Source organism: Homalodisca vitripennis, chromosome 5, assembly GCF_021130785.1.
Source record: "Homalodisca vitripennis isolate AUS2020 chromosome 5, UT_GWSS_2.1, whole genome shotgun sequence".
Lineage (NCBI taxonomy): Eukaryota > Metazoa > Arthropoda > Insecta > Hemiptera > Cicadellidae > Homalodisca > Homalodisca vitripennis.
This window is the reverse complement of record NC_060211.1, coordinates 10,107,414-10,360,158: the sequence shown is the minus strand read 5'-3', so window position 1 is coordinate 10,360,158 and position 252,745 is coordinate 10,107,414. Positions and strand designations below refer to the sequence as shown.

Here is a 252,745-nt window from a genome sequence, read left to right as displayed (position 1 = left end):
ATAACAACAAATCAATTTACAAATTTGTAAATCAAACCCTCATTTAAGCAGGAAATGTGTTTTGGTAGTTACAGTTTTTATTATTAACATATTTTTATTAATTTTAGAATGAAAGTGAAAAGAAGACTAATTATGGCAACCAAGATATTTATTAAATATAGAGATTTTAATTTGATAACTAACTACTTGCCAAGACTAATTAATTATTTCTGGTTCCAGTCTCTGAGAGAAGTGTAAATAACTAGAGTCAAGGTCTATATTCTCCTCATTTCTGATGAATTAGAAGGATGGTGTAATTTGTGTTAATTGCTATACTCTAGCTTGTATTTGCTTGTGTCAAAATAATATATCAGGTCAACTCCATTAAACGAAAATAACCAAGGACGTAGCCAGCGAGGGGCCCAAGGGGTTCCCCCCAAATTTTCAATTACTTTTTTAGTAAACTATTATTATTATTTAAATAATTCAGTATTGCTGACATGTACTGCTGAAAGATCGTTCTCAACAAAGAAATAAGTCAAGAACTTTTTAAGGAACAAAATGGAACCTTACTCTGACCACTACAGGAAAATATCAGTTGTCTGGATCCCCCCCCCCCAAAAAAAATTAAGTAAAATACAAGTCTAACTTACATATCATATGCAAAAACTTAACCATTCAGGAAAGCAATATAATTGTGTAGTATTAATATCTTGATTCATATTTTTCTTAATTTCTACGCATAAATAATGTACATAAGCAATGTAAGGTTGTTCAAAATGTTTGAAACCGGTTGGTTCCCCATGAAACCATTCCGTGGAAAGAGCTTTATTGGTTAATTCTTACTCTGAAAATGAATCATATCGTTAATTAACCCACAACAGGCAGCTCACGATATCCGTTATCATACATTCTATCCATACAAAGTCACTACTACGTGCCATTGTGCATGCCAGCATCTCGGTTATCTCTGACGTATTCGTGCTGGATTAAAAGAAACACAGAGTTCTTAACAAGAAGCATAAATAACTATAATCGCGGATATGACTCAGCGGTTATGTTTAGATCCTCTATCTGGCAACTCTGATACAAGTGCCTTTCAGTTTGGGTTACGATCTTTCGTGTATTCTACTTGATTTTTTATAATTTTTTCCTGAAAATGTCGAAGGGAAATTGCAATAAATCATCAACTAATACAGTGTTTCCACAAACTCATGTCACATTTTAATTGATTACAGCTACTCTATTATTGATCGCAGGTCTATGAAACAGATACAAATCAAAACAGTTGTTTATAAAACTTTGTTTAACCCTTTGAGTGCCAAGTATTTATTGAGTGGGTGTAATGAAAAGTGCCAGCCCTTTTGAAGGCATTTTGCAAGGTGTCAGTAAAATAATTCACAGTTTGATTATTTAATACGCTAACAACATAATTCTTTTTAATTTTTCTCTGAAACTGTGCCTAATTAACATAAAATAAAAATTTATCATAAAAATAAATTTAGGAATAGCAAAAATAGGCTTACCTAAAAAATCAAAAATGTATTTAAATTTTATTTTTCAACTAAATTATCATTACCAAAAAATGCATATCTTTTTCTTTGTCCATATCACTGGAAAGGGTATTCAATTATCTATAAATCTTGGAAAATGTATGTCATTATCTTCAATAATGAGTGAGTTATACAACTTTTAAGAAACTAATGTCACATTGTTTCCGGTAGCCATGTCAACCAAAAATGTTTATATGTGAGTTCTAGATTGAATTTTCATTAAAGTCAATTAATCGGAAGTGTAAAGTTTATTTTGAAAAGAACAGTTCTTCACGAAAAGTTTAATATGATATTACTGTAAAAATATAAAGTTTTCTATTTTTAGTTATTTGTTTTGCGAACGTCCGGTAAAATGGGACGTTGGCCCTTTTCACACAACTTTTGACGTCCGGTAGAATCGGACGTTGCACTTTTCGGCCAACTGTTGACGTTCGGTACGTTGGCACTTTTCAGACAACTTTTGACGTCCGGTAGAATCGGACGTTGCACTTTTCGGCCAACTGTTGACGTTCGGTACGTTGGCACTTTTCAGACAACTTTTGACGTCCGGTAGAATCGGACGTTGGCATTCAAAAGGTTAAGTTAGCTGCGTTACACACTGTTCTGACCTGTGGCTAACGTGTTTAATTAAGAAAACTGTAGAGAAAAGTTCAGTATAATTTGGAGCTAGCAAAGTTTTATACTGTTATTTCAGTGCAGCGTGAGTATCGTCGAGTGTTTTATGATAATTCCTCTGACAGACAGAAGATTCATTGATGGAATAAGAAGTTTCGGGAAACAGACAGCTTATTGGACAAAACGCGGATATGTAGGCTATAAACACGACAAACCGTTTAGAACATTCAAAACCGTTTTGTATGATGTCAAAAAAAGTCTGAGCGGAAACGTGGATTAGTTGAATGTCCCTACGTTACAGTTCACATGGTTTTGAAGAAAATACTTAAATATAATGGTTACAAACCTCCATTATTTTATACTTTAGTCAATAGTCAATAGTCAATTTTTTTATTGCGGAGACAAAATACATTTGTATAGCAAACGTCAAATAGGTTTAAAATTTGGGAACATACATACCACATCGAGCTCTCATTCAGACATACATTTGATCACTCATTCCACGTTCATCCATCGCCAATAATTCCCACTTCGTTCTAGAGTCAGTCTTGTTATTGTGTGGTCTCCCCAGTCATACTCCCAGAAAACTCTTTTTATATTGTAAAATGCATTGACGCTAAAACAGCGTTTAAAAAACGAGTTTTTTAACGCCTTGAGCGTCGAGGCGTTTCTTAATTCATTAGGCAATCTGTTAATAAAATGAACCCCTGCCTGTGAAGGCAAGCGTTCATAAACCACCGTCCTGTGTCTCCCAGTTCGGTAGTTGTCTCTGCCTCTAGTCCCGTACGAGTGAATGTCTCGGCCCGTAATCAAGGCACATTTAGACATACAATACAACGTTGTTTGTAAAATGTAGAGGCTAGGCAGAGTTAACAGTTGCAACCTTTTGAAAGTTGACCTGCACGACTCTCTAAAACTTTAATTTTGCAATGGTGCGGATCACTCGCTTCTGTAATTTAAACTCTTGAAAATTGGTTCCTTGCACAGGAACCCCATAGTACCAATCCGTAAGTGAGGTGTGGATAAATCAAGCCATAATACGCCGTTATCAGAACTTGACTTGGGCAGTTATTTGGCTAGAGACCTCAGAACATAAATGCCTGAGGCTAATTTTGAGCAAACGTGATCGATGTGAACATTCCATGTCAAACCTTGATCAAGGTAAATTCCAAGGAATTTTAAGGAATAGACTTCTTCTAGTATTGTATCCGTCCGCTAACATAACGCTAGGTCCATACTCAAAGTCTACTGGGTTTAAAAGTGAAATTTAAAACGTTAGATTTAGATGAATTTGTATTTAGATTGAGGCTATGAAAATGTTGGACACAATTGTTCATTCCAACAAACTGTGGTAGTGATGATTTTTATGTCATTAACATAAAGCAGGAAGAGAATTGGACTGAGAATGGATCCTTGAGGAACTCCATAACTCATATTTACAGAATTTGAAAATATGATTAGAAATTTGGACAACTTGAGTTCTATGGCTTAGGAATGAACTAAGCCATGTGAGAGGCACGCCTCGAATGCCATGCGATTCCAGTCTGTCAAGCAGTGTAATATGGTCAACACAATCGAAAGCCTTAGATAAATCGAGAAACACACTTAAAGTGTGGATTTCGACTTTCCAATCCCTCTACAATCATATCGACAAGACCCACAATTGCATCTATTGTCGATTTGCCCTTTCTGAAGCCAAATTGGTCATTTGAGAGCTGATTGTGTTTATTCAGAAACTGAAGCATTCGCACTAAAAACAACTTTTCAAATAAGTTTGCTTAAAATAGGCAAAATAGAGACAGGCCGATAGTTATTCATGAGTGTAGGGTCGTCTTTTTTAAAGATAAGGGGTTACTTTGACATCTTCAGGAGTGAGGGAAAAACTCCCAAATGAAATGAGGAATTTATCAAGGCGGTCAGAGGCCTCACAATATGCTTCGAGCATTTTTTTATGAGCCACATTGAATTTGAATTAAGATCATTCGATTTTTTTGGCTGGGAGCTGCTGAATAATACTGACGAGTTCTTTCTCGTCGACCGGTGCCAAGCACATAGAGGCTGATGGAATTTGTCTTCTCGTGGAGTTTTGCTACAGGAACCGATGCCGAGGGCCTTGGGTCACAAGCCACAGTTGCAAAAAAACTTGTTAAACTCGTTAGCCACCTCAGTTTCATCATCCAAAAGCCGATCCCCAATTTTTGATCTGTGCTATTTTTGAAGGATTTGATTTTTTGTTAATGATGCCCCAAATAGTTTTAGAAATGTTTTTTGAAGTATATAATCGCTTTTGAGACATCATATGCTTTTGCTGCATGGATCACCTTTCTATAAAATTGTTTTTTATATTTCCGGAAAAATGTTTTAAAATTGTCATCTTTGTGTTTGTTTATAAATTTCAGAGTAAAACTTAAGTTTTTTCTCTCGAGATGAGAATTCCTTTAGTGATCCATTTATTGTTTGTCATTTTTTGACCAATTTTGATGGTTCTTTTTGGACAACATAGATCTAAATAAAAGTTTAAATAATAACTATTAAAAGTTTCAAACTGTTGCTCAACTGGTTTGGATAAATTTAGAAAGTCCCACTTTTCTTTCGAAAGGAAAGAGTTGAGGAGAGCGATATTTTTCTGGCCTTGTGTCTCTTACGGTTTTGGAAATTTTTGGGCTCCCTAATGAATTTTGTTCCACTAATTACGGCCTCTTGGCCATAGTGGTCAGAAATCGCTGTATTCACCACAGACACTGCGACATTAGGAAGGTTTGGAGATAACATTGTCAATAGCAGATTTTGTCGTTGCTGTCACTCTTGTTGGGGTCTTGACAAGCCACTCGAGATCAAATGACCTTAATAAATCTGCTAATCGTTTTGTGGTTTTGCTGGTTGTTGTCCAAGACGTTTATATTAAAAATCACCCATCAGGATGTAGTCAAGGTGATGATTCGTCAGGTCCGTTAGTAAGGATTCTAATTTTGTAAAAAACATGTTTTTCGTTGCCACTGGGAGACCTGTAGATGCCAATTACAATTAATTTTGAATTTTGGGTTTTAAGTTTAATTCCGACTGCTTTCAAAATGTTTCTCGTCTGTTTCTTGAATAGGAAAAGTTTTTGAAATGAAATTTTGTTTCAAAAAAATTGCGACCCCACCTCCTTTGGAGTGATTACGACAGTACGAGTTCGCCAATTTAAAATTTGGAATTTTTACATTGCTCAATGTGTTTACTGGTTGAACCCGTTTTCGGTTACAACAAGTACATCTGTGTTCAGATCTTCACACATGAGCTGAAGTGCATCCAGTTTGTTAGTTTGCGAATTGAGCGTTTTGGTGAAGCAGTCTCAATGAAATTTGGAATGGAACTTTTCCAATAGGTTTTTTTGTTTTTGTTTTGATATATTCAATTCTGCCTGTCGATCCGAAGTGGGGACCCTAAAAAAGTATGGTGTTCTGTCGATCGAGAGTCCAGTCTGTCGTTGACTTGGTGTCGTTTGGAGGCTGGAAGTCTCTGGTTGATCGGAGGATCTGACGGCGGCGGCATACGTCCTCATGACGTAAGGGTTATTGGTCCGGAGAGGTCCATACAGGTAGCCATGAATAAACACTTTGAAGCCACTTTGAAGCCATGAATAAACATTTTATAAACAGAATTGTTTAAAGTGTTGAGGCTACTTTTCACTTGCCTGGAAATTTGCATCGTCATAACGTTCGTATATTGAAAACTCAAGGAGAGCTGCGATTGAATCAGTTACCCCAGAAGTCTTGATCAAAATATGGGATGATATGAAAGTTAGCTTGGACGTGTACAGGACGATTCATAGTCATCATGTTGAGATCAGATAAACCAATTTAAACTATTTAAAGTACTTTGTTAATATCATTCTTGTGCTGTATATACCTTTGTAAATAAAGCTATTTGAAAGTGTGAAATTACTTTGTAGATGTATATTTTTATAAATATTTTCCTTCGATCCTAGATTGCTCGGTCGGACATTTTTCCATCGATGCTAAAGTCGATTAACAACCTTTTGATGCTGTGCACTGACCTGAAGTTTATTTTATTTGATTTAACTTTGCTACAACTTGAGAAGAACTACAGACTATAGATCGTAATCCGTAGTAGAGTGTGGCGGAAACTGGTTTTCGTCGTTCCGGGCGACGGTAAACGCTTGTCCGCTTTCAGTTGTAAGGCAACCTCCCCCCCCCCCCAAATATCGTAGAATTAAGTGTGCACTGGTAATATAAACAATGTGCCGTTTAGTATATTTCTGATATATACCAACTGTTGTCGAAGATGTAGTTTACGTTAATAAGTGGGTCTATTGGTGTGGTGGGTGCCCCCTCAACACTCGTCGAGAGGGATCTCCCTAGTTCCGGTTCTGAAAATTCTAATTTTACGTATACATTTTTCCGAGCGAAGTCATTCTGCAAACATATGAACATCTTACCCACCATTACTGCCGTGGATTTTGTCAAGGTAGATTAATTTCTTCTAGTCTTCCATCATTGAAAAATAAAGAGCGGTTATCACTGAGAGGTATACCCAAGAAGGAGTAACGTCTTTTCATCCGGCTTAATTTATACTCACGTCACTAACAAATTATAGATTGTGATTGTAGTATATAAGCACACAATCTGATCTGGAGTTTCACTGTGCTTTAACAGTTCCATAAACATGGTTAACAGCAGAAACTTCGATAGTCCAGGAGCCAAGGACTATTGGGATTGTAGTATACTCGTATAAGCACACAATCTGATCTGGAGTTTCACTGTGCTTTAACAGTTCCATAAACATGGTTAACAGCAGAAACTTCGATAGTCCAGGAGCCAAGGACTATTGGGATTGTAGTATACTCGTATAAGCACACAATCTGATCTGGAGTTTCAACTGTGCTTTAACAGTTCCATAAACATGGTTAACAGCAGAAACTTCGATAGTCCAGGAGCCAAGGACTATTGGGATTGTAGTATACTCGTATAAGCACACAACTTGGGTTTTCTTGAAATCTATAGGATTTTTCCTAAAAGAAAAATCGATCCTTAATAGCGCTAGTTTTGGTGGAGGTCGAAATAGAAGAGTATAAAACAGTTAAAAAAGTATAAAACGATAAATTGTTCCCATGTTACTTAGCTTGACACAAATCCAATCGTCATACACGTAAATACATATTAAATTGGCGTAAGTCAACCACTACAGACCGACTATTTGGCTGAGTGGCAACAATTAGAGATAAAAATAATATTTACATTATCATTAGACAACTAGATAAAGAGACTTAAGATGGTGACATAACTAATATTTATGTCTAGCGGTCGGCCGGCTAAAAATTTCAGTGTCATATTTTTAACCCTTTTGATACCCTCCGGTTTCGACCTCCACCAAAACTAGAGCGGCTGACGATCGATTTCTCTCTTATGGGAAATTTCTTAATTTCTTCGATCTGAAGAAAACCCAGTGTCTCAGCGTATACTGTAAATTGGATATCGGCTACTATAAAGTTTTGACCAATACTCTTGAAGAATTGTAAAAGATCAATAATTATTGATTATAATTAATCACTGAGCTGATCATTGGTCGCAAGGATCATAAATTCAGTTGCTGTTTTAGAAAACAATCTTACGAATGAAAAAGTTAAATTGTTTGTTTTGTATTGCCATTTTGTCAGGTGCATCTGTAGGCGGACTAAAGAGTTGTGCTCCTACTTTTTTATACCGTCCCTAACATTTTTTAATGCAATGAATGAGACTAGGCTCGTCTTCAGGTACCTACTGGCGCACAAGAGAGAGTACGAAAAATGCAGTGAGTGACAGTTGGGTTCAGGGATTGTGCAAGGGTACAAAGTAAACAGGCGAGTATTGCGAGGGGTTCCCCATTATGTTTTCATTAATCACACAGGCAGACACGTGTACGCCTGGGAACCGGCCCGGGACGACCAGTCATTGCGATTGCGCACTACTACAAGTGCAGCGCGACGCATGCGCAGTAACGACCCACTCCCGGCGGGAAACTGGTGCATCTACTCTATTGTCCGTCCGTCCACCGTCCACTATTGTGTCTATTTTTGTATTGCAGCCTGTGCAAGAATGGTTGTGCAACGGCTGAGGTGTGGGAACGTATCCAAACGGCGGTTTATGTATACTCGAGTTGAAAACTTAGAGGGTGATTATAGTTGTGCAGTGGGGACTCACAGTAGAAAAATAATTAAAAAAGAATAAATACAAACTGAATAATATATACATTGAACTGCGGTTCAAGCTATTTATTTAGAACTTATTATAGTGGATATTAACAGTTATATAAGTGAAGAGAAATGAAGTTCACACCGAAGTACAAAGACAGAAATCGGAAGGAAATAGATTGTTAACCCATTCAGGAATGAAGCCAAAGTGGAACTGAGAGATCCACACATCCTCCACCTTTCCCATTCTCGATACAAATATACTGTTTTATAGACATCTACAACATTTAAAACCAAACTGTAGTTTTGTTTTTTACAATTGGAAAAATTGCGAGAATAATGCAATATTTTATTAAAGCATGTCAAAATTGTTAGTGGATCCTGAACGAGCGGTTCATTCAGGATCTGCATTACGAGAGTTCGTTATCTTGGGTTTGTAATGTTATAAACCGTTGTTTAAAATGCCAAATCTTTACCACCAGTTACTACCCATTCAGGAACACAAGTTAAGATGGAAACTTAATAACAAGCTCTTTTAATATAATTCGAAAATTACACACTCACAACAGTATACTTGTAACTATCTTCTGTAAAAATGTTGGTATTAATCGGACCAGAAGTATCCGAGTTATGAATTTGCAAAGTTTTTGCCGGTTGAAAAGCGCTAAGAACTGGTATCAACGTTACTAAACGTTTGCATTTTTACCAATTGGTCGTTGTTTATCTCATTAGCTGACGCTATTTTAATTTTCTTTAAAAAATCCAACAGTTTGTTTGAAATATTTATATCCGCGTTCCTAGACGTTGTCATGTTTAAAATTTGGTCGTTGTTTATCTCATTAGCTGACGCTATTTTAATTTTCTTTAAAAATCCAACAGTTTGTTTGAAATATTTATATCCGCGTTACTAGACGTGGTCATGTTTACAATTTGGTCGTTGTTTATCTCATTAGCTGACGCTATTTTAATTTTCTTTAAAAATCCAACAGTTTGTTTGAAATATTTATATCCGCGTTACTAGACGTGGTCATGTTTACAATTTGGTCGTTGTTTATCTCATTAGCTGACGCTATTTTAATTTTCTTTAAAAAATCCAACAGTTTGTTTGAAATATTTATATCCGCGTTACTAGACGTTGTCATGTTTACAATTTGGTCGTTGTTTATCTCATTAGCACGGTTTTGAATTTTTGTCATAAATGGGCATATGACAACAAAACAATGATAAAAACTCTATATGTTATTATAATTTCTTAAATTCAAATACATATCCCAGTCTATAAATATATTATTTTTATATTTGAATGTGTAATGTGTTTTAAAAATTGTAATGCTAATGACTAAGTTATTTTGTCAATTACAACATAGAATTACAAACTATTTACCAGCCTCGATAATTTGAAATCCCAAATTTGGTTAATGTTACTACTAAATAGAAATGAGTTACATAACTAGTTTTAGAATTACTTTATACTAATTACCGTTAACTAAATTATTATTTTTAGATCTTAATTATTTTTAATTAAAAAAATGACAGCAATCAATTTAACTGTAACAAATTCAAAAGCATTTAACTTTGTAGTCCAACTGAAGTCCCAAATAATTGAGCAGCGATTATATTTTTTTCACTGTCCGTTTCGCACTGAGGCGGAGCGTCCCCTACGAAATGCTCCTTGCTCGCCTTGGGGTGCAAAAGCCCCTTCTGAGAAACCTTCGATCTTAATAACAATACTTCTTTAGTGCAATTTTTTTATTGCCGTTGTAGGCTACTAGAGCATTCTAAAAGCCCAATTCTTTGTTGGGCAAATAAAACAAGACGCTATTAGACTTTAAAATATGTCTTAGGATTTCTGGAACGCAAAGGTTTTTGGAATTGTTCAATTAACTCTAACATATCCACGCTCAGGGCTGGATTTACATAAGGGCTGAATGGGCTCTAGCCCAGGGCGGCAGAATTCAGAGGGCGGCAACTTTTGGTAAAAAAGAAATTATTTCAAAAGTTAAAAGTAACTTAAATGTTGACAATTCAACCTATTTTATTTGAGTTTTATTAGCGTGGCCGCCTCGCTGCCGCCGACGTTGCGTCAACCCACCACGGTATCAAGGTAATCCTACATGGTTAGTGGGGGGGGGGGGGGAGGAGGGCAAATTTTGGATAGCCCAGGGGCGGCAAATTTTCAAATCTGCCTCTGCCCACGCTCGGAAGTCAACTTCACACTCCTAAATTAGATATTACCCGAAGGTGCAAGATTTTCCATTGGCTACTATGGCTAGTTAGGTGTTTTTATATAATCCCAATTACTAATTAGCTGAGCGTCAGCGAAGCCAATCTTTCGTGGAACTGGAAACATTTTATTTCTGTCTGTCTGCACGATATCTGTAACATGAACTCACATACGGACTTGAAATTTTGCAGAAGGTTTCATTTATACATTAGGCATCAAATCAAATCAAATCATCTTTTTATTGCATTTTCTTTACAATTCAACATTGCATCGCAATCGTCAAGAAACCCCTTATAATTATAGTTATAAGCAACCCCTTATACATTCACACACACAGTCAAACTTACATCTTCATACATTCTCTCAAACACATTCTCACTGACCTCAGATCCTATGCTCTCATAAATCCCAGCGGCTCATCATGAATTCATCGACAGAGTAAAACGCTCTAGACACCAGTAGGCGTCTTAGACGAGTTTTAAATTGATTTTGATTGTTGGAATTCTTTATATACTTTCAGGGAGCCTATTGATCAGTTTGACACCAACTTCTTGAGGTAGATTGTTGCGACAACGCCAGTCTGTGATGCTGAGTTCGATAGTTGTCCCTGCCTCTTGTTTCATATTGGTGAAACGTCCCTGCCACGAATCAGAGTACACCTTGATCTGCAGTACGTAATCACCTCAAAAATGTAGAGGCAGGGCAAAGTCATAAATCCAAGCTCCCTAAAAGATTTCCCTACACGACTCTCTGAAAACTCAACTTTTGTATGATTTCTGACAGCCTTTTTTTGAAGTCTGAATACTCGTTCCAATCTATTTTTGGCACAGCCTCCCCAAAGTCTTACTCCATACGCAAAGTGTGGATGGATAAGGCCATAGTAGGGGCCATTTTTTAAAACTTTGGGGGAACATAACTTTGCTAGGTTGCGCAAGGCATATATACCTGCGGAAACTCTAGCACATATGTGGTCGATGTGGTCGTCCCAGGTCAGCCCTCTGTCAAGGAACATTCCCAGAAACTTTGTAGAGTATGTTTCCTCTAAAAGGACATTATCTACAAATACAGCTGGCCCATCCGAACGTGTATTCTGCCGAATGCAGAAATGTACAAAATTTGATTTGGTTTGATTTGTTTTCAAGTTCATTTCAGAAAAGAATTGAATACATGAATTCACTTCAACAAACGTTGTGATTTCCAGTTCTTGCAGTGTTTTGCTTTTAAAACAGAGAGTCGTGTCATCAGCATATTGAACTAGTTTCCCATGTTGGATCACCGAGTTCAATCTACTGACATAAATCAGGAATAAAAGAGGCCCAAGGATAGATCCCTGAGGGACACCATGAGGCATTTTGATTTTGTTAGATGTGACGTTCGAAATCTCCACGCTCTGATCCCGCTCCCTTAGGTAAGAAGCAAGCCACAGCTGCGGGGAGTCCCCGAACGCCACATTTCTCCAACTGGTGCAGCAGTGTCTCATGATGCCACACAGTTCAAATGCCTTGGACAGGTCAAGAAATATGCTAAGCACATGTTCTCGCCGTTCCAAATCCATCGACAACATTTTTCCAAAAGGTTGTTCACAGCGTCAAATTGTGGATTTGTTTTTTCTGAATCCAAATTGCTCTGGATTCAGAATCCGCTTGTTTTCTAGAAAGCTTTCAAGTCTTTCATAGAAAATTTTTTTCAAAAATTTTGCTGAACACCGGAAGAATTGATATGGCCGATAATTGCTTGGAATGTAAGGATCGTCCTTCTTGAAAATTGGAATGACTTTGGCTGTCTTCAAAAGAGAAGGAAAAGTTCCAGATTCGAATGAGGAATTTATCAGTTTTGTGAGTGGTCCTAATAAGTGCCTGAGGCACCGTTTAAGTAACCAAACTGACATCCCATTTGCGTCACCTGTTTTCTTCGAATTCAGTCCCTGTATGACACGTGCTATCTCATCCCCACACACAGGAGGCAGAGCCATGGACGCAACCGGCTCCGGAAACACGCCTTCCACAAGATTGAGTTTCCGTGAATGACGGATTCATTGAGGCAACAGAAGAAAAATATTTGTATTGAATTCATTTGCCACTAGTAATTGATCTTCAACAATTGTGTCATCAACTTTGATCACAAATGATCTGGAACCCTTGTCCTTACTCGTATCTCGAGAAGAATCATTAATAATTTTCCAAGCTGTCCTTGAAAAATTTTTACATTCACCCAAGGCTCTATTGATGTCATAGGCTTTAGCCGCTCGTATGACTTTCTTGTAGATCCTCCGGTATGTTCTAAAAAATTGTTTAAAACGTTCATTTTCAGATTCAATAAAGATTTTGTGAAAGAATTTTTAGTTTTTCTCGAGATATGAGAATGCCCTTGGTCAACCATGAAATTTTCTGAGGTTTGGTATTGATTTTTGTTTTTTTTTAAAAGGACACGCAAACATCTAGATAGTAATTGAAAGCATTACTAAATGCCCGATACATGCCATTGACGTTTTGAAAGTTATTTAAAAAGTTCCAAGATTCATTTTTTTTAAAAGTTTGTTCAGATGGCAAATGTTTTGAAAATTACAAACTCGTGAAATTTTGAATTTTGAATTTTGAGTTTGAATTTTTGATCATTGAGTTCGATAATTCTGCGTGTCATTCCATATGATTTAGCTGAATGTTAGCAAATATTTCTAAATTGGTCTTGTGGGTAACAATGATGGCAATGTCCAAAAAGAAGAATAAGTAATAAAAGTAAGTAATTTGTAATCAAGCTGAGTACAATCATGTGAGATTTATATATTTTACAGATTAACACATGTAGATTTTTCATGCAGTAATCAGAACAACATAATAGAGTGAAACTCAACCTTACAAGTTGGTGACGAAATCTGAGTTCAGCGCTCTTTTGAGTTTTAGTACTCGCCCTATCTTTCTGGAACTTTTTTTTAAACGTTGCTACGAAACTTCTCAATGATCAAATATTTAAATGTATCGTGTGGCAAGATATCTAAATAATGATCATGAGTAGTCTTTAAGGTTTGTATGAAACTTTATTTATACATAGACAAGAATGTGTTCTATGAAGTTTCATGCCCAACAATGGAATTTGGCTGAGCGTTATTGAAGCATTTAGTAGGCTGTCACAATTTCTGTTTTGTCTGCCGAGAGGATGTGAAAATGTCTTTTCTATAATATGGTGTATGTCTGTCTATCTGATCGCAGGACATTTCGAGAATGAAATGGGTTATAGACTTGAAATTTTGCATGCAACCTTAGCGAAGTTTGTTACGCGACGTCTGGTGTAGCGTACTTTTCCCTTGTCGTAGTATAGTACTTTGGAAACTGTACCAGCAGGCGGCGTTTCTATTGTCTCTGGCACTTTACTTCTTCATTTACAATTATTCATTGTCGTATTATTACATTGTATTTATGCGTGAAGGCAGAGCCGGCCGCCTTATGCACTACAATTCTATATCGTCTGGCGGTGCTGAAAATGTTAGTGTAGTTTCGTAACACCAATTTTTCTTTGGACGTGTTCTTAGCCGTTTCTGAGACGATTAAAATTGAACCACCATCGTCAAAATTGCGATTTCTTATTATTGATTATTGTATACGTTTATTAACCTCAATAATATTCTTTTTATTCTGTCAAATTCTTGCGCTGAGAAGAACACTCTGTTATACGTTGGAGTTTTTGGCACGTTCTTGGGTCAAGATTAACGTATTTAGACTACCCCACAGTAACTAACTTTAAATTTAAAACATATTGAACCCATTTTATATAGTATTTTTATTTATAAGAAATTTAATGTATAAACTGTACATTAAAAATTACCCAGTGACCATCGAACAGTTTTCATCAAATAAAAAGAGCGCATTTGAATGTACAGTACCACCATTTGAATGTGCTATTCGTTCTAAAATAAATGAGAAATCAATTAAATAAACACTCATAAATTCGTATGAAAGTGATTAAAATTTGGTTTAATTCCGTTACTAGATACTATTATAAAAACTGATTTTGTTGTACCAGCGTTATAAGGTTATTGGTATTTCCCGCGTGAGAATATTCTTTGAAGAATAGTCTATTTCTCATATTGAGTATTTCTTTGAATGAAGAATCTCAAATTCCATAGTTAGTCAAATAGACTTGTACTCTCTTTTCACCTCCTTAATTTATCATACTGTATCAATTAATTAATTAATTAGGTATATTTTTAGCCCAAATCAAACCTTGCAGCTTTATGTACAAAACCATCACACTGTAGGGTTTTATATTTTACGGAAGTATAAATTTACCTTGTAGGGCCGAGTAACGTTCCTATCTTATCTTATGTACTATGCCTCCGGGCTTTACTGAGAAGTTTAAAGTCAAAGAATGTCTTATTTTATCAAGCGAAGTTAGGTCTGAGAAGCCCTCTCTACCATAACCTGGGGACCAACGGTTTAGAAGTGGCTTCCGCACCTTCACCTATGGCCAGAAGGCGAGCTGCTTGCAAGGACAGGGTTGCTCAGCGGTCACCCATTTAGAGACGAGAAATACCGTTATTTATCAATAATCTATGACCAAAATAACGTGGTTACTTGGTATTCCGTTCCAGTAACCTATTGCCGTGGTAACATGTACCAGCTGATCCACGCTCGATATTAGAATCATGCTGTTACTGAACTGATGTTATTAAGTTGAAAATAAACTGAATCAGACTAAATCTACATGAGTGGGGATATTTAGACATAGTATACGAAAATGTAACTGTCAGTGACAATTTAATTGTAGACTGGTAGACCACTTTGAAATTACTAATTATAAACTGGTTATTTACTGGTTACTGAGTAACCTAATACCAGAAAGACGTTATGAACAACCAAATCATTCAGCCCAACTGTTACTGAAATAACAGGGTGTTACTGGTAACACGGTATCCTGGTAATAGTTTACCACTGAATAACGATGTTACCGACTCTATACGTTATATACCGCCCATCTCTACACCCATCCAAGCAACAGCCACGCTCGAAGTTGCTTGAGTCGGTTATCTCGCGATAACCGCCGTACCCGCTACACTGCACCATTGGTCGTAGTAGCGTCCTGGCAATGCTGCCTCGCATTGAGGGGGACGAAAGAAAAGCATCCTTAGAGATGGTGCAAATCACATAACACAATAAAATGTTATAGGGTCTGATCACTAATGTCTGAGAGCAATAAAATATTAGGAAGTATAGAAACACATATTATAGAAAGGTTCGAGTTGTTTGGTGCAGACTATAACGAATAATACGTTACCAATAGTTATGACATCGCCTGCGTAAGGCTATAACTAAGACAGCTGACTTTGACAAAACATCAATAGTTAAATATTGAATCTCAGTACTGCACAATACATATTTTAGACAAGAACGTAGCCAGGACAAAATGTTAGGGATCCAGACAACTTATGTTTTTTCCGTATTTGACAGAAAGTAAGGAAAGTTCTTTCCAAGAAGTTAAAAGTTCTTGACCTGTTTCTTTGTTGAGAACTATCTTTCAGCAGTACATGACAGTAATACTGAATTATTTAAACAATAGTAATCGTTTACTAAAAAAGTGATTAAAAAAATGAAATTTTGGGGGGAGTCCGGACCCTTTGATCCCCTCGCTGGCTACGTCATTGCATTAAAAATATATAAACAGAACAGCTGCATGATTGCACTACCACAGCCAGAAATTTGGTGTGGTACAATATTACAGTACATAATAGGTACTGTATACTTTTGCAATAATACTACTTTTGTAACTTTAAAATTCGGGCAATTTGTGATCCGAAAGTAGTTGTCATTTTTTTAATTAGTACTACATATCAACCCCAATCAAATGATTTTCAGCTTTTAATTTACAAAATATAAAAGAAATTCTTGCCAGTTTTTTAATGTTAGTTTATTCTATCATAAGTCTCAGAATGCAAGACTATTTCACCATTGTAGGGCTGTAAAGATAACACGTTGTCTTCGGACAAAATATATAAATCTATGAATGTAGTTTTAAAAAGGGACACTCAAACTGTACTTATATTATTATGAGAAAAATTTTCAAACTTTGCACAACATTAGGTAACTTGGTAGCTGTAAGATAAATTTATTATCTTTGTCTAAATAATGACAAAGTAGTAGATGGATAACGTCGCTGTTGGAAGTAGAATAATCTAGTCCGATGATAGCATTAAGTTGAGGATGACCACCTGTACCAGTTTTCTGTCCCATCAGGAGGGAATGACGTCATTTGAAAGCTAAAATGCCCTGTTCGGCAGCGTCTCAACCCTCGCTCCACCATAAGGCTCTTCATTCATAAGGTTCTGCACGAACAAAGGGTCTTGTTGGAATCGGGCAACAGGTTCCAGCTTCTCTTCCCGGTTCCCACTGTGGAAACCAGTTCTCCGGTATAGTGGAGGACTTTCATTTTTAGGACATTTTTATTTTCTATTTGTTCAGAGTTATTGCATAATATGCTTGTCTACCGTTAACCCTTGGTATACCAGATAATGTATCTGGCAAATTCAATCCATCTTGAGGAAATGCCTAATTGAGCTGATCCAGATACGCTGATCCTACAGTTCAAATTTTTCTTAGTGCTGAGTCTGAATTTCAGATTTCAGACGCTGCCCTAAGAAATTAAACTGGAGCTAAACTAAACATTAATATTGATCCAGAGACTTATCGGTATCGATTAAATTGTAATGAGACCCATTGTAATTTAGATTAGTCCCATGAAAGACTAAAAAACCATTTTTATTTACTCTGGTTTCATTTTTTTTATTATTATTTTTAATAATATTAATACTGCAAAAAAATTTCACTTCGTTATATTTTATTGTTTACGATAAACAATTAGTATTGTCAAGAGAGATCAAAATATCAAAAAAACTTAAAAATAACTGTGACTAATATTGAAGCATTTACAGCGTATAAGACACCAAACAAATTATGCAAATATTTCTTTAAGTTAAAAAAGTTTTCATTTGAAGTCGGCATAAAATGATATTCTAACCAAGCAAAACCCATACAGATCGCCTCTCTCGATCTAGTTTGGAATCTAAGTTTAATTTTAAAATATCATCACAACTTTCAGTTTTTCAAAATTACGTATTTAAATTGTGACTACGTTTTGTAAATATTTAAAATTATGTTTTCTTGAAAAATTAAGTTAAAAAAAGCCATATTAATTAACAATTATTTATAATTTTTTGATTGCTGGATGCCATCGAAGGGTAAGATATGGCATTAGGTGAAGTCTGTGTATTTCCAATGCCACGATGAAACTGTTAAAAATAGTAGCAGATGGAGTCAATATTTTCTTAATGCTGCTCTGAAAATTGTCAGACATGACTACAGGTCAAGCCAGTGTAATTCCAGTGCTGCCATGATAATGGTCATATATCACTGCAGGTGAGGCCAGTGCACTCCAATTCTTCTATGGAAAAGGTCAGATATCACTGCAGGTGAAGTCTATGTAATCCAAATCCTGCTATAGAAATGGTCAGATATGACTGCAGGTGAAGTAAGTGTAATTCCAGTGCTATCATGGAAATGGTCATAAATCACTGCAGGTGAAGCCAGTGTACTCTAATGCTATTACGGAGATGATCCGACGAGACTGCATGTGAAGTAAGTGTAATTCCAGTGTTACCATATTAATAGTCATAAATCACTGCAGGTGAAACCAGTGCAATCCAATGCCACCATGGAAATGGTCCGATATGATGTAGAGCCAATGTAATCCAATGCTACCATGGAAATGGTTAAACATCATTGCAGGTGAAGCCGGTGTAATCCAATACTACCATAGAAATGATCAAATATCACTGCAGGTGAAGCCGGTGTAATCCAATGATATTACGGAGATGATCCGGCGAGACTGCAGGTGAAGTAAGTGTAATTCCAGTGCTACCATATTTATAGTCACTGCAGGTGAAGCCAGTGCAATCCAATTCTGCTATCTAAATGGTCATATATAACTGCAGGTGAAGTCAGTGTAATCCAATGCTACCATGGAAGGGTCAAATATCACTGCGTTTCTGTTTGCTAGTAAAGTCAATATGGGTTCCTTTTGCATTCTGATCGTGATGTTCTAAAACAACAGATGCTTTCAACACAGACCAAACTTATAACTTTCTGCTAGAAGCAATAATTATACATTTCAACCAAACTGAGCTTCACTAATCGATTATCAAATTGATACCTATTGGTAATTTTCACGGTACGAATTTCTCAATTCCGCTTGTTGGTGATGTCAGTTCGTCACCCCCCCCCCCCCCCCCCGAGTAGACTCCAAATCATGACTTACACCACCCCAGTGACCTATTTATATCCGTGTCAGAAATTTAAGAATACATAACACTATTTAGAATAGTTTCTTTGTTGCCGTAACAAGAAGCATCTCAAGGGTTTGAAACATAGGGCGGAGCAATTGTCAGATTGGTTAGAACTTTTAATTTATATGTCTGTATCCCCGTATCTACGGGATATATACAGAATGAATCGACCTACAATCATGAAATATTCTACAGAAATTGTGCTCTTCATTCACACGAGAAAGGTTCTAACGGAAGTGTCAGTACGTGAAGCCCTTCTAAGGGAAGGCTTCGTAGTGGCTGATACATTTTCCATGGAAATCTTATGGAAATACCTAAACGCCTAAATTTGCTGTCAATGTACATTTACGGTGTTTGAAATATATATAAAAAAAAAACTTCTATCTAATTATTGTCATGGAGAGAGACACAATTATTCGGACTGTAATCCATCCACAGCGACACACTGATAACAGCGCTTAACAATGAATCGTAAGCTCTTACAAAGAAATTCTGCGGTATCCGGAGAAGATCCTCTTCAATTGATTGTTTTAATTCCCCAACATTATTGAAGCTACGAGCTTAAACTTGTTCCTTTAAATACCCCATAGAAAGAAATCGCATACAGTTAAATCTGGGGATCGGAGTGGCCAATCTAAACAATTACTTCCACGACCAATCCAACGGCCATGAAGGTTGTCATTTAGTAATCGCTTGACAGGATTTGCAAAATGAGGAGGAGCATCATCTTGTTGGAAGATTGCTTGATCCATTTCTGGACCCGTAAAATTAGGCAAGACTTGTTCATTTAAAACCTGTCCGTACCTATTCCCAGTCATTGTACTGTCTGAAATGTCGTAAGATAGCACCCCATTACAACTGATAGCTGCCCAAACAGTAATTCATTTTGATTTGAGTAGAGTCTGTTCAAGAATGTGTGGATTACCGGTGTTGTAATAATTACAATTATGCCTATTTACAGCACCATTGTGGTAGAAAGTGAACTCGTCTGAAAAAAAAAAAAAACAATTTGAGTATGAAAATTAGGATCTAGCTCATGAAACTCAATGATACGAAAACAAAATTCCACTCTCCTGTCCGGATCATCTTCAAGAAGATTATGGACTAGGTGACTTATGTAAAATTTGTTTATTATTCTCTGTACTGAAGACTTTGGAACACCAGTTTCAAGTTCAACCTTCCTTAGTGATTTAGGTTTACCTGGAGAGCGGAGCATTGATGCGCATTGATTTCCTCATTTGATCCTCTAGAGTACTTTTTACGACACTAGGCAACCTGAAATTGTCTAATTGCTTCTGTGATGTTGCCAAAAGCAAAGCCTACGCACAACACTTCACTTTTTGTTAAACACTAAAAGCCATTTCTCGAACTTCAATATCAGTAAAACAGTAATGGAGGAGGTTAGGTTATGTTTTTTTTTAGCACAAGCAATATTCTTCAAACAATGAGCGTTATTAAACAGCTGTTCTTTAAAACTGCAACGCAGTAATCAAATCAGGTAATTCAAGAAATTACTTTTTATAGGAAGCAAAATGGTAAAAAATTTTTAATATATCAACATTTTGTTTCTACAATTGGTAGGGAACTTTAACTCCCACAGAATATTAGTAAAATGTACTTTATTAATTGTGTAGAGTTTGAAAATGTTCGGTGCATAAATGGGCAAGTAGTAATATAAAATCAAACGTTTAAACCCCTTCGTGGGACACTCTGTATATTATACTTAAAATTGTGTGACGTACTGGAAAAGATTGAAAGAGCGATAGTAAAGAAATAAAAATAATACAAAAATGCAATCTCAGCATGATATGATGTAAAAATGTATGGGAATAATCCCATTAAATGAATAAATAAAAATAATCAATATTCTATGAAAAAATGAAGAAAAAACTTATTACAGTTAAGTTTTAATAAAATCAAGAGTTACTATACTATCGATCTTGGACCTGTGGAAGACTGTTTATTACTGTGATATCACCAATAATATTAAAATAATAAATTTTATTGTGTCTTGAAATGTTCAAAGTGTGCTAAAATTGTACATTTGTGGTAAAAACATAGATACACAATTTCTTAACCACATAGTATTATACATTCTTGAAATTTAATTAACAAGTTTAAATAGTTGATTTCCTATTCCAGCGTTCTTTTAAGCTCTACACATAAAAGCATAAAGTGCGCTTTTTAACAACACAGCACTCTTCAAATGAATTAATTGATCGATAATATTTTCCGTTATCATATGTATGAAAGTTTATCCATGTGAAATAGTCAGTCGTTTATCCTCACTTATTGTGTTTTATGTATGTTTATTGGCTCATGTATATAAAGCTCTTTTGTCTTGGTTGAGTAGGAGGCAATTATAATAGGCTAAGTATTTTTCCCCGTCATTAAAATATAAGATGTAGACCTAACTGTGGATTGTTATAGTATTACAATATTCAATTTGTATATCCATTGAAAACATTTAATACCATAAAACATAACTTTTCGGGCGAAGCAGGGGTTGAAAATTTCAGTTTTATTCAATAGTTATAGATGACAAGTTTCCAAATTTGATCACACTTTATGCAAGGTTGCTACTCAATTAACGAATTGATGTATACTTTCTTCGGTGAATTGATTGAAGTAATTGATGGGAAAGAGTAATTGATTGAAGAAATTAATTTTGGCGAACGAATTTATTTTATGGATAATTTTATTTAAAAATTGATTTTTTGGATAATGTTAATGAATTAGTTGATTGGGCAGAAGAATTGATTCACTGTAGTAATCGATTTGTCGTAGGAATTGATTGGAGAAGTTGTTTGCCCAAAGGAATTGATTGAAGTATTCGATTGAGCGGAGGTATTGAATGGCGTACTTGACAAAAATAATCGATTTGTTAAAGGAATTGATTGGTGAAGTTGATATTGCAGAGTAAATTATTGGAGTGGTTCATTGGACACATAAATTGATTTAAGTAGTCGATTGGGCGGAGATAATGAATGGAGTATTTGACAAAAATAATCAATTTGTTAAAGAAATTTATTGGTGAAGTTGATAGGGCGGAGTAATTTATTAGAGTGGTTGATTGAGTGGTGGAATTGTTAATTGAGCAGAAGAAGGGCTCACGTTTTGAAGAAGGGCTCAAAAGAAGAGAACAGGTGTGTGAGGAATAGTGATAGCTCTTTATGAATGATAAATAATAATCTAAAACCGCTCTGCAGTGGAATATTTAATTAATAATACAACGTACGCTTTAAAAATGTCCTCAACTTTCCACTGGCATGCGCATTACATTCAAATCCAAATTAACAAATTCATAATTTACATACCAAAGCTAACCTATTTTGTGCTTCCATAATTTTATACTTTGTCGACGGCTCAGTAAATTTGTTAGTATTTTAAATTTTGTTGAGTATTTTTCTTCCTCTAAATCCCGAAAGAGATTAAATCGTTACATTCAAAATTATTAGATATAATTGACTGAATCCAGATTTGAATTTGGTTTTGTGCCAAGTCACTCAGTATTCTTCTGTTCCAAAACTTATAATACAGGATCCTAATGGGAATCAGTATAACTAAAGCAAGTCTGTGAAAACAATAAACGTAGAATTTCTGATGACAACACTATTGTAGAAAAGAGCTAATTCCTTATCTAAGGTCAAGTCGAATGATCAGAGTTATCAATATTCACTACCAATAAATTACATCATTGTGATAGTTCAAATCATTATTAAATTTATTTCTTCTGCATTATAATTATTGCAAAGTTAATTGTTTCTTTTTATAGTATCTTAATGTTGATGTGTAACTGGAATAGTTTCGTGCTCGTTATTGCGCAATAAAAATCACAACTCTATAACAAATATTCTTCATAATTTTTTTATTCCTTGCGATCTTGACATTAAACAGCAAACACATATTTTTCAGCCACGAATCCAAGTTTAAAACCCTTTCACTGCGGAGCTATATTCTGCAATCCAACATATATAAATAAACATTTCGCTGCGTTCACTTGAGACAATAAAATAACATTCTTAATTTTCCAAATACATACTTAAAATTTGTAATTGGTCACAGTAATAATATTTTATAAAATCGTTATTCGTTGTAATAACGATTTCTGCACATTTTTTTTAACTGCGAGCGTTTCAGTGTTGTTCAAAGACCCCCTCCGTGTAACTCTTTTGTGGGGTCAGAAACCGATGAAAAATGTATCCTCGCCGATTCTTCTTCCGGGAACTTGTTCGGTCTCCGGTGCTAATTTTGTTTATCTTAGAAGACAACCGATATTTCCGAATTTCTCCGCATCTCGGACAGTACAACCAGTTATGTGGAGGCACAAAGACGGACGCTCCTCAACCCCTGTCCCGGAGGGGTGCTTGAGACCGGACAATGCTCGGGACGGGCCGGTGTCCGTTAGTACGTTCTCATGTAACCGGTCCTCGGCCGGTCCTGCTCTGGGGCGGGGGCTCATCTCTACCCTTTCACATGGGACCGGCCCGCACTAAATTATACCTAGACACCTGGTCAGCTAACGGGCGTGCTCGTTAAACCATAAGTAGAATTTTAAACTCGAGTAGTTCAGGAACTTCCGTTGCGTCGCTGGAGAGCAGGTCCTGCTGCAGGATTCTCTCATGGGACACTCGCTCGCTCTTAGAATTTCTGCCTTTGTCAGTCCCTTCCGGCCCACACCAAGGTTTCATTCAGACTCGAAAACATAATGCTCGCCCTTGAATTATTGTATTTTAACTTCCCATGAAGAAGTGTTAAATTGCTTTCAACACATCGGTTGAATAATTTGAATTTTGAGGCACCAAAAACTTGGACGTAAAATGGAGCTTCTTTTATGAACCATGCTCGGTGGTTCCAGCACTTTACCAGAATATCAACATTGAAACAGTCTAATAGAATGGTTTGACTGTGTTTTAAAAACAGTTTTCTTGTCGGTTTTAAGAATGCGTGCATTTTGTTTATTAAAACATTAAATAACCTATTTCGTAATTATGTTTTAAATTAATTACATTTAAATCACATAAACTACTACTTAAACATTTTATTTTTGTAAGGCCTTTCGATAGCATGGCTATATTCTTTTACGATATTCTATTCTTCACGACTTTTGTGATGTGTCTGACGAAGATAGCCTTGCTATCGAAATGCCTCAAAAAATTAAAGTTTTTAGTATTGGTTTATGTGTTTTAAATGTAATTAATTTAATATTAGCAAATACAAGCTCCATCTAGAATAATTACGTTTTAGGTTAGTTTTTACCTGAAAAAGATATCAGATTGCAGATCTCGAAACGTAGTGTTGCTGATTTTTTTATCACTAAACATAAATAATAAATAATAATAAATATTTATTTTCCCACATTTACATTCATGTTTACAAATAAATGAAAACAACTTAGGAAGTCACTGACCAAAAACAAGTAGCTGGCCAGTGTAACAGATACACAATTCACAAATCAACTGTTTATTGCTTGCTCTCACATAAAAAAAACTAAAAGGTCAACAGACTGCTCTCCGCGACGTCTGCACAAGCTACAAAAAAACTACAACCAAAATAAATACATATAGCCGACGTTTATACAATATAGAGTGACTAGGAACTAATTAGACAATGCAAATAATAAAAAAAATAAAAAACACGTTTTGAAAAAAAAATACAAACATACAATCTTATGTACTAAAACCATAAATAATTTTACAAAAAATGTATAAACAAATAATTATATTGAAATAATGGAAAATTAAATTAATGTATTATATAAAATTACTTACAAATATCAGAAAAATCACATACGTACACTTACATGCATACTATAGAACATCCACACTCCAAAACATACATTCACACGTACACACTACTATGATTATGATAGTTTTACGCAATCAGGTTAAAAATTATGTAATAATGATGTAAACAATGTAATAGGTGGTTGCATAAAACTTAAATTAATACACTCGTTAAAAAAGAAATACCAGGTTTTGTAAATAGCCAGGATTTTAGTATGGAGCAGAATTGTTTTAAGTTATTACTCGATTTGATTTCATCAGTCATTTGATTAAATATTTTTGGGCCTACGTATTGAATGGACTGTCTACAGAGTTCTTTGTTAACTTTAGGTAACCTGAAGATTCTACTTTCACTAATTCTAGTTTTATACGTCAAACCACTTGTACCTACATTTCCGCTTCTAGTATAACAAATTCTCAAAACTTTGTATACGTATAGATGTTCTATAGGCAAGATTTTCAATTGCACATATAGTGGAAAGACGCGATCTCTTTTGCTTCTACTTAATATAATACGCATGAAATAATTTTGTGTTACTTTTAACTAATTTATCAAAAATTTATACGTATTTCACCAGAAACTAATTGAGTACTGTAATCTAGATTGGATTACGGCGAAATATACAGTACGCATAGGATCTGTATCGCAATAATTTTTTAGAAAATAAAAAGTTCTAATTGATGATCTTAACTTATTATGTAACGCGGTGATATGATCCCCCATGTTAATTTACTATCTATTACTACTCCAAGGTATTTGTAACTCTTTACTCTTTCTATACACTGACAGTTGCATGGATTTACGTTACAATTCATATTGTGGTATTTTAAGGGCCTTTCTAATTCAAAGTCTTTAAATCCAAAGATTATATATTTAGTTTTTTATACATTTACCTGCATATCATTCCGACAGCACCAAATTTGTAAGTAATTTAAATCACTGCTTATCTTTTCGTGTAATATTGCATAGTTTTTTGGAGAATAAAGAAAAGCTACATCGTCTGCAAAAGCAGTTATCTGACCATAAAACGGGTTTCCAATAATTCATTTATAAAAACTAAAAATAATGTTGCTGCTAAAACGGATCCCTGGGGTACACCTGATTCAACGGTCAGAGGGGGGCTGGTTGTATCTTTTATCCGCACTTGTTGGATTCTATTTAATAGAAAACTCTTGAACCAGTCAAGAGTCACCCCTCTCACTCCCACATTTTCTAGTTTCTGTAGTAAAATGGTATGATTAACTAGATCGAAAGCTTTCTTGAAATCAATGATCAAGCCCACAGTTTTCCGGTTTTCATTAACACTCTCAAAAATAGAATTTGTCATCCTTGTTATAGCTTTCTCAGTTGACCTATTCTTTCTAAAGCCAAATTGACTCTCATTAAAAAGTTATTTTTTTCTAGATAGCTTAAAAGTCTTTTGTTCATTAACTTTTCAAAGATTTTCGTGAATACTGATAATAAACTAATAGGTCTTATATTTTATAATTTTATACAGCTTTTACTTTTGTAAATGGGTATAATAGAACTTAGTTTTAGTTATTATGGAAAAATGCCATTAGTAAAACTTAAATTAATAATATAGGTTAAAACAGGAGCTATACATAAGAGTAGAGATTTCCTTGATTAAAGCAACTGTGAAAGAATCAAATCCGCTAGAACGTTTATGTTTTAGTTGCTTAATAGTTTCAAGCAGTTCGCCTTCAGTGACCGGTAAAATAAAGAATGAACTGGGGACAGTAACAACTAAATCAGATGACGGGCAGCTGGTGGTATTATGCGCGCGTACCTGACTGATGTATATTAAACGATGGCAAGTGTCCGGAAAAATCCTGTTTCGTCGTCCAAAACAAACTTTAGCCAAAGAAAACGTTAAATATATATTTTATAAACATATTAGAGATTTTTCTTATCTCTCAACACTTTAAAAATATGTTCACATAATTTATATTAGTTTTAGATACATTTTTGAAGTTTTCTAGTAAATACTGCATTGCCTTTTGCATATAGTTTTTTTTTACCTTTAAATCAACTGTAATTCAAATAAATAAAAAGTTCTATAGTTGGTTAATAATAAATAAACATTATATTGGTTTTTAAACGGAGGCCATATTTTGAAATCGTCATCGTTGCCATTTATTACCAATATTGTGAAATAAATACAGCCACTTCCTGGCAGTTGCTATATAAAATGTAATACTGCCCAACTTTAAATTTAATATGTTGTTTTCAAATATATCAAACTGCAATTTTTGCTAAATCTGGAAATGTATTTGGAATGTATTTCAATACAAAAATAATTATGAACTATGAGTCTTAGACAAGTGTTGTTATTATTTTTAAAAGTATATATGCAAACACACAGTAATAACAAATTTCGCTGTTTTAAGTTTATTCCCATCAGATTTTCATGGGAAACTTGTTGGTCTAAACAATACTTATATTTGGTGAGAGGTACAGTCCCACATACCATTTGGTTCTTACACGAAATTAAATAAAAAATGCTTTATTTTATTAGGTAAAGTTAGGACCACACAGCCTTTTCTTGCACTTAACCTGCATTAGGCTATAGTAAAATGAGTTAATTAACATTCTGCTATAAACTAAACATTGCTTTTAACAATTAAAAATCTAAACAAACCATAAAATAACGAAGATATTTACATAATATTTTACATACACGAATAAAGAGCACAATTAATGTATAATTTCTAGTTAGTAGGTTGATTAATTCATCTGATAATGTGATATTCCAGCGTGTAATTAAGAGAAATAAAAAGTTCTAGTAGTTCTTGAAGAAAACATGTGAGGATTCTTGCCTAAACCTATTCATTACATTGTGTTTGCAGGTTTTTTTAATAAAACAAACTTTTTATTTAACAGTTTGAAATACAAAAAGTTAAATGCATTCTCCTCTTTTAGCTGAGAAACCAACATACTTTAGTGTGTACCTTTCTTTAAGTCCATGTTCAGGTTATACAAACAGGAGTTAGGATCAACAGTCTTATCCTAGCCACAAGTATCAGTAGACCATATTTCAGATGGCTCAATAAATCTCAAATAAAGATAATTCAATATATACAGAGTGTCCCGTAACTCTCTGGAAAAAGGTGCACGACGTTATTGCTCAGGCAAGACAAACATACAGTATTTCACCATGTGAACATGGGTCTCCGATGCTTAGTTTCCCATCTGTATGTCTGTATGTGTTTTTTTATAAAAAAAAAAATAATATTGTAAAATGTAATCAATTAAACTATACAAAAGTTTGACTCTAATGTTTATGATAACAAGGCCAGCTACTGAAAAGAATATAATGAAATTAATTTTAGTATTTTAAAAATGGTGGCCATTAAAACTTTTAAACTTTAAATATCTTAAAAGTGGCATTTTCTCAAGAATTGCCAGAATAGCAGTTTCTAAATGGGTTTTTCACAAATCTAATGACACTAAAATTATTTAAATCGAATAATAAATAATTGATTTAGAGCAGATTTATTGTGACAAGACATGGCCTATATTGAGAGCTGCCGTTTATTCAGTTTTTGTATTGTTGGCTATTCGCCGAGAACCTGTACGTGGACCAGTCTAAATCAGTTATTTATTATTTGAGCCAAAATTGATTAATTTAATTTATTAGATTTTAAAATATTATTTTTTTTTATAAAAAAACACATACAGACAGACAGAGAGAGGGGAAACTAAGCATCGGAGACCCATGTTCATGTGGTGAAATATGTTAGGTCTTGACCTGAGCAATAACGCAGTATACCTTTGTCCAGAGAGTTACGGAACACTCTATATAGTACAGGTGTCCCGTAACTCTCTGGGCAAAGGTTTATCACATTATTGATCAAGTCAAGACAACATATTTCACCACATGAACATAGGTCTCCGATGCTTAGTTTCCCATCTGTCTGTATGTATGTTTTTCATGAAAAATACTTTAAAAAAACTTATCAATTAAATCCTACCAAATTTCTACGGCAACAAGACATGACTTAGTACAAAAATTAGTGTGTTATTATTATGTAAGGTTAGCTATTCGCTGAGAACCTCAATGTGGGCCATGTCTTGTCACAGTAAATCTGCTCTAAATCAATTATTTATTGTTCGATTTAAATATGTTAGTGCCATTGAATTTAATTGTAATACAATCCTTAGAAGAATATTATTCTTGTAAATATTTAATAAATTACTAGTTTTAAGAAATTAAAGTTTTTAAAATTTAATGGCCGCCATTTCAAAAGTATTAAAAATAATGTCATAATATTTTGTATTGGGATTTTTATTCAGAAATATATTTTATTTTAAATTCATAGCTCTGAATACAGGAAAATTATTAATTCGTACTCACTTTCTTACAAGTTACACTCTCAAATATACAAAGTGTCCCAAAAATTAGTGTCAAGCAAAAGCCCAGATATAGAGCGTCCCTAAAGGTACTCAAATAACCTAAAACATGCTATCCGATTTTTTTTAGTTTTCGTTATTAACCTTTGTGTGCTTTTTTACTAAACTCTTGACTGTTAAAACGTTTTAGGCTATAGCCACTATTATCTTAAATAGTTAAGATAATATCTTCAACTTTTTTTCAAAATTACCTGACTGGTAATGTATCTGACGGATATAAATTTGTCACCATAAATCTATCCGTGGTGTTTAAAAAATCATTAAATGTTTAAAAAAAGTGAAATGTTCAACGATTTTAAAATCTATAAAAACAAATTTTAAAAAATGTTAATATTTTCTCAGTCATAATTTCAAAAAAACGTGTAATTTTATCAGTTATTTACCCTAAAAATGTAGCAGTGCTATCCTAATCACATCATACCTTAAATTCCACTAAAACGCATAGAGCCAAAAATTCCAGTTTTTTTTTACGTGTCTCTTGATTTAAAAATAAAAATAAAAGCTCTTTCATCAAAATCAACCACCCGCAGGGATTTAAAAAGAGTTTTCAAATACATAGAAACAAGAATTATTGACCAAAGTTTTAACATCAAACATCATGATTACAAAAACTATAGTTATTCATTTCTTGGAACATAATAAACATTTTTTAAACTGTTATAAATTAAAAGCAATAATATAAGTAAAATTTAACAACGATTAAAACCAATTAGGTAATTAAAGAACGGACATCACGTACAAAAGAATTGGCTCACCAACTCGTTCTAAAATCAAGACAACCATATTTCCTAAAATTAGAAAAATTTTCATATCTCAATGCTCTTCAGCAACTTCTACAACTCAAATTTAAATTGTTTACTACTACTGTTTTATTATTTTTATGATTACATTTTTTAATTTTTACCCACATTATTGCTTAACAAAAGTGTTAATTATCACCGGAATATTGGTATTAAAAACATATTTTAAAGCTATGAACACTTTCTTGATATTACATATTCTTGATTGGGCGAAACAATACAGACGCTACTGGGGTACCGGAAATACTTTATACAGGAAGAAGTTTAGAAACCGTAAGTAGGGAATTTTTAATTACAGTACGCGTCTGACAGCGAGTATGTAAGTAAATATTTTCGATCGTAGCAACAAAGTCAAACTCTGACGTAGCGTGAAATACGATTTATTTGAACCAGAAATGGTTCTTTACGCACATAACCTGTAGCCATAAGCCTGGTGTATGAACAATGAAATTATAATAATATATTATAAATGCAAAAGTGACTTTTTTTGTTTTGCTTTCACGCGAAAAGTATTCAACAAATTGTTTTGAAATTTAACGTGACAATTCTTAGGGTCCCTGGGAATGAATGTAGGCTTATTCTCCGGGCTACGCCCCACTGGTCTTTAATTAAAGTAGCGAAAAATCCCTTCTTGGTCTCTAAGTTGTGAAATGTGTCAAATATAATCACCTGTTTTGTGTAAACATTGTTTATTATTTCCAATTTGTTTAAATTTATAGTGAGTGAATTCTCTACGGAGTAACCATTATTTTTCTCATCGTTTTACATTTCAGTGATTAGGTAAGTACTCATCTACATTATAAAATGTTCTAAATTATAAGATGGTCAGAACTTAACACCGAAGACTCTCTTTGAAGCAGTCGGCAAGAGCTCGATGAAAGTTCGCTGGACTGTTCTTTTGAACTAATATACCAATTTCAGTTCTAAATGTTTTAAAACATTAAAAATATTTTTCAGTTTATAAGGAAACAAACGCAGTGTCATTATTAATGTGGTTTTATCAAATATTAAGTATTAGGTATAAAAGACAAAGTTACTATCTAACTTTTACTATAAATTTAAAGACTAAAAAACTCATTTTAGTTCTCTTTTGACAAAAGTAGGCTTCTCAGAGCTATGTATGTATAAAGGGTGTTCAGTAAAAGTGTTCCAATACTTTGGGATTTTGTTCTATACATAAAAATGAACAAAAAAGTTCATATAAAGGTATTTCCTAAAACCTTTTAAGATCTTTTTGAAAATGAAATATCAACAAAATCCTTCTACCTGTTTCAAAATGTTGATAGGTTGATGACGTTTAAATTATCCCTTCAGAATAACTAACAATCGACCAAAGGTCAATACAATTTTCTAGTTTCATTACTTTATCTTAACTGGTTAAATATATAATGTTTTTGATAAAAATCACATACATACAGATAGACAGAAAACGAAAGGTTTTAGGATATACAATCATTCATACGAACTTTTTGCTCATTTTTATCTGTGGAACAAAATCCCAAAGTATTGGAACACTTTTACGCGAACATCCTGTATATATTTTCTTGATCGGGAAAGAGGCAAATTCAACTATGGAACAAATAATAGTAAGATCGTAGAAAATTACAATGACTATAAATATACACTTTTTAACATATTTTCTTGATCGTGGGAAAAAGGAAAACTCAACATTGGCATCCGAAATATAATTCACTTGAACAGAAGAGCTCGTACAGGTGCAAAACCTAGGAAATTGCGTGCGAATTTGCGGGTAACTGCTAGTAATACATATACCGTAAGCATGTATACTTTCGATTCAATAATATTATAGGACTTAATTACGCACTCGTATATTACGTCATAAGTGCTTACAATACGCTCACTATGGACGTTTCGCCTCTCTGCCCTAAAATAATTCAAGTATTGCTGAAACTGTTGAAGCTATTCATTCAAAAATTATAAACAAATTTACTCTCCAACTGCAAGGTCCCAAAACATTGCTCTTCAAACTTAAATTCGAATTATTTTTAGATGTATCAGGTGAGAGGACTACCATGCAGTAATCATCCCTTGTTTTAAGAAATATTTATTTTGAAATTTTAAAGATGATGTCTAGAACGTACTCTGTATCTGCTATGGAATAGGCAGTCACGTGTACAGCCGCGGGTAACTGCTAGCGATGTATAAATAGTTATAAGCATTTGAAGACGTTTCTAAAAACGTGCAATAGTTTGGTTGCAATTAGTTAAAAAGTATATTTGTAAATATACTTACTTGTCACTCAGTCCTATAATTAAGTGTTATTTTATACATTTAAAAATGTTTACAGCCGTTGTTTACCTTGCGAGACATCAAAACCATCTTGAAAGTTTAAATGTGTACGTTGAGACTGGCTAACAATCATCTTACAACCCGTACTATCGCTGTATCAATTTAAATCCGATTCCATTTGAAATTACAGTACCTAATTATCGCTATGTTATTGTACACCTCTCAGGTTTTGTACAGCTGCTATCTATCTAGAAACATGACGAGTTATCAGAAAACATGCAAGAATTAACATTGCAATGAATGACCCTAATATACTGAAATGTTTTCGTGCTGCTGTCAGATACCTAATAAAATAGATACAACTATTTAGTTCCTTAATTTTCAACGGGTGCCACCTTAATACCATAAGAGAATTAATAAACAATGCAATAGTAAAAGTTGTGTGTAATATTTCTAAAAACGTGTAATTTTTGCCTACTTTGGCAAGCAGTTGAGATAAAAATTTTGCAACAAATTTCAAACGGCCTTTATCTCAAATGTTTTTAATTGATTGAGACCGTCTAACAAACTCATCGGAGTTATGGGCAAATAATGTCTATTGTTAAGTTTAGCCTGAATCTATTAAAATACGCCAGTTTTAAGTTCACAAGCGAGTATAAGTCTGTTTCCCAGATAAAAATGTACATTTCGGAATTTTTGTGGTTTTGGGTTCTTGAGGTGATGAAAGTGATGAAGGTGATTGCTATAGGTAGATTTCTATGAAATCTATTTAGAAGTCAACAAATAATTTGATTCGAATGTAAAACAGCGTTAAAAACTACTTTTTCTAATAGGTGTAATATTTTAATGTATTAATACAATCGAATTACAAAGATGTTTTCATTTAATGTAAGAGTTTAACCTCACATTACAATAAAAATGTAGGTGCTATTTTCTTTATGTTCCAACTCAACAAATAATGCTTTCTGCTCCAACTAAAGCAAAATTTACTTTTTTAATGAATGAAAAATACAAATTAGCACATTAGTTAAATATTGTTTTGGTTAGCAAAAGATATGTATAAATGTTGTTTAAATTGTATTAGATCAAGGGAGGAGCACGCCATCCAACGTATCGCCTAACAGTCTTCGTCGAATCGCTTACAAAATTTCACATCTATACCTCATTTCATTCTCGAAATTTCCTGTGGACAGATAGGCAGAAAGACAGTCATAAATAAATAAATGTTTACATCTCCCAGCAAATAAAAAAGAATTTTTGTCGTCCTATTGAGTGATAGGTTTCAATGACGTTCAATAAATTCTATGGCTGGATATTCATAGAACTCATTCCAGTTTATATAGAAATAAAATTTCATGCAACATTTAAAGTCTACAGTTGAAATATTTTTCGAGATACCTTGACACATGATACTAAAATTTTTTTTCATTAAGTTAAGATTCACATCAGTATTCAAAGTAACAATAAATAATATCATGCGGAGCGATAGAAAGACAGAAACAAAATTTTTCCAGCCCATCGAGTGATAGGCTTCGCTAACGCTCAGCCAAAAACTATAAGGTAGCTTTCATATAGATCAAATTTTCCGTGCAAACACATCTTGATTTAAAGTCTTATTATGCCATATTTATTATAGTTTCTCAACTTAGACGAAATGACATTTCATTAAGAGTATTTTTTGAAAAGTCGTCAACACAACCAGATAAACTCGCTGCAGAATTTCTTTTAACGGAAAAAAACATTCCGTTATTTTTAAAGTTTGATAAAGTTTTAACTTAAAGTTTGGTTGTTGTTAGGTATTAACAATACTATTGATGTTACAATAATACAAATAACATAAATTAATAACATAATCGTGCTATTTAAGGACATTGATACAGTGTTATATTGCAGTAATAGTGTATACGTGGAAAAAATCTAATTTGTACCACAACACAAAATGTGAACACCGGCGGCAATATATAATTAGTCAAACATAGACATGGAACATAACCAATACTTTAGCAAACCATCGGGATATATATGCAAGCTAAGATTTGTTTTAAGATTTTCCCGATTCGTGATCTAAGCAAATTGCAATATCCAAAGTTATGCATTAGTACGGAAGCAGCAAACATAACTACAAGTTATAAGTACGTTATATACCAATGTTAATATATGCCAATGTTAATATAATGTGAATTACACAGATGAAAGTGTTATTGGGAAGTATATAAAGTTAAGATGAAATGTTGGTTATTTGTTAATATACAGAGTGTCCCACGAAAAGGTTTAATCGTTTGATTTTATATTCTTTGTCCATTTATGCACCGCGAACATTTTCAAATTCTACACAATTAATAAAGTAGGGTTTAAATATATTCTGTGAAAATTAAAGCTCCCTAACAATTGTAGAAAGAAAATGGTGACATATTGAAAATTTTACAATTTTGCTTCCTATAAAAATTCATTTTTTTAATGCCTGATTTGATTACTGCGTTGCGTTTTAAAGAACAGTTGTTTAATAACGCTCATTATTGAAAACAGCTGTTTGTTTGAAGAATATTGCTTGTGCTATAAAAACGTAACCTAACCTCCTACATTACAGTTTTACTGATATTGAAGTTCGAGAAATAAATGGCTTTTAATGGTGAACAACTTTCATGGCCGTTGGATTGGTTGTGGAAGTGATTTTTTAGATTGGCCACCCCGATCCCCAGATTTAACTGTGTGATATTTCTTTCTATGGGGTTACTTGTTACTTAAAGGGACATTATACTCGTAGCTTCAATAATGATGAGGAATTAAAACAATCCATTGAAGAGGAACTTCTCCGAATACTCAAGAGAATTTCTTTGTAAGAGCTTACGCTTCATTAGTTAAGCGCTGTTATCAGTGAGTCGCTGTGGATGGATTACAGTTCGAATAATTGTGGACTGTAATTGTAGGTTTTTTAATAAGATATGTTCTAATTTTCTGTTTGAAATGCTTTATTTCTCTAGAATATGACAGTAAATAATTTTACAAAACCAAAAGTACTGTTGTTATGCTGTTTTTCAAAAAGTATAGTTTTTCAAAATGCCACCATTTTGTTCCAACAATTGCTAGAGAGCTGAAATTTTCATAGAATATTTTAAAACTCTATTTAATGAATTGTGTAGAGTTTGGAAATGGTCGGTGCATAAATGGGCAAGTAATACAAAATAAAAAGATTTAAACCTCTTCGTAGGACATCCGGTATTTAATAGGCGAAGCGGACACTGTGGTTACGTTATTATACGTCATAGGAAAAATCGACCGACACCTCTTTTATCATTTTACCTTGATTTAGCAAGGGAAGATTTGATTTTAAACAAGGAATTTATTTTAAACACTCCTATTTTAAATACTATATATGCTAAGGAGCTTTTAACATAAATTCTTACTTCTTACAAATTTTACTTTTAATAAATAACTGTACAAATAAAATTATTCTTAAATCAGTGGCACTATATTTCGGTAAAACCCGTCTTCAGGCACCAAATTTTTATAAAAATATAGAAAAAGACAATACTAACTACAGCAAATAAACAGAGAATCAATAAATACAGATAACATGACTAAATATTTCTTCTATGTGTTGTTTTAAAATTTTGACGTTGTTGGCCAAGTTACAACTGGAGGAATATAGCTGTGTTCGTGCAGCCCTAATACTACCCTTTCAACAAACAAACGCTATCTGTAAGGCGGGTTGCGTTTACGTGCTAGCCGCTGAGATGAAGGCGCAACACTTCGACTTTAAATTCACGATTTCGATTTGCCGATTAGTATTGACATGTACGTTATTTAAAAAAAAAAAAAAAAAAAAAAAAAAAAAAAAAAAAAAAAAAAAAAAAAAAAAAAAAACACGTTAAACAACAATATAACATCTGAAAAACAAGGATAAGTCCTATTATTGCTATTATTTGGTATTCTCTTATTATTTAATTTACAATCACTTCAATAATATTTAGTTTTAAAATGCTAGAATATAATATTCTAATAACAAATGTCTAATAACAATGATTGTTTTTTCATTGGAGTTCTTCAATCCCACTCAAATATTCCCCCTCTTCTGGGTCACTGTCACTGCTGTCTGTATCCGAACCAACTGATATAATAAGGGATTCTATAATATTGTCAATCTGGGGTTCTGCGGCTGCATAGTCCCTTTCGATTTTCTCTACGTGCTGGCACTTTACTGACCACTCTTCTGCGCCCATACTTGATATCTTGTCTTCGCATAGAGCTTTAGCTTGAGCCATAGTGAAAGATGTATTTCTCATAGCCACATAACTTTTGACTTCGGTAAAAATTAACTCAATGGGATTGAGGTCTGGGTGGTTGGGCGGAAGTCGTAAGATGTCGTGACCCTCTAGTAGAACAGTTTCGTCCAAGGCGTACCGGACATACCTTGGTTTATATAGCTGCACAAGTTTGTAGAGTTCAGGTAAAAGCATATAGTCGCAGAATGGTATTCCGTTTTTTTGAAAGCCACACCCTCATATCTTGCTTCCTACGTTTTTGAAGTAGGGGCTTTATCAATTTGTATGTTATGGTAGGGCGCGTTATCGACTACCAGTACTGAATTTGGTTCCAAATTTGGTAACACTTTTCCTTTATCCACTTCATAAATATGTCCCCATTCACGTTGTCGTGGTAGTCTCCACTATGGTTGCTTGCTTTCCAACAGGTAAAAGCATTAGGCACGAACCCTTTCTCTCCACCCGCATAGATAATTATTAGTCTCTCGCCCTTGGAAATTGGCTTGTGTAACCCTTCAGTTGAGCCATCCAACCAAGTTTGGTTAGATACGTGAGACGATAGTATAAAAGATTCGTCCTGTAGTTTTTTTAACTCTCTCAAGTACGTTGTACTTTTCTCTCGGATTTCTGGCTTTTCAATTAATAATTTCCTATTGTTTGCCGTCCTTCTCCAAGTAAATCCCAGGTTCTTTAATACCCACCTCAAACTTTTCTCACAACCCTGGAAATTTATTTTGTTCCTTAGCACCTCCCTCAATAGTTTTGGAGTCGGTATTCGATGTTCTTCAATATGGAACAGACTGATTTTAGCGAGTGTGATGAGTTATTTGGGCCAATACGATTCCTGAAAGGAGGGTTTTACCCATGAGCCATAGGAAATGTTTTCGGGATGCAGGGCATAACGATATCCCGCCACCCTTGATATTTTTGCATTTAAGCTGAGAAAATATCCTTCTTCTACGACATTTTTAGGGTTTAATATATAGAACAGCCCATTTTATCTTATCTTCACACATTGCACTGGTGGGCCATGATCATGCCCAGCCCAATAGGGTATGTAGGTGCGTTACTGGGGAAAACGGGCTGGAGAAGTGAGTACTTAGACGTAGCTCCAGAGTCATCCGGCGGGTCTCATTGTAGGTTCTATCCTGTTTTAACAGTGTAGCTAATCCATTTGGGTGCTCTTTTGAAAGTACTTTTCGGAGAAAAGCTGCAGTAGACTGATCAAAAAATACATTCGCAGAAGTGCCGACAAAACCTTCTTTTTGACCTCCTTAATTCAAGGTTGTAGCTGTTAAGTGCTTATTGGTACTCTTTCTATCTACAAGTGTGATTGGCTGTATTACAGAGCCTTTTAACATTTTCCTTCATTTTCTCTAACTCCCGTTTCCATAAAGGAACTCTCTTTTGAGAGTTTTTCTAAACGCAAAGTGTATGTAAATTGTGTTCTATTTCCTCTACCGACTCATTCACGAGTCCTTTAAATAAATTCCAATCATCAGTTTGTAAACTCTATTGCCCCTTGCAGGGATTCATTTGAGAATGTTTTAATGTTTGTGACTGGACATTGTTCTCGAGAGACGTGCCAGTTTACTAACCGTCAAGGTAATGTCAAATACCGCCGATCTAACTCTAGTTTTGGATGTTGTTTTGTCCTAATTTGATATTCCTATGTCATTGCTAGATATTTATAAAGGCTCTCACCTCGTTTATTGGTGTCACTGCTGCGCCATATCAAGTGATGAGCGTTAGGGTCGGAGCCAATGACAAGGCTGTTCTTCCTCCTTTTGCAGTAGTGAACCAGTCTTTTGACCTGTTTAGATTGCAGTGTTTCCCCTTCGCCAAGGAACAAAGCTGAAGCTATATAATGCCAGCTTCCATTCCCCTGGCTTAGGATATCATTACTTATACCGCAACCAGATCCCTATCAATAAATTGGGAAAAGACGTAAGCGTTTTATTGAGTTTTTAATCAGCATAGCTGCTATAGGTATTTCTGAGTCTCTAGATTAGAACAACTCACCTACACCGGTTGGAAGTCTCTTTCACTTCTTCCTTATTTACGTAGGGCTCTTGTATCAGCACCAAATGTGTTTTGTCATAGGGGAATTTTCTGTTGAATAAATCAGAGGCACTTTTGATGTGCTGTACATTCACCTGAATGACCTGAAATCCCCTTCATCACTTCCTTAATCTTTGAAGGTTATGTCCCCTTCCCTTTGCCGGTCGGAAACCCCTTTGTGACAGTTCGAGATCTAGGTTGTGCTGCTCCTTCCTCTTATTAGCACCCACTTTGCCTGGGAGCTTTCATTGAGATTTTCTATCAGGTTGTTGTTGAGTAGTGGCAGCCTTCGAAGTTTCTAGCTGTACCATTATTGAAATTGTAACCTTTTGCTCAACCGTACCAGTCTGAAGTGATAGCGGAGTTTCTTTACTTGTTTCAGCCACACTTTTGACAGTCTGTTTGGTATACTTCTCGGGCTTGATACTTCTTTCATGCATCGTTACTTTTTCGGATATATAGTAGATTTTATAGTTTTCTTTCTTGAGGTGTTGGATGGAAACTAGGTGTAAAGACATCATATAATGTATAGCAGTTCCTCCGTCACTCCTCCTCACCACTCTCCATTCGCCCATTTCTAGGCGGAAGGTTTGAGTTCTGATCAGTTTTAGGACTTCTCTGTTGAATCAGATGTGCTGTTTGGAAGGAAATATAATCAAATACGATGTTAGAAAGCCCTTCTCCTCAACAGCTTCCAAGCTCACATCTTCCCATAGCTTTAGATTTCCTATGGTGGACATTAGCCACTATGATGTATCCTTATCTACGCAGGATATGCTTAGCCAACCACAAATAAAAGCTATAGCGTTACAATGACGATGTGGTCCTCCCTTTTCCTCCACAACTTGTTCGACAATAGCCATCTGAATTTGATTCATCTGATCATTGGTTAAATTGTTTGCGTTTTCTTGCTACTCCGTTTAGTTTTACGTTTCTTTTGCTCTTCTAATGAAGCTTCTCAACAGCTTCCGAGAGTTCCATAGAATTTTGTTGGGGTTGCTGGTGATTAAAATCCAGATTCATTTCAATAAGAGCTATTTAGCTGCTCGTCTTCAGTCAAGAATACCTCTGGTAGTCAGTGATTGCACAGAATTTATTATAAATTCAATATTAACAGACAATTTTATGTTCCGTAATAAAATTATTTAAAAAAATAAAACACCAGATATGACATATTTCCAAAATAAAATACGATGGCGATAGGAAATACATTTAATGATAAACCTCGATACAGATTTGAGTTATTCATTGGTTCTGATGTTTGAAAACAAGAAATTGTTGTTTCTCGAATTTAATGTGGAATCTTTTCCAACTTACACATAATTTCTACCTTCGACTGATTAAACTCTACTAACTTTAACTATCTATAGTCCAGTAATAAGTTACTAGTTAGTAATTACCCATTTGATTCTACCTTTGATTGTATTAGTAACAGAATATAATATTGTGTAATTATTATATAAAAACTATTTTATCAATTATGTTTCAGACTGGATTAGTTATTGTAATATAGAATTTGTTTCTATTTATTTATCTCCAATTTAACATTATCCAAAGTGAATTCCAAATAAGTAACAAGTTAGCACCGTGTTACAGTCTGCGTCCGTTAAAATCACATGTTTAATTAAACAAAGCTTTTTGACTAAACAACAGAAAAGGTTGATTATAATTTATAATAATATTTCTAATAATACTGGCACAACTGTCACGAACCTTTCAAAACGACAAAAAATATTTCGTTGCTGTTAAGAAATTCCTAGTGCAGATCGAGGTTTTATGTCCAACTCAGAACCCTGTGTAAAAAAATCCGAAAATATAGGGAAAAAATATTATTCCCGCCATCGCACGTTTGTTTTGTTTTGTGTCTGTACAAAGTTAAGGTTATGTCATACTCACGAGGAGGAAATTCTCAGTATTCAGGGCAAAATAGACGGTTTTACTAAACATAGTTTTTGAGTCTAAGATTAATGTGATATTGAAGTTAGAGCTTGAAATATTTATAACATCGCGATATGGATTCAGATCACAATCCAGACAATGTGTTCAACATTTTGGTAGCAAGTGACGTTCACCTAGGATATGGTGAAAAAGACCCTATCAGAGGTAATACACATTTCGAATTGGTTTAGGTATTCTCTTATAATTTATTTATTCGTTTAACATTGCAGAGGTAATACACATTTCGAATTGGTTTAGGTATTCCCTTATAATTTATTTATTCGTTTAACATTGCAGAGGTAATACACATTTCGAATTGGTTTAGGTATTCCCTTATAATTTATTTATTCATTTAACATTGTGAGATTCTATTGTGTGGGTGATTATTTATTATAAAGGGAAAAGTATGATAAGCGGACCCAGTTTATTTTACATTGATTAGTACAATCATCGATAGGCCTACTTAATATTCATTTATCCAATACGCTTATAAATCATATCAACATATCTATAGTCATAATAACAATCATATTTTAAATTAAAATAACTATAGACATTATCTCACAAATAATTTAAATGAGCTCTAACGATCAAACAAACGATTAGATCTGGAAATAACAAAAACTCATAAATAATAATAAAATGATAACAAAAAAAACATTTAACATATAACAGGAAATGCGTAATTATTTATTTGTTTTCTCCTGGGTAGCAATGATTAACTGCTTTCGAGAAGTTGTTAAAGTATCTTCTCTAAAAACGAAATTCTCTTCTGTACTGTAATTCTCGAAATTCTCTACTGTAATACTCATAGAGATAATCGGCAAGCAGGTCCGCTGATATGCCACTTTTTAAATTTCATTTCACTGTCCTCCACGAGTTTTCGACTGTCTGTCATTATCTAAAAGAACATGTGTTTATTATATGAAACACATGTCTTCAAACTGATCTTCATACTATTGAATATCGATTGTTGTTGGTGTCAAGATGCGAGTACTATTAGTTCTTCTGAGATATGAACTATGTGTAAAAAATCATGTGTTTAATTTATCATTAATGTTGCTGTTATAGATATTTTGTTTTGGTGTTGTAGGCTTATGTACCTTATCAATTGTGAATATTCTGTTCTTTATTTTAAAGTAGCTTGCTAAGGTCCAGATGATGAGGAAGTAGGCTATTTATTACAAACCATCTGAATAATGAATGAATAATGATGTCACAAAATGTTTCATGTTTGTAGTATTAAAATTCGTTATATAAAATTAGTAAAAAAATATGTGGACTTCATACACTAAAATTTGATGCAATATATTAAAAAAGCAAATAAACTTTTATAGTAAGTAAGCAAAATAATAAATACAGAGAATTTGAATTCTCTTTTTGAATCAGATGTATTTTTGTTTTTGGATAGGTTAAATTTAAGCAATTTTCAAAGCCATCAATTGTTGGTAGGGTATAATTTTCAACCTAATAATCAATGAGAGTGTTTAGTCAGTGATAATATTGCTTTGATAAAAACCTATTTCCCTCATGTAAAAGTAGACATTTTAATCCATATTTCATAAATAATAACAAGAAAATTTAGGTTTTTTTTACCTTTTTTGATTAATCAGTGATATAACTAACAGTTAGTTCTGAATCATTTTGTTAGTTCTTAAAATGTGTTTGTAATTTGTTTTATTTTTCAAAAAAGTTGAAATACAAAAAAAATGTCTCTTTATTTGATAATGTATGACTAAATTGTTTTCACTAGATTATTTTGAAGTATAGTAGTATTGAGTCTAAATACAATTTCAGAAGTGTAATATAATTGTTCAGACATGTAATATGTCTCTACAATTAAATAAAACTCAAACGTCAGGATACAATATAATCAACAGTTTGTCCAAGAGGAAACTTTAACAGGTAACCAATTATAGACTTATTTTTTGTATTAGTTCAAGTGATAATACAATTCTTTTAAAGTTTAAAAGCGTTCTGTTTCCATTGTTAATTATATATGTTTTTTCAGGTGATGATAGCTTCAACACTTTTGAGGAAATACTACAGTTGGCTGATCAGAGAGAAGTCGATTTAATCTTGCTGGGAGGAGACTTATTCCATGACAATAAACCATCCCCTCAGTGCATACATCGATGTATGACATTGTTGAGACGATATTGCTTGGGAGATAGGTTTGTATTCTTCATGTATGAAATTAATCAGATGATGATAAAATTATTTGCCCTTATAACAATTTTATTCTACTGGCCTATATATTGGTATTTTGGGTAGATTTTGAATCTTAAGAGTTGATATATAAGGAAAATTAGGAAATACATTATTAATAAAATAATTATACAAAATTAATAATTTGAGAAATTATTAAGAAATAAGAATAATAATCTATCATGATAACCACAGTGAATATAATTCAAAAATTAACTTAACAATAATGCTAGCTATTAGAAACCAATTGATGTGCCAGAGCAAGTCTTAACTCTTTAAACATAGTTTAAAAGTACATATTTACAAGAAACCTACATTTTATGCAGTGTACAATAATTTTTACATAAGCAAATAGATAATATTATTCGTATAAATGTTTGTATTTCGAATAAACCTTTATCCTCGTCAAAATATATTTTGAATTTTAGGTTGTGAAGGTAGTATTGATTAAGAATGACAATATAATAAAAATCTGAGATGGTAAACATGTTTATTTTATAATTTACATATTGTTATATGAAAGATAATTTTGATATTACAGTAAGACCGCGTTACTCCACCACTTGATGGTTCGATTGTTCAGTACGTGTCAGATATATATTTTTAGTGTTCGATCGTAGCCAAACAGAATATAAATAGATATTGTTTACTGGTGATGTTTAACTAGCTTGCTTGGGGATGTTTGTTGTTGTTAGGATGCTCTGAAAAATACGTTTTAGTGTTGGCTAAAAGTGTATGTAGTATCCAGTATTCAAAAGCCTTATTTAGCCGTCTCTTCCAGGATTGTATACTTTTTATTTATACAATAATTTTATTAATCTGTTCCAACTTTTAGGCCAGTAGCGGTGGAATTTTTAAGTGATCAGGCAGAGAACTTTCAGCACTGTATGAATCCAGTTGTTAATTATGAGGATCCCAATTTGAACATATCAATCCCTGTGTATTCAATCCATGGAAATCATGATGATCCCAGTGGTGAGTATGACTAACTCTTTGTTGTGTGAGACAAGTTTACTGTGAATAAGGTTATAACCCATCTATAGGCTGTTACAATACTGCTCTGTTTCCTAGAACTATTTAGTTTAATATGTTATCAAACACAAGAATGAGATACTTTAAAATTTGCACCAGTCCATGTTAATCTGGGATTGAATAATATTGAATGTAATCTTAATACTGGCCATGGTTTTCTTTATACTGGCAGGCTGATTTGTAAGAGGTTTCTTGGACCACATAAATCTTATAATTTGTGACTTAAATTGTACTTTTATAAATTTTTATTTTTTGCTTGGAATGTAGAAGTTAATTATATTATAAAAACATCAATATTTGCCTGTATGTCCTTTATAGAATCGTAAACTATTTGACCGACCATTATGAAAACTTGTATGTATACGTATTTTTCCACGGAGAAGGTTTATATGCTATACCCATTGATGTAACTCGCCACCATTCGCCACTGCAAAAGATACAAGTTTTCAAAGCCCCTGCTCACTATAAACTGCAATCGTGAGACAGTTATGTATTCAAGTAGCCAAACACTGTTTGAAGGCACTAAGTTATGATGCATATTTGTTTTTAAGATACATTTCTGGTTGAACTTAAAGCTTGAGTGTTAGATCACTTTATAATAAAGTACGTGTACAATGGCTATAAATATACACCGATTTTCTTGATAGTGGCAATGAGGCAAACTCTACATCGGCATTAGAAATTTAATTCACTTGAACCAGAAGTGCACATCACGGGCAAAGCTTATGAAAAGCGTGTGAAGCTACGGGAAACAGCTAGTTGTATTATAAAAAATACATAACATCCAAAAAAATAGCACAAAAGTACAAATTTTGAGTTGCCTTGATTTTAAAAAAATTTTTGAAGCATAAATAAAAACTAGCTAAATGATGCCTAAAATTATCTCTTAATAAGAACATATAAAAAGTATTTTGATAATGCAAAATAAAAATGAAGTGCTCACAGTGATGGAACGGTACAGTGTTTTTTTTAAATTAAATGTTTCTAGTCCCATGTTAGTACTTTTTTGTTTTGCTTTGATCTACAATGCACGATTAATTCGGTACCAATCAGAAAAGCAACAAGCCAGAAATAAATGAGTGTTACAACTCTACAAAAGGAGGGGTTGACTCAGATCAAATGTGTGATCAAACATCGACAACAGAAAAACAAGACGCTAGCCTCTCTACATCTTTTACGGAATGATCAATATAATTTTTCTTAATTCCTATGTCATCCATGCGCATAACAAGTCATCCAAAGGTAAAGGTTCTCTTACAATAAGATAAATTGCGAAGGAGCTTTGAGCTTCATCGGGCTGGGATGCAATATCGTTTGCAAATGCCCAACTTGAGGAAACTCTTCGATGAACCATTGTGAGAATTCAAGTAGAACCAACAGCTCATCTAATCTCACCAACAGCAATGATGAAAAATATGCAACATCTGTCCTTCAAAATGACGCCAGATAACAACTCACTTCTGCGAGCGTTGTTCTCAAGCTATGTGGGTAGATCGTTAAGGACAATTGTGCAAGAAGTGCACAATCTAGTGTAAGTTAATAAAACTATGTGTCTATTATTACATTTTAAGGTTTTGTAAGCAATAAAGCTCATTTTTATAAAAAAAAAACAATCGTTTTAAAAATATGTCTTAATGTAGTCTTCCAGGCGAAGCCTTTCCGGTAATGTAAGTTTCTGGAGCCTTACCAATCTACAATTAGTATTCTAAGTACTTATTGAAAGTGAATGGAAAATATAGAAGAATAAACTGAAGTACTGTGTAGGGAAAAATGTATTTGTTGATTGAGAAAGACATGGCTGGCAATACGTGAAGTTATTTATACGTAGAGTAATCTTCTGATGTCATTGTCACTGCCTTCCTTCATCATCACTACCACCTCTATACCCCCCTCCACTCATCGCCCTACCACCACTCGGGCACATTGACAGCCTTCCTTATAATATGCAATTATTTGGGACAACATGTTGAACAAGTTTTTAAATGCATAAAAGCAGTTGACTTTTTAATAAAAAGTTCAACATTTCTGTCAGTATTATAACATATTGACAGTTTAAGTTTATTAAAATGTGATTGTACATTACTGTATGCGTATATTAGGAAATTTATAATTGTAAATACCAAATTATGTTCTTGACTGATTACGGAATTAAATTGAGTGGCTGTTTTTAGTCACAATAGACAATTTTATACTTACTATCGGCAGTTTTGTGGTTAAATTCGCTTCAAAGTATTTATATCAGTCAATTCTGTGGATAATTATCTTACCATATTATTGTAATCTCAATCTGGTTCACTTGAAGCACTGAGAAGACTTATGAGCCACCTCAACCACCAACATCTTGTAACAGAGAGCCAACACGGATTTTTAAGAGGTAGGTCAACGACCTCTGCCATAGTGAGCCTGGTAGAGTTTCTTGTAGAACAAATTGACAAAGGAAATTTTGTCACAGCTGTATTTCTAGACTACAGCAAGGCCTTCGACTGCCTAGGGCATGAATTAATCTCAGAAAAACTAGAAGGCCTTGGAGTAAGACATTTGTCAAAAAGCTGGTTCATAAGCTACCTGAAAGGGCGAACGCAGGTCACAGAATTGCAACAAACCAAGAACCGTGTCACGAGCAAGCACCGCTCCAACCCATTGCCAGTGACACGTGGTGTGCCCCAAGGATCCGTCCTGGGACCAGTCTTATTCATACTGCTGACAAACGATTTTGCTAGCTATATTCAGAACCCGAATACAATGACAGTAATGTATGCAGACGATACAACGATACTGCTCAAAAACACCAGTGCAAATGATCTTTACACAGACACAGCAACCGCTCTGAATAAAGCATTTCAATACTGTAAAGCAAATGACCTAGCAGTAAACCCCTCCAAGACATCCCAGATGAATTTCAGCAGGAAGAGAGAAGAAATTCTTGAGACCCCAGGCGTACTGATGGAAAGACATATGAAATTTCTCGGGCTAACCTTGGATGATAAGCTTTCCTGGAATCACCACGTAGACAGCATGTGCACGAAGATCAGCTCAGGTATTTACGTTGTGCGAAGGATCAAACAAATTGGTGGCCCCCAAGCAGCAAAAACAGCATATTATGCACTAATAGAAGCCCATATCAGATATGGCCTCATTATATGGGGAGGAACATCAGCTGCTAATGTCAACCGAATACTTATCCTTCAAAAAAAAGCAATAAGGGCCCTTGCAGACCTTGGGCCGCGGGTGTCCTGCCGAAAAGCATTCAAAACACTAGGAATAATGACTGTGGTGGCTCTCTACATACAGGAAGCCATACTGCACGTCGACAGAACAAATGTCCCTACAGGAAGAGACCTCCACTCCTATGATACCCGGCATGCGTCACAATGCATCCTGCCAATACATCGCACATCCCTTAAGGAGAAAACACCAACATATGCTGGCCGAAGACTGAAAAACCTACTCCCGCCAACCCTGGGAAGCCTGACAGGACTGGAGCTGAAGAAGGAACTTAAGAGGTGGCTGCTTGAGACACCTGTCTACACTCTTCAAGAATTTATAGAAAACACCAACTGCATCAGGACAACATGAACATTTGAAGCAGAATATTAAGCCTTTAGTTTAAATCGCTAATTTTGTACCTTGACTCTATCACATGTCTTGATGATATTGTAATAAAGAATGATTGATTGATTGATTGACGTAATAAATTATAAGATTTTGAATTAAGTCCTGAACTGTTTTTATAGGTTTTGGCCGTATTGCGACATTGGACTTGTTAAGTGCTTCTGGGTTGATAAATTACTTTGGGAAGTGGACAGACCTTACACAGATTCATATTAGTCCATTGTTGCTTCAAAAAGGAACGTCTAGATTAGCCATCTACGGTCTGAGCTACATCAAGGATGAGCGGCTCTCGAGGCTCTACAAGGACAGAAAGGTAGCTCTTTGATTATAGTTTTGTGACGTACAATAAAGACCACATTTGAATTTGATCTTACTGTTGCAAATTAATGTCAGCGATGGGAGAAATTCGATTACAGCGGTTTGTTTATTTCAGGTAACAATGCTTCGGCCAAAGGAGTACGTGGAGGACTGGTTTAATATCATGGTTCTTCATCAGAACAGAGTTATGAGAGGTTCTAAAAATTATGTACCGGAGACAGCGATAGACAAGTTTGTAGACCTGGTGATTTGGGGTCACGAACATGAGTGTCGTATAGATCCAGAACTGAACCCTGAACAAGGTTTCTATGTAATACAGCCTGGTGAGTAGTTTGGTCTCTCTACTTACAACTTGTTTGGCTGCAGTGTTTAATGTTATTTTGTTTGTTTTTAGTAAATTGCCTAGTTCTGTCCGGACAAAATATAATGCAGAATTGTAATAAATATGTTTGAGGAAAACAGAATATATGATTACTATTTAAAAACAAAACAATATCTCAAATTTGAATATTTTTCTATAAGATTTTACAAAAGCCGCTTTGCTGAGAGATAGTATTTAAGGACATTATAACAGTTAGTTAAAAAACCATTGAATTTCTTATATTTCTAAGCTTAAAGTATTAATTTATTTTAGTGTCTAGAAAAAGCTTTATAGCTCTAACTTCACCTGTTTAAATAAAACATTCATGACCTTCATCCTTTTTAAATTTAAAGTTTTCTACATTGTATTGTTCATGGTAGTGGTAGGGTTTTATAACTTTTAATATTTTAATACAAAAATGCGTTCACTGGTTGGGGTACTATCAGTTTGAAAACATAAACAGAAAATATTAATGTAAATAGAAAAAACATATAAGCAGTTGAAATAAAATTTAAAACCAATGTTGAAGTTAACATTTTATGAATGTATCACAAATAATGTTAATTTTAAACTATTAAATTCAAATTGAATATTAAAGCTTTTAAAATTATTGTTGGATACTTGTAAAATAAACTATCACTTAATAAAACAAAGTAGTTTATTGAAACATAACAACAACTGTTCATACTCAAATTGTAATGTTCTTGGTTGACAAATAATTATATCATAATGTCAATAAAACACTATTAACAGACATTTGCCAGTGTTCCAATAACAGAATCAGAATTTTATTGTATTTTAACTAAAAGGTAAATCACAAACTGTATTATCATTTAGAGATAAGTTATTTGCAGCACACCAGTCGCTTAGTAATTTTGAACTAACATATAATCTATAGTTAATGAAATCCTTACTACTACTACTACTACTACTACTACTACTACTACTAACTTTGAGCCCAGTCATCAGCAAAGAGGAAACTCTTGACACCCATGTTTTTTATGTTTATTGGCAAGTCATTAACATAAATGTTAAAAAGTATAGGTCCAAAAATAGAACCTTGTGGTACACCATAGTCTCAACAACCCTTTCCTTTGATTTAAGTCCGTCATTAAAACAAACTGAGTTCTATCTTACAAATATGAATCAATAAGTTTTACAGAACCAGGTTTAAACCCTTAGTAAGAAAGTTTCATATTCAATACATTATGCTTTAAGAAGCCTTTGACATGTCATATGATCTAAAACTAACCCATAAATCATCTTCCAAATCATTAAAATGTACTCCTTATAAGCCTAAAACCATATTGACTATCCGAAAATATAGAAAGGCCTTCAAAATGCTGAGATATTTGTTCATGTAGTATAGATTCAAATATTTTTGATATTACTGTTACAATTGATATAGGTCTATAGTTAATCTCCAATTTTTTATCTCCTTTATTATACACCTGAACAACTTTAATATTTATTAGCTGCTTTGGAAAAACATTTCCTTTAATTAAACAAACATTAAAAAGATGTGTTAAAACCTCACCAATATATAACTGGCAGAACATTTTATAAGAGAAGTGATACCATAAATATCTAGGACATTTACTATTACACGTACTTTGTTAACTTTCAAATCAAAATTATACTTAACCCTTTGAAATTGAAAGTTGGTTGCAGGTCTTGGGTTTTTTCAACATTATAGTTGAAATCATTATTACTAACAGGTATAGGCCTACTATTACTCACTGTATTGATATGGACAATGAAAATTATTAAATGCATCTGACAATATCATATGCAGCTATTTTGGTTTTACAGTTACGGTTGGTAAGATATTCCATAATTTCTTACTTTTGTTTTCTGCAATCTGAATTAGATTATCAAAATAGCGTACTTTGGTATTTTTTACTGCTGTTATATAATTTCGTTTTAACAACTTATATCTGTCTATTAACTCATGACTTTTATAAATTTTACTTAAGCTGTACGCCTTATCACATTGCTCTTTCAATTTTTTAATTTCACTGTTATATTATGTATTATCTGACTTTAGACTTTTAGTGTTAAAATATTTCATTTCAAAATATCCATTAACAGCTCACATAAAGGGATCAAGGAATATTTTTAAACTTACTTTCATTATATACATATATCTGTCCAGTTAATTCCTTTAAATCATTTTTTAAAACATACCAATGCTGTAATCATCTATTATTCTAAATAAATTATATGATATACGATTACAAGTTTATTACTAGGTTTACATGAATCTACATTAATATTTACCTTAAAAAGGATATCATTATGATCTGAAAATACTGTATGTATCACTTCAAAATTCCACCTAATTCCGTGAATATCAGTAACAACATTATCTGTACAAGTGCATGACATAGGCCTAGTAATTTCTACAATTATTGTTATATTAAGACCAAAACAATAAAACAGGTTTATTAAATCTCTTTTACAAATCATTCTTATAATGAAATTCACATTAAAATCTCCTCCAATAACCACACTAAAATTAGGCCTAAATAATAAATTAATTTATACAGACATTCTAAAAAATGGTTAAAATACAACGGTTCATCATTGTAGGGTCTATACACAGATAAAACAATTACTTTTTCCTTGACAAGTTCAACTGGAGCAGCAACTTAACAAACCATTTCAATAGAAAGTTTTTTGTGTTGTACTTGTACAGTACTATCTCAATATATTCAAGCCGTCATACATGGGACGCAAGCTTTACAACCTGCTGCCAACCGAGATGAAGACTCAGAAGGGGAAGAACCTGAAGATGGCACTGAACAGATGGCTGGTGACCAGGCCGTACTACACGCTGGAAGAATATCTACATGAAACATGACTATCTTAGACATCAAGACTGCTCAACTCTAACTTATACTAACTTTTAACACTGTGTATTTTGACGCCAATACATTTCTCTACGAAAATTGTAAATAAAGAGATTTTGACTTTGACACAGTTGCATAACAATATGGCAGCACCTCCGTGTATTCTGTTTGGCCTACCGTAAAAAGAGGCTATTTTGAAACCAGGCAATGAAAGAAGAATACTTCATAAGCCTTACACCAATGTTGAATTTTACAATCAAGTTCGTCAAACTTTTTCGTTGACGTTTTACTCGTCAACATGCCTCATTGGACAATAGTTTATTCAAGTGAATTGTATAATCAATTAAATTTAAAATGGCCTAATATTTAATCAGTAATAAAAATACATGTTAAGAATAAGAATAAGAATTTTATCCTGCCAGAAAATATTCCACACAAATACATTGGCACGTCAATACAATGTTACAACTTTTGTAATACAATGGACATTCTAAAAGTCTTGCTTCGTCCACGCTGTTGAGATGTACTCTTCCACTGAATAGAATTATCTTTTACATAGAAAATAATTTAGTTTAGCTTTAAATTCCATATCACTTAGCATCCTTATATCTAATGGTAACTTATTGTATAGTCTAATAGCCATCATCATTGGGCTTTTGTCAGTTTTAGCTAGTCTAGTTTGAGGTGTTACATTATAACATTTGTACTACAAGTCCCATGTCCACACATGAACATACTAATATTCACCAGGTATCCCTAAAGTCCCATCTCTTCTTCTAACTTTGTAGCCATTGGGAATTTTAAGATCTCTTTTGGAGATAATTAAAGTCTTAGTACGAAAAGAATAATTGTAAATAAGTTGGCTCTGTTTAACATAGCATTATTACCCACCAGTTAAACTTTGACGTTTGTTCAAACCATTTTGATAGGGTGGTTGAAAATAGTCTTTTTGTGTCTTTGGTTTTGTCCGATCAACATCTTTAATTTGAGATATTATTCAATGGTTCATCCCATTTAAAGTCGTTGAGTCACCTCCCATTTCGGGTGAGTCGTGGTAATTTTGGAATCCATTAAAAAAATGCCATGTAATGTTACATATTCCAAGAGGAGATTTGAAAGTTCTCAACTACGTGGTTTTGGTGGAGAAACAAATCATCTAAGCTAAAACTTTTAAAAATAAGACAAAATCACTTAGTCTAAATTAATCCCAGGATTAGTATATTTCAAAGGTTTTGAAATACTTGTATAACTTGTGAATTATTAAGAAAATGTTACACAATATTGCAGTTGATAGTAACCTGAATTTTAAACTTTACTCTTATAGCGACATTAATTAATTAATTATAATCGTGTTAATGGTTTATGGTAGACTCATAGCTCAAGCAATAACTTGTTACAGGCAGTCCAGTTGCCACGTCTCTCTGTGAAGGAGAAGCTGTTGAGAAGTTTGTTACAATTCTAAACATCCACAAAAAAGAGTTCAATGTAGAGAAGATAAAACTGAAAACAGTCCGACCGTTCGTAATGGATTCATTAAATCTTTCCAACTGCACACTGAATCGCACTGATGGATTGCTCAGTGACGAAGTAAGTTTTTAATAAGAAAATTAAAAAGGAAATTTTGTACAGAATTTTGTTGAATTTTACAAGTTTAAATAAAATAATATTAAAAATATTATTTGAATATTCACATTGATCTTAAAGTAATTCCATTTTGTATATTCTTTAAAAATCACAACACTTATCTAAATTTATTCGCCTATTGGTATACCTACTTTAATGTAACTGATGTTGCTTTAGGTTATAATTAAATGTAACATAAGTGCTATGCTTAATGTTTAATTGTTTCATGTCCATTTAGGTCTTTGAATTGTAATATATATATATATATATATATATATATAAAATTATATACATTAAAATTTTAATGTATATAAAATATAATGTATTTTAAAATTATATACATTAACCCTGAGTTTCATAATATATATATATAATTTTCTGACAAATTGAAACTCAGGGTTAATGTATATAATTTTAAAATAGAAATTTTCCCATTTAGGATTTTAATACATGTTATACGTAATTTTTATACTTTTATTTAATAAACATTTTTAATTTTTCAAATATTTAAGTTTTAAAACACTTTTTACATAACACATTATTGCGACAAGTAATTTTTTAATATATCCTCGAATCATTTAAACTTAATTTATACAATTTATAAATATGTATATTATATTATGTTATTAACTCCACTTATAGGGGTTATCTATATATATAACCACCCCTATAAGTGGAGTTAATAACATAATATAATATACATATTTATATATTGTATAAATTAAGTTTAAATGATTCGAGGATATATTAAAAAATTACTTGTCGCAATAATGTGTTATGTAAAAAGTGTTTTAAAACTTAAATATTTGAAAAATTAAAAATGTTTATTAAATAAAAGTATAAAAATTACGTATAACATGTATTAAATATATATATATATATATATATATATATATATATATATATATATATATTAATGTAAAGAAAGTAACTAAAACCCTTTTAAAAATCTTTTTATTTTTATTAAAACTATATATAAATAAAAATAAATATTAAAAAATATATTTATTATATATTTGTATAAAAACCGAAACACGTGTATGTAATAAAAAGATTTTTAAAAGGGTTTTAGTTACTTTCTTTGCATTAATGTATATTATAATGTGTAATAATTCTTTTTTAAAGCATCGGCAGTTCCGCGTTACAGGCGTTAGCCGCATTATAAGGGTTAATTTGATCTTATCTGCATAAAAAACATAATTTATCTTTACAAATACAAATATAAATGACATTGTAGCGATTGTTTACTATAAAACATTACTAATAAACTAATAATAGTTGTAAATAAGTTCCTACTGTATTGCCAATGTTTTATACTTCTTGTTATTGTATAAATTATGTTTAAATGATTTGAGGATATATTAAAAAATTACTTGTCTTGATAATGTGTTATATAAAAGATGTTTTCAAACTCAAAAATTTGCTAAATAACAAATGCTTGCAAAAAACTCCACAGTTTCAAAGAAACTAAGTACAATGTAATATAATGTTTCAGATATGTAGAAATATATTTTGAGTAGGCTTTACTGATTAGTAGTGTACGTGAGTATGTTGTTGTCAACAATTGCCTCAACTTTTCACAATATAGTTTATAGCACTGTAACAACATGTGGTTGTAAATATTGAGACAAATAAATAAAAATAATAAGTATTTTATTGTTACTACAGTTGGTTCACTGCGTCCCCACAAAACTAAGGCAAACGAAACGAAAACTGTCCTTTTCTTAAAAATGAATATCTATTGGAGTAATAAAATAAAAAATAACTTTTTTTATAGGTATTTTAGTTCTTGTATCTCATTATAAAGCATTTTACACGTGTTATAATATTTAAAAGTAACAAAATATTGAAAAATATGTCACCACAGATCGGCTCTGTGATAGTATGACCTGATACCCTCACGCCACCCTTCTATGATGATGAGCCAGTGGCTTAAATACAACATATGGAGGTGAATGAATTACTAGGGACAATCTATATTGATGGACTTTTAAAAGAAATATTTTATTTGTACCGGATCTTAACAGATCTAGATCATCGAATTCAGATCTAGATATTTTCAAATTGAACGGATAAAATGAGTTCTTTGATAATCCTTGGTAATTTTTTGTAAGATTTTAAAATATTTATTATTGGCCAATTTTCTGTATAATTGGTTAACAACACGTTCATGTCGGTCTAAAGTATTGTAATTTTTTAAATGACAATGCAATTTTATTGTACTTTTTGTTGTTGAGGGCTTGATAGCAGTAACTTCGCCTCTTTTTTTTCCTTGGGGCGGCCTACTGCCATAATAAAAACATTTTTCATTTCAACCAAAAATGAAAAATGCCTTATACGTACATTTTTTCAAAAACCTTGTTTTGAAGTTATTAATAATGCTTGTTATCATATTTTCAACGTCTAAAACCTAGCCTGGTAATATTCAGAGCATATTTATAAACCGTTGTATGGCTCACATCACTACCGACATGTTGGGTCACGCTGTCACATATGTTTTAACTATTTTCATAGTATGTCTATCGACATTCAACGTAATTAATTCCAATATATATATATATATATTCTGTTATTGTATGTATTATTTAATACTTATCAATGTATCATATTAATTGTATTATATTTAGCCATAATGGCTCTATTACTTTAGTGTTTTTCAAGTTGACTTGGTAAATATGATCAAATTTAGATAAATATTTGTAGTCTTTCTTATTTCATAATTTGTAGAAACATTCAATAAAATTGGTGTGATGAATTCAATTGTTAAGTTATTAAATATGAGAGATACTATTTTAAAAGTGAGAACCTATTGAACATGAGGTCCGTGCCTCAGACTGTCACATCACGTCCATGTACAAGTACGGTTCAATAGTCACTCAAGGTCCGTTCCCCATTATGACGTCTTAATGTTCACATCGCTGCTAATGGTAGTGTGGCCATGCTTTGCCACCATGTTGGTAAATAATTCCACGGATTTGTAAAGTGCATTCTTTTATTCGGTTTTTAAACGCAAAAAAGCACATCCTGATGAAATTCACAGGCAGTTTGTCTAAGATTTAATGAATGAATGATTCCTGCCTAAACACGTACCATTCAAAACTGTTTGCTTTCTAGTATTGTATATGTGCTTCGTGATAACGCTCGGCCTCACGTTGACAATAGACAATAGACAATAGACAAAAATTCTTTATTAACATGCTCATTGAGAACAGTATTAGCGTCATAGTAAACACTACAAGTTTTTTTTTTTTACAAAATATAAAGTTTTTGTAATGATATAAAAGGTTACATTGTAAAATTTAAATGTCAAAATACTCTTTGAAAAAATTCTTCTATGGAGTAGAAGGGGCGGTCAGCAAGCCATTTGTGTAGTGCTGGGTTTGAGTTTCATTCTCTCCTTTGTCTCTCAGCTCTGATGGCAGGTGGTTGTGAAGCTTCCTCCCGATGTATGTAGGCTTCTTTTCGAACTGTGACAGTCGGTGGGCTGGAAGGTCATACAAAGTAGTGTCTCTGAGGTTGTACTGATGAACTTCACCCCGCTTTTGGTAGGCCCTCTCTTACTGCGTGCATCACAGTTTCTTGAATGTATAGTGATACGATAGTGAGGATCTTATGGGTTCTAAAGGCTTCTCTACAGCTGTTTGGTGGTTGCAGTCCTGCAAGTGTTCTGACTGCGGTTTTTTGTTTTTTGAGAACCCTTTGAATCTGACCAGCTGATGTTCCTCCCCATGCTACTAAACCTATCTTATGTGAGCCTCAAACAAAGCGAAATAAGCAGCTCTTGTAGTTGTTTCATCAGTAGAAGCTTTGATGTTTTTAATTGCATAGAGGCTGGAAACTTAACTTCCCACAGAGTTTGTCTACATGAGAAGTCCAGGATAAGTTTTTATCCAGAGTTATGCCCAAAAACTTGACTTCGTCATTCATTGCAACATCTGGTATACATGGCACACATTCAGATCTCCTTCCAAAAGCTATTTGGGCAGTTTTGGTAGTGTTTACTGCTAAGTCATTGTTATGACAGTACTGATAGGTCATGTTGAGGGGATAGGTAGGATGTGATTGTCATATTTTCAGTTGAGGTTTCACTAAACATCAAGGTTGTGTCGTCAGCATACATCAAGGTTTAAGCATGCATCACCAATGTATTGAGGTAAGTCGTTAGTGAAAAGGATGAAGAGTACTGGTCCAAGAAAAACAGATCCTTGGGGGACACCTCGGTTTACAGGTAGGAGACTAGATCTTACATAATTGGATATTCCATTTTCTGTTTTGCTTAGCTCAACCAGTTGTTTTCGTCCTCCAAGGTAACTTTGGAACCAATTTTTAGCTGTTCCTGCTACTCCTAAGTTTTCCAGTTTCCGGATGATGAGATCATGGCTAAGACAGTCAAACGCTTTACTAAAGTCTAGGAAAATTCCAGTAGTTTAAGTTCCCTTCTTCAATACTATCTATAAGAGACTCTACCATTTTTATTATTGCAGTGGTGGTAGACCTGCCTTTAGTAAAGCCATGTTGACAGTTTGTCAGTAGATTATGTTTTTTCGCAGTGGTCCAGTAGCCTTCTGAGAAACAATTCTTTCGCACAGTTTTGAGAAAGTGGATACAAGAGAGATAGGTCTATAATTACTGGGATCTAAGTAGCTTCTATTTTTATATTTTGGATACACTTTTGATAGTTTTAGAGCTGAAGGAAATTTACCACTTCTGAAAGACTTATTGAATATGTCGACGAGGGGCAGTGCAAGTTTCTTCAGGGCAAAATTTGAGTATTTTTGAAGAAATCTCATCTAAAACCTGATGAGTTTTTTGATTTGAGGTTGTTAATGATTGTTCTGACTTCATTTTCATTTGTTTCTCGAAGGTTTATGAGTTGTTGAAGTGTTGGCTGTACAGGTGGTAAAAAAGTTCTTATAATATCCCATTATTTTTTTCTAACGTTTTTTCAGCTATGTGTAAAAAGTGAGAGTTTAGATGGTCTGCTACTTCTACAGAGTTGTCAATGATTTTTCCATTAACTTCTAGCTTTATTTCGTTCACTGACTTTCCTTTCTTGGACCATGTTGTGTTTATAACTTCCCACATAGCCTTGGATTTATTGTCGGCACGGGCAATGTGGTCTGAATGCCACTTGTTTTTCTGAGGATTTTCAGTCGTAGGTCATAGTTTTTTTTTTACATCTTATTGACTCTTTCCTTGTCATCAATAGATCCTGTCATTTCATATTTACTAAGGGCTATCAGGTATCTGTCCTTTAGTCTATTGGCTTCTTGGTCAGCAAAAATATTTAGGTTTTAGTTTATGGCGTGTTTTAAATTTCCTCTGAGGGCATGCTGCATCCATGGCAAGTCGTAGAGTAGAGCTCAATCTTTCAAAAAGCTTCGTCAGCATCTTCAGTTTGCAGAATGTTTGACCAGTTCTCTTCCCCAAGTATGCATTTGAGCTCTTGAAGATTTTTTCTTCTGAGGCAGCGACTCATTCTGAGTGGATTATCCTGTATTACTGCGAAGTTGACCTCACAGCTTTGGGCAGTATGGTCTGAGATGCCAGCATGGATCAAGCTTCTGCCTTTGTGTCAAGCTTCTCAGTGTCAATATTAGAACAAATCCAGTCGATAGAGGATTGTGTAGTTGGGGTAATTCTGGTCGCTGGAAGTTGTACCCTCTTGCTGTTATGAGAGGCCAGAGTCTCATCTAATAAAGTACTTCTTCTGTCAGGATTTAAAATGTCAACGTTTATGTCCCCCATTATGACCAGAGGATAGTAGTCTATTCTTGTACTAGTGATTATATTAGACACTGTTTCTAGCGCTAAATCAAAATCTCCGTTAGGAGATCTGTATGTACCAAGAATGTGGATAACTGATTGTTTAAGCCTGATTTTTGATGTTGTGGCAAGAACAAAGACGTGACTGAACAAGGTTCGTTAGGAACATCACCATTCACCGTAGAGCTGTGACGTTCATCTTTTCCCAAAACAAAAGTAATTTCTTGGTGTGAAATAATTGGAAAGCGATTACATTACAAAAGATTGTTGGAAATTGATGTAAACATAAAATTGCAGATGTCAACGGTCAGTAACAAAAGATTCAACATTTGAGCGATTTTATATAATCATTCCTTGATCAGTTTACCAGAGGTGAGTGTTCAGAACATGTTCTCTTGTTATTGATAATGAGATAGGAGGAAGTATTTTCTGAATGAAATAGAAGCAGAAGTCAACAAAAGGATAAACACATTTCCAGACTTTAAGTTAATAAAGCAACTAAAAAAGAAATCTAATTCCACCCCTCCTCCCCTTGCCTTTAACTATAACTTTTTTGGCTGTGCATCACTGCGGACTTAGCACTTGTTTCATTTCTTATGATTGGAAGCCATCACATTTCTCTGTTTATGTATAAGAATGAGTTTTCTCTGCTAAAATTAAGATAAAGTTTAAATATTCAAATCTCTAATTTTATTCATTTTTATCCCAATCTCAGTTTTCAACAGCAAGATTTCTAATTTAGTTACAGTAGAACATCTCATATCTGACTCTCCGAATATCCTAAAAGTTAAAATCCCATTTCCAAGCAATAAAAAGTATATATTTGATGAAAAACACTCACAGTAATAAAACAGTATATACAGTGTCAGTGAAATAATTTTTTTTAATACAAATATTTAGCGTACTTTATATAGTAACTGATTGTTGAAATCCCGAAAAGTCCAGACTCATTTCATGTTATTGTCTAATATTGGAAACAATTGATTCTTGATTGATTAGACTCTAGGTCGGATATCTTGAGCAGTCGGATATGCCGAGGTCAGATATGAGGAGTTCTACTATAACATTAAAATTTATAACTTCTAAAATAAATGTCCAATCATCTTAATAATTGGTACGTTGTTTTAACATAAGATATGGAGTAAATAAATGCTATTTTGGCAACTAGAAAAAAATTACTCACAGTTTGGTGATAGCTCAAAGTTCCTTTATTTTTTTTTTACAAACACGGAAATGGCGATGTTTGTAGCTGACGGCAACAAAGCAAATTATGAAAAAGGAGTGCGTGCGCATCAATATCCCTTCTTCTGTTTTGTGAGAAACAAGCTGGTGTGCGTGGATAGCCTACCACTCTCATAGTTCAAGCGCTAAAATTCACTAAAGTTATCAGTTTTTCATTTCTGAAAAAAAATAAAAATAAAGGAACTTTGAGCGATCACCAAACTGTGAGTTATTTTTTTCTAGTTGCCACAATTGCATTTATTTACTCCATATCTTATGTTAAAACAACGTACCAATTATTAAGATGATTGGACATTTATTTTGAAAGTTATAAATTTTTATGTTTCAAAAAAACAGGTGTTTCCTCCAAAATTTTAAAATCACAAAAAAGTTCATATTTTGAAAGATTTTTATACATAAAGTAATGAAAGTCACACCAAAATACTTTGTTTTCACTGCGTTAATGGGGAAATATATAGTTAGCCAATCTGCTGTTAGTAGGGACACAAGTAGTATATCACTTTATGTGGGGTGTCCCTAAACTTTCTGGCAACACTGTATATCAGATCCATGTGCAAACATAATCAGATCTGATCCAATGCAATATTTAGGTTAGATTGAAAAATAGGTTCCGATTTCAACATTCCTGTCAGCTCATTTATGACACATAATCCTAATAGGTACATTAATTATGTTGTATTAAAGTGCATTTTCTCCATAGGTTCAACTTTATTTGACAGAGAGAGTGGAAGACTTGGTCAGAAGATCACAAGATCAATTGACTGGTATGAATAATTTATTCTCCCAAACTATTGTCAATATGTATTTGGCTGAATAATGGCTAGATAAGTTGTGTGATTGTTTGGTTATAAATGAAAACCTGTACAAGAGCTTAACATGTACTGGAAATTTCAACACTACGTTTGAATGAATGTTGTAGATAAACCAGCAACTGTATAATCTTCCCTGTTACATCACTGTATTTGCTTGCTCTGTGCTTTTGTATTATATGGATTAATTAAAAAAAAATTGTATACCACTTCATAACGCACTCTTAACAGTATAAATCATCCGATGAGTGAAGCTGAATAGCATTGAAAGAGTGACCGATTTTCTTTTCTAGCATTATAACATATCCCTCGTGGTGCAAATGAATGAAAGGTAAACCGTAGTAACATTCATAGATTGCTGTAAAGATTGGTCTTAACTTGACCTTTGGGAAAATTTCAACATTTATACATACAAACAGAATAATCTATTAATAAATTAACAACAAAAAAATAATCTAGAACCAAATTTTCAATATAATTGACAAGTCAGAAACCCAACCACTCTCATAAAAGAAGAGAAAGCAAAAAACTTCGATCTAGGAGGTTCACATACAGCAAAAAAACTGTTTTGCTACTTTGCAATACGAAGATGTCTGTACTAGCAACCGTTGAAAACGCATCTATCGTGACCTAGGTAATAATCATCCTTTAAGTACCATAGATAATGTAAACTGTTATATAGATATGGATAGATTTTCAGATTATGGAGTTCTCGGATTCTAGGAGATGTGATTGGTAAAAATGCATAAATCTCTTGAAAATTCTATTATGAGGTTGATTACAATAGGCAGATGTCTATGTAATCTTCCTCAAATATAGTACCATAATTATTCTTAAATTTAACCTCTCAACTTTTATTGGGACTTTTCGAGTTGAATGGACCAAAACATACATGTGATAGATCTAAAAACAATATTTTTATAGGGCACAGAAAACAGCCCACACTGCCTCTGATACGACTGAGGGTGACGTATAGTGAGGAAATGGAATACTTCAACCCCATCAGGTTCGGCCAACAGTTCTCAGACAAGGTTGCCAACCCCATGGACATGATCTTACTGAAGCGTGAAAGAAAAGAGAAGAAGGTCAAATCAGAAGATCTGCTCGACAAGGACGCAATAAGAAATACTATTGATAATGATGAGGTTAGTCCAATGTTTGTTCTTTCTTTGCTTACCAGATAGTTGTTAGTAGTTTGAGAAAGGTAAAATATATAGTGAACCATCATAAATATTAGTTGAGACTTAAACTTATAATCTTTGGTACGATTGAAATTACCACAAGATTTAGATACCAGTTAGTACCAAAATTCAGAGAGCCACCTAACATAAACACAAGGTAATTTCTGTGTTCAACCCCTTCTACCTTTATAGGCTTACTTAGAACTGGTAGCATGGACTGTATAGACTGTGCAGATATAGTACTCTATGTTAATACACAGTATAGTGTGTAAAATACTCAGTGAAGGTGCAACTTCTTTGTTTCTGCAAATTTGCTATAGTGGACACTTCAAATTTTAACTCCTATGTGGTTGACAAAATGCCCAGTGGGCAAAAATATCTCATTTTTTGTTTTTTTATGCATATGAGGAATAGAATATCCTTGTAATATGGTAAAGACGAGCCTACTCTACCCATCATATAAAAACTGTCTGATAAAACCTGATTTTGCCCTGTTTAATTATAATGCCATAATTCAACAATATAATGTGTTACCTAGACTGCTTTACAAGCAACTCTATCACTGTAGTAATTATTAGTTTTGGCTGCAGTAACTTATTTTTAGGGATTTTTCATTTTATCTTGTAACAAACATTGCCTTGGATAACCTCTGGCTATCTATTTAATTGAGAATTAAATCACAAAAATTCTGTCTGTAATCACAAAAATTGGAACTAAAGGTAGATTTCTCATTTTGTAATAATATTCATAGATAATTTTGTGTAACCAAAAACCCAAGGATGTAGCTTTTGCTTAAATATTATTTTTAATAATGAAGGATTTTGGTAACAACATTGTAATAGACATTAATTGTCTTAGTTTAAGGTGAAATACATGCAAAAAATGCAGTTTTAAATCTGGAATCCAACCTCTAAGGGGAATAAGTTGTGTAAATAGATAATATTACAATGAAAATACACAAATTATACCAAAGCACTACAATCTCAGAATAAAACATAAAAGAGTTTTTGCCGAATGCTCAATCACGATCATCTGGAACGTTATTGTAACTGAAATAACAAATTTCAACTCACGTAAGGGGGAAAAATATAACCTGTATGTTTTTTGTTGCTGTTTGGATCTACAAAAAGTGATTGACTACTCTATGTGACTATACCACATTGGACAATTTGATACAGGAGGCGGTAGGGGATGAGTGGGGGAGCCGAGCTGAGACTGTGGTGGAGAGATACTTCTCCGAAGGGGGGGACGCCAAGCAACTGAGGGTGTTGTCTGTACGAGGGTTAGCAGAGGCAGTCAAGAGGTTCATCGACAAGGGTGACAATGATGCCATCTCTGATATAACAAAGTATGTATTGCTGTTCCAACTAGATTTTTTGCCTTTAGAAAAGTTTTCTATAAAATTAAAAAATATCTTAATAGAGAAAGAATATTATTCAGAAAAAGATTTTCTAATTGATGCAACCTTGAATAAATTACTCTCCAACCACTTCAAAACTTTTTAATTTGTATGTATATGTATATATATACAGAGTGAGTTTTATGTCCTGGCACACCTGGATATAATTTAAACGGCCCGAGATATCTATGTGAAACCTTGACCCTACCTATTATAACATATTTTTTTAATTTTTCAAGTTGTTGAAAATTTTGCCCCCATCCAAAAAAACGAAATCCAATAATGCAAACTAGAGGTCTCAACGTTTATTTTAACAGATTTTATGACAACATTTACAATAATAAAATCAGTAACTGTCTTGTCCTGTTTATCGTAACATGAGTCAACACTAACGCAAATTCTAAAAACAGTTACCTGTTTTAATGTAGCAGGTGTTCAAACTGTTCACCTTCGGCTGTTTGACAGTGTGCTAGACGTGTGTAAAAACTTGAGACAGCATTCAAGAAATGATCTCTAGGAATTGTTTGAAATAAGTTCAAAATTCTTTGCGTTAAGTCATGGACGTCAATTGGCTTTGTTCTGTAAACCAGATATTTCATGTAGCCCCAAAAAAAGTAATCAAATGGGTTAAGGTCAGGAGACCTTGCTGGCCATTCCACAGCGCCCCTTCGGCCTATCCACCTTCTTGGGAAGACATTATTTAGCAAAACACTATTTAAAGGCGCTACGTTATGATGTATATTTGTCTTTAAGATAAATTTCTGTTTAAACTTTAAGCTTAAGTGTTAGACCACTTTATATGAAGTACATGTACGGGTACAATGGCTATAAACATAAACAGATTTTATTTATCGTGGCAACAAAGCAAACTCTATATCGGTGTTGGTGCACATACATGGGAAAATCTTACAAAAAAGCGTGCGAAGCCGCGGGAAAGATCTAGTATGAAATAAAAATGTTTTTCTTGATTCTAAAAGATGGTGAAGATAAGGGAATTGTACATATGAGGAGTAGGCATATTAGATAAAGGGTTTCTTCAACTATGCATTCTATTATTATAGTAGTAAAACTTGCCTTCGGCTCGCTGGGGGCTACGCCCCCAGGCCCCCAAAGTAAACGCTTGCAAATTCGGGGATAAGCGGAATTCGGTGACTGGTTAAGTCCGGACATTAAGTAAATGACAAGGGATTTAAAAATTGACCTTTTTCATAGATTTTTTTCCGGATTCGTAAAAACTTTTGACTTTGAGGGCATTTTGCGGTTAAACCGTTAGAGATACGACAAAAAGTGACTGGACCTTTCTTGTTGGAAATTTAATTTTGTCTTTCGATTGTGCCCTCAGATCTGATCTACGACCTATGGTTTAGCCAGAAATGAGCTCGGGAGAAAAGTCTGCACGGGTCAGCTATCTTGAATTGTTTAGTATAAACATAATAAAAACCGACCTCAAGGCAGTATTTTAAGTCGAACAGGGGGTTTAATATCACCAGGAGACTATCTAGTCAAGGCGAGAAATTCCCTGGGTGGGTGATTAATGTTAAGGAGGTTAAGACAAGAGGGGGTTTAATTTCGTCAGGATATTGTCTGGTCATATGAACAAATTCCCAGGGGGGGTTAACGTTACCGGGGGATAAGTCTCCAGGGGGTTATCTGGTCATACCAGGATCTTCCCAGGGGGGGGGGGGGGTTTTAAGAGATTTGGTGACTGGTAAAATTCGGACATGAGGTCATGGCAGGAAATTCCCTGGGGGGGTTTAATGTTACCAGGGGGGTTAACACATCAGGGGGTTGAAATGTACAGGAGGTTATCAGGTCATACCAGGAAATCCCCGGGGGGGGGGTTAATATTACCGGGGGTTAATGACACACTTGGGCCTTTTTTAGAGGGTATTGTGTCTGTGAACATAATAAATATTCCTCTGTCCCTATCTACTATTGACGCTTAGCTAACGCTCAGCCAACTCCCGAAGTCACTGAACCTTTTCTGTAGATCACGTGATTTCCTAAATCCCGTTTAAAATTTGTTTTGAGTTACGACCAACCGTTTAGCCGCTATCAAGCCCGGAATGTAAATTTTTAGGCGAAAATGTCCAATATTTTCACTTAATCGCGTTTTGCGGTCAAACTAAGGGAAATATAGTAAAAAGTCACTGGACCTTTTTTGTAGGTCATCTTATTTCCTAAATAAAACGTTAGTCTTATTTTGACCTCCGACCAATGGTTTCGCCGCTATCGACCCCAAAAACAAAAGTTTCGCGTAAAAGTTACAACAAAATTGTACATAATCACGTTTTTTTGGCCAAACCAAATCGAGATAGGGCAAAAGATTACTGGACCTTTTCTGTAGATCGCGCAATTTGCTAATTTGATGGGTCAATCAGATTTGAGCTACGACCAACGGTTCGGCCGCTATCGGGCTTGAAACATTATTTTTATCGAAAAAATCTCTGGAATTTCAAATGTTCGAGCGTTTTGTCGCTTAACCATGGAAGATAGAGCAAAAAGTCATTAGACCTTTTTTGTAGTTCACTTCATTCCTGACCATGAATTTTTCCGTCAGATCCGAGCTAGCTCCAACGGTTCGCCTGCTATCGGGCTTACAAAAAAATGCCTGCAGGGGTGAAGAATGCGCGATTTTTTGGGAATTTTTTTGAGGGGTTGAAAATGAAAAAATTCTCACTTTTCGGGATTTTCCTGGTGGTTACACGTGGAAAGCTATCTGTGTACCAAAATTTCAAGTCTCTAACTCATCTGGAAGTAGGTTAGAATTAGTATACGTGAGTGAGTGAGTCAGTCAGTTACACATGAGGTTGTATATATATTAGACTCGCCTTCGGCTCGCTGGGGGCTACGCCCCCAGGCCCCATTTGGGTGTTGGCTAATTTCGGGGATAAGCGGAATTCGGTGATTGGTTAAATTCAGACGTGATGTTTCCAAATTTTATTTATCCGTTCTCGAGAATCTTACGGGTCGTAAAGCTTCGCTAACGCTCAGCCAAAAGATGTGTGGTGTACAATAATTAATCAATTGATGTGGTACAAGAGTTAAGTTATGTGTTCGCGAAATTTAGAGACAAGAAGAATTTGGTTTTAACCAAAGTCAGAGGACGTTTTATACCATAGATTAATTTTCCGGATTTACCCAAACTTTTGACTTTGAGGGGGTTTTGCGGTTAAACCGTTAGAGATACGACAAAAAGTGACTGGACCTTTCTTGTCGGAAATTTAATTTTGTCTTTCGATTGTGCCCTCAGATCTGATCTACGACCTATGGTTTAGCCAGAAATGAGCTCGGGAGAAAAGTCTGCACGGGTCAGCTATCTTGAATTGTTTAGTATAAACATAATAAAAAACCGACCTCAAGGCAGTATTTTAAGTCGAACAGGGGGTTTAATATCACCAGGAGACTATCTAGTCAAGGCGAGAAATTCCCTGGGTGGGTGATTAATGTTAAGGAGGTTAAGACAAGAGGGGGTTTAATTTCGTCAGGATATTGTCTGGTCATATGAACAAATTCCCAGGGGGGGTTAAACGTTACCGGGGGATAAGGTCTCCAGGGGGTTATCTGGTCATACCAGGATCTTCCCAGGGGGGGGGGGTTAAGAGATTTGGTGACTGGTAAAATTCGGACATGAGGTCATGGCAGGAAATTCCCTGGGGGGGTTTAATGTTACCAGGGGGGTTAACACATCAGGGGGTTGAATGTACAGGAGGTTATCAGGTCATACCAGGAAATCCCCGGGGGGGGGTTAATATTACCGGGGGTTAATGACACACTTGGGCCTTTTTTAGAGGGTATTGTGTCTGTGAACATAATAAATATTCCTCTGTCCCTATCTACTATTGACGCTTAGCTAACGCTCAGCCAACTCCCGAAGTCACTGAACCTTTTCTGTAGATCAACGTGATTTCCTAAATCCCGTTTAAAAATTTGTTTTGAGTTACGACCAACCGTTTAGCCGCTATCAAGCCCGGAATGTAAATTTTTAGGCGAAAATGTCCAATATTTTCACTTAATCGCGTTTTGCGGTCAAACTAAGGGAAATATAGTAAAAAGTCACTGGACCTTTTTTGTAGGTCATCTTATTTCCTAAATAAAACGTTAGTCTTATTTTGACCTCCCGACCAATGGTTTCGCCGCTATCGACCCCAAAAACAAAAGTTTCGCGTTAAAAGTTACAACAAAATTGTACATAATCACGTTTTTTCGGCCAAACCAATCGAGATAGGGCAAAAGATTACTGGGACCTTTTCTGTAGATCGCGCAATTTGCTAATTTGATTGGTCAATCAGATTTGAGCTACGACCAACGGTTCGGCCGCTATCGGGCTTGAAACATTATTTTTATCGAAAAAATCTCTGGAATTTCAAATGTTCGAGCGTTTTGTCGCTTAACCATGGAAGATAGAGCAAAAAGTCATTTGACCTTTTTTGTAGTTCATTTCATTCCTGACCATGAATTTTCCGTCAGATCCGAGCTAGCTCCAACGGTTTCGCCCGCTATCGGGCTTACAAAAAATGCCTGCAGGGGTGAAGAATGCGCGATTTTTTGGGAATTTTTTTGAGGGGTTGAAAATGAAAAATTCTCACTTTTCGGGATTTTCCTGGTGGTTACACGTGTAAAGCTATCTGTGTACCAAATTTCAAGTCTCTAAACTCATCTGGAAGTAGGTTAGAATTAGTATACGTGAGTGAGTGAGTGAGTCAGTCAGTCAGTTACACATGCGGTTGTATATATATTAGACTCGCCTTCGGCTCGCTGGGGGCTACGCCCCCAGGCCCCCAAAGTAAACGCTTGCAAAATTCGGGGATAAGCGGAATTCGGTGACTGGTTAAGTCCGGACATTAAGTAAATGACAAGGGATTTAAAAATTGACCTTTTTCATAGATTTTTTTCCGGATTCGTAAAAACTTTTGACTTTGAGGGCATTTTGCGGTTAAACCGTTAGAGATACGACAAAAAGTGACTGGACCTTTCTTGTTGGAAATTTAATTTTGTCTTTCGATTGTGCCCTCAGATCTGATCTACGACCTATGGTTTTAGCCAGAAATGAGCTCGGGAGAAAAGTCTGCACGGGTCAGCTATCTTGAATTGTTTAGTATAAACATAATAAAAACCGACCTCAAGGCAGTATTTTAAGTCGAACAGGGGGTTTAATATCACCCAGGAGACTATCTAGTCAAGGCGAGAAATTCCCTGGGTGGGTGATTAATGTTTAAGGAGGTTAAGACAAGAGGGGGTTTAATTTCGTCAGGATATTGTCTGGTCATATGAACAAATTCCCAGGGGGGGTTAACGTTACCGGGGGATAAGTCTCCAGGGGGTTATCTGGTCATACCAGGATCTTCCCAGGGGGGGGGGGGTTAAGAGATTTGGTGACTGGTAAAATTCGGACATGAGGTCATGGCAGGAAAATTCCCTGGAATGAAATGATTTGAAATGATTTGAAATGATTTATTTAATGAAATGATTTATTTATTTAGCCCAATAGAACATTACAATGTTATAAGGCTCGTCAAGAAATAATAACACTAAATACTAAATAACAATTTTTAAAAAAAATACTAACTACAACACAAGTAACATATAGCTAATACTAGGTGGTATGATATTTCACATCTTAATTATTTTCTGGTGAATTCGGACGAAAATCGTCAAAAGTATAAATTTCAGTTTGAAAGCATGTATTCTTTAATAGTTTTTTTGAAAGCCTTTAATGTAGGAATCTCTCTCCATGCTAAAGGTTAATTTGTTAAAAAAAATGCTGACTATTGTAAGAGAAAGATGTTTTAAAAATGGGTTGTTCTGTGTATAGGAACAGGTAGAAAATAAACTATTACGTGTTGTGTAGTTATGATGGGAGATAAAGGGATTGGGACTGTATTCTTTTATATGTTTGAGTTAAAACTTCCATTATGTAAATACTTCTTACTGTTAAAATTTGAAGATTAAAAAAATGTCCTCTACATGATTGATTAAATTTCAAATTTCCTAGAATTCGGATTGCTCTCTTTTGAGTTTTGAAAACCTGTTCAATAAATGGTGAACTTCCCCAGGAAACAATTCCATATCTCAACACAGATTCGAAATAGCCAAGATAAATAGTTTTTGCTGTTCTTAAGTCAGTCAAGCCTCTAATTTTAACGAATAGCATAAACATGCTGAATTTAGTTTCCCATTTTAACTGACTGATGTGATTTTCCCATCTAAGATTGGTCATCTAAAGTAACACCAAGAAATTTACAATTTTTTGTAGAAGTAAGTTTACTTTTGGTAAAAAGTTATTTCAAGTTTGTTCTCTAAAGTTTCTAATAAAGTGAAAATTAAGTATGGATGTTTTGGAAATATTTAAGGATAGTTTGTTAGCTTTAAGCCAGTTAAAAATCAAACTAATGTTATCATATAATTTTTGAGATAGTTCAGTTTTATTGTCAGATTTAATCAAACTAGTGGTGTCATCAGCAAAGAGAATTAATTTGTCACATAAATTGAACTGCTTGGGTAAGTCGTTTATAAAAATTAAAAATAATATTGGACCTAAAACTGACCCTTGGGGTACGCCTGCCTCCAAATAGCGGGCAGGGAGATAGATTTTATGGACAGAACCAGCACTGTTTTTGAAACTATCTCTACAACCTGGGCTGCGATCCCTCAGAAAGCTACTAAAACCAATTGAGAGCAACTCCTCTGATGCCATAATACTCCAATTTATTTAACAAAATTTCATGGTCTACACAATCAAAAGCCTTCTGGAGGTCACAGAACAGGCCACAGGTCGACTGTCCCTGGTCCAAGGCAGTTAGCACATAATCAGTTAAACTTATGATAGCATCTGAAGTTGACAAATTAGATTGAAAACCAAATTGATTTTTATTTATTATTGAGAATGATTTTAAAAAAATTTTCAAGCCGTAATTTTACAATAGTTTCTAATAATTTTGAAAAAACTGAAAGAACTGAAATAGGCCTGTAATTTTCTGCAAGATTTGAATTATTGTTTTTAAATATTGGAGTTACTCTGGCTACCTTGAGACATTCAGGGAAGGACTCCGTGAGTCAGGGAGCTATTCACCAAAGAGCAAAGAGTTTTGACAGGATGTGGATGTGTTCCTTCAATATCCTTGGAGGTATTCCATCCAGGCCTGGTGACTTACTTGATTTAAATTTACTTATAACTTCAATTATCTCTTTTTCACAAACAGGATAGAGATAAAAATGAACCATTAACAAATGGATTTGGCAAAAAATTTTGTGGATCGTAATGCCTTGAATTCAGCAAGTCAAGTTGGTTTGAGATAATATGAGGTACACTTGTGAAGTGCCTGTTAAATGCTATTGCAACATCCATTGGCTCAGTAATATCTTGTCCATTAACAATTAGATTAATGTTTTTTACAGAAGCGAATGATTTAGTCTCTGAATTAATGATATTCCAAGTTGTTCTTGGAATATTTTTAGAGGATTGTATTTTATTTACTAGGGGTTCTCTTTTTGCGTAAAGGACTATTTTCTTATGATGTTTAAGGTAAGTTTTATATTCTTTCCAGCTATTTTTCTGTGTTTATTGACTTGGCTCTGGCAAACAGCTCCCTTGACAGGACAGCATCTTGCCCTATACCACATCAGTTACCCAGGAATATGGACTTGACTTAAGTTTTGTTATTGTTTTTAATGGGAATTGCTAATTCATAATATAATATCAGCTTAATCAACAAATTTTGAGATATTTGCATCAACCGATTCACCAGAAATCACATCAAACCAGTCCTCCTTTTGCAGAAAGTCATGAAACATTCTATGACCCTGCTCAGAAAATATCCTATGTGTAATTATTTTACTATTTTCATTTTTTAGTAATAAATTATTGACATTTATTTTTCAAAATTTGAGAAAAATTATGATCTGAAAAGCCAGAGTGAAGGTTTAAGACTTGATAGCAGATTCTGAGGTATGTTACTAACAATATTATCTAAACAAGATTCAACATTTTTGGTAACTCTAGTAGGTTCATTTATAAAATATCTAAAATTATAACATTTTAAAATATTCTTAAAAGCTAAAGACTCTGAGTTATGGTTTAATAAATTAATGTTAAAATCACCTAAGACAACTAAGTACTTTTTCTCTTTCAAAGCTAATTCAAATAACAATTGCAACTTGGAAATGAATATATGAATATCGGAGTCTGGTGTTCTGTAACAACTAACAGTTAAAATATTTAATTTATTAGAATTAGTTGAAATTAACTCTATAGAGGAACATTCAAAAACAAAGTCTTCACTAAATTTACAAAATATCATTACGTTCAATAAATTGTATATGATTTTTTACAAGAAGAACAAGAACCTCCCCGTGTCAAACTAATTCTACAATAAATTGAGGCTACAACGTAATTTTTTATCTGAAAATATTTTAAGTTTTTTGCTGACAACCAATGTTCACTTATAGCAATTATATCTACATTTAACATCATGACTTCAGATACTCCAGCTGTATAACTTTTATTTAGGATACTTTGAGCATTTTGGTGTAATAAGGTTTAGGTTTTTATATTATTAATATTTGTTTTTTGTGAATCTATACGGTTCTTACAGGTTAAAGAAGTATTGTTTTGTGAATGTGATATACAGGCTAGGTTACTGTTAAATATTTTCTTTGCGCTGGATGTTTTTTTGGTTTATTTATGCATTTTGCAGAGTTTCTCATTAGGTGTTGATGCATGGATGTTATGTAGAATAATGTCAGCTGATGGATCGTTAGTTGCCACATGAAGTGTGAGGGGTTTATTGATTAAAAAAGTGGAAGTTGTTTTCCGGTGAAGGAGCTTTGCTTTTACTACATGTTTGTCCTGGTGTATGGATGTCTTTTTGTACAATTGTGGGTTTTTTCACCTTTAAAGACTGATGAATTAGTTCGGCTAAAAAATGTTTACCTGATTTATTTAAGTGTAGTCCAAAATTTAGTATAATGTGTAAGATGTAGTGAACTCGTGTCAATAAAATTACATAATTTTACATTACTAGCAGCATCCTCAATCTTTACATTTACTTTTCTTATACTCTCATTGAGGAGCAGGACTGATCTAATCTATGAGGGATACCGATTAATTGACATGTTAGTGTTGAGAGTTATATTAGAAAATGTATTAAAATTAAAATTAACTACACTAGCACTAGTGGAGTCTGTGATGTTGTTTGTCCCAGCGAGTAAGATAGCATGATCATTAAAGGTAAAACTCCTAGTCAAGTCCTGCAGGTTGTTGGCTACGTAGTTAAAAGGGGCTCCCGAACTGCTGACTTACCGTTACCTCGTAACCGCTGCCTAGTTTGGCTTCGAGAATCGGTGCAGAGGTCCCGGCCATGACTGTCCGCAGCAAGCAAAATTTTCCTCTTTGTTATTTTTTCTTTGGCTGGATTACTCTGCTGTGTTTTTCTAGTCGGTGTGATCTTTGTTTTGTTTTTAGATCTACTGGAGTTTAAAGGTAAAGTTCCGATCACACTACAAACTTCCTCTGGATCATCAATGCGACCCTCAAGCACTTGAAAAGAGTTTCTCAATGGCAGTGTAAATGTTTTAAGTTTTTTTGTCTTTATCAAAGTTTTCTTTTTCATTTTTTCAGGCAAACATGTTGGAGATTGTGAGTAGGAGAAACTGCTGGTATTTTTATTTAATAATTTCATTATTTCTTCTTTCTTTTTGGAGGACTAACATTTCTAGGTTATTGTTATGAATCTTGAGTTGTTTTATTTCTTCATTGGCTGCTATTAAGTCTTTATTTAAGGTGTCTACAACTAAGTTAAGAGTTTCAAGGTGTTTCTCTAGTAGTTTTATTTATAAATTCACTATCTTCATCATCATTACCTTCATCAGATTTAGTTTCCAATACTTTGGATATACCACAGATATCAGATAGATTGTTATTTTTATTTATTGGGTGCACATATATAACAGCTCCAGTTTTGATTTGGATTCTGCAATAATTTTAAATTGAGAGTAATTTATGTCTGTACATTGCAAGTGATACCACTGTAGACACTGATCAGAACATTGTATAGATGGTTTTGATTTTAATAGTTTTTTTGAACAGTTTCCACAATTATAATTATAAGACTTCTGCTTTCTTTTCATTTTTGATTTTTTTTTTTTAATTATAAAATAGGCCTACGAATGAAATAAATAGTAAAATATGGAAGAATTTGTAAAAGAGAATGAAAAATATATTAATATTTCAATTAAGAGAGGATAATTTAACTAAATTGTGACATAAAAAGTATAAAGTTTACGATGTAGTTTTGAACCTGGAACCTTCAGATTCAAAGTCTGTCACACAACCCATTGAGCCCATCCAACAGATATGAAAATATAAGTCAAACTAGGACAATGATAGTTTATTGTAGATGAAGGTAGATTAGGTTGTCAGAGATAAGTCAGTCACTGTCCAAAGGTCAGCTATCCTTGATAAGAAGAGTAGACCTTCCTTATCTACTATCTAAATGGGGGGGTTTAATGTTACTAGGGGGGTTAACACATCAGGGGGTTGAATGTACAGGAGGTTATCAGGTCATACAGGAAATCCCCGGGGGGGGGTTAATATTACTGGGGGTTAATGACACACTTGGGGCCTTTTTTAGAGGGTATTGTTGTCTGTGAACATAATAAATATTCCTCTGTTTCCCTATCTACTATTGACGCTTAGCTAGACGCTCAGCCAACTCCCGAAGTCACTGAACCTTTTCTGTAGATCACGTGATTTCCTAAATCCCGTTTAAAATTTGTTTTGAGTTACGACCAACCGTTTAGCCGCTTATCAAGCCCGGAATGTAAATTTTTAGGCGAAAATGTCCAATATTTCACTTAATCGCGTTTTGCGGTCAAACTAAGGGAAATATAGTAAAAAGTCACCGGACCTTTTTTGTAGGTCATCTTATTTCCTAAATAAAAACGTTAGTCTTATTTTGACCTCCGACCAATGGTTTCGCCGCTATCGACCCCAAAAAAACAAAAGTTTCGCGTAAAAGTTACAACAAAATTGTACATAATCACGTTTTTCGGCCAAACCAATCGAGATAGGGCAAAAGATTACTGGACCTTTTCTGTAGATCGCGCAATTTGCTAATTTAATGGGTCAATGAGATTTGAGCTACGACCAATCGGTTCGGCGCTATCGGGCTTGAAACATTATTTTTATCGAAAAAATCTCTGGAATTTCAAATGTTCGAGCGTTTTGTCGCTTAACCATGGAAGACAGAGCAAAAAGTCATTAGACCTTTTTTGTAGTTCACTTCATTCCTGACCATGAATTTTCCGTCAGATCCGAGCTAGCTCCAACGGTTCGCCCGCTATCGGGCTTACAAAAATGCCTGCAGGGGTGAAGAATGCGCGATTTTTTGGGAATTTTTTTGAGGGGTTGAAAATGAAAAATTCTCACTTTTCGGGATTTTCCTGGTGGTTACACGTGGAAAGCTATCTGGTGTACCAAATTTCAAGTCTCTAACTCATCTGGAAGTAATGGTTAGAATTAGTATACGTGAGTCAGGTCAGTCAGTCAGTTACACACATGGCGGCTGGTATATATTATAGGGATATACCTCCTGAATAAATGTTAAAATATACTCAAAATGCAATTATTGATTAAAAAATATTATATATAGTAGTTTAATGTGGCTAAATATAATGTGAAAAAATCCTTAGGGGCACCAATATTATAAACACTCCTGTTTGTGGTCCGGTCTCCTGAATGTGTTTAAAAATACCGCATTTGTAGACAATTCAATGATTCCCAAGCTAACAACAGAATTCTTTCATAAAAATATAAATAGCTTGTTTTTAATATTCATTTAAGTAGAAGTTTAATTTTATCAACTAATACAAGACATGATATGAAAAAATATAAGCATCACAATTCAAATTATATTATAGCACTCATCTTAAGAATTATTACAGTTTTGCTATTCTTGCTTTACAGGTCCGTTAATGTTGGCATAAAACCAATAAAATTAATGTAATAAAAAAATTTTTTATTTTGAAAAAAAACTCAACAGTTTAGCAAACATCAAAAATGATTTGTCAAAAGGTAATTCCTTATATTTCAGAATAAAATTATTTGAACGTATTATAAAACAAACTCTTTGTCTTTTGCCTTGAATGATTAATAATCTCTGTGTGTATACCCCAAATGTGGGGGGGGGGGGGGGTGGGGGGGGGGGGGGGTGGGGGGGGGGGGGGGTGGGGGGGGGGGGGGGTGGGGGGGGGGGGGGGTGGGGGGGGGGGGGGGTGGGTTTTCAAATGGGGTTTTCACAAATCTAATGACACTATAATTATTTAAATATAATAATAGAGCAGAGTTTTATTGTGTAAAACATGTGACAAATATGGCCTATATTGAGAGCTGCCGTTTATTCAGGTTTTGTATTGTTGGTTATTCACTGAGAACCTCTATGTGGGCCACGTCTTGTCACAGTAAATTTGCTCTAAATCAATTATTTATTGGTTCGATTTAAATACTTATCGTGCCATCGAATTTAATTGCAATACAATCCCTTAGAAGAATATTATTCTTGTAAATATTTAATAAATTACTAGTTCTAAGAAAATTACAGTTTTTTTTAAATTTTAATGGCCGCCATTCAAAAGTATTAAAAATAATGTCATAATATTTAGTATTGGGATTTTTTATTCGGAAATTATATTTTATTTTAAATTCATAGCTCTGAATACAGGAAAATTATTAATTCGTACTCACTTTCTTACAAGTTACACTCTTAAATATACAAAGTGTCCCAAAAAATTGTGTTCAAGCGAAAGCCAAAATATAGAGCGTCCCTAAATGTTTACACAAATAACCTAAAACATGCTATCCGATTTTTTTTAGTTTACGTTATTAATTTGTGTGTGCTTTTTTACTAAAACTCTTGACTGTTAAAACGTTTTAGGCTATAGCCACTATTATCTTAAATAGTTAAGATAATATCTTCAACTTTTTTTTCAAAATTACCTGACTGGTAATGTATCTGACGGATATAAATTTATCACCATACATCTATCCGTAGTGTTTAAACAAATCATTAAATTTAATGTTAAAAAAAGTGAAAATGTTTCAACTATTCTAAAATCTTTAAAAACAAATTTAAAAATGTGTTTCTCAGTCATCATTAAAAAAAACATGTAAGTTTATATCAGTTATTTACCTTAAAAATGTCGCAGTGCTATCCTAATCACATCATATATTAACTTCCACTCAGTGCTTAATTTCTAAAATTTTAGGTGTGGGAACTCTTAAAGCGGGAAGCTCAGACGGTGGGTATGGGAATACACCCCAGGAAGGAGGGGGGCCCTCACCCAGGAAAACTTTTGAAAATTATAACTGTAAACCTTTGTTTTTTAGGCCACCCAGACATAATAAATACATTCATTTTTATAAAATACCAAGTGATATTTTAATGCTGTTTATTTTTCTTTAAGGTGCTTGATTAGGATGTAAGAAAATAAAAACATGAATTTAAATTATTGAGTTTACTCTCTACTCTACTCTACTCCATTAACACCTTGTTGCCTACTTTAAATTTCCGAAAAATATTTGGTTTGATTTCATTGACCATTTTGTTTGAATCAATGAAGCTCGCCAATATTAATTTTTTAATGAATGGTAAATATAAAATCAAATTTGAGCCTCATTCACAGTTTTATTTATACACAATTACAGTAGTAATAATAATAATATTATATGTAAATGGATGTTTGTTAATATTACAGCTTTTTTACAAGTTTTGCATATTTTACAAAAAAATTGCATACCTTATGGGTACAAAAACAATATTAATACATTCAAAATAAACCAACTTCTTGGGAAAGGAAAAGGAAGCGTTTAATTACACACCAAAATAAATGACAACACAGAGTGGAGTAAACACGGTTTATTTTTTAAAAATTTAGTGTAGTTTTAAAAAGTTAAGGTTGATTATTTTATTTGCTTATTAGTTATTATAACAAATATGTACGGATTTGTAGTTATAAATATTGTAAGGCAATGCCAAGACTGTTGGTAAACTTAGTTTTAGTTGTTTTGTTAATTTTTAAAGTGAAAACTACAAAGAAACAAAACAACAATACACAAAACTAACTGTAAGTACAAAAAAGAACTCAGAAAACTTGAGTTCAGAACAAAACTATAAGTTAGGCGTAGGCTAGTATATTTTAATGAAAACTTAATGTTCTGAAATTCTAAAAGATATTTAAAAAACAGATTTAGGAAAAAAGTTCCCACAATGCAATGCTGTCTTCATGGTAAGTTTTCTGCCCTCGTTGTTTTGACTTGGTGTTCAAGTGCAGAATGGTGTCCTTCGCCAGCCAGGTTTTGACGTGTCGCTCGAGATTGTATCTAGACCACAGGAGGTCCTGGGAGCCTGATCCGCAATAAATCGCAAACAGTGCTAATGTAGAGTGAAGATCTAAGAGGAGACATAATTAGATTCATTGCAGAAAACCCCACGTTCACATTCTAGCACTAAGAGACACTGCAATACTATTTATGATGGAAATCAGTTTCTTAAACGACGGCGGTTAGCTCTAGAATAGTAGGTTTCTCTCCACTTAACATAGGCTTCAGTCCCTGCTTGAAGTGTCTGAAGTCTCTAAGTTATCATGAGAGCTGCTAATCTTAAATTCTATCGAGCAGATTCGCTGGATCTCACATTCTCCGTAGGTGATGGATAAGTCTTTTGGCCAATACATGGGGTGGATCACTTTGATGTCATTCATGATTTTGGTGTAGTGTTCAGCCGCATTTGAAGATGATGATAGGAACCTTGAAGTCATGTTGTTAGCGAGGCTCCGATAGAACTGTTTTGTCTGTAATACTGGGTATCTTGGATCTTACACAAAGTTTAACATCTTGAAACATCAAATGTCAATAGAAATTTTAGCTTCCACTGAACGTCTACCCATGTTTTCAACTCGGTTTTCAAACACTTTGATTTAACAGTGTTACATCACTGTGGGCTTGGTTAAGGTTGAGGCTTGATTTTTGAAGCTGTAAGGACAAATCCGATAACTCTTCTAGAGCATCGAACATCAATGCCAGGTTGTGTTACAAAAGTTGTAGAAGATAATGTACTACAAAGCCCTTTGTAAGTTGAACGTTGCTTCGAGTCCCCTTTGTTTGTCTTCAGATGCTTCAATGAACATGATTGTACAAAGCTTTTAAAATCTGTTCCAAACTGCTTTCACCGCCATTAAGCTGGAGGCTACCCAACGAGTATCTAAAACACGCCGATTTTTCAACATTTGCTCTCTAGTCCTTTAGCAACTTCTGCCAACTCCATGCTGTTTTTCGGTGAACAACTAAACAATGTTTCTAATTTTTATCCATGAATATCTTAAAATGATTGATTCCAGCTACTTCTTCTATGGAATCGTGCACGGCAAGCTCTAAACGATGGTTCAAACAATGCCAAATGAACAAAGTTGGGGAACGTTTCAGTAAGCTGTATAGCAAGGCCAGATTTCTTGCCTAGTAGCACTGAAAGCACCATCACAAGTTAGAGCAATTTTGGTCTTTCATGAATTCAAAGCTTAGACCTAATGCTTGTAACTGATTTAAAAGTTCTTGTAATATACCAGCTGATGTTGTGCTATTTAGCTCAAAAAAGTGTTAAGAACACTGTCATAGGGTTTTTGCATTCCCTTTTAAAAAGTTTGATATAAACCACCAAAGCATTTTTGTTTGAAACTGAAGTGGCTTCATCCAAAAGCAGGGAAAAATTTACGAGTCTGACTTGATTAGGCCATTTATCAAGTCTGATTTCATTTCATCAGAAATATGATGAATTATACTGGAGCAAGCAACATTTGAATGTAGGATTCGCCCCATATCTAAGCCATTCATTATTTGAGATCAATTTCAGTTTCATACTCAAAAAATGGCCTATTTAGTTTAGCTTGCTTATAAGCCGTGCGGAAAATGCGCTCAGTTACAATCTGCTGCTCTTTATGCATAGAAGCAACAGCTTTTTTATTGTATCTTTCTTAGCTTCAATGAGTATTTTTTCAGCTAAAGAATGAGCTCGAGACCCACGGTGTAAAAATATCTTTTTCCTAGAGAGGATTGCTGGGTCTTTTTTATTGTTTCCATAAGCGTAAACAGTTCCTAAAACCCCACTCTTCGCTAATCTTTAGGCCCTTCGTTTTCTCTGCACCTAGAGTACTCACCACTACGGCAAACGTTGCAACCTAGTTCTCTGTTCACAATTAACCATGGATTTTTAGCTTTAAATTCAACAATTTGTTCTTCAGGACCAACAAACTGGCTGTTCACCCCTATTAACAAAATCATTATTTTCATTACTAACCTTAGCTTCGTCTGCATCAGATCCCAAACCCACCAACCTGGATAACTATTTTGACCGACGAGGGAAGTCGAAGGGGAATGGTAATCGCAATTATCCTCATTGATCCCGATTGCGTCTTTCTTTTTTATCTCGATCAACAATTGAAGTTGTAGTCAATGCTTCCGAACTGCAGTTCTCATTATTCGCATAACCTTTTTGTTTCTTAGGGTTAGGTTTAAAGAAATCAACAATTTTTCTGGTAGTCATAGTCAATTAGGAAACTATTTAGCTGCACCAGCACTAATAAGCATAAACACGAACACAATCAACGACCTGCACCTCAAAAACGAACTTAAGCGTGATGGGATGCGATGCAACTTGTAACTTAAACGCGAAACACACCAAGGGTCAAGTCAACTAGTCAACACACTTGTGATCACTGGGGCGGTGGCGCGGTGAAGGACTGGAGGGGGAAAGGAAGGGGGTGGGGTGGGTATTGCTTTGTTATTGAGAGGCGCAGCCGCGCATGCGCGAACTAGGATGACTCGCCCGTCACCTTCCTCCTGCCTGATTCCGTGCAAGACTCATCACAGCACAGCTCACAACTGCTTGTCGGGCGCTTACTATCTGCTTTCGAGTCACTCGCAAAAAAAGCATAGCATAATATTGATCCTACCTACAATTTTTTTTAACTAAAACTTGTACTCGTTAGTTTTAAAAGCGTTCCCTTGCGTTCCAGCACTCTTGGAAGGTAAGGGAACGCCGTTCCCTTGCGTTCCCACTGAAATTAACCACTGCTTCCACTCAAATCACACAGAGCCGTTTTTTTCAAATACATAAAAAACAAGATTGACTGACTATAGTTTCTAACATTAAACATCATGATTACAAAAAACTATACTTATTCATTGCTTTGAACATAATGAAACATTTTTTAAACTGTTATAAATTAAAAGCAATAATATAAGTACAATTTAGCAACGATTAAAACCAATTAGGTAATTAAAAGAACAGACATCACGTACAAAAAGAATTGGCTCACCAACTCGTTCTAAAATCAAGACAACCATATTACCTAATATTAGAACATTTTCATATCTCAATGCTCTTTCTGCAAACTTCTAAAACTCAAATTTAAAATTGTTTACTACTATTGTTTTATTATTTTTATGATTACATTTTTCAATTTTTTACCCACATTATTGCTTGAGAAAAGTGTTAAATATCACCGGAATATTGGTATTAAAAACATATTTTAAAGCTATGAACACTTTCTTGATATTAAATATTCTTGATTGGGCGAAACAATACAGACGCTACTGGGGTTACCGGAAATACTTTTATACAGGAAGAAGTTTAGAAACCGTAAGTAGGGAATTTTTAATTACAGTACGCGTCTGACAGCGAGTATGTAAGTAAATATTTTCGATCGTAGCAACAAAGTCAAACTCTGACGTAGCGTGAAATACGATTTATTTGAACCAGAAATGGTTCTTTACGCACATAACCTGTAGCCATAAGCCTGGTGTATGAACAATGAAATCATAATAATATATTTTAAATCCAAAGTGAGTTTTGTTTGATTTGCTTTCACGCGAAAAAGTATTCAACAAATTGTTCTTGAAATTTAACGTGACAAGTCTTAGGGTCACTGGAATGAATGTAGGCTTATTCTCCGGGCTACGCCCCACTGGTCTTTAAAGTAGCGAAAAATCCCTTCTTGGTCTCTAAGTTGTGAAATGTGTCAAATATAATCACCTGTTTTGTGTAAACATTGTTTATTATTTCCAATTTGTTTAAATTTTATAGTGAGTGAATTCTCTACGGAGATAACCATTATTTTTCGCATAGTTTTACATTTCAGTGATTAGGTAAGTACTCATCTACATTATAAAATTTTCTAAATTATAAGATGGTCAGAACTTAACACCGAAGACTCTCTTTGAAGCAGTCGGCAAGAGCTCGATGAAAGTTCGCTAGACTGTTCTTTTGAACTAATATACCAATTCCAGTTCTAAATGTTTTAAAACATTAAAAAAATATTTTTCAGTTCATAAAGAAACAAACGCAGTGTCATTATTAATATGGTTTTATCGAATATTAAGTATTAGGTATAAAAGACATAGTTACTATCTAACTTTTACTATACATTTAAAGACTAAAATACTAATTTTAGTTCTCTTTTGACAAAAGTAGGCTTCTCAGAGCTGTGTATGTATACAGAGGTGTTCAGTAAAAGTGTTCCAATACTTTGGGATTTTGTTCTATACATAAAAATGAACAAAAAAGTTCATATGAAGGTATTTCATAAAACCTTTTTAAAATCTTTTTAAAAATGAAATATCAACAAAATCCTTCTATCTGTTTCAAAATGGCGGACGTTTAAATTATCCCTTCAAAATAACTAAAAACCGACCAAAAGGTCAATACAATTCTCAAGTTTCATTACTTCATATTAACTGGTTAAAGATATATTTGTTTTGTAAAAAAAAAAAAAAAACGCACAGACAGATAAGGCGGAAACTAATGGTTTTTAGGACAAACCTTCATACGAACTTTGCTCATTTTTATGAGTGGAACAAAATCCCAAAGTACTGGAACACTTTTCGCGAACATTCTGTATATATTTTCTTGATCGGGAAAGAGGCAAATTCAACTATGGAACAAACAAAAATAGTAAGATCGTAGCAAATTACAATGACCATAAATATACACTTTTTAACATATTTTTCTTGATCGTGGGAAGAAGGAAAAACTCAACATTGGCATCGGAAATATAATTCACTTGAACAGAAGTGGTCATGCAGGTGCAAAACCTAGGAAACTGCGTGCGAAGTTGCGGGTAACTGCTAGTAATATATATACCGTAAGCATGTATACTTTCGATTCAATACTATTATAGGACTTAATTACGCACTCATATACAGTATTACGTCATATGTGCTCACAATAAGGTTACCATGGACGTTTCGCCACTCTGGCTTAAAATAATTCAAGTATTGCTGAAACTGGTGAAGCTATTCATTCAAACATTATAAACGAATTTGCTCTCGAACTGCAGTGTCCCAAAACATTGCTCTTTAAACTTAAATTCGAATTATTTTTAAATTTATCAGGAGAGAGAACTACCATGTAGTAATCATCCCTTGTTTTAAGAAATATTTATTTTGCAATTTGAAAGGGTATGCCTACAACGTACTCTGTATCTGCTATGGAATAGGCAGTCACGTGCAACAGCCGCGGGTAACTGCTAGCGATGTATAAATAGTTATAAGCATTTGAAGACGTTTCTAAAAACGTGCAATAGTTTGGTTTGCAATTAGGTTAAAAAGTATATTTGTAAATATACTAACTTGTCATCACTCAGTCCTATAATTAAAGTGTTATTTTATACCTTTAAAATGTTTACAACCGTTGTTTACCTTGCGAGACATCAAAACCATCTTGAAAGTTTAAAAGTGTACGTTTGAGACTGGCTAACAATCATATTCCAACCCGTACTATCGCTGTATCAATTTAAATCCGATTCTATTTGAAATTACAGTACCTAATTATCGCTATGTTATTGTACACCTCTCAGATTTTGTACAGCTGCTATCTAGAAACATGACAAATTATCAGAAAACATGCAAGAATTAACATTGCCATGAATGACCCTAATGTACTGAAACGTTTTCGTGCTGCTGTCAGATACCTAATAAAAGAGATACAACTATTTTGTTCCTTAATTCTCAACGGATGCCACATTAATACTATAAGAGAAGTAATAAACAATGCAATAGTAAAAGTTTTGCGTAATATTTCTAAAAAACGTGTAATTTTTGCCTACTTTGGGAAGCAGTTGAGATAAACATGTTGCAACAAATTGAAAACGGCCCTTTATCTCAAATGTTTCAATTGATTGAGACCGTCTAACAAACTCATTGGAGTTATGGGCAAATAATATCTATTGTTAAGTTTAGCCTGAATCTATTAAAATTACGCCAGTTTCAAGTTCACAAGCGAGTATAAGTCTGTTTCCTAGATAAAAAGGTACATTTCGGATTTTTTTATGGTTCTTGAGGTGACGAAGGTGATTGAATGCTATACGTAGATTTATATGAAATATATTTCGAAGTCAACAAATAAGTTGATTCGAATGTAAAACAGCGTTAAAAACTACTTTTCTCTAATAGGTGTAATATTTTAATGTATTAATACAATCGAATTACAAAGATGTTTTCATTTAATGTAAGTGTTTAACCTCACCTTACAATAAAAAATGTAGGTGCTATTTTCTTTATGTGCCAACTTAACAAATAATGCTTTCTGCTCCAACTATAATAGCTAAATTTACTTTTATAATGAATGAAAAATACAAATTAGCACATTAGTTAAATACTGTTTTGCTTAGCAAAGAGATATGTATAAATTTTGTTTAAATTGTTTTAGATCAGTATAAGAGCACGCCATTCTACGTATCGCCTAACAGTCTTCATCGAGTCGCTTGCAAAATTTCACATCTATACCTCATTTCATTCTAGAAATGTCCTGTGGATAGGCAGACATAGTCATACAGAAAATAAATGTTTTACATCCCCCAGCAGATAAAAAGGAATTTTGTGTTATCTTATTGAGTGATTGGTTTCAATGACGTTCAATAAATTCTATGGCTGGACATTCATAGAACTCATTCCAGTTTATATAGAAATGAAAAATTTCATGTAACATTTAAAATCTACAGTTGAAATATTTTTAGAGATATCTTGACACATGATACTTTTTGTTCATTAAGTTAAGATTCACATCAGTATTCAAAGTAACAATAAAAGATATCATGCGGACCGATAGAAAGACAGAAACGAAATTTTTCCAGCCCATTGAGTGATAGGCTTCGCTAACGCTCAGCCAAAAAACTATGATGTAGTATTCATAAAAATAAAACTTTCCGTGCAAACACATCCTGATTTAAAGTCTTATTTTGCCATATTTATTATAGTTTCTCAACTTAGACGAAACGACATTTCATTAAGAGTATTCTTTGACAAGTCGTCAACACAACCAGATAAACTCGCTGCAGCATTTTTTAAACGGAAAAAAACATTCCGTTATTTTTAAAGTTTGATAAAGTTTTAAATTAAAGTTTGGTTGTTGTTAGGTATTAACAATACTATTGATGTTACAATAATACAAATAACATAAAATCATCGTGTTATTTAAGAACATTGATACAGTGTTATATTGCAGTAATAGTGTATACGTGAAAAAAAAAAAAACTAATTTGAACCACAACACAAATGTATAATTAGTCAAACGTAGACATGGAACGTAACCAATACTTTAGAAACCATCGGGATGTGCAAGCTAAGATTTGTTTTAAGATTTTCCCGATTCGTGATCTAAACAAATTGCAATATCCAAAGTTATGCATTAGTACGGAAGCAACAAACATAACTACAAGTTATAAGTATGTTATATACCAATGTTAATATAATGTGAATTACACAGATGAAAGTGTTATTGGGAAGTATGTAAAGTTAAGATGGAATGTTGGTTATTTCTTTAATACACAGAGTGTCCCACGAAAAGGTTTAATCGTTTGATTTTATATTCTTTGTCCATTTATGCACTGCGATCATTTTCAAACTCTACATAATTAATAAAGTAGGGTTTAAAATATATTATGTGAAAATTAAAGTTCACAATTGTAACAATTGTAGAAAGAAAATGGTGACATATTGAAAAATTTTACTATTTCGCTTCCTATAAAATTTTTTTTTATGCCTGATTTGATTACTGCGTTGCGTTTTAAAGAACAGTTGTTTAATAACGCTCATTATTGAAAACAGCTGTTTGATTGAAGAATATTTCCTGTGCTATAAAAACGTAACCTAACCTCCTACATCACAGTTTTACTGATATTGAAGTTCGAGAAATAAGTGGCTTCTAATGGTGAACAACTTTCATGGCCGTTGGATTGATTGTGGAAGTGATTTTTTAGATTGGCCACCCCGATCCCCAGATTTAACTGTGTGATATTTCTTTCTATGGGATTACTTGTTACTTAAAGGGACAGGTTTATACTCGCAGCTTCAATAAAGATGAGGAATTAAAACAATCCATTGAAGAGGAACTTCTCTGAATACTCAAGAGAATTTCTTTGTAAGAGCTTACGATTCATTAGTTAAGCGCTGTTATGAGTGAGACGCTGTGGATGGATTACAGTTCGAATAATTGTGGACTGTAATTGCAGGTTTTTTAAATAAGATATGTTCTAATTTTCTGTTTGAAATGCTTTATTTCTCTAGAATATGACAGTAAATAATTTTACAAAAACCAAAAATACTGTTGTTATGCTGTTTTTAAAGTATAGTTTTTCAAAATGCCACAATTTTGTTCCAACAATTGCTAGAGAGCTGAAATTTTCATAGAATATTTTTAAACTCTATTTAATGAATTGTGTAGAGTTTGGAAATGGTCGGTGCATAAATGGGCAAGTAATACAAAATAAAAAGATTTAAACCTCTTCGTAGGACATCCGGTATTTAATAGGCGAAGCGGACGCTGTGGTTACGTTATTATACGTAATGGGAAAAATCTACCGACACCTCTTTTATCATTTTACCTTGATTTAGCAAGGGAAGATTTGATTTTAAACAAGGAATTTATTTTAAAACACTCCTATTTTAAATACTATATATGCTAAGGAGCTTTTAACATAAATTCTTACTTCTTACAAATATTACTTTTAATAAATAACTGCACAAATAAAATTATTCTTAAATCAGTGGCACTATATTTCGGTAAAACCCGTCTTCAGGCACCAAAAATTTTATAAAATACTGTATAGCAGAATACAATACTAACTACAGCAAATAAACAGAGAATCAATAAATACAGATAACATGACTAAATATTTCTTCTATGCGTTGTTTTACAATTTTGACGTTGTTGGCCAAGTTACAGCTGGAGGAATATAGCTGTGTTCGTGCAGCCCTAATACTACCCTTTCAACAAACAAACGCTATCTGTAAGGCGGGTTGCGTTTACGTGCTAGCCGCTGAGATGAAAGCGCAACACTTCGACTTTAAACTCACGATTTCGATTTGCCGATTAGTATTGACACATACGTTATTTTCAAAAAACACGTTAAACAACAATATAATAACTGAAAAACAAGGATAAGTCCTATTATTGCTATTATTCGGTATTCTATTATTATTTAATTTACAATCACTTCAATAATATTTAGTTTTAAAATGCTAGAATATAATATTCTAATAACAAATGTCGCTTACAATGATTGTTTTTTCATTGGAGTTCTTCAATCCCACTCAAATTGTCCTCCTCTTCTGGGTCACTGTCACTGCTGTCTGTATCCGAACCAACTGATATAATAAAGGATTCTATAATATTGTCAATCTGGGGTTCTGCGGCTGCATAGTCCCTTTCGATTTTCTCTACGTGCTTGCACTTTACTGACCACTCTTCTGCGCCCATACTTGATATCTTGTCTTCGCATAGAGCTTTAGCTTGAGCCATAGTGAAAGATGTATTTCTCATAGCCACACAACTTTTGACTTCGGCAAAAATTAACTCAATGGGATTGAGGTCTGGGTGGTAGGGCGGAAGTCGTTAGATGTCGTGACCCTCTAGTAGAACAGTTTCGTCCAAGGCGTACCGGACATACCTTGGTTTGTATAGCTGCACAAGTTTGTAGAGTTCAGGTAAAAGCATATAGTCGCAGAATGGTATTCCGTTTTTTTTAAAGCCACACCCTCATATCTTGCTTCCTACTTTTTGAAGTAGGGGCTTTATCAATTTGTATGTTATGGTAGGGCGCGTTATCGCCTACCAGTACTGAATTTGGTTCCAAATTTGGTAACACTTTTCCTTTATCCACTTCACAAATATGTCCCCATTCACGTTGTCGTGGTAGTCTCCACTATGGTTGCTTGCTTCCAACAGGTAAAAGCATTAGGCACGAACCCTTTCTCTCCACCCGCATAGATAATTATTAGTCTCTCGCCCTTGGAAATTGGCTTGTGTAACTCTTCAGTTGAGCCATTCAACCAAGTTTGGTTAGATACGTGAGACGATAGTATAAAAGATTCGTCTAAATAAATTATTGGGCGTCCTTGATCCCTGTAGTTTTTTTAACTCTCTCAAGTACGTTATACTTTTCTCTCGGATTTCTGGCTTTTCAATTAATAATTTTCTATTGTTTGCCGTCCTTATCCCAAGTAAATCCCAGGTTCTTTAATACCCACCTCAAACTTTTCTCACAACCCTGGAAATTTATTTTGTTCCTTAGCACCTCCCTCAATAGTTTTGCAGTCGGTATGCGATGTTCTTCAATATGGAACAGACTGATTTTAGCGAGTGTGATGAGTTATTTGGGCCAATACGATTCCTGAAAGGAGGGTTTACCCATGAGCCATAGGAAATGTTTTCGGGATGCAGGGCATAACGGTACGCCGCCGCCACCCTTGATATTTTGCATTTAAGCTGAGAAAATATCCTTCTTCTACGACATTTTTAGGGTTTTAATATATAGAACAGCCTATTTTATCTTATCTTCACACATTACACTGGTGGGCCATGATCATGCCCAGCCCAATAGGGTATGTAGGTGCGTTACTGGTGGAAAACGAGCTGGAGAAGTGAGTACTTAGACGTAGCTCCAGAGTCATCCGGCGGATCTCAGTGTAGGTTCTATCCTGTTTTAACAGTGTAGCTAACCCATTTGGGCGCTCTTTTGAAAGTACTTTTCGGAGAAAAGCTGCAGTAGACTGATCAAAAAATACATTCGCAGAAGTGCCGACAAAACCTTCTTTTTGACCTCCTTAATTCAAGGTTGTAGCTGTTAAGTGCTTGTTAGTACTCTTCCTATCTACAAGTGTGATTGGCTGTATTACAGAGCCTTTTAACATTTTTCCTTCATTTTCTCTAACTCCCATTTCTATAAATGAACTCTCTTTTGAGACTTTTTCTAAACGCAAAGTGTATGTAAATTGTGTTCTAGTTCCTCTACCGACACATTCATGAGTCTTTTAAATAAATTCCAATCATCAGTTTGTAAACTCTATTGCCCCTTGCAGGGATTCATTTGAGAGTTTTATAAAAATGTTTGTGATCCGACATTGTTCTCGAGAGACGTGCCAGTTTACTAACCGTCAAGGTAATGTCAAATACCGCCGATCTAACTCTAGTTTTGGATGTTGTTTTTGTCCTAATTTGATATTCCTATGTCATTGCTAGATATTTATAAAGGCTCTCGCCTCGTTTATTGCTGTCACTGCTGCGCCATATCAAGTGATGAGCGTTGGCGTCGGAGCCAATGACAAGGCTGTTCTTCCTCCTTTTGCAGTAGTGAACCAGTCTTTTGACCTGTTTAGATTGCAGTGTTTCCCCCTTCGCCAAGGAACAAAGCTTGAAGCTATATAATGACAGCTTCCATTCCCCTGGCTTAGGATATCATTACTTATACCGCAACCAGATCCCTATCAATAAATTGGGAAAAGAAGTAAGCGTTTTATTGAGTTTTTAATCAGCAAAGCTGCTATAGATATTTCTGAGTCTCTAGATTAGAACAACTCACCTACACCGGTTGGAAGTCTCTTTCACTTCTTCCTTATTTACGTAGGGCTCTTGTATCAGCACCAAATATGTTTTGTCATAGGGGAATTTTCTGTTGAATAAATCAGAGGCACTTTTGATGTGCTGTACATTCACCTGAATGACCTGAAATCCCCTTCATCACTTCCTTAATCTTTGAAGGTTATGTCCACTTCCCTTTGCCGGTCGGAAACCCCTTTGTGACAGTTCGAGTTCTAGGTTGTGCTGCTCCTTCCTCTTATTAGCACCTACTTTGCCTGGGAGCTTTCATTGAGATTTTCTATCAGGTTGTTGTTGAGTAGTGGCAGCCTTCGAAGTTTCTAGCTGTACCATTATTGAAATTGTGCTCAACCTTTTGCTCAACCGTACCAGTCTGAAGTGATAGCGGAGTTTCTTTACTTGTTTCAGCCACACTTTTGACAGTCTGTTTGGTATACTTCTCGGGCTTGATACTTCTTTCATGCATCGTTACTTTTTCGGATATATAGTAGATTTTATAGTTTTCTTTTTTGAGGTGTTGGATGGAAACTAGGTGTAAAGACATCATATAATGTATAGCAGTTCCTCCGTCACTCCTCCTCACCACTCTCCATTCGCCCATTTCTAGGCGGAAGGTTTGAGTTCTTGATCAGTTTTAGGATTTCTCTGTTGAATCAGATGTGCTGTTTGGAAGGAAATATCATCAAATACGATGTTAGAAAGCCCTTCTCCTCAACATCTTCCAAGCTCACATCTTCCCATGGCTTTAGATTTCCTATGGTGGACATTAGCCACCATGATGTGTCCTTATCTATGCAGGATATGCTTAACCAACCACAAATAAAAGCTATAGCGTTACAATGACGATGTGGTCCTCCCTCTTCCTCCACAACTTGTTCGACAATAGCCATCTGAATTTGATTCATCTGATCATTGGTTAAATTGTTTACGTTTTCTTGCTACTCCGCCGTTTAGTTTTTACGTTTCTTTTGCTCTTCTAATGAAGCTTCTCAACAGCTTCCGAGAGTTCCATAGAATTTTGTTGGAGTTGCTGGTGATTAACATCCAGATTCATTTCAATACGAGCTATTTAGCTGCTCGTCTTCAGTCAAGAATACCTCTGGTAGTCAGTGATTGCACAGAATTTATTATAAATTCAATATTAACAGACAATTTTATGTTCTGTAATAAAATTATTTAAAAAAATAAAACACCAGATATGACATATTTCCAAAATAAAATACGATGGCGATAGGAAATACATTTAATGATAAACCTCGATACAGATTTGAGTTATTCATTGGTTCTGATGTTTGAAAACAAGAAATTGTTGTTTCTCTCGAATTTAATGTGGAATCTTTTCCAAACTTACACATAATTTCTACCTTCGATTGATTAAACTCTACTAACTTTAACTATCTATAGTCAAAGCTACTAGTTAGTAATTACCCATTTGATTCTACCTTTGATTGTATTAGTAACAGAATATAATATTGTGTAATTATTATATAAAAACTATTTTATCAATTATGTTTCAGACTGGATTAGTTATTGTAATATATAATTTGTTTCTATTTATTTATCTCCAATTTAACATTATCCAAAGTGAATTCCAAATAAGTAACAAGTTAGCACCGTGTTACAGTCTGCGTCCGTTAAAGTCACATGTTTAATTAAACAAAGCTTTATGACTAAACAACAGAAAAGGTTGGTTATAATTTATAATAATATTTCTAATAATACTGGCACAACTGTCACGAACCTTTCAAAACGACAAAAAATTATTTTGTTGCTGTTAAGAAATTCCTAGTGCAGATCGAGGTTTTATGTCCAACTCAGAACCCTGTGTAAAAAAATCCGAAAATATAGGGAAAAAATATTATTCCCGCCATCGCACGTTTGTTTTGTTTTGTGTCTGAACAAAGTTAAGGTTATGTCATACTCACGAGGAGGAAATTCTCAGTATTCAAGGCAAAATAGACGGTTTTACTAAACATAGTTTTTGAGTCTAAGATTAATGTGATATTGAAGTTAGAGCTTGAAATATTTATAACTTCGCGATATGGATTCAGATCACAATCCAGACAATGTGTTCAACATTTTGGTAGCAAGTGACGTTCACTTGGGATATGGTGAAAAAGACCCTATCAGAGGTAATACACATTTCGAATTGGTTTAGGTATTCCCTTATAATTTATTTATTCATTTAACATTGTGAGATTCTATTGTTTGGGTGATTATTTATTATAAGGGGTAGAGTATGATAAGCGGACCCAGTTTATTTTACATTGATTAGTACAATCATCGATAGGCCTACTTAATATTCATTTATCCAATACGCTTATAAATCATATCAACATATCTATAGTCATAATAACAATCATATTTTAAATTAAAATGACTATAGACATAATCTCATAAATAATAAATGAGCTCTAACGATCAAACAAACGATTAGAGCAAATAATAACAAAAACTCATAAATAATAATAAAATGATAACATAAAAACATTTATAACAGGAAATGCGTAATTATTTATTTGTTTTCTCTCCTGGGTAGCAATGATTAACTGCTTTCGAGAAGTTGTTAAAGTATCTTCTCTAAAAACGAAATTCTCTTCTGTACTGTAATTCTCGAAATTCTCTACTGTAATACTCATAGAGATAATCGGCAAGCAGGTCCGCTGATATGCCACTTTTTAAAACTTCGTTTCACTGTCCTCCACGAGTTTTCGACTGTCTGTCATTATCTAAAAGAACATGTGTTTATTATATGAAACACATGTCTTAAAACTGATCTTCATACTATTGAATATTGATTGTTGTTGGTGTCAAGATGCGAGTACTATTAGTTCTTCTGAGATATGAACTATGTGTAAAAAATCATGTGTTTAATTTATCATTAATGTTGCTGTTATAGATATTTTGTTTTGGTGTTGTAGGCTTATGTACCTTATCGATTGTGAATATTCTGTTCTGTATTTTAAAGTAGCTTGCTAAGGTCCAGATGTGAGGAAGTAGGCTATTTATTACAAACCATCTGAATAATGAATGAATAATGATGTCACAAAATGTTTCATGTTTGTAGTATTAAAATTCGTTATATGTGTTAAAATATGTGGACTTCATACACTAAAATTTGATGCAATATATTAAAAAAGCAAATAAACTTTTATAGTAAGTAAGCAAAATAATAAATACAGAGAATTTGAATTCTCTTTTTGAATCAGATGTATTTGTTGTTCTTGGATAGGTTAAATTTAAGCCATTTTCAAAGCCATCAATTGTCGGTAGGGTATAATTTTCAAACTTATCATCAATGAGAGTATTTAGTCAGTGATAATACTGCTTTGATAAAAACCTATTTCCCTCATGTAAAAGTAGACATTTTAATCCAAATTTCATGAATCAAATCAAGAAAATTTAGGTTTTTTTTACCTTTTTTTGATGAATCAGTAATATAATTAACTAACAGTTAGTTCTGAACATTTTGTTAGTTCTTAAAATGTGTTTGTAATTTGTTTCATTTAAAAAAAAAGTTGAAATACAAAAAAATGTCTCTTTATTTGATAATGTATGACTAAATTGTTTTCACTAGATTATTGTGAAGTATAGTAGTATTGAGTCTAAATACAATTTCAGAAGTGTAATATAATTGTTCAGACATGTAATATGTCTCTACAATTAAATAAAACTCATAAAGTCACGATACAATTGTAATCAACAATTTATCGAATAGGAAACTTTAATATGTAAACAATTATAGACTTATCTTTTTGTATTAGTTCAAGTGATAATACAATTATTTTAAAGTTTAAAAAGCATTCTGTTTCCATTATTAATACTATATATGTTTTTTCAGGTGATGATAGCTTCAACACTTTTGAGGAAATACTACAGTTGGCTGATCAGAGAGAAGTCGATTTAATCTTGCTGGGAGGAGACTTATTCCATGACAATAAACCATCCCCTCAGTGCATACATCGATGTATGACATTGTTGAGACGATATTGCTTGGGAGATAGGTTTGTATTCTTCATGTATGAAATTAATCAGATGATGATAAAATTATTTGCTCTTATAAAAAATTTTATTCTATTGGCCCATATTTTAGTATTTTGCTTAGATTTAGGAAAATTAGGAAATACATTTTTTAATAAAAATACTTATAAAACTAATAATCTGAAAAATTATTAAGAAATAAGAATAATAATCTCTGATGATAACACACAATGAAAATAACTCATTCAATAACTAAATTATAATAATTGTAGATACCAATTGATGTGTCATAGCAAGTCTTAACTCTTTAAACATAGTTAAAAAGTACATATTTACAAGAAACCTACATGTTATGCAGTGTACAATAATTTTTACATAAGCAAATAGATAATATTATTCGTATAAATGTTTGTATTTTGAATAAACTTTTATCCTCGTCCAAATATATTTTCAATTTTAGGTTGTGAAGGTAGTACAATTGATTAAGAATGACAATATAATAAAAAATCTGAGTGATGGTAAACATGTTTATTTTATAATTTACATATTTTTATATGAAAGATAATTTTGATATTACAGTAAGACTGTGTTAATCCGCCATTTGATGGTTTGATTGTCCAGTACATGTCAGATATCTATTTTTAGTGTTCGATCGTAGCCAAACAGAATATAAATAGATATTGTTTACTAGGGATGTTTGTTGTTATTAGGATGCTCTGAAAAATACGTTTTAGTGTTGGCTAAAAGTGTATGTAGTATCCAGTATTCAAAAGCCTTATTTAGCCGTCTCTTCCAGGATTGTATACTTTTTATTTATACAATAATTTTATTAATCTGTTCCAACTTTTAGGCCAGTAGCGGTGGAATTTTTAAGTGATCAGGCAGAGAACTTTCAGCACTGTATGAATCCAGTTGTCAATTATGAGGATCCCAATCTGAACATATCAATCCCTGTGTATTCAATCCATGGAAATCATGATGATCCCAGTGGTGAGTACTGTATGACTGACTCTTTGTTATGTAAGACAAGTTTACTGTGAATAAGGTTATAGGTGGCTGTTACAATACTGCTCCGTTTCCTAAAACTATTTAGTTTTAATATGTTATCAAACACAAGAATGAGATACTTTAAAATTTGCACCAGTCCATGTTAATCTGGGATTGAACAATGTTTAATGCAATCTTAATACTGACCATGGTTTTCTTTATACTGGCAGGCTGATTTGTAAGTGGTTTGGTAATGGTTACCACATAAATCTTATAATTTATTTTTTGCTTAGAATGTAAAATTTAATTATATTATAAAAACATCAATGTTTGTCTGTATGTCCTCTATAGAATCGTAAACTATTTGACCGACCATTATGAAAATTTGTATGTATACGTATTTTTCCACGGAGGTTTATATGCTAAGCCCATTGATGTAACTTGCCACCATTCGGCACTGCAAAAGATACAAGTTTTCAAAGCACCTGCACGCTATAAACTGCAATCGTGAGACAGTTATGTATTCAAGTAGCCAAACACTATTTGAAGGCACTAAGTTATGATGCATATTTTTTTTTAAGATACATTTCAGGTTGAACTTAAAGCTTGAGTGTTAGATCACTTTATAATAAAGTACGTGTACAATGGCTATAAATATACACCGATTTTCTTGATAGTGGCAATGAGGCAAACTCTACATCGGCATTAGAAATTTAATTCACTTGAACCAGAAGTGCACATCACGGGCAAAGCTTATGAAAAGCGTGTGAAGCTACGGGAAACAGCTAGTTGTATTATAAAAAAATACATAACATCCAAAAAAATAGCACAAAAGTACAAATTTTGAGTTGCCTTGATTTTTAAAAAGTTTTTGAAGCATAAATAAAAACTAGCTAAATGATGCCTAAAATTATCTCTTAATAAGAACATATAAAAAGTATTTTGACAATGCAAAATAAAAATGAAGTGCTCACAGTGATGGAACGGTACAGTGTTCTTTTTAAATTAAATGTTTCTAGTCCCATGTTAGTACTTTTTTGTTTTGTTTTGATCTACAATGCACGATTAATCCGGTACCAATCAGAAAAGCAACGAGCCAGAAATAAATGAGTGTTACAACTCTATAAAAGGAGGGGTTGACTCAGATCAAATGTGTGATCAAACATCGACAACAGAAAAACAAGACGCTGGCCTCTCTACATCTTTTACGGAATGATCAATATAATTTTTCTTAATTCCTATGTCATCCATGCGCATAACAAGTCATCCAAAGGTAAAGGTTCTCTTACAATAAGATAAATTGCGAAGGAGCTTTGAGCTTCATCGGGCTGGGATGCAATATCGTTTGCAAATGTCCAACCTGAGCAAACTCTTCGATGAACCATTGTGAGAATTCAAGTAGAACCAACAGCTCATCTAATCTCACCAACAGCAATGATGAAAAATATGCAACATCTGTCCTTCAAAATGACGCCAGATAACAACTCACTTCTGCGAGCGTTGTTCTCATGCTATTTGGGTAGATCATTAAGGACAATTGTGCAAGGAGTGCACAATCTAGTGTAAGTTAATAAAACTATGTGCCTATTATTACATTTTAAGGTTTTGTAAGCAATAAAGCTAATTAAAAAAAAAAAAAACAATCGTTTTTAAAAATATGTCTTAAAGTAGTCTTCCAGGCGAAGCCTTTCCGGTAATGTAAGTTTCTGGAGCCTTACCAATCTACAATAAGTATTCTCAGTTCTTATTGAAAGTGAACAGAAAATATAGAAGAATAAACTGAAGTATTGTGTAGGGAAAAATGTATTTGTTGATTGCGAAAGACATGACTGGCAATACGTGAAGTTATTTATACGTAGAGTAATCTTCTGAGGTCATTGTCACTGCTTTCCTTCATCATCGCTACCACCTCTATACCCCCCTCCACTCACGCCCTACTCGGGCACATTGACAGCCTTCCTTATAATATGCAATTATTTGGGACAACATGTTGAACAAGTTTTTAAATACAAAAAAGCAGTTGACTTTTTAATAAAAAGTTCAACATTTCTGTCAGTATTATAACATATTGACAGTTTAAGTTTATTAAAATGTGATTGTACATTACTATATGCGTATATTAGGAAATTTATAATTGTAAATACAAAATTATGTTCTTGACTGAGTACTGAATTAAATTGAGTGGCTGTTTTTAGTCACAATAGACAATTTTATATACTTACTATCGGCAGTTTTGTGGTTAAATTCGCTTCAAAGTATTTATATCAGTCAATTCTGCGGATAATCAATTTACTATATTATTATAACCTCAATCTGGTTCACTTGACGTAATAAATTATAAGATTTTGAATTAAGTCCTGAACTGTTTTTATAGGTTTTGGCCGTATTGCGACATTGGACTTGTTAAGTGCTTCTGGGTTGATAAATTACTTTGGGAAGTGGACAGACCTTACACAGATTCATATTAGTCCATTGTTGCTTCAAAAAGGAACGTCTAGATTAGCCATCTACGGTCTGAGCTACATCAAGGATGAGCGGCTCTCGAGGCTCTACAAGGACAGAAAGGTAGCTCTTTGATTACAGTTTTTGTGACGTACAATAAAGAGCACATTTGAATTTGATCTTACTGTTGCAAATTAATGTCAGCGATGGGAGAAATTCGATTACAGGGGTTTGTTTATTTCAGGTAACAATGCTTCGGCCAAAGGAGTACGTGGAGGACTGGTTTAATATCATGGTTCTTCATCAGAACAGAGTTATGAGAGGTGCTAAAAATTATGTACCGGAGACAGCGATAGACAAGTTTGTAGACCTGGTGATTTGGGGTCACGAACATGAGTGTCGTATAGATCCAGAACTGAACCCTGAACAAGGTTTCTATGTGATACAGCCTGGTGAGTAGTTTGGTCTCTCCATATTCAAAATTTTTTGGCTGCAGTGTTTAATGTTATTTTGTTTGTTTTTAGTAAATTGTCTAGTTCTGTCCGGACGAAATATAATGCAGAATTGTAATAAATATGTTTAAGAAAAAAAGAATATATGATTACTATTTAAGAAACAAAACAATATCTAAAATTTAAACACTTTTCTATCAGATTTTACAAAAGCCGCTTTGCTGAGAGGTAGTATTTAAGGACATTATAACAGTTAGTTAAAAAACATTGAATTTCTTATATTTCTAAGCTTAAAGTATTAATTTATTTTAGTGTCTACAGAAAGCTTTATAGCTCTAACTTCACCTGTTTAAATAAAACATTCATGACCTTCACCCTTTTTAAATTTAAAGTTTTCTACATTGTATTGTTCATGGTAGTGGTAGGGTTTTATAACTTTTAATATTTTAATACAAAAATGCGTTCACTGGTTGGGGTACTATCAGTTTGAAAACATAAACAGAAAATATTAATGTAAATAGAAAAAACATATAAGCAGTTGAAATAAAATTTAAAACCAATGTTGAAGTTAACATTTTATGAATGTATAACAAATAATGTTAATTTTAAACTATTAAATTCAAAAAGTGAATATTAAAGCTTTTAAAATTATTGTTGGATACTTGTAAAATAAACTATCACTTAATAAAACAAAATAGTTTATTGAAACATAACAACAACTGTTCATACTCAAATTGTAATGTTCTTGGTTGACAAATAATTATATCATAATGTCAATAAAACACTATTAACAGACATTTGCCAGTGTTCCAATAACAGAATCAGAATTTTATTGTATTTTAACTAAAAGGTAAATCACAAACTGTATTATCATTTAGAGATAAGTTATTTGCAGCACACCAGTCGCTTAGTAATTTTGAACTAACATATAATCTATAGTTAATGAAATCCTTACTACTACTACTACTACTACTACTACTTTGAGCCCAGTCATCAGCAAAGAGGAAACTCTTGACACCCATGTTTTTTATGTTTATTGGCAAGTCATTAACATAAATGTTAAAAAGTATAGGTGGTCCAAAAATAGAACCTTGTGGTACACCATAGTCTCAACAACCCTTCCTTTTGATTTAAGTCCGTCATTAAAACAAACTGAGTTCTATCTTACAAATATGAATCAATAAGTTTTTACAGAACCAGGTTTAAACCCTTAGTAAGAAAGTTTCATATTCAATACATTATGCTTTAAGAAGCCTTTGACATGTCATATGATCTAAAACTAACCCATAAATCATCTTCCAAATCATTAAAATGTACTCCTTATAAGCCTAAAACCATATTGACTATCCGAAAATATAGAAAGGCCTTCAAAAATGCTGAGATATTTGTTCATGTAGTATAGATTCAAATATTTTTGATATTACTGTTACAATTGATATAGGTCTATAGTTAATCTCCAATTTTTTATCTCCTTATTATACACCTGAACAACTTTAATATTTATTAGCTGCTTTGGAAAAACATTTCCTTTAATTAAACAAACATTAAAAAGATGTGTTAAAACCTCACCAATATATAACTGGCAGAACATTTTATAAGAGAAGTGATACTATAAATATCTAGGACATTTACTATTACACGTACTTTGTTAACTTTCAAAACAAAATTATACTCTAACCCTTTGAAATTGAAAGTTGGTTGCAGGTCTTGGGTTTTTTCAACATTATAATTGAAATCATTATTACTAACAGGTATAGGCCTACTATTACTCACTGTATTGATATGGACAATGAAAATTATTAAATGCATCTGACAATATCATATGCAGCTATTTTGGTTTTACAGTTACTGTTGGCAAGATATTCCATAATTTCTTACTTTTGTTTTCTGCAATCTGAATTAGATTTATCAAAATAGCGTACTTTGGTATTTTTTACTGCTGTTATATAATTTCGTTTTAACAACTTATATCTGTCTATTAACTCATGACTTTTATAAATTTTACTTAAGCTGTAAGCCTTATCACATTGCTCTTTCAATTTTTTTAAATTTCACTGTTATATTATGTATTATCTGACTTTAGACTTTTATTGTTAAAATATTTCATTTCAAAATATCCATTAACAGCTCACATGAAGGGATCAAGGAATATTTTTAAACTTACTTTCATTATATACATATATCTGTCCAGTTAATTCCTTTAAATCTTTTTTAAAACATACCAATGCTGTAATCATCTATTATTCTAAATAAATTATATAATATACGATTACAAGTTTATTACTAGGTTTACATGAACCTACATTAATATTTACCTTAAAAAGGATATCATTATGATCTGAAAATACTGTATGTATCACTTCAAAATTCCACCTAATTCCGTGAATATCAGTAACAACAGTATCTGTACAAGTGCATGACATAGGCCTAGTAATTTCTACAATTATTGTTATATTAAGACCAAAACAATAAAACAGGTTTATTAAATCTCTTTTACAAATCATTCTTATAATGAAATTCACATTAAAATCCCCTCCAGTAACAATAATAAAATTAGGCCTAAATAATAATTTAATTTATACAGACATTCTAAAAAATTGTTTAAAATACAACGGTTCATCATTGTAGGGTCTATACACAGATAAAACAATTACTTTTTCCTTGAAAATTTCAACTGGAGCAGCAACTTAACAAACCATTTCAATAGAAAGTTTTTTGTCTTGTACTGTACAGTACTATCTCAATATATTCAGCACTGTTGCATAACAATATGGCAGCACCTCCGTGTATTCTGTTTGGCCTACCGTAAAAAGAGGCTATTTTGAAACCAGGCAATGAAAGAAGAATACTTCATAAGCCTTACACCAATGTTGAATTTTACAATCAAGTTCGTCAAACTTTTTCGTTGACGTTTTACTCGTCAACATGCCTCATTGGACAATAGTTTATTCAAGTGAATTGTATAATTAATTAAATTTAAAATGGCTTAATATTTAATCAGTAATAAAAATACATGTTAAGAATAAGAATAATAATTTTATTCTGCCAGAAAATATTCCACACACAAATACATTGGCACGTCAATACAATGTTACAACTTTTGTAATACAATGAACATTCTAAAAGTCTTGCTTCGTCCACGCTGTTGAGATGTACTCTTCCACTGAATAGAATTATCTTTTACATAGAAAATAATTTAGTTTAGCTTTAAATTCCATATCACTTAGCATCCTTATATCTAATGGTAACTTATTGTATAGTCTAATTATAGCCATCATCATTGGGCTTTTGTCAGTTTTAGCTAGTCTAGTTTGAGGTGTTACATTATAACATTTGTACTACAAGTCCCATGTCCACACATGAACATACTAATATTCACCAGGTATCCCTAAAGTCCCATCTCTTCTTCTAACTTTGTAGCCATTGGGAATTTTAAGATCTCTTTTGGAGATAATTAAAGTCTTAGTACGAAAAGAATAATTGTAAATAAGTTGGCTCTGTTTAACATAGCATTTACCCGCTAGTTAAACTTTGACGTTTGTTCAAACCATTTTGATAGGGTGGTTGAAAATAGTCTTTATGTGTCTTTGGTTTTGTCCGATCAACATCTTTAATTTGAGATATTATTCAATGGTTCATCCCATTTAAAGTAGTTCATTCACCTCCCATTTCGGGTGAGTCGTGGTAATTTTGGAATCCATTAAAAAATGCCATGTAATGTTACATATTCCAAGAGGAGATTTGAAAGTTCTCAACTACGTGGTTTTGGTGGAGAAACAAATCATCTAAGCTAAAACTTTTAAAAATAAGACAAAATTACTTAGCCTAAATTAATCCCAGGATTAGTATATTTCAAAGGTTTTGAAATACTTGTGTAACTTGTGAATTATTAAGAAAATGTTACACAATATTGCAGTTATAGTGACATTAATTAATTAATTATAATCGTGTTAATTAATGGTTTTAATGGTAGACTCATAGCTCAAGCAATAACTTGTTACAGGCAGTCCAGTTGCCACGTCTCTCTGTGAAGGAGAAGCTGTTGAGAAGTTTGTTACAATTCTAAACATCCACAAAAAAGAGTTCAATGTAGAGAAGATAAAACTGAAAACAGTCCGACCGTTCGTAATGGATTCATTAAATCTTTCCAACTGCACACTGAATCGCACTGATGGATTGCTCAGTGACGAAGTAAGTTTTTAATAAGAAAATTTAAAAAGGAAATTTTGTACAGAATTTTGTTGAATTTTACAAGTTTAAATAAAATATTATTTGAATATTCACATTGATCTTAAAGTAATTCCATTTTGTATATTCTTTAAAAATCACAACACTTATCTAAATTTATTCGCCTATTGGTATACCTACTTTAATGTAACTGATGTTGCTTTAGGTTATAATTAAATGTAACATAAGTGCTATGCTTAATGTTTAATTGTTTCATGTCCATTTAGGTCTTTGAATTGTAATATATATATATATATAATTTTCTGACAAATTGAAACTCAGGGTTAATGTATATAATTTTAAAATAGAAATTTTCCCATTTAGGATTTTAATACATGTTATACGTAATGTTTTTATACTTTTATTTAATAAACATTTTTAATTTTTCAAATATTTAAGTTTTAAAACACTTTTTACATAACACATTATTGCGACAAGTAATTTTTTAATATATCCTCGAATCATTTAAACTTAATTTATACAATATATAAATATGTATATTATATTATGTTATTAACTCCACTTATAGGGGTTATCTATATATATTAATGTAAAGAAAGTAACTAAAACCCTTTTAAAAAATCTTTTTATTTTTATTAAAACTATATATAAATAAAAATAAATATTAAAAAATATATTTATTATATATTTGTATAAAAACCGAAACACGTGTATGTAATAAAAAGATTTTTAAAAGGGTTTTAGTTACTTTCTTTGCATTAATGTATATTATAATGTGTAATAATTCTTTTTTGAATGCGGCTTAATTTTTTAAGTTCCATTATAATTAATTTGATCTTATCTGCATAAAAAACATAATTTATCATTTTTTAAATACAAATATAAATGACATTGTAGCGATTGTTTACTATAAAACATTACTAATAAACTAATAATAGTTGTAAATAAGTTCCTAATGTATTGCCAGTGTTTTATACTTCTTGTTATTGTATAAATTATGTTTAAATGATTTGAGGATATATTAAAAAATTACTTGTCTTGATAATGTGTTATATAAAAGATGTTTTCAAACTCAAAAATTTGCTAAATAACAAATGCTTGCAAAAAACTCCACAGTTTCAAAGAAACTAAGTACAATGTAATATAATGTTTCAGATATGTAGAAATATATTTTGAGTAGGCTTTACTGATTAGTAGTGTACTTGAGTATGTTGTTGTCAACAATTGCCTCAACTTTTCACAATATAGTTTATAGCACTGTAACAACATGTGGTTGTAAATATTGAGACAAATAAATAAAAATAATAAGTATTTTATTGTTACTACAGTTGGTTCACTGCGTCCCCACAAAACTAAGCCAAATGAAACGAAAACTGTCCTTTTCTTAAAAATGAATATCTATTGGAGTAATAAAATAAAAAATAACTTTTTTTATAGGTATTTTAGTTCTTGTATCTCATTCTAAAGCATTGTACACGTGTTATAATATTTAAAAGTAACAAAATATTGAAAAACATGTCACCATGGATCGGCTCTGTGATAGTATGACCTGATACCGTCACGCCACCCTTCTATGATGATGAGCCAGTGGCTTAAATACAACATATGGAGGTGAATGAATTACTAGGGACAATCTATATTGATGGACTTTTAAAAGAATTATTTTATTTGTACCGGATCTTAACAGATCTGGATCATCGAATTCAGATCTAGACATTTTCAAATTGAACGGATAAAATGAGTACTTTGATAATCCTTGGTAATTTTTTTGTAAGATTTTAAATATTTATTATTGGCCAATTTTCTGTATAATTGGTTAACACGTTCATGTCGGTCTAAAGTATTGTAATTTTTTAAATGACAATGCAATTTCATTGTATTTTTTGTTGTTGAGGGCTTGATAGCAGTAACTCTGCCTCTTTAATAAAAACATTTTTCAATTTTATTCAAAAATGAAAAATGCCTTATACATAAATAAAAAAAAAAACCATGTTTTTAAGTGATTAATAATGCCCGTTATCATATTTTCAACGTCTAAAACCTAGCCTGGTAATATTCAGAGCATATTTATAAACCATTGTTGTATGGCTCACATCACTACCGACATGTTGGGTCACGCTGTCACAAATTTTTTAACTATTTTCATAGTATGTCTATCAACATTCAACGTAATTAATTCCAATATATATTATAATATATTCTGTTATTGTATGTATTATTTATTACTTACTAATGTATCATATTAATTGTATTATATTTAGCCATAATGGCTCTATTACTTTAGTGTTTTTCAAGTTGACTTGGTAAATATGATCAAATTTAGATAAATATTTGTAGTCTTTCTTATTTCATAATTTGTAGAAACATTCAATAAAATTGGTGTGATGAATTCAATTGTTAAGTTATTAAATATGAGAAATATTTTAAAAGTGAGAACCTGTTGAACATGAGGTCCGTGCCTCAGACTGTCACATGATATCCATGAACGAGTACTGTTCAATAGTCACTCAAGGTCCGTTCCCCATTATGACGTCTTAATGTTCACATCGCTGCTAATGGTAGTGTGGCCATGCTTTGCCACCATGTTGGTAAATAATTCCACGGATTTGTAAAGTGCATTCTTTTATACGGTTTTTAAACGCAAAAAAGCACATCCTGATGAAATTCACCAGCAGTTTGTCTAAGATTTAATGAATGAATGATTCCTGCCTAAACACCTGCCATTCAAAACTGTCTGCTTTCTAGTATTGTATATGTGCTTCGTGATAACGCTCGACCTCACGTTGTGGCAAGAACAAAGACGTGACTGAACAAGGTTCGTTAGGAATATCACCATTCACCGTAGAGCTATGACGTTCATCTTTTCCCAAAACAAAAGTAATTTCTTGGTGTGAAATAATTGGAAAGCGATTACATTACAAAAGATTGTTGGAAATTGATGTAAACATAAAATTGCAGATGTCAAACGGTCAGTAACAAAAGATTCAACATTTGAGCGATTTTAAATAATCATTCCTTGATCAGTTTACCAGAGGTGAGTGTCCAGAACATGTTCTCTTGTTATTGATAATGAGATAGGAGGAAGTATTTTCTGAATAAAATTATAGAAGCAGAAGTCAACAAAAGGATAACACATTTCCAGACTTTAAGTTAATAAAGCAACTAAAAAAGAAATCTAATCCCACCCCTCCTCCCCTTGCCTTTAACTATAACTTTTTTTGGCTGTGCATCACTGCGGACTTAGCACTTGTTTCATTTCTTATGATTGGAAGCCATCACATTTCTCTGTTTATGTATAAGAATGAGTTTTCTCTGCTAAAATTAAGATACAGTTTAAATATTCAAATCTCTAATTTTATTCATTTTTATCCCAATCCCAGTTTTCAATAGCAAGATTTCTAATTTAGTTACAGTAGAACATCTCATATCTGATTCTCCGAATATCCTAAAAGTTAAAATCCCATTTCCAAGCGATAAAAAGTATATATTTGATGAAAAACACTCACAGTAATAAAACAGTATATACAGTGTCAGTGAAATAATTTTTTTTTAATACAAATTATTTAGCGTACTTTATATAGTAACTGATTGTTGAAATCCCGAAAAGTCCAGACTCATTTCATGTTATTGTCTAATATTGGAAACAATTGATTCTTGATTGATTAGACTCTAGGTCGGATATCTTGAGCAGTCGGATATGCCGAGGTCAGATATGAGGAGTTCTACTGTATATCAGATCCATGTGCAAACATAATCAGATCTGATCCAATGCAATATTTAGGTTAGATTGAAAAATAGGTTCCGATTTCAACATTCCTGTCAGCTCATTTATGACACATGATCCTAATAGGTACATTAATTATGTTGTATTAAAGTGCATTTTCTCCATAGGTTCAACTTTATTTGACAGAGAGAGTGGAAGACTTGGTCAGAAGATCACAAGATCAATTGACTGGTATGAATAATTTATTCTCCCAAACTATTGTCAATATGTATTTGGCTGAATAATGGCTAGATAAGTTGTGTGATTGTTTGGTTATAAATGAAAACCTGTACAAGAGCTTAACATGTACTGGAATTTCAACACTACGTTTGAATGAATGTTGTAGATAAACCAGCAACCGTATAATCTTCCCTCTTACATAATTGTATTTGCTTGCTCTATGCTTTTGTATTATATGGATTAATTTAAAAAAAAAAATTGTATACCACTTCATAATTCACTCTTAACAGTATAAATCATTTGATGAGTGAAGCTGAATAGCATTGAAAGAGTGACTGATTTTCTTTTCTAGCATTATAACATATCCCTCGTGGTGCAAATGAATGAAAGGTAAACCGTAGTAACATTCATAGATTGCTGTAAAGATTGGTCTTAACTTGACCTTTGGGAAAATTTCAACATTTATACATACAAACAGAATAATCTATTAATAAATTAACAAAAAAATTAATCTAGAACCAAATTTTCAATATAATTGACAAGTCAGAAACCCAACCACTCTCATAAAAGAAGAGAAAGCAAAAAACGTTGATCTAGGAGGTCCACGTACAGCAAAAAACGGTTTGCTACTTTGCAATACGAAGATGTCTGTACTAGCAACTGTTGAAAACGCATCTATCGTGACCTAGGTAATAATCATCCTTTAAGTACCGTAGATAATATAAACTGTTATATAGATATGGATAGATTTTCAGATTATGGAGTTCTCGGATTCTAGGAGATGTGATTGGTAAAAATGCATAAATCTCTTGAAAATTCTATTATGAGGTTGATTACAATACGCAGATGTCTATGTAATCTTCCAAAAATATAATACCACAATTATTCTTAAATTTAACCTCTCAACTTTTATTGGGACTTTTCGAATTGAATGGACCAAAACATACATGTGATAGATCTAAAAATAATATTTTTTATAGGGCACAGAAAACAGCCCACACTGCCTCTGATACGACTGAGGGTAACGTATAGTGAGGAAATGGAATACTTCAACCCCATCAGGTTCGGCCAACAGTTCTCAGACAAGGTTGCCAACCCCATGGACATGATCTTACTGAAGCGTGAAAGAAAAGAGAAGAAGGTCAAATCAGAAGATCTGCTCGACAAGGACGCAATAAGAAATACTATTGATAATGATGAGGTCAGTCCAATGTTTGTTCTTTCTTTGCTTACCAGATAGTTGTTAGTAGTTTGAGAAAGGTAAAATATATAGTGAACCATCATAAATATTAGTTGAGACTTAAACTTACAATCTTTGGTACGATTGAAATTACCACAAGATTTAGATACCAGTTAGTACCAAAATTCAGAGAGCCACCTAACATAAACACAAGGTAATTTCTGTGTTCAACCCCTTCTACCTTTATAGGCTTTTTTTTTTTTTTTTTTTTTTTTTTTTTTTTTTTTTTTTTTTTTTTTCTTCCTTGGGGCGGCCTACTGCCATGCACTTAAGCCTCAAGGGCCTTTTGCGCACCCCGAAAACACCATGAGGACTACCAGTCTACAACTTCAGCAGTTCAACAAACCGCCGAAAACAACCTATCAAGTCCTCCTGGGAAAAACTCGCCACCCCTGTTCAAGCTACCAAAGATATCATACCGCTCTCTTGCTATTGCTGGGCAATCAAAGAGCAGGTGCTCAGCAGTCTCCTCCTGCTCATTACACCTTCCACAGAGCGGATCCTCCTGAAGGATACCAACTCTGTGTAGATGCTTCTTCAGGTGACCATGCCCCGTAATGAGACCAATGACCTTGGAAGACATTGATCTGTTTAATGAGAGAAGGTCCGAGGCCACCTTGGAGGAAGGTGACTGTAATACCATTCTACTCACTCTCAAACCCGGATGCAACCTCCACCTTCTCCCATGCTCCGCGCGAATCCATTTCGATACAACCCTAGAGGATTCACACCTTGGAACACCGCAGAATGGTTGAGGGCCCGTCATAATTGTTGCTGAGCCCTGGTTGGCCAGGGCATCAGCTCTTTCGTTCCCAGAAATCTCCCTCATGACCAGGAACCCAACAAACGGTTACATTGTTGATTCTGGCAAGGGAGGAAACGGTCTGATAGCAATCCCAAACCAGTTTGGATTTGATTGCACAAGAATCCAGCGCCATCAGCGCTGCCTGACTGTCCGTGAAAATGTTAATCGTCTTGCCCCTATATCGCAGACGAAGATTCTCACGAGCACATTCCATAATGGCTGCGACTTAGAACTGGTAGCATGAACTGTATAGACTGTGCAGATATAGTACTCTATGTTAATACACAGTATATAGTGTGTAAAATACTCAGTGAAGGTGCAACTTCTTTGTTTCTGCAAATTTGCTATAGTGGACACTTCAAATTTTAACTCTATGTGGTTGACAAAATGCCCAGTGGGCAAAAATATCTCATTTTTGTTTTTTTATGCATAAGAAGAATAGAATATCCTTGTAATATGGTAAAGACGAGCCTACTCTACCTATCATATAAAAACTGTCTGATAAAACCTGATTTTGCCCTGTTTAATTATAATGCCATAATTCAACAATATAATGTGTTACCTAGACTGCTTTACAAGCAACTCTATCACTGTAGTAATTATTAGTTTTGGCTGCAGTAACTTATTTTTAGGGATTTTTCATTTTATCTTGTAACAAACATTGCCTTGGATAACCTCTGGCTATCTATTTAATTGAGAATTGTCTGTAATCACAAAAATTGGAACTAAAGGTAGATTTCTCATTTTGTAATAATATTCATAGATAATTTTGTGTAACCAAAAACCCAAGGATGTAGCTTTTGCTTAAATGTTATTTTTAATAATGAAGGATTTTGGTAACAACATTGTAATAGACATTAATTGTCTTAGTTTAAGGTGAAATACATGCAAAAAATGCAGTTTTAAATCTGGAATCCAACCTCTAAGGGGAATAAGTTGTGTAAATAGATAAGATTACAATGAAAATACACAAATTATACCAAAGCACTACAATCTCAGAATAAAACATAAAAGAGTTTTTGCCGAATGCTCAATCACGATCATCTGGAACGTTATTGTAACTGAAATAACAAATTTCAACTCACGTAAGGGGGAAAAAATATAACCTGTATGTTTTGTTGTTGTTGCTTGGATCTACAAAAAGTGATGGATGGACTACTCTATGTGACTATACCACATTGGACAATTTGATACAGGAGGCGGTAGGGGATGAGTGGGGGAGCCGAGCTGAGACTGTGGTGGAGAGATACTTCTCCGAAGGTGGGGACGCCAAGCAACTGAGGGTGTTGTCTGTACGAGGGTTAGCAGAGGCAGTCAAGAGGTTCATCGACAAGGGTGACAATGATGCCATCTCTGATATAACAAAGTATGTATTGCTGTTCCAACTAGATTTTTTGCCTTTAGAAAAGTTTTCTATAAAATTAAAAAATATCTTAATAGAGAAAGAATATTATTCAGAAAAAGATTTTCTAATTGATGCAACCTTGAATAAATTACTCTCCAACCACTTCAAAATTTTTTAATTTATATGTATATGTATATATATACAGAGTGAGTTTTATGTCCTGGCACACCTGGATATAATTTAAACGGCCCGAGATATCTATGTAAAACCTTGACCCTACCTATTATAACATATTTTTTTTAATTTTTCAAGTTGTTGAAAATTTTGCCCCCCTTTTCTAAAGGGGGGTAAAGGGGGGCAACTATGCATTTTCAAATACAAATCCTTATCATGTGACCCCTCATTTTAAAGGGAATAAAAAACAAAATCCAATAATGCAAACTAGAGGTCTCAACGTTTATTTTAACAGATTTTATGACAAAATTTACAATAATAAAATCAGTAACTGTCTTGTCCTGTTTATCGTAACATGAGTCAACACTAACGCAAATTCTAAAAACAGTTACCTGTTTTAATGTAGCAGGTGTTCAAACTGTTCACCTTCGGCTGTTTGACAGTGTGCTAGACGTGTGTAAAAACTTGAGACAGCATTCAAGAAATGATCTCTAGGAATTGTTTGAAATAAGTTCAAAATTCTTTGCGTTAAGTCATGGACGTCAATTGGCTTTGTTTTGTAAACCAGATATTTCATGTAGCCCCAAAAAAAGTAATCAAGTGGGTTAAGGTCAGGAGACCTTGCTGGCCATTCCACAGCGCCCCTTTCGGTCTATCCACCTTCTTGGGAAGACATTATTTAGCAAAACACTATTTAAAGGCGCTACGTTATGATGTATATTTGTCTTTAAGATAAATTTCTGTTTAAACTTTAAGCTTAAGTGTTAGACCACTTTATATGAAGTACATGTACGGGTACAATGGCTATAAACATAAACAGATTTTATTTATCGTGGCAACAAAGCAAACTCTATATCGGTGTTGGAAAACATAAACAACTCGAAGTGCACATACATGGGAAAATCTTACAAAAAGCACGCGAAGCCGCGGGAAAGATCTAGTATGAAATAAAAATGTTTTTCTTGATTCTAAAAGATGGTGAAGATAAGGGAATTGTACATATGTGGACTGTGCATATTAGATAAAGGGTTTCTTCAACTATGCCTTCTACTATTATAGTAGTTAAAAATACTCCTGATAAATGTTAAAATATACTAAAATGCAATTATTGATTAAAAATATTATATATAGTAGTAATGTGGCTAAATAAGTGAAAAAACTTGGCACCAGTATATAACACTCCTGTTTGTGTCCGGTCCTGAATGTGTTAAAATACACATGTAGACAATTCAATATCCCTGCTAACAACTGATCTTTCATAAAATATAAATAGCTGTTTTATTTCATTTAAGTAGAGTTAATTTATCAACTAATACAAGACATGATATAAAAATATAAGCATCACATCAAATTAATATACACTCATTTAAGAATTATTACAGTTGCTATTCTTGCTTACAGGTCCGTCTAATGTTGCATAAACCAATAAAATTAATGTAATAAATTTGAACTCACAGTTAGCAACATCAGAAATTATTGTTGCACAAGGTAATTCTTATATTTGAGAATAAAATTATTTGAAGTATTCTAAACAACTCTTTGTCTTTGCCTTGAATGATAATAATCTCTGTGTAGTATACTGCAAAGATTATTGATAACTCCTTGTGGGAACTAGATTTTTGTAAGAGTTCCAGTCTTCTGTAATCACTAAAAATAAAACATAATATAAGTCATAAGTGATACGTTCAATGCAGTGTGATACATTTAGCATACAATTTTATTGGTTTATTGCCAAATTCGATAAACCATAAAATTTGGCTAGTTTGTTATAATATGGATTATAAGTACTGGTTAAAACATATTAAAATACTGTATTTTTACTCATTGTTAAATAATTTTTACAGCTATCAAATTAAGAAAACGATAAAGTACATTCAAGACAAAAAGATTGTGGCGGATGAAGACACAGTGACAGAAGAAATTGAAAACTTCAGACTATATCGTCTGAACAGATCTGAGGAAGAAACAAGAGATGTAAGTCTAAGATGAAAAACTAATACCTTGTTTACGTTATATTGAGAATCAGTATTTGAGTAAATTAATTATACATTAATTTTAAACAATTATTTTAAAAATAAAATGCTTTAACAGAAACTTTTACCTTTGTTATTCCAGGCAGAAACAGTGCTTGACAACAGAAATAGGAACGCTACCAATGGTAATGCTGAGGCAACAATTGTGTCAGATTCGGATTCGGATGGTCCTGGTACGAACGGTAACGTCCCAAAAACAACATTGCCGTCCACTAGCCGAGGAGGGCGGGGAGCTGCGCGAGGTCGTGGTCGAGGCAGTAGAGGGAGCGGCAACTCTCCTGCGCGGGGGCGTGGTAGTCGAGGTGGCAGGGGGGCAAGAGGAGCTAACAGTTCCGGGGTGAGTTAACTGTTGTTAAATAATTATTAATTTATTATAAATCGGCTGCAAAATTAAGGTTTTTGTGTGGACTGCGTGATTGATGTTGTAATTGATTATTACATTTTGTAGAAGGTGTTGAAGTGCAGAACTAGCACGTTTTGTAAGTCTTACAATTATTCGAGTTATAAATTATTCAGAGGTCAAATTTCTGGTTCAAAAATATTATTCAAAACAAATCATAATAATTAACCATAGAATCTCTATCTTTTTGTTTTATAAAGTAGCAACTGATGATGGTTTAATTTGAATTTCGTTTTTATTATTATTGTCTACTACTTTATTGTTCATTACATTAAATTTTTTGTCCAAAGTTCTGGTGTTAAATATCTGAATTCTAACACCAGAGTTTACAGCAAATTCTTTGTTCTAAACTACAATTTTGGTTATTTAAAATGTTTTCAGGCTTTTATTTCGACATTAATTATGAAGTAAAAATGATTTGTTTAACAAACAATACAGAACAAAAACAGTTTTCTTTTTAGTTTTACAACGTTGAAGTTTAAGTAAATTCAGTAATTATTTCAGATCTTCTAGTGTTTACATGAATATTCACATTTTACTACTTAACTAAAAAGTTTTTTCATATTTTGTTGTCAATCAATTTGATTATGTAATGTAGATAATGTACATTTTGGACGGCCAAAAATGTAAATTCAACATGGTTGAATTTGAGTTTTAAGGTACTTTAATCAGGCAGTAAAAAAGTCACAGTTTTTTTGGTGTTTTGTAAAAACTGCTCATAATTTCACTGGAGTAATAGCTTTTTGATAATTATTGCCATTGTTTTCTTTAACATTTGAATTGGTATGGATTTAAAGAGAGAGCCATTTAAAATCACTATATTCAGTCACAGCTAGTTTATAAAAATGTATCTGAACTTGGAGCATCTTAAATTCATAATTATTTGATGGCACAATTCAAAGTCGAGAATCACAATATAAATAAATTGGAACGCAATGATTTGTGACATTTTTACAAACTGTCTTAATATTGGTGACGAAACTATTAATATAATTACAGTTTATGTAATGTTATAATTGTTGGTGTGGATCAAATTTAAATATTGGTCCAAGTTGGTAGTGTCATTTCATGTATACAAATTTTTTAAATGATACGGATAGTGTCCCACTTTTTCAGATGCCCTTTGTTGTACATAACATTTGGGTCAATGTAGAAAGAGATATTAGCCCCAATTTATCTGTCCATTTGATGTTAATTGGATTGAAAATTAATTATGAATTTTTAAATCTCCATCATTATGATTCTAAATGTTGTACAAGTACTGATTTAATCTGCTAATAGTAAAGGTTTTATTTTTCAAACAAATTAAAGTTTATGGAACAAAATATACCTTATTGAATTATATACCCCATTTTGATTATTAAAATCGTTCAGATTTTAGTGCCTAGTTAAATTATATTTTATTTGTCAATTTATTAAATTTCCTGTCCCTGTAGGTGTAATGTAGTGGACATTACATTATGTATTTATCACTCATCTGTAGTTCTGTGATTCAGTTAATATACCTTCTTTTAGTTGTTAAAAATATTCCTGTTCACTGCCTTGTCAACAGGCTATTGTTCCTAGGCTTCGTAGTCTTGTATGTACCGTTTCACGCTAATATGATAAAAATCCAATGTCCATTATGTAAAATATAATAATTACTTGTATTAACTAGTATTATTTAGTATTTTAAAGAATTTTTATTTTTTTAAATTTGTTATAAATTTATTCTGATAGTGCATGTGGTGGATAATTCCGCCCGCAGTAACAAGGCTAGGCTAACACAACAGTTTCCCTTGCCAAGATTCCTTTAAACATTCACCCTTTCAGATATTATTTCCTAATAATATTGTTGAATATGTCCTAATCATTGTTGAATATAATTACATTATTTTAAATATGAATTTATTTTTATTCTAATAAAAAAGTCTTTTAACATTATTGGTACTAACGATATCGATGATGATACGTTTATTATTCCGTTTAGTGAATAGCTTAGGTGTACTATATTATCAGGATAAATAAATACGACACGGTAATCTCCCCATTAAAAAAATAAGCGAAACTGAGAAGCAGGTGAAAATCCAAGTTAGCTGATTTGTTAGCAGCTGAAACTGAAGTTGGAAACAGTGAACAACTGCTATGCTTTCAGAATAATTTTTAGAAGCGAAAGTCAGTTTGATATTCGTAGAAGTCTAAATAAAACATGTTTAGTAGCAATAAAATTCAGTATAGTCTAAACTGTAAACACTTTCGAAAAAGAATACTATTTTTTTTAAACTATGAATGATTCCTAAAAATATATTTATCAATGAGTTTTATGTATTATTTTATTTTTCTAGAACATTAAAGAAGCCCTAGCTGTCCAAAGAACGTCTTCAAGAGCAAAGCCAAGCAAAGTGATGTACATCTCGGATGAAAGTGATTGAAACACCCATTGTGCTACGACCTTGAGATCGCCTTTTCCATAGTGTCTTCTTACAATAATACTTTTTCCCACAAGAATGTATTGATCTTTACAGTTTGAGTATTTAATTATTATTCAATATAGCTATTTCATAGTGAAAAGTACAAAACCTAGTATTATTTTCAAGCTATAAATTATTGAAAATCTGTCAGCACCTGTTTGATTTTTTATGGCACTTTCAATAGTATTTGTAAACCTCTGTAAAAGGAACTTACTGTAAGGGTCTATGAGATCGCTCAAAGCTGGACTGTATAGTCCTTACCTGTGCTTTAAACAGGCCTACCAAGTCAATAGCCAGTAACGGATGTCAATGCTAAAGCTGTAAGATTTTGCAGCTATGACATTTATCTATAACAAAAAAACCATTGAATACATTTAAAGCTAAACCTAATGTGATTTTAGTAATGAATATTTGTTACTTTTTAAAATGAAGGTGAAAATGAACCTTTATCTCCTATTTTTATTCATTGCTTCAGTATTTTTTCACACGGATACATTAAAATGACAGACAATATTTCTTCATCGCACAAATTCCCTCGAAAATATCCTACAATGCTACCTACAATAAAAAATACATCACGTATTATTTTTATTTCTGTTTAACTGGAAAACTAAAATCTTAAAAATATTTCTAAAGTTTATATTCTTGAACTATTGTTGAATTACTCCAATGAGTTAGCGTATGATAGCTAGTAAAAATGATGACTGCAGTTAATCTACACCAGGTGGATATTTTTTCCCTAGACTTGTACATGTTGATGCATATGGTACCGGGATCTGCTGAAACCTAACAATGCTTACAAGTTACAGTATCTATTGACACTTAAAAACATTGATGAGGTATTTTCAGTGCAATCCCATAAACAAAAATTATGCTAATAACTAAAAATGTTGATCTTTACGTCCAGGATTAAAATTTGTATTATTAATATAAATTTTATATTCAAACAGCTCATACACCATAGTTATGGGGAAAACGACATTGAAAAATAAATAATATTATACTAAAATTGCTTTATTTGATATCAATTTAAAATATTTTAGTAAAACAGATTTTGTTTTCTCAGAAATTGTAATTTTTATTGCCTATGAAAAATAGAAACTTTACTATTGCAAAAAAATTACATTTTTCAATAGTAACTAATTTACTATATGACATTTTTTAAATATTAGGACAATTCTGTTGGTTTTAAAAAAATACTTTTTTATTTACTCTTGCAATATTTTGCTTTTCAAAAAGTTTTATAACATAATTTTAAAGAAAATTCCTCTTTTATATGTGCTAAACTAATTTATTTTTTGACATTACTCATTATATTGACCTAGTTATTGAGTTACATAATAAATATAATTAGTCTCTCATAAAATAAATTATGGTTGAAATTATAATATAATACCACTCACCGTACATATAACTACTTTATATTACTTATTTATTATTTTACTTGCCATAATAGTACTCTAAACTTTCTGAGAAATACTGTATTTACCAATGTACAGCTAGAGCAAACCTTGTAGGTGTTGTGATTAAAAGAAGCTTGTAAAGTGCTGAAAATGGGATCACCATTTTGAAACATTGTACAGATCTAGGGTTGTCAATATTAATAATAACTATGTTGATGTTTTTTTAGTTCCTTCTTGCATTGAATCTATATCCACTTACTAACTTTGGTCTTCCTAAGGCTGTAGTTTTGTTACATGACTTTTCCTATTTATTATGTTTCAAGACATCATCTGAAAGTATAGCTGTACTAGCATAGCTACTTTAGAACTAGAATAGCTTCAATTGAAATAATTGAACACATTTTAATACTAGTCCTTGTAGATTTTCTGTTACAGTATGCGGCTATAGGAGACATAAATAGCGATTTAGTTCTGATTATTTACATTTTAAATGTATTATATTCTGTGATATAGATGAATCTGATATATCAACTGTGTTGTTAAAACATGTTTTACTCAAATACCTATAAATCATTGAGTATATGTTTGTTTAAAATGTTGTAATATTTGAATAAGAATACAATATAAATGGCAAATGCTGTGTAATTAAATAAAAAAAGTCCAGTTGCATTTAAACTTGTTTCAAACCCAAAATAGATCTAGCGAATATATTTTTTTTTCTTTTTAAGAATTGTTAAATCACAATTTCAAATTTTGTCCAATGTTGATTTTATGTTTTGTCTTCATCCAAGTAAACATTATATAGATTGCCTTGTAAAAATCTCCAAATTTCAAATACTGTAATATCCCATTTTCTTGCCAATGTCAAAATTTGAAGATAAAATTTATTTAATATTTGCGATCTTTGGAATGATAGTAAAAACAGCATCTACAACTTATTGTTTGAGGAGAAAATGAACATTTGAGCTTCTATAGTTGAATGGGAATTATAGTTTTGTTGTGGCAGTCGTAAAATTTGTTTGAGTAGCTAAGTTGCCAATTTGTCATTAATTTAGTTTCCTTACCTAACCCAACTTGCATTAACAATTAATCTTGTAATGAACGCTTAAGTTTAGAATTCACCTACTCTGGATAAGTATACACCAATTCTGTAGTCTAGATTAAAGCAAAGCTTTAAATATGAATTATATGATACCAAATGTAATTTAATGACATGAACTTCGAGTTATATTGTGTAAAGTGTAATTCTGTTCCTATTCCAGTCAATTTGATTTTGGTCCACTTAATAGTTTATGCATTTAGTAAGTAGTGTTTTCAATATCAATTATTGACTAGTAATGTTTTGTGGTCAATTAGTCTCTTTATAAATTGTGAAGGCTATACCAACTATAGTTTTTTTTGTGTTAATAGTTTACTTGTAAGTAATACCCTGTTAGTTTAATAAGAGTGGAACCAATTTTTTAAGACGAGGTTTCATTTTATGTATATATTTTATGTGTTATTTATCCAAGGAATAATGAATGTATGTTAACTACTATTATTTAAAGGCATTCACAAAGAAGAAGATATTAATATAAAAGAAGTTTTATTCTATAGGAAGAACTACATTTTTAGGTTACAAAAATCACTACATTGTGGTTCCTAATGTTGTCACAAAATGATGTTTGAATTTGAATTAAGTTTCTAGCTTTAGTTTTATTATTTTAAATAAAGTAAACAGTTAATATAATGCATAATCTGTTTTTTAAATTAATAAAATAATTTTGTTGCAACTTAAACCAAAGTGACTATTTTTCTTTATGTAAATTTATTTTGTATATACAGGGTGATTCATGAAGTTCTCCCCCCACTTCTACAGCACATTGTACTAGTAAAAATAATGAAAAAATGTTATATAAACATAGGTCCGAAAACGCTTTGTTAGCGAGTTACAGCTAGCGAAAGATTTCGCCTGAATTCCTGGGTAAAGAGTAAAATAAAGCCATACTGAACTTTTGGAAAGGTTAATTAAGTGAGAAATATCGTGGATTCTTATGTATTTTTACCTGATAAAGCTAATAAAATAGGTTTCAGAACTGTACCTGTAGTAGTTTTTGAGGGATTCAGGGTTAAATGCAAAAAATTGGGGCACGAAACAATGTTTTTTTAAGTTTGATGTACAATAACTTTGTTAAATTGGTAATAAGTACATAAAATCAACAAACATTAATTGTAGCGAATTTAATTCTGAGAAAATTGATATAATCAAAGTCTAAAATAAAACAGAAATAAGTACCAAAAAATCGATTTTATTTCAGTATAATACATTACTAGTTTTAAGCAAAATTAATCAGGTTGGGCCAACCGTACGCAACCTTTTTATAATAGATGTTCGAAAATGAGGCCATCATTATCAATACATTTTGGCAGCACGTTTGTGTATTGCTTTTGTTGCGTTTCTTAATTTTTCAGGACTTCCCTGTATCTGCACAGCCGAATCTATAATACGGGCAATTAATTCATCACGAGAATTCACTTTTTTGTCTTGTATACAATGTCTTTCATCCATCCCCAGATGCAATAATCCAATGGAGATAGATCTGGTGATCTTGGGTGGCCAAGGGTGAGGCCCTCCCACGACCAATCCAGTTGTCCAGGAAATTGATGATTTAAGTAAGCAGAAACGGCACGTGAAAAGTGGGTAGGTGCTCCGTCATGCTGGAAGTACAAATTTTGTCTGAGATGTAAAGGAACATTCTCTAACAGCTGCGGCAACTCTTCTTGAAGGAAATGCAAATAGAACTCAGCATTTAGGTGTCCAGGTAATATGAAAAGGTCCAATCAGCCGATTGTGCAAAAGGCCACACCAGACATTGACGCTAAATCGGTGTTGAAAGTTCTGTTCCACTACCTCATGTGGATTTTCTTCTGCCCATGAGTGTTCATTGTGCAAGTTATTGACACCATCCCGAGTGAATTGTGCCTCATCCGTAAACAAAATACGCTTGTAGAGTTGATTATTTAATATTCAAAAAGTTGCAAAACTCCAAGCGAAGCGGACCATCCCCTAGCTGTAGATGTTGAACCTTTTGTTTATGAAAACGGATACAATTTGTTTCGATTAAGTGACCACCACAACGTTTGACTGCGAAACTCCTATCCGCCTAGAAATACGTCGTGTACTTACAAACCTGGACTGCGATGAACAGCATTAATAACAATATCATCATCAAGTTGGACAGCTCGTTCATAATTGGTTCTAGTACTTGGTAGTGATCCTGTTTCCCGAAGAGTACGAAAAGTTCCTGATATTGTTTTGGTATCTGGAATCCTCCTATTAGGGTAACGTAGTGTCATATTCTTCTACAGCAGCTCTAGCATTACCATTACAGTAACCCAAAATAAAAACCATATCAGCGTATTCCTCTAATGTAAATAAGTAAGGCATTTTTTTCGCTGAATAAACAAATTGGATTATAACTCACAGAAAAATTGCATTTAATAACACGATTCACAGAACCCGATCTCCTGCTGTAGCTTGCAAAACACCACTAATACACAGTTCTAACGTAACAGTACAGAATACCATTGTTGATCAGCTGTTATTCGTGCGTTACCAACTTAGAAATTAATAAAACAAAAAACTGCATTTCGATGATTAGTAAACAATAATAGGAAAATGTTTTGCTTCATTTATTTTCGAACATTTGATGTAAATTTTTATTTAAAAATAATAACAACGTAATAAAACATGATATTTTTATTTACAAACAAATTTATTTAATAGTTAATCTTGTTTTCTCAATCAATTTATCTCATCATTAAGGAACAAACATTTTGTTTTTGTTTTATTTTAACTAAATACCGTACGGTATTTCTTTGCAGCTAGTAATGTATTATACTGAATAAAATCGATTTTTTGGTACTTATTTCTGTTTTATTTTTAGACTTTGATTATATCAATTTTCTCAGAATTAAATTCGCTACAATTTAATGTTTGTTGATTTTATGTATTTATTACCAATTTAACAAAGTTATTGTACATCAAACTTAAAAAAACATTGTTTCGTGCCCCAAATTTTTTGCATTTAACCCTGAATCCCTCAAAAACTACTACAGGTACAGTTCTGAAACCTATTTTTATTAGCTTTATCAGGTAAAAAATACATAAGAAATCCACGATATTTCTTACTTAATTAACCTTTCCAAAAGTTCAGTATGGCTTTATTTTACTCTTTAACCAGGAATTCAGGCGAAATCTTTCGCTAGCTGTAACTCGCTAACGAAGCGTTTTCGGACCTATGTTTATATAACATTTTTTCATTATTTTTTACTAGTACAATGTGCTGTAGAAGTGGGGGGAGAACTTCATGAATCACCCTGTAATGTGTTTATGTTGATCAAATTCATTTCCTGCACTTTTGAAAACAGATTTTACTTGAAATAATTACTTTTCTTTTACCTATATTTATGCTTCATTCAAATATCACATTAAAACTGTTTTTGAGGAAATTGGAATGTCACCCTCGTACATCGAAGAAAATTATTAGAAGTATTTTTCCCCTACGTAAAACCTTAAGTCTTGTTCAAGGTTTAACGTAATGTATATTTTCACCTTTAAACGCTTGTAGGATTTCAAACACAAGCTACAGACATTTGAATGAAGAAAAATTCAATTCTAATAAAAACAGATCTTGTGTGTAAATATTCATACAAAACCACTAGACTCAAAAAGTTGATTTATACTTCGATATGAATTATATCGTTATTGAAATATTTATCTAGTAGGTTATCATGACAAGTATATTTGTTCTTTTTACTTTTATTGATTTGTGTTCTATTTGTCCAACTTAATGTATATTATGTAATAAATAAAGCTGTGTTTACTGTTGATTTCAAATTATTTTATACATCTTATTTTTCTGCCAACTAAAACACAGTAGGATCATCAATATTATAAATGCAGTATCCTCATTAAGAATGGCAGTCAAGCTTGGTACACAGATGGTTCCTTGATGGGAGGTTAAATCTGGCTATTGGGTGAGGAGCACAGCTCTTAGAACAGCTCTTAATAAATGACTGAGAGGACATTGCACAATCTTTCAGGCTGAAATCCACGCAATTTTAGCTTGCTTTGATATAGGATTGATTAGGAAATATGTATCAAAGATAGTCGGGCCACTCTTTTGGCTCTTTACTTGTAAGCACTGTCATCAGTGGAAGAGTTTTCTCTGGGCAATAATGGTTTGATAAGAAATTTATTAGAGGTACATCCACTTCACGAATTAATGATGAGAAACAATGGCCTTTTGACATAGATAATTTGTCTTATTACTGGACACGCAAATCAGGAAACATCTGCACTCCAAGCAATGTACGTAATCAGCTGGAGGAAACTGTTATACACATTATTTAGTATTGTGAAAGACTTAAAGTTACGAGAAGAACTTTATTTGGAACCTCACATCCAGGTATCAACGTCAGTATTAGGCAGATGTTCTTGTATCCCGTTGTACATACAGAGAGCTTAGGTCCTACCAGTGGAACCTGCCGTGCACACTGAGCTTATATTGACTCACTGGGTACTAGTAGTTCCCCTTTTAACCCTTATTCTGCCCGTCCCCATGGGTCAATGGCCTATGCGAGGATCTTATCAAACAGAATAAGGGGGAGAGTCGATACAGTACAAGGTCATTGGTACTGATAAAAAAGTGCAATGGTCACAGACAGGATTCGGACCTGCGCTATCTCTAACTCAGACTCAAAGTCCAACGTCTCAGACCTCTCGGCAATCGGCACTCCCTCATAGTTCTTTATACCCTCTTCTAATCTAATCTAATTAGATTTTGATGGTTGTGGGTATAAAACTGATTATTGCATTGCCTCTCAATTAAAATTAATTGTAGGAAGAATGGTGAAAAATGTTAAAGATCTTATATTTATATTTTGATGTGGGATGTATTAATTACGAGAGGACACTAGAAGCACATTCTAGCTAATATTTTTGGTTAAAGGTTCTGATATTCGAGAATAAAATCAGACCTTAAGCCCATGTAAAAAGCCAAACTCCAAGTACTGATAGTTAAATGTTGAAAATGGTGCTGAAATTTTGCACTCCCATGTGGGAGATATAGTCGTGTCTTGTTGAGAGATAAAAAATGTCAGATGGAGGTTATTGAAAATCTTTAAGTATGACAACAATATTGTAATAAGTATGGCTGGCACTGTTTGTATTAAATGCACTTTGTTAATTTATCCTTAAGTAGAATAAGTGTATGAATAAATAAACAATAGGAAGCTTTTTAGCCACTCAATCTGAAAAAAAATTTATTTGAAACTTGGTATCTAAAACAGCTCCTTTACAACTGGCAATCAATTTTGACCAAAGAAGTTGATTAAAGTAGGAAGAAAAATATTGAAGCTAAATTTATTTAATTTAAAATCGGTTATTATGAAGTGTTCAGCTTGTTCATTGTGACATTATTCGTTGGTATTCAATCAGCATTTCCCTCATGTTTTGAAACAAAGCACTGGTGACACAAATACTGCAGTGAAATCTTGTTGTAATGTCCTCTGTCTTTAACCCACGAGAACTCGCGCTACAAGAAGTTACGCAAGAACTCGCGTTGTTAGATCGAATCTTAACATCTTCCAACCAACTAAGAACGGCTTTTTCATAGTCTTCATTCATTGCAATAAATTTGTAAAGTCATAAAAGAGCAATCTATGAAATATAACTCAAAAGCAAACTGAAAAACAAGAAAAATCACTAAACTGATGGATTTAAACTGGCAGTTACGCGATCACTCGCGGCGTTAGGTTGAAACTAATAACCCGCGAGGAGAGTCCAACCCCCTTAACATGATGCCCCACCCCAGCGACTTCTACTGTCTAAACATGATGCAATACGCAGCAGACATACCCATAGAAGCATAAATTAAGGGTTCAGTGTTTTTAAGATAAATAAAAAAAAATTTTATATAACACAACAAATATTTTAGATTCAATCTAATAGTGCAAGTGCTCCCGGGTTAAAGTTTGTTCGCTTATAACACACGTATACATAACGTTTCACCAAAACAGTGCAATTGTACTTGAACAAAGTCGCATTTTTAAGGTTTTTTTAACAGTAAATTTTAATTGTTTATGCCTTTTTTGTCTTTTGCTGTTAAGCCAGGATTGTGGTGGTGGAGGAGGTGTCAGGGAAACTACTGCTTAGCTACCGCAACTTCTTGTTTCCACCTGTTATTCAAAATAACTATTTTACAATATAAATATACATATATCTTATATTTGGAATATTAATCAAACACAAATTGTGAGATAAAGAAAATAAAGATCATCTGGTTGTAGCTCATATCTGTGCATAAACACAGCAGACATGTGGCAATGTTCGAATATAAATATAGAAAGTACAAACTGCAATAAAAATACTATTTTCTAAAATAAGATAATTTTTTTAATGTGGTTAGAGATCTACGTCTTTTCAAACACAAATTACACTAAAATCAAGTTTTAGCCAACGCACTGCCGATCAGCTATCATCTGCGAATGGACACACCTGATTTGTGCCAATACAATTAAATAAAGATAGAAAATACCAACTGCAGGCAAATATTTTTTTTAGTACTCATTGGTTATGTACATATGCTATTTTTTAGACACAAAGTATGACTGAAACATGTTTTAGCGATCTGTAATTTAGGGAAGTGCCGATCAGCTGTCATCCTGGAATAAATGCTGCAGACTCGGTGTGATAACGGCAAAGTATATTTTAAAAATTCAATATTTTATCAATTATTTTAACTGAGTATGATAAAAGTATGTTATAGCAATTGATAATTTATGTAATGAGACGATAATCTGTAACGCGACGAATCTCGGCAGATTCAATTGTCAATAAAGTTTCCCCTTATAACGTCAGTGCGGATTGTATCAGCAAGAAAACGCTATAATCGGTTCAAAAGCTAAATTTTATTTTGACACTAAAACACAGCATGGAATGATCCGCCATGGACTAAATAATGTATGCATTCAAATCAAGATTTGTACAATTTAAGTAAATTTGATACTGCAAATTTTGGTCGTCTGTTGTCGGAAGCAAACTTGATGGGGGTTAACCCTTAAAGTGAACAGGGGTATCTCCTAGTCTATATTATTTATAAAGCTGTAATACCACTCATCTGTCAAATTCCAGACACTTCTCACACCAAAGAGATCACAAGATGAAATTTGGCTCATTCATTAATTTTTTCAGTGAAATACAATTTTAAACGGCAGCAAAATTATGACTGTCTTGTTCTTAATTGTAATACAATTTTGTATAAGAAAATTTACCCTGTGGTGTTTTTTTTTACATTAGTTTTAAAAAATTTAAAAGTTATATTGGTTTTTTGAATTTTAGATTGATCAAACATTGAGATATGTATTATATTTGGATATCTGAGATAAGTATATTTTTAATACACTGTATAAATAACTGACAAGAATATAACACTATTTGATACCATTAACTATAATTTAGTGTACAACAAAAACTAATGTTTCATAGAATGAAGGATGTCAGAAAAGTTATTAAATTTTATTATAAGATCCTATTATTTGTTTACCAATGCTAACAGTATTTCAGTATTTATCTTTCGGTGAGAAAATCCTTTTATGAAGGTTTCATTGCAGTAAGTTCACGTAGTATATGACGAGATAAACAGACACAAAGATGATAGATAACATGTAGGACAAACAAGTTAATAAGACTGTGATGTCAACTTCACTGACGGTGTCGGCTTTTGAGGTCTTAAAATGTCTGGAGACATATTGATAAAGTTAATTTTTACATTAATTCAACAGTAAAAACTAATAAACTTTCAACAGTATCAAAAATGCATTACAAGAGTGTCATTGCTATGGATTTGATCAATCAATAAGTAATGTAGGTTGTTATTATCCAACCGGCTTTTTTAAAACACCACTGTGGTCAAGATTATATGATTATAACCTCAAACAAAAAAAAATATTAAAAAGTCCAACATCGGGATAGTAAAACAAACATTCTAACAATAACTTTTTTATTTTTCTCTAAAAAGACTAAAACAAGAAATTGTTTTACAATATAGAGGAAACAAAATATGAGTAACATTGGTAATAGTATACACTTTTAAATTCTTGTAACAATAACAATTTATTTTATAGAGTACAAACTCTTTAAACACCCTGCTCTACAGTCTGCATTCGAAACTGAATGAGACCTTTGCTATAAAATAAATAATTGTTAAAACATTAAATTCTCTTCCTAAATAATAAATTAAAAGATTACATCGGAGAATCTCAGGAGTTGATTCATGATCGTCTCTGTAGTGCAATAATAATTTATGCTAAACAAAATTATTTTTAATATATCCTATACGTATAAATCATGAGTATGAAGTTAATACATATTAAACCATTCCTTCAATAAAAAATGATAAACAACCTTACATAACTTGAACTGTAAATACAGGGAAGACGGTGAGTGACAAATAAATTATAGGCTGTAACCTATAACAAGTATATTGGACACGTTACATCTAACTTATTGCTTTAATAGGATATAATGTTGAGACCTGTAAGATAAGACATTATATGAAAGTAATCAATTCGATATCTTTAAAACATTAAAAAGAAATATTCAGCTTAATATTTTAATTTAAGCAAACATAAACTTAGTCGTGGTTTAAAGTACTGAACAAAATTATACATAATTAATTAACCATTTATCTTAAAAGCCTTCACATTCTTAAATAAATAAAAGGTAAAAATTCTTTGTTAAAACTGTTCAGTGTAATAAAATGTAAAATACCACAAATCATTAAAAATATCACTGACACAGCATTTGACTTTAACTAATTGTAAAACTGATAACATTTTGTAATTTACACACTCAATAAAGCTGCAAACTTCAGAACTCTGTATTGTTGCTCAATTAAAACACTTAATTGCACAAAGGTTACAGTTTTTTTACAAGAACAGTTATCTACAGTTACTACTAGAAGCGTGATTTAAATGTACCAGGCACAATCACTATTAAAACTAATAAATCAGAATCATTACAAGATGAGAGCACTTAATTTAATACTTCTTAACACTTTATATAATTTTTATCATTTAACAAACGAATTTAACAAGTTCCTGAGATGATTTGCAAATGGTGTCATTGATAAAGTATTGATTATATCACAATAGAAAAAACCCTGAACAAACACTTTTTGTATTTCTAAAAGGTCATACCATTTCAATTTAGGTACTGTATACGTTAACTAAAAAAAATAAACCTACTGAGTTGATAGTTTGTTACTTATAATGAGTTTAAAAAAGTAAACCTTCTTTGCATACTTTTAACAAACTGTCATATTTTTCCATAATTACTGAATCCATCTAAACAGTATTGCAATAAGCGATAAAGCCATTCACCAAACAAGAAATCTGATATAACTAAATAACACGAAACAGATATTCATCCGACACCACAGAATTAAAACTATGCAATTGACTAGTACAATAAGAGTTTAATAGTGTAATTCAACAAAAAAGAAAACAAAAATATTGAACACATTGTATGGTCACCATTTTGAGTAAAAATTAATTAACGGATTGATATTAAAAAGATAAACTCTGAGTGTTTCTTAACAGCACAATGTAAACATAATCACAACCTATTTTGCAATAACACTGTTAACTCACAATAAAATCAAGTTTATTCCATTATACACAACATTTATTTTCAGTGCATGACATGAAACTTGTGCAACTGATCATTCCAAAAAATAGGCAACAGACAAAAATGGAAGCATGTATTTTATAAACAATACGATAATTACATTGTAAACAATAATAAAAGTGTGCGTTTGTTTTTGAGTAATTTAATTGAAAAAGTAACACAAAAATTGTATAAATTCGTTCAAAAAATTATTAAAAAATTCTATAAAAATCGTTTTGATCATAACAGTATTGTGCTTATCAATATCTACTTCTAAGGTAAACATGAAATAGATTATTTTATACAATTATTTGGACTAAAATATCCTTATCTTACCTGCTTGTAGTGAAAAAGTTAGAATAAAAGATTGTGCAAGTTTAAAATTCCAATGCAGCAGCATTTACAACATGTTTTAGCACAGATTCCATAACCAAAATTCATTCACTTTAATCCGTAATACAATTGAACAACTGAAATATTAAACAAATGAACATATACTGCGCTATTCTCTGTTTTAGGGGTTAACTAAACTGTTCAGAGCACTTTCTGTTATACTAACTGGCTTGCTTGCCTTTTTCTTCTGGTCCATTCTCCTTCCCACCCATATAGTGATGGTTGATGAAACGTGCACCTTGTGTGAGCTGGGCTCCCTCGTTAGTGAAATGGCAGGCGAAGAGTAGCAAGTTTTGAGGCTGTACTTTCCAAGCGAACCTCATGAATATAAGAGAGTACAGACACAGCGCTGTAACAAACAAGACTAATTGCAAGTTGTGTAGCAGGTAGCGTTATAGGGCTGCATTTTCCACACATCTCATGATTATGTACAGTAACAGAGCTGCAAAGATGTTTGAACCAAATTAGACTAATTACACGTCTTATTTGTTTAAATTTCATCCAAGAAATACCTCGTACTTTTATTTATCTTATGAAATCAATTCTACACATAACGTAGATATGGTGGGACGGGTTGATTCAATGTGAATGTTGAGTTTAGCTCCATTTCACCACAAAAGAGGTCTCTAGGTCTCTGATGTTGAGACGATGTTACAGAGTTTGTTTTAACGTCTCGACACCGACTTTTTGGAATCTCTTTAGATGGACGTGAACTCGAGATTCCAGGAGTCAACTCTGTGACAGTGTGACATTTCAGACACTGCATTAAACTGAAGGTGAAACTTGGAGCTAATCTGAACATTTGCAAATCAATGCTTATAAAAACTGTACTTCTCCAAAATTAACTATAATTTTCATTTAACACAAAACAATACTGTTTAGAATTATTTAAGAGTTATTGTAATATATACAAACATTTTTATAGAACTGGAATAACGCTTCCATTAATTTTCTAAACTATACATTTTTGAAGGAAACAGGATTTTTCCGGACATTTGCCATCGTTCAGTGAAACAAGAAATCAGTAACACTACGTTTCGAGATCTGCAATCTGATCTCTTCTCCAGGTAAAGAACTAACCAAATACATAACATCTCGAAACGTAGTGTTACTGATTTCTTGTTTCACTGAACGATGGCAAATGTCCGGAAAAATCCTGTTTCCTTCACAATCCTTCCATCGTCAAAAATAACCTTTATACATTTTTGTTTAACAAAATGTGTAGCAATACTACGATGTTTACAATTTCATACTATATAAAAAAAGAAAAATTGCTGACGGAACATCTAAAGCTAGAAATATGCAGTAAATTCCTTTGTAAGCTGAGGTTCATTTCTTCAGCAAACTCCTTGAAAATATCAAAACTGTGAGAGATTAACATGTTAATTGTATAAACATTTCTTTTTAAAATTTGTAATTTATTCGTATACAAAATTGTATATACGTGTTAGATTAAAACACAAAAACAAACATTTAACCATTATTATTATTTTATGTATCTTTTAATGTATTATATCTGTTACTATTATTACTCTGATATCAACCTAAAAATACTTAAAACACTTTCAAAAACTTTAATGAGCCCTTATATTATAGAAATTTAAAAAGATTTTCTTGCTATTTATTAATTAATAATAAAAACAAAAATTAGGGAACCATTAAGTCAGAATCTTTTAACAAGGATAATTTTACTTGTCCATTGAATCATACCCAAGATATATAACAGATAGAACAATTAACTAACTAGTTACATAGTTTGTTGATTATCAAACTAGATAATGCAACAAGCCATTCATTATAAGGAGATGTAGGAGATGGTTTCTTTGATGAAGTGATCAAAGAACTACTGTACTACAAAGTCATTTAAGTCAGAATCATAATATGGAAGATTAATGTTATGATTAATCTAAAAATCTTGTTTGACTTGAACATCAACATATGTATGCCAATCTCACTGTTAAATTAACCAATTTTAAGTTTCAAATGTTTACAAATTTTAACCCTGGAATTCATGGTCAAATTTCTCTGAGGTGGTTTTTTAGGCATCTTGTACTTTGTCACTGCATCCTTACAAAAATAAAATACATGTTCAACAGAGTTAGTACATAGTGTTTGATTTGTACAAAAATTATGATTGGTGATCAAAATAAAACAAAAAACTCTATAGATAGAGGATTTGATTTTGAGTATAATAAAAAAAAACATATAAGTATAGATCGTTAATACAATAACACCATAAATGAAAAACTTTAAGGTTCACTTTTAATTGTTCAGTTTTGTAATGAATTATTTTTCATATATTTCACTTTTTGCTTATAAATGTTCCAAATAAATGTTACTAAAACAGAAAACAATCTATTTACACAAGTTTATTGATCACGAAAATTATGACCAATGTTATAGGTAATGGCAACATCTCGCTTAAAGGTACGCTCACAAATACCAAAACTATGGCTGCAACAATAGGTTCTGCTCTGCTAGATGAAAACACACTGTTAAAGGAACAACTGTCAAGTTTAGAATGCAAACTAGCAGACCTGCAATGCAAACTTATAAGTTATGAGGCAAAGCTGGAGGAAATGTCTGAAGAGGAAGGAAAATATCTGTATAAAATTGAAACATTGACTCAAGAACTAGGTACAGTAACTCACAGGCTCAGGTTGAAAAAGAAAGAAACAATATAGTTAAAATCCAACAAATTTTTGAAGATCATGACATATCACAAGAACAGCTTATCGCAGCACATGTCAAAAAAATCAGTGACCTTGAAAAACAACTCTTACTTTCTGACAGAAATCTACCAAAACAAGTAGATAAAGCCCAACTGCAAAAAATCGACATTGATACTCAGACAACAGGCTGTGAATCACTTCAAACTACACCCCAAAACCTTACTACTATCCTAATGGAAATAGTCCAGTTGAAAGCCAGACAGAACAACTTTGATACAGTTATAAGAAACTTCAGTTCTTGGCCCCGGAGTCACTGTTCAAACATCCCACATCAGTCAGTCCTGTACGAGCAAGGTACTCGAACTGAAACCACCCCTGAACAGGTGGCCGTCCCAAATTCTCCCTCTGGAGTTACTTATACTCCTGAGACCATTAAGAAAGGACCACCCATTAGAAACCTATCTTGCTCAAAACCTCATGGCTCAAATTAGCGCAGGAAGAGTGCAACAGAAACTAAAACCAACCAGTTCAGCTTGGCTCTTCAGGTTAAGAAAAGTAAAATATATAATGAAAAAATAAAAAGTTACCCCAAACAAGTTGTAAAAAACACGCTCCAAAATGACAATTTAGTCAACGACAAGCAATATGGAACCTTTAATTTAAGTAGATGCCCTCCATTGAGTGCAAAAATACTAGAAGATAATGAGATCTATGAAGGTTTCCTACAAAAGAGTACATACTGCACGTCTGAAGACACTGCCTGTATCAGTCCTCCTCTACATACCCTGCCGACCCCAGGAACAAACCTTCCAATACAAAATTCCCCGGAAATTATACAGGATGGAAGAGCTTCTGACACAAAAACTCCCAGGGACCAAGCTCTGGCCCCAACTGCCCCTCCTGTTCATATGCAGGCAACTCGCAAACCAGATTTTTTAGAACTCCATCAAAGAAAAGAAGAGAGAATGAGGCACCATCAGAAGACGAGAATATACACCAACTCCTCACTACGGCCAATTCATCTATGACAGACTTTTCAATTCTCCACCAGAACGTTAGGGGTCTGGCAAACAAAATTGACCGTGTTAACCACCTGATTCAAACAACAAAGCCAGACATCATAATTCTAACAGAGCATGGTTTAAATAGAGATGAACTGAGCATGACAAATCTGATTCATTACACTCTCCTGACCCATTTTAGCAGAGTAGACCATAAAATGGGTGGTGTTGCAATATACGCTAAAGACTGCTTAGCTGAACATATTGCTCCCATTGATGTGCTAAATAAGTGCAAAGAACTAAACTTAGAAGCATCAATGATAAAACTAAACAAAGGAAACAGCAAACTGTTCTTGCTTGGACTATACAGACAACCAAAGGCTAATTTAGATGAAGCCTTGGAAAGACTTTCTACAATAATAGAAGAAACAGCAGCCTACAAGTATCCATTGATCATCATGGGTGACATTAATGTTGATATTCTAAAGACTGACACCAACACAGCTAAATTAAATGAAACACTGGCCAATTTTGACATTGAGAGACTATCTATACCTCCTACCAGAGTAACAAACACCACTTCAACTTCAATTGACTGTGTCTGTGCAAATCACTACACAAAAGATTTGGATGTTGAAGTAATACATACTGGCATATCTGACCATAAGGCCCAAATATGCAACCTCAAAATTTCACTGCCAAACTCAACTCAACCAGGTCAGATCATCTGACACTTCCGTGAGGAGAATATTTATCACCTGAAGTACCTCCTAGCAGAAAATAGCTGGCTCAAAGTTCACAATGCCATAAATGTTGACCAAGCCTGTGAAAATTTCTCCAAATCACTGACTGCAACTATAGAGATGGCTTGCCCAAAAAAGAAACGAAGACCAAGAAAGAAGAAAATCTTAGATATGTATGACAATAAAGACGCACTTTTACTGAAGCAAGCCTACCTGCAAGCTCTCTCTAAATTTGAACTGACAGGAGATATTGAAGACAAAGCAATCTGCACTGGTGCAAAGAAAAGGTACGATCTAAAATTAAAATCCCTGCGCAAACAAGCCACTGTAGAATACATAGAAAAATCTGTTAACAAACCAAAAGCTATGTGGGATACGATAAATAAGGAACGAAAGAAACAAGGACAAAGGGAGCCTCAGATACAGCTGAAAGTGGACGGAAAGTTACTGGACGAGCCACTTGAAGTGGCAGAACAACTAAACAACTATTTCATAAAAGCTGCTGATGAAGCACTAAAAAAGAGTGACATGACAAGAACTGCCAGAGCTAACCCTATCACATTCACATGTGACAAATATCTTTCAGAGCTGTCATTCACCAATCCTGAAGAAGTATCAAAAATAATTCAAACATTTAAACCGAAGTGGTCTGCAGGACTGGATGAGGTTCCCTCACAACTTGTAAAAATCTGCTTCAAAGAACTAATAACTCCATTAACCAGCATAATTAATAGATCATTTCAAGAAGGACAATTCCCAAGTGCTCTTAAATGTGCAAAAGTCTATCCTAAATACAAAAAAGGTTCTGCAACAGATCTAACTAACTATCGACCCATATCTCTAGTTTCCACTTTCTCTAAAGTAATTGAGAAAGTGGTGCTAGCATGATTAATGGATCATCTCGAAGCTAACAGCCTGTTAACTGAGAAGCAGCATAGGTTTGTAAAGGGGAAATCGACCACAACAGCAATAATCAGCCTCATGGAGAGTGTAATTGATCAGCTCGAAGACAAGAAACCGGTTACAGGAATACTTCTTGACTTCAGTAAGGCTTTCGATTCCCTAGGGCATGATCTTATCCTCTTAACCCTCCGAGTGGCGGTACTTTTTTCTCCAAGTGGCGGGACATTTTTACTGATTTTTTATGTTCGCAAAAGAAAATTTATATAAAATCCTGTATATTATATAAGTATGACATATCATACATCGATTTAAACTTCATAACACACAGAGTAGAATGGTAATAATATAAAACACTTAACTTGGATTGGTGTAAAAAACCAATGGGTTGAATTCCAAAAATAAAAATTCAAATTTTTTTGTTTTATATTAGGCTGAGTAAATGTTCCTAAACTTAATTTTTTAACACAAATCCAAAATAGTCATTTTGTTTAAAATTTAATTCTGAACAAAAATATGTATCCGTTATATGAATTATTCCTAAAAACAACGCACTATTTGCTGATCGAAACTTTTATGTACACGTTTTTTACTGCATTTTAGTCAGTATCAGAGCCAACCTCATTCCTCATCATTCTTCCTGGTTTGAGAGGCCTCCAATAATGTTCCAGGTAAGGGAAACACTCCCTATGAACCCCAAAATTACAAGTTGGGCACCAGAAGTGACTTTTACCCCCTTTTTTGGTGTGTACACACACTGCACAAAGTCTGGTAAATAAGCAATCCCGCGAAGAAGACCTAAACTTGGTCCAGGAGGTAGTACAGTAGGTGGATGAACCGTTTGTAAGAGTTCCATTAGTACCAGAATATCTAAATACTATATCAAATTAAAGTTTAGAATCTGGTCTTTCTAACCATACCTAATATATAGCGTTTAAGTCGCGGCATAACATCGGAAATACCGGAACAAGAGAGGCTTGCGTTAATAGACGCTAGAGCGTCTTTGCCACTCGCGAACGAGATTTAATAGACGCTGCAGCGTCTTTCACCACTCGGAGGGTTAAAACTTGAAGCTCTAGGCATATATGGGACAGCAAAATCTTGGTTTCAATTATACTTGAGCGGACGCTCTCAAGTAGTTGAAATGTCCACATCCAACAACATGGTACAATTTGTAAAATCCAGTCCCAAAGAAATAAAAAGAGGAGTACCTCAGGGCTCTGTTTTGGGACCAGTCTTTTTATTTTATTCATCAATGCATGCCACAACATCTTGGTAATCTGAGCACCTGTTTAATGTATGCTGATGATATTACTCTTGTAGTTAGCGGTGAATCAGCTGCTAGTTTAAAGGAACACTCTTCCCAAAGTTTGAATAAGGCCTAACAATATTGTAGGGAAAACGACTTGGTTGCAAACACTACAAAAACCAAGCAGATAATTTTTGGAAGGAGAAGTGTCACACTAGGTATAGACAATGTAGTACAAGAAGAGAAAGTAAAACTGCTAGGAATGACGATTGATGCAAAACTCACTTGGACCCCCCACATCGACAAATTGTGCAAAATAGTTTCCTCTGACCTATACACTGTGCAAAGACTTAAACAAATGATATTAAAACTGCCAAAACAGCATATTTTGGACTAATTGAGTCACATATTAGATATGGTTTAATTATTTGGGGTGGAACCTCAATCTGCACCATGGAACGAGTGTTGATCCTGCAGAAACGAGCTGTGAGGATACTTGCAGAACTGCAGCCACTACAGTCTTGCCGTACATCTTTTAAAGAGCTGGGAATCATGACAGTGGTTAACCTCTACATACGAGAAGTAATTATGTATGCCGACAATCAAGATCCACCTCGTAACAGCAACGTCCACAGCTACCCCACCAGGCATGCTTCATATTTTGCAACACCACAACATCGGCTCACTCTATCCGAGAGACAACCACTCTACATTGGCTGCAGACTCCACAACCATCTTCCAGATCAACTGAGAAGAATAAGAGGACAGAACCTGAAGAGAGAGAGCTCAGCAAATGGTTGGCGGAACGGCCTTTCTACAGCATAGCCGAGTTCTTCAATGACAATTGAACAATTGTATTTTGTGAAATATTTTTTTTGACTTAAGTATATTTTAACCTCTGACAAGCAATTGTTAACAAACTTCTTATTATTCTGTACTTTTTGGAAAACGGTATTGACTCCTTTGTATTTCTCTACGATATCACAAATAAAGAGATTGATTGATTGAAAACAAACAAATGCTAATAACACTGATAAATAAGAAATAACACCAGTCAATTGAACAAGACTTATCACAGCGCACACAGCATGTGTAGTATGCGGGAATGTAAACAAATAGTTACAAAACATTTAGACATGTAACAGAACACTAAAATGATCAAGAGGTTTATTATTTACATAAATTCAACAAATCTCCTTACGATTAGTATCAATGTTGATACTTTTTGAGCATATTTAAAAGATGTAATACAAAAACTTGGGCCATGTTAAAACATTTGATATCAGGAGCTAATTCTGAAATATAACTACATGCCTGATATCTGGTGTGTGCCTGATACAGGGTTAACACTTTGTACCCTGGGCCCTTAATAGCCTACATGTTTCAGCGTGGCTCCCTGGGGGTTTTATGATGCTTTTAAAAATTCTGTGTTTTTACAGTAATTATGTTATAAACTCATACTATATATATTTTTAAAGATAGAGATACATACTTTTTTTTAATGTATACAAAAAATATAAAGTTTATTTTCAAAATAAAATTATTACATAATATTGAATGTTACGTAAAAAATACAAACAAAGTTTTTGCTACATAGCTTGTTAGTTCAGGTAGTTTCGCCTTAGTGTGGTAATTTTTAAAGCATAATGGTCTGAATCAAATACAGGATCTCGCACATTTTCGTTTAGATCGTTCATAAAATCAATATTTGGTCCCAGGTGTGTTCAAAATCATCGTCACTTTCCGACTCGGAGCCAAACAAAAGATCGCGAATTGCATCACTTTTGATTTCATCACCCATATTATTTAAACTCGAAAGTAATAAGTATAGAATATAAAAGAAAATCAACGGAAAGTCGAGAAGAAAGAACAAAGTGAGTGTAAATACAAAACAAAACACACGGATAGCCTCACATTGCTTGCATTTGCCTTTACTTCATATAGTAAGAAACTAAAGTTCTGATTATTTACAAACAGTTAAATTCACATTTAGAATACATTATAATAACATTTGCTTCAGTATTTGTCGGAAAGATTTGTAGAAAACTTTGTAAGACATCACTAAGACTCACAACACACAACGTGAAACACTACAAAGCAAACTGACAGTACCAACGATCAGCCGCGGCGCCTACGATCAGCTGTCTAGACTCGCTTGTAGTACGATGAAAAATATACTATTTCATTACTAAAACGTGAAACCTAGGGATCTCAAAACCAACAAATACGAACTTAGACAACCAATGAACATAATCAAAATGTTTGAATCCAAAAATAAGATGACTGATCTAAATAAATAATACAATTAAAAAACACGACCCGAGCTATACTCGGGCGCCGGTAGCAGGCGCTGCCAACGCAGCCCGACCTATACTCGGGCTCAGGTTACAAAGTGTTAATATAAAATGAAGTTCATCCAATAAGTAGTTTACAAGTATATATTTCAATGATTTAAGTACGATTTAATGGTAAACTTACCAACAGTCATTTTTCCACTTATTAACTCTGGGTCTTTCCTGATATCTGCAATGGCTGCTATAGGTATTCCCCAATTTGCAACAGGACCCCAAAAATGTGTGCTGAAATAGAAAATTTAATGCTACAAATCATACAACAATTTTTAATCACCGTTTAACATCTTTAAAAATTAAATATGACCATTTTCTAGTTACGTACATCAAACTTTCTACATAGTTTTGATAAAACACAGAAAAACTTTCAAAAAACAATTGTGTGACTTGCTTCAATATTAACAAAATGGGACTTGTTTAAAAAAACCAGTATAGTTGTAAAGATTTCCCAGATATACTATAGATATTGATAATTAATCTTTGCCAGCTGTTTTTATTTCGTTTATGTAGTAAGTAGGCTAGTGACACCAGCAAGAACAATGGCGATGAACATGCAGGTATTGCCTGAAAATGTATTTTTAAACATTTAACAATGTTTTAAATGTTGAAGATGGAGATTGTATTGGCTACTATTAACTTAATTACATTTAAAACAAACAAAACCAATATTTAAAAACTTTTATTTTTTGAGGCCTTTCGATAGCAAGGCTATCTTCGTCAGACACATCACAAAAGTAAATTTGATTTTAATAATAGTTAAACATATCAGATTTTAATATTAACTTGTCCTGTGTAGCGTAGTGTCTAAAATAAATTATACTATATAAATTTTGAATGTTATTTTTGTAATCTTCATGAAAGTAATATTGAATTTTGTATTGGTCCATCTTCTTAATTTAATAAATCTTCTGTGTTTGCTTGATTTATGTATATATCTAGGTGTGTGAACGTGTTTTAATAGTTTTAGGTTTTCTTTTGATATAGTGTGTCCAGTATTTATACAGTGGTGTGCGACGGCCGATTTTTCTTTCTGTTGAATTTAATGTGGGAGCAATGTTCTTTATATCTTTATTCACTAAAAAAAATGTATGAAATGGTTACAAGATAATGGCCTTGCTCCTTTAAATCCGGAGTCTCCAGTTTGAGATGAAAGCTAGAATTAAAGGTGGAAATCAAATAGCGTTTTGTTGCTAGAAAATGTCAGAACAAACACAATATATCAAAAACCGAACCACACTTGTGAAGACTTTCGAACATTCTAAATTTGGTATTATGAATATATTGAAAATTGTGTATTACTTTAATTGGAATCAAACAAACTATGATTTTTAATGAATGAATTTAGTTTTGACATCAGTATCTGCAAAATTACAATTCCAGATTGGCTAAAGTAATCGTAAGTACTATGCTGCTCAAACATAGTTTTAATAAAGTTTAGTTATTTTATATAATCTGAAACAAATATAATCCTTTTACATATAAAAAGTACAGCTCCACTGTAGTACGATTTTAAAAGCCTAAAACGTAATTCAGTTCAGCGTTATTGCTCATAATTAAGTTAAAATAAAATCATGTATATGGTATTTGATTAATGGTGACAAGTAGAATACATGTGTTCTTTGATTCGCAAGGTCAGACATGCTTAAATCCTTGAATAGTAAAAGGTAAGTAAAAGTTATTGTTTTCTTCGTAACATTGTAATATAGATAGCATAGTTTTTTGTCATTATTATATTAAATTTTAATATGTAAAACCTGCAGAAGTATATTGTTACGTAATATGGTTTGACATTTTGTTTTCAGTATTTTAAGATAGTTATGAATATCAAGGATTTTATAGTCATGGTTCGATTGTGGTGGTGGCTGCTAATTATATTGCAGGCTTTAAGGTAGTAACACAAAATAGCTACAGCACTCAAAGAGTTAAAAAGTAGTTATTAATACTGTACAGCTATTGTCCAATACATTAAATAGCATACTAATGGTTTTCAAACTTCTATCCATAAATATTTTTCGAGTTTACCTTTGTGAAAAGGTTTTTTTCTTAACCTAGCTATATAACCATTTGAAAGTTACACATCACATAGGTATAGCCTATCTTTGAGAGGTTAATCTGTCAAATTTTAATCTTAAAGAATTGAGCTAATTATAAGCTTACATTCTAGACCAGTTTTGATATGGTAATATAAGTAATGGCTTCCAAATTAGTTTGATTAATAGTGTACTTACACATATGTTCAATTATGTATATTAGCAAATTATCCTGTAAACATACCTCATAAGATATTCTCTAAATTCTTTGCTTTTAAGCTGATCAGCCAGTTTCTTAGCGATAGCAGCCATTATTCAACACTAATAAATGAATTACAAAAAATTAATACTTAATTCTGGAGGTAACTAAAGAGACAAGAAAATTTCAGTCTCAAGGTTAACCTGAATATGTATCCTGCGGGTAATGTATGGTCACATTCAAGATTCGAATTGAATTAAATTCAGATACCGTCAAACATAATAGGCCTACATTTCTACAACCGTTCCGATTGGTTTGACACTTCAAGGTAATTCTCGCAAACATATGTAGCGTTTTTCCTTTTTTTAGAATAATAATATTTTTATCTACAGCCTGTTCGTAAATGGTAGGAACAATAATAAGTAAAATATTTATTATTTTGTATAATTAATTATTTTCCACAGGAGAATTCACTTCTAGCTGATTTATTTCTTCCAATTGAACGTACAATGGGTACAGCAAATACTGATTTGTGATTTCAATCTAGGCAACCTCGTGGATGTCCAGGAGCGACACATCACTACCGCAAATGTCGAGATATTAGGTTTCAATGGTAGATCGATAGATGACTGTTGGAGTTGGTGGGGCTCCCTAAGTGTTAATGGCTGTTGTTAGTCTAGACATACGGGTGTGCCACTCCCTGCCTGCTTTGACTGGAGAGGTTGGTACAGAGCTCGCTTCTCCATCTTCAGCGGAGAATTATATGAGATCCATCCTCGTGGATCTCAACATGAGGCGGTCCTTTCCCCCAAAATTGCCCATCCAGTCACTCCAGAAGCAGCGCAAAAGTCCTTTAAGGACTAAGTGTTAAATTTCTCGACTTCTTGTCCTAATAGGAAAATGTGTTTATTTGATAAGAGTGGGTAATTATAGGCTTTGATGTATTATTGCTATTAGTTACACACTATATAATCAAAATGACATCCCAGTGGATGGCAAAATGAACATCAACAGTTAAAGAACTATTGTAAGTAAACATTGATAGTCTGTTGAAAGCTGTTACGGAGGTAACATAAGAATACAGTTCAATTCAATCTGTACTCAGTAGATTACTGGCTATTGTCAAATACATTAACCTACAAAATGGTTGTCGTGAACTTCTATCATACAATAAATATTTTTCATGTAACCTGGAGTTTTCGTCCTTTACTTTAGATCCAAATGTTTTGTAAAAGGGAGTTCATGTATATATGAATTACATCGTTTGTAAGTTAATGTATACTAAGAACCTTGAAATATCTCTCTTAATCTAAGGACTGATTTGAATTGGACAATGGATAGATTTGATTTTGAAGCAGTTTTCTGTAAGTGAACTGAATAGGTTCTTAGAGGCTTCGCAATAATTTCATATAACAGATTTATTTTACAGTAATCTCAGAATGTACTTGAAAATGGCCTAAACAGTTTGGAAAATATCACGTTGAGTATAGGTAGTTCCAGATTTCTATTTCCGGCCGTGTGAAACTTATATCAAGATTAATTTCTAATTATCGTGCACTATCCATTTGAAGAAATAGCGTATTGTTAACATGCGTCAGCCATAGATACATAATTTGTAAAGAGTCTGACAAGAAAAAATAACAATTAAATAAACTATGGATAAATAGCATATAAAATAAGTAGGGTAATAAAAGTATATTGCATAACAATAATAAACAGGATAACAACAAATAAATGTGACTGTACCAATAATAATAATTTAAACTTGGATAACAAAAATAAATAAGCGATAATCATGGCATCAACAATGTTAATTCAAAAATAGTGCAACAAAAGAAATTAAAAATCCAAATATTTTACAGGAGTCCAGAGAAGAAAAGAGAAGTAAAGAACAGAATAAAATAATATTAAGATACTGGAAGTTTAGGAAGATACAGGATGAGGCAGGGAAACATCCCTACTTTCGAGGTGGCATTGTGAGTAGTGGGGACATGTTGGAGGAGTGGAGGTAGGTTCGAATGACGCTGTGGCCACGGAATTTTCCGATAGTAGCGCTGTCAGTTGTAGACATGGCTTGGTCGAATGAGCAACGCGCTTTTGCTGTCGAGGCGTATTTTTCTCAGAATAAGTCTATTGTTGCAGTGCAGCGTGCGCTGCGAACTCGATATCGGATTCCCCCTCGCAACCCTGTTCCTGACCGCAAATCCATTTTGTTGTGGGTGGAAAACTTCCGTGCATGTGGTAGTGTAGTGAAAAAGAGAGTTGGGGCTCGGAGAACTGTCCGAACTCTAGAAAACATTGACCGTGTCAGAAGATCGATCTTGCAGTCTCCTAAGCGTTCTGCCCGCAAGCATGCATCCGCCCTTGCATTGTCTAATCGCACTGTGCGTCGTATTCTCCACGAAGAACTCCACTTCCATCACAACGGGACTGGCAACAACGAGTATAGGCATATGAAACTTTAATTGCTGACTTGCCTCATGATGCACGAGTTTTGTTTAGTGACGAAGCGCACTTCCACATTTCTGGAGTTGTTAATAAGCAGAATATGCGTTATTGGAGCCCCAACTGTATATGCAAACCCTAGGGTAGTTCATGAGAGGCCTCTACACAATGAAAAAGTGACTGTTTGGTGTGCAATCAGCAGTGAAGGCATAATTGGGCCTTATTTCTTCGAGGAGGACAATCGTTGTGTTACCATCAATTCCGAGCGGTATGTAAACATGCTCCAACAATTTCTTGCACCACAATTGCAACAGAATAATTTTGGAGTAGTGTGGTTTCAGCAGGATGGTGCCACAGCCCATACTGCTAGACATTCGATGGCTGTTTTGAGGGAAATGTTCCCCGGGCGATTAATCTCCCGGTATGGTGACATTCCATGGCCTGCGCGCTCGCCGGATTTAACTCCGTGTGATTACTTTTTATGGGGATACCTCAAGAGTGAAGTGTTTAAACATCGACCCAGAACCCTACAAGACTTGAAGGATGCAATTCGCGTTGAAGTTACCCGCATTCCACAACAAATTCTTCGCAGAGTTATGCAGAAATTCAGAACCAGACTAGATCAGTGTGTTGACAATGAGGGACGTCACTTGAATGATGTATTGTTTAAAACAAAGTAAGAATTAACTTCCATCTGTACCCTTTTGATGCCACAATAAAGTTTTGTTCTAACACTTTTCGTTTTTTTTAATTTGCCTTCAAAGTTAGGGATACTTCCCTGCCCCACCCTGTAGTTAAAGAAATCTGACCTTACGATGGAAAACATGGAGACTGTCATGATTTAAGCCTACTGAATCAGAAATAGAGTTTTTAATGCGCATCAAAAAGGAGGAGAGGGTACATCAATACATCTGCACATCACAATCATTATAGTACGTTAAAGTTAGTAGTAATAGTAATTAAAGTTGTTTTATCCTTTTTAAAGCCTCAGCGTTTAGCTATGCCGGCTTCAAAGTACACGATTTTATCGGCGAAGTACACTGTTTATCGTATCTATACACGGTTGGGCCTTCTCTGGATTTGAACCAATGATCTCCTCTCAATTAAAGACTATATACGTATATTAGTCTATGGAGGATAACATCTCGTACTATAGTTGTTGGTAAGATTAATATTTTATTATAGAATTTGAAATTAGTGCTAGAGATAGAAACCAGAAACTTTAAAAAGGGAGGGTACTACATCGCAAAGATTCCGCTGATCTCAAATCTTGTCATTGACTTTTATTTTTAATTTATACTCTATGCTTTCTAGCTTTTCTGCAAAGCGAACAAGAGCATTTTTATTTGTTGAAAACAGCTGACTACTGTGTTTTCTTCTTGATTGCTAATTTTCTCTAATGCTCTCATCATAACCTACAATGTGCGGTACTCAATTGATTAGAAAATTGTTCTAAAATCAAAATTTTGATGTTTATTTAGCTTACTTTCAGCTACTCATGTTTGAAAATTTTCAAGATGGGAGTGGTTCATGGAAAAGTAAGTAAAGTTCCATCATTAACCTTTTTACTCTTATCCTCACTTCTTTTAAATTTTAAGATTATTACAATTTTTTATTGTAAAGTTGTTTTAGATAACTGTATAAACTATAGAAAATCTAGCAATTAGCATATTTTAAGTTAATGATTCATTCTTAATTCTGGAGCTGACAGCTACATTAGTCTTTGGTGGTAGGTTAGTTTCCAGCATTTAGTTTTGTTCTATTATTGTTAATTATTACAATGTCACAATTAGTACTGTTTTTTGTTTTAACAAGCATTATTTTAATCCTTTAATTATGATGTGTTCATAGCTTGTAAAATGTGTTTTGAACGAATAAATGCATTATATTATTGATAAAGTTTATTATTATTCTTGACCATCCCGGAAAAACGTTATAGCAATAAAAATTTGAATATAACCAAAATGTGCTAAATTTGACCTAGTTTTTGTAAATTGTAATTTATCTTTCTTTGGACTTACAACAATATAAAAATGATGCATAATGTTTATACATTCTAGTACACTTTCTCAAAAGTACCTAATGATATACAAAACAATATAATTATTGTAATTGCATTATTTTAAAACTAATATAAAATGTAAGGAAGTAGGTTAAACATAATTTAATAAAAACTTTTACCAGAGGTTTTTGCAAGTCTGAAGTAAGCTTTCAATCTCATAATTAGTGTGCTTTGAAAAACTATACAGCATAGGCCTAGATTAGGAGAAAGTATTTTCCAATTCGGAGAAGAAAGCTAGGTTATACAAAGCTTATTACAAGAGCTAAAAAAGTAAGAATGGTATAAAAAGTACACAAAGAAACATTGAGCAAAGCCGTTCTACAGTGAAAAAACTTAGATAAGTCCTGTCTTACAGAATGTCGAATATGTTTAGCGTCTGTCCTTGGATGCAGAGATTTTTCGTTTGCGACTATAAGTTGACCTAAAGTAGTGTTCTAGAGCATTGTAGGAGAGCTTGTGTATTACATTCCGGAGGAAGGAGAAAGTTCTCAAGAGAGAACCATAGCTTGAGTTTAGTACTAGACTTCTGGTTAGCAGACATAATCACCAAAATAACAGAAAACTGATGTTTCACATCAGTGTAAATGAAAGTTGTTATAAAATTAATCAAACAATATAATAACATCAAATTTCAGGCGAAACAAGAGCAACAGTGTGGGTCAAAGTAGAGTTTATAAGTAAACCAATGAAGTGGTTCAAAAGTAATTTGAATTAATTAAAAAAAAACGCTTAAATGTTGCCAGATGCCTCTGGTATAACTAGATTAATCCTAAAGATTTTAGCCATTTAAGTATGAAGTTGGCATGTAACTATCTAGAAACTGTTGTGATGTAAATACGTCTTTTAATGTCACGTAGATTGTACTATTACATAGAGTTTTAAGTTACATAGATTTTTAACTTTTAAGTTAGTCAAGTATGGAGGCCATTTTAGTTACAATTGTGGATATTGTTTGGGTGTATTGCACTCAGGAATTCAAAGTAAGTTTTAAGCACAAATGGAACCAATTATGCGTATGATTCTCTTTTTAATATCTAAGATATATATGACGTGTGAGTGTGTTTTTAAGTAATCTATTTGCTGTATAAGAGATATATTAAATATTTAAATAATTTAGCATGCTCTTGTACTGTGATTAATATATGTACATTTATAATCTTGTAAATAAAGCTTATATGATGATATTTTTCAGAGCGTTGGGAAAGGTGAGGAGGACAAAGGTTTGAATTTAAAGCAGTTACATGTAAGTTTTTGAATAATTTTATAATCTCTTATATTACGAAATTCATAACATTTATAGCTTAATAATTATTATACTAATTATTTTAAGTTAAAAATGTTTTACAAGACTTCATAGAATTTATAATTTATTAAACACAACATGATTATGGGGCTATCCGAAGTCCCGGCATATCCAAAGTACATTAAGAATTCAATTCTTTTCATAATGCAGTCTTTATTGTTGTAAATCCATTTTAAATAACATGAAACTCAATCAAAACTTTTTATGAACTATTTCATAAACTACAGCATGGAAATCATGCAATCTCACGGCAAAATGTCTTTTGTGAGTGTAACAGCAGTGAACGTGAAAGTCATAAGTGTATGCTAGTAGAAGCCAGACTGTGTGTATATCCATGCTTTGAGATTTTCACAAAAATAATGTGTTCTGAAAGTAACTTACCTGTTTCATGCACTTTTGGCATGTAGTAAATGAATACTGTACTGCAAATTATTTTGTAAAAATAAACTAGAGTTGTTTCAAAACTTTTATTGGTACTTTGGGATTATACCGACCACACTAGTATGAAGAACACAAAAATAGAAAATTTATAGAAACAAACATGATAGAACGAAAAAACAACTCTTCAATTACAAAATTACAAACTTACAAGCATTTCCAGGTATTGTGATCGTTATTGTTGTCGCTGTTGTCTTATCTTTCTCGAGAATCCTGATTACGGCAGACCGCGCGGCATCACGTGATTTGCACGGTACATAATTGCCTTTCCATTACAATTCAATTTATATTTCTGATTAGCCCCTCTAGAATTTGATATTTTACTGATAGGTACTATCTCGAGGGATGTTTTTCTTTCGTCGACATCAGCGCGGGGCAGCACCGAAGGTGCTGCCAAAGCCCGCGCTGATGGCCGGAGGCACTCGCATTTTGGGTGGCGGAATGTGATCAAGAATAAAAACAAGTTTTTTAGTGTTTTTTTAATAAAGAGTTTAGTTTGGTAAATGTTTGTTTTTGTTGAATTTTTGTGTTTGGAGAAATGTAGAGGTAAAAACACGGAAGTACAACAAAGCGATGCACCAGCTGAACGGGCGGCGAGACTCTGCAATCACGTTATCTACTAGACGCTCGACTTTGACCTCTGTCTGAGGATGGGGAGGGGTTTGCGATAAGACAATTCCTGTTTTATATTGACGAAATATTGTTCTACGCTAATCTAGTAATCAGTAGAAACGAAATGTGAAATAACGATTCATGTCTGGGTGTGGTCGGTATAATCCCAAAGTACCCTTTTATTTACTTTATAAACCTGCTTCAAATACAAAATTAATATTGTTTCAAAATTTTTTAATGTAATTGTTCAAAACTGTTTTTGCAAATTTTTAAGAAATAGCGAGATTAGAAAAACATTATAAGCCAAATGTAACAAAAAAAGTTTACTCTGGAAACATATGTTGAAATAAAATCAGCTACTCCTTTATGTACAATATGCGTTATACTCTCGGTTCATACTCTTGTATGGTTCAGTTGGAAATTCCATTACTTTTGTGGATTATTTAGACTCTAATCCTATGTTTAGGTGGAATAAAATACGTTTTTATTGCAATTAAACAACTAATAAGAATTAAACATTAAAACAAGATACATAATGTAATTAAAATCATATTTTATAATTATTAATAACAATAATGAAAATTCTTTGGCATGCTTTTATGAAAACTAAGGCCACAATTCTTGTACTGTTCTATTTGAATTACTAACAGATATGTAAAAATAATAGATTATAAAATACTGCAAACCGAGAAAAATTATCTTTATTTGGTAAAATACTGTTTTGTTCAAAAACAAAAATAGAATAAAAAATGTATCCTTATAATTTTTGATTATTTAACCTTTAAACATCATGTAGGCTATATCTTGATATAGAAAAATAAGTATAGAAATATCAGTCTTTAAGACTATCAAATACTAAATTCTGAAATTTAAGTTATGTGATAAAAGAAATTAATAGGTTACTTAAATAAAAGTGTCTCCATAAATGAAAATTAAGTCTTCATAGATAAAGTTTTATCTTCACAGATTTATTCATAGCCAGTATAACTTTAAAGAATTAGTTTTTCATAATAAAGTTTTAATAAAATAAATCGTTAATGCTTTGCAAAACTTATATGGCCAAATAAATTTTATATGTATGTAATATTAAATCTTAGTCTAACGTACTGTATATGGTTAATGTTTACTTTAGCCACTTCACAATATTTTTGGTTTTTTAACAAAGAAAATGCTTAAAAATTAAATTAAAATAACAACAGATGATAACTAAATTTCAGAAAGATTTTTAATCAGATAGGAGGCACTAGTAGTTGAATAGGTCAATAGCAATGCCTCCGGCTATTAGTGTGAGTTATGGCACCACCTTCCACACTGATGGCAATGAGCAAAAAAGATCCCTTGAGATAATAGCGATCAGTAAAATATACAATTCCAAAAGACTAATCACTAATGTTCACTAAATATCACAAATTCACCTAACCATGTTATACTCATCTAAAACAAGAAAATAACAGTGTATCCTCAGCTAAAGGACAATAGCCACCACATTTGTTGCACAAAGAAAAGGAATGTAAAACTCCAAGTTAAACTAAAATCTACAGAATACAATGTCATTCAAACACAATAACAAAATGTAATAGAGCACCCACTACACGTATTGTCCGTATATCAATCATTATCTTCACTTTTAAAGGTAAATCCAAAGAAGCCAATTTGCAACACATTGTTTTATATGTCTCCGGTTTCAATAAATTTTCCTCATCTTGATCCATCACACAGACACAACACAACTTGAATACAAAGTGACTAATGGCGACGACAAGACACAAAGAACAATCTCTTTATTTTGAAATGTAGAATGCAGCAAAATCTGACCAATCACCAAATGGGAAAAAATAATTCAACATTGAGATGTGCAATTATGATGCATACTGGTAAACAAGACCGAGAGCACAGAAGAAAAATGACAATCAAACTTCACCATAGTGGTAGAAACTGTTGCAAAAATTACCAAAAGCACAGAAAACTCACATGCAAGTTGGTAACCGTACTCAGAATTCTAAATTCCGTGCACTTTTCTCATGTGAATATTCATATCCCGATTATCCCACCCCTCCTTAGTAGCTTGCTATCCCCCCCACCCAAACACCCCAATTTCCCTGAGTCCCCTAGATTGATGGACTATTCCCCAATAACATCCCAATACCCACATATACCCTAAATTTCAGACATACACGTATGTTCAGTTTTTGTGGAATTATGGTTCACGATCACTTAAAAATTCTTTCTGGAAATAAAAATATAATATTTTAAGAAATTGATAAAAGTGGTTTTAGATCGTTACAGATAACATGGCTAATGTAAACATTATTCCTGCATATAAGTATAGTCAAATGTAAAAGGTGGGTATAACACGTAGGTTCTAATGTTGAATAAATATTGAAATAGTTGTAAGTTACTGCACTGTAATAATCTACTGTAAGTATTTAAATGTTTGCATTTTATTTTCAGGCTAGAGTAGATCGGATAAGTATAGACGGTCTAGGTAGAACAAAAGATGACTTCATTATCAAAGCAGTCAATGAATTGTTCAAAGTCAACAACTTTGAAGAGGTTAGTAACAAATTTGTAACATAATATATCAAATAACTATTCTGTGTAATATAAGATAGACAGTAGTGCAATGGTTATAAATTCTCTTATAAAAATCCATATACAACATAAAAAAGTGTATCAGTGTATATACAGTTCAAGCCTAATTATTCGAGTTCTGACTGTCCAAACTGCTGGGTTAATTGAGAACATACAAAAAAAAAAAAAATAGCCATATAGGAAGCGTGTACAACATCATGCTGGAGATAACAGGTCTTTTTTTACGTGTGATGGTGCGAAATACTGTTGCAGCGCCATGCCATCATATTTACTACTGACTGTTCGTTAATTTGTACAATATTGGTACAGGGCTAGAACGCACCTATTGGTTACAATTTAGATAGTAAATTACATAGTTTATTGTATAAATAAATAATTTTATCTTGGTTTTCTCTAAATTAGGATAGTTTATGGCAATTTTTGTGTTATCTATGTGCTGAGTTTTTGTATATCCGAGGTAGTCCCAATTCTGTTTAGCTTCGGCAATCGAAACTTCTACTGTACAATGTTAAAACATAGGCCTACATGCTGCAAATACAATAAGCTAATGCCAGTCAAAATTAGATAGCTTGATTTGAAGTCTCAAAGGTGATTTCAGTTATTTTACCCTGGCTGTCAAACTTTTATTATCTAAATTGTGTTTAGTTTTCTCTCCTGAAAGGGTTGCAGGAGATACTGACTGTTTCAAAACCACAATACTCATATTATGAAGTAGTTGCATTGACAAATACCAGTTTAAAAGCAGTTACTGATCTGTGGGGAGTCACCACATCACCGCAAACACGATCCAAGTTGCCATTGTATATCCAACTGGATTAGTTCGTTTGTCAGTGCAAAAATTACACATTTTGTGATTTGTAATTGTATTTAATATGACTTTCTAACATAAATATTTAATATATTTACAAATGGTTTGCCATTTCATTTCTGTTGCTGGACCAATCCATTTACTACCTTTGCTCACATTATAAACAAGGGCTAAAAGAGCTAGCTAAGGGAGGGTTGAATTTTTTTGTCTCTTAAAATTAATCTGTACAGTAAAAGTTATAACAAAAAATGTTAATGTTTGTGGAGTCCAACCAAGCAAATATTATGGGTTAAAAGTGTTTTTAATGGAATAAACCATTTACAATTTACGATTGTTCATAAATTACGTGTTGCAGATGCTACATCAGTCTCGTGCGGTTAAAACTAAACTTGAAAGTTTGGGATGCTTCCAGAACATCGTCATCCATGTTGATACCAGCTCTGGACCAAAAGCCACACCAGACTGTGGTTATGAGGTAGGTTACAAGTGGATATAGAAATTCATTAACCTGTACAATCAAACTTTCTTGAAGCAAAACAACATTTTCTTTGAATTTTTAAAAGAAACAATCCTCAAGGGTGTATATCTAATAGACAGTTATTTGACCTGGCATGCAATGTTTTTGTACCAATTTAACCAATTCATTCAATTTTCACTAATCATTAATTACTTCAATAACTTATTAAGTAGGCAAAAAATACATCACTATCATTTTAAAGTACATTACGCTTGGTTTAGTTTTCATTTTATTAATATTCATATTTTTTTCATGCTTGTGCTTGAATATTTGCATATTCAATCTTTATCATATATTAAATCTTAAAACATAATTTTAAGCTTGTAAAAAAGTAAACAATTTAAAAAAACTTTGTGATGAACACACTTAACCCTTCCCACGCGGAATTTATCTTCCAATTTTGACTGATAACGCGTAATTTTAACTTTAACATTTTTAATACATTTTACCAACTCTAATTTTTTTTTAGTTAGTGGTGGCTATTAGGAATACAAAATAATACAGTATCACAAAATAATCAGACCCCTATATTTTTTAACAAATGTTCAAATTTTACAATAAATCGTCAGGATTCGCCATTGCATAGAACAGTATAGGCCTATAACGACACAACAAATAAACTAAAAAGATAATATAATGCTAAATACAACAGTAACACGAACAGTAAATAATAAGGAAATATGGCAAAATAGCGTTAAACACTAAAATATGCCGTGCTGGGATAAATCCGTTTACCGCGTAATGGTTCGCCGCAGACTGAGGCTAAATCATGCCACGAGGGACAAAGCCACGCCCTCCCACCACTGAGACGCACCAATGAGGTTCAAACTGTAACATCTGCTTTTCGGAACAAGTATTCAACACTCCCTTGAACTCTAGCGGATTCCACGGCAACTACAATTTATTAAATAACACAAAATAGACTTTGAAGGATATATCCGTTTACCACGTGGGAAGGGTTAAGTAAAATTTGATAGTGAAGATATTTTATTCGTTCCTATAAACTGGGCAGCTTTGTGTTAATTTGGTTGATTGGATTTTAACATCAGCTTAGTCTAGTTTACACACAAAAGTACTGTTATATCCTTCATTATTATTATATTTATATGGAAAATTAAGAAAAGTTTCATCACATCACGATTATGAATAATACTAATGAAATAAATCTTGAAATAAAAACATGAATGTATTCTGCAGGTGACTTTCATAGTCAGGGAGTTGAAACAGATTGCTGGAGGAGTTCACACAATGGTGGGGACCAACAACGAAGGTCTGCTTGTCGCATCTGCTAAAGCTCCCAATATCTTAGGCAGAGGCGAGAGATTGCATGGGGAGTTCAGCTATGGCAACAAACAGACAAAATCTTTCAATGTCACACTGACCAAGCCGCTGTTGACGAAGTTTAACGCCAGGTAAGGTGGATCACCTCACATAAATAGATCGTTATTATTATTTAATTAATATCTTTATCAAATTATAGAAAAATAGTAAGGATATTTAAAGACGGCGTGTGAGATGTTCATTTGTTATTAAAGTAGGGATAGTATAAAATGTGTTAAAAATGGGTAGTGAGAGAAATGTTCTTAATGGTTTCGTTACATTAACCCTTCAGTAGTCATGACTTCCTTGACATCCTCAAATAGCTTTCTAGACAAATAGTTTTTTTTGACAGAGAAATGGTTCTTGGGAGTAAGAAAAATCACAATTTATTATATATTTACTGTGAGTTAAACTCACACAAATGTTGAATAAGTGTAGAACAGTAAGTAATTTTTTAAACCTTTTTCATGTGAAAATATTCAAATCATGAACAGATACACAATACTACATTATAGTCGCCAGACTGGACAATCACTGTTGCACAGACGTTTTTACTTCTTCATCATTGGAATGACGCCTCCCCTGACTGTATGGAGAATGGTCCAATTGTTCCCAGCCAAATGAAGTAATGAGCTCTTGCGTTCGATTTGCTGAATGTGGACGAGCATTATCGTGGAGCAAAACGACGCCTGCACTCAGCATGCCACGCCTTTTGTTTTGAATTGCGAGGCGCAGTTTCTTTAAAGTTTCACAGTACGCGGATGCATTAATCGTTTCACCGCGAGGCAGAAAATTGACCAACAACACACCCTGTCTGTCCCAAAAGACAGTGCACATGATTTTCTGAGCAGAAATTGTTTGCTTGAATTTGACTTTCCTGGTGATGTTGAATGCCGCCATTCCATTGACTGTTGTTTTGATTCTGGTGTAACGTAGGCTACCCACGTTTCATCGCCTGTAACGATATGGCTTAAAAAATCATTTCCCTCGTTAATGTAATGCTCGAGAAAGCTCAATGCACTGCCCAATCGTTTTGTGCTCATCATTCAACATTTTCGGCACCCACAGTGAACGCAATTTAAACGTTCGGACACAATTTCGTAGAGCACACTTCTTGATATAGCAGGAAATTTTTCAACTAAGGATGAAATTGTGAACCGTCTGTTCTCTTACACTTTACAGTCCACTATTTGAATGAGATCATCGGTAATGACTGAAGGTCGCCCACTTCGTTCCTCATCATGAACGTTTGTGTGGCCATCTTTGAAGGCCCTAACCCATTTCTGCACCATTCCTTCACTCATAATGTTTACACCATAATCTTCACTGATTTGACGATGAATGTCAATTGCTTTTAAGCCTTTAGCACAGAGAAAACGAATCACAGCACATACTTCACAGTTGGCGGGATTTTCGATAGTCGGCGGCATTTTAAAATCACGTAAACAAACGAAGACTCGATCAAACTGCGTCATAATAGCGTCTGTGGCTTCCCAACTGATGTAGCTACACTACGCGCATGCGTTAACGGCAACTGCAGCGCTGCGGCGGCGTAAATGTGTTTAAAAACGGTACTTACTTTAAAAACATGCCTCGTATATAAATGAAACATGCAGAAAAAAGGATTTTATAAATGTATTTGTATATTAAGAAAATAAATACGACCTCAGGATACGTGAAGAAAATTGTATGAGTCTTCAAATGATATAAAAATCAAGATTATAATTATAATTTCTTTAGTTTTATAATAATTACTGTAATAAATGAGATAATCCTCATTTTAAAGGAACTCATCCCCTTTGAAAGTTAACATGGCTCAAAATCTCACCAAAAGGCAATTTGAAGATGTTTTTATAACCAGAATCTTGTATTGAATATAAATACTTGTATGTTATAAGTTTCTTAATGCTTAAATTATTAGTTTGGTCACATTAACGAGAAAAGTATTAGTAATGTTTTGGAACCCTGTAGCTCTGTAAAAAAGCTTAGTTCACGTTTATAGCCAAATAGAGTTATATTTTCTCTAGAATATTCCATACAGGTTTTACGTGTGTTTAAAAATACCCTGTATTATTTTTTTTTTTTTTTTTACTTGTTTGCCGCATGTAGCATTTTGGCCAAATCTATATATTTTTTCACAGTATTACCGAATTTCGATAAATTATGTGAAATTATGTGTTATGAAATTTCACACATTAAGTTAATACATATACATAAAGTGTAAATATACCTGAGTGCTTCATAATAACATTACAACTAAAGGCACCTAAAAAGCTGTACAGCTGTTCATTTTATTTACTAGATTGTAAAGTAGATTGCCAATAAAATTAAAATACGGAAATAGATTCTATTCTTCCTTAGCATTGTGATAATTTATTAAGATCACTGTACAATTTAGTGTTGGTCCAGTATAGTTGTGATATTACTGTGTAGTATGGTTCAGTGTTACAGGTACCACTGACCTCTTGGTTTTTAACCAAGATCACTGTACAATTTTACAATGTTGGTCCAGTGAAGTTGTAATCTTACTGTGTAGTATGGTTTGGTGTTACAGGTACCACTCACCTCTTGGTTTTTTACCAAGATCACTGTACAATTTTACAATGTTGGTCCAGTGAAGTTGTAATCTTACTGTGTAGTATGGTTTTGTGTTACAGGTACCACTGACCTCTTGGTTTTTAACCAAGATCACTGTACAATTTTACAATGTTGGTCCAGTGAAGTTGTAATCTTACTGTGTAGTATGGTTTGGTGTTACAGGTACCACTGACCTCTTGGTTTTTAACCAAGATCACTGTACAATTTTACAGTGTTGGTCCAGTGTAGTTGTAATATTACTGTGTAGTATGGTTCAGTGTTGCAGGTACCATTTTTAACCAAGATCATTGTGATGATTGAGATCACTGTACAATTTTACATTGTTGGTCCAGTGTAGTTGTAATATTACTGTGTAGTATGGTTCAGTGTTGCAGGTACTGTTTTTAACCAAGATCATTGTGATGATTAAGATTACTGTAAAATTTAGAGTGTTGGTCCAGTGTAGTTGTAATATTACTGTGTAGTATGTTCAGTGTTGCAGGTACCGTTTTTAACCAAGATCTTTGTGATGATTAAGATCACTGTAAAATGTACAGTGTTGGTCCAGTGTAGTTGTAATATTACTGTGTAGTATGTTTCAGTGTTGCAGGTACCATTTTTAACCAAGATCATTGTGATGATTGAGATCACTGTAAAATGTACAGTGTTGGTCCAGTGTAGTTGTAATATTACTGTGTAGTATGTTTCAGTGTTGCAGGTACCGTTTTTAACCAAGATCATTGTGATGATTGAGATCACTGTAAAATGTACAGTGTTGGTCCAGTGTAGTTGTAATATTACTGTGTAGTATGTTTCAGTGTTGCAGGTACTGTTTTTAACCAAGATCATTGTGATGATTGAGATCACTGTAAAATGTACAGTGTTGGTCCAGTGTAGTTGTAATATTACTGTGTAGTATGTTTCAGTGTTGCAGGTACTGTTTTTAACCAAGATCATTGTGATGATTAAGATCACTGTAAAATGTACAGTGTTGGTCCAGTGTAGTTGTAATATTACTGTGTAGTATGTTTCAGTGTTACAGGTACTGTTTTTAACCAAGATCATTGTGATGATTAAGATTACTGTAAAATGTACAGTGTTGGTCCAGTGTAGTTGTAATATTACTGTGTAGTATGTTTCAGTGTTGCAGGTACCATTTTTAACCAAGATCATTGTGATGATTGAGATCACTGTAAAATGTACAGTGTTGGTCCAGTGTAGTTGTAATATTACTGTGTAGTATGTTTCAGTGTTACAGGTACCATTTTTAACCAAGATCATTGTGATGATTGAGATCACTGTAAAATGTACAGTGTTGGTCCAGTGTAGTTGTAATATTACTGTGTAGTATGTTTCAGTGTTGCAGGTACCATTTTTAACCAAGATCATTGTGATGATTGAGATCACTGTAAAATGTACAGTGTTGGTCCAGTGTAGTTGTAATATTACTGTGTAGTATGTTTCAGTGTTGCAGGTACCGTTTTTAACCAAGATCATTGTGATGATTGAGATCACTGTAAAATGTACAGTGTTGGTCCAGTGTAGTTGTAATATTACTGTGTAGTATGTTTCAGTGTTGCAGGTACCGTTTTTAACCAAGATCATTGTGATGATTAAGATCACTGTAAAATGTACAGTGTTGGTCCAGTGTAGTTGTAATATTACTGTGTAGTATGTTTCAGTGTTGCAGGTACCGTTTTTAACCAAGATCATTGTGATGATTAAGATCACTGTAAAATGTACAGTGTTGGTCCAGTGTAGTTGTAATATTACTGTGTAGTATGTTTCAGTGTTGCAGGTACTGTTTTTAACCAAGATCATTGTGATGATTGAGATCACTGTAAAATGTACAGTGTTGGTCCAGTGTAGTTGTAATATTACTGTGTAGTATGTTTCAGTGTTGCAGGTACTGTTTTTAACCAAGATCATTGTGATGATTAAGATTACTGTAAAATGTACAGTGTTGGTCCAGTGTAGTTGTAATATTACTGTGTAGTATGTTCCAGTGTTGCAGGTACCGTTTTTAACCAAGATCATTGTGATGATTAAGATCACTGTAAAATGTACAGTGTTGGTCCAGTGTAGTTGTAATATTACTGTGTAGTATGTTTCAGTGTTGCAGGTACTGTTTTTAACCAAGATCATTGTGATGATTGAGATCACTGTAAAATGTACAGTGTTGGTCCAGTGTAGTTGTAATATTACTGTGTAGTATGTTTCAGTGTTGCAGGTACTGTTTTTAACCAAGATCATTGTGATGATTAAGATTACTGTAAAATGTACAGTGTTGGTCCAGTGTAGTTGTAATATTACTGTGTAGTATGTTTCAGTGTTGCAGGTACTGTTTTTAACCAAGATCATTGTGATGATTGAGATTACTGTAAAATGTACAGTGTTGGTCCAGTGTAGTTGTAATATTACTGTGTAGTATGTTTCAGTGTTACAGGTACCGTTTTTTAACCAAGATCATCGTGATGATTAAGATTACTGTAAAATGTACAGTGTTGGTCCAAGTGTAGTTGTAATTATTACTGTGTAGTATGTTTCCAGTGTTGCAGGTACCGTTTTTAACCAAGATCATTGTGATGATTAAGATCACTGTAAAATGTACAGTGTTGGTCCAGTGTAGTTGTAATATTACTGTGTAGTATGTTTCAGTGTTGCAGGTACTGTTTTTAACCAAGATCATTGTGATGATTGAGATCACTGTAAAATGTACAGTGTTGGTCCAGTGTAGTTGTAATATTACTGTGTAGTATGTTTCAGTGTTGCAGGTACTGTTTTTAACCAAGATCATTGTGATGATTGAGATCACTGTAAAATGTACAGTGTTGGTCCAGTGTAGTTGTAATATTACTGTGTAGTATGTTTCAGTGTTGCAGGTACTGTTTTTAACCAAGATCATTGTGATGATTAAGATTACTGTAAAATGTACAGTGTTGGTCCAGTGTAGTTGTAATATTACTGTGTAGTATGTTTCAGTGTTGCAGGTACTGTTTTTAACCAAGATCACTGTGATGATTAAGATTACTGTAAAATGTACAGTGTTGGTCCAGTGTAGTTGTAATATTACTGTGTAGTATGTTTCAGTGTTGCAGGTACCGTTTTTAACCAAGATCATTGTGATGATTAAGATCACTGTAAAATGTACAGTGTTGGTCCAGTGTAGTTGTAATATTACTGTGTAGTATGTTTCAGTGTTGCAGGTACCGTTTTTAACCAAGATCACTGTGATGATTAAGATTACTGTAAAATGTACAGTGTTGGTCCAGTGTAGTTGTAATATTACTGTGTAGTATGTTTCAGTGTTGCAGGTACTGTTTTTAACCAAGATCACTGTGATGATTAAGATTACTGTAAAATGTACAGTGTTGGTCCAGTGTAGTTGTAATATTACTGTGTAGTATGTTTCAGTGTTGCAGGTACCGTTTTTAACCAAGATCATTGTGATGATTAAGATCACTGTAAAATGTACAGTGTTGGTCCAGTGTAGTTGTAATATTACTGTGTAGTATGTTTCAGTGTTGCAGGTACTGTTTTTAACCAAGATCACTGTGATGATTAAGATTACTGTAAAATGTACAGTGTTGGTCCAGTGTAGTTGTAATATTACTGTGTAGTATGTTTCAGTGTTGCAGGTACCGTTTTTAACCAAGATCACTGTGATGATTAAGATTACTGTAAAATGTACAGTGTTGGTCCAGTGTAGTTGTAATATTACTGTGTAGTATGTTTCAGTGTTGCAGGTACTGTTTTTAACCAAGATCACTGTGATGATTAAGATTACTGTAAAATGTACAGTGTTGGTCCAGTGTAGTTGTAATATTACTGTGTAGTATGTTTCAGTGTTGCAGGTACTGTTTTTAACCAAGATCATTGTGATGATTAAGATTACTGTAAAATGTACAGTGTTGGTCCAGTGTAGTTGTAATATTACTGTGTAGTATGTTTCAGTGTTGCAGGTACTGTTTTTAAACCAAGATCACTGTGATGATTAAGATGAGGTCTGTAAAATGTACAGTGTTGGTCCAGTGTAGTGTTTACTGTCTGTGATGATTAAGATTACTGTAAAATGTACAGTGTTGGTCCAGTGTTGTAATCACTGTGTAGTATGTTTGGTGTTACAGGTACCAGATCATTGTTTGATTAACCAAGATCACTGTAAAATGTACAGTGTTGGTCCAGTGTAAGTTGTAATCTTACTGTGTAGTATGGTTCAGTGTTACAGGTACCATTTTTAACCAAGATCATTGTGATGATTGAGATCACTGTAAAATGTACAGTGTTGGTCCAGTGTAGTTGTAATCTTACTGTGTAGTATGGTTCAGTGTTACAGGTACCATTTTTAACCAAGATCATTGTGATGATTGAGATCACTGTAAAATGTACAGTGTTGGTCCAGTGTAGTTGTAATATTACTGTGTAGTATGTTTCAGTGTTGCAGGTACCGTTTTTAACCAAGATCATTGTGATGATTGAGATCACTGTAAAATGTACAGTGTTGGTCCAGTGTAGTTGTAATATTACTGTGTAGTATGTTTCAGTGTTGCAGGTACTGTTTTTAACCAAGATCACTGTGATGATTAAGATTACTGTAAAATGTACAGTGTTGGTCCAGTGTAGTTGTAATATTACTGTGTAGTATGTTTCAGTGTTGCAGGTACTGTTTTTAACCAAGATCATTGTGATGATTAAGATTACTGTAAAATGTACAGTGTTGGTCCAGTGTAGTTGTAATATTACTGTGTAGTATGTTTCAGTGTTGCAGGTACTGTTTTTAACCAAGATCACTGTGATGATTAAGATTACTGTAAAATGTACAGTGTTGGTCCAGTGTAGTTGTAATATTACTGTGTAGTATGTTTCAGTGTTGCAGGTACTGTTTTTAACCAAGATCATTGTGATGATTAAGATTACTGTAAAATGTACAGTGTTGGTCCAGTGTAGTTGTAATATTACTGTGTAGTATGTTTCAGTGTTGCAGGTACTGTTTTTAACCAAGATCACTGTGATGATTAAGATTACTGTAAAATGTACAGTGTTGGTCCAGTGTAGTTGTAATATTACTGTGTAGTATGTTTCAGTGTTGCAGGTACTGTTTTTAACCAAGATCAGGATTGGACAATGTCAAAGTACAAATTACGAGAGAGTGGGATTGTGTTAGACTTCAGTTTCTTCAGTTTTAATAATGTAAGTCGGCTTTTGTGCATTATTGAGACTTGTAACTAGGAATTTTTCCAACTTTAATGTAAGACAGTTGGTGTGTTTTCTTGGGATACTGTACCACAATAATTTGTCAATACAGTAAAATCTTAATTATCAGAAATAATAGGGGTTGAAGACGTTTTGGATAACCTAAATTTCCGACAACATGAAATTTTGTTAATACGAAGTAATTCTGAGAAATAAATGTTGTACACTATTAAAGAACTTTTACAATCAAGACAATACAAACTTCTTCAAAAATATCTGAAATCTTTCACTGTTTTTTTTTTCATTGCTTTCTAGTGATAATTTTTAATTAATCTAATACAATCACTGAGGGTCGAAATGAGGCAAAAGCTCCCAATTTTTTCGGATTGCTTGGATTTACTTGAAAATTTGCATACCTCCTCATCTGACACTCAACATCATAAGTTATATTGGTTTGATTTGTTTTTTGTGACAAATATTCGAAAATTCCAGATTTACAAATTTTAAAGCTTTAATTCATGTTGAAATATACGCATGTATGTGAATTGTATGTTCAAAGGTGCCTTTTTGAAGTTTTTTAATATAACGTTTAAATTTTATTACTATACCTTTAAAATCCTTTAAAAACAACCCCATTATGTCCAAAAAATATGGAAAAAAGTTTGTAGTAGCTTAAAATGAACTTTTGGTGCATGCAAAATGTATTATATCTTTTTGTTATTTATCAGAAATCTTATCAATCATTAACAAGTTGCAACGCTTATAAAACCACCCCTTATAATAAAAAAAAGAAAAAAACTGTTATTGAAGGTTTGAAATATTTTGCAGGTAGACATTTGATAAATTGTGACTTTTCAAAAGTTTTCAATTGATGTCAACCTACCCATTATAAAAAAATCTTTTTTATGGAAACAGCGTTAAAATTGTATTTATGGAAAAATTGTGTATGAATTATATATATATATATATATATATATATATATATATATATATATATAATTATATGATATAATACATTTTTAATTTCATTGAATTTATTTCTTATATATTTTTATTAAACTATTACAAAACAATTTGTTATTCGTATTAATAAAGCATTTATAAATAAACTTTTCTTAAAAAATGATTATTTTTTAAATTTATATATATAAAATAAAATAATAAATAATAATGTATAGTAAAGTTTTTAACTCAATATTTAATTCTCATCACGTTCATGGGACACACCACATGTTTTATTTTCGGTTTTGGAAATATAATTACTAAACTATATATTAAAATTTTCAATGAAATTTCGCTTTGCTTGAATTTGAAACACTATAAAAAAACTATAGTTTACATTTTTTTAGAACTTACCTTTTTAGATTTGTGAGTGTGATGGGATTAAGAATGGTAGCTTTAAGCTTCAAGCTAGTCATAACTCAGTCACATTTGTTGGTACAAAAATAAAAAAGCAAATTTTGTATTCAATAACTTATTATAACTATCTTAGTTTTTGAAATATTTTGAAAAAAGTTTACTAAAAAAATATTATTTTTAATAAACTTTTCTCCAAAATGAATTAAAATTTGTTTTAACAGCTTATGACATTGTAAATATCTTTGTCAGAAATATTTTGAATGCTTGTGATAAAGGATTTGTGCCATGTACGGTCTCTTAGTAGTGTGGGTCACACTGAGTGTCCTTTCACAATTTTCCAATTTAGTTCAGCAGGTCATTCGTTACGTGTGGTCGGTCCACTAATAATAAAAAGTTCAATGCTCATCTAGGATTGGCTGAAAAGTGCTTTAATCTCTCATTCAAATAAGGAATTAAATTAATATTTTATAGCATTATGCCACTTATGTTCTTATCAAAAAATGCCACAATAAACAACACAAGCCGATAATGACTCTTTTCCTTGTTAAGTCTTATTGATAGTACCTTTTAATACAATATGGTAGTTATATAATATAAGCGTTATTTTACTAAACAGATACTTTAACATTACTTCTGGTTGTTACAGTTAAAACATTGTCTCCAATGGGAAGGAACGATACGAGACCTAGGAGTCGGCAACCGATACGCTGCGTTTGCAATCAGGGAAAATGCTGGAAACACATTGAAGTCTTCGTTACGACACATTTTAACGTACGATACAAGAAGAACACTGTTGTTCCCCTCATCAGGGATACTGTCGAAGTTCACGACGGAGTTGGCAGGCGTGGGTGGAAATGTCGGCTTCTTCAAGAATGACATGTTACTACAAGTAGACGTTCCTTTACTGACTGATTTTGTAAGTGATGTCCTTCTTAACCATGCTTATAAGAAAGAGATTGTGTTATAATTAATCTTATTTACTTTTAGAACATAATCAAATGGTAGAAAGTTCCATTTTCAAAAGGAGTGCAATTTTTATTTTGGTATTTGTTCAATTACCAGACCAGTTAGACAGTAATTAAAGTAATAGAAAGTAATCTGTTATATTTGTATTATAAGAAAGAGATTGTGTTATAATTAATCTTATTTACTTTTAGAACATAATCAAATGGTAGAAAGTTCCATTTTCAAAAGGAGTGCAATTTTTATTTTGGTATTTGTTCAATTACCAGACCAGTTAGACAGTAATTAAAGTAATAGAAAGTAATCTGTTATATTTGTATTACTTATGAGTTGAATAAAATATTGTAACAAATAAATGTATGTTGAATTAAGATAATACCAATCAAACTTTGAAATAATGAAAGGAACTGCTAGGATTTGCAATATGTAACAAAATTTGTCTGATAAAAAGTGAAAATAATACGAGGGCTATCTAGAAAGTAGATTATGTTTTACTCTGTAGCCGCTAGGACTATCACAGCCATTTTGAGTGGATAAATAATGGAGGGGACTGGAAAAAAAAAATAATTATACTATTAACCGTATGAATATGAAATGAATGAGACTCATTCTAAGAGTTAAGTCCGTCTAAAGTAAAATTATTTTCTATCTTGTTCACTTTTAATTTGGAAAGCTTGTTTTTTACAAAGGTTTAAATATGCCTAATTTAGTTTATTAAATTAAGGTACATGTTTACATGGACTATTGTAATGTAATGTCCGCGACAATACACTAACACGATATCCCAAAGAAAGGTCAGCGCTGTCTTCTCAATTTAGAATATATCATACAGTAGTAACACATTGTCCTTGTTAACATATAATAGGCTAATTACTGATTATATCTTGTTATTGTTTGTGAGAAGGAATGTTGTAACATTGAAATATAACCTCTGCCATGTTTTATACCTTTTAACAGGTTCTCCAGGGCACATTTGGTGGTGGTTACATGGTGCCAGTAGACCCAGCCAAGAAAAGTATTATAGTCTGTGACCACTTCTTCCTTGGAGGTCCTGTAACATTTCGAGGCTTCGATATGAGAGGTGCAGGTCCTTCGTCAGATGGAACTTTCCTCGGAGCTAAGGTCTGTTTTTTATATATATATAGTAGTAAAGTTATATAATGATTAAGCTATGTCATTCTCACAGCCTGGCAGTAGACTCAGAATCAAACTCGTCCTACTGTCCCCAGTTGTCTGATGGTATCTAATTTCACAGATGTACTGGTGCGCCGGTCTGAGCCTGTTCACTCCATTACCCTTCAGGCCTAGTGTTGGTGGATTTGGGGAGTATTTCCGAACTCATTTCTTCGCTAATATTGGAAATATTGGAAATCTCAGTATTGGTAAGTTGCAGTATTCTAGACTAGTGTACAACGTAAATATCTTAAATAGATGTCTACATTTTTATTTTTATTCACAAAGTAAATAAGTGTAAGAATGAAGAGTATGAGTACAGGTTGTGTATATTGTGTGTATACGAGGTGTGTCCAAAAAGTATCCGACTTTGACGTCTGGCATGAACTGACGTTACTCGGCGGCAACGGCAATCGGGTCCCCTTCAAAGTACTCCCCTCCACAAGCCACTACCTTATTCCAACGCTCCTCCCACTTCCGGAAACACTCCTTAAATTCATTTTGCGGAATGGCTAACAGGTCCTTCGTCGCATTTTGTTTTATTTGTTCAACATCGTCAAATCTTTTTCCTTTCAAAGGAGTTTTTAATTTCGGAAATAGCCAGAAGTCACAAGGAGCTATGTCAGGACTGTAGGGAGGCTGATGTAGTTGGTTGATGTCGTGTTTGACCAAAAAATGCTGAATAAGATTTGAGGAATGAGCTGGCGCGTTTTCGTGGTGCAGGATCCAGTCATGGCTTGTCCACAGTTCAGGTCGTTTCCTTCGCACTGCATCTCTTAGCTGCCCTAGGACCTCAAGATAATAATCCTTATTCACTGTCTGGTCTCTTGGAGTATATTCATGATGAACAACGCCGTCCTGGTAAAAAAAAACTGTTAGCATTGTCTTGACATTGCTTAGAATTTGTCTTGCTTTTTTCAGCCGTTGCTCTTTGCGAGTTTTTCCACTGTGAAGATTGAGTTTTTGTTTCAGGGTCGTAGCCATAAACCCATGACTCATCACCAGTAATAACTTTTAAATAGGCCTGAGTCACTTTTGATCAAATCCAGATTGTCCTGTGCGATTTCAAGTCGACAGTTATTTTGGTCTTCTGTCAGTAGCCGAGGAACAAATTTTGCTGAAACACGTTTCATTTTTAAATCTTCGTGTAAAATGCTACAAACTGACGATTTTGGTATTCCTAAATCTTCTTCCAGCTCTCGGACAGTCAATCGACGGTTTTCATTAATTGCTGCACGAACACGTTCAACATTTTCAGCGTTTCTGGCCATTGAAGGCCTGCTAGATCGGTCATCACTCTCCACTGATATGCAGCCATTTTTAAACCGCCTAAACCACTCTTTTATTTGTGTATAGCCCATAGACACGTCACCATAAACTTTCCATATCATAGTAATCGTCTCTGACGCTGAATAGCCAAGTTTTTGGCAAAATTTAATGCAAATGCGCTGCTCAACACGTTCAGTCATATTGAAATGTGACGCACACACACGGCAGTACTGTACAGAACAGAGTGCTGTGACTCACTGAGTGACCGAATTGTATTCAATGCCTAATATGGGAAGGAGTAGGCTCGCCTCTTCCCTCCAATAACCGGTTCAAGCCGGTTGGTTACGCCGCGGCCGCCTACTGGTCGGCGGTCGGATACTTTTTGGACAGACCTCGTATATAGGGTGTAATAATACTCTCTACACAAACTTTAGGATTTTGTTCTATGGATCAATAGGAGCTAACATCCAAATTCAACCAATGGTCTATCTCTTTTTGTTTACCGCCTGTCTGTATGTGTTTTATAGTTTTTTATTTCAGAAACAAGTAAATATATAAAACTGAAATTTGGTACAGTTAATTTTATTGCAGTCTTCAGTCAAGAGAAAAATTTATAGTTTTATATCATATCATGTTCCAAGTTGGCGGACAGTTGATGTTTTTATTAAGAACTTAATACCGTAAAACCGCAAAACATTATGAAAATGTTGAAGAATAACAAAGTTGCTACATCTAATTAAAAACATTTTAATACCTAAAACATAAAAATAGGTCAAGAATATTAAATATAGATTTAAGCTTTCATTTTCATTGTAGCATCATAAACCGTGCATTACAACCGCTATAATGCTGTGTGTTTCGAGTACATATTTTTTTAAACTTCAATTGTGAGTATCAGGAGAGGTCAAAAATCTCAATGTATGTTTTTTTACTGTAAAAATTTTTCTCTTTCACCGATCAACGATATGTTGTCAATGGTTATAAATATACTGTCAAAAATTCCGATTGGCAATAAATCATGCATAATTAACTACATAAATAAGTTAACCCTTTTAGTGCCAACTTCCGTATATACGGACGTTTGAAAAACTACCGAGAAATGCCAACGTCCGTATATACGGAAGTTTGAATAACTACCGAAGAATGTATATACGGACGTTCGGAGTAAAAGTCATACCGCAATCATTTTTTAACTTATTATAAATTTGTTGGTATACAAACAATCAGAATGAACCAATCTACATAAAAAAATAATAATAGTAATATCGTAAGGTTAGTCAGGTGTTTATTGGCCGTGGTTGTTGCATCAGACAAAGTTGTGTCAGCTGATAGTTCACATCTAACCTCTGTGTTTGGTTCTTTGTGTTGCTGCTTCCACAGTGTTTGTTTGTTGATAAATAGTTTACTAACAATGTTTTACTAACATAAAAAGTAAACTTCAATAAAATGAAACGCTCGCGATCTCCACTTAGCGAGAATACAGTTCTTGGCTGTAAAAAAGGATTGCATCCCTTATGTTTGCCTCACCATATTTGTGTTACCGCCTAACTATAATACCTATGTACAAAAGTATGTACATTTTTTTTGATATTTTACAAAGTGTACATTATTTTTTAAGTAGAAAGTAGTTTCAGACAGTTTTTAATGGTTTCATAGTGGAATTATTATAAGCTTTATAAAGAAGCTAAATAGTGTAAATAACACAAAAAAGTGAAAATGTAACTTTCTAAAAAAATTAACATGATTTTTTTTGGTTTTTGAAATATTAATAAAAACTTTTTATGTGTGTATTCAGTTTTAATTCCTCTTTCAAGTGATAGTATGTGTTATAGTGAAATAATTTTTTTAAAGTACTATTTTTTATGTGAAACTGGAAAAATATAAAAACTGTAAGTAAAATGTCTACATTTTTAAATTTTTGTAAGTTAATTACATTTAGAAATATAATTTGCTTTATAGTTTTTATAAGGGAATTTATTTTACTGCAAAACAATGAAAAAATTAGGAAAATATCTCAATATTTGTAAGTTTTACAATTTTTTTAGTAAAACACTGCAAAACGGCTGAAATAGGCCTGGCATCCTTCAGTAGTATTATGTGAAAAATCACTGGCATTTCTCAGACCAACTTTTGATTTTTTGTCTGGCACTAAAAGGGTTAAGCCGCCATTATATTGTTATAATGATGTAATTATTGTTATTACGTTTTCTGCTATGATATTGGTCTGAGTCTGTAAACTGTTAATAATTATAATTTTTTTCTATCCAAATTTTAGGATAAAATGGCTCTATGGCAACACAATGTTTTATGTATGTTTTTAAAGTAATTTAAATTTTTAATAATATATAGAAACATTATTTCTTCCTAATTTGTCTAAACCTTTGATGTTTGTTCTAAATTGTATAAAGATTTGAAATAAAAGTTATGGTATACATCAATACTTGTGTTTTTTTTTTTTAATTAAAAAAATTTAATTTTCATTTTAAGTAGTAATAGTAATGTTATTAATTTATAATTAAAACAAGATTTATTTTGAAGATTTTGGTAACAAAATAATTAAGGTAAGCTATCTGTTGTATAATGTTAGATTCAATTTTTTATATTTTGGACCATTATGCCTGTAAAATGAACTCTGAATATTGAACATAAATATTTCAGCCTGGTTTATAAGGTAGGTTCAAATCCTCTCTTAAACAAAATACTGTTATTGTTATTGTTAATCTAGGATTACCCTAACTCTTACCTTTATTCTACGTGATACGTTCCTTACACAGGTTAGAGCCCTTTGTGTAATGGGCAAAATATTAGTAAAACCGAATCAATGAACGTGATATTTTTTACTAGTTGTTTCTGGAACCTGCGTGGGAATTGTCACTAAAAATAGTGGGAAAGAGATGTAATTGATGTCGGTTATTTTAACCTTTCAGAAATAAACCTTTTAGAAAATTTGTTTATTTCTCTAAACATTGCCAGAGCCAATGTTTGTTTATTTGGTTGCAGCTGACGGCCTACCCTCTCTACTGCACCAGGCGAGGTTGGCGTACGGGATAGGTTTGGCTCTGCGTCTGGGACACTTCGCTCGGGTGGAAGTCAACTACTGCTTCCCCATGTGGACACAAGACGGGGACCGAGCTGTCCACGGGGTCCAGATCGGACTGGGGACCTCACTCTAGTACCTGCCCACACACTCCTTTAGTTCACATTAATGTTTAGCTGCTTTCCAACAAATTTTCATTGTGACACTGTAAAATCAAACATACAATATTCATATGTTCCTATTTCACTATTAACATTATCTTGACATACCATTACTTTTAGATCATGAAATAAATTAACTTGTTATTTCTCAAATTGTGAAATACAATTTTTTGTTTTGTTAGAGGTGTGCGAGTACTTACATTTTTGAGTCCTGTTAATACCTGGCTACAGCTGGTGATGAATATTTCAAGGCCACGTTGAGTCTATAGCCAGAATTCTGTGAATACATGTTACACTGTGCTTCTCTGTCCCAATTCATTCTTTTGTAAACTGTTTTAGTGGCTGAGAAAAATAATCATTCGTTGTACCAATTTCAAAAAAATTCAACTACGTATAATTCTAACTTTGAACAGAAATCTTAAAATGAGTTTATTATAATACTAGCTTTGTTACCAGTGACCATGGACTGTTATCAGTGACCTTAACATTAGACAATATTTTGTTACCAATTAATATGTAGTTAGTTTTCTACATATACACACTATATGTATATTTTTTCCGATGATTAATGTTTATTAAAATTTTTTTGGACTCCCATTGATCTACAAATTGTACATTTTATTTTCACTTATTTCTGTTCAAGTCTATGACAGAGTCAGATTTCAGACGGTGCATTTAGAGGAAGATAAACTGGAGTTAAATTCTACATTCACACAGTTTCTGTTATTATTATATTATTTTTACAGATATATTCAACATTAACAAATCTAACTGATAAAATATAGAGTATCAGTTAAAATATGTCCAACACGACTTAAAAAACTGTGCTCGCACAGCTCTATTTTGTATTGAGTACTGACTTTAATTTTAGACAAAAAAGTTGTATACAGTGTACGTCAAAATTTTTGTTTTATTTTTTTTGAGAGCAAGCATGTAAATACTCGCCAACTGTAATTAAAACATGACGTGCGCCATACTTGAATATTCTTGTTTAAAGACAACGTTCGTCTTTACAATGTAGAACTTTGGTAGTATTTATTGTTGTCAATAAATTGTTGAAAGAAAAGTTTGTTTTCTTGTACCTATTAGTTATTGAAATTCTATAGTAATCTTCAAACAGAGATTCAGACGTGGAAACAAGAACACCAACTGTTTGGCTAGTAAATTGTTGAGTTTGGTGGTCTTCATTCAGAAATACGGACTGTGAAAACTTCATATTTATTTATGTGTTCTTTGCCCTTCACCACTTTCAATTACTTAAAACACCATTAACTGTTTTAATTAATACTTTCAGTTTGATTTTGGTTTTAAAATTATATTCAATTCTGAGTTTGTTTCTCATATTTCATTTTTTTAATTGGCACAATAAGGTTTAAATGAGATGCACAGCAGGGTCTGGTCATGAAATACTAAGGTAAAATGTACTGACTGAAATGGAAGTATTAAAATTTTTTATTGTTTATATAATATTGCCTACTAATGACATATGGTCAATGGTTATTCGTGCTACTGAATTATCAGCTGTTTGATACTCTAATAAAACAAAAATGTAAAGTTAGAATTTTTCAGCTAAAAATTAACTCCTTTCCACAGGTAAAGAAGTCCCTTCAGTGTTCAAACTAGATTTTTGTATGAAAAAGGGCCTCAGCGAGGAAATGTGAATAAATTAACAGCTCGTCAACTCACCTGAAGAAGAAGTAAACAACTGTATCAAAATGTTGATTTCTAAGATCCAAATTCTGCTGAAATCTATATATATATATATATATAAAATGAATGTTTGTGTGTTTGTCCTTTATATACTCAGAAACTATTTGACCGATCATTATCAAAATTTGTATGTAAATGTATTTTTCCACGTAGAAGGTTTATATGCTATGTCCATTGATGTAACTCACCACCAGGAGGCGCTGCAAAATATATAAGTTATCAAAGCGCCTGCATATTATAAACTACAATTACAAGATAGTTGTGTATAATAAGCCACACACTATGTGAAGGCGCTGAGTTATGTATATTTGTCTTTAAGATACATTTCTGATTGAATTTAAAGTTTGAGTGTTAGACCACTTTATAATAAAGTACATGTACGTGTACAATGGCTATAAACATAAATAGATTTTCTTGATCGTGGCAACAAGGCAAACTCTACATCGGCGTTTTAAATATAATTCACGGGCAAAGCCTATGTAAAGCGTGCAAAGCCGCGGGAAACAGCTAGTTTCGAATAAAATGCATTGTTCAAATATTTTATTGTTGTAAATTAAATGTTGGTCATATAACACAGTCTTATAGTTCATTACATGTTTGCATGTTTAGGGAAACATAAAATCCCATTACTATTTATATATTTCATAAAGTAAATTTTGAAATCATAATTTTTTACTTGTTGTTTTGTCAATTAAGTGAAAAATGCACATGTTGTGTAAAAAAAACGAATGGAAAGAAATCTGTTTTAAAAAAGGAGTTAGTAAAAATCAAGATTGAACCAAATGTTGGATATCCAATATTGTTTAGATTTTTTGGGCTCTACCTTGTGAAAACCATACAAAATTAACTAAGTTTTGGATTTAAAGTTTTTATTTCAACAGCTTAAAAAATTAATTATGCTAACCAAACGTTAAATTAAGGTTCACAATGCAAGGATTTTGGAGAAACATATAGTAAAATAACTATCCAAATGATTTTTATAATTTGTTTGTATAGAGTATAATATTTGTAAAATAAAGTACACATATTATGAAGAATTTAATTAAAAATATTATGGTAAACACCTACAATTCTGTAAAAATGTTACCCTGTTCTTTATATAATTTTTGTTAGATTTGTTTTGTACGTAGCGTATTTTTAGATTTTTTACAGCCATATTATGTAAGGAATCATGGAATTAAAATTAAAGTTGTTATAAAATACATGTTTCTAAAATTAAAGCGAACAGGAAATTATAAAAAAAATCTTGTTTAATATCACTTTCACTTTTGTCCGTTTTTTTTTTCACTTTTGGCACCACCCAGCTTGCTGTTAGTGTAAGATTTAAATCATCTATCTCGTACACCAACAACTATGCACATTTGCTAGGATTTACTATATCAACTTCTTGTTTGCAACCCTATTAATCCCAATATCCTATTTTTAAGACATTCACAAAATATTTTAAATGGAAATATACCTAATATTTTATATTAAAATACTCGTATTGAATATGTTAATAAAGTTACTACTATTAGCACCTTTTAGCCCCGGAACTGCTGTAAATTTGTACTGAAATGTTAGAGGATTTTCAACTCTATTGCAACATTTTTGTCAAAATTACATTAAAAATGATTTTTAAATATTTAAATAGTTTTTATATGTTTTTTCATTTAAAGACGTAGATTTTAATGGGGATTGTTTCATACACAGAAGTATAAAAGTTTGTTATTATTTTTCAAACAAGTTTTTAAGGTTTTTGGTTATCTCAAGGGTACAAAAAAACTGAAAATCAAAGAGCCAATATAGCCAAAATGTACTAAATATCATTACTTTTTTGACTAGTAATAATTTAAAAGCTACCACTCTTTTACACAAATGAGAAAATATTTTACCCTTGTATGTTGCTTAGCAACAAAAATGAGTTTCAGGCAGACTTGTAAAATTAATGCATAAAGTAAAAACTATGACTTAATTCACTTAATTTGGGTTTTAAACCCATTGGGGAACTTGCCGGAGTGGTACTCATTGTGCTCATGCTAGATACTAACGATCACGTATTTATTTGTTTTTCCACTAGATCTCAGTTTTGTGCCCTCGAGCTTTCTTATAAGCAATTATTCCATTTCGATTCATTATGTTTGCACCTGGAACCACAACTAATAACTTTGTTTCGTTTTTGTTTACATTTTGCCATATGCTCAATTTTTGTAACTTCAATGTTCTGCTTACATTCTATGTATCGAGTTCTCAATGTTGTGTTTAACTGTTTATATTTGTTGAATGAGTTTTTAGTTCCTCCGCTACTTCATGGACAAGACAATTTGCGTACTTCAGTAGTACACAGATACTTGGACAGTGACATTGAGATATCAAAGATACTGAAAAACTGACACAAAAGTTAATTATAAAAAGTAAATGAATGGCCAGTGTAGTAATATAAATAGTTTATTTTAATTATCATTTTAATAATAACAGTTGAATATAACAATCAGTTTTATCTCATCTCCCAGACAACTAACTCAGGAGCTGGTCATAAAATTATAAAAAAATGAAAAATATAAGTGAATGTTGATTGTTTTGTTATTATGCATCCTTTAATTAAGTAATGCAATAAAACACTGGTTTTCCATGTAAAAAACACTGTGCTGTTTTTAATTAAAAAATTATTGAAACAGATAAACAAAAAAAGTAATAAGAAATTGACAGTTGCTTTTGATTTTTTTTGTATTTCTTACTACAAAATGTGTAAATATATAATAAGAAAATTAAATAAAAATCTATTTGGCGAAAGCAACAACCACTATTGTAGAGCAACCAAATAGACTAAATGTCCTGAACAATTGACTAATTTATCTGTATCCAAACTCATTCTATTAATATTTTAGTACATACATGCATTTTTGCCAAAATCAATTCAAACATTCAGTCCTAGACAGGCTAGGTTAATTGCTTCCTCAATGGGTTAAAGATTTGAAACATTAATTACAACAGTAAGACAATGAACATTATATTTAGCTTATTTCGGCACTTAAAACCTCAAAGTGTGGCATCAAAAATTGAGTGCGTCTCAGGCTACGTAGCGTCACCGATGATAAATACTTAAACATGAAGCTTACGTCATAGACAGTGGAATAAAAACTTTAATACAAGTAGGTTGTACCAATGTCTACTCGTATTTAAAAAATACTGGTACCGAATTAGAAAAATTCAAATGCAATGCAAAAATAGAAGGTTGTTGTTTTGTTTAAAAATGCTGCTCCAGCTGTTAGTGGTCTATTTTTACATCTGTAGTTAATGTTTCTCTTGTTGTGTTTAGTATTTATGAAATTCCACTTTTGCTTTAGCACAGGTTTCACCAAAATGATTCTTCATGGAGTGGCTGTTGTTACGAGTATCACTTGCAGTTTGTATCTTCCAACTGAAAACTATCTAAAATTGCTTAGACGTATCGTTTTTGTTGTAAATAGATACAGATTCCTCCATGAATATTCCGTAAATCAATAAAATATATGTGAGCAATTCAGAATGAGATATCGTAAATAATTGCTTATTTCCTATAGTAGGGATTTAACATGTAGTCATTAAAAAACATGGACTTGTGTTATCACATTTATTATACAAATATAAAACTATTAATATACAAAACTGAATAAACAGCAATTAATAATAAAACTGTACACAAGTTATATCACAACAAGATTTTAGCGAGAGGATTTATTTCATTTTCATCACATTAGATTGTGTATAATTTCCTAAATCAGGAAGGACTGGTGTCTGAACTTTAGCTGAGGTTTGATTAATAATGAAGTATGTGAAGGATTTGTTTCTTTCATGAGAGGTGATGACTTTTAAAGAATTAATGATACAACTAATCCAGTTCCTAGCCTGGATTCTTCAGACATTCAAGGGATTAATTTAATCCATAACAATTTAATTAATTGGTAAAGTTGCAATTGTTAAAACAATCAACAATTTCAATTTTATACATTACAAGTGATTTTAGATAAGACGGTAAAACTTTCAACAGACAATCCAGTACACATTTCGTAAAAGATAGTGAGTGATACGCAATACTGTATAATAGAACATACAAAGAAAAATAATGTGTTTTTTAGTAATTCATAAAAAAACTGATGCTATTTACAAATATAATCCCCACTGAAAAATAAAAGCAGGTTTATGGTTTGAAAAGTTTCTCGTACATTACAGAGTCTATACAAAAAAGTGTGATGGCAGATCGCTCCCAAATCTTTAGAAATCAAGATAACAACTGAGGCGGGTGAGCCTGACTGGACACGTCGCTACTGGCACGTAGACGAGGAAAGTGAGGTTAGGTGAGCGGCAAGCTGCAGTTGGCTTCGTCCGCGCCGTCTGAGCAGTCGTGGACATTATCGCAGATCTGGTGGACGGTTATACAACGGCCGTCTACACATCGTAGTTCTCCACTTGGACATGGGGATGTGTGAGAATGTGGCATTAACACTGCAACAGTTTGTTAACAGGCAGAATAACTCTAGGTTGTCAATTATTTTACTAAGGGTCTGTGATTGCATTTTTGTTGGAACTGTGAGAAAATTAAGTACTTGAAAACAAATGTTTTTTTAAGCAGTCACAATTGAATTGAGTGATTTTTTTCTATTAAAAAAATTTGACTGCTGGTCTACAATACTGAGTGATTGTAAGTACTTGTAACTATACATGAAACATTAACGTGTTTTCGATCCCAGAGGGTTCATTTCTGACTGGTTTATTTATACCTTCCAGTTGAACCCACACTGAAAACCCAGTGTGTCACTTAAATCTGGGCATCCAGGAGCTGCATATCACTAACCGCAAATGTTGAGATTCTGGGGTGCAAGGGTAATTCTATAGGTCTAGTCTACTGCGGGAGATGACTGTTGGAGTAGGTGAGGTTTCCTAAGAATCAAAGGTTCTTGCCAGCCTAGACATAAGGGTGTGCAACCCCCTGCCTGCTTTGACTGGAGAGGCTTGTTCAGAGCTGGCTTTCCCTTCTTCCAGGGGACATGACTTGAGATTAGTGCCTTAAATTTTTCCTCATGAATCTCAACAGGAGGCGACTACTACCCACATCATGAAAATTTAACCACATCAAATCAAAGTTCACACATTGTATGATTGGTTCTATAAAATGCTTTTTTACATACTTTTTATTTGGATAGTTACTTTTATTAATTATAAAAATCACTTTAGCGGTATGAAACTTTTTGTGCTCTTACTAAGCTCTTATTCCTTATTCCCTTACTGTCCTTATTTAGACTTTTACCTTCTGTTGTCTGACAGTTAAACTCGTCTGAACCATCTGAACAGTCTTGTCTCCGATCACATTTCCATTCCAGAGGGATGCACTTGTGGTCTGCTGCACATCTGAGAACAAATAAATGTAAAACGGTTATATACTAGATATTTTAATAAAATATTATTAAATAATTATGACAAAATGCATTCAATGAAATAGGTAATAACTATCTATATGATTTTCAACTTCTTTTTACAATTAAAAATACAAGATGTACAGTTTTTATTGAGTAGATATGGAAGAATATGGAAAGGCTTAAACATATAAGACAATAACCTTTCACAGATTATATTATTTATATTTTTAAGTCGTCACTTACGACAACCTCAGACACTAAATAAAAGCTAAACCAGCAAACTATAATTATGTAAACCAATATATAAGTATTATTTAAGTGTCTGGCAGGTATTTTTAAGTGTATCGACATATAAAACACATTAACTGTAAAACAATTATCATTTGATATATTTGGCACTTTTGTACCTCCAATAGCATGACTAATAATAAATTTTTTTCTCAGGAGAAGTTCCTCTATTGATTTGTGCTCATACAACTGAGGTTGAGGTTAAGTGGTAATGCCACCCAGAAAAAGACACCAAAACCAAAGCTATGCACACCAGAGAAACATTAGTACTATTGTACTAGTATTAGTAGCTGGGCAGCTCAAAGTTTTGCTAAAAGATATCACACATACATTGTGTTGAAATTCGCAAGACATAAGAATTATCCCTAGATTATTTTTTTCGTTATTTATTTGCCCATAACTTTTACTACAAACGGCGTAGAGGTGTTTTCTTAGTGTCATTGTGTCTGTATTAAATAGAACTTTAAAATGACATGTCACAAGAAGGAGTTACAATTTAAAAATTTAAAGCTATCCCTGTACCCTCTTTGGAAAGGGGGGAAATTTTTTTATCATTCGAAAAATCCAAAAAAGTATTTTAATAAGTATAGTGAAGGTTGTACATCGATATCTCAATCCGTTTGGAATATATCCAGGCGTATCACGACTTAATTTATACACTGAGATGTAAGCGGTTATTTGCCCATAACTTTAGCTAGGAACGTCATAGAGATGTTTTATTTCATGTCATTGTGTTTCTATTAAATAGACAATTAAAATTATATGTCATAAGATATGGGTTGTAATTTGAAAATTTAAATTTACCCTCCCGTACATCCTTCTGAAAAGGGCAGGAGAAACTTTTTACCATTCAAAAAGTCTAAAAAGGTATTTTAATAAGTATGGTGAAGGTTGTACTCGATATCTTAATCCATTTGGAATATACCCAGGCGTATCAGGACTTAATTTACACGCTGTATGTTGTAGTCTAGGTGTCTCTAATGTCGAAATGATGAAAAGAGTTCCTTTTGATTTTCTTCATTGCCATCTTATTTGGATCTCTTCAAACAAACATGACCCCAGATTCCAGGAGTCAAGTCTATGACAGTGTCCTGTTTCAGACATTGCACTAAGAAGAAGGTAACTTTTCAAGATTATGTAAGAAGATCCAACTTTTACTTTGGAATAACAATTATGGCTATTTTGAAAATTCAAATCAATTGATTTTTTAAAATTATTGGGATGGTTTGAGTATTTAAAACTTTACAACAGTGATGTCTGAATTTTAAAATGAAGTAAATAGTTTACAATCTCTTTGTGTCAATAGAAAACTGGAATCACTTTCAAGCAGCACTTATATAAAATTACAAGGATTCACAAGTATGCTAGGATCACAGCTGTAGTGTTGTTATTAGATGTTGAACCAGACACAGGATAGTATGTCAGACTGGTTTCTTGAATCATTTACAAGAGCCCAGTCCAATGCTTCTGAATGCAGCAGCAGCTATTTTTTATCTAATGATTGGTTATTGGTAGGCCTACATCAGAAAAAAGTAAGTAAAATCTATAAATTCACAAAAATTGTATAGCACTTGAAGATGAATGTAGTTGAAGAGTAAGAGTGGTCAATACAATAGCTAAGCGAAATGTATAACCTTATCATTAGCTAAAATTGAGTTCTCCGTAACAATAGTCATTAATTAATACCCAACAGCCAAGGCTCTTATAACAATCAAAAGGTATGAGCCGATTGGAGTTGTAAAACATAACCTAAATATTACCTGAACTCTTCTTGGCCGCATTTTGTGCAGTTCATTTCATCATCGCCCAACGAACAGTCTCGGTTATTGTCGCAAACCCAACGCCAGGGTATACAAGTGCCATCAGAGCATTGGAACTCGTTCTTGAGGCATTTGTCGCCTGGAATCATTAATAATTTATTTATTTATAGAGTCACCTGATGATGAAACCTTTGATTTTGAAAGACCTTGCCACAAAAATAAAAATAATATACAAAAGAGTTCTTATTACTAAATACTAGTTTTAATTTTTTTTTTTTGAATTATTCCAAGAATCTTCAATAAATACTAATGTCTGGTGAAATGAAGTGAAGTAAAGTTCTGAATCTTCTAGGGAAAGTATGGTGTAATTAAGCTAGTGTTAGAATTTGATTTAGAAACCTGTTACCTTTGGCCAGATTGACACATTCCTCTTGGTCATCAGAATTTGGGTAGATCTCACAGTTAAATACTTGTGACAAGTCCAGTGAATCCAGTATAAAATCTCTGCATTCTTCTTCAACAGCTGCAATAAAAAGTGTTTTGATGGTTATCAATAAGGTATAGCTTATCTAGAAGAGTCAAACCTGTTTTAGTTCCATGATGTGAATTTCTTACAAGTTGAAAAAGTACCATTAACATGCTTTGTCTCTAATAGTACATTTCATTACTAGTCTCCAAGTGTACTATTAATAAAAGGGCGAGATTGCATTCAGCGTGAGATGAATTTTAGAGTTAAATATGAAAGAACTATAAAACGAAGCAAAGTATCATTGTGCAAGGCCTATAAAATGATGAAAATTTATTCTGTTCCCTGATGATCATTATCATGGTCTACTACAAGAATGGTTTGACAAATACATGCATAGTCAGAAAAATGGGGTGTGCTGGCATGGGTTAATCGAACCACCTTTGTATAGTGATTATATTTTCCACATTCTATTTCTGACAAATGAAAAATGCACTTGGAAAAATCTATAGCTTCAATTTGTTTAGTTTACGAAAGCATTACCTCTACAAGCATTTCTACAGGGGGAGAGTCTGGTGAGACCCAACCTCCGACACTCAGGCTCCAGCAGAGAGCAGATGAACTGTCGAATCCGAGGGCTGCAGCCGGTGCTTGTAATCATCTCAAAGTAGGGCATGACAGCTTCGAGGGCCGGAGGAGAGAGGAGTCCAGCGATCAAAGGGGGAGCGGTCAGATCCCAGGGCAACACTCCTCGACACAGGGACAGCTGGGGGGATGAACAGCTGCCTGCAACAGTCACTGGACATGGGCAGAGTCCACAAAACGTTGACAGCTTTTGTGGTGTAAAGAACACCACGAAACCTCTCATTAGATAAAAAACGTTTAATATTAGTCATTTAATGTTTGGTCTTTTCCTACTTTAAAAAACTTAGCAAAACATATACTGAGCAAGCCTGCCTATGGTCTTAATATGATGAACCATCTTTAATGATTTATCAGCTGATAATATATAATTCTGCATAGCCTATTGATGTTGTGTGTCATTAACCACTATTTCACCACAACCCTCCCTTCAAAGTCTTATTACCTTTGTTTTTGCTGCTGTGTAAAGCAATGTGTCATAGATGCAAAGTTGTATGTAACAGATTATAATGAGTTTTGAAAGTGTGATAATTTACATTATTATATCTACGTATGAAAAGTGTGTATATTCATGATTAGTATTCAGTTTAAACATTAGTTTTTTTAATAAGTAAAATTTAGATTATTATAATAGGCACCAAACACAGTGGAAAGCACTTCTCTGGTAGTCCAAATTATAAAAGAACAAAAAAAAAAAAAAAAAAACTGAAGAACAAATCTGTAATTCACCTTGCATTTTGCATTGTAAAGAAAGTGCAATAATAGGCAAGACTAGGAGTCACTCATAAAATGTCCTATAGGGTGCTTAAATAACTGGAACTGGCCTTTATTATGTAGAAAATAAGTCCTAAATGTTTTTTATAATTTACATTATAAACTGCTTTGTGTTTTGGAGATGTTGCAAATGCTTTTTGGATGGGATATAATCCAGCACTAAATACTATTAACCAAAATCTTTAACTTATAGTAACTAATAGCAGGTGTAGTTTCAGCTAATTAATATGCAATAGTTTATTATAATTTATTTCATACTGTCAGTTTCATTGCGTTGTTTCTGCTGTGAAGGAATGCTGACTACGTGAACGGTCGGGTTGGAGGAAGGCAGAGTTGGAGAGACTCTAGCAGGCGTTGAGTTTGGTTCCTTCGTCGGTATTGCCTGTAAACGCAAATAATAAAGTCAATTGAAAATAAAATTAGTAAGTCGGATAGATCTATACAAAGCAACTGAAAAGAGGTTAATATAATTATGAAGTACCTATTAAAAATAATGGTTTACACACTCACTAGAGTATACAGAGAGCAAAGGGTGTTTAGATACTAATATCAGACATGAATATCTGCTTGATAGTCAAACTTTAAAATATGAATTCTTTGTTATCAGAGTTTACTCCACAAACTCCTTAGATAACTAGCAGTTACCCGTGGCTTTGTGCGTGATTTCCTATTAAATAACAGGTCCGTCATAAGCAATATACTGTATAATGGCATAATAAACACTTTTGAAAATGACTGTAACAGGAGGATATTCCAATACCATGATCAATTTCAGAATAACACAATTTGAGTTATATTAAAGAGCTATCCTTTGAGGTCCGGAAGTCTGAGTTTGAATCAAATTTTATGAGTACCAATAAAATACATAAAGTTTTTGCAACATTTTATAATATTAAAATGTGTCACTCCAACAATTCTAATAACATTTGAAATATTTAAGGTTTCAAAAGGTAAAACCATTTTTACTGGCTCTTATTCCAGGTTTAGCGTGTGAAGAAGTATTTCTGGTTTGGATCAATTATAAAACATACGTCATAGTATTGTAGTTGTCATTGGAATCTACTTCAGGTACTGTAATGGTGTTTGCATTGTTGCTCCGATTAAGAAAATATATATTTAGTTGGTCTAAAAAATATACTTTGGTCACAAATGCCGGCCATTATAGTCTACTTCTGGTTTAAGGTATTTCGAGTGCCAGTAGAATGTCAAGGGCGTGCATGTATGTAAAAATTTCACATTTCTAGGACAACTGGATGTTTAAAACAAAATATAGTTTTTTAGGGTTTCATTCCATGGGTAATTGATATTCACGAAAATTAATTTTCGTGACCAAACTTCATCTTTGGGCGCTTTCATGCATTGCACAGTGGGATATTCCTGTTATGCTTTAGCAGCCATTTATTGAGGGATATAGTTTTTTTTAAGAGAACAAGCCGCTCTAACTCTTAGGAGCTACTCAACTCAGATTACGGAATAAGAAACTCTCTCTAAGGAGCAAGAGGATCTCTCGGGCATGACCAGGCAAGGAAGGTTCTTCTATCCCTAGCCTGACAAAGTACTTGTGTAAGTCCAAAATTGTCATATTTCTCGGTCAGTAGAGAAATCTCCAAAGTCTTTTTCTTGTCCGACATTTTTGTGTTGGGCTATTACTCTTCTCAAGTCATAGGTTGAAAAAGTTCCAGATGGGACGTCTGCTTGTGGAATTCTTGATAGCATTTTGAGATGCCAGTCTCTCGCTAGTTGCGCGAAGAAGCAACGTTAGGATCACAGACAGAGTATCCACGTGTATCCATGGAGAGATAGACTAGTTGTAAATATATCATCTCATCTTAGCCAGGAAAGTTTTAGTAGCAGAGTTTAGTCTCCTACATTGGCTGGGATGGTACTCAAAGAAGTGCGAAGTGCACAATCTTCAACTGAGTACGCAATCATCCTTGTGTCATCACTAAGCTAGACTCATAAATCCATAGAATTTAGTTGCCTTGTCCATGAGCTCTTCCAAAAACTAAAGGGTTGTACCAAGAAAGTGTACAATTGTGTAAAGAAAATCGGTTATTTCCTTACGAAAACTTAACAAACATAAGTGTAATTACAAAATGAACAGCTCACAGAGTATAATTACTAGGCTGCAATTGGGAAAAGATGGAAGGAGAAATGAACGGATCAGGATTAAAGACACTGGCTGGCTTTTGGAGAATGATTTTAAAGCACTTTTGCTCTACCACAACTTTCCCTTGCCCAACCCTCCAAGTGCTAAATATTTGTAGCTACACATGATCCCGCTTCAAAAGCAACTTTGAAAATAATGTAAACCACATGACTCAAAAAGTTGTTGATTTTTTATTCTCAATTTAAATTCTTTCAGAAAAAATTTAAATGATTTAACTGATAAATCATATCACAATTCCAGCTTTCTGCCAATTAAAGCAACACAAAAATTGAAACTTAGCCAACAATTTCAAGAACTGTACCTGATAATCTCCATATTTATGACCATTGGGTATCTTCTTGTTGAGCAGGCCACCAGGGGTGCTGAAGAGACGCCCAGGGCTGCCTCGAGCTCCTACTGCCTGAGCCCTCTGCTGGTGAGTGTTGGCTGACAAGTCAAAACTGGAGATGAGTTTGTCTACGAAGCTCTTGTCTGCAGGAGGTATGGCTCCAGTCCTCAGTGTTGAGGATAGCTGGATGTAGGGTTTACCGGTGATGATCCTCCTGTTACTAAGTGTTGCAGGTTTTGATTCTGATGTGTCGAAGTCGTCCTCTTCTTCTCTTTCTGCCTCAGTATCCGCCACTTCAATATCTGCCTCCGGTAACACCTCTAATATGTCTTCTTCCACCTTGGCTGTAGCATTCAGTTCTAAAATGAAAATAAACAAAAAATATTATATTGTAAAATAAAATTAATTCTAAAAGAAGAAAGGCCAATTTTATATTTTAATTTTTTATAATTAATGGTTTTTCTACAAATAATGTAGCTATGGTTAAAAGGGTCGATTCAATTGAATTTTGAGTTTAGCTCCAGTTCACCTTCCTTTTATTGCAGCCTCTGGTATCTGACGCTGTCTCAGACTTGATTCCTGGAATCTAGAGTCATGATCGTCTGAAGAGGTGAAAAGAAAGTCGACGACGAAGAAGCTCTTTATATCTTTACGAAACATTTATATCTTTTGACACCAGAGACACCTATAAACAGGTGAAGTAGCAATAAGACTACCACTTCCCTATTTACAGGTGTCTCTGATGTTGAAACATCGTACATGTTTTGTTTTGAGCTTCTTCATCTTTCTTTTCACCTCTTCAGACGAACACGATTCCAGATTCCAGGAGTCAAGTCTAAGACAGCATCAAATTCCAGATGCTGCAATAAAAGGAAGGTGAACTGGAGCTAAACTCAAAATTGAATTAAAGGTTTTAACGCACTTGATGTGTGGTGATGTTAAGAAGATCCAACAGCAAAACTATCTTCACCAGTAACATTACTGCCAGTACATTACTGGTAACATTCTCTGGTAACTCAGAGATTGGACTAAACTTTTCAACATTTCTTAATAACAACTATTGGGTTTAACTGTTGTTTGTATTTACTTCTTCAAGTAGTAATTTGGCGTGAACTGACCTGAGTCTGACTGTGGAATGTGGTAAGTGACAAACGTCTCATCCAGTGAAATCTCCTCTCCCTCTACTGTCACCAGGTGGGCGTTCTTCTGGTGGCTGTGCAGAGAATCTTCACTGGAATCTGGAAAAAAATTGGTGCCACTCAATACTTTATAAATTAATTGCACTGTCACTAGAAGCTGTATCATAATATCTATTATGATGGTAGATGATAATGTCAAAGCATAAATCATCTTCAGATGTGTCCTTAAGAACGCCCTAGAATACTGTACGTCATTGGAAATTGTACATTGGCAATGACTATTTTTAAATACAAAGTGATTATTCTTCGTAACAGATTTCTCAAAATTATGGCCATATTGTTTTCTCATCTCATTATTAGCCACCCTGAACTTATTGACTAATAAATGTGTCGTAGTTAAAAAAGATTAAATCAAAGGTATGATAAAAAAATGTTACACTTATTTTTTTGATCGTTTCTAGATTTTTTCGCACTTCAGATGAGTTAATGGTTACTGTTGGTCACTAATATGTTGAATTTTAAAAGATTTCATTCAGCTAACCCATTTACTTGTACAACTTATTGGTACTTATAACTATTAAACAAATTCAATGGTAATTTTATTTTTGCATTAAATTATCTGAAAGAAACCCTTAAATTTATAAAGCAAAAATTGGGGCCTATAAACAAATCAAAACATTTTAAATACATTTTTATTAATAAAAGGGTGATATAAATAAAAGTAACGTTTAATTAAAGTATGTTTTAAATTACCCTACACAATACGAATAGATTTTTAAATTAATTTAATCTTGTCCCCATTAAGTGATAAACGTATCAGTATAAAATTCATCTAGATTTCAAATTCAGAAATAACACAATCGACAGTTGATACGTTAGATACGCTGTGAAACAGCCTGCAAAAAGTAAATGCAAATTCAAAGTAAACCCATATTGCATCAAAGGGAATGAAGGCGTTGCATAAAAGCCGTCAGTCATCTACTCTATCTAAGTTATTTCGTGTGTACTTTATGTACTAATTTATTTCGTGTGTACTTTATGTACTAATTTATTTAGTCGAATATATCGTCATATTCTTATTAATTAGTATGTAAAACCTAGTCAAGTTACTCTTAATCGTATCGGTGTTGAGAGTTCTGCACAAAAATACAATTAGATATACAATACAATCACAACAATACAATACAATACAAATACAATCTGAATAGAACTATAAAATAAGCTCAAAAAGTGATAGTATATTCTATTTCCAACTAAGATGTTTATGTTTATGGACAGCCACTACAGGAATAAAAATAAGCCATTTCGAAGGAATTTTGCACCCACATTGAAAATATATTCATAAGTTAAACTAAAAATATTGACGTTGATATCTGCAATAGAAACAAAATGACGGCTGCCGAGTTTAGTGGCGTTTTGTATATTGAAAACTCCAGAGAAAATCAGCTTGTTGGCAAATGTTTTTTAATATGGTGTTTTTAATATATTTCCTTTTTTATTGTAATTTGGGACCACTGCATTTGAAAAGATGTAAGGGGTTGAACCCCCAATACCTCCTTTTTGCTACATCACTGATTCGAGCCAATTATGTTGTCTTCTGAGAGTGATATCTGACGTTCATTGGACAGGAAACAGGGGAATCGGAGCGTGACCGCCAGGACGTCATCTGGCGCGATCCATGGACGAGTTATGCTGCGTACGTTTTGATGGACGATTCTCTATGTACAATGTAATAACAGAACTTTCCTCTTTGTGTCTCTGACGAAGTATCGTGAGATCATTTACGACAGCTGTAAAATAATAAATACCTACTAAATTAATATCACATTCGCGTCTCCAAGTATTATTGCGGTCTGAAAGATTATCACTTCAATATGGGTCGACGTTGATTTTAGCCTCTTAAGAGTAATGTTAAAACTTTAAAACAGCCTTAATTTTAGTCGTACACATATGGGAGATTTCTCAATTTAAATATGACTAATGTACGCGTCCAAATGTTTTTAAGAATTTAAAATTTCTGTAAGTTTCACAAATAATAAGATGTAATAAGATGTCACAAATAATATAAAAAGATGTGTGTGTTTTATCGTTTAAATATTAAAAAATATACGTTTTATATACACATAAAAACTCAATCCGTTTGAATACTTAATAATACCTGCAAAATGAGATAACCCCCATAATTCTGACTGATACGGCTCAGTCGATCACGTTCACTGTCGCGACTCTTTCAAAAGAACCATTCAGTGCAGTTACTGAGCCTTCCCGCTAGAGCGTGCCACAGGTCCAATACCGGTCATCGTGTGAACGACCGAACAAAATAAACAATTTTCGTTAGATGCATATAATCTTGCGCTACTTTTTCAATGGATAAGGATTTTTTAATTAACTTAATTGTAATATTGTAAGTTTTGGCGGTTCGTTCAAATATATGATCTGATTTAAAAGATAATAACATTTTTATTCAGTTGGTGGGAAAAAGTGAACGAAACGTTTGAATGAAGCTGTGTGTCTTTATCACTCGGTAACCACTGTCATTGGTTTCAGTAAATGTTGTAGCCGGGCTTCTTAACCTCATGAATAAATTCTTCGTTTAGTTTGTTTTTGACGATGGAAGGATGGTGAAGGAAACAGGATTTTCCCGGACATTTGCCATCGTTCAGTGATAAAACAATATTAGTAACACTACGTTTCGAGATCTGCAATCTGATCTCTTCTTTAGGTAAATAACTACCCTAGCACGTAATTACAAACTCTATTTAGTGAATGCTTTACAGTTAGTGAAGTTGACACACATCATGTTCTGTTGTGATTCCTGACTTACGCGTGTCACAACGCTCTGGTGCGATTTATTTATTTTAACCTAGTTTGTAATTATGTGTTAGGTAAGTTATTTACCTGAAGAAGAGATCAGATTACAGATCTCGAAACGTAATGTTACTGATTTTTTGTATCTCTGAACGATGGTAAATGTCCGGAAAAATCCTGTTTCCTACACTGATGAATAAGTCATACTTTAACTTTAGTTACTGCGTAGTGAAGTCCACCCTTACCGACAGAGAAGTAAACGAGAAGGGCGAGGCCCAAGAGAAGGGCTGCAGGGACTAGGGCCCACCTGAGGACGCGCCATGTCAGCACACTCTCGTACACTCCTGGCGCGCTCTCCAGCTTGTACATGGACCCGGCACATGGCTTCTGGAACAGGAGAGAGCAATGGTCACTTGGGTTGTCCAAAACTTAAGAGTGCGGTCAAAACAGAATTGGAATCGAAGAAAGAGGGATTCAGCCTTAACACAGTTAAGTAAGGAATAAACAATATAAAGAATACAATGTGTTATAAAAACAATTTTATTTATACCTATTATTTTTAACACTGGAAACATTTTCGTCACTTACCGTGTGATGCCAAACTCTTAAATATTATATCTTATACTTAAAACTTATACAATCTGTTTACTTTAGTTTGTGAGCATTTCGCTAAAAATTATAAATTGTTTTATATATATATATATATATATATATATATATATATATATATATATATATGTAACAGAATGTAAACGTCTGTATGGCCTTTATAGACTCAGAAACTATTTATTTAACCGATCATTATGAAAACATGTACGGTCGTATTTTTCCACGGTGAAGGTTATATGATATGCCCATTGATGTAACTCGCCACCAGGCGGCGTTGCAAAAAATGTTTCCAAAACGCCTGCACATTATAAACTGAAACTACGAGACAACTACGTATGTTAAATAGCCAAACACTATTTGAAGGCGCTAAGTTATAATGTATATTTGTTTTTAAAATAAATTTCTGGTTGAACTTAAAGGTTGAGTGTTAGACCACTTTATAATAGAGTACATGTACGTATACAATGGAAACATATGCTTTTGAGCGAATTTCTTTATCGTGGCAACAAGGCAAACTCTACATCGCCGTTGGAAATCTAATCCACTTGAACCAGAAGTGTTCATACACGTTCAAAGCTTACGTAAAGCGTGCGAAGCCGCAGGAAACAGCTGTATTAAGTAAATGGTATCAGTAAGATAAGATTTTGTGATGAATAATTTATGTAACATAAACACTTGGTTTGATAAGTTAGATAGATAAAAATTGCAAATTATTTTGGCAATATGAATAAATCACTCTGACAGCAGTTTAATAATGGAATCTGTAGAGATTAATTAATTATTTTGATTCAATTTTATATAAACTGAGTTGCCGTTAGGTTTGAAACACTTTCAACCAGTAATAGGTACTTTGATCAGCACTTCTTTTTGAGTAGAACCGCACATATCCCAAAAATTAGACGAATCATGCATGACCTGGTAATGTAATGACAGTTAACCAGGGTTGCTAAACCGCTTTTAATCCAAACTTTTAAATGGTAATTAAATCTGCTATTGTAATAGCACATGAAAGAAATATTACTCAGCAATCTCTCCCCCACGAATTGAAAGTAATCTGAATCATATAGGTCGGTACTGAAATTGTGTGTGGGTACGACATTTAATGGCGTAGAAAGAGATGGGACGAGAAGGGGGAGTAGAGCCTTGACCTCTCGCACTTTCCATCTTACTCAAACACTCTAGAACAAAGGCGCTCTGTGTTCGCGAGTGAAGTGGAGTCTCTCAAAGGTTCGCCTAAAGAAAGTAGGAAGAGTCTGTCACGACGGACGCCCTCGCCGCCCAAGCCCAGGCTCTCGGCTTGCAACACCCTCCGCCATCGGCACATACCCCGCCGTCCCGAGGACAAAGAGAATCTGCTTGCAACGATGTTGGTCAATACATCTCAGAAGATCAAGTTGCGATAGACATTTCGTTCCTTAGACTATGGCGTGGGTTCACTGCAGGGCGTGGGTTCGAGTCCTACCTTAGATACCAATTTTAGGGTGTCTTTTTTATCTTCGTATTTTTTTTTATTCCTTGTCTTTCACATCTTTTACCCGATCAGGCGAAATTTGGGACTGTAATTCTCTCATAGAACATATTTTATCAAGTGAGAATTTTATTTTAGTCTCGGGAATATTCGATAATTTTGGTTTTTCCTTTTGTAAGAACGGAAAAGTTCAGAAACTTTAATGCATGCTACGAGTAACATTTCCTCAGCAAAATAGTCTCCGACATCAGGCCATGACCTATTGTTGCTTGATTTACAATTCATCAAGCTCCTTAAAGTAAAAGTAAAGTAAAGATGTCTGATGTCTCTGTGTGTGATGTGTGTGTAAAAATGTCTTAACCTTATTCCGTACAATGGATGCCGAGTCCTTGGCAAGTCGAAGGCGAGTACAGAACAGCTGATTTCTTCATGCTATCTCAATATCTATCCCATATAATGGTGGTACACCACCAATTTACTTCTAAACGAATTACTTGAGACTTTTAAAGCATCAGGAAATAGTTTTTGAAAATTCGGTCAATCATCACCCTAGGACCTAGATACTATCGTATCTTTCGAACAGTGTTATGTGTTTAGAGAAGATAATTTTGAGCTCTATGAGAACACAAATATTATGTTCTGTTGAAAATAATGAAGAAAGTTTTCGATTTAAGTCAACTACCCTGTTTTTGTTGAACTTCAGGGATTTGTGGTTGATCGTTGGTTTATAGCCTACGCTATAGTATAATCAACGTCAGATCTGGCACTCCTGTGATTGGCAGAGAGATTTTTAATATTAGCCCATGATGTTCGACACATAGGTGTTTTATTAATAAACCACACGAAAAAAGAGGGTCCAAATTGGAGCCTTGAGGTAGCTCTAAATTGACACAAGATTTCTCAGTGTACATGTCACCAAACCGTATGCAAATGTCCAATGAATAGACTCAGGATAAAATAAAACACCGGGGGCACCTCAAAAACAGATTATGGGTGAGCTTGCCAAACATGTTTCGGAATTCAAGGTTAATAAATTCAACCCGACCTCGACTCTCGACCACAAGACTAGCCACAGTTAAACCGATGACAAGTCCGCGACAGTCGCACGACCTTACATGCAGCAGTGCCTGGTCAAACGGCCTTACATGAAGCAGTGCCTTAGAGAGTGTCTGGAGATAAAGTGTCAAACTATATTGTAAAGAAAAGTGTATACAGCATTTTCAAATATTTTTGCAACAACGTATACTACAGAGATTGGTCGAAAATTAGAGATGTAGGGACGCCTTTTTTGGAATCTACGTAACTACAGCATTACAATGATGCCATCACAAAGTTCTATGCTATCACTAAGTGCTAAGTTCATTTTTGCTTGCTTAAAATTATGAATAATGAATTTTCCTTCTATACGATCAACACTGAGTTTGATGATAGTGATAGCATATCAGCATGTCGCTCCATGGGATTTGGCAGAGCTTTATCTAATAATCGTATAAGTAACCACGATGGCAACGAGAATAGCATAATAAATAAATTGGTAAACACACTGAGTACAAACATAAAAGATATTTATATGTGATATATTATAACGTGTAGCTTATTCATACATTCAAAAAATAGAGTGAGTCAATGTTGATGTTTGGTGACAAGATTTGATTTCAATGCACTCTGAGTTGCAGTACCTTCCTAGCTCACCGGACCACTGCTGGGAAATCCATCTCGTGGACAAAAATTTTAATGTATCATGTGGCAAGATAATATCTTTGGAAAGATTTAATCTGTAGATTTTAAATTTTGCCTGAAACCTCTCATTTCTACTTATACAAGATCAAATTGTATGATGGTGCATGTACAACCATGGAATTTGGTTGAAGCCTATTGCTTAGAAGCTTGGCACAATTTCTCTTTTGTCTACCACGGGGATAGTAATAACGATTTTCTGTGTTTTTTTTGTCTGTCTATCTGTCCGCAGGACAATTCCAGAATGAAATTAGCTGTAGACATAAAATTTTGCAGGCAACCTCAGATAACCCTGATGCGCCACAATGTTCGTGATTATGTTATCAATGTAAACTATCCATTGTTATCAGCAGCCGGATGTTATATCGGCCATCTTGATTTCAGGTCCAGAAGAAGAGTGTTAAACCTAAAGCATTGTTACGCCCTTATTTTTGGTTGGGAATTGAATTGGATGTCTCATTTTAAAGGTATAACCAATAAGCATCCAAGCACTATTTATTAATTTTTTTTATATTCTACAGGTCGTTCCGAACAATTCTAGGATTTGTATAGTGCATCATTTACTTATTGTAAAAGTTTACACTTTACAAAAACTAAAAAGCTTTTTGTTGAGTATATATTTTTTAATGAGACATCTTCCATAACGCTAAGATCAAAATTAAGGGCATAAAACTGGCCGAGGTTTATCATTGGTGGATAACTCAAGGTCGTTACAATACAGCTGGCTCCTAATGAACTTTATTACAAAAATAACCCGTAATGCAAACTAATATGATAAACACTCGTTGTATAGATCATTAACGGTTTGAAGAACGTTTATAAACCCGAAATCCAAAGGTGATGTCCAGTCAATGACGGTAAAAAATAAACTGTCTATTTATCTTGTGTATGGTTAATAAAAATAAAGGTTTTTTAAAGGGCTTTAAAAAAGTTGTGTGAGTTTGCCCCGAAAAATGGATTGGTTTTTTATTATTGTACGTAGACACTTTCCATTTAGGCGTTTGAAAATACTAATCAACTTTCAACTAGTACTATTTCTGTTTGTATTGGTTCTGCATGTATAAAAATACACGACTTATTTAGTTTTTTTACAAGCTATGTTTTTTCTCTCACAGGTTTTACGATTAAAGGCATATTTTTTCCAGTTATTCGCGAGAAACCGTCTGAAAACGTGTTTATTGTTCGCCTGAAAACCGACAATTTCACTCAAGAATAAGTCGCAAAGTGTTCACTTTCAGAAGAAACTTTAAAGAATCAAAGTTGCTCAGAATTAGTCAATTAATCGTTATCCGCACTTATTCCCAATGAAAATTTGCTCACCCCTGAGAAGGAGTGGCATCCACCCCCATGGAAAAAGCAACCCCAGGTACGGGGTATACTTTGAAATAGATGACAAGTAGAACCTAAATCCAAATTATTATGAAAATCGGTGCTGCATTGGATAAATACATGCGAAAGTGGTTATTGACTGGACTATGTTAGAAGGACAGAAAATTGAACAAGAAAATAAATTAAGGCACAATTATCCTAAATTTCACCACTAAAACTGTATACAGTATAAATGTATCACTTAACAGTAAAAATCAATTATGTTTTTTAAAAATTTTACTAATCAGTTGAGTTAATACATTAACATAATAATCCTCTCTCGTGGTAGCCGTACGAGAAACTATGTAAATTTATCTTCCATTAAACTAGTCTTTTATTAAATCATTTAAATGATTAGGTTGATGATACATTTAGAAATTAGATTGATCAATCAGACTAATCCGATCAGCCAGTGATTGCTGCGATTCCTGCACGCTCTACAGAATATTGAAAAGAAAGTTCGGAATCAATTCTAAATACTCATTCACTATAGACGTTTCCTGTTTCCACAAACTAATGGTTGAGCAATTACTACTTAGTCTATTCCTAAATTTCCAATTTGTGACTTCCGCAATTTACTCCCTTTCCGTTAACTAGATGTTGTTGGAAACGGCAATCAGAGAGTACATTTGGCGGTGGTCGATATACACTCAACATGTTGTGGGGAGGGGGGTTTCTATAACATCGCTGACTAATTTTCTCACCTAATACAATAAAAAAGGGAGAATTAAATAACAATCGTATGGGAGAACTTCAGTACCAAATTTCGCCCGATCAGGCAAAAGATGTATAAAAATACAAGATAATAAGAATAAAGAAAGATACGAAGATGAAAAAGACACCCTAAAATTGACTTCAAGTATAACAAATTTCAAATCAGGTTTTACGTTATAATACAAAATGTTATAGTTATTATAGTACGCTGAGTATTCATTTTATACTAGTTAATAGGTGTTAATCACAAATACAAGATAATAAGCATAAAGAAAGATACGAAGATGATAAAGACATACTAAAACTGACTTTGTGTTTAAATAAATTTCAAAACATCCTTCAGGAGGTAGGACACAATTGTTTACACATTAGGAATGTTCTAAAACCTTTCTTTAAACAATCAACACATCTGGCTAATCCATTTTCCATTTACTTCAATTTAGTCTTTTCTCAGTAGGTCCTTGGGAAGTTCGTCCACGTATTCTTGACATGGGCGGTGCTCTCATTTTCTCAGACACTAGCGCTCGGACCAAACCTATATTTTCAGACAGAACTGTGACCTAATTGTGCTGCTTGAATGTTGGAAAGTTTGAATTTATTATACTTAAAGCTAGGCATACAGATTTCAAGACTGAGAGGTATGGTGTAATCCGAAAAAGTGGTTACAGACATCCAAACGATTAGCATGCACAATTTAAACCTGGTTACTTCAGTATTCTAGTATGACTTATGAAATTTCAATTTAACCCAAATTAGCTCGGAAAATAAAATGAAATAATAACACTCTGTGGGGGTGTACACATTAGTTGTAATTTAAACAACTGATATATGAGCACTGGCGAGTTTAAAATAGTTATTCCTGTCATTTTAGGCTAAAATTCATAATTTGAACCCAGAATGGTACTGTCAAATTGTTTAATTTTGTAAGTGGCACGGAGTGTCTACTTGGATACCATTTTTGTACATCAGTCGATAAACAATTGGAACAGAAATTGCTAGATTGTATATAATGACATGTTTCATTATCACACACTTCATGACAAATTGTGATGCAAATCTCCGTAAATTTTGTTACCACTTCAAATAATCAATTGTCCTTAATTAACTTTAAACAAAGAATTATGCTAACTCGTAGCGAATTCTTGCAATCTCTATGTATTCTTTTTACTCTATGTATACATTAAAGGTATCTATAAAGGACAACAGCTGGTTATTGAAAACAACTAATTCTGACATTAGTGTGTTTTCGCTTTGCTTTAATGGCTGGAATGGACAGGATCAACAATATTTACTTTGTGCTAATCTTTTCTTTAGGGAATTGTTTCTTTTTATACAGATATTATTACGTACAAAGTGTTCCAGAGGCGGAAGGGGTTGAGTTAGATTCGTACAGTGGGGTTACGGAAGTGGCGCCTGCACTGGATGTCGTTACAGAAGAACGCCTTGTTTACCCCGGAGTGAGAAGCAGTAGATCACCACAACTTTGGCGAGATCATAGCGAAATCCACCTCCCCAGTGAAGGCCTAAGAGAAGAAGGTGGAATACCTCGCATCAGAAGTCTGTACAAGTCAGGGTTTCTGATGAACGGTTCCCACATATGCTCCGACCTGGGGAAGGGCAAGAGGATGCTGATGGCTGTGATATCCGCGACAGGACACTTCCGAGCTCGCCTCGCCGTGAGGATGACGTGGGGACAGTTGGCAAGACGTAGCAATTTGGTCATCGCTTTCTTCGTGGGGAGAGACCCCGATCCTGAAGTGATGGAAATGATCCACCGCGAGAACACAGTTTACAAAGATGTTGTCCAGGTGGAGACCGGTGATGTATATAACAATCTGACTCTGAAAGTACTGTCGATGTTGGAGTGGGCAGACCGTTTCTGTCCACTCGTTGACTACGTGTTTAAAGTGGACGATGACATTTTCGTGAACATTCCCTTGTTGCTCAGGGTTTCTGACGGGAATCTGGGTTCAAATAGAACAATGTACGGTAATTTAAACCCAAAACCAAAGCCATTTTTCCCCTTCCATATCCCAGAACAAAAGAGTTCTGTTTACAAAAAAGAATACCCTGCATCAAAAGACCCGTCGTTCCTCAGCGGAGGGGCGTACTTGTTGACTAATGACCTCGTTAATGAGATCTTCCAGAGCGCTGGACATTTCCGTTTCCACAAAGGCGAAGACTTCTTCTTCACAGGCATTTTAGCCCGAGCTTTAAATATAACTCGAGTCCACATCAAGAACTTTTTCAAACACGACAACACTTTTATTTGCTTTGAAAATAAATATGTAACTTTACATTCGGTCAAGCCCGATGTCATGTTCATTGTGTGGAAAATGTTTCTGGGACTAAGAAGGAAATTATTTTGTGGCTAAACTTAACAACGTTGCAGTCTTCCATAGTTGTATAACTGTTATATGCACTGCTGTGATGAAATTGTATTGTAATCAATAATCAGTTGTTATTAGTACAGATCTTTGTATTTTTGAGATACATTTATGTAAAGGATATTAAGTACTAAAGCGCTTAAAGTGACTAAAGTACTAAGTTAAGATAATGAAGTCGGTCTTTGGTTGGCATGATACAATCTTATGCCGTTATCTTTTCAAATAGCTTCCTTGAAGATAGAATTAGTAAAAGACTCTTTGTTTGATCTTCCACGAGGAATTTAGAGGTGTTTAATGTAACAAATACAAGCAAATTTGTAACCAGGCCTCTAAAAAAAAAACAAAAAAAAAAAAAAAAAAAAACAGATGAAACAAAAATATAAACATTTTACAGCATGTAATGTTTTAAGCGGTATGTTTGACATTGGCCAAGTTACTTAATGCAAGTTTACTTGAGTCATGTAACCTTGATATGATTTCAGAGTTTACACTATATTAAAGTATTTACTCTATATGAACGATTTTTGAAAGCTTGAATTCAGGTGCTTACAAGACTTTCATGGTCAAACTAACGTATTTTGATAAAATATCATTTAAGAAAATTACTCATTTTTACACATTACTTTAAAAGAAACCAAATCTTTTATAGCTTAAAACATTTTCTCTAGTCATCTTTTATTTTCATTCTGCAAATCCTCATTCATATCCTTCAACCATTTTCTTTGCCCCTGTTATGAGATGCCCTTAAATTCTGTTTCAAACGCCCACAAAGCCTCGTAGAATAATCAAAAAGAGCTTTTTTTATATTTTTCTCTATTAGTATTTAAAATTGTCTTTAGTTATTCGGGTACTATTTATTTTAGGTTATACATACTTATGTATTATAAAATTTAAAAAATAAAGTCAACATTTACGAGCGCTCACGTGATCTGAGCTTGAATTTAGGTACTACGTAGAGGGATGTTTTTCTTTTCCCGCCAGAAGCGTGGGATGGCGCCGAAGGCGCCATTGAAGCCTGCTCTGATGGCCGGGGGCATTTCCTATCGGTACTGTCCCGAACTCAGATCACGTGCCAGATCGTCCAACGTGATCTGACATCAGAAAAGTCACCCGAATTTAATCTCAGGTCATATGAGCGCTCTAAATGTCAACTTTAACATTAACTTTTTATATTTATGATATTTACGTATGCACAACGTGTATATTTCGCGTAATAACACGAAGTAGATAGGGACAGAGTGACCTACTTCCCGCCGACATCGCTGATTTTCGGGATGCAGAAAACTAGAATCGATCGTCATAATGATATGCAGTTTTTACAGTAAGTAAAATAAAGTTTATTCTTTGTAATAATGAAGTGTATTTAGGTTCCCGGTAAGAAAAAAATAGTGGGCTGCGGATAATACCAGAGTACCATTGTTACGAATAAATGACAAATTGCGTTCATCAAGAGTAGAGTGTGACCAGACAGGAGAAGGAAACTGGTATTTCGATACAGAGTAAACATGGGAAGAGAGCAATTATGGGGGGCGTGAATGTGCAAGGTCACTTTCGCCTCGGATCGACCGAAGTACGTGCAGCTTTGCCCAGTTCCGTTAGAAAGTGCTAACGTATCGGAGAGTGCTTGCTTGTTACTGTAAACAATACACCCACACTCGGGATGTGTCAGGCTGTAACTCTCCAGTGCTACGTGTACTGTGTCTTCAAGAGGTTAATTATATCATTTACGTAGTGGTTATCCTACACACGTCTTCAGAACAAACGTATAGAACAAGGAACAACGCGTGCTCCTCGCTGGAAAGAATGAAATTTTTTATTTCTTTTTAGAATGTGTTAGAAGAATAAAGAAAATTCCATTTTAGGCATATTATTAAAGGTTACACATCTACACATATCTTGAGAACAAAAATATAGAAGAAGTACGTAGCGAGCTTCTCGCTCGAGAGAAAAACATTTTTATTTCTTTTTAGAATGTGTTAGGGAAAAGACATAATTATTCTTAAAGGTTATTGATTAGGGTTTGGTTATCCAATATGTAGTCAAACCCGAAGGGTTTGAAATGTAGCTTTGTCACTTTGCTTTTGCTAATATTGATTAAAAATCTAATTATTCAGCTCTCAAATGTTGTTCCACGTTAGTGGGCGAATGCAAAAATTATATCGAGTTTCGCAACATACTTACGTAATCATTAAGTCGATTTTTATTGCCCGACTTTCGTGTCTAGATTTTTTGCCGAAAAATCGCTAAACCACATGTTAGGTATCTCGGCAACAATCTAGGTTAACACCTGTCTTCTTGTATAGGATATCGACCTACAAGTCAGTATCTGGTCTTAAATCAAATGGTACGCCGGAATTCGGCACAAATTACCCAAAGTCGAGTCGAAAACTTTAAAATCGCCTAAAACATATTTGCAACACTTCGGTCTTCGATTTAATCTTCTTCGTTCACCTTTCCCTATATGGCACATATCGTGACACGGTTTGGATTCGGAGTTGACGAGATCTTTGTACAGAAATTTGTCCTTTGACATGTTTAAGATTCTCAGTTAGTTGTACTCCTGGAAAATTATTTGAAACAATATTAAGTCGTAGGGGATTGGATTAGCAGTAAAATAATTATCTTACATCTAGAAGAATTCAACATTTTACAAATTAAAGGACATCAATAATGTACGTACAATTATTGGCTGAGCGTTAGCGAAACCTATCACTCAAAGGGCTGAGCAAATTTCATTTCTGTCTGTCTGTCTATCTGTCCGCACATATCTGAAGAACGAACTAACATATAAACGCGAAATTTTGCATTGCGCTTTCTACATAAGCAACATCTAATGGTACATGACACTCCATGGAATTTGGCTTGGCGTTTCTACAATGGTTTTAGGGGTATCCATGATGTAAATGAGAAACTTATTGAACAAATCAATTTGTAAATAAACTGAGTACACTCATATGGCATTTCAATACGTAACATATTAAATCATATAGTCTACGGGTTCTGCAAGATTTCTTCAGTAAGAATTCATCTGTAGACTAAATTGTGCATTGGACTTGTAATGATTTCTTGATGGTGCTTGTTCATCCTTGACTGAGCGTTATTGAAGTCTAGGATTCAGTAGACTGGCACAATTTCACTTCTATCTGTTGGGGGATGTAAAACTTTCTTTTCTTTATGATTCCAGTCCTCTCCCTGTCTGTCTCATGAATGAAATTATCTATAGGCTTGAAATTTAACATCCGACCTCATTGAAGCCTGTTATGCGACACGTGGTGTGGCGTACTTATACCATATACAATAAATATATGTTATGTCGCTATTCAACATGTTTTATTCTGTTCGAGTGTAGGTCTACGTAAAATACGTACAGTAATCCAAAGTACATTTAAGTAACTAAAATTAATTCTGTAAAATTACTAACATATTTTATATTTTCGATTCGTATATTAGTTTACCGGTTCTGTGTCGCAAGTAATAGTACAAATTTAGTTTCCTTATTGTACATACAAGTTTGAGAGAATATTTAGGAATTTCGTAAACTAACAGAACAAAACGCAATGATGAAAAGCTTTTCCTCAAATAAAGTATGAGAATATTGACATTCTAAGAAATTATTTACATTTAACATTGCAGGTTTTGTTTGGTTGTGTTTTGTTGTTTTTGGCAAACTCAAGACAGTTTCGTGAAGCCTATCGAATTCTTAACAGATTCTACATCCTTTATGTATAACAACGCAAAAGTGTATCTTGTAATCGAGCAATCTTGAATCAGCGACAATTTAAATTAATCTACTAATCTATGGCAATAGTTCAATTCTAACTAAATCTTACCATTAAGGCTACAGGCCTTTTTTGATTCGTATTATATCTTTATTTCAATATGTATAACTGAAATAGGAATATCAGTGTGTCGAAAACTTTTACCCCATTAAACCGCATAAATAATAATGAAATAAAAATTAAAGACTAACTCAGTCAATTACTACCAATTGTGTAACTACAACAACTGTGTCTGTGTGTTGTGTCTGAGGAGAAAAGTTATGTCGAAGGAACCTCGACTTTCTGCTATTGCGTGTGTAAACCCAATAGCAACAGGATAAGGAAGTATCTGGTTTCTTATAAAACCGATATATTTGAGACAGATCGAGGTCTAGTGCCGATTCGAAGCAGATGGCAAGTTTGTTTGAGTGATTGTCGGAAGCTGAACTGGTCGATGCCCCGGACCGTGACCGTGGTCATGGTTCTGTCCCGACAGCTGTTGTCACAGTCACCGCTACTGTACTCTCCAGTCACTGTTTGGAAGTCACCGTTCCGTGTGCAATTTGCCAATCATTTCGGTATCTACGGTTCCAACCAGGCTTGTGGTTTTCTTACGCTCTACGTTTTACTGGATCCGGGCACGGCTTTAACGCTTTCCCAAACAAAGACGTCTCCTTCACCAATGAACCTCCCTCTACCAGGACCTAAGTTGTTGATCCTTACATGGATCGCTAAGCCCTTCAGTGACTGATCCTGAAACTCTTCCATGGCCGGTGTCATCACTACAGTGTGAGCTTTCCGCTTTAGACTTCGCCGAAACATTGTTCACACAATTAGGTTCTTGAAATATTTCCGAGCTCTCTGTGGAGAATCATATTCTTAATCAGATGTTATACCGGAACTTCCAATAAAATTATCTGCTTATACACGTGAGTTGAATGGGGCGGAGCTATAACTGGGTTACCTACGGCTAATGAATCAAGATCAATATCACAAATCAGTGACCAACGCGGGTTATTTATTACAGTCTGTCATCTTTTGATGATTTCACGATCTGCTGTTGGTCATTTTATTTATATATTATTTCTGAAGGTTCTTTTATTATTCATGGATGATAATAAGCATGTAGATTTGTTTAGATGAGGTCTATCCCCTTTAAAACTCATTCTGCCCGTTCTCTTGAACCACTTGCCTTTGCAAAGATCTTATCAAACGGAGTAAGGGGAGCGTTTTAATACAGTACAAGGTCGATGGTACTGATAAAAAGTGCTATTGCCACAGACAGGATTTGGAACTGAGCTATTCTCTAATTGAGATGCAAAGTTCGACGTCTTAGACCGCTCAGCCATCGGCACTCCCAAGTACATATTAAACGCCCCCCCACCCCCCGTGTGAACCTCTACTACATGAAATTTTGTATACTACAAGCGTACAAAGTGGAATCGTGTCCTTTACTGGTTCAAACAGTTTTGAGTTCATTCACCTTTATGTGTTTTCATTCATTAAATGGGGAAGGTTTATATTTTGAGATTCAGTGTTGGGGATACCTCAGGTCATACCAGCGGTACCGGTATGAATTTCGGTTACTATTTTTGAACTTATCGCCATATTACTAGTGGCAAATCAGGTCTCAATGATCTACTTTTTGACGTATTTTTTAAGTTTCTTAAGAAAACAAACTCTCTCATTTTATAATTAAAATGTTTGTAATATATATATATATATATATATATATATATATATATATATATATATATATATATATAAATGAATGTTTGTGTGTTTGTCCTTTATGGAATCGTAAAATTTTTAACCGATCATTATGAAAATGTGTATGTATATGTATTTTTCCACGGAGAAGGTTTATATGCCATGCCTATTGATGGATTCCGCCACCTGGCGAAGCTGCAAAAGATAAAAGTTTTCAAAGCGTCTGCACACTATAAACTGCAATTTACGACAGTTACGAATATTACATAGCCAAACAGTGTTTGAAGGCGCTAATTTGTGATGTATATTTGTATTTTAAAATAAATTGTTCGTTGAACATAAAGCTTGAGTGTTAGACCACTTTAGAATAAAGTACATGTAATTGTAAAGAGACGTGGCATCAAGACAAACTCTACATCGGCGTTGGAAATATAATTTACTGAACCAGAAGTGCTCATGCACGGGGATAGCTTACGAAAAGCGTGTGAAACCGCTAGTTATCTATAAGATTAATATTACATATAAGATTTTAAGGTAATTAAATCTCCGTGTATATACCTACCTGAATTATCTTAGAGTCTTAAAATTTCCAAAATTGATATTATAAAATCAGAGAGTTTATTTATGTGTGCTTGCGCGCGTGTGTGCGTATGTGTGAATTGTTAATCATAAATGAATTAAACTTAATTTAGGACTTTTATTTTTAATTTTTTTCCTCTGATATTGATTCAGTGGAATAGATGGAAAATGAAAGTGGTTAGTTAGAGAATAAAAATTTTGAACTAAACTGGAAGGATAGATAATTTAATGTGCTACCCTAACACCAATACAGTAGAGTAATTGCATTTACATGTAAACGATACAAAGAACGACGAGGATAAACTAAATAAAAAGTTACTCTTAAAATGCATTGTCATTAGTATTGACCGACGTCTGAAAATGACTTCAGCGATGTAGATGGAAAATTGGAAACTGGATGAAAGTTGCATGAATGTTGAATTGTATGTTTGAAATGTGATCCTGATGAGGTGACAATGTACACAATGTTAGCTCTGTTACTTTGATATTGACGGTTGCTATTCATGTGTACCATGTCTCTGAAATAAACATTGATTGATTGATTCTCCCAATCATTATAATTTTTAATTACATTGCGTTGTATTTAAATTAATTAAATTATAAGAACAATACTGCAATTAAATTAATATAAAAATAACAAAATTCCGTATTGACGCATTTTGAAACAGCGATGTTGGCTCTGATTACCCACTGAAGATTAGCTCATAGCCTATGATCTGGCCGTGCTATTGTTCGACTTACAACACACTATGACAGAGTCTGCGTGCAACAATAGTGGGGCCCAATTCGCACGACAGTAACAAAGAGAAGCGACTGTCCACAGGCCACAGACTCACCACGATGGTACCAGACGCGGGCCAGCCTGGTACCGCTCTCCGCCATTTCGACACAGGTCGTGGCTTTACTCTGTTTATCTCATTACAATAACGTTTCGCGTGTAGATTCCTCTGTCGTGATGAACTTTGCGCTCGTGACAGACTCTGGTCCGTCCATCTCTTCTCTTATACGTCAACAATTATGAAATCATCCACAATAGTGTCATCCACTGCTCGCCGCGCGCTAATGTTTCCTTGCTCTTTGGACTCGGAAATTGGCGCACCTCGCTTTAATTTCTTACTCCTTGGGAAATTACTCTTGGTTCACTTAATTCTCGGTGTTTACGGGATAAAACCACTAAAGACGCGTTTTTCCCTTTTAGGCTTCCTTATTATTCTTCAACCTCAGTTTACCGGTATTATATTTTCTAAGGCTTACGCTTGAATGTTCGTTAACTTACCTGTACTAGTTTAATTATTTGGTACTTGATTTACTTAATTCTTGATTTTTACGTGATATAACAACCGAAGACGCGTTTGTCCCTTTAAGGCTTCCTTATTATTCTTCAACATCAGTTACCGGCATTCTATTTACTAAGTTTTAAGTTTAAATGTTCTTAACCTACCTGTACTGGTTTACTTACTTGGTGCTTAGTTTACTTAATTCTTGGTATTTACGGGATAAAGCCACCAAAGACGCGTTTGTCCCTTTTAGGCTTCCTTATTATTCTTCAACTTCAGTTACCGGCATTCTATTTCATAAGGCTTAAGCTTGAATGTCCTCAACATACCTCTAAGGATGTGTGTAAATAAGAACCATCCTTAGAAGGTTACCAAGGAACTCACTGTCGCAACCTTATAACCATTGTAATTGAAATCGTTTTGTTACAATATTTTAAACAAGGTTTAGAAACATACACGGCAATGACGGTTAAATATAAAATAAACATCTAACCTACAATTATTTAATTAATTTATATTCGATTTAGAGAAAACTTCACTCAACAATTCATTAATAGTGGCAATACTTAATTACATTAATGGTGGTCGTATAACATACTGGATTGCAAGCCACCATTTCCTATATATTACACTTACACGTATAAAGCGTTGATATACAGACTCATGGAAGCACCTATAATATATTTTCATCATGGAACGTCACCATCATTCACCATATTCTATTCAACAAGCGAAGGCAACTAAGATTTGGCTAACTCGTTCAGGCGGTGAACTGTTTCTTCTGGGCGCTTTTTTTACTTGGACGACTTGTAACCCATTTACAAATTTTAAGTTATGGAAATGTAAGAAATTATTTACAAAACACAATTAAATTATAATTGAAAATCCAAAATGTTGTCATCGGGAGCAGGATTAAAAATGAAAATCTCAATTATTCAAACAATCGCCATTTAGATTGCACTGGATTGCTGCTGAGTAAACCAGATAAGCTCTTTTGCAGTCTAAGTGTCTCTGATGTCGAAACGATGCAAAGAATTCGTTTTGAACTTCGTCGTTGACTTTTTTTGGATACCTACAGACGGACATGGACTCCAGATTCCAGGAGTCAGCCTGTGACAGTGTCAGATTATCAGACGCTGCACTAAGCGGAATGTGAAATGGAGTTAATCTCTACATTCTTACAGTTCTTGTTTGTAAATACAGAACATTTCACTCTTCCAAAAGGCATATAAAACAACATTAGAGTTTGCTATATTTATACATAACTGAAGACCGACCTACATCCTACATTCAGTTCTTTAAGACATTTGAAGGTATGCACTAACGCCATTCAATTAATGGTCACGTCTAGCATTGTAAAGTTAGAAGTTCCATCACTTTTAACGAAATGATGCCCATCTAATTTGATCTATGTTGGAACGGAATAAGGACTAAATCTGATCTGGGATTGAATTAGCCTTCAGACTTTTTTTTCCTAAGAAAGTAAAGGTTACAGTGCAGAATTTCCGGGATTCCTAATTTCGTGTGAAGATATTTACAGGAGTTGCAGTTTTGGAATTAGAAATAAAGAAGAACCAGCAACAATCCTTGAAATACTCCAAAAGTGACTGTTATGTTCACTATAAGAGTTACACGATGAATACTTTTTCAATTGTAGGTGAAAATATCCAGTTTTGGAGAAGATTCCCTTTTCGATTCGAATGAAACCCAATGTTTTGTTTGATTTTGTAGGACGAGAGATCGTGGAAGCCAAAGAGGATGGGTTGTGTGGAATTCTGCCATGTCACGTCTCGTCAGGTCGAGGAATTTGATAAGATTGAGACCCCTGATGGTGTTGAGATGAGATTGAAGTGTAAGATATTTATGTAAGGTGAACAGGAGCTGAGGTGTCGTGAGGTCGCTGTGCCACTGTGATGTTATCAGCTGAGAGGAGTGCTGAGCCAGCCACAAGTCTGGCGGTGGCGGCTTCCTGGTGTAATAGACACCGCAGCGTATTGTGTCTGTGCCGTGCTGTGGTGTCGTCACGGTCCACTAGAGCTCGGAGTCTGCATTTACAGATCAATTATTATACTCCGACTGCACTGACCTCTCTTTGTCTCGATATCTACGAGAGACACATCTTACAAACATCTGACGTAGTACTCTTTATTTAAAGTTTGTTACTCACGATGAAAGGTTTGAAAGGATAACAGGATTTCGGACATCTGCCATCGTTATAGGTTATAAAAGGTATAACACAAAGTTTCGAGGATTGGAATCTATCATCTTCGTCAGGTGGGGGAACCGTTATTATAAAGGTAATACGTCTAAGGAATTTTGTAGAGTAGATCTCATCGATATAAGTTCGACTCAGGCGACTTGAAACTAAATATCTCAATCGTAAAAAATTTAAAAACATTTGGTTTTGTTGCCTTTTTTAAGATTGGGCTCATTGAAATGCTGAATCTTACTATTGAACTCAGTAAATTTCATAATTTTGAGTTCTGTGTTTCATTTTCAGAAAGTTCTGATATGATTCGTCTGTGATGAAACGATGAGCAATCGTTATTGATATATTATAAAAAGAGCAGTGGGCTAAGGATGGATCCCTGACGAATACAATGTCCAAACCAACCCCTCTCAAATGCACGTCTGATATTCCACACATTGTTTTCCATCACTAATATACGACTCAAGTCAATTGAGTGGCAGAAAGAATAGATTATAAATAATATATTTTTAGCAGGGAACTGAACTTGAAAGTTGAGAGACGTTGATCTACCAAACTAGGGTCACGTTCTACCTGGAGACCACCAATAGTCTTTGATTATAACTTCAGTCACTTAATTCAGCAAGAACTATCGCAGACTACTATCGATTTTAAAGTTGTTGTTAATCTTTGAAAGTTTGGCTGGAAATTCATGGTTCCATATTAATGAAAATGTCATATCAGGCTTCTATAAATCGTGCTTTTTGTGAGCAAAATCCATCTTCAGGATGGAAATTCCAAATATTCCTGTGTGAGGATGGCTAACGGCGGGGAAGCATCTGATATATGAGACTTTCAGCACAGCTGGTGACGAAGTAGTTGATGTTTTATCGGACGAGAACGAAGTTGAAGATGACAACATACTCGTATATAATTCACCAGTCCAACATGCAACAGCTTTCGAATCTGACAATGTATGGGTTATCACCAACTGAATAATTCGTGATGTCTAAGGCAAGTTACAAGTCTACAAATTCTATATGCTCATCCAAGCGAGATAAACTCGATAATGGTCAACATACCTGAGAGTATTAATGACTCTGACTATTATCTGTAGAAGGTGAACGCTCTAGAATAATGTCTTTCTTGCATCACATGGTTTATAACGTGGTTATGTTTGTTTATTATTTGTTTACTATTCCTAACACGTTCGCTTTCATATATTGAACAAGCTGACTAACTTCACAGCATGATACTATGTACTATGCCGTTTTGGAGCCAGTGTTAATGGTAATAGTTGGTTTCTTTTAGTTTAGTAATCTATGATGGTAATTGTCTCTGTTATGTATCATAATATATGAGTTTGAAAGGTTTATTTACTCCCATGCTGCCAAACCCACGTGGGGAAATGAGAGCAGGTCGTTCTTGTGGCTATATTGATTTTATATCCACAATACCAATGTCAGACCTCAAAAGTTTTGTTCGAATTTCATTTCAAAGATATGAATATAAAATATCCAAAAGAGTTTTGTAACTCGTACGAAAAAAATGTCAAAATGTATAATTTATTCATTGTTTACTCATTCCTTAAGTAAAAGCTTTACAAGAAAAGCGTTTGGATGGAGGTTAAACCTTTTTTTGTTCTCTTAGGTCAAGAAGCTTATAAATTGCATTTAGTCCTATAAGAACCTTAGCGCTGCTTCCAGAGTAACAGGATATTAAGGATGGGTAACGTTAGGGGGTAGGGACCGCCTCTTATCGAGATCCATGAGGAAGAATTAGGACACTACATCTCAAAGTCATGTCTCCCCGGAATAAGGGGAAGACAGCTCTGAACCAGCCTTTCCAGTCAAAGTAGGCAGGGGGAGGCACACTCTTGTTGAGGCTAGCAAGAACCTCTGATAGTTAGGGAACGAACCCCACCAACTCCAACAGTCATCTCACGCAGTAGACTAGACGTATCGAATTACCCTTGCACCCCAGAATCTCGACATTTGCGGTAAGTGATGTGCCGCTCCTGGACATCCACGAGGTTTTTGCTGTGCCCAGTGGTGGCTTCAACTGGAAGGTATATCCCTGCTGGATGGAGGTTTAAACATGGTTTGACATTATTCCCAAGGGGAAAACTTAAGGTTGCTCCACTTGAGATGACGTTTGCCACAGAGCCTCTAGTATATTCGTGCTACAACCACTCCCTCGCTGGAACACTTTTTAGCAACTTTGGATAAAAACGGAGAAGAATAGAGTTGGGAAATACTGCATGCATTGTATCTGTAGTGCATGAGGCCGGAGGCGAGCGTGACTCGTGACTCGGCAGTCGCGGACAACGATGCGCCAGAATGTCACGGCCGGCCAGACCTCATGGCACCGATACCTTCACACTCATTACCATTTACTTGCCCACATTCACATTACCGTCTGTATACATAAACACGAGTCTTCACACCTGACTCACCCGGAGCCCGAGGCAACACACCACATCGCAACACACGGTGCGTTGCCGCGACCGTTGCCCCAGATACCTCACCTTTCATCTGTGTTCACTGGCATTTGTTGCCCGCAAACGTGAAGGTTCACAGAAAACCGATCGTTATCTCCAGGCACTTTTTATATTTATCTATACTGTGAGAGAGTTACGTTATGGCAAGAATAACTATTACGGAATTCCAAAGGTTAGCTATATCAACTCCGAGTCTAATTTCCGCGAAAAGTTTAAAACAACGAGAGGCTCGTTCGGACCAGCCGCAGCAGCGTCGACCGATTCAAGAATGCTTAACTATCAATTCTTTCGACAACTCTGATTCAATTATTCACAGCTGGCTTCCGGTAATTCGTTCCGGTTGTGGGGAGTCGATGGTTTCATCAGAACAGCAGCAGATTGAATTATACAACTGGGTGTCCAGTTAAGTCTTCATTCTTTCAAATTTGTAGGTTAGATCATTCTCAGTAACAATTTTATTGGACAGGAAAAACTCCAAACTTCTTTTTTTGGGAATTTGTGGTAATGTGGGATTGAACATGAGACTGTTGGAAACGATTAGTAGTCCAGATATCAAAAAAATGCGCTTGCGCCTTACTATCTCATAATTTCAAGGTCAGTACCTATAAATTTCAAGAACTATTTTATTTATTCATCCTACCACTTCAAGTTTTTTGTACAAACCAAATATGAAAGTGTAATGCTAAGCGTTAAGTACCAATAAATTTCAATAACCAATCTAGTTATCTTTCCACCATAAAATAGAACAATTCCACGAGTCACACATAATATTGTCATATTTAGACATTTTTATTCTTTTAGTAATCTATAATTTTGAACATTAAAACATTATAATTAACTATGCCCGCAGAATAGGAGTAAAGTGACGAGGAACAAGGATGCAGATTGGAAGAAAGCAGAATGATCCTTCGACATTATTGTGACCTCCCAGCCATGCCTGAGAGCTAGCGCAACACTGGCAAATTCTGTTATCTGATTTTAGTTATTAAAATCAGTGACGTCTAGGTTTTGGATTGCCTTTCGCCAGATAGAACCAAATCTTTTTGGTTAAAACTCAGTTCTATCATACAAATCAGACAGGAAACGGTAATACTACACCTGGAGTACTTGTACGTTTCAAGATCTACTCTGTTCACCCTTACAGTATACTAATTTGTGCAAAGGCGAGCTTTAATGAGTTATCCAGAAATGTCTTAATTACACTATATATATTTCCGCCGATGGACCAGCCGACAGTATGATGTTAAGACACGAGAAAGCTTTGAGGATGTTATCGCTAATGCCACGGAACACACTCCAGCGCGTCCTGTCTCAAGGTCATTGGAACACATTCTCCAGAAATTATGTTCCACTTAAGAGGGCACGCTAGTTAGCTACCGGCCTCGCATCTGCAGTTCTGTTTTTTACGTAGGGATAAAGTTTAAGGCTGTTTTATAAATAGAAACTCGTCCCAAATCCACAAGAGTTTCACTTGGATTTTAGGGTTTCAGTGCTTATGAATTTTCAAAATAACATTCTACTATTACCAAATACGCTATGAATTACGCCACCCACGTGATTGTAACAGGCTTCGATACGGTTGAATGTGAAAGTCTATAGATAATTTTATTCTAGAGATCTGCTACAGACAGACGCACAGACAATCATACAGAACAAATATTCTTACCTTTTCCAACAGACTAAAGAGAAATTGTTTCAGCCTACTGAAATGAGAAATGAAGTTCAACTAAATTCCGTGGCTTAACATGGACTAACATAGAACTCATTCTTGTCTACGTATAAATGAGTTGCAAAGCAAAATTTAAAGTTTTCGTAAGAAATACCTTACCACACGTTTACATTCACATTCTTATTCTTTGGGTTAGGTTCATAGCAGTGTTTACAAACAGGCCAGGAAGGGTAGGGACGTAAGAGTACATTGAAATCAAATCTTGTCATCTTGTCACCGTTGATTTTCTATTTTATAGTTTATTTCGTTTTACTTTATGAATAAAATACACATGTAAACATGTCAATTGTTAAAATCTCGTATGAGTACACTGAGCTTGTTTAAAAATGTATTTATTCTGCTATATTTTTATTCTCACGGTTACCAATTTAAAAATATTTGCTAACGCTCAGCCAAGTCAAATGGAGTGACATGCACCATCACCAAACTGAGAGTTGCATATATATGAAAAAAGCTTAATTAAAAAGCTGAAGATTATAGGTAAGTTCGCTTTCGAGATATCGTTTGGACATACAGACAGGAATGAGATGTTTCAAGCTCCTTGAGTGATAGGCTTCGCTAACGCTCAGCCTATATAGTTACAACTAACTGCTCTGGCGCGTAGGTAGGAGATGGTAAGGAGTATATGGTATCATATGAACTATGGTATATGTAAAAACGCAGTAAGGTTAGTTAAAATGTAATAGCATTTTTAACAATTTATTAGCAACGAGGCACTAAAATCCAAGTTTCAAAAGTGAAAGAGTTTTGGATTTAAGACGAGTTCCTGTTTATAACGCAGTTCCCTCTTAATCCCGTGTAAAAAGTGGATTCTTGTGATGAACGACTGACAGTTGACTAGCGTTCCCTCTTAAACGTTCCACGCAAAAGTTGCCGAACATTCCCGGAACTCACGGGCCTTTTTATTGGAGAAAGACTTTTAGTGTTGCGCCCACCTTACACAAACTGAAATCTAGAACCACCCGGGCAGAAAAGCCAGGAAAAACCCCCCATTTCCCTTATAGAGACTGTTCTCGTGTCGGACAGAACTGTTCGCCCACGGCCGAGCCTCCCACCGGGGGTCGCGTAGCTGAGATACAAGGCGGTAGAGGCAGTTGGGGCTAACGAGCTATTTGTTTAACACGGCGTTAAATAAACCGGACAGTAGCATTGGTCGTTGAGTAAGAAAGCGGCAGGGATCACTTCTGGCTGTTTTATACCTTCCAGTTGAACCCACCACTGACTGGGCACAGCAAAAACCGATGTGTTACTTAAATCTGGGCAACCCTATGGATGTCCAGGAGCGGCACATCACTAACCGCAAATATGTCGAGATTCTGGGGTGCAAGGGTAATTCGATAGGTCTAGTCTATTTCGGGAGATAACTGCTGGAGTTGGTGAGGTTCGTTCCCTAACCTCAGAGGTTCTTGCTAGCCTCAACAAGGGTGTGCCACACCCTGCCTACTTTGACTGGAGAGGCTCGTTCAGAGCTGGCCTCCCCTTCTTCCTGGAGGACATGACTTTGAGATTAGTACCCTAAATTCTTCCTCATGGATCTCGATAAGAGGCGGCCCCTAACCCCCAACCTTAACCATCCAGAATATCCTGTCACTCCGGAAGCAGCGCAAAGGTCTTTATAGGACTTAGTGTAATTTATAAGCTTCTTATCCTAAGAGAAAAAAAACACGGCTGAACCCATTTGGTGGTTCCAATTATCCCAATGAACGTATGAAGAAATCATCAAAGTTGAGATACCAATTTTGAGTGATCCCTGTTATTGATTGCTGGATGTATGTAATTTGCGGGGTAAACAATCGTAATCCAGCGATGCTGATTGCTAGTTTTGGCAATTTACACATGAAGACGGCCTATGTGCATTGCAATCGATTGCGTCTTCATAAATATAATGATGATAGAGGTTGTTGAAATAATGGTTCTTTGTATTGATTATTAGTTTCTTACGAAACTCACAGGCTCCGTGAATCCATGATTTATTCAAAGGTTTACACTGATATCAATTTATGACGACTGTCAATATTTAGACAGTGATTAGATGTAAATCTATCACGTTTTTTATGTAAAAAACAGACATCCACGTGTTATTTATGGAATAATTTGTGATTGATTTTAATAATCTGGTACGGCAGGACCCGGAAATTGACTCTAAAGACTTAGCAACCAATCAAACGAAGTAACTTCATCACATGTGTCACTATGTTACACGATTAACTGTGCTGATATTGCTTAAAAATTTGCTCATTCTGAGATTTTCATTTTGTCAACACCTATAAGACCAGTGTAAAAGTATTAGAATTGCCTTTAATTCGGACCCTTTTATCCCAAGATCAATAGAGTTGTTCTTTGGACCTATGTATCAAGTTTCAAATCTTCTTAAAGCCGCACCGACGCGACGGACAAGCGGCACGACCAGAAGTGTGGGCTCTGTCGAGTCAATAACACAATTAACTAATGAATGATAATACTTACTCTAACTTCTCGTATGAGCGCATAAGTATAAATGCTCTAATAATTGACCCTTCTGACTGAATGTTCGCTATCTATAACACATTAGATACTAGACACATTAGATTAGAGTTAAGCACTTCTAATACAATAATAAAATTGTTAATAAGCGAAATCCCACAATTATCACAATTTTCGAAGTCCGATACAGTGAAATGTGGGAGGATATAACCTCTAAACCTGCTTCAGTGTTTTTAAGATTATATATACCATGAATTCCAACCAACTTTAGATATGAGGTCTTTGGGGGAAATGTTTTAAAATGTGATTTCGGATAACCTTAACAAGGAAAATTGAAATTGAAGTTTAAACTTGCACCTCAGTTGTGGATATTAAAGGCAACATTCTCTTTGTGTTAAATGAAACAACTGCTTTATATGTATACTAATAATTTATCAGATTTCGAACTATTTTTCTTCCGGCGTATGTCAATTAGTTGTCATGTTTCAAATCAAAGACGGTTAAGAGAGAACAGCAAACCCTCAGATGTTATGAGTACTACTGCAATGTTTAACACTATCAAATTCCAATCCAGCAAGTAACCATTACAAACTGATTCTCCATTCTGGTACACTCTGAACCAGCAATATTTAAATTAAACCGATGTTCCTCCAAAACATACTCGTATGTTAATGCATACGTTCCTCGTTTAAACACTGAAAGTACAGGGTGGGCCATAAGTCAGTTGTCAAAAATGCATTTGGTGCAATAATATACCAAACAAGCGAAAATACAAATACATTTATTTTACTATGTAGTACAAATACAATTTATTAATACAGGAAAACATGTAGTATTCAATGAACCTACAAAGGTTTGTCCTTGCTACTCCATACTCATTTGATGCTTTTCTTTGCGATTTCGTCGGTGATTGCACAAAACATTGCGCGACAACATTCAGATTCTCTTCTGTAGTAACATACCTTGGCCTATCTGAACGAGGAAGCTCCGCTACCGACCCAGTCTCTTCAAATTTTAAATTTAATTTGCGAATACCTTGTCGAGATGGAGGCTGGATATTTGGAAAACGTTCCACAAACAAATCACAAACATCACTATAATTATGATCATGTTTCCACCATGTTTGCAAAACAAACACACACGCTGTTCTGTTGTTAATGTCCTATTCATACTTTCTCAGATATCGACAATAAACAAACATAACCTCAAACTGCTAGTGTTTGACTTAGTCAAGTTCACAACTACTACGCTAGGAAAAACAAAGTCTAAGGATTGCTAGTGACAACTGACTTATGGCCCACCCTGTATATATTCACACTTGACCAGGGGCGTACACGTCAAACGATGTAAGGTACCTAAGTATACCATCTCCGAAGTTTTGAAAAGAATTGTTACAATTGCTATTGCGGTAAACTTTTAAGCACAATAGTCGTTACTCCCACTGAGTAAGGATATGTGATTGTTGATAAGGTGCATAATATTGATAAATTAATTAACACACTGGATTATTATTTCACCAAACCCCCCTCAGTAATCATTTCAATACAAAGAATTCAGTTCAAACCCTTATTTTCTAAATACTTAAGTGCGAAAATTACCATTAAAATATTTTGGACAGTTTAAGTTAGTTGGTCCTAATTTATGTACTATATAACATACTGAGTCTGTGGTTATCATTTAAGGATTAATGCAAGTGGCAGAAATTAAATAGGTTTAGGAACTGATAATATGTAGATGCTCAAGAATTTATAAACCATTTGAATTCAGGTACACTTAAACATGCTCTAAAACTCAAGTGTGAGGTTTCATTAATATTATTAGTTTTTCGGGGAAGGAACCCCTCACGTTTCGAAGAGAACCCCATATCCCCGATCTTACTCACCCCTCAGAAATGGCAGACTCCCCCGAAATAATTATGTATATACGTCACTGAGTTTTATTAATAAAAAAAATGTTACTTTCCCAATATTCTATTAAGTCTAATAACTTAATTGATAATTGGTGAACAATCACATTATGGATAAAAATATCAAAATTACCACTTTAAACCGTTATGTTAATGCAACTCATTTAATGTAATTTATGGTTTTAAAGTATATTTTTCGAGAAATATAGTTTGTGTATTGAAAAGACTGATAATATTTTTACACCAGAGTGACAAATGATACACTTGAACTGTGAAATTTCCTTATAGGCTTTTACTTCTTCATTTCAACTTTTCATTTAACCCACTTTTGTTGAGCTTGGATAGTTCACCAGTGAAATTACTCTATCAGAAATGATGGAGAGTCATCAAGATAAATAATTAACCCTGCGTCGAAGAACAAAGCAGTCCGCAGAGCGGGAGGGTTATCTATTTGCGATCTGATCAGATTTATTGCTGCAATCACTCTTGGATGCGCCGCCGCCTGCAACTTTCTACCGCTCCCTTTGTTTACTTTCCAATAACAATCCACAATAACGGTTATTTCAATGGGAGATAACTGTTACGTGTGAATCTGTAACCGCTACTTTAATTGATACCGTTGGACGGTTAGGTTCCCAACACGGCCATAAACATGCCACGCCATTTTGAGATTGTAAAACACAGATTGCGGGTTAGTTATGATACAGACAACTGTACACAGCTAATCGTGCTGGATACTCTCTTGTGGTGGTCTTTCTATTTATGATTTTTAGGATACCCAATTGTCATACCTCTAATTGTTCGCCTGCATATGAAAACCGTTAAACCTTGCTGGTGCTCAGCTAAATCCCACGGAGTGTCTTGTACGATCAACGAAATCAGTGTTCCTCATATACAAATGATGAGGAATATATACATGATGCTTCATGCAAAATCTTAGTTCCATTCGTTTCGAGACTTCATGGGGAAGGCAGGCAGAAAGGACATTTTTCTAATTTCCTGAGTGATAGCTATCGCTAACGTTCAGCCAAATAAACCATAATAATAAACCATTGTTTTGTAACAATTCCGTACCTCAAGGGGGCTCTGCCCGAGGAATCCATGTTATACTAAAATCAGGGAGTCCCGAGCGGTCCAAGACAACGGACTTTGAATTAGAGTTAGCGCTGATTCAAATCATGTCTGTGACCATAGCACTTTTTTATCAGTACCTTTGACCTTGTACTGTATTTTGTATCGACTATTACTGAGTTTGATAAGGTCCTCACACATACCAATGGCCCATGAAGACGGGGAGAGTAAGATTTAATCGGACTCTCCTTTAAACATTTTTCGATTATTTTCGATTCAATGATGACACAAAATGTTGATAAAGGAGCATGGGCGATCTTACAAAACATTGCTCAATAATTTTGATGGCTCCGTAAGTCCAAAGAAAACTTAAATATAAACGTATTTGAGGTATGTCTAAAGCTTTTCGGCTGAGAATATTGATGAAAAAAGTAAGTTGTACCGATCAAATTAAAACCTTTAAACATTTAGACCTTCAACAGGTCTTATAATTTTATAGATCCTTATAATTATTATGATACTATGAGGTTGCAGTACCTTTTAAATGAAGAGAATTACAAAGTACAGTACCAACATTAGAGCTGGAAAATGTACCGACTTAAAGATCTTTTGCATGAACTTCCATCAATACACAAAAAAAGACGCTCAGTATTTTTTCACAGGATCGACGAAATATAAAACTTGGTGGATTAACTCCATTTGGGACAACAAAACGTTGCATAACAATGCTTTGAGACAGGTAAACAGCTACTCACTGTAAATATGTTAATGACCCTACGGATGGTCGAAAGATAAACGTGAGGAGCCCGGGTTCACAGTTCAAGCTGGAGAGCTAATTGGTGCCGGGATTGACACCGGTTCGCGAGTTTCTTGCTCTGTGTCTCAACTCTTGTATTAACCTTCAATTAAAAGCAAACAATGTTGAAATGTCAGAACGCTTGTTCCATAACATTAACGTGCGAGCCAGTGGGGTCTTACGCCACGGATAGGAACTCACGAACTTCACCGTCTCTAATTGTTTTGCTGAGTGTCTAGTGATACATTCTATTATTTTTAGAAACTGCACCTTTCATGTATTCAATACAGGTTTTACATCGTGTTTACATTCTTTAGCAGAGCTAAAATAAACATGTGAATTGTCAGAGTCAACACAATAACTAAAATGAATGAGAAATCAAAAGTACAAATTACACTTTGGCTCAAAAATTATTTAAGGCAAATAAGTAAAATAGGTAAATAAAGTATTTAAGTACTCTTCAACAGAGTAATATGCCCGTTTTTTGAGGTAACGTTTTAAGGAATTTTTAAATGTTTGAATTGAATATTCATGTTTTAAATATTTTGGCAATTTATTGTAAAGGTTTAATGCAGAATAATACACGTCCTGCTCATAGAGTTTTAATAGTGTAGCGGATCTGATTCCTTGTATTGTAAGGATGAAATACTTGATTTTATGGAACTGTTCGCTATTAGATTTGTAAAAACCTAAAACTTCAAAAATGTAAAGAGATGGGAGAGTAAAACATAACATATAGTGGCTAGTTGCCGTGTAATTTCAAGTTGTCAGCATTGTATATTAACAAAATAAATTTAATCCAGGTGATAAAAGAGACGTAAAACTGAGTCAGTTCTGGAAAATAAAATTATTTTGTGGGTCTCCTTCATCAAGCTTCTGCGTTCCAAACGCGTTAATCCGTTACACTTCTGATTTCCTTCATCTGCAATGCTAATTCTTGTAACTTTAAAACAGCTGAGGGTATTTAAAATTCCAGCAAACTTCCGCACTAACGTTTTAATATTTAATCGGGCTTCAGTCCGTAATGGGAGTTGTACTGCGATGTTTATGCTAATGTTTGAACAAATACGTTCTATTTCTGATACTAGAACATCTTGCCAGTTTGATAAGGTACTAATGAACATGTCAAAAAGAACCTGGAGTTTGTCACAAATGACCTTTTGTAATCTTAGAAGGACTTTGTGGACACGGTGTTTATATAAGTAAGAAATTTAAATTTATTTTTACGACCCAGGAGCAGGAGTCGGGTTTTTATCTCAAGGACACCTATGTGATGTGAAAACAAGAAACAAAAGAACAAACAAGACGTTTGACATTGAAAATAAAACGTTTTAGTGTTGTAGAGGATATGTCTTCAGTAGCCTTGGATAAGACATGATAGTAAACTGGAGTGAGTACGATGGTAGTCAACGCACGTGACTGGATAACCTTCAGGAGTTCCGCTGCTCGTGACTTTTACTGCTAGAGCAATAAAAGTAAAATAAAAGAGTAAAACATCGCTTATACTAATAATTTAGTGTACAGTAACCTAACGAAAACAAGGTGTCCAAAGTATTGTAGTATTGCTGAGCATTTGCGGGCCAATACTACATAACAATAACAATATTACTTGTGGAGCTGGAAGAATTTCACATCTGTATTATCAGCGTGATTTTTCTAAAACGAAATCACCTATAGACTTTTTACATGAAGCTTCATTTATATATTAAAAACACCATGTCACTCCACGGAATTTGGCTGAGAGTTAGCGAAAATTTTGACATAGGTTTTATGAGTAATCGTGATGGAAATAAGAAAATAGCTGAATAAATTAATTTGTAAACAAACTGTACACATACGAGATTTTAACAAGTGAAACTTTTATTCATAGAGTAAAAATAGTACTGGAGTTAGTATTGAAAGTAGCTGAAAATATTTCTTTTGCTGGAGAACCCTCAGTGAACTTTTATTCTAAAACTACTATAAAACCTAACTTTGTGAAAGAAACGTGATTATATTATGTGGCAAGATATCTCGAGAAGGACTTCATTTGTGCACTTTGAAGTTTGCATGAAACTTAGCTAGCAGAGAGTTACTTCGCTAAAACAACTTTAATTTGACCAAAAAAGGAATATAGCGCTTTTTTACTTTAAAACAACGTCATTGCAAATTTACTGACTGAACGTTTATCCTGGTCTTTGTTGCCAGAAGGTGGTGAAAGCACTCCGACTAGTGTTGGTCAGTTTTCTTGCCCTAGAAGATTGAAATTAGTTGTGAACCTCCAGTTACATTATCTCTATATCACTATTGAAAATGGTAAAAGTTGGTAAACTGGGAGTTCTGATTTCTATAAGTCAAACTGTGATTCAGTTTAGATTGGTCTTATGCGTAACCATGTCAGCAACGAGAAAACTACAGAATACATTTCACTATCTACCCAGAACATAGGATTTGCTGTATTGGTGGAAAATATTAGACTAACCTGCAATGTCACCTGCTAAAAGATAAGGGGCCCTTTGACTGTGTTGTGTCGACTGGAGTTCTAATTAAATATGTGATGAACTCATGTGTGATAGTTCAAAAGTTTCCAACAATCACCTTCTTGTATGTGTGCGTAGTACAAATTTGAAGACCTCGAGTCTTAAAATTGAAACAGCACACAACTTAGTAACAGTGCAAAACAATGAAATACTGACAACCGTTGGAGCTACGACAAAAAGGTACTGGGCCTTCCTTGTCGGAAAGATCTGCTGCTGGATTTGAGCTATTACCTCTGGTTTAGGCGGTACAGAGCTTGGGAGAAAAGGCTGCACTGGGCAGCTTTTATGAAGTTTTAAGAGTAATTTCACTGGAGAATTTGCTACTATTAGTATTTTCTAGGGTTTACACGCGATATGGTAGAATTCCGGGTATATAACCGGAAATTCCGGAGTTAGGAGGTTAATGTTCATGCGAGTAAAAACACATAGTTCTTTACTGGAGTGTGTTGTGTCTGTGCAATTGAAATAAATAGAGAGCAATCTTTATCAGAAGAATAAGTATATCTGCTAATAAAAAATTTAAAATAAGCTTCGACTAACTAATCGGTCGCTATTGACTCCAGAAACAGAATTGTCACCTCATATTTATAAAATATTTGCATTTAAACGGGTTTTGCAGCCAAACCATTCAGGATAGGGTAAAAAGTTATTGGATTTTTTTATATCACGCCATTTTATAGTTCTTATATACAACTTGTTTTTAGCCACGACCAACGGTTTGGCCGCGATCGATCCCGGAAACTAAATTTTCACGTGATAATTTAAAAAAAATTTGCACGCAGTTAGGTTTGCGGCTTATCTGATAGAGATAGGACTAAAGGTTACTGAAACATTTTTGTAGGTTACGTCATTTCCTAAATCTTACTATGGTTTTGTTTTGAGCTACGGCCAACAGTTTGGCCGCTATCGAGCGCGGAAGTTAAATTTTGACGTAATAATTCAAAAAAAGTTTCTAATTGTAGCCAAACCGATGGAAATAGGGAAAACGTCAATGGGTCTTTTTTGTAGATCACTTCACTTCACACTAACATCTTTTATCAAATCTGAGCTACAGCTTACTGTTTAGACGCTACAATTTATCAAACAAAAGTCTACAAGTGAAAATTGGCAAAATTTGATAAAACTTTCGAATTTGAGAGCATTTTCCGGGTGTACCGGTAGAGAAGCGGGGAAATATAATGTGTCTATTTTGTAGATCAGACAATTTGCTAAAACCCGTCAAGAATTAGATTTCAGCTACGATCAACGGTTTAGTCGCTAGACGGCTCGAAAGCAAAAAGCTACACCAGTTTTCAAGCAAATCTCTCAATATTCTCGTTTGAAAAGTGTAGGCCTAAAGTGAAGCACTCTTTTATATAAAATAATAAATAGTAAAACTCTAAAAATATTTAGCTAATATTTGTTAATATATTTATCATATTAAATTTTTATTACGTGGCCAATTGTATTATTATGAGGGTTTGGTATTCCCTTCAGAATAAATTTATTAAATATAAATAATAATTTATTTCTTAATTCCTTTACACAATGAATAACTGCCTTTATCTAAACAGAATTTGTAAGATGGAAGGTTCTTCCTGGATTGAACAAGATCATATAGATCATATAAGCACACCAGTTAGTATGACTGAAATAGTTGTCATTTTGGCAATGCAAGAGGTAATTTATTCCAAATTTAGAAAAATGTAAGGGTACAGCAACTTAATTTTATAGATATCAAACGTTTTAACTTAAAAGAAGCAAACTTTATTATAGTATAAATGATATTATCATTACATTTTGAAATTTAATTTCTTAATACACCTTAATCCAGTTTTACTAACATTAATATATATTATAATTTTAAAATGTTTCCAGGAGAAAGAAATTGTTTAAACTAAAATTCAATAAGGCCATTCTTTTTTGGGATTTTATCAATCTTGTTTATACTTTATACAACGTTTTTTCCACTCATGACTGAAGTCAGTTTTCTCTTCTGAATTAATAGGTCTGATTATTCTATTCCTACAAAGTAACTCCTACAAAGATGCTCCACCTTCACCTATCGTAACTTTGGATCAGTCCAGCTCTGTTCGAGTATGAAAGGTAGGTTTAGAGATTGCGTCTTTCATGCTTGGAAGAATTACAAAGACAATTAATAAGTCTTGTAGTAGAGATGTGTACCTACCACCAGACACAAAGCTTTGAAAGGAAGAAGAGTGTCATATTAATACTACTGATAACATAGTTTTTTTTTTCAGATATAAAAACATTGGCGATTCCCAGGGAACATCAAAAAGTTTATAAAGAGGTACGTGCAAGTAAAGCCATGCTCAAACTTATGTGATTTAAATAAATAAATATGTATACAAATTAAATGAGTCTACCACAAAATCAAGTAACTATAGATGGAACTGAAATAGGTCCAACAGGTAGACAACAGGTGATAATTACTTCATATTTGTTGCTAGAAAAGGTATCCAAGTGATCCGCCCAACGGAAACTCCAATTTGTGCTGTCATTCTTGAACATTGTATCATTGTGAAAGAAAGGAAATTACACCACGTGAAGGAGCTAATTTTTAAAACTATAAAAAATAATTCTGGATAATATTAAAGAAAAAAACAGTTATATGCATACATTATTAATTCAGAATCAATCTTCTCAATGGGATACACAACAGGATCTTAACTATGCAACAGTAACGTAACCATGGTTCTACTTCTGAACATTTCGACTTCATTAATTGCATAGTCTCAATTGAATATACTTTAGTATTGGCGAAGGGATGGGGAATAAAGTGTTCATTGGTTATTATCCCATAAGTCATGTACAATCAAACACCGAGTTGAATGTCCCAATCTATTGTGAAACCACCGACTAAAATTCCAACCGACAAGCGGAGGAATCTATGCAAATTGTTCACTTTCTATCGGCGCATAACAGTTTTATGTAGCACTAAAAGCGTTACTGTATTGCTGCCTAATTGTACTGACGGTGATTAATTTAATGTTGAAGAGAAATGTTACGATTGATTGGTTTGAATCAAAAGATTAGTTACTGTATTATTTCCAGGGCTTCTGAGGTGCAAATTTGTTTAGCACCATTTTCTGCATCCAGATCGTCTGTTAACACTGAGGATCGTCTGGATTTTAATGTGAACCATAACCATAAACTGAGGATCGTCTGAGGACGGCAATGATGATCGTCTGAGGATTTGGACAGTTGTGAGGAGCTTTTTTCTGTTAAGTGGCACCCTTCCTATTGCCAGCCCGCTAGTTTACCATACAGTAATTTTTGTCTTTCAAAATATACACATGTATTGATTTCTCGGACACAATTATAGTACAAGAACCAAAGAAAATCTTATAGTGGACAGATATTGAATGTCGCTAACTCAGCAATCAGTTTTATTTTTTGAACCTAAGTTGTTGAATTTGCTACCAAATTGTTTAAAGAAACCTGATAATTTAAAAACTCTGAAAAAAGCAATTGAAAAGCTACTTGGACGTGAGAGCTTTCTATAGCCTTCGGGAGGCTACTGATGAACTGAAGAACTGAGGTCGACGGATCAGAACCCCTTTAGTACAGACAGGATTTTCCTAGATATTTGATATAATATTCGATATATGTTTTATTTCTTTATTTTTTTACTGCTAGAAATACATTATTTGTGCTTATTGACCAATTGTATTAAGACTTGCACAACAAAATTTTAAGAGTTCTATTGTACTATTAAAGAAATTTGAAATGAGCAATATTTAGTTCCGTTAACATTCTGTCAATCAGTGTGTTCCACTAATATTCTTTGATTGGTAACCGATAAAATTTAAGAAGTTGTATTACCCATTATCGCGATAGTCCATAAAGACTGGTTTTAAAACAAGAGAAGAAGGATCGGTCGAAGGAGTATCCGAAGAGCACCAAGGCGAGTGGAGGAGCGATGGAACATGACGGAAACGATCGCATGCAGAGGCGTTTACCAGATATTACTCGCGCAGATAGGCTCATAAAGATTTGAATAGTTGATTGCGTCGAGTATTAATCCATTCCCTTAAAAGTCCGTTTATCAGCGGAACCCCGCCGTGCCGGGACAGGTTCTCGGCTATCTGGATAGTTACTGGCGCCATGCCGAGTACTGGTCTAGTCTGTACAGAGTACCTGGTAGCTAGGGTATCCTTTGAGCGCAGATGCGGCGAGGTCGGGCGGGAGGTCGGTGAGGTAGTGGAAGCGCGAGGTGCCAGGACAGGTTCTGGGCTATCTGAATAGTTACTGGCGCCATGCTGAGTAGGCTACTGGTCTAGTCTGTACAGAGTACCTGGTAGCTAGGGTATCCTTTGAGCGCAGATGCGGCGAGGTCGGGCGGGAGGTCGGTGAGGTATTGGAAGCGCGAGGTGCCGGGACAGGTTCTGGGCTATCTGAATAGTTACTGGCGCCATGCTGAGTAGGCTACTGGTCTAGTCTGTACAGAGTACCTGGTAGCTAGGGTATCCTTTGAGCGCAGAGGCGGTGAGGTCGGGCGGGAGGTCGGTGAGGTAGTGGAAGCGCGAGGTGGAGTTCGGCCGGCACTCTGGAGCTCCGGGGATGTGGAGAGTACGTCTGAAGAACATGACGGACCGCGGGGAACTGAGGCCATGGGAACTCCGGGTCCGCGCCGAGGAGGGGGTAGTGGCTCTCTGAGTAATTAATTAACACCCGGTGTACACCATTAATTTATTCATTGTTGGAATTGGTGGGGTCAATTCGCTCTGCCAATTCTTAGCAGATTGAAATGCTACGCGCAACTTCATAATTGCTCCGAGAAAGATTTGTTAACATCCGATAGAAAGGGGATGGTTGAAAACTGTTGACTGTCACTATCGTTAAAGCAATGAAAAATTATGAAAAGACGAAGTGTAATAACCTGCAGGAAACGTAATATAAAATAGTAAAAAGTTCAAAGCATGTGTTTGTAACTTCACCAAACTTCATCGTCTGAACAGAACCGGATAAATTACGCGTGTTTGCTAAATACTTTCATCATATTTAAATACCACACTGCGTGAAAATAGTATCAACATGATTGGACATGGCAGTAAGTATTTTATGGTTTAACTAAAAAAATAATTAAAATCGTCACTTTTACCTGTTTTTTGTGTTGTTACTTCATGTCGGAGGGAAGAAGTCATGTGGTATTATAGTTGCATATTAATTTAAAATCTTGATAAAACATTATCAATTCTATAAAGAAGATTAAATATAAATAAATTTGAACCAGTGTCAGCCTTCTATACAGTTTTTTTCTTTTAAATATTCCATTCTAAAAGGACTTTACAATTTTATAAATATAAAGTTTATGAAAAAATTACCTCGAAAAAGAAATCCAGGGCTAAAAATGCTACAAGAGGGGGGAAAGAAATATTTGTACTCGGTTTTGAAGTACGTGAAGAAAAATAAATTAAGTAACAAAAAAAAAAATAAAGTTCATGAACATGTTTTCGAAACTTGATTGAAAACAAGATTGTTTTTAATTATTATAAATTAACGGGTTTACTATTTTTTTACACAGTCTACCTACATAAAACGTTATATGGTTTAAGTTATTAGTATTCAATTCTAAGAAATTAACAACGCTTTTTCCATGGTTATATTAGTATTTTTCATCGCATTGTTCACGTCTTATCAAGCCCTTCAAAACTATCGAAAAAACATTTTAAGCCAACTCAACATATTCCAACCTCTTGAAAAGGTAAAAAATATTCACTGGTGTATGACTTATTGACTATATACACTGAACTGACTATAACGACAGTCAATATTACTGAAAGTAACGACTTTTTTACGGAGTTAATTGCAACTTTGTTGCCTAAGAGGGCACCTTATGACCTCAAGATCACTATACTAAGTTTCAACTATCTAGGACCAATTATATCGGGATATATTCCAGTAACGAATAAACGAACGGACACAGGCTAGAATTTGAGATCTACAATTATCGTTCATAAAAAATTTCAAACTAAAAATTCCTTTAATTATTAACATTACAAGATACCAGTTTATTCTTAAGTTTAGCACAATAAAAGTTACACAATAAAGTTGGTCACTGTAAAATATTGAAACATGCGTAAGACTAAAGATAATGAAAAAGAATCAACTAGCAACAGAAGTAAATAAGGTATTGTGGAATAATTGTAATGATTGTAAGGTTTTCAAGATGGCAGCTTTACAATTTTTAAGGGCATACAATAAGTTGCTTATCATAAGTACGGGTATGCGCGATGTCTGCTTAACCCCTTAACTGTTCTACTATAACCTGGCACGACAGTAAGGTTATAATCAATATCTTCAAGAGAATTGTAAATAATATTTGTGCAATGTTGAAGGTGGGAGCTTATTGATTAATTTGCAAATATCATTTAGATTACAATAACAAAACAATATTTATCCAACTTTTCACAAATAAAACAACTATAGATTCAATCGTTTATATTCTTCAAATGTTTGACTGTTTTTAAATAGCGTATGTTGAGAACAGTTGTGTTGTTGAAAGGCCTCACAAAATAAAAATTACAACTACTAGTTTTTTATTCTAAAATAAGTGATACACTATGTGAATAAGATATGTATGGCTCCGTTATCGCTTTTTATAAATTAATTTTCTTTGATGTATTATGTTTAAATGAACGCTTAAATTAAGAAATATTTTTATCAAATATACATTAACACATAAAGCAAAAATAAAAATTTCAGAAAGGTTAGCATTGTTTTAAAATCACTTCTTGTCTTAAAAGTAGTTGGTCTTCTTGTAAGGTTTAAAGAAGGCAAATTTCCAAGTTTTTAAAACTAACGGTACCGTGTAATCTGTTATATAATCGACATTCTAATGATTTTACATGAGTTAACATTTAAAGCTGTTGATGTAATTTTTAATGAAATATTTCAAAAAAGCAACTGCACACGAAATATATCCCTTCGATTGAGTTGGAGATATTAATTTTAACCAATATAATGGATTCACCATTTTAGGTTCTCGCTTTTGAAAATGAGATAAGCCTCCTGGGGAAACGGTTTGCGGTTGTTGCCCAATTTGATATTCCCAGTTTGGAGAGAAAGATCTCTAATTCGTAATGAGCAATAGGAAATAATTTGACAGCCGATCGGTCACTAATTTCAATTTTCAATTAAGGACTTCCAGTGTTATCCAATTACAAACCACACAATTAAAAACCTATGGAAGTATCGCCTTATATAAAATTGTCTCTCATTTTCTGATTCGATACTTCGATTTGAAAGCAAACAAGAAAGTGCCTTTCATTTCGACTATTTGATATCGTTCCAAGTTGGTAGGCAGCGGGACAAGTTGGTATTGCATCAGTTTGTTTGGACATTAGCAGCACTTAATGTATCGGACATTACGCGTAATCCGCTGTAAGGAATGGCGTGCCTAATTCAGAAGCGAACACAGAACAGGATGATTGACACTAATCTATCGGTACGGGCCACTTACAATGGTAGCATTGTTCTGGCTCCAGCGGCTCCAGCAGCACCAGTTCCAGCTGACAGAAGGACAAGTGATGGCGGTGGGTGTGTCGGAACCATTCAAGGTTTAGCCACATTATTGATATTAACATTCCTGAGCTGACCTCTGACACCCCGGCCTCTGTCACACTCGCGGCGTGTTTCCCATTTTCTCTTCCTCCCACTCTCGACTTCCTCCCGGATAGTTACTTAATGTCTTCCCCGGTTTCAAAACGCTAGTAGCTCTTTACTGGTCACCTTTAGACTAGATTATGGCTGTTCCTGGGTGCGGTGGTTAGGTGTCTATGGAATAACCGTTGCACAATCGGAGATTGGTGGCGAGAGATTCCGCTGACAGGTCGGTTAGGTCTAGCTGGCCAAGCTATGAGGCAATCCACAATTGGAACTCCTCCTCTAGGTAGTTGTGGGTAGAAGGAAGAATTTCTTTGTAAAAACTATTTGATGTATCTCTTACTTGCGAAGGAAACAGGACTTTTCCGGACATTTGCCATCGTTCAGTGATACAAAATTCCGTAACACTACGTTTCGAGATCTGCAATCTGATCTCTTCTTCAGGTAAATAACTAACCTAACATAAAATTACATACTAGGGTAAGGATAAAATAAACAAGTCATACCAGAGCGTTGTGACACGCCTATGTCAGGATTATTAAGTGCATGTTTTAGAGTTAGTGAAGTTGACACAACAACACGGTGGTTGTGATTCCTGACGTGCGTGTCACAACGCTCTGGTATGATTTGATTATTTTAACCTAGTTTGTAATTTTTGTGTTAGGTTAGTTATTTACCTGAAGAAGAGATCAGATTGCAGATCTCGAAACGTAGTGTTACTTTTTTTACTGAACGATGGCAAATGTCTAGAACATTATGTTTCCTTCACAATCTTTCCATCGTCAAAAATAAACTTCGGTGAATTTCTTAATTTGTTAACATTTTCTTATTCCAAAAAATTTTAAGTTTTTTTTATTCCAGTTCTCTTTTTTTAAGAGATTCCGATCTTTTTTTTGTCATTACTCTGTGTATTCTCCAAAGTTTAAATATTTCCACGGGTAACTTCACAAGCCTCAGGGGAGAGGGTACAGTAACAGTACTCAGTGGCGTTACTGGTTAGGTAATATCTATTATTAAACAAGTAGTAAATACTCATATGAAGATTTATTGTATGACTCATAGTTTCAACATATTCTAGCAGTGGTAGGTTTTATTCCGCATTCTAAATTAACCATACAAAAGTAAGCATGATAAACAAGTGTACTTGTTTGGTGTTTGCAATTCAAACAAGTTAAAATATGGCAGACCGTTACTTCTGACACTAATCGCACATGGCTTCAGAATTTCCTTGACTCTAGAAAAATGCCGTTAAGGAAGAAATAACTGCGATTAATTACCCAATGAACGTCGGCTGTCCAGAGAAAACAAATGCACAGTGTAATGGTATTTGAACCTACGAGAGAACAGGGATATTCAAATATTCCTAAATGCAATTAGTTGCTTAAGAAATCCATATTATCATTCTAGAAGAAGCTGAAGAAGAATAAGATGAGGGATATACTTTATAAAAAATGGCACAGAACTTGATGAAGATAATAAGCGGCCTACACTCGTTATTCGATTGTTACTATCTAACTATTCGATATATAATCCAAATTCGATATTATATAAAATTAATCGTACGAATTAAGAATTATAATACATATAAAAAGAATAATACATTACAATTTGTAATAACATAAATTTAACAATAACCTTACAAAATAACAAATCCAACTATTGTCTAGACCTACACATCAGACAATACACAATATTTATAGATTGTGCACAGATAGCAGTGAGTAACTGCTTTCGTGAAGGCAGTAGCCAAACCCACATGTATATCTAGAAATTTATCACATAATTTCATCATATACATCGTCATTTTCAAATTCTCAACAAATTAGTTACTTTTTTCTGTTTATTGTTTACATAACAAATGACTGTAACTAATAAGCAGGAATTCATATACTTGTTAAATACATTGTAATATCGAATTATTCATTCAGATAAAAACAGTCAAACCATTCGATTAAAAGAACCGAATAATGAGTGTAGGCCGCTTATTAAAATCTACCCGAAGATTTTCTTGAACATAAGATTCAGGAACACCTTAGGACAATCTGGCTTTATAACTTATCAAGGAAGCCCAAGAAAAGAAATATAATCCCAAAGCAACGTGATCATTATCGATATTAAAATATTTAGAGCAGAGAAAATCTAGGACGATGCTCAGTGAAGAGTTAACTCCATGGACATACATGACACACAGAATGTTTAGAGACTGCTGAAGCATTTCCATAAATGAAGGTTGAAGTACCTGACAAAGGAGGGTTTATGAACTTGCGAAGTGTCGGACAGTTCTAGGAACTCCTCAGTCAGCGATAACTGACTGAGTTTTTAGTGACTGGCAGGACAGTACTTTACCCTAATTGTGAGAGCACAATAGCGCAATGGAGGTGCCGGGCGAGGCGGGGGCCTGGTATGCGCATGCGTGGCCTTGCTACAGCCGAGTGCCGTGGCACTGGTCCTGGCACGTGACCTGAGGCCTTGTTCTGAGCCACCTTGACCAGTGGAGGCAAATCTCGGCCACAGTTTCGTCACGAGATTAATTCCTCCCTGGATACTCATGGTCCACCGGACAGTCGAGATTCCTACGTCGAGTCTCCTGCTGTTGCGCTGCCGTGCGACCCTCGTTAGTCATCTTTGACTAAAAGCCTCTCTTTCCTCAAAAACATGCCTTTTGGGTCGATATTTATTATTTCTGGGTGGCTTCTGTCAGACTTGACCTTCTCCACGACAATCTGGAAGAGTTGAAGTAAATAACGTCTGCAACGCTCCCAACGTATAACCATTTTACTACAGGATAAACTACAAACAGCCATAAAAGATAACTAAATATAACCCCTATTTACAACTATGACTGGGCATTAGGAGTGTGCCAAAACTATTAGCATTACACTCCCACTGCTGCCGTAAGTAAACATGTTTGAAATAGCGATTCTCTCTCAGACAATTTGGCACGAATCCCGTTCTAATTATTACCTCGTTCTTTAGGTTTGACTCTATTATCATTCTTGATTGTTAGAATTTATAAATATTGAGAAACAGAAACACTGAGAGAACTAGGAGAGGCGGGAACATTGGACGTTTTAAGGCCGCAATAACAAATGTATTAGTATTGACTACCAATAACTGTAGGTAAAAAATATGTGTGTTATACTGCATAGTATAGTATAGAAATGGTAATTTTGAACAAAACACTGCCTTTAGTAATAAACCATTGTCAATTCTGCAAAGTAGGCCTATAGAACGCTAAGGTGTTCTAAGAGTAGGTTGGATGAGGTAGGATAACCTCTATAGAAAACTGAGGTGTTCTGAGACGAGGGTTCTTGTAGCGTACTTGGACTTTTCATCCCTTAGGATACTAAGCAAACTTGTTGATCCTTTTCAATTCTATAACTTGTAATAATGATCACTTCATAACTATAATTCAGAACCAATCTTCCTTAACAATAAAATCAACTAAAGAAGCAATTCGAATCAACTTCATGGGCAAATTTGAAAGTGGTTGGGAAACATTTTCTATTCCACCTCTCATTAAGTTACCTTAGAGTAAATTCAAGATACAGTAATGTGCAAATATCTCGTCGTACAACATAATTCTCCTAGTTGAAGTTTACTTTACTAGTCAAGTCTTATCACATATATTTTTGTAATTGTAAATGTTGCTCTCCTTTATCAGTCAATCACTTCTTTTTTCATATCGGAACTGATAAAAACTTACCAAAATTCTAACTTCTACGAAACCCACTAAACCTTTGACCGCGTCAAAGTTCGTAATGTATATGATACAATCAACGAATAACGAAACTTCATATCTTCAAGAGGCAGTGTGACGAATAAACTAATTAAACGGTTTACGAAAAGATTTCTTTTTACAGTCCAATCAAAGTAAGAATGTTGGAGAAATTCAGGAAACAAGTTTATGTGTGGAATTAGATTTTATTCGGTTAATATACAAGGTAGAGATGGACTCGTGACCAGAAGAGCGGGGAAAAGTCCGCCCCTCACCACGCACGAAGCCGAACTCTCGGTATTGATTGAAGTGTGAACACGCTGGTAGCGAGCGCATTAACAGTGGTCGACAGGATAAGCGAGATCATAACCTCATTATGATCTAATATTTTGTTTAGCCGTAGAAAGTTCTATGGTAATGAGTAGGTAGAAGACAGGGAGAGCCAGCACGTCTTCCCCTCTCACTCTGGGTAATGGCTGCCCATCGATAACAATAATTTTAAACTCTTCAACTCTGGGAATTACCTAGGGACTGGATCTATTAATTAGTGTAGGGTCCGAGTCCACTGGAATTCGTATTTAACCTGGCTTTCATAACATTATCGGTTAGGAGAAGTTATTCAAATTTAAACCTCGATAAGTTAGAATATTGGCGACAACGGCTTTAGGAAATGTATAAAGTGAGTGAACTTATGAAACATTATTACAATGCAATTACTTATGTTCTTACAAAGTTATTACAATGCTTCTACTACCAACTCCGTTCATACAGCATTATTACAGTGCTACTACCACAACCTTTCGTACAAAATTATCACAATGTTACTAGCACCTCCTATTTTCATATATGAGAATTATAACACTAGTACTACAACTTATTACAACTTTACTACAATGCTACTATCACCACCTCTATTCCGACTACATAAGAATGCCACCACTGACGTTATTACAAGACGATTACAATTATAATACTATTAATGATGTTATTACAATGATACTACTGCCATTGACGTTATTACAACATTATTACGATGCTACTACTGCCGCTGATGTTATTACATTATTACAATTCTAAGAGTATTATTTATGTTATGATATCATTAAAATGCTACACTATCACTCACGTTATTACAAGATTATTACAATTCTAGCACTATTAATGATGTTATTACATCATTACTGCAATACTGCTACTACCATTGACGTTACTTCAACATTATTATAATGCTACCATCACCACCGCTGATTTTATTACATCATTATTACAATGCAAGTACTAACACCGATATAATTACAACACTATTACAATGCTATCAGTACCACCTCCGTTATTACAACACTATGTCAATGCTGTTACTATAACTACTGTAATATGAATCAGTAACAGTATCATATCCAAACTGTTTTAACAAATGGTAAATTCCTAAGAAGGTGCTCTGCTTGGACCAGACAAAATCGCGTAGTACGGCTATCGCGTGTTAAACACATAGGTGTCGACACATGGCTATAACATCGCCAAAAGCGCCCCGCCCAGCACACGTGCTAATGCCAAATGAACATTACGAAATGGGACCTAATGGGTCTAGGAAACTGTCACACGGCGTTCGTTCGTTGCTCCATCGATTGCATGATTACAATTTGTATAAGTTACTAAACCATGGGAACACGCCGCCGGTGCGGTGCGGGCACACTTTCTATCACCTGACCTAGCTCAACTGTGCGCGGCGGCGGCGGTGGCGCGGCGTGATCGCCCGGTATCGTGACAGTGACGGCCGCCGGCCGAGCCATTAGAGTCCACAATGGCCGAATATCGGAGGACGGATGCACAATGCACGGCTGGGTGAGGAAGCAGCGGCTGTGTGGAGAGACGGCTAATGGAGAGCGGCTGGATTGTGACGGCTGCTCAATACTCACGCGTGCCGCCTCGCCGAACCAGATTATGGAGATAATGGACTCTATTGAGACAAATTGCTGTGTAAGATTCTCCTGACTGTGGCATTAGGATCGACTGTTCCGATTGGTGGAGAAATGGAGAATTCTTCCTGCTTACTCAGCAGATTAAAATAATTGTGTACAGAGGATTACGAATTAAAATAATAATTCCTAATATAATCATGTATTTTATCTAAAATATTTCAAGTACCGATGAAAAATTGTATCTAAATACAATGAATGCAGAAGAATTCATTACTGTTGAAAAAAGGTTCATAATGTCTACAGTTCTCTTCACGTATAAAAAAGTACCGTTACACTAACTGTACATAAACAACTTCCTAGAATATTTATAACTTTAGGTTGATTAGGTTGATGAGAAATGCACTTATCACTATTGTGCAATTGGCTAATTTAACGTTCATTCTCTACATCGCTTCCCTCGTACTGGCGTTACAACACAATACCAAGAAAATACAGCACTAATTGATGTGTCATATGACCTCACGACGAAACTGCTGCAAAGGCAGAGGCGCCAAGGACGGCACAGCACTACAATAGAATTGCAACTGCAGATTGCAGTAGTGTTGCGGTTACTCCAGTGGCTTCGCCAGCCGTGCCGAGACGGGCAGTGGGTGTAAATGTTAGTGTTGGCTTGACAATAGTCTGTGAAAGGAAGAGTGCTGGCCTCAATCCCATAATTGACCTCTGCGTGTGTGCAAACACCGAGATGATCCAAGCGCTTCTTGGTTTTCAATTTTTGAAATGCATTCTCAAAAATAGCGGAAAATTGACTGCCTTTGAAGGACAATAGTCTGTGAAAGGAAGAGCGTGTTTGCATAAACTGTGATGATCCAAGCTCTCCTTGGTTTTCAATTTTGGAAATGCATTCTCAAGAATAGCTGAAAATTGACTGCCTTTGAAGGACAATAGTCTGTGAAAGGAAGAGCGTGTTTGCATAAACTGTGATGATCCAAGCTCTTCTTGGTTTTCAATTTTGGAAATACATTCTCAAGAGCAGGTTAAAATGTACTGCCTTTGAAGGATGTCTGTAGCTTGAATTACGTTCTCAACCAAAAAACCTTGAAATTTGTAACTGTACGTTGCCAAATAGTTCAAGGACTCGACTAAAGAGGATTTTGGTAGTTGGTATTACACTACTAAGTTACCATGGAGTCGAGAAAAAGTTTGGTACACAACAGCGTCGAATCTTGTTCAAACCTCACACTATGGAAGGGAATTAAAATATAACTACTACTAGTCATATTCACGACGATGCCGTGGAAGAAAACTACTACTAAAAAATCACCTAACGAGAAGTGAAGTAATTCTTAGTTTAATGAATTATTTTAAACCCACAGATAGTTTAAATTCACTTTGTCAACTCAGGAATGAAACGTGCTTCCTAGAAATTCCGGGTCGAGATTACGTACAATCGTTCACATTCCAATCACTCTCTTCCAGCAGAATTACGCGAGACACGAAGAGCCATTTGCATGTCGAGTGCTGGGCCGATAGCCATTCGCCAAGACTGGACGTGCCGCGCATATAATGCAAATAAGTTACCACAGAGCTCGCTGTGTGCGCTGATTAGCTCTGAATTACAAGAAAGCAATAGTATGGGGTAGCATAAACATTACTTGTGGTTGTTATTATTGCAAAGTGGGAGTACGCCACACCACGTGCCGTGTAGCAGGCTTAGCTGAGGTTACATGCTAATGTCTGTTGCCCATTACATTAGTCTACAAGTGTTTTGTGCTGTCATAGGACAAGAAACTGAGAAATTAGACTTACTCCTAAGTAACTTTTTCGGTGCTTCTGGAGTGACAGGATATTTGGATGGCTAAGATGAGGATCTCTTGTCTAGATCCATGAAGAAGGATTTTGGGCATCAATCTCAGTCATGTCGTCTTAGAGGAAGAGGAGGCTAGTTCTGCACCATCCTCTCCAATCAGAGCAGGCAGGGATGGTACACCCTTATGTCTAGGCTAGCAAAAGCCTTTAACATCTAGGCAGCCCACCAACTTCAACAGTCATCTCCCGCAGTATATATACCTATCGATATACCCTTGCACCCCCTCGACATTTGCGGTTAGTGATGTGCCGCTTCCGTGCATCCATGGGTTGCCCAGATTCAAGCAACACTTCTGTTCTGCTGTACCCAGTGTTGGTTCCACTGGAAGGTGTAAACCAGCCAGATGTGAATCTTCCTGGCCAAGCCTGCACGTGTAACGTTATCACATATGAACTTGTCATATGATTATACTCAGTTTGTTTTCAAATTTATTTATTATTATTTATTTATAGAGATTGCCGATTGTCGAGCGGTCTATGACATTGGGCATTCTATCTAGTTACAGATAGCGCAGGTTCAAATCTTGTCAAAGGGCCATTCAAGGTTTCAAACTTCGATAACGCCCAGCCAATTAAATGAACAAGGTATCACGTGTCGCGTAACAGGCTTCGCTGAGGCTGCATGCAAAATTTTAACTAAAGACAAATAGACAGACTGACAGAAAAAAAAAACATTTTCATCTCCTTCGCTAACGCTGCCATTATCAATTGTTATTATTATTATGTTGATATTTTAGGCTTGCAATGTTCTAGGTGCAGTGGCTTCAGCGGCTGAATGTGATTTCAAACCCTAGAAAGGGAGGGCATTCTCGTATGTGCGTTTTGTGCAGAGTGGACCGATATGTGTACAAACCACAAAATTAACAGGTGTCCACGTAAAAAGATATTAAAGCACTGTCTCTCAAAATATGTGGTGAGACTAAATAATGGGGTAGTTCCTAAGCATGGAAATATAACCCATTTCTTATTTGGTTATTTTTACATTATGAACATCGATTATGGCTGCAGGGAGTGACGTGTTGTTATAATTAAATATTTATTATTTTAGATTAAATTTGTTTAAGAGTATTACATATGTCTTATTTAAAAGTTTTCTTAAGGAAACATGTTTTAAAGTAACGAAAATAATGTCAATATTGTATCCTTAATTTCAAGAGTTTCCGTCAGGATCCGGTTATAAGATATTAATAATTTCTGCTTTAAAGTATCCACTATTCCCCACAGGAATAATAAAAGATTATATCTTTTTTTCTGCCTTTAGAAAACATATTTTAAAGGGCTTTAATTAAAAAATGTCTTAACTAAATTTCAACCAAGTATTATTTCAGTAACTTGAGTTCAATATTTGAGTCCACAGCTTGACGTGTTATATTAATATAACGAGAGCTAATTAAAGAGGTGAATTGAATGGGTTACTCCTCTATCTGTCCTCTCATATTACCATCTATGAATATTAAATTTATGCTGCTTGCCTTGTAAGAAAAAGAATGTGGCGGTAAAAGAACATCACACATAACGCAGTTGATTCTATGTGAATGTTCAGTTTAGCTCCAGTTCACCTTCCTCTTAGTGCAGCGTCTGGAATCTGATGCAATTGTGATGTCGAAACGACGTAAAGAGTTCGTTTTGATCTTCTTCGTCGCCGACGTTTTTGATCTCTCCAGATTCCAGTCTGTGACATCGTCAGATTCCAGACTCTGAACTGAGAGGAATGTGAACTGGAGCTAAACTCAACACTCACAGCATTCACCACGTTATGTAATAAAACCACCAGTATCGGTACAAAGCGTATCATTAGTTTTTTAGTATCGTTAGGATCTAGGTGCGAAATGAATGCGGAGAACCAGATAAGGATGGAACGAATGGAATGGAATGGGACGACCCTGTAGGTCTTGTGTCATCCCTCCATACGGTAGCGCTCATCTGCTAATTGTGGCAACATAACGAGATCTGGTCCACAGCACCTCGCCTTGGCCCCGTATCTCCTCCCAGTCACATCTCTCTCCAGTACCGATAATGTGACCTCATCTCATCGCGCCACAAGGGCACGGAATATCTGCTTACCGGAATTTATGGGCTTCTTTAAGTGGACGTTCGCCTTAATCGCTTTGGAACGCAAATGAATCCTGAAATGTGAAGCGATTTAAGATCAAGAAATCCTTGACCTTGATCCCGGACAGGTGCTTGAGCAGGTGTGGACTGATTGATTGTATTCATTCAAGAGTACTTTTGATGCAAATGGGTCCTGACCTTCTCTGAGTTGCGGTGGGAATCAGCTTTAAAAATGCTAAAAGTGGGCTTCGACTCCAAATCTAAAAGCTCTGGTTGTAAAAGAATTCGTCTTTAAATAAAAAATTTCACACATTTCATCCAAACCTTTTCAATTAGTACACAAACAATTTAAATCAAGGAATACTAAACATTACTAACAATTTAGCCCTCAAACACAAAAAGGAACGTGAACTATATCTTTATATCACAAAATCCCTTTAAAACGTTATAATACGAAGTTTAAAGTTTATTATTGATCATGGAAGGTTTGAAAAAATAAAATGATTTCAGACATTTGCAATAGTTATTTGTTACAAAATGTGAAACACTGCATTTCGAGGATTGAAGTCTACAATCTTATTCCTCTAGTTATTAAGTACATTTTTATGCATTAAATGTCTTATACCTGACGAAGAGGGTAGATTGCAATCCTCGAAACGTTATGTTATACATTTTAAAACATATAAAGATGGCATATGTCCGAAATCATATTATCCTTACAATATGCAAGTTGTAAAAGTATTGCCTTTCCAATAATTCCATTGACTTAATTCATTAATGAGGTTGCTGATAACGTCTCCTAAATTGTTACCCTTGTTGAAGTTAACCACGAGAGTGTCTATGTTTTGTGAAAATATTATTTATTTGCCTATTATCTCCCTTTTCATCCTACCCTTGTAAACTCATGTATTTCTTAAATGTAGAAAATATATTTGTTACAAAAAGGACACTACAAAATAAACATACTACAATATATCAGTGAAATAAAAACATAATCGTACACGTACTTTACGTCTTAAGGGTGTAAAATTTGCTTGTAAAGTTTCAATTATAAATTATATATATATATATATTTACTTTTGTAAATTTTGTTTTGCATTGCTGTTATTATTCTTTATTATACCTTTTTGAAAACGGCAAAGCCGAAATATTAAAGGATATATATATATATATATATATATGCTGTATATATATATACAGAATGTCAATTAAGTCTGGAACCTCTTTTTTAATTTTTGAACCACAATAGAAAGAAATACCAAAGTTCACATGTGCTTACTGGTGATAGTAACGCACACATCTGCCCAATTACCGACCGGATAATCCCTTTGGGGGACGGTCCACAAGAAGTCAGACAAAATTCTTAAATAGCAGCATAGGTCAAGTCTGACAATGTAGTAATCGAAGCCAGGAATCAATAATTATTACCAATAACACAACTACTGTTAGAATGTGAAAGTGGCAGATAGAGTCATACACAGCATCCACAGAAACTTAATGTTCGGGCAGGTATTACAGGAAATCAAATTATGGGCCCATTATTTATCAATGGTAATTTAAATGGTGACTCGTATCTAGCAATGCTCCAAAATGAGATAATTCCTGCACTACAAGCTGCTCTTGGTCGACAATTTCAAAGAATTTATTTCCAACAAGATGGCGCGCCACCACACTTTGCTCTCCTTGTTAGAGAATACTTGGATACAATATTCCTTCGCAGATGGATTGGAAAACATGGTGCAGTAGTAGAGTGGCCTGCTCGTTCCCCTGATTTATCTCAGCAGGATTTTTTTCTTTGGGGATATATATATAATTTTAAAAAGCGTCTAAGTTGTGTTACGTACAATATTGATGAACAAACTTTTAAGTTAATCGCGTTCTGCAAGCTTATAGGACTGTATTGTTTGTTAGTTCTACTTCTTTCAAAAACGACTTACAAAATAATAAATCCTATGACTTAGAATTCAGACATCTACGATATTTTACTACCTCAAAGTGCGTAACTTTGGGTGCAGATAATGTCCTAATTGAATGATATATATATATATATATATATATATATATATATATATATTTACTGCTTACTACAAGTTTTAATTGTGACAATTTAAAGGCAATGGTTGGAACTACATGGAAGACAGACCATGTAAAACGTTTACGATCAGCATTGGCGTAAATTAAAGGTACATTGACATTGTGATGGTATTTGGAATAATATCCAATACAGATTCTAATATTTTTATTGATCAAAATCAATTTATTCATTAATGAAGATAGTGCAAAACATATAATTAATGGACTAAATGAAAGTGAAATCACTAATTCAAAAAGAATAATAAGATTTCGGACAGGTTTCATAATCATTGTTTGTTTCAAAAAGTATAATGCTGCGTTTCTAGATTTGAAATCTACCTTTTCTTCAGATGTCAAAAGCTCTAATGAATCACACAAAAAAACATAAAAACTAAGAATTGTGGCAATGGATTGCTACTCATTCGTCACCAATTCAGGTGATTGAAAAATATACCTTCTCAATGTCTGCCCGCGTGGTGAGAACCACTTGTTGACCGATTGCAAAGTACTCAAAATCGGTACTGGTTCTTTTTTATTGCAATTTGCAGTTAGGACAACTATGAAAGTTTTCATTAAACTAGAAGGTCGTACGATCTGTACGCTCCAGACTGACCTTAACCCTTTTGCAGTGTACAATAAGAAACACGGTTGTTCCAGTCCAAGTCGTGAGCAATCCGAGCAATCTAGGATACCGAAGCTATAAAAATTAACAAGATCCATAACATTTGCAATGTGTCGAATGTACAAGCATTCTGGCACGCAGTCTCAATACGACCGGTGAGGCCTTGAGAGTAAGCGATCTACATACATATGCGAGGGCCGCAGTGTCTGTAACCAGAAACGAATGTGTACGCGTGCCATAACAGTGAATTTCTCTCGCGGAGCAATAAAACGCCTCGCCGGGGCGGAGTGCGATGTGAGTGCGCGGACTATTTGTCTCGCTCCGGAGAAAGCACTCAGTGGAGATTCACTCAGTTGAAAAACAAGTCCAGATGCTGAAAAGCACACTGATACTAGTCACGAAAACCGCGAGCCAGCCGGACTTGGGCGTCCGAGAAAGTAAATTGCCCCGGTGTAGGATTACCTGGACACGCGGGACGTCCTGGCGGCCGCTACGCCTCCGATCCTGAGGTGTTACTGTCAGGGGTCACGAGTGAACCACACGGGGGACGCGATTATCCGGAATGCGATCATCCGAAGTTCCGGGATATCCGAAGTGCATCATCAGAATTATTAGTGTTACATACACTACTATACTGTTAAGTGTTGACAACAATAAGAATGGATAGTTGATAGAGGAGTGCAGCATTTATGATTACAAAAACGTATATGTTGAGAATTGACTAGTAAACTAGCCTTCACTGTGAAGAATTATACTGTGCGACGAGATATTTGCACATTACTGTATCTTGAATTTACTATAACGTAACTTAATGTGCGGTAGAATGGAAAATGTCTCCAACTACTTTCAAGTTTACCTTTGAAGTTGATTCGGATCGCTTCTTTAGTTGATTACATTGTCAAGGAAAACTGGTTCAGATGGTTTCGCTATTACTTCTGAAGTGATCATTATTACAAGTTATAGAATTGAAAAGGATCAACAAGTTTGCTGAGTTTCCTAAGGGATGAAAAGTCCAAGTACGCTACAAGAACCCTCGTCTCAGAACACCTCAGTTTTCTATAGAGTTTATCCTACCTCGTCCAACCTACCCTTAGATTACCATAGGCGCTATACTAGCCTACTCTGCAGAATTGGTAATGGCCTATAAGGCGTAAAATTCCACCTTTTAAGTTCCAGGTCATCTATTGCTGAAGCATTACTGAAGGAAGTAACGCGCTGGTAGAAACGACGAAACTAGAAACTTATTCTTTGTTTGAAGTTTGTTTTTGACGATGGAAGGATTGTGAAGGAAACGAGATTTTCCCACACCTTTTGTATCTTTCAGTGCTGTTGACACACCACATGGAGGTTGTGATTACTGACTTACTCGTGACACATCGCTCTGGTATGATTTGTTTATTTTAACCTAGTTTTTAATTATGTGTGTTATTTTTTTTGTATCACTAAACTGTGGCAAAAAGTCCATTTTGCAATAAATAATAATATTAAATAGTTTATTATTTCCGCTTGTACTGAAGTCGGAGTTCGTTGTTTTAAACAAATTGCTTCATAAGATTTTCCAGACTGTTGTATAAGGACCGGAGTTCTTGGCATTCGAATTCGAGGGTATTATTACATTTTATTTGAGTTTAAATGAAATTAAATGTTGTAAGAAACACCAGTTTCTAAAGAAAACAGGATTTTCCGGACATTTGCCATCGTTCCGTGATAAAAAAATCAGTAACACTACGTTTCGAGATCTGCAATCTGATCTCTTCTTCAAGTAGCCTACATAACTAATCCAACACATAAGTATTGTTTGCTTTCTAGGACTATACATAGCGAATGCTGGCCATACTTGTTTATGTAATGTTGCTTCTCAGTTTTTAGATATCAATAACAACCGGAAGCAGGTTTTTAATACTGGTTCACTTAGTTCAAAATTAACACCACCTCCTATTTTACTACGTTGGTAGCAACGGACGTAGGTGCGTTTGAAAAGATTGTATTTATAGTGTAATAGTACTTATCAGACATTATTTCGTTCTTTCCCACTTTGAATGTCCTATTGGTCTCGCCCGTCCAGTGAAATAAATCCCCGTTCCCTTTCAGGAGTTCATAAAACACGAGCGTCCGAAAGAAACCGCGAGTAGTAAAATATTAGTCTAATGAAAGAATGGAAAAAGTTGTTGACTGTTAGAAAGGAACTACGTTTGATGAAACTTTTGAGTGCGAGATTGACAACAGACCAATTACAAGTTCCATTGGCATTGTCGGCAAATTTCGTCACTGGCAACACAACTAGCTCATTTATTGGAATACACCTTATTGATGTTGCACCACTTATCAGATGCTACACAAGCTTAAAACTTTCAATGAATAGAAGAGATTTAGGTATCAGTCTATAAATAGTTATTTTTATTACAGTTTTTGAATCAAAATATCCGACCGGAGCAATATTTATGATTAGATGTCTTTGAAATGCATGGTAGATGACTATTCTGACATAACTATGACGTTATGGCAGACCACTCAGTGCAGAAAATACGATTGTGTTGGCGTTATAACAATAATTGAGGTTATTTAACAATACTTCGCATTATACTGGCATTAAACTAGTAATTTACTAGAATAAACCTCATTGGTTTTGAACCATTTATCAGATGGTACACAATGTAGGACTCTTTCTGTATTCACCGTCTACGTATTCTGTTGGATAAGATTCTCCATAAACCTGCAGTTCAATAAGAATCGCATCTACGAATACACTGAAAGAAATCTGCGAATTCGTTCTCCACAAATTGGGATGTGGAGAAATTAGTGATGTTGTGCACAAGTTAGGATGTAGAGAAATTAGTGATGTCGTTCTGCACAAGTTGGGATGTAGAGATATTAGTGATGTTGTGCACAAGTTGGGATGTAGAGATATTAGTGATATCGTTCTGCACAATTTGGGAAGTACATAAATTAGTGATATCGTTCTGCACAAGTTGGGATGTAGAGAAATTAATGATGTCGTTCTGCACAAGTTGGGATGTAGAAATAATTTTGAAAAGCTTTTAAGTGTTCCAAATTGTTTTTTACTCGGTGCGAGTTTTTGCGGGGCTATCGGTAGGTGAATGTCCAGGAAACGACCAAGGAAGGGGCCACCTGCTATGTATATGCTATGTAAATGTGCACTTGAGTGTTGCCGTCACAGGAAACGGAAACACCAGTAGCCGGGGAAGTGTGAGAATCGGACCTGTTTGATGGTAATTAGTCATCACTGGCTACCAGCCACTTTCCCGCTCTCAAGCGCGGGTATATTGCGGGTAAACAGCTCTGTCAGTTCCCGCGCACGGCGCCTCCTCTGGGCACCTCACTACATACATTACGCCTCGTAAAATACTCACTAGTCACTCTCGTCAATTGCCAACGTAGCAGCTCTAAATATCCCCTCTGATCCGGTACCTCGGAGATAACGACTCGTTAGTGAAACCGTTTTACTTTGTGGAATTTTTATAACCGCTCCTTTCATGCATGCGGGATTAAGTACACTTATTTGTCACTTTAGATCATTTTAGAAGTATCACTAAACGGTGGTGGTTGTTACCTCTCAATTTGACGACCTCGGGTTAATTTTGAACTTTCATCGTGAAACCGTTTCTAGGTACTTACTGTGTATACTTCGGCTCAAATACCACAACCTTCTGAGAATAACAGAACACTAATTTCTATGCATGCATTTTTAGTTCGGTACACAATTTTCCCCTATTATATTCAATACGCTTTTTCTCTCAGTGGCGGATTTAGCATTGCTTGAGGGGGTCACTATCGGGGGTCTGCAATATATAATAATAATAATTATTATTATTATTTCAAAAAAATAACACATCTGTACAAAAATAGCATTGACTTATAAAAAAGAGCTATACATCTTTAGAAATATACAAAACAAAGCAAACACGATTTAAATGTATATCCTTAAATAAACCCCTTCCAGAATTTATATTAAACTAAATGTCAAGTCTAACTTTACAGGTCCTTAAGTTCATGCATACACACACAACAACATATTTAAAGAATATAAATTGCAACAATCACAGTGTTACAAATATAAATATATACAGAAAAGCAAAACGTAATTACGAATTACATAAACTATTATTCCTTCATACAGATAATTTGGAAAATACTCCAAGGCAATGCCTGATTGGAGATACTCTCACTGCTTACATAGTTTAATTTATGGCTTGAACATTACATGTACTTATTAATGATCCATACTATAGAAATAGAATATGAAGTTCCAAAAGTGATGTTAAATTAAAAAAAACATACCTTAAAACACATATCTACGTATTTTGGAGCCTAAAAATTACTTTAAGAATTGAAATAAAATATATATTTTTGGAAAGTATTAGAGAGGGATAATGTAGCGGTAACCCCCTTCCTTAAATCCACCACTGATTTCCCCTCAGAAAACAAGCTAAATACTTTCTAGGAATAGAAGAGATTTCGGTATCAGACTATTAAATAGTTATTTTAATTGCAGTTGTAAATCCTGTTTCCTTCACAATCCTTCCACCGTCAAAAACAAACATCATACAGTGATCTACACCACTCATTCATATCAATTTTTTTAAACACGATTTCATTAAGCTCAGTGAAATAAATAAGCGACAAATCCCATGAGTGAAGAGTAACACTGAGTAGAATCAGTAGGAGGACCGATGTGGGTCATTCTCTAGGTCTAGGTGGTGTGTAATCCTGTCTCAAGGCGATTCTGCTTTTTGGAATGTCAAACAAGTTGTTCTTGCCCTAAATTATTGAAATTATTCATCATCGTTAGGATGGCATTATGTTCTTGTTTTTTCCTTATTTATGAATATCCGATTCCGTAGTGATTTTTTTCAGTCCGCCGCCTCGTGATGCAATCAACATCTCCGGCAGTTGAACAAGAAGTACTTTCTCCAGCACCGACTGCTACGAGTACATGTTATTCAGTTTCAGAACCGCCCATCTTTGTCCTGGAGTACTTGACATTCCACGAGCCGTAGTAGGATCTCATGATCGTGCCTCTTGACATTAGCATTAGCGTCTGCCCTTTGCTCTTACATCGTGAGCCCTCACATGAGTCCGCAGTTTACAAACGTCTGCTCGGTGTCCGGACCTCAATTAATAGATAGTATCAACTCGTTTAATGCCAGAATTATCGTTAAATAACCTCAATTATTAATATAACACCAACACGATCGTATTGTCTGCACCGAATGTTCTGATATCGTCATAGTTAGTCATTTACCATGCATTTTAAAGACATCTAATCGTAAATATTGCTACGGTAAAACATTTTGATTCAAAAACTGCAATAAAAATAAATATATAGACTGACACCTAAATCTCTTCTATTCTTCTATTCCTTGAAAGTCTTTAGCTTGTTTTCTGAGGGGAAATCAGTGGCGGATTTAAGGAAGGAGGACAAGGGGGTACCGCCACATTACGACTCCCTAATATTTCCTAAAATAAATATCTTATTTCCTATTTTTGAAGCAATTTTTAGGCTCCAAAATACCTAAACACGTGGTTTAAGGTATATATGTATTTTTTTAATTGTAGAACTCCATATTCAATTTAGTAACATAAATATTGCTCCGGCCAAATAAAACATGGTGGTTGCGAATCCTGACTTAGGCGTGTAACAACACTGGTATGATGTGTGTATTTTAACCTAGTTTGCAATTGTGTGTTAGGTTAGTTATTTATCCGAAGAAAAAATCAGATTGCAGATCTCGAAACGTAGTCTTACTGATTTTTTGTTTCACTGAACAATGGCAAATGTCCGGAAAAATCCTGTTTCCTTCACACTGTATGACATAGAAAATAACTGCTAGTATAATGTTTAAAATTGTACGTTAGATTTAACGTTTGGAGGCTTTTAACTTAGCAATTTATTAAGGACCCAACATGCCACTCTAATAATCGTGTCTTTCTACATCCGTTTCTGTCCCAATGATAACTCTTAATAGAAAGGTCGTAGAAATTAGAAATTAAGTACATAAGACGCTCTTTTCCATGAAAAAAATCTATTTGTTTTGTAATCAACTATAAAAAAAGTTTACAAAGAATCTTGTAATAAAAAAGTTAAATTTTTACGTTTTTCATAAGTTGTATGCTTAACCATGATGAAAAGAGAAAATCGCAGAATGAATGAAGTAGCTGATTAAAATCATATGAAATTTTATCATATGATACTTGATGTTACTTTGTTGGATTGTTTGCTAAGACTCTCAATATGATCTGTCTGATTCTTCGATAGTCCGTTGTATCAGTTTATTTAAACCCATGCAAAACGAAGGAAGTGATACACAAGTGGTTAGTTTTAAGCCTTCTGGGGTTACGGATTGCTATGCTATATATTCTGCTCTGAGAAGAGTGGTAAAACTAGAACTATATCAGAAGGCAAGATTCTGTAAATGGTAAAAGCGAATTACAGTCTAATCAGACCAATTATGGGCTGCAATTTTCTTAATCAGTTTCGGATGCATCCTGCTCAGCTGTCAGTATTGAAGGATAAATTATAACTGACAACACTGTGCTATGTTTCAAGTTTGGAAAAGACGTTCTTTTGAAGCTGAGTTATGGACTTATAACTGACTTTTACTTAGACTGAGTTATAGTTATAGATGTTGTTAGATGAAAATGTTAAAAATATCTGAAACAACCGTAGACATTCATCTTAAAATGGTGGGCATTGTCCTGCCCGAGTCACTGAAAACTCGCTCAGATTTATCTATTCCTGAGCTCTCTGTGAAATATATACCCAATAGTGTTGCTTGTGTCTTTGTTCAGACAGAACCTTTTGAAAGGCTAAATTGGAAGGATAGGATAAAGGAAAAATGGATGTGGTAAGCACGTCTATTATAATAAAGGACTCCCGAAGCATCGAAAAGGTTAAATGCAAATTCCTTTTAAAAGGAATTTGCTATTTACATAAATATATTTTCGTATCTCTCTACACAAGCAGATAACGGTATATAGAAAACGGCTTCAAGAGAGTTCTCTCGACTGATACAAACTAGTTGTTTTTAGAAATGGTTGGTCTAGCAGTTGAGCGACAAGGTCAAGTAGATACTGTCTAGCTCGACTTCCAGAAGACATTTGACCACCTCCCGCGTCTGCTCTTTTTGAGAAAGCTTTCGGCCTTTGGATTTTCTCCTGAACTTATCGTTGGATCAAATCATCAACTTCAACTTGATGGAATGCATTCTGAAGTTTCGCTGCCAATTTAGGAGCAGTCCAAGGCTCAGCATGGAGCCCTCTACTGCTTTTTCTAATTAACGACGAAAAGACAACCATGAACTGTGACTATGTTTCTGTAACTATTTCATTTCAAACAGATTTTATTTCACAGTATCAACAAAATTTACAAGAGATTTATACAAAACAAATCCCCAAACAGTATAAAACCGTCGATCATGAAATATTTACAAGCTTAAAAATAATTAAATAATAATATAATCTTCAAACTAAATGTAAACTTAACAAAAAAAATAACTTACGACAAAGACAAAACGCAATAATTGTGAAATAAAATGGAACATCCAATTGGCAAAATCCCGATAAAGGATGTTCTACTAACTCTATGTTTTACTAACACAGTAAAACAAAACTCAAAGAAGGATTGAACAGCTACATACATAATATATTACTAAGGAAATCCATACAACATTTATAAAACAAGTCATGGACGTAAAAATAAAAAAAGATTAATTGGAATTAACTATAAAAGGTAATAAAAACGAACTAAAGATATACACATTATTCATTATTTCATTCAAAAATTCTCAGAAAGCACTCGTAATTATCCAACGAAAATAAAAACAATTTAAACCTTTTAAAAACGATTTAATGGTGCTAAATTATATGAACGGAAATAAGATTAAACAATTTTGCAGCATTAAAAGTAAATAATATTTGAAAACAGTTAGATTAGGATTTGGAACCGGAACAAGCAAACTTCTGAAATTATATATAATATTACGTGTGAGGGCCAGGTTGAGCTTCTTATGAAAAATAGTTTCAATACCTTATATATGTAAAGATTTCGTTAACTATCACAGTAAACTACCACCGGAGGTTTACACACAATGTTTAGTAAAACACGAACCTCAGGAAAATCGAGGCTAGTAAAATGAATTCTTCGTTCCTTTTATAAGGTTACTAGAGATTACAAAGGAATAATATCAAGTATACATCAAGCAGATCCTGACGTTCTTATTGATTCTGAGCTTATTTTCTCTGGGCACGCGTATTTCTTAAGTTACGAGCCAATCGGTTGATTATTATGTTATTTGGTGTATTCCTTTTAACGTAAAACACTCCCCAATTTTGTCTTGTTTATGTTCTAGACAATGTCTTACCATTGGTTTTTCTTTATCTTGATGGGAAATACCAAACCTTAGATGTCTGCCCAATATATTGCTTGGAGCAATATAACGGGTGTATTAAAAGTCCCACACTCTCCCCTAACAACTTTTTATGGATAGAGATGGAGTGATTTACTTTAAGGGTTGATATATGATCGACTGAGGAGTTTTTATGACCCCTATTATTGGGGCAAATAAAACTTTTAAAGTATGAGCCTCTAGTAAATTACATATCATTTTAAATGTATTACAAAAAGAAGAAGAATGGCGTAAACTAGAGGTCTCTAATGCTACTCTATCAAATTTAGTGGACAAATAAAGTTTTAATTTTTTACAAAACACCCACAGTTTGTTACATTTAAAGTTATTGTAAGGCAAATAAAACATTCACTCACTAGTTGTTTTCAGAACTTAAGACACAAAATCATAAAACAAGTTATTACAGGAATCAACAACCATGATTAACATTGTATTTATTAGATTGAGTTTGGTCTAGCCGAAGACCATTAGGAAGTCCTGAGAATAACAATAGTTTTTGACACGTCATCTCTTATTGTTTACCAGTTAGTATGTGAGATACACTCAGTCCAGTTACTGTGTCAAAGTGGTCTTAACGTGTCACTTGCTGGGGGTTCCTGTTTTAAAAGTTTGACTCTCCTTCAAAATACCCCATTTTTTGGGGGTAACTCCTCCAAAAAAACTCCTCAGTTGGTCATACGAACAACCCATAAAGTCACTCCATCTCTATTCATAAGAAAGTTAATAGCGGTAGGGGGGACTTTTAAGATACCCGGTGTATACAAAGAGATAGGAGTACAACACTTATTAAATACATCTGTTCATGTTTCCGCTTTTTTATCAGTATTGGTCTGATATAGCGCCTAATAGTTCAAAACTTCAGAAAGAAGCAGCTGAATCGTGCTGTAACGGCTAATCCCTTGTGGGACCAGACCGGCTCATTACAAGCCGAAGACTCTGATGACCATCAGTGTTTATTTATAGCCCAATAACGCGCGGATAGTCAGTAGCTGAGACGGCCCCGCGCCAGAAAAGGTAGGACGATCGGACCCACAGCCTCCGGGTGGTGACGTAACATCTAGCCTAGCCGCGATAACATTGTTCCCGTATCTGCATACAATCTTCAGGTCTCTCTTGTGCTGTCAAGTTCATGGGTCCATGGGTCACTACTGTGAAAATCGATGTTCGCTCATTTCGCAAGTTTTCTATTGTAATTTGTGTGTATTGTTATAAACATCCACCATGACAATCCAAATCTAGAAACGTTTATATCTCTTACATATCGTACATTCTAGAGATATGCTGTACACAAGATCTCAAAAATGTAAACGAAATTGTACAATTATAAAACATCATTATTTAATAACATGTAAAATAAAAACAGCCACGATTTCGAGATCCAAATAACAAAGCTACTTATAACATTATATTTACAGAAATTAGAAAATGAACTTATTTTTTAGGCTGTGTTTACAATAAAGAGACTTGATCAAGAAGCGGATTTGCCTTAGTTATTGACGCGGCATTCTGTCTAGCATGATAACTATTCACCCAGATCAATTAGTTATAATATGCTTACATACAACTTAATTCCACCATAAAAAATAAGTGTGATTTAACGACTACTTTGTTTACTAATATGCCCTCCCCAATCTACGATTCAAACACCATTCTTGACAAATCTGTACTATCCCATATAATAAGTAACAAGTGAAAGAAATTATCTTACAGTTATAACCTTATAAACCTTCAACACAAATTTTGTCATAATGAAGAACGTAACCATGAAAAACTTTGGAGTGGGAGGTGGACTCGAGACAACTGATATTTTCCCTTAGTGGACATTAAGGCCCAGTAGTTTTGTCCCTTAACAAGTTCTTGACCCGTTTCTTTGTTGAGAACGATCTTTCAGCAGTACTTGTCAGTAATACTGAATTAATTATTAAAATAATAATAATAATCGTTCATAACAATAATTAAAAAATAAAAAATTGGGGGGGGAGTTCCGGACCCCTTGGACCTCACCACTGGTTACGTCCTTGGTGATATTCGTAACAAAGAACAACAAAACGCTATTTTTCTACCTAGAATGATGAAAATTCCTATTTACGATTGAACATCAGACGATTATTAAGGTATAATTAGGTCGAAGAATGCCATATAAAACATAATCTAGTATTTTTGTGAGGTTTTTGTTCATAGTGGTTAGCTAAATGTTGGAGAAAGACTCGAAAGGCGCTGCTATAGAGGGCAAAGAGTTGTGCCGCCTTTTTCCGACCTCCATGGAATAAGCACCGCCACTTGTTTGAACAGCTGATGTATGTTATTTCCCGCGGTCCTCTTTCTTCACGACTCTGGTTATCCTCGTTTGGCGGGAGTAATAGTACAGTCCGGGGTTTAATTTTCTGCACGATTGTATTCTCGGATTGAATTGGCCAATGTGTGTGCCAACCCTCCTCGTTTAGTGGAATTGAAGGCAGCGCTGCAGTAACATCATAGTGGCTTGTAATGCAAACACAGTTTTCAAATAGTCACACAGGTATTTCGCAAAGATGTGAAGATGAACCATAGGGAAAGTAGTTAATAGGATACTAAATTAATTCAACATCTTCCCACAGCGTGATCTTAATGACAAAATTCACCTTGTTATCGTATTAGCACGTCATTTATTTGCAAAGTACTAAGTAGTTGTAAAGGTCAACGATGAAAATACCTTAGTATCTCACTGCAGCCTGTGCTAGTGTGATGTGTGATCGTTATCCTTGTACTTGTGAATTTTGTTCAGGACAACGCCTGGACTGGACTCCATACAGCTTTTGGGCATGTGTGAACCCTTTTCTTTCCCTTCTTTACTTATTTCTGTTCGTTAATTTTGTATGCATTAATACCTCCCCCACCTGAAGAAGAGGATAGATTCCAATCCTCAAATCGTTGTGTTATACCTTTTATAATCTATAACGATGGCAAATCCCTGAAATCCTGTTATCCTTTCAAAACTTCCATCGTCAATAAAAAACTTTAAACAAAGAGATGAAAACAGATTCAGATGGAAATTAGAGCATATAGTGACTTTGCCTTCCATACTCATCAAAGCCAAAGCATTTTCAAGCCGGTCACTATTCACACCAGTGTTAAAAACAGTTCATAGCGGAGACAATCAAATCTTTGAGGGCGTTGGCGGAGTCATTCTGTTTGTGTAAATTACGAAATGATTAATTGCGAGAATGAGTCTCAATATATAATTTTATAGGATAAAAATCTCTCCTTTTCTAATGAAACATTTTATGGCAAATTAAGATCCTTGAGGGTCTACTTTGCATTCACGCTTTATGTACACTTAGAGAAATTTGAAGGTCTGAATTAAAAGGCTACTGTATTTATATTTTAGTTTTGTGGTGTAAAATCATACAAGTTAGACTGAATAAATAATCTCACATAGATTCAATTCTAATTGAATTTATTCTTGGCAAATATTGAAGAGGGATCTATATTAGTGGTCGATTAACGCCATGTTAATAATAATTTATCATTAACGATCCATATAATATATTTACAATTAAGTATGGTTACCTGACTCTATTTTAGTTGCCTGTAGTTGAAACGTTATTTTACTAAGCATGTTAAAACAACATTCCGCCGAGAAGTATGTTATGTTACGTATTATTTAATAGATTTTATATGTTTGTAGGTGAGCTATAAAAGTGAGATAGAGTCTTCTGATAAGATTATGGTGTTAAATGTTATTATAATATGTTAGCGGAATAGTAACGCGACCCTCGGCGTAAATGACAATTTGAAGAAACCATTTGTCGCTTCTTATATCAGTCGAAGTATAGCCTATACGATGAAAATACGATGACAAAATATTGCCTTTATGTCACAACACACTTAGCCGTAAAAGACAGACAAATCTATACTTATTAAGTAGATTATACTCGTATCTTTGATTTGACTAAATAAACAGTTATCAATAAAACCAATGGTTATGTGTCTCGCCTAAATTTTATACTATTGAATATCCAATCACTTTTAACCCTAATTGTATGTGGATGAACCAAAAAGATACATTATTTAATGTTAAGACAACATAGGATATTTCTTGCATTTACATGGTATTATTACTTTGTTGCATTATCATCATAATACATTGTATTGTAGCTAGAATACAAGGACGATACTGAAATAGAAACATATTTTCTGGGACATACATTAAATTTCTGGGGGATAAATGAAGATTGTATTGTTAAAGCCTGTATTGAAAACTGTATTAAACATCTTCTGCTTTACGTTAAAACAAAATAGAATTTAGTTAAGTGAACGATTTGTATGATTATGTATAAAATGCATATACACTGTACAGCCTGCAGCTATTCCTTGATAAGTAAGGTATGAAAGATAAATCTTATCCCTGGAATTGTCATATACCTATTTTGATTGGTGTGATTAGCTGAATTTCTATCTTAGTTAACTTGAGTCAAAAAAGTATTATTCAAGAAACCGATCCTGAGAATTCTTTAGCTGTAACAAGTAATTCCGTGAATTCAGCCTGTGTTAATGACACCACACGGTCGAAGCACTAAACTTTTACTGGTTACATTCCACAAACAAGCCGTTATAAAATTAACACGACGCTTTGTATTTTTAAACAAATAGAACCAACAAAATCGCGCTTGAGAACGTTCAGCTTTTTCCTGATCCATAGATTTACAGCATTAAACAATAAGTCGATGGGTTTATTTTAAGCATTTAAGAAGCGACACGAGTAGGAATTATCGCGCTCCAATTATAATGCTAAGGCAGATACAACCGATTCGCTGATTTTGAAAACTAAACAATAATGGTAAATATTTCAGGTCACTTATGTAACTAAATTTATGTGATTCTGTACTAGATCTACAGTTCATGAACAATGTAAAAATGTTTTATCGCAATTGGTTTTTTTACAGTAGCAGTTGGCTGTTAATAATATTATTTTATTGTAGGCCGAGATATATTATTGAAAGCTTGGCCGTTTTGATTTATTATTTTATAATAATGTAAAAAAATTAATCTTCTAAACTCATGCAAAATTTTAAACAATATAACTCAGGCCTAAGTGCATTAAACAATACTGGCTTGCAATGATATGCCTCTTATTATAGAAGTTATGTTAGTAGACTAAGTATATCACAAGTATATCACAGCACTCAATGTATGGAGGATAATAGGAACAATGATATTTATGTCTTGTTAGAAATGATATTAAATGTTGGTAGATTAAATGACATTCCATATTTCTACTATAAAGAATTAGATTAATTAATAAGAATCAGCCTATCTATATGAGTGATTTCTTACTGGGTAATTATTCGTAAATATAAATAAATTTAACTAAAAAGTAGCTGCATTGCCTTAGTTTTATTTTAAAATCAGCCAAATTAAAAAGAAATATTTTAATTAAATCTTAACAATTTTATATTACATTTTGCCAGCGATATCGAATTAGTACTTTAGCAACAAGCACCATTTTTATATTTATACTAAAAATGTTAATTTATCGTGTATTGTTATTTCATTGTTGGAAATTTCTGTAAATAAACAAACTTTAATGCAACGTTTGACAGTTGAATACTCTATTATAAACGAGATAAGCATTCCTGTAACCGTATACACATTATATGTATCTTATTTGATTCAAATATTGACTTAAATTTTCATACAGCCTTTAACTACACGTATTATAGCCGGACAGTTATTGTACAGTAGTTAAACATGTTGACTGCGGCGGACACCTTAAAGAATTTTAATTTGTAAGAATACTCAAAATCACTCGTATATAGAGCTGCAATGAAGGTGCAGGAATTAAAAATAATATCACTGTAAAATATCTTCACTGTTGTTTTTACACTTCAAATTAAAAAAGATTAAAGTGGTGTTTGTATTTATTTCAATACCACATATTCTCTGTTTAAAACTGTACAAATCTTCTTATTGTAACAGTTGCCAGTATAGGCAATTCGGTCTATCGTGACAGATATTACTATGAATCTAATTGAAGTTCTACAATCCGCAATCAGTAATTAGCGCACAGATTAAACAATAGCCGACCTGAAGCAGTGGGAACAACGAACGGTTCTGGTGTACTTACGGTAAAAATGTTGCAGTGGTATTTTCTCATGCCGGTGCCCGTGGGATCAGAACAGTTGCATAACGGGTGGACGACACTATTCGCACAGACTCACGGCACAGAACCAACAGCGGAGAGTCGCGGGACACTCGGCTCTGGGGCGCGAGGTCGGGAGGTACGGTGTGACGTCACTCCAGCCAGCCAATGGCAGCAGGCCGCAACAATGCCACCACAACAATGATGCTACTCTCCGTTATGTTGGAACGGGTCTGACTACTCACTCCTTCGCTATAATCTCGCTTTCAGTGCTCAATTTTGTGGAAGTTGTAGATCTCTGTGCGCCCAACAGTGCGTTGAACTATTGAAGGTGCACTCAATTACTCATTAATGGGAGCCAATTAAGTTGCAACGTATTATAACTAACCATTTAGCATTCTCAATTAGGTACAATTACGTTTCCGGATCTACGGAATTGCCCTTGTTGGCATGTCTCCAAATTATGCCTGCATTCAATTTTGCTTCACGTTGACTCATAATCGAAAGATCCATGTGAGTGGTTGGCGTCACGTTGACATACCATACGAGTTTTATAATTTTTAACGGTGACCGCCATCTTGAAAAACAATGATCGATTGAAAGGTCTAAAGATATTTAAAATACTATGATAAATCAAAAGTGTTGAAAAATGTGTACAAATTAGGTTTCCATGGCTGAGACTTTGATCTGTTTCAGAGAGCCTCAGACATTAACTTCCGTAGTCTCGAAAAAGATTTAAATTCAAGGGACGTCAATACAATTTTGACAACTTATTTTAAAAAAGACACAAATTCAAATGGTGCCTAAAGAATAACACGTCTGCTTTGCTTTGGGAATTGATTAGTTTTTTTCCAAAATGGAAATCAAGTCACCAAAAGAATAAATTCATCAATTTCTCAACTGTAAAAATAAGATACTCATTATACTCTAATGAACCTTGAAGGTTATGCGGTTCAATGCACATTGTGTGTGTGTGTGTGTGTGTGTGTGTGTGTGTGTGTGTGTGTGTGTGTGTGTGTGTGTGTGTGTGTGTGTGTGTGTGTGTGTGTGTGTGTGTGTGTGTGTGTGTGTGTGTGTGTGTGTGTGTGTTAAAACGTAAACCTTATCACAGGCAGATCTTATAATATAAGTTTGGGATAATTTATTCGGTACATAAGCTAATTCGTATTTATACCTAAAGCTATATCTTATATAACTTATATTAAATGTCTTTGAGGTATTTACCTGATTACGTAATTATTCAGTGTACAAAGATCGATGTATATAAAAAATCTTATGACGTTCCTTAAGATACCTTAACTCTATTGCTTAGAACACGTTATCATTAAACGTTATTATTGGAATGCGTATCGCTATTTACACATTATTTGTTGTTGTAACGTTCGCCCACGCTAATCATACATATATGCGGTCGGGTAATGTATCTACTTAATAATTCATACTCTGTCGCGTTGGAATGTTTACATTTGGGTATTTCGATTATCAACAATAATAATAACAACCATTACGCCTCATGATCAATGTACGAGTTAGCTATTTAAAATTAAGTAAAAAAGGGCTAAATTTCAGTATTCCAGAATCCATAGCGATTTTTATAACCTATAAAGCTTGTTGTGATGAATGATCTATCTAATAACATTCAAGTAAGTACACATTTAACTTTAAAGCTCTTTATATGAGCTTGTGAGTTTCAAACAAAATCTTCTGATTATTATATGAGAGTAATACAAAATGTGTAATCAAGATGAACGCATTTTTAGCGAGTTTAAAACAAATGTAAAATATTTAATAACATTGTGTGGTATTTTTAAAGGTACATACTTAGAAATAACGCATTAAAATTGTGTGTATATATATATATATATATATATATATATATATATATATATATATATATATTCCTCACTTATATGAGGGTTGATTTATAACCTACATATTAAAACAATCGTAACAATAACATTAAAAATACCTTGGATAGCCGGCATTTGAGCGTTTTCAAAAGTCCCACTCCTTCTTAAATTTTGAACGATTAAGGACTTTTAATCACCTTAGGGAATGTGCAATGAACCATCTAAGGATATTTTTTTTATAAATAATTATAACGTTAGCTATTATTTTCCCAACACGATGCGTAGGAGATAACTAAAAACTTTTAAATAATAAGACCAAGCGGGTGATGAATTATATTTAGTTCATGATAAGAAAAAACCTAATAAAATTAAGAAAAAAAAATCGGATTCCTAAGTCCTAAGTCCTAATTCAGCACCTCTTATCTTTATCTTTATTCTTCTTTTAATACATTGTCTTTATTATCTTCTTTAAAAAGAGAGGTCACACGATTAGGTTGCAGTTAAAAGTATGTTTTCTTTTAATTTGCAGGAACACATCTCCATAATTTGGTGAGAGTGATACCAATGTCTACAGGAGACGTTATTACATATATGAAATTTTAAAATTATTAATCATCCAAAAGTGAATATGGGTGGCGTTAAGACTTTGAGGATACTCGGTCCAAAGTTATTATTGAAGAGTGCAATCTACGTAACATTACAAACATTCCTCTACTTTAATCAAGAAACCACTTTGTAATAGTTACATTTATCTGAAATCTTATCAAGAGATTCTGACATTTAGGAATCACGAATGGCTGAACTCCACGACTCAGGGCGCGTAAGTAGGACATACACGTTCGCTCGGACCACAAAGCACAACACACACGCCGCAGGCTATTATCCTAATAGTTGTCGGAGAAAAAATTATGACAGTTCCGAAAGAAGCACAAATGTTAATTGCCTACCCTCTCACTACATAAGCAAAGTGTGGACAATCTCTTTCCACAATTAGGAAAGGTTACAATAATGGTTGAAACGAACGTATATCTACCCACATTCTTTGTTTTTAAATCATTTCTAAAATGTCTGTAAATAATTAAACATTCCTAAGCTCTTATTAAAACTTAGATAGAGAGCTGGCTTAAAAGGCTATAAAAGTTTAATATAGATTTGTCGTCGTTTGATCTTTGCATTAATACCGTTAGATAATACCGTTAACATATCTAGATGAAGTATGTGTAGAAGGAAATGAATGTTTGTTTATACAGGGTGTTCAGTAAAAGTGTTCCTACACTCTAAGATTTTGTTCTACACATAAAAATGAGCAAAAACGTTCATTCTTCAACCAGTGAAGAAAAAGTGATGAAACGAGAATTTATGTTTAAAATATTTCATAAAAATAATTCAAAACCGACTGGTATCCGCCATTTTGAAACCGGTGAAAATATTTCGTTAATATTTTATTTTCAAAAAGATCTACCAAAGTTTAACACAAAATTATCAAGTTTCATAACTTTTTCGTAACTGGTTCAAAAGATATATATATATATTTTTATGAAAAACACATATAGACAGACGGAAAACTAAAGGTTTTTAGGACATAGCTTCATATGAATTTTGTGCTAATTTTTTTAGGTGTAGAACAAAATCTTAAAGTATTGGAACTTTTTTACTGAACACTTTGTATATGTTAAAATAACTATTTAATACTAATTTTGATTCAATAATAAGTATCAAAAATAATTGCTGACGTAATAAAGTAAGTTATGCGCGCTAACATTTTATTCCTCAAGCCAATACTGTACTTCAGGATACTTCAAAATTAATTTTGGCTTATTATGTATTTTTTATAATATAGACATAGATTTACGACAAGTATATGCGTCTATAGAAATTAGTAGTTGTGGACTGCTATTTAATTACACACCTTTATACATAAATTAAAAATTATAATTTGATATCCAATATGAATTTGCGATAAATATCTCCGTACTTAACACACAACTTAAAATTAAATATGGTTACCATTCTGTTTCTAGACAATCGTTAATCTTTCCCACCTTTCTTGTGCGGTTTGTTCAAGGTTACGAGGTGAACAAGGTCACCAAGATACTTAATGCTTCTTTTTCAACAAAAACGATACACATTGTTTTGTATCAGACAACCATTAGATCTCCGTAGGCAAAGCGTTGGTTTCAAATGATACAATTTTCATAGTGTTTTCCTCAAACAGCTGTCGCCTGATTATGAGTGTGTGAAGGTGTAAAACGAATGTGCTAATAAAATGGATGTATACGTAAACAAGTGAATGTTATAAAAACGTATACAACGTAGCCTATCGGCCTGCCCCTCTCCAACTCAATAAAAATGTTTTTGCTAGTTTAGCCATAATAAGGAAGGCAATTGTCTAACCGCATTGAGTGTTGAACGCAAATTAACATTAGCTAAGGTCCAGTGGCAATGTGGTGTAGTAGCCTATTCTAATTGAATCTTATCTTTATTTGAATTCTTCCAAAATGGTGGACCGTGCACGTGCAATGTCGGAGAGATATTACTAGTAATTTTGTTGAAAAAAATCAAAACAGAAGAAAAGTCACTTCCAATTATAAATGTAATTTTCAATAAGTTGAAAGTTTGAGTAGTGTATGAAGCGTTGAATTGTACATAAATGGAAATTCAAAATCTTAAAAAGTTAAAAATCTTCTAAGACTGCGCAAAAATTGTTCAAATTATCAGCAAAAATATTAAAAAAGTGCAAAGAGAAGCAAGGTTTTCTTGAAATAGCCTATATTTTCGGATACTTTAAAACAAGTTTACCCGTTTATGCAAAATCTTGTAAATACTGTAAATTACATTTGATTTAATAAAACTGTAATATTATATTCGCTTAAAAACAGTTTATAGAAAGAAAAAATCAAAATTAAAATTTGGTTTAGTAGCTGTTAATATCGCAACAAATCAAAGGATCTGCCTCTAGTTTAAAAATATGCGTGAGAGTTAAAAGCATGATTACTGTCTGTTTAGTTTTGGATGGATAAAGAAGGAGGAATGGGACACCTTCCAAGAATTAACAGAACTTTTTTAGTTCCAGTTACAACTTTGACCATTTCCCCAAAATGAAATTTGGGGGGGGGGGGCGCCTCAACATTTTTTAATGTAAAGACCAATTACGTGACACCTCATGTGAAAGGTCTTGATAAAAAAAGAACAGTGGGAACTAAGAGCTTTCTATCTCAAACCCAGTACAAAATGGATTTAAAATTAATTAAGTTATTTTTTTAAGGAATGTTTGTTAACACTACCCGCATTCTGTTTTCGAGATCTGGTAAAATTATTGGTTCAGTTTTGTCCACTTCTTCTTGACTAATTGTATACAGCTGATACAAAATTTGGTATTGACTTACCAAACACTTTCCAGCAAAAGCCTCAATGGCAGATGTCAGACAGCTATTGGAGAAATGCTGTTACACGGAAGTACATGTTGAACTGTAATTAAGTACTGCAATTTGCTTGGACACCTCCTTATAAGTTAAGGTTTATTTTTAACGTCAGTCACAATTTTCAGCAAAACTTGTCTTTCTTCAAGTATATGATGGAGATTGCTTCATCAATCACCCTTTAGATTTATATTATGGTT

The 252,745-nt window shown here is 34.0% G+C and overlaps 6 protein-coding genes across 6 annotated transcripts; 4 read left to right on the top strand and 2 right to left on the bottom strand.

The window, feature by feature from the left end:
- The first annotated feature begins 40,212 nt into the window (after positions 1-40,212).
- On the top strand, positions 40,213-70,439 carry LOC124363352 (double-strand break repair protein MRE11-like). The gene is made up of 10 exons (XM_046818601.1): positions 40,213-40,548; positions 42,395-42,557; positions 43,427-43,566; positions 47,358-47,548; positions 47,669-47,876; positions 52,166-52,353; positions 60,098-60,161; positions 61,131-61,351; positions 62,566-62,735; positions 70,334-70,439. Exons 1-10 carry the CDS (start codon positions 40,458-40,460, stop codon positions 70,437-70,439), a joined length of 1,542 nt encoding a protein of 513 aa, XP_046674557.1. The 5' UTR covers positions 40,213-40,457.
- A 20,120-nt stretch (positions 70,440-90,559) lies between these two features.
- On the top strand, positions 90,560-115,220 carry LOC124361794 (double-strand break repair protein MRE11-like). Its single transcript, XM_046815770.1, has 12 exons — positions 90,560-90,840; positions 92,550-92,712; positions 93,540-93,679; positions 96,051-96,241; positions 96,363-96,570; positions 100,574-100,761; positions 104,650-104,713; positions 105,682-105,902; positions 107,943-108,112; positions 110,110-110,239; positions 110,381-110,635; positions 113,023-115,220. Exons 1-12 carry the CDS (start codon positions 90,750-90,752, stop codon positions 113,107-113,109), a joined length of 1,908 nt encoding a protein of 635 aa, XP_046671726.1. The 5' UTR covers positions 90,560-90,749; the 3' UTR covers positions 113,110-115,220.
- An 8,358-nt stretch (positions 115,221-123,578) lies between these two features.
- On the bottom strand, positions 123,579-137,134 carry LOC124361793 (mitochondrial pyruvate carrier 1). The gene is made up of 3 exons (XM_046815769.1): positions 136,846-137,134; positions 134,699-134,799; positions 123,579-126,004 (listed from the first exon to the last, which is right to left on the bottom strand). Exons 1-3 carry the CDS (start codon positions 136,911-136,913, stop codon positions 125,817-125,819), a joined length of 357 nt encoding a protein of 118 aa, XP_046671725.1. The 5' UTR covers positions 136,914-137,134; the 3' UTR covers positions 123,579-125,816.
- Positions 137,135-140,612: 3,478 nt separating this feature from the next.
- LOC124361791 (sorting and assembly machinery component 50 homolog B) lies at positions 140,613-165,695 on the top strand. Its single transcript, XM_046815767.1, has 10 exons — positions 140,613-140,783; positions 142,500-142,550; positions 146,112-146,213; positions 147,416-147,535; positions 148,775-148,989; positions 156,559-156,664; positions 158,673-158,942; positions 159,947-160,111; positions 160,245-160,371; positions 164,432-165,695. The coding sequence occupies exons 1-10, from the start codon at positions 140,763-140,765 to the stop codon at positions 164,602-164,604; spliced, it is 1,350 nt and encodes a 449-aa protein (XP_046671723.1). The 5' UTR covers positions 140,613-140,762; the 3' UTR covers positions 164,605-165,695.
- Positions 165,696-169,917: 4,222 nt separating this feature from the next.
- LOC124361789 lies at positions 169,918-247,407 on the bottom strand. The gene is made up of 10 exons (XM_046815765.1): positions 247,262-247,407; positions 182,335-182,476; positions 179,261-179,380; positions 178,116-178,501; positions 175,903-176,026; positions 174,772-175,014; positions 174,169-174,285; positions 173,763-173,901; positions 171,606-171,706; positions 169,918-170,803 (listed from the first exon to the last, which is right to left on the bottom strand). Exons 1-10 carry the CDS (start codon positions 247,289-247,291, stop codon positions 170,652-170,654), a joined length of 1,554 nt encoding a protein of 517 aa, XP_046671721.1. The 5' UTR covers positions 247,292-247,407; the 3' UTR covers positions 169,918-170,651.
- LOC124361790 (beta-1,3-galactosyltransferase 5-like) lies at positions 189,225-190,459 on the top strand. The gene has a single exon (XM_046815766.1). The coding sequence runs from the start codon at positions 189,245-189,247 to the stop codon at positions 190,358-190,360; it is 1,116 nt and encodes a 371-aa protein (XP_046671722.1). The 5' UTR covers positions 189,225-189,244; the 3' UTR covers positions 190,361-190,459.
- Positions 247,408-252,745: the final 5,338 nt, after the last annotated feature.

Coding starts and splice junctions, on each gene's coding strand:
- LOC124361794 (XM_046815770.1), top strand. CDS start 90,750: ATGGATTCAGATCACAATCCAGACAATGTGTTCAACATTTTGGTAGCA. Junction 96,571..100,573: donor TTTCTATGTGATACAGCCTG/GTGAGTAGTTTG, acceptor AACTTGTTACAG/GCAGTCCAGTTGCCACGTCT. Junction 105,903..107,942: donor ATACTATTGATAATGATGAG/GTCAGTCCAATG, acceptor AATTTGATACAG/GAGGCGGTAGGGGATGAGTG.
- LOC124361790 (XM_046815766.1), top strand. CDS start 189,245: ATGGCTGGAATGGACAGGATCAACAATATTTACTTTGTGCTAATCTTT.
- LOC124361791 (XM_046815767.1), top strand. CDS start 140,763: ATGGGAGTGGTTCATGGAAAA. Junction 140,784..142,499: donor TGGGAGTGGTTCATGGAAAA/GTAAGTAAAGTT, acceptor GATATTTTTCAG/AGCGTTGGGAAAGGTGAGGA. Junction 148,990..156,558: donor TTGACGAAGTTTAACGCCAG/GTAAGGTGGATC, acceptor AGTATGTTTCAG/TGTTGCAGGTACTGTTTTTA.
- LOC124361789 (XM_046815765.1), bottom strand. CDS start 247,291: ATGAGAAAATACCACTGCAACATTTTTACC. Junction 175,015..175,902: donor ACAACGCAATGAAACTGACA/GTATGAAATAAA, acceptor TGACTGTTGCAG/GCAGCTGTTCATCCCCCCAG. Junction 171,707..173,762: donor TGCGGCCAAGAAGAGTTCAG/GTAATATTTAGG, acceptor ATTTGTTCTCAG/ATGTGCAGCAGACCACAAGT.
- LOC124363352 (XM_046818601.1), top strand. CDS start 40,458: ATGGATTCAGATCACAATCCAGACAATGTGTTCAACATTTTGGTAGCA. Junction 43,567..47,357: donor AAATCATGATGATCCCAGTG/GTGAGTATGACT, acceptor CTGTTTTTATAG/GTTTTGGCCGTATTGCGACA. Junction 47,549..47,668: donor GGCTCTACAAGGACAGAAAG/GTAGCTCTTTGA, acceptor TGTTTATTTCAG/GTAACAATGCTTCGGCCAAA.
- LOC124361793 (XM_046815769.1), bottom strand. CDS start 136,913: ATGGCTGCTATCGCTAAGAAACTGGCTGATCAGCTTAAAAGCAAAGAA. Junction 134,800..136,845: donor TTTAGAGAATATCTTATGAG/GTATGTTTACAG, acceptor TTTCTATTTCAG/CACACATTTTTGGGGTCCTG. Junction 126,005..134,698: donor AAGTGGAAAAATGACTGTTG/GTAAGTTTACCA, acceptor TGTTTGTTACAG/CGCTGTGTCTGTACTCTCTT.